General features: G+C 37.8%; 8 protein-coding genes across 13 annotated transcripts; 5 read left to right on the forward strand and 3 right to left on the reverse strand.

Annotated features, from left to right (window-relative positions):
• Nucleotides 1-4,318: 4,318 nt before the first annotated feature.
• Nucleotides 4,319-21,459, forward strand: cep126 (centrosomal protein 126). 2 transcript variants are annotated; one of them, XR_007926290.1, is made up of 12 exons: nt 4,319-4,743; nt 5,032-5,151; nt 9,643-9,788; nt 10,146-10,260; nt 10,785-10,974; nt 13,045-15,016; nt 18,394-18,564; nt 18,852-18,973; nt 19,252-19,309; nt 20,292-20,468; nt 20,820-20,920; nt 21,022-21,055. XR_007926290.1 is itself a non-coding variant. In XM_051871320.1 (12 exons), the coding sequence occupies exons 1-12, from the start codon at nt 4,712-4,714 to the stop codon at nt 21,106-21,108; spliced, it is 3,255 nt and encodes a 1,084-aa protein (XP_051727280.1). In that variant the 5' UTR covers nt 4,319-4,711; the 3' UTR covers nt 21,109-21,459. The 2 variants fall into 2 exon arrangements, 1 of the variants encoding a protein (XP_051727280.1); XM_051871320.1 differs by having other exon boundaries at nt 20,856-20,920; nt 21,022-21,459.
• A 9,410-nt stretch (nt 21,460-30,869) lies between these two features.
• On the forward strand, nt 30,870-70,246 carry yap1 (Yes1 associated transcriptional regulator). Of its 2 annotated transcripts, XM_051869815.1 has the most exons (8): nt 30,870-31,481; nt 33,665-33,900; nt 52,641-52,759; nt 55,558-55,671; nt 62,663-62,835; nt 65,008-65,141; nt 67,314-67,426; nt 67,507-70,246. In XM_051869815.1, the coding sequence occupies exons 1-8, from the start codon at nt 31,281-31,283 to the stop codon at nt 67,743-67,745; spliced, it is 1,329 nt and encodes a 442-aa protein (XP_051725775.1). In that variant the 5' UTR covers nt 30,870-31,280; the 3' UTR covers nt 67,746-70,246. The 2 variants fall into 2 exon arrangements, with proteins under 2 accessions (XP_051725775.1, XP_051725776.1); XM_051869816.1 differs by lacking the exon at nt 55,558-55,671.
• tbcb (tubulin folding cofactor B) lies at nt 70,108-82,330 on the reverse strand. The gene is made up of 8 exons (XM_051869817.1): nt 82,125-82,330; nt 81,826-81,979; nt 79,113-79,256; nt 78,844-78,940; nt 78,025-78,216; nt 76,132-76,204; nt 74,171-76,004; nt 70,108-73,098 (listed from the first exon to the last, which is right to left on the reverse strand). Exons 2-7 carry the CDS (start codon nt 81,943-81,945, stop codon nt 75,890-75,892), a joined length of 741 nt encoding a protein of 246 aa, XP_051725777.1. The 5' UTR covers nt 81,946-81,979; nt 82,125-82,330; the 3' UTR covers nt 70,108-73,098; nt 74,171-75,889.
• A 3,585-nt stretch (nt 82,331-85,915) lies between these two features.
• six5 (SIX homeobox 5) lies at nt 85,916-94,103 on the forward strand. Its single transcript, XM_051870255.1, has 3 exons — nt 85,916-86,777; nt 89,426-90,903; nt 90,988-94,103. Exons 1-3 carry the CDS (start codon nt 85,945-85,947, stop codon nt 91,692-91,694), a joined length of 3,018 nt encoding a protein of 1,005 aa, XP_051726215.1. The 5' UTR covers nt 85,916-85,944; the 3' UTR covers nt 91,695-94,103.
• A 120-nt stretch (nt 94,104-94,223) lies between these two features.
• Nucleotides 94,224-97,145, forward strand: six9 (SIX homeobox 9). 3 transcript variants are annotated; one of them, XM_051870259.1, is made up of 4 exons: nt 94,224-94,687; nt 94,829-95,287; nt 95,443-95,606; nt 96,601-97,145. In XM_051870259.1, exons 2-4 carry the CDS (start codon nt 94,880-94,882, stop codon nt 96,737-96,739), a joined length of 711 nt encoding a protein of 236 aa, XP_051726219.1. In that variant the 5' UTR covers nt 94,224-94,687; nt 94,829-94,879; the 3' UTR covers nt 96,740-97,145. The 3 variants fall into 3 exon arrangements, with proteins under 3 accessions (XP_051726219.1, XP_051726217.1, XP_051726218.1); XM_051870257.1 differs by having other exon boundaries at nt 94,224-95,287; XM_051870258.1 differs by having other exon boundaries at nt 94,224-95,287; nt 96,604-97,145.
• An 885-nt stretch (nt 97,146-98,030) lies between these two features.
• Nucleotides 98,031-104,424, reverse strand: qpctla (glutaminyl-peptide cyclotransferase-like a). Its single transcript, XM_051870256.1, is given in 8 exon segments — nt 98,031-98,791; nt 100,344-100,460; nt 100,548-100,647; nt 100,887-101,048; nt 101,824-101,949; nt 101,951-102,118; nt 102,301-102,447; nt 103,505-104,424. Coding segments are annotated over 8 exon segments (1,176 nt in total). The 5' UTR covers nt 103,715-104,424; the 3' UTR covers nt 98,031-98,645.
• A 1,686-nt stretch (nt 104,425-106,110) lies between these two features.
• On the reverse strand, nt 106,111-199,273 carry sipa1l3 (signal-induced proliferation-associated 1 like 3). 2 transcript variants are annotated; one of them, XM_051870033.1, is made up of 22 exons: nt 199,049-199,273; nt 153,819-153,951; nt 143,731-145,320; nt 141,084-141,214; nt 138,968-139,156; nt 138,638-138,812; nt 136,698-136,801; nt 132,001-132,158; nt 131,260-131,845; nt 129,137-129,411; nt 120,968-121,204; nt 120,685-120,861; nt 116,669-116,790; nt 115,501-115,613; nt 114,967-115,415; nt 112,901-113,107; nt 112,647-112,809; nt 112,361-112,553; nt 112,117-112,266; nt 110,798-110,924; nt 110,513-110,594; nt 106,111-108,981 (listed from the first exon to the last, which is right to left on the reverse strand). In XM_051870033.1, the coding sequence occupies exons 3-22, from the start codon at nt 145,094-145,096 to the stop codon at nt 108,835-108,837; spliced, it is 5,151 nt and encodes a 1,716-aa protein (XP_051725993.1). In that variant the 5' UTR covers nt 145,097-145,320; nt 153,819-153,951; nt 199,049-199,273; the 3' UTR covers nt 106,111-108,834. The 2 variants fall into 2 exon arrangements, with proteins under 2 accessions (XP_051725993.1, XP_051725994.1); XM_051870034.1 differs by lacking the exon at nt 153,819-153,951.
• A 2,886-nt stretch (nt 199,274-202,159) lies between these two features.
• On the forward strand, nt 202,160-241,394 carry map3k10 (mitogen-activated protein kinase kinase kinase 10). Its single transcript, XM_051870921.1, has 11 exons — nt 202,160-204,934; nt 228,612-228,792; nt 228,874-229,022; nt 229,236-229,411; nt 230,574-230,820; nt 232,036-232,158; nt 232,487-232,622; nt 234,036-234,145; nt 234,303-234,541; nt 235,668-236,202; nt 237,802-241,394. Exons 1-11 carry the CDS (start codon nt 204,052-204,054, stop codon nt 238,206-238,208), a joined length of 3,186 nt encoding a protein of 1,061 aa, XP_051726881.1. The 5' UTR covers nt 202,160-204,051; the 3' UTR covers nt 238,209-241,394.
• Nucleotides 241,395-243,821: the final 2,427 nt, after the last annotated feature.

Here is a 243,821-nt window from a genome sequence, read left to right on the forward strand (position 1 = left end):
TCCAGTAGAGCATCTTTGGAATGTGGTGGAACGGGAGATTCGCATCTTGGATGTGCAGCCAACAAATCTGCAGCAACTGTGATGTTATCATGACAATGTTGACCAAAATCTCTTAGGAATGTTTCCAGCACCTTGCTGAATCTATTCCATAAAGAATTAAGGCAGTTCTGAAGGCAAAAGGAGGTACTAGGTACAAGGTGTACCTAATAAAGTACTGATGAGTGTGGCCTTCAGGTTCTACATTAATTATTCTGCCTCTCCAGGCTTCTTCATTTGATGACTTTGTAATGCTAATAAATGAAAGCTTTCAAAGATAAGACCATTACTCTCTGTACAAAATGCAGAAAGTTTTCCTCACGGCAATGTGAAGTTTTGAAGCTTTGACCAATATCATTGAGTGAAATTTCACTAGGAGACTCATTATTTCACCTCATCAGATTATCATATGCTGAAGCCCAGAAGGCAACTCTGCTTTCAGTGAAACAGTGTGTACCAACCATGCAGTTATTCACCTAACGCATTTCTGTAATTGGCTAAATAAAAGATGAGGTTTTGTAATGGTATTGTCTCACAATCAGATTAGACTTTAAATAACAAACCTATAAGAGGAAATGTTCATTCTGAAGACGGGAAAAGAATTTCTGTTTGGAGCTTTGCATGAAATGTCATAATGATCATTCCTTAGAGACTACTATTGATTTAAAGGGATAGTTCACCCAAAAGTTAAAGTTATGTTATCATTTGCTTACACAGGTATTTTGATTTTTTTTTTAATTTTTGTGTGCACAATGAAAGTTGATGGGGTCCAATGTTTTTTATTACATAGACAAGAAACATTTTTCAAAATACTTTCTTTTGTGTTCCACAGAAGAAATTAAGTCATACAGGTTTGGAACAGTATGACGGTGAGTAAATACTGACAAAAGTTGGGTGAACGATCTTTTTTAATGAGTGATGATGACTTTACATTTTGTATACTGCACCAATATTAAAGTTACCATGAAATCAAAATGGACAGTTATTATTTTTTAATGGAATATTGCAGTATTTATTATAAATTATTTATCCATGCATATTATTTTTTAATTCAACTGGCATCATAAATGTTTTTCGCCGTGAAGGCAGGACAACCTGTCACTCAAATGAAATCCACCAATAGCAAACCACAACCATCCAATCAATTCCCCATGGAAAAAAAATAAAGTCCCGCCCTACATTATTTCTTGTTCTAGATGCCATTTTACTCGGATATATATCACAATAGAGAAGAAAAGACTATCGCAGCTTCCGTTTCATGCTGACTTTAACTAACTGTATGTGTCTATTTTGTTCAATAACCAGACTCTAGAGACTAGGGCTCATTGAAAAAACAATTAATTTGCTAATTTTGTGCCCCATTATTGTTTTACTATTTCAATTTTGCTGAAAAGTCTTCCATTGTGACAACTTGCCTCATATAGTCTAACAAAATGCCCTATATTGGGGGCATGTTGTCACTAAAGGTCAACATGTGTTCAGCTGTATCTTTTTCTTTTCTTCCTGGACATTAAAGGTTGAAATGTTCAATAGCTTTGTTGTAGCTAAGACTTCTACAGAAATTGGCTTTCAAAAATAAAGGGAAAAGTGTGACAACTAGCCCCAGTCTCCACTATTTACTCCCAGATTATACCTTCTCAAAAATGGGGAGAAAATCAGTGCGTTTTGAACCGAGCATTGAGAGTACTGGTGTTGTGCTGAATTTCGACCCCCTGCCAGATTATTACACCCCTAGTATTGGTAGGTTTAGGAGTAGGGGAGGGGTTAGGATTAGGGGTGGGGTTAAGATTAGGCAATCAGGTAGCGACTTCAACAAGGGGGGTAATAATTTGGCAGGGGGTCGAAATTCGGCACAACAGCACTTTTATTTTTCTACTTCAAGCGCTGGAGAAATTCATCCTTTATAAACACAGTCCAATCGAAAACTGGTTATGTCGTGTTTTACTGAACAAAGAGAGGGCCAATCAATCCTAGACGATGCAGTTTGTGAGACACTTTTTGTGACACGTCAGCCACCCGTCTGGGAGAAATGATCACTCATGTTACCCTGAGGGCCACAATAAAAGGGAGGAAAGCTGGCTTTCACTGTCAGACTACTGAAGCACTTTCCTCCTCAGATGACAGTTCGACACAATTGTACTAGCAAAATATATCTGACCCCCATCTCTCCAGACAGACTCTCTTTCCCACACATACACACACATTTACCCACCCACGATTTTAGAACAAAAAAGGGACAACAGCGCCCTCTAGAGCAGAAACGGGTACAAAGCCATCAGTTAAGTGGCATTAATGGTGCATTAACGTCTCCTGCTGGAGGAAATGACACAACATTACTTCAGTTTCAGACTCAGTTCAGTCCCTTAAGATGAAAGAGGGCCGATATTCTCAAGGGGTTTTGCCAGGTTTGTAATGCGTTAATGTGTGTTAATATCAGGATTGTATAAGCAGCTTTAATCCCTATGCGGTGTGGAAGAGCACTTCTGTGGCAGCATACATTTCACACCCTCAGTGTTTCATTGTGACTGTAAATCCGGATCAGAGAGGATGTCTCACAGTAACTGGATTACAGAGATCTGGATTACATTTGTCCTCCACATGCTTAGCCTGGGTTTATTATTTGCTTAGTACAAACAGGGGTTCAAGAGGGAAATAGAAGCTACAAGAACCTGGGAGCCAGTGTAAGTCATATTAATTCATTTCAGATCCCTTGTAAACACCAGCTTAACTGTGGCAACAAAGCATATGGCTGATAAAAGATCACCAGTGTAAGATCAAATATTACAGAGGAACTTTTGTTTTACTCTTTGCAGCCATTCAAAATTTATCCATACTTTATTTGTAGATAGGCTTGAAAGTATGTGCCATAATCTAATGACAGACTATAACCAAAGACCCTTTAAGACAAATAAATAGGGAAACATCAAATTCTCCAAAGCTCTTCGCCTAACTTTCGATTAAATTTCATATTTGAAATCACCAATGAAATCTGACAACAACTATCCCATAAATTTTGTTTCTAAACGCTCGAATCATGACAAAAAAACAGCATTTTTTTAAGGCTGGATCAAGCTAATGCGCATGCGCACTCCTAAGTGCGCGTCTCTATAGTAAATGTGCGTCTAACTGTTTCTATAGGAACCGGAGCTTCTAACGGCCGCAGCAGTGATGCGATGACTTTACCAATCGGCAATTGGCTCTTATTTAGGAGGCGGGACTTATTCCGCCATATTGTGCGTTGCACTTTCTCCCATTCATAAAAATACGAGTGCACCGTCTTACAGTCCTGTGCGGATCCTTGACAGCTAGAGAGGCCGTGGTTTAAAAGAGGTTGTGTCATGTTGGAAGAACCATGCCGGAACAGGTCGACACGGCTTCTCAGCTGCTTACATTTGCAGCCTAACATCTCAACCCAGCAGTTTCACTTCAATTCACACTCTGCCACGGCTGTGACAGGCAGGATGTGGACCTGCAATTCACAACTTCAGTTAAGTGACCTAAAGCAGTTAATGTGAGAAAAATCTTCAATTAGGCCTACAGAAGAACGAGTTTGAACTGACTCTAACGGATGGAAACCTTATAGTTCATCCAAAAATGACAATTCTGTCATCATTTACTCACCCTCAAGTTGTTCCAAACCTGATTTTCTTTCTTCTGCTGAACAGAAAAGAAGATATTTTGAAGAATATGGGTAACCAAACAGTTGATGGACCCCATTGACTTCCATAGCACGGGAAAAAAAATACTATGGAAGTCAATGGGGCTCATCAGCTGTTGGGTTGCCGACATTCTTCAAAATATCTTCTTTTGTCTTCAGCAATTCATACAGGTTTGGAACAACTTGAGAGTGAGTAAATGATGACAGAATACATTTCATTTTTGTGTGAACTATCCCTTTAATAACACGTGAATCGTTCTTTTGAATGGGATCTTTTCAACAATTATTAATACAAAAACACAAACTATAATAAACATTATAATGTGCTTGGTAAACATTTTTATCATGCCACGCAGGAATACCAAGGATTACGCAATGACGTAATTGCGTGACGACGCAAAGAATCTCAATTTTTAACCGGTTCTTTTAAACGGACTGTTTGAGAGAACCGATTCACGTAAATGAGTCGAACGTCCCTTCATGTTGCCTTTTGCATGCAAAATGTGGCACTTACCGACGAAACCTGTTGGATATTCACATCCAGCAGGTGGCAGCAGTGTAGTGCGTCCACTTGGAGATCAGTCGCTTGTGATACACGTGACCACGCCTCCACCGCGAGTTTGTGTCAGTTGTCAAGGAAGCGCGTCGATGGTTACCGACATGGCGTAACTGTTTCAGCGGTAGCGAACGACGATAAATTCTTACCTCTGCCTGCTTTAATTTAAAACAATGCCAAGATAGTTATGCACTCTGGCTGGGTCTAGATGAATCAAGTATCAAACTACAGGAAGTTATAAAGTCAGTTAATTTGCGCTGTATTTAGCTGTCGCACTGGCTGGCCAGTCTTCACTCTCATTCTTCAGAGCACCAATATTTTACCAAAGCAGATAAATTCTGGTTTTGCCAGCTATGTTATTGCGTGCTCGTTCCGACATTAATAGGATGCAGCTTTTGTTGTATGGATGAGAACTGTGGTGTGTTGAGACCTGTCATCAGCTTGTCGTCTTGATATTAGGGATGCCAGTCCTGGAGGACACACTTTACTACTCGTATCCTTTTCCTTGTGTGAATTACCAGCGTAAATGTAAGGTGGTTGTTCTCATAGTTATCTCATATTAATCGTGCATATAGACACCATGGCTGACCAATCGGCAAGGATCCGGATTTTTTGCTTTCATATATATTAATAGTGTTAATAAGCATTCATGTCATATTCTATTATGTTTAGATATTAGTTATATGTTTGTGTTTACTTTTGTCATTGTTATGTGCTGTACATATCATCAGATGATGTTTTATTCTAAAATTATACCTTCCTTGACTTTGCATCACATTAGGAACATTAGATCAGGTTTACATGGAGAGACTGAAAATGAAAGGGAGGTGCTGGTACAAGAACAGAGGTACTGTCGAGCTCGGGCTCGCAAGCTTTCCCTGGAAACTAATCGCAGACGAAGGTAAGTGTGTCACAAAATTAATCAGATTTTACTTTGACTTACTGTGTAGAAAACCTTGAGTGATTATATATTTGGGAGATCGACTAATTTACATGAATGTTTTTCAGCATCCAGATCTTCATGTCTATAAGGGGAAAGTATACTTTTAGATGCTATAACATTTTGTTTTCTTTTAATCAAATTTTTTATTTTATGATTTCATTTCAAATGTTATGCCAAATTAATCTTTAAACGCATAAATATGGTATCTAAAAAATTTAATTAAAACTTAAAAATTTGGTTACACTTTATTTTAATGGTCCACTTTAGACATTCTACTAACTATAAGTAACCTTGCAACTACGTGTCACCTAATTCTCATTAGGGTATTAGTAGACTGTTAGGTTATAGGGTTCGGGTTAGAATAAATTGACATGTAGTTGCGAAGGTAGCCTAATTATAGTCAGAAGAATGTCTGTTGGGAGCATCAAAACAAAGTGTTAGTAGATATTAAGCAGACGGTCTACTAATACTGTAATAATGAGAGTTAGTTGACATGTAGTTGCAAAGTTCCTTAGTAAAATGCCTAAAGTGGACCATCGAAATAAAGTGCTACCAGATATTTACATGTCACAGGGCAGAACATTTAAGGTATTGAAGGGTTAGTTCACCCAAAAATGAAAATTATCCCATGATTTACTCACCCTCAAGCCATCCTATGTTTATATGACTATCTTCTTTCAGACGAACACAATCAGAGATATATTTAAAAATATCCTTAGTCCTCCAAGGTTAATAAAGGTCTTCTGAAGTGAAGCGATGCGTTTTTTTAAGAAAAAATCCATATTTCCATTATAAATTCAAATAACTAGCTTCTGGCGGACGACCGTACGCAGAATGCACAAGTCGTTTTGGAAGAGTATCCTTTGACCTGATGCACAACGTAATGACGAACGCAGAGGCGCAGAGGATAGAGCAAAACAAATCACCGGTCACAGATTATAAGTCTAAAACGATAATTTTTAAAGAGAAGTGTTGAAGGATTTCAATATATAAGAGAAAAGAAGCATGAGTTTGTTGCACAGCCCTATTTGTTTGATCCACGAAAGGCGTCTAAGCTTACAATACAATACATCCTGCGTCATATATCGCGTCAGAGGATTACTCATTTGGCACAAATCGACTTGCGCAATCTGCGTATGGTCGTCCGCCGGAAGCTAGTTATTTGAATTTATAAAGTTTTAAATATGGATATTTTCACAGAAGGCCTTTATTAACCCCCTGGAGTCGTATGGATTACTTTTTTATGGATGGATGCATTATTTTTGTCTTCAAAACGTGACCCTCCATTCACTGCCATTATAAACCTTGGAGGACTAAGGATATTTTTAAATATATCTCTGATTGTGTTCGTCTGAAAGAAGATAGTCATATAAACCTAGAATGGCTTGAGGGTGAATTAATCATGGGATAATTTTCATTTTTGGATGAACTATCCCTTTAAGTTTTTTGTTTCCAATTGTCAGACTCCTATATGCTAACATTCACACAAATAGCCGAAGTAAAGCTGTAATTTACTGCATGCTTATTAATTATTATTAAATTATTATTAAAAACTCTCTTTTTTATTATGTGGAGGCATCACACACCGCATGACTGAATAAATAAACATGGATATAATTTCACATAACCATTACAAATGTAACTCTCCCTCTTCTTAACTTAAAATCATGAAAACGTTCCTGTTGAGGTCTTGATTATGCAGCTGAATTTGTGATGAAAAAAGACCTATTTTTTTTTTACATTTTAGGTATGTATGTAAATTCATAGCCATTAACACAAATTGAATAGATAATTTTATGTTTATGGAAGACATATGCTTTCTTTGCTGTCCATCCAAATTATAAATTTATAAGCATGTCAACTGCCCATTTATTTCCTAAAACATTGCAACATGTATATCAAACTGCACAGCTCTAGCCTGTTGGTCTCTGGGCACTTGTTATTAGATGAGGTGGGAATAACAAGAAAAAAATAGCATCAGCATATTCACCAAGGAGGCAACTACGCTAAAAGACTGCCGGGTAAGTTTCGCAGAGATCAGAAGCAATTCACAGCTGCTGAATTTGGTGTTGACAGTGAGTGTCAGATATACTAAGAACTGTCTCCATGCTGTTAATGACTCAGTCTGGGTGTTTGACCTGGTCAATCCGTGCACATTGAAAGTGAAGCTACCCTACAGGGCACAGATACTGTTATACAATCCTTTATTTGTCAGCCAGGATTTACCAGCTTGAAATAGAAGCTCTAAGAGCAAAGTAATGTTACTTTATAGAAGGCAGCTATTTCTCCTGTGATTAAATAATTCCTGAAAGATACTGAGTATATTAAAGAATTTCATGAGCAGTGTTGGTTGTAATGCATTACTAAGTGATTAATCTTCCCTTAAAAGTAATGTAAGGGATTACTCCTAATTTCTCTGTAATTTAAAGGGTTAGTTCACCCAAAAATGAAATTTCTGTCATTAATTACTCACCCCCATGTCATTCCACACCCGTAAGACCTTCGTTCATCTTCAGAACACAAATTAAGATATTTTTGATAAAATCCGATGGCTCAGTGAGGCCTGCATTGACAGCAAGACAATTAACACTTTCAATGCCCAGAAAGCTACTAAAGACACATTTAAAACAGTTCATGTGACTACAGTGGTTCAACCTTAATGTTATGAAGTGACTAGAATACTTTTTGTGTGCCAAAAAAACAAAATAATGACTTTATTCAACAATATCTAGTGATGATCGATTTTAAAACACTACTTTGTGAAGCTTCGAAACTTTACAAATCTTTTGTTTAGAATCAGTGGTTCAGAGCTTGTATCAAACTGCCAAAGTCACGTGAACCATTGAAATTTCGAAACGTTTATGACGTAACGAAGCTTCGTTTACTGAAATCACATGACTTTGGCAGTTTGATACACGCTCCGAACCACTAATTCGAACCAAAAGATTCGTAAAGCTTCGAAGCTTCATGAAGCAGTGTTTTGAAATCGCGCATCACTAGATATTGTTGAATAAAGCCGTTATTTTGTTTTTTTGGTGCACCAAAAGTATTCTCGTCACTTCATAACATTAAGGTTGAACCACTGTAGTCACATGAACTGTTTTAAATGTGTCTTTAGTAGCTTTCTGGGCATTGAAAGTGTTAATTATCTTGCTGTCAATGGAGATCTCACTGATCCATCTGATTTTATCAAAAATATCTTAATTTGTGTTCTGAAGATGAACAAAGGTCTTACAGGTGTGGAACGACATGAGGGTGAGTAATTAATGACAGAAATTTCATTTTTGGGTGAACTAACCCTTTAATTAGTTACTTCTGATGTAATTGGATTAAAAACTGTATAGATAATTTCCTGATAATTTACTCACTCCCATTTCAATCCATTCCAGGATTTTTCTCCATATAGTGGACTTCAACAGACGAGGATTAAGGGTCTTATCTAGCGAAAAAAAAATTGTAAAAATTAAAATGTATATACTTTTTAACCACAAAAGCTCGTCTTGCACTGCTCCGCGATGCGCCACACATTGCGTAATCATGTTGGAAAGGTCATGCGTGACGTAGGCAGAAGTACTGCAGTAGGGCGGAAAACTCCACCTCATTTTCTCCTTCAACTTCAAAATTGTCCGACATCGTTGTTTTACCTTGTTTTTTGCAAAGGCCCTCCCACACACACACACACACGTACAATTTTTTCAGAAATACATTAAAATTGCAGATCTTGCATTCAGTGATTTGAATACACTAAAATTTTTGTATTAAAAGTAATTGATATTTTAAAGTTAAAAATATCAGGGTTATACAACTGTCCTGATATCATAATGAAGAAGATAATACAAGAATGAAATAAAACCTTATTAAGTAGTTCGGCACAATCTTTTATTATAAGTTCTTTTTTTATTATTATTATTATATCATAGATAGGACTCCTGCAGACCCTCATGACTGTGTGTCAAGGTCAGTAAGTCTCTTGAAATATTATTTTGTAAATATTTTTTAAAATAAATTAATTTGACCTTTTTATGTAAGTTCAGGTTGCTTAATTATGATGATTAAATTATTCTGCATAATTTTAGCTGCAATTTTGACAGACTGCAGCTCAGTGCGTCCGCATGCACTGGGTTCTTTGCCATTAACAAATTAATTTAGCTGAAATGCATCTGTTAGAGAAGGCTTGGGTTTCTCTTGACCCTGGAAGGTAAACGTCTGAGATAACGACAGCTTGTACAATGAGCTGATATTTTCAATTAGATTAAAGTCTCATTTCCATTTTAAGTCAAGTGGTACATTGGATATGCTGCACGCAGTTGCCAAAGTTCTCATCTGTTCATCTTAAAACAAATTAATAATGTCTTAAAGAGGACATTGTGTGTGCAAAGCATTGTCTAACTGTCAGACGTCAGGAAAACCGCATATATTTTCTGACTGTTTGTCTCACGCTCTCTCCAGGGCTCTAGAGGAGAGAAGGAAACAGTGGGATGTTCAGGAGCAGAGATTGAGGGAGAATATTCTACAGCAGCGCCATCAGAGGGTCCAGAATGCCACAGAGAACTTCCAAAGAGCTCACCTCTCTCCATCCCAAAGGAAAAGACCAGGTAGGTTCAATGAAACAGACATGCGCACACTAATTCATGTGTCTACAAGCACTCTTTCCCCTGGTTTCACAGACAAGGCTTAAGCCTACTCCCAGACTAAAATGCATGTTTGAACTGTTTGAACTGAAAGCAACTTGCACTGACATATCTTAAAATGTCACTGCCATTTTTTTTGTCTCAAGATGCACACCAGTAATGTAAGGTACGTTTATAAAAGAACTAATTGAACTAAGGTCTAATCCTGGCTTAATCTAAGCCTTGTCTGTGAAACCAGGCCTTTATCACTTGAACTATTATTAGGTCAGTATGTGCTCACATCTCATCCACCATTTAAATGAAGTCATTTGTGTTCTGCAGCAGCCTTTAAGAGAACACCACCCAACCTTGATGAAGCGCTTCATCATATTCAAGGCAGTCCACTCTTATATACTCATCAATCTCAATTTTTGTCCAGTGCCTCCACTACTAGCAGGTACAAGCTTGCTACCATGACAATATATCATTATTGGTTGACACGTTTAGGTAATATTATCTAACAGCTTTCATGAATTAATTTCAATGAAGTAATATTTTATCTTAAATATATTTTAAAAGCTATCTTGAAAATAATTTCAGTTAGTTTTAAAATTAATAAAAAATAATTCAACATCTCAGACAGCTTAACAGATCAGTAGTTCATGCACACTGAGATATAAATATGTCTGGCCATTATATAATGCAATATTGTTTATTCATCTTATTAATGAAAGTTACCAAAATTTGGTCATTTCTTTTACAAATTCTGAATAAATTGTATTGTTATTTAAAATATTAATACTTTTGGTAGCACTTAGAACATTTTTTAAATCATAGAGCTCTATACAACTATATATATATATAATTTTTTATATATATATTTTTTTTTTATTTATATATATTTTCTTTCTTGTATGAAAGATCCTATACAAATAAAGTTGATTATTACAACGCCTGTGTTGAACCACTTGTTTGTTTCAGGAGCAGCACTTCTTCCCCAAAGCCTTCAGGGGGCGCCCGTCACCTACATGCCTTATCTGCAGCTGAGGCCTACACCAAACTCCTGCACGAGAACAGCCTGACTAACTTCAGGAACAACCAGCCGTTCTTCCTCAATGAGCAGCAGGAGACACAGACTGTTCTGAAAGAAAAAGAGCAGGCTGATCCACAGGTTAATATACAAACTCATAATATATATATATATATATATATATATAATAACTTTATTTACATTACCAGTCAAAAGTTTGGAAACATTGCTATTTTTAATGTTTTTGAACGAAGTCTCTTATGCTTATTAAGGCTGCATTTATTTCATAATAAATACAGAAAAAAAACAATAATATTGTGAAATATTATTGTATATATTTTAAAATTATGATTTTCTATTTTAATATACATTAAAATATAATTTATTTCTGTGATGCAAAGCTGAATTTTCAGCATCATTACTCCAGTCTTCAGTGTATTAAAATAGAAAACCATAATTTTAAATTGTAATAATATTTCGCAATATTATTGTTTTTTCTGTATTTATTATGAAATAATTGCAGCCTTAATGAGCATAAGAGAGTTCGTTCAAAAACATTAAAAATAGTAATGTTTCCAAACTTTTGACTGGTAGTGTGTAATAAAATGTTTCTGATGATTATAGTTCATGATAATAGTCTTTATGTAATTCCGAGGTTGAGGCTTTTTTGTAATTGTGATCAGCTTCGCAGTGATTGACAGTGCCTGTGTATGTTAAAAGAGGCCTGTTGTCAAATTTGCCGGGGGGAGAAACAACAACATTGTAATTTTACCCCAGGGCTGCTCCTGCCACAACACGCTGCAGCATCTTCTGAACAAACTGAGATGTTTTAAAGAGATGAGCTCATCCTGAGGCTTTCATCACACAAATGCATATTAAAACCACAGATACACATTCCCCTATCTCTGTAACTCAAACAAGCATTCTTTCCCTCTCAGACAGTCAGTTATGTCTTCTTACACACACCAACTGGAATGTTACCTGCACTGGCTTGTAGCCAACACATAATTTAATACATTGAACTGTGAACAGAGCAGGACACAGAAGGTAATAACCCTATTTATAGGATAGGCTTAGTTTTTCTTGGAAAAGTGTTCCATTCTGTGCACAAATGTAGTCAAACTTATGAAATGCCCTTCATGGGAATGTCTGTGACCATCATGCTCTACCTGCCTTTGGTTTTCCTTCTGGGAATTTAGTAAGCTATTATATTTTATCATTTTTACTTTTCTTTTTTTTTGTCAGATTTCGTCATTTTTGGTCATACAGATAAGAATAATCCAACATTCGAAACTGAATGGTTTGCTTTTATTTCTGTAAACTCAAAATAACAACAAAACATTGTGCTTTTGTAAAATAATGAAAACAAACAGGATGTGCTTTCTGCCATCTCGGTCTAAAGTGAACTTCAGCGTGTCAAAAAAATTAACCGAACCTCAGCAAATACTTGCCTCACAGACACGAGAAATATATCTATTGAAATGTCTACTTTTAAATGAACTGATTCAAATCTAAAACAAATATTGTCAGATTATGTAATCCGTATGAAACGTGCATATAGGCACATCAACAACTGCAGATTTAACTTCATCTCTGCAGCCGAAAACAAACAAAACACTAGTTTATCAATAAATTATTAAAATGTTCAGTCTCCTTCTGTTTTTTCACACCACATTCACAATCATTACGTTTGCCGGTGTTCTGCTGCAAGCTTTATGTGTGCGTTTGAGCGCTGATTAGGCTATGTATTATTTATAGGCGATTAAAGGCTCATTATTATGATATATAAGGTTTATTAATATAAACTCGCAATTAGTCAACTAATCACTTAAATGAACAACTACTAGTCAACTAGAAAAATCTTTAGTCTTGGGCAGCCCTAGTTAAATTATACTTTTATTAAGCAAGGATGCAGTAAATTTATCAAAAGAGACATTAAAGACATTTGTAATGTTACAAAAGATTTCGCTTTCAAATAAATGCCGTCTTTTTAACTTCTTATTCATCAAAGAATCCTGAAAAAGTAACGGTTTCCACAAAAATATTAAGCAGCACAACCGTTTTCAATATTGATAATAAAAAGAAATGTTTCTTCAGCATATTGGAATGACTTATATGTTTTATTTCCCATCCCTCTGCAGCATGCATGCAACATGATCTCCAAAAAGCACTCTGCCATAAGTGCTCTAATGTTTTTATATTGATTTTCAGGAGTATCTTGATACCCCACATAGTGAGACAGAGAGTCTGTCTAGTCTGGACAGCTTAGAGAATGGAGAACCTCAGAAGAGCCTTGACACTGCGCCGGTTTGTTGCTCCCGGCAGAGCGCCACCTGTGCCCAGTCTTTCTACCTCGCTGTGGATCCTTCTAAGCTCCAAGACCTCAAAAGTCTTCAATCAACATTGAGACAGTCCAACAACCCATGTTCACCAACTCACCCCTCCTCTTCCATAGCCAAGAGTTTCCTGGAGGAGATCTTAAACCAGGAAATCAAACTCAGTCCCAGCTCACACTCACCAAGGGATCATGAGTCAGCAGAGGAAAGCAGGAGTCTCCGGAATATCACGCAAGAAAGATTTGATAACTCGAAGGACCAATCACAGAACTTTAACGCCCAGTCTACTCTTGGTTGCCAAAAAGAGATGACTCAGGAGGACTTAGCAGCTAATTTAGAGCGTATAATAACTCATGACAATGACAGGAACCCTCAAGGGAACATTTTGAAAGACAAAAGATCTGTGGTTGCCCACTGCAGAGCACAAGCTGTGCCAGATACCACACCCCAGAAATTCTCAAGTCTGACTAAAGACTTCAAGTCAGAATCCAAACAGCAGACAACAACCCTGGAGGAGAAATATGCTAAACATGTTTCAGAAACACAGACAACTCTTCCAGCCAGCAGCAGTTCATTCAAAGCCTTTTCAAGCTCCGCTGCCCATCTTAGCATAACTTATCAGACTGACCCAAGTTCCCTAAACATGCAACCAGCAGAAACACTGAGTTCTTCACAGTTGCATAAACCCAATCCAGATGTAGATGATGCCACAGGGCTCAAGAGAGAATCCAAACCCCTGAGCATGGAGGAGAGTACAAGCATACATCCTTCAGATCCTAAAAATGAAACGGATGTCACCAAATTGGCAAAGGCTGGTATGTTGAAAAGCGTCTGCACATCTGCAGACCCCATGACCCACTCTGCTACTAACAACAATGTCAGATTCCTGAAAGGGATTCTTAAAAATCATTTAAAGTCCAAATCAGGAAATGTCAAATTCACTTACACCCCTGGCCATTTGCTTTTCACCAAAGAAGTGGCTATATTAATCCGGGACAGCGTGGAGCTGGCCAGGGCAAAACTCAATGAGCCAGAGCAGAATAGGACTATTAAGAAGAAACTACGTTGGTTTGATGAGGTGGATGGAGTTGAGGGGGTTGACCGAGCATGTAGAGACCCCGGCAGGCGTACTAGCCTTCCTCAACAAACCCGTAAACAGCTCTTGGCGGATCACTCGGACCATGTGAATTTACTCACAGGGGTATCAAAAAACATTTCCAGTAAAACCTCTGCTGGGCCCCAATCCTCTAGACAGGCCTGGGCAGAGGTAGGGCCCCAAGAAATCCGTACACAGGAGCACACCTCTCAAAGACGAGCCCTCTGCATTGGGGGCTCGCGGATTCCCCGGAGAGCACGCTCAGCCAGAGCCGGCCCGTGTCCCGTTACCTCCCGGGCCAGGAAGGGCACTATCATCAGACCGCAATCTGCTAGGGAAGCGCAACATGTGGCCAAGACCCAGGGGAAGATTTTGGTGCCTCGGCCCCCTCCAAAACCTGAAGCTGTAGAGTGTGACTTAGCTGAGTACATCTCCAAAGCATCCTGCTGTGATGATGCTGTACAAATCAGAACAGGTCTGCAGGATTTGGCCCTATACAGAGATACTCCAGATAGCCAGACAATAGTTCATCGGCCTACCCTCAGAGCAGATACTATCTGTGCTCCAGCTCCACCTTACTCTACCTGCACCCACGAGACAGGCATCTGTTCCCTCTCCCCTCCAGATGCCCTTGCAGACAGTGCCAGACGCAGGTGTGGAGAAAATGGGATCTGTTTGGACCGGACTCCAACAGATGAGGAGATCTCACTGCTGTGGCATGGAGTCCGAAGTGCTCTCGCCAGCAAAGATGGTAAAGAAACCCCCAAACTTAGTATTTCTCTCATAACATATTTTTTATTTCAACTGAGTGGGTTTAAAATCCCACTACACATCAGTAGATATTATGTTAAAGGATTAGTTCACTTTAAAATGAAAATTACCCCAAGAATTACCCCAAGATTTTCTGTATTGACGTTGCGTCAGCTACATTTTTTTTCGTAAGTTGAATATGGAGAAGTAGGACGTAGTGTAAGCATTTTGAACTGCGAGAGGCGTTACACTTTCTTTATAAGTTGAGTACAGAAGGCGGTCTGGCAGAAGCTAGATATTTTACTTAACTTGTTAAACATGGATATTTTTCTTACACAAACGCATCGATTCACTTCAGAACCCCCTGGAGCCGTGTGGAGTACGTCTATGATTGATGGATGCACTTTCTTGAGCTTCAAACTCTTTGCCGCATTCACTGCCATTATAAAGCTTAGATGCGTCAGGATATTTATTAATATAACTCCGATTGTGTTCATCAGAAAGAAGAAAGTCATATATACCTAGGATGGCTTGAGGGTGAGTAAATCTTGGGGTAATTTTCATTTTAAAGTGAACTAATCCTTTAATCATATAAAGCCTGATACCAAATAATGAAAAATATATATATTTTTTTAACTATTGAAACTTAAACCTTAAAAAAAAATACATAAAAATGTAGTGCATATTTTTGTATGACATTAGATAAATCAGGCTTTTATGGTAATTTATTGATCACAACAAAAGTGTGTTTTTAATTTCATTTACAATCTTTGAATCATAAATGAATTATTTAAAGTTCTTAAAGGAACTTTTTCATTTTTCTTTGTTTTAGACCAAAAAACAGTATTTCACTGCCAAGATTGGTAAAACAAAGAGTATATGTAAATGCACAAATTATATATGTGTGTATGTGTGTGTATATATATTTATATAATTTACAGTGGCAAGAAAAAGTATGTGAACCACTTGCAGAATCTGTGAAAATGTTAATAATTTTAACAAAATAAGGAAGATAATACAAAATGCATGTTATTTTTTATTTAGTACTGTCCTGAGTAAGATATTTTACATAAAAGATGTTTACATATAATCCACAAGACAAACAATTTGCTGAATTTATTAAAATAACCCCATTCATAAGTATGTGAACCCTTGGTTCTTAATACTGTGTGTGGTTACCTGGATGATCTACGACTGTTTTTTTGTTTCGTGATGGTTGTTCATGAGTCCCTTGTTTGTCCTGAGCAGTTAAACTGAGCTCTGTTCTTCAGAAAAAATCTCCAAGTCCTGCAGATTCTTTGATTTTCCAGCATCTTTTGCATATTTGAACCCTTTCCAGCAGTGACTGTATGATTTTGAGATCCATCTTTTCACACTGAGGACAACTGAGGGACTCAAACACAACTATTAAAAAAGGTTCAAACATTCACTGATGCTCCAGAAAAAAACATGATGCATTAATAGATGGTGGGTGAAAACATTTGGAATTTGAAGATCAAGGTAAATTGTATTTAATTTGTCTTCCGGGAAACATGTAAGTATCTTCTGTTGCTTCCGAAGGGCAGTACTAAATGAAAAAAAATTATATTCAAGCGAAATAAGAAAAATTTAGACCTCTTCATCCTGTTCAAAAGTTTTCACCCCCCGACTCTTAATGCATCGTGTTTCCTTCTGAAGCATCAGTGAATGTTTGAACCTTTTTTAATAGTTGTGTTTGAGTCCCTCAGTTGTCTTCAGTGTGAAAAGATGGATCTCAAAATCATACAGTCACTGCTGGAAAGGGTTCAAATATGCAAAAGATGGTGGAAATCTGAAGAATCTGCAGGACCTGGAGGATTTTTCTGAAGAACAGAGCTCAGTTTAACTGCTCAGAACAAACAAGGGACTCATGAACAACCATCACAAAACAAAAAAACAGTCGTAGATCATCCAGGTAACCACACACAGTATTAAGAATCAAGGGTTCACAAACTTTAGAAATGGGTCATTTTAATAAATTCAGCTATTTTTTTTTGTCTTATGGACTATATGTAAACATCTTTTATGTAAAATATCTTACCCAGGACAGTACTAAATAAAAAATAACATGCATTTTGTATGATCTCTCTTATTTTGTTAAAATTTTGCACATTTTCACAGATTCTGCAAGTGGTTCACATACTTTTTCTTGCCACTGTATATATATACACACACACGTTTTATATTTTAATTACATATTTAATTACATATTATTGAATTAATATGTATTAATTTTAATTACATATTTAATTACATAATATATTTCATGATTATTATAAATTATAATTTAAATAAAGAAAAATGGTAGCAAGAACATTGTTATTGGTGTAAATGGTTAAAATTTTAATAATCGAGCAGACTCCACCATGGCGGCGTCTTTTTTTCTGACAGTGTAAATCAAAAAAAATAAATATACATTACAGTATATATGTTAATTTTATCTGAAGTAGGCAAAATATTTAAAATGCATTACAATGATCATTTAAATGTATATACCTCAAATACATGCTGTATCATATTGGATACACACATTTTCAACAGTTTTTTTTTTCTATAAATAATGTTTGAAATTATGCATACAGTAGATAGATCGTATACAAAAGGTTTGTGTTCATCATGTTTATGGTGTAGAGGCATTAGAAGCCATAAATAATGAAATATTATGTTGTGATTGGTTGCAATTGTGTCACATTGCGCAGCATTTTCTCTTACAGTGTGTACTGACAAATTACTTGTCGCATCATGCTTGGTTAGAACATGGTGTAACAAGTTCCAGCCTAACTATTTATTGCTTCCCTATTTCTGTATTTTCCCATTCTGCTTTTCATCTTTCCTTTAAAATTTTGAAAATGATTATTTACCTGCTGTGGAAAAAAGACACATTTTCAGTAGGCAAGAGATGACAAGAAACATTACAAAAAGTCATGGAATCATCAGCTTCCCATGAACTTTCCCTGCACCTTGTCATATAGTCAAATGAGAGTCGATTGAAAGAACTGAGCTCCCTTTGTGTGTCAGCGAGTCCAGCAGCTTTGTTTGAGATTCTTGAGGGATGTTTTTCTAGAGTCTTTGGAAAAGGCTCTTTTTTTTTGGTGTTGGTCAGTTTTCTTTGGCCCTTTGCACAGCACTGCACCACTTGGGATTACTACTCTGTTGAAATGGATCCATTTAATGATGGACTGTTGTTCCTCAGGGGTCAATTATTTTTTTATAAGATCAGGAAACCTCTACATTTTGAGGACAGAGACCTCAAGAACAGGAGATGTGATTTTCAAATATTAGGACCTTTCAGTTGAACTGTCTTACAGTTCTTTCTTTTGTCTTTTTTGTGTGTCTCTCTCTCTCTCTGAATTGACTTAGGTGACCCTCAAAGTTTTCTTGCTCACAATGGCCCGTTGTCTTCTTCTCCTCAAGTCAGTGCCAGCCTGTCCCATGTTACCATCAATGGTGATAGTCTGATCAGTGGTGTCAAAGGAGCCTCAAGAATGGGTGGCTTTTTCTTGTCTTCCTCTAATGGCAAAGAGGCTATAGGTTTGTGTAATTAAAGATGTCAAAGGAGCCCTAATAATACATTTTATACATACAAATGACTTATAATAGGCTACATACAAAAATATAAGTGATAAAATGAATAAAGACATGTTCATTGTTCACTAGATTTGTTTAGACATTAAAGCCACAGATCCGTGAGCCCATTCATATATTTCAGAGATTCATTGGTCATTACCTTTAAGAGGAGGTGGTCACTGATCACTGAAATGTGCTGCTTGGATATGATATGAATGTGATTTATAATCTGAGTTTCCTCTGTAAATCAGTCAAAAGTCCAATAAGAAGACAGGCTATGGAGAGTAACATGGTGAAGAACCGATTTTCAGTAGAAATCGGCAGAAATCAAACTGCAGGAACCACACAGAGAAAGCCCAGTTTCCCTTATCAGGTAAAAATGCAGTTATTCTCAAACTACTGTTCTAGAAAGCAAGAACATTTAAATATATAAATAAATACAAATTAACTTAATTTAAATAATGCAGCCCCCTTGCAAGTTTGCTAAGGCCTTCTAGTTTGAGAACCACTGATCTAGTTTATATTGTAAAGGACAAATGCAATACACTTGCATACATTTTTGTACTATGTTGCTGTTGGCTTTTTGAAATTTTTTTTAATTGTTTAATTAAGTTTTGTTTTTTCAATAACTCTTTATTTGTGGTTTAACAGGTCACTGTGCCAAAAACTCAACACCCAAATAAAAACGGTCATGCAGCAGACAGTGAAGGTAATTTATAATGTAAAGCAATATCTGTTATCCTTCTCTGGAGATTTTCAACAGGGCAACAACAAAAAGAAAATGTAACATGTAAATTTGTTCAATCTCATGTACAAACATATATTAATAATTTAAGGTGTAGCATGTTTAAAAAAAAAAAAAAAAAAAAATGCTCAACCAAAATTAAAATAGCGTATTTATTTACCCTCATGTCAAATCTTTATCCATGGGACACTGAAGACAGAAGTTGTTTTAGTGCACAGCCACTTTACTGATACTTTTATCATGTTTTTATTCATTTATTTTTGGAGCTTGACTGGAATATGAACATGAGGGAAACCTTGGATTGTGAAACAATAATACAATTTAAAATAATAATATATTTTAAAATATAATTTATTCCATTGATGGTAAAGCTGAGTTTTCAGCATCATTAGTCTTAGTCTTCAGTGTCACATGATCCTTAAGAAATCATTCTAATATGCTGATTTGCTGCTCAAGAAACATTTCTTATTAACATTTCTGATTATTATCAATGTTGAAAAAGGCTTTTTGCTGCTCAACATTTTTGTGGAAACCGTGATACATTTTTTAGGATTCTTTGATGAAAATAAAGTTCAAAAGAACGGCATTTATTTGAAAGAGAAATCATTTGTGACATTATGTCTTTACTGTCACTTTTGATCAATTAAATTTATCCTTGCTGAATGAAAGTATTAAAACTTATTTAAGTATTTTTTTCCAGTCAATCAAACTGCTATATAAAGCCAGATTTTAACACCCTTAAAGCCCAAAGTATACTTTGTTTTGTTTTTATGCTTACACTAGCATACGAATGCATCGCCTTTCCATTTGATAGCATGCACGAATGCAGGAGGTCAACACATGCACTCTAGAAAGTTTCATCTTTGTCCAGTGTCTGCGTTATTTTTCTCCAGAAGTTATGACTGGTTACAAAAATCGAGCATTAACTCTTTTTTTTCCGTTACAGGCCCTGAGGTGTCAGACGGTGCTCATGAAGTTGTGGACTCTGCTCAAACCCATAAGTCCTGCAACGGTCCAGTTGGTCCCCAGAGCCAGAGAATACAGTCCCTCAACATCAGCGCTCTGTCACTAGAGGAGCAGAGGATTCTGCAGTCACTCGAGAGACTAAATCAACGTCTGCAATGTCAGTTTCATTTCAAATTCTGCACATTTAATCCACACACTCAAAGCTACTATGTTTGTCAGATTTGAGGAAAATAGCTTTTAAATTGACCCTGTATGTTTCTTATGTTTTCCAAATATCAACAGCTACACTGTAAAAAATTATTTTCTTGATTTGGTATCACAACATTTTCTTTTGTCAAATCAACTTCAATAATTAATATGGTTCAGATAACATAATATTTGAGTTTCAGTTGATTAAACCAATCGCCTTCATTGTATTAACTCAAATTTTTAATTTAAATGAACTCAAAATTTTAAGGCAACCAGGCAACTTACTTTTTTAAGTTAAACCAACAATTCTTTTTTACAGATCATATCTCCTGATCACTTCTGCTTGATTTAACAGATGTGCAAGATACAGCTGGTGGCAACCCAGCAGTGAGGGGCATCTTTGCTTTAGGTCCTGCATTTGTAAGTATTGGCCATGTGTTGAGAGGAAGTGATCTGTTCCCCTGACCTAATGTGACCTGCTCACAGCTCTGTCCCCTCTCTCTTTCTTCTTATCCCTGCAGAACCAGACCGGTGAGACTGTGGGCGTCACCATGCGTAGGCGAGGAGCCTCTGCTGACAATCGCACCCGAGCGCAACAGCGTTACTGACTACACCTCCCATGATCCACCACTCCCTCAACTGCACTTTGAAAACCTTTAAACCTTACAAATGCGTGCTTCACATTGCTGAGACACAATTAAATACTGTATTTGAGTGGTATTTAATTGTTTATCAGTTGTAATATGTGTGAAATGATTCTGGCAATACACATAATAATTAGTATTTGTGTAATAAAAAAATTAAAGAATTTATTTTATGCATTCATAATGCCTTCTAATTAGTTGATATTTATTTTTATAAATATATTTTCATAGGAATTGTATGTTATTAATGTACTGTATTTTTATTCTAAACAATCTTGACTCTTGGAGAAAAAATAAATTCATTTGACAAAATTAGTTTGTTTTGCTTTATTTTCTTGGTGGCAGAACAGGATAAAGGGCTTTTTGTGCAACTTGACCTCAGTCAAGTGTCAGTTGAGCATAAAATAGATACAGATTTATGTTGTATGTGTGGCATAATCATGACAGGTTTTTCTGGGTGTGTATTTTACGTTTGAGCATTTGTATGTGTGTGTCTATGGCCTATGTGAATGATGTTTTGCGTTTGTGTAATCAGTGTATACACGCATGGGAAAGATTATCTAGGTGTGTGACAGTGACATTTGAGTGAATATTAATTACTCCAGTGTATTGGAGACTCACCGCACAGGCTTTGCAGGATATCAAAGTCAAACCAAGCTGTACTCTGTCCTGATGCTCTTGTACCATCACCACCACCCTATAACTGTCATCATGTCAGGTAACCCCTCTATACAAAGCTGTAGGGCCGGTTCACACAGAACATGTTTGTGCTGTTAAAAACGCGAGGCGCTGGTCAATAAAACGGAAAAATAATGCAAGGTGTAGAGATGTGTTTTACAAAATGATTTGCACATGTTTTACAGCATTTGGAATAAGGACGCTGTTTAAGACAGTTTTAATGCCATCAAATATGGCTTTTTTGGATGTCAATGCAATTCATCTGTACCATATAAAGATGTCCGTCTTGCATGTGTTTACATTGAAAAACAATGGAAAAGTAGCGCGGTGGAATGGAAAAATGCGTTCTGTGTGAACAGACCCAATTCTTTTTACAAAACTTACTATTCTACGCAATCAATTACTATATCTAGGAAGGTTAAAAAAAATTATAGTATTTTTTTTGGTTACAAAGTATAAAATTAGCATAACAATTTGAAAAAAATAAATTTCAGAATGTATTTGGTACATCATCTTTCTAGTTTTAGTTCATGTTAACTAATGTTGTTAATTAACTAAATGTTAATAGATGAAACCTTCATGTGTTATGTAATGTCATAAAAACCAAATCTTAATTAAGAAAAGGTTAACAATGGTTTGTAGCTTCAGGAAATGAAAGCTTCATGGAGCCACCCAAAAAAAAAAAAAAAAACGTTAAACGTTGGCTCTCATACATCTCTGAATGAATGATGATCACTTGATGAAGAAACAAAGTTAAATAGGTAAAAGGTTTTTTCCACACAAAACTGACCTGTAAGGGAGGGTATGCAGGAAAAGCCATCACTCGATATCATACAGAGATGTTCACACTTAAAATTTGCTCTAAAAGCTTAATAGAAACCCAGTTACAATGTGATTTTGTAACCAGTTGCGGTTAAGATGGAGCTTGCCATGGCAGTTAGCAGAGTCGACTGCATGCTTCCTGTTATGAATAGGAAGGAATGTATGGTCAAAATATAAGGAAATACTGCAAGAGAATCTCTTTCAGTCTGCAAAAACAGAAGCTTGGGAGTAAATTACCTAAAAATATGAATATTATGGTAAGCAAGCACTATTTTTTTAAATACGGTGCACTCATATTACTTATGAATGGGAGAAAGAGAACGCGCAATATGGCGGAATATTCCCGCCTTCAAAAAAAAAAAAGAGCCAATCGCTAATCGGTAAAGTCATCATGTCACTGCAGCTGCAGCCCTTTTTGGCGCAGCGCTCGTTGTGTTCTTCCATGTCTACTGGCAGACATCCGCTAAAAACAATACAATGTTCATGATAACTCTTTCGTTAACTCTACAATAAGTAAATCCACTTAACCAGCTAATTAGTCTTCGACAGCGATCCCATAGAAATATATAGAGCTACCGCAAAAACGGAAGTTCAAAAACAAAATGCTCATCTAGCCTGAAAATAAGCTTTTTAACACTTTATAAGAAAGAACCAACACTTATGGGACAGTTCATGTCAGATTTTATTGCTAATTTGAAATATGTTATTTAATAGTGAGTTTGGCAAGCAGTTTTGGATGCCCGAAATAGCTGTCTGGAGGCTTTGCGAATATGGCCACCGAGTGAACAGACTTTCCTGGAAAAGAACTTTGACTAAACTGAACAACCTGTCAAAGTTATTGCAAAAGATTGAACCTGGTTTTGATAAAAAAAGGTGACTCTACAAAATGTTAAAACTAAAACAAGGAGTAATGTATAGTCCTTCTAGCAATAGAATTGTACTCACAAAAAAAGTGATTTCTGTTAAAGATCCATCCATCAGGCATTGTTAAAGTGGTATTAAGTGTGTCATCATCATTTATAAAAGAGAAAAAAAAAAACTTGATTGTTTAGTAATCAGTGTTGGGGAAAGTTATTTTAAAAAGTAGTGCTTTGTCGGAGCCAATAGCCTTGTGGGCAGCGTGTCGACATATAGCGCTTCGGGCGTCCCGAGTTCAAGTCCCGGCTTGTGGACCTTCGCTTCCTGTTAACTAACTGTCCTGTCATAATAAAAGGCAAAAACGGCAAAATAAATCTTTAAAAAAGTAGTGCATTACAATATTGTGCTACTTCCCAAAAAAGTAACTAATTACATTAGTTACTTTTTATAGAAAGTAACGTTACGTTATTTTTGCATTACTTTTTCTCACCTGGGCTGGGCTTGCTAGTTTGTTTTTTAATAACAAAAAAGTTCTATTTTTGGCAAATGTAAGGGCCCTTTTACACCAAAAGTGTGAAGGAATTGCAAATTCACATCTGTACAGTAGAGGGCGCAGCTCAAACAGCTGTGCTGCCATTCTGGATTGTATAGAAGAATGGGATGCAGGAGAAGAAAGTTCAGTAATAAAAAAAATAATAAAACAAATGTGATATTTATCAGTCATTTTTGATTATTAGTATGGTTGAATTGGATCATCAAAGGTCAGCAGCAAAGACATTGCTCAATAAAGTGAGATTAAATACATAAAGAATATTTGTATTATTTAAAATATTTAATTATTGCAGGTTTGCGTAATATTCTGAGTTTGCATTTCATTGTTTTTATTCATTTTGAGGTATACTGAATCTGTTTTTGTGCAAGTGAGAGTTTTAAACGCATGCTCACATTTAGTCTAGAACTACAGTAACTATCACAACACCTCTGCACTTTTTCTCTCAACATGGGGACAGGAGAGCTGTCAGTCAATAAATAGGAAAACAAAGTAACTTGCATTACTTATTTGAAAAAGTAACTCCAATATTTTGTTGTAAATTTAAAAGTAATGCATTACTTCTTAGTTGGAAAAGTAATCTGATTCAGTTACTTAGTAATAAATGTGACTTTTTTTGGAAGAATTACCATTTTCAGTTTCTTTCGACAGAGCATGTTGGTTGATGTGTTATGCTAACCACTGTCAATTTTCCAATTCAGTTATTAACTCGGATACCAGGCTTACATGATACCAATGCTTGCTTAACCACTCATGCAAAAGAGAAAGAAAAACACCCAGATATCTTCATGCTATGCACAGTTTAAGATTCGTCTGCATTCAGCGCCGTTCATCCTGTCAGGTCTTTCTGAGAAGGGCGCAGTCTCTTCTCCGGTCAGCTTGCCTTGGCTTGTTGCAGCGGGTGGAGGAGGTCCCTGCACCTTTGAAGAATTTGGCAGAGATTGCCTTCCCTCTTTGAAATGTGACAAATTGAAATGTATTGCAAGAACACACTTGCTGAACAGGTTTTCTACTCATTGTGCCGTGTCTGTGCTGTAGTGTGTAAAGGGCAGTTTCTCACCTAAATTTCTCTTTCCACTTGACAGGGGGAGGTTTCCTTTGCTGATGGATTTTGTGTGTTTATGTTTATATGTTTCCATTTTACATTCAAACAATATTTCTCCTCATATCAAACTTTTTTTTAAGTGCAAAGGCTGTTCGAGAAGTCTATTTAAAACACATTTTGCAATTTCATTGTCTTGTCGTGAACCTGTATTTGTTGTTGTCTTCTTCACTAGTTACATATGAATCATTAACTACATTTCTAAAAGAGACAAGTAAACCAAAAACAAAACCGTTTATTACCTCCTTGGGTGTGGTTCATTACGAAAAATCCTAAAATGACTTAATACATAATCTGCATAAGTTTTTGGAGCAAACATTCTGACCCTAGAGTTGCTCAGATATTGCTGCATGGCATATGAGCTCTATTATGATTCTGAACACGTTTGTTTTACATTTGTATAAAGTGAATACATACAACAGAAAGGGCATGGCAATTTCCTTGTCTTTATTATAATAGGATCAGTCAGCTCTTGACAGATGTTCATGTTATGCAACAAAACATTGCAATTAAACCATCACAGACATAGGCTGGGGATTAAGAGATAACTGCAGTTCTAGACATACAGAAGAAGAATAGCAAACCGACCGTACAGATGTCCACATTAACACTCTACCTTTAGAAATAAATACATGAGTAATGGAGCTTATAAAAGAGAACATTATGTCGCAACAATATGTAGCCTACTCGCTTATGCCTTAAATGAACCTAAGTTAACACATTCAAAATATGTACACATTAAAATGAATAATTTATCAAATCAATGGTTGTTTATGGTTGGTAATTATCCATGTAAAAAGTGTCAGAAAGAAAATATGTCATTTTATTATTGTCACAATAATTTATTTTCATTTCATTACTAAATAATACTAAACTTGATTAAGTTTATGATGATAAAAATATTTTAATTTCTATTAATTAGATCATCTCAACTGTCATTGGCCTATAGAGGGCGCACACACACTCCCATTTTCATCCAGATGCTATCTATCTATCTATCTATCTATCTATCTATCTATCTATCATCTGTCTGTCTGTCTGTATCTATCTATCATCTGTCTGTCTGTCTGTCTGTATCTATCTATCTATTTATCTATCTATCTATCTATCTGTCTGTCTGTCTGTCTGTATCTATCATCTGTCTCTATCTATCTATATATCATCTGTCTGTATCTATCTATCTATCTATCTATCTATCTATCTATCTATCTATCTATCATCTGTCTGTCTGTCTGTCTGTATCTATCATCTGTCTCTATCTATCTATCTATCTATCTATCTATCTATCTATCTATCTATCTATCATCTGTCTGTATCTATCTATCTATCTATCATCTGTCTGTCTGTCTGTCTGTCTGTATCTATCATCTGTCTCTATCTATCTATCGATCTATCTATCTATCTATCTATCTATCTATCTATCTACCTATCATCTGTCTGTCTGTCTGTCTGTATCTATCTATCTATCTATCTATCTATCTGTCTGTCTGTCTGTCTGTCTGTATCTATCATCTGTCTCTATCTATCTGTCTATCTATCTATCTATCTATCTATCTATCATCTGTCTGTATCTATCTATCTATCTATCTATCTATTTATCTATCTATCTATCTATCTATCTATCATCTGTCTGTCTGTATCTATCTTTCATCTATCTATCTTTCATCTATCTATCTATCTATCTATCTATCATCTGTCTCTATCTATCATCTATCTATCTATCTACCTATCTGTCTATCTATCTATCTATCTATCTATCTGTGTATCTGTCTATCTATCTATCTATCTACCTATCTATCGTATGTCAAAAACATTTAATTCATGCTTCAAAACCTAGTTAATGTGTCAGTAAATTGGCCAGTGTCTCCAAAATAAAAAATTTTTTGTCACTGTGTGAGCCACACTGGTCAAAATGTTTAGATGTTAAATTTGTTATTTGCAAAAATTTTTTTTTTTTTTTTTTTTACTTTTCTGTTAACACTGACTGCTTTCTATACTATACAGGAATGTTTTGTCTGGCTGAATGAGCTTATTAGATACAGATTTCAACAGTAGGTGCATTTTTACTGGGGAAAGTCAATACTGTAGTACGCAAAAAGAAAATGATCATTTGTATTTTATACATACATATTTTTGTAGAAATGTGTTACATGTAAAATGAAAATTTACAGTTGCTTGTTCATTTTTGCACACTTTATCTATTATGTCTTCCCTGAACACCACCAGCACACATTCTTACAGATCTTCAGTCTACATAACACATCTCTACAAAAATAAATGTACTAATACAAATGTATTCATACAGCACTGCTGTAGCTGCTGTTTAGTGTTGTGACGTTCCTCCATGTTCAAAAACGGAAAAATGATTGTGCTGCATGGCCAAACACCTCCATATATAGGGTGAATTCAGGTTGATTGGGACACTTTTTCCGAGTCATCTCAATGGCAAAAACTGTCCCAATCACCCTGAATTCACCTTATGCTTTCAAACTTGATTGGTTGATTGGTAAGATTGTGATTCGTCCTTCATTACAATGGCAGGCCACTTGCAAATTTAGCAGACATTACAAACACTGCATGTCAGATATTTATGGAATATATTCATGCATGTCTGACAGATTTTGATCACTGAATGGATCATTTTGCATGTGATAGCTCACGTGATGAAATAATATTTAGACGTTGTGAAGATTTAGTTTCACTGAGAATCAACTCTGAGCAAATTGCAGACAATCTTACTCATTTGCACACATGTGCCAAAACACACACAACTAGCTTAAATCAATAAGAAATTCAAATCTGATCTGTTCAGAGATCTTAACTTATTGTTTTGAGAGGAAAAAAAATAGGGATGCACGATATATCGGCCACCTTATCGGTATCGGCCGATATATGTGTTCATTTTTAATGTTATCGTTATCGGCCCAATAAGAAAATTTGGCCGATATATTAAAGCTGATTAATAATGGATTATTTCCTTCAGCTGAGACACTTCACATGCGCACTGTCCGCCATTATGGTTTTGAATTGCTTGAAATATGATTGAAATCACTTCAAAAAGGAAAGTACAGTTAAGTACAGCGCAAGTCTGTTATATAGATTACATAATATTACAATGTGAACATTATAATTGTGTGCTTGGGACATGGCTTTTAATGGTAAGACATTTGTCTTTGTAATTAGGTTCTCAAAAATTATATAAAAAATTGGATTTAGATTTATCGGCCAATATATCGGTTATTGGCTTTCAAATATAAAGAATTATCAGTATCAGCCAAAATCTTCATATCGGTGCATCCCTAGAAAAAAATTCTCATTCAAGAATTGAGCCAAAGCGATTGAGAAAAACTGTAGAGCCTACAGTTTCACAATCCTAAAACTACTGATAAACAGTTCAATAACACTTGTGTTTCTTGTGTAAGACTGATGTCAACAATTGTCACAGGCTTGAAGATGTTGGGACATGCTGACTAAATGATGGAGTTACCCTCAGGACAGCTAGGTGGGTGGTCTCCTCCTGCAGGGCAGGGCAGGGCAGCCCCCCGAACAAACCTCAAATACTGCCTCGGTCATTTCAGGATATTTACCACTCTTTAATGTGGATCTTGTATGCACAGGATAATCAAATTCAGGCAGCAACATATTTCCATTAAACTTGAATAAAAAGTATCACTAAAGTATCACAGCAGTTACAGTGTGATACAGTAATGCAAACATTCAAACACTGTGATAAATAGACTGTAATGCTTTGCACTGAAACACAAAATAACTTGACATTGTGAGGGAGACTGGGGAGAATTTTGTTGAAACATCAGTAACTTTTTTGTTCTATCTGTCTAAAAATGTGATATACTGTTTCTAAATCTGTCTACCAATTAAAGCATTATTAGAAATCTACTATTTATCACAAATCTGTGTATATTAATGTCAAGTACAGAGTGCTGTTTTTATAACCAACTGTAATATTTTACAGAAAACATAGACATTTTAAATTTTATGCTTAAATTAATTATGGTTATCAAATTGTCAAATATAATTGTTATAGGCCATCCGCACACATCACCACTCTCATTTCATTTTTAGCATTCAAAATGGCAAACATATAGGAAATGTTTTAGTTCAAAACAGCAAAAAACTGAAAAATTATAAAACATTATGATTATAATTGTAAAACAGAAGAAAAGCTTATACACTGTAAAAAAGAATTGTTAGTTTATCTTAAAAAAAAAAAGTAATTTACCTGGTTGCCTTAAAATTTTGAGTTCATTGAAATTAAAAAATTTGAGTTAATACAATGAAGGTGATTGGCTTAATCAACAGAAACTCAAAATATGTTATCTGACCCACTTTAATTATTGAAGTTGATTTGACAAAAGAAAAAATTTTGTGATAACCAATTTTTTACAGTGTAACCTTAAAGGTTTTGAGGTTCCCATCATGGGATAATTATATAAATTTAGTTTTAATTAATTCATTTTTAATTTTAATTCAATTTTATGACTTAAACAGCTCGTAAACATACTTTAGCACTAAAAAAAACTTTTATTATGCAGTCATTCAAGACATTTTTTTCTTTTATAGAGCCTTTTTGGCATTAAGCGTCCTTTAAAATTGAGTCAAGTCTAAACTGAACCCCTGAAAACCTTTTTTCCTTAGAGTGTAACAGACTTTTAACATAGTACATCAACATGATCACAATTCAAATGATACTTGTTCCTCAAAATAGTTTTTTTGAGTTCTGTAAATCCATACTGAACACAGAGTCAATCAGAAGGGCGGTGATAATGATTTCATATCAATTATAAATGATGGTGTTCCTCACAACTCCCTGATCTCCCCTACATTCAGCTCACTAGAGTTTAATACGGAGATAATTCAGAGCAGAGTCTAAATGACGAGGGAATGACAAAAACCACACACATAATGTGGTTAATTATATATGGCTTGCAGAGACTGTTCATGTTAGGGCTGGATATTGGTTGGCTGGTTAAAAAAGAAAAGTACAAAGTAACTTTTTTAATCCATTCATCATGCTCTTACAGTTCCCGCAGGGGATTAAAAGGGGTTCATAATCAGTCACTCAATGTTAAATGTATGGGAAAAGAGCTGGGCTCAGTCTTGACAAAATGATTTCTCAATGGAACGGGAAGGCTCATTTACATAACAATTATGGGAACTGCATGGAACTACTTTTCTGCAGCTTTCTACATAATGAAAGACAATTTATTTCTTTATTCATAAGGAAGCGAGTGCTTGAACTTCGCTGGTGTATTTTTGTATAATGAGATTTATTCCATGGTGAGCGACACTTCATGGCAAAGCTTAAATATGAATAAAAAATTGTGACACCCCCCCAAAAAACACACACAGAAACAGCACTGAATGACCACTTTATTATAAAAGAAAAGAAAAGTTGCTGTGTCATGATGATTTATTATTATTATTATTATTATTATAAGCCTATTTGGTGAAACACATTAACATGAAAATATTTATAAAAATGTATTAGTATGAAATGAACGATAATATAGTTATATAAGACGAAAACAGATATATAATTACTTTATGACTCATTCTTAAAATACTGATGAAATATAAATACTAAATACATGGGCCCCCATACAGAAGGAAATCGTGTTGCTTTAAAGGGCCTTGCTTAAGCCCCGCCCCTCTGAGTCAGCGGTCACATGACTCATAAAGTTTGATGTCCTGCCCAAACTTTCAGAAGTTGAGAGAAGAAAAAAAGTTAGTTAGGTTAGTGAGAGGGCTGTGATTTTCAATGCGCAGGACAGTCACTACCAATGTCTGCGTTAGAAGAGCTGTAAACTTTTAGGAAAGTCACACGGACAGCGCCTTGAAAGAGTTCAGACACTTTATAACAAGTTTAAAGGATAAAGTTCAGTAGATATGCTTGTTTCCACATTTATTGGGGTGTTTCTGGGAAGAAGAAAATCACTGCGCTGCCTACTTTTTTCCGCAAGGCTTGGATAATTAATAAAGTGGACGGACAGAAAACGGCTTTGGGCTGTTTGGATCTATTTTTTCGGCATTTTATGGTTGCAGTCAACTTTTCTGTTTACACTATTTCAGTCGGATAGAAAGAAGAGCTATATTTTATTTGGAGTCATGGATCCGAGCCAGCACAACCCTCCTGCCGGCCATCAGATCGTCCATGTTCGGGGAGACTCCGAGACCGATCTGGAGGCTCTTTTTAACGCTGTGATGAACCCGAAAAACACCATCGTCCCCCCTTCCGTGCCGATGAGGATGAGAAAGCTGCCAGACTCATTCTTCAAGCCGCCAGAGCCAAAGTCCCACTCCAGACAAGTAAGACCACCCCCACAGAAACCACAAACTATTTCCACAAACTTTTCCTGCGGCTGACACTGCAACTGGCGCGCGGGGCCCCTGCACAGTTTCACGCGACTTCAGTTCGACGTTTCATTATTATGGGGCGTTTAGTTTGTCGCAATTAACACTAGCAGTATAGATTTTTTTTATCTATTGATAATAGGCTATATGACAGTTATGGTAAAAGAAAATGACACGTCAATCATAATTTATTAATTATTTATAATAAAAACAAACAACAGAGTACATAAACGTCATAAAGCCTAAGAAATGTATAGCCTATTCTTGTCGAGTGTAAACTAGCCTACTAAAGCAAGTTACCAACGAGTAAAATAGCTAAACTGAAAGTTATCGTTCAGAAATCAGCTAGTTATAGCCTACTGCAAACCTGAAACAGTTAGCATGATCTATGTTTATTAAAAATCTCAAAAGATAATAGGCTAGACCCAGTGCTAGGTTATTTGAAGTTGGTAATGGTAATAACATCTTACTTTGTCAATTAATTGTGTACATATTGGGCTTAAATGTCTTGACCAACAGTACAAAGTCATTGTCAAACAATAAGATGTAACTCCATTTTAGTAAATATTACATTTCACCCAACGTTCTTTTTGTTGTGTTTTATATAAATCATTCCCTTACTGTTTTATAGAGGGAAACCTCCTTACCTAAAACGATTCAGTGTTTGAGTAAGCTGTTGGAATGATTCAGACTGAATCGCAAAACGATTCAGACCATTTGCTAACCCCTTTGACCCACAGACTGGAAAAAATAGGTTTGACTTGTTTATTGAAAAGAACCGACTCAAAAGAATGATTCATTTGCGATTCATGCATCGCTAGTTGTGATTCTAAACAGCCGAGACTAGTGTTCTGTTCATTACAATTAAATCACTGACCTTTACATTCATCGCCTTATCTTTCGATGAAACATTTTGTCTGGTGAACTTTTTGCATTTTACATAATAATGGCGATATATAAACGGTTTTATGGTTCATAGTTTAGTTTAATAAACCATATATGTTTTATAGATCTTTAGTTTCCAGCTCTTGTGTCACGAGGAAAGATACTTAAATCGGTCAGTTATCGTTTGAAGCTTAGTAAAAAAAAAAAAAAGTTTTACAACAACAAAAAAGAGGTAACACCTAAAGTAATCGAGTTTTCTCGATCTTGGAATCACATCTCGCGCATGCGCACACGTCGAGTTGTGCTGAAAAGTTGCCCCAGGACAGCCTGTTTCCTACTTAGCTCCTCCTGAAGTCTGCAGTGTAGGCCACATCCGTTTCTTAACCTTTTGTTATTGTAAAATAAGCTGATAAAACTAATGAAAGCAACACTCAGCTATGATTCAAGAGGACAGCAGTGCCCTTGTGTAAAAACTATATCAGTTGTTTTTTCCATGTTTGGCCTTTTAAAAAAATATGTTTTGTTATTATCCTACTTTGACTTCCCCTTTATTCACTGGAACTGACTGATTTCCCATATTTTTCCAACCCCCCCATAGTTCAAAAGTTTATTTTAAATCAATTTATTTAAATAGCTTAGAAAATAAAATGAAATGTAAAATATGTTATTAATGTATTTGCATTATATTTTATACTCTGGATAAAAACTTGTACATGCATCACAGAGCTCATTAACAATTTCACTGCAGTGAACAACTTTGGCAAACAAAACAGATTTTTATTTTTCTCATGTTTTCTTTAAAAAGTTATAGGCTAGTTGAGCAGAGTGATTAGTTAAAGTTACAAAGAATGTTTACAGTAACAAATTCTACTTTTATGGCATCAAGAAAATAGATTTGTTAAAAAGTAAAGAAAACAACATTCATAAGGAACAATGCTTTAATGATTACCTTTATCATGATTAATGAATGTATTTATGTGATGTAATGTATTGCAGCCCTAGTTTCTGTTATCATTTCAGCGGAAGTTTTACGAGGAAAATATTTTTAGTATAATGACCTTCGCAATGGTGCATATTTGAGTTACGTAGGTTAAGAGGCATTGCTGTATATTTGTGTGGGTGTACATGCGTACGTGCTCCTAGTGTGTATATACATGTGACTTCAAAATTGGTGTTTTGAATATTTAGGTCTTCGCTTTTGCTTATAGCCTTTTGCTAATCTAAACGTCTTCTAATCCTCTATCCCTCTACAGGCCAGCACAGATGCAGGTACTGCTGGTACCCTCACGCCCCAGCATGTCAGGGCACACTCCTCACCTGCCTCCCTGCAGCTGGGCGCTGTTTCCCCTGGCAATCTGAGCAGCATGGGTCCAGCAAACGCCCCACCTCAGCATCTCCGCCAGTCCTCGTACGAGATACCCGATGATGTGCCACTGCCCCCAGGTTGGGAGATGGCCAAGACCCCTTCGGGACAGAGATACTTCTTAAAGTGAGTTGCCATGCTTGACGTATATGTCAACATTGTTTGCTGCTGTTTTGTGTCTTGGTAAGGCATTGCTGTCCTTTAGATTGGGGTAAGGAGATAGTAGGGTGAATTCAGGTTAAGTTGGAAACTTTTTCCAAGTCATCTCAATGGTAAAAAGAGTCCTCTGAATTCACCCAATAATGAAATAATATATCATAAATCCATATGAATGTAGTTGTTTAATCCAAGTCTTCTAAAGAGACACAATCGTTTTATATGATGAACAGGTAAAATTTAGGTTTTTATTCACATTTAAACATTGATAAGACATCATGCAAACATGCTTGAGTTTCCATTTACCAAATACCAATTTGAGTGCTCTATGTATGTTCGCGAACTTCGTGAACTTCCCCTTTCAGTTTGCGGTGCTACCAGTCATTTTAGAAGTGGAACACTTGCTACATGTATTTAAGGCCTTGTTTACTGCTAGTATTAAGATGTGTTTTGTTCGATAGGATCACGAGTAGACGAGGGAGACACATTCCCGTTTACACCTGGTGTTTTAATCCGTCTCTTTTGTCCACTTTCGACCACTTCTGTCCTGATTTCTTCAAGGGGAGGGTCTATGGGGGGTTAAATATATGGGCTTTTTCAGATCTAATAGATGAAATAAGCTCATGCAAATTATATATGAATGCAAAAGTAGTTGACGGAAAACATACAGAGAGCAGTAGCTTTCATTTCTGCTCTGACAGCCGCAAGACCACGGCAAATGCTGGGAGTGTGTGTTAGAAATCAGGAATGGTGAGAGAACATTGTGCTTGGTACATTTTTTGTCTTCAAACCAAACTTGGGTCTTCAGTCGACAAAGTTTAAATCCTGTCTGGCTAGCGTGTTTCCCATAATGTTTGCAAGTTAGGTCAGTAGTCGGTCTTTTGTAGCTGTTCGAACACATGAGCGTTTCCACTACGAAAGCAATCCGGTCGAAATGCGTTTTCGTCTGCCTCTGGAAGTGGTTGAAAGTGAACAAGCTCAAAACGTTTCAGACCCTGTTTACACCTGTATTTAGCGTCGTCCACTTGTGATCCGATCAACGCTTCTTAATACAAGGTATAAACAGAGCCTTAATGGACAAAAAGTCGTTTAGTGTTGTTTTGAACAAAAGCAACCTTAAGAAAATGGCTCCATCTTTAAATATGCAGATGAAAGCTCATTTTTGATCAAAACTCCCAATAAGGAATCTTTTTTTTCCAGCTGGTTTATAGTTTTTACTACAGTGTGTTAGCCTGTGTGCCAAGGTTTCCTTCTCTCTGTGTGTGTGGGTACTTAGAGCTTTTGCGGATTGGGTTTCAGAGGGGAACAAAGGCCCAGTGTAGCAGCCTAGAACGAGTGGAGGACGGGCCGGCCTGGTAAACTCATCTGCCTGGCCGCAGAAGCCTGTCCACAAGAACAGATTTAAGGAGAACATTGTGTCTTTTTGATATGTCCTATTCAAGTTCTTGCTATTTATTTAATAGTTGCTATATTAGGACCGAATTTTTGAATACAAAGTTTCTGGGATGTCTGGAACTGTGACCCTCTGACCAATAGCTTCTAGACAAACATGATTAGTCTCCAATTTACTATGATAAAACGGAGAGCTTTTAAAACCAGATGTTTAGAAGAGGAACATCTGGAGAACATCTGCTTCATTTGGACCAGATCTCCAGGAATTGTGCAAAAGGGGGTTGAGGGACAGGAAGGGGAAAACGCCATTTGTGTAGACGGCTCACAAGACCAAGGCTTATGTTTTGGAAATGTCGCAACTGCTAATGCATCCAACAATGAGGACGACTAATCCATAAGACTCGGCTCCAAATTTAGTCTGGTGGTTCTCTCTCCTCCTTAACGGAAAAATAAAGCATGTTTTTAGCAAACATTGAGACATGCTCATTGGTACTATTTTTGAGTGGTCTGTGTACGAGCACCGTTTGTGCTTCATCCTGTCTCTGCCACTGCTAAAATGAACGTGTCTTCTTGTCTGTTCAACCCTCTGCTTTTTAACTTCTCTTTGTTTGTTTGGGGTTTTGGAGAAATGCAGGCTCATTTTATTCATCATTTTATTGTTGTTGACTTTAGCTTTGTTTGTGGATAACTTTCCCACAGGAAGTTGATCAGCAATTACTCATTCTTGTAGTGTCACCCCTATGAAATGCAAGGAGCTAAAAGAAAAAGTCAGATGTCTTTGAGCGTCATGAGTGTTGTTTCTAAGACAGTGTGTCAGATTAAAAGTAGTCCAACTTAAAATGGGTCTCGAGACCCTGGCGTTTGTTCAAGAACGAATCTGGTCAGGTGAATCTGAAACCTATTTTTTGAGCATCATGAGCATTGTTTCTAAGACAGTATGTCAAGTTAAAAATAGTCCAACTTAAAATGTCTCGCAGGGGGCATTTTGTTCCATTGCTTAGTTTGTACATCTTATGTAAACTCCTAAGAATGAGTCTGATTAAGGTCAGATGGATCTGAAACCAGCCTAATTATACAGTGCTTCCTTTAAACCAACTATTTGAGATTTGTGGATCCCTGTTACAGTAGCTATGTTTCCATCCACCTATTTATATGTGCGTTTGGGATATCGCATAAAAAACGCTGGATGAAAATGCCAAGATGTGCATAAATTCTAAAAACACGTACATATGTGATCAATTTAGGCAGATTTTTTTAAAACTATACGATGGAATCACATTTACCGAATAATTCCTACAATGCGCAACAAAAAACTCCCATGATCTCAACAGTGGATGTGATTGGATAACTGAACTAACCTGTGGACTAATCGCATCACAGCATCTCAAATGTTGGTTTGATCATTCTTAAATGCCTGAACCAAAGACTGTCATCAAAATGATGGTTTAATTCCCTCCCAGTAGCGTCTCGCTTGATTGTGTTCACAAACACCAGCATCCGAATGCAAGATAACATGACAGTGTTTATTGTGTTTCGTCTGCGCGCTCTGAGACGAGTCATTTTTAATGTATGAAAAAAAAGAGCAACTGATTGAAGCAACTTCAATTTTTATTATAGATATTTTGGGCCGATTTCCCAGAAAGTGGCGATTTTGTTCTCTTGAACACGGGATGGAAGCGCTGCATTATTTGCAAATATTTTATGCGATATTCCATAAGTTAAATTCACAACTTTGGATGTAAACACGGATGGATAATTTTATGAATCTGCTAAATACAGATTAATTTAGCAAATGCTGAATAATTCTGATTCTTTGTGACTCTCATTGCACATTAAGTGTTTGATTGAAGTGAAGTGATTGAATGTAGAATCACTGGAGGCTTCAGGAAGCTCTTCTTGGAAATCAGAAACATACTCCTATTTATAATCAGGACCTCTTCAGATGAGGGCTGGTGACAGGGCTGTGAGCCAACCTGTTTGAAACTATAACAAGCTCACATTACTTTCAGGTGACCACTACTGTTCTGCACATACACAACCCTCACGCAGGCCAGAGATTTCATTAGAGAGCATATATTTTACCGTTCATTTCATTTGCAGATAAGCAGATGGCTGTGTGTGAAGCATCCCGATGGCTCTCTCGTTCAGCCACATGTGAGTCACACATCTAAGGGAAGTCTGACAAGCAGCCTGGTTTCCGTTTCAGCATGAATGAAAGTGCAGTTTGTGAATCCGCTCAGTAGAGATAAAGTAGAGAAGGAGAGAGCGTGAGCGGGTTGCTTTATTCATCCAGTGACACTCATGTGACCCGGTCAGATATAGACAAACAAGACTGAGAGACTCTGAACACACAGTAAAAGATCTATTGCATTAAAGCTAGTTAGATTTTAGCCGTGAACAGTTACACTGTAACCTTTTTGTCCTTCTATATTTAGTTCAGCCTTTGCCCAGGCCTCAGTGGTGTCCTGTGACACTTTGATAGCGGGACGAAAATGACAGGAAGCACAAAGCTATCAGAAGTCGTAATCAACCTGCAACACCCAGTCATTTCACCGCCGCCTCAAAAGCCCAGGATTATAGGGAACAAGTTCTGTGGCGCTTCCAGATGTTTGTTGTTGAGCTTCCTGAGAATTCAAAAAAGTAGTACTGCTTTTTTCTGGAAAACAAGTCACTATAATATAAAAGACCAGTAACTAAAATGAATAAACATGTATTTTAGTTCCACTCACTCCACAACAAATCCTTTAAATTGAACTCTATTTAGAACAGAACAAGAAAAAATATATATACGTTTAAAGAGGTGGTTGATTTATGATTTCACTTTTTTAACTTTAGTTAGTGTGTAATGTTGCTGTTTGAGCATAAACAACATCTGCAAAGTTACAACGAAGTTCAATGCAAAGGGAGATGTTTTCTTTTAAAGAATTCGCTGTTTAATGACTACACCAAACAGCTGGTAGGGACTACAACAAGCTTTTTCCCAGGTTAGTGACATCGCTAACCCTAAAATTTACATAAACCCTGCCTCCAGGAGCACACAACAAAGGAGGTGAGGCCATGTTGGGCTGCTTTAGAGAAGAGGAAGAGTTGTTGTAGTAGAGTGTTGTTACCATGCTGTCATTTTACGCCGGACCGCTTCACAAACGAGGGTCAATTCAATGCTGGATTTGACAAAAGATTAACATGACGGCACATGCTAGTCGATGAGTTGAATCAACTCCACAGCAACTACATAAATGTATCCACTAACCATTCAGAAACGTCCAGTTTCCTGAGTCTCTCCATCAGTGTCGACTCCGGTTTGAACAATGTAAGGCTGAACACCGTTACTGACAATCCTCATTTTGGCTGCGTGAGATTCTCCAGCTTTGTTGTTGTTGAGCAACCGAAGCGCGAGCTGTTAAAGCTCCGCCCTCTTCTGGAAAGGGGGCCGGGAGCAGCAGCTCATTTGCATTTAAAGGGACACACACAAAAACGGCGTGTTTTTGCTCACACCCAAATAGGGGCAAATTTGACAAGCTATAATAAATGATCTGTGGGGTATTTTGAGCTGAAACTTCACAGACACATTCTGGGGACACCAGAGACTTATATTACATCTTGTAAAAAGGGCATTATAGGTCCCCTTTAAATTCCAAGCCTAAATGCATGTATTTATTTTACGTGCTTGATATTATTTGCATTATATATTGTTATTATATATTGCAATTAATATACATTATATATTAATTGCGCTGTATTGCATTAATAGTCACTTTGTAATAATGTCGCTGCATGTTTCAGATAATAAAAAATATTTCTGGGAAATGCGGTACATTGTTGAGTGTTGTCAGCTCGATAAAAATTTGTCATTCCAGTCAGCAGTGCGTTTTTATTTAATCTTCTGGCAAATGATAACATTTATGATATTTACAGATCATTATTTACGATTAATGAATCTGCTAAATACAGTATAAAATGTCGTGGGACATTGAAAGTGAATCTAGAATTACCGGAGGTTAAAAAAGTTGTAGCCTAGTCTTTTTTTTTTTTTTCTTTGAGGTTGGTCTCTATCTCCTGTTTTTCCCTCTTGTCTTCCTGCTTTCATTATTAACCCTGTGGAAGACAGAAGTGGGAAAGGTCAACATGATGTGTTGACCTCTCCTCTCTTTCCCTTTTTCTCCAACAGTTTACTGTGAGCTTTCATTTATAATAGACTCAGACCGTGGGGAAGGGGGGCTCAGGGCGGTTGAGGGTCATCTTGTTTAGTTCTCGCCTGCCTGTTTTTTGGGACCCCAGGAGAAGGGGGAGCTAAGTTCACAGGGCACTAACACTGAGACCAGGGTCATAAACTAATGAAGGATTCTAATTTAGAGAATGTGGTCAAATAGAGGGGCTAATCAGTGTTTCCGTTGTCTTATTAAAGCCAGGAATCAGAGGGGGGTTTCAGCCCATGGGAGGGCGGCCCTAGCTGAGAAGGGCCCTCAGGGATGTGGACCCCAGCTATCACAGGGATTAGACCCTCTGATGGGAACCACCGTTACCCCTCCACCCGCTTTAAAACATGCTGCTTTCAATTACGGTGTGTCTCAGTCTTTCCTGAAGGCAAAAGTTGTGCATACATGCTTTTAGACTGTAGCGATTATTGCAAATGTCTTTCTTGTTTAGATATGTAGCGAAATATGCCTGATAAGATGAATTTTGAAAAGATTTGCCATTTGTGTTAGGAGGACGTGACCTGTCATTAGAGTGTGAGGGGACCTGGTGGTGATAGTAAATGTGTGGTGTTAAGTGATTTAATGAGCGCTGTTTGGTTTTTGCAACTTACTCTACCACAGTGTGGCCTCAAGGTCCGTAAACTAAAAATGGCCCCCCTTCCTTCCTGCTGTCTGCTCCCACCATGTGTTTTTTTTTTTTTTTTTTTTTTTTTTTTTGATTTGGGAAGGAGATGAGCATGATTGGACACATGATGGCAGGGCTTCCTTTGAATGTATATCATTAGGACTCTTTTATTACTCATGGTTGGTGGCTGTAATGTGCAAAATCGCATGTATACACAGTTGGAGATCCACAATATATCATTATCATTTTGGTTACTGGATGATATTAGAGATTGTAGTTATTGAATATTTCATTGTGTATGCTCAGTACCTTTATTTTTACATTTAGATTACCTTCGCTGTCATTGAACACTCAATTTTTTAAAACCAGTTATAATTAAAAAAAAAAAAAAAAAACTGGTAAATTTAGTCTTTAGCAAATCTCTCAATTATTATCCATTGTCATACTGTACATTTATAGTTTTGTGATGCCTAAATTCACTTGATTGATTTAAGTTTTAAGTTTAATGTTAATATTGGCCATTTATTCGTTATTGGCCATAACACGAAAATCGACTTATTGGTATTTAACAATATTAATTATTATAATATTAATATAATATTGTCTGCACTGACACAATGGCATCACTGTTTTCTGCAGAACTGCCACTAAATAAAAAAATAAAAAAAAGTAATTGTGACTTTTTATCTCGCAATTCTGACCTTTTTTTTCCTGCAATTGCGAGATTTAAACTTGCAATTGGGAGTTATAAAGTCAGAATTGCGAGAATATTGTGCAATATTGACTTTTTATCACGCAATCCTGACTTTATAACTCACAATTCTTACTTTTTTCTCAGAATTGAGATATAAACTCACAATTGTGTTATAAAGTCAGAATTGCATGATATAATCTTGCAAACTCGCAATCTTATAAAGTCAGAATTGTGAGATATAAACTCTCGTAATTCTGACTTTATAACTTGAAATTGTGAGTTTATTTCTCGTAATTCTCTTAAAGTTTTTTTTTTTGTTTTTTTTTAAAGAAAGCATGTGTATTATGAGCAGGCAATATGCACACAGGCTTTTGTCCTAGCTTTAGCAGTACCGTAGTAAAATGTGTGCCCCTGGAAGCGTTACATGTCCAGACACACACTGCTAGCTTAGACAGTCTTTGTTATTGAGTGCTGCAGTCTTCTGGGGTGGCCTGTTTTCTTTTGGATTTTCCTCAGACACTCAAACACCATTTTCTCTGGCCAGTTGGGAAAATATTTGCTTTTCTGCCTGTTCCCCCCTTCTCTGAAAGGAGGTATAGGCTAAATTCACATCCGTCTCAATTTCGAAACGGTTCATTGGGGTGTTACGGGCAAAATATAGATGTGACAGGATTGTGAGGAGTTTTGTGTTCATGTGATTTTTAACTTTATCTTCCGCCACTCCTGTCTGTTTAAAGACGCTCATCGGGAGGCTCAGTGTGAATCACGCTGTGTTGAATTGTATGTGTGAGTTTGTAGCAGGCATGTTGTGTACTGCTTTTGGCCGTCTCTTTGATGGCTAACGGTTTAGCCATCTGGGACAGGCCTCTCTTCCTAGCTCCATTTGTAGCACATTTGTGTGGAGGACGGGTGAAGGGAGTGAAAGTTTGCTATTGCAAATGTGATCAACATCACAGGGAGAGGCTGTCCTTCCCACAAACCCAGACCACAATCATACTTTTGTTTCATGCATGATCAAGGCCTTTTTATAGGCCTATCTCCTAGAGTTGGCTGATATAAATATTGTGTGGTGGTAGAAATGCGTGAGATTTTGTTACACTGTTTATACGTAGTACTGCAGTAGATATCAGTGGACAAGACTGCTTAATGTTGTTTTGATGTGAGAGCAACAAAGAAATACAATGATGTGTCTCGATACAAAACAAGTCACAATGAGGATGAATTTGTGAGGTGGTTGTCAGGCACAACGTGACACCTGAAGTTTGGTTGTTGATGGTTTATAAACAGTGTTGCAACTTGTGTATTAATATAGAACTTAAATGATTCGATTCAATGTGTTTTTATCAACTATTTTAAATGACTCAGAATTCAGAGTCTGAACAATCCATTTTAAAATGACAGTTTTGCTATTTTAAGCCTTTTTGCTTAATTCAGCTGTTACATTTAGTAATAATCGAATAATTTTGGTTCATAAATAAATGAGATGAAGTATGCCCCCTAATTTTAGATATTAAAATCACAATATTACACATAATTAATTAGATTCTCCAGAAATAGACATGCGTAAACATTTTTATTAACACGTTACAATATGGTTAACACATTTTACGTTTATTAAAATATCTACACTACCATTCAAAGGGTTGAGGTCAGTAAGATTTGTTTGAAAAAAATGAATACTTGTATTCAGCAAGGATTCATTAAATTGATCAAAAGTGACGTTAAAAACATTTGTAATGTTACTAAAAATTTCTATTTCAATTAAATGCTGATTTTTGAACTTTTTATTCATCAAAGAATCATGAAAAAAGCACGGTTTCCACAAAAATATCAAGCAGCACAACTGTTTTCAACATTGATAATAATAATAATGATAAGAAATGTTTTTGATCAGCAAATTAGAATGATTTTTGAAGGTCATGTGACACTGAAGACTGGAGTAATGATGCTGAAAATTCAGCTTTGATCACAGGAATAAATTACATTTTAAAATGTTAGTTATTTTACATTACATTGTAATATTACAGCAAAAGGTTATTTTAAATTGTAATAATATTTCACAATATTACCGTTTGATCAAATAAGAGACTTACTATTAAAAAACTAATGGTAATGCATACTGTTATATTTATTTTTATTGTGATTACTCTTACATAACATAATCTTATACATAATATACAGTATTTTGGTCATGCATCCCTTATTTTTGTTTTAAACTCTCAGGTTTGAGCCTAAATTGACTTCTGAACTCCTTGTACTCCAAGTCATGTGAACAGCAGACTCATTTAGATACTGCTTTAAGTCATTTGATAGATTACAGTTTCCTCGTTTTTATAATGTTTAGTTTCCCAGGTCAGAGTGGACTCATTTCTCAGCTCATCTAGTGTGAAGCATTTACTCTGAGCAAATGTGTGTTTGTCAAGCTTGGGCTTTATTGACCACACACAAATAAGCCCCTTTCCTGTTGAAGTGTCATCTGTGTGTGTGTGTGTGTGTGTGTGTGTGTGTGTGTGTGTGTACATATAGAAGGCAGAGTTAGCCAGACCAGTGTTTACCCAGTCCTGATGTAACACCTTTGCCCCAGACATCAATGCTCCTACTGTCACTGTGGAACAAACTGCCTCAAGAAGAACCCCTGCCTATGTATTCAGACCAGCGACTCGGTCAAAACACTCTTTACATTTACCAAACAGTGCAGCAATTCAGTTTCACACTGTTTTGGTTCTTGGTTTCTCATTAGCAGTTAATGGTATATCATTTCTGTAATCCACACAAAGGACAGAGAATATTCAGTTCTTTAGATGTTAAAAGTATAGCTTGCCTACAATTGTTTGAGAACTTCCTAACCTTTACCCAAGTTTCTCTCTAGCATCTCTCTCTCTGTTAACTCGCTGCTTTGTCCGCTGGCCCCTGTGATATGAGCCCTCCTTCAAAGAGGAACTTAAATCCGGCCCGAGGTCAGCAGGTCGCTCAATAATCTCTCCTGATGATGTCCTGCTGACGGAAGCCGAGTCACTCATCCACCCGTCCTGATGCACACTCGCTCACTCGGCCGCGAGGGAGAAATGGAGAGCTGACTGAGGTCTGATGTCCTCTTTCTGTCCTGACTAGCAGCATTCAGTCATTCATAATGGCTGCCTCTCTGTGGCCTCATTAGAGACTGTGTGTTATGCTAAGCTAATGTACAGAATCTTTGTGAGGATCTGACATGGTTGTAGTTTAGAAGTACTAAATTATTTTAGTGATAGATTATATTTTGTAATTATGTATCGACCCTACAAAAGACAAATATTCATTGACCACTAGTTAAAAAGAATATTCATGTAAAATACATCCTGTCGATTACCACTGAAGTTGATCTCGATTTGTCCCTTAAATTGAAAAAAACGAACAAAAATTCGAACATCTACAATAGAAGAACATTTAAAAAAAAAAAAATTAAATATTTCTTCGTTTTGAAAATATAACCATGTATATACATGTTGCCATTAGGCTAGTGTGATGGATAATTGGATAAATGGTTTTTCCATTAATTTTTATGAACTCAGGAACAAGTCAAAAATCATAAACAAATGCTGTTTATACACTCTAAAAAATGTGTTGGCTCAAAAAAAAAAAATTACACAACAGTTTGCATCAATTTTTTTGAGTTATGACAACTTTGAGTGAATTTACGTTCAATCAACAAGCTGCATTTACGTTAAAGGAACTTAATAATTTGTAGCATAAACACAAACTTTTAAGTTGATGACTCAAACAAATTAAGTCGCTCCAACTACCAGAGTTGTAGCCCTGGAACCAATTAATCTTATCTATTTCAGTTCAAATCTACAGCTATCATAGCACATGCTAACATAACTTATTAAACATGTATATTTAATGAACGAGTAAGATATTAGGATGAATTCAGGTTGATTGGGACAAGTCTTCTCAATGGGAAAAAGTGTCCTACTTGTCACTGGCATTAGCGCAGTCGTTGCTTATAGAGTCAGTAGTCTTTACCTTCATGTATCTACTCTTCAGCACAATAGTAACCACAAAAATTTCAGTATTATAAAAAAATGTTTTAAAAGTCAAACGTACCGTAACAGCATTAAACACTAACAGGTCTTTCCCTCCACTAAAAACAAATAAATTAACACTTAATTTCAACATTTATTCTCCAGTCCTATGCAAAGCATGCTGGGAACTAGAAATCCACTGCCTAATTTCTGAAGTTATCAAGATAATTTCATTAAGTTACTACAACCTAATTTAAAAAAAAAAGCCAATTAACGCAGAAATTTGAGTTTAAATTCGAGACAATTTTAAGTTGATGTAATTATTATGTCAACAGAACTCAACAAAATAATGTTTGCAACTTAAAAGGTTTAATTAAAACAATAAATTAGAATTTTTAACTTGCAACATTGCAGTTGTGGTAACCCTGAATTACTTTTTAGAGTGCTTAAGTTGTGTTTTATTTAAAATATATGCCTTCACCAGTCAATTCTTCACTGAAAGTAAGTAGAATGCAAATTTTGGATGCAGACAGAGAATAGGGAATGCAGTCTTGGCACTTTTCACTATTGTGAAAACAGCTCATCCAGTATACGCTCCCATATTTTTAGGTCAAATATTTGTTATTTCTTAGGCAAAGTGGAAAACACGCAGTGCTGGCAAAGTTGAGTGCAACTGTGAGAAGCATTCATTGCTGCACCTCAAGCTCTGCTGTGTTATAAATAACTGCAGCACAATAAACAGGGCCCTGAAAATTGGGCCATCAATCATGTTGAGCGCTTGGGTGGGTCTCGGCCCAGTGCCGTGAGCTCGCTAACCTCCCCTCTCCACCTACCACCACCACCACCACCTCCTCCTCCAGCGCTCTCTGGTTTCATGAGCAGTGATAACAGCTGGAGAGGAAATTAGGAAGTGAGCTTCTATAGAGCACTGTCTCCTTTAGTGTCATGGAGTGATTCCTGTGTGGTCATGGCTCAATGTGATTTGAGTGCCAGAATCCCTCCTCCGCTCTCCTTGTCTTTTGGCTATAAAGCAAAAGCCTGGTCCCAGGATTGTAGACCTCTCTTTGTCTGTTTGTCATTCCCTGAGTCTGTCTTTTCAGTGCTTAGTCTGGGATGGAAGTAGTGCTCCAGAAAGAAGGTTGCAGTCGTCTGGCTGAAGCTGATGTTTGAAGCTCTGGAGGGTGTTTGTGGGGGTCTCTTGAGCGGACGTCTATCCTGTCTATGCTTTTGTCTCCATCTCTAGCCCCATAATCCTCAATAACGCCTCTCAGCTGGTGGCCCTCAGCGATCTGTAATGGCCCTGAGCAGTAGCCGTGACTGCGATGATGTTTTCCTGTGGGAGTTTGGGATACCGTTGCCATAGGTGTTAGTTTGTTGGTGTGAATGTGCAGTCAGCCTCATTAAACTGCACTGATGAGTTATCTGAAGTGGTCATTTATTGATTGCTGTTAGCTAGGTAAATTTAAGTTGAAGGTACTGATGCAATATGTTATGATTATCTCCAATGGTGCAGTCACATTAGCGAAATTTCAGGTCACTATGATTTCATTATAATGGGCTTTTTTCCCAGGTCGTGATAATTACGTTACAACGAACCAAAATTTTGTGTCAAGCAAAAAAAAACATTGTCAATAGCGTAGAGATTAGGGTTGTCAAAAGTACCTTTGGTACCAAGTCGATAGTGGTGAACTTCTTCGCCCGATCGCGTGGATTCCTATTGGAATGACTGGATTTCACTCGCCAAATTTCGCGGAGCAACAATAAATGGGGTCCTTGATTATGATTTCACTTTTTTAACTTTAGTTAGTGTGTAATGTTGCTGTTTGAGCATAAACAACATCTGCAAAGTTATGACGCTCAAAGTTCAATGCAAAGGGAGATTTTTCTTTTACATAAATCAACAAACGGCTGGTAGGAACTACAACGAGCTTCTTCCCGGGTTGGTGACATCACAAAGCCCAAAATTTACATAAACCCCGCCCTCGAGAACACACAACAAAGGGGTGAGGCCATGTTGGACTGCTTTAGAGAAGAGGAAGAGTTGTTGTAGTAGAGTGTTGTTACCATTTTACGCCAGACTGCTTCACAAACGAGGGTCAATTCAACCCTGGATTTGCACAAAAGATGAACATGACGGCACATGCTAGTCGATGAGTTGAATCAAATCCACAGCAACTACATAAATTTATCCACTAACCATTCAGAAACGTCCAGTTTCATTCTAAAAGTTGTAACTTCTTCCTGAGTCTCTCCATCAGTGTCCGACTCCGGTTTGAACAATGTAAGGCTGAACACCGTTACTGACAATCCTCATTTTGACTGCGTGAGATTCTCCAGCTTTGTTGTTGTTGAGCAACCGAAGCGCGAGCTGTTAAAGCTCCGCCCTCTTCTGGAAAGTGGGTCGGGAGCAGCAGCTCATTTGCATTTAAAGGGACACACACAAAAACGGCGTGTTTTTGCTCACACCCAAATAGGGGCAAATTTGACAAGCTATAATAAATAATCTCTGGGGTATTTTGAGCTGAAACTTCAGACACATTCTGTGGACATTCTCATATCTTGTGAAAAGGGGCATAATAGGTCCCCTTTAATGCTTCAATTCATGCATGCATGTTGGCATTATGAATAAATGACAGTCGAAGTATTATATGCATATGTATTTCACCATTATTGTTACTCTTGGCTGCTTTTTGACTGTCCTCCCATTTTCCCGGTACTTTCCCGCTGAGTAAAGGGAAGCCAGTCTGCCTCATTTGTGTTTGTGTGTGCCTGAAGTGCAAAGAGAACATTGCATGAGCAGACGTTCAAGAGTGACGCAATGCTAGGGCTCTGACCCAGACTGGATTGTGTGCTTTTGACTACAAAAACACATTTGCTCTGTTCCAAAAGCTAGTTAGTTGCCTACAGAGAGCAGCATCACAGACCTGAAGTCTGTTCCAGAAGGTAGGCAACTTAATTATACTGCTTTCTAAGAGATCCTTTCACCAAGAAGGCAATGAATAGTTATTATTTTTAATTGCACTACTATTCAAAAGTGTAGGTCAGTACATCATTTGTGAGTCTCCCGCACAGAGCGCAGTTTTTTGTGTTTTGTAGATTTGCTCACCATGTTGAGCAGTCTAAATCATTCACTTATGAGGTTGTATGATTGTTAGGATGTTGCAAAAGTAGGCAGCGAGTCATCTCACTAGATTTTAGAACGGAGTTAAACTTTTAGCTTGAAATCTGTTTGTCTGAAGTATGTTTGCAGGTTTGTGCATATGAAGCATTGTTGTTGCAACTAATCTGACATTTGTGTTGGTTGCGGTCGATAGTTCTCGGTCTGGATCATTTTGCCACTGAATTAAACATAAGCGTCAGTGTTTTGCATGGAAAAGGCACCATGTGGGCATAGCGTCTGGGGCTAATAAAGCTCACCTGTGTGAGTGCGCCTGCGTCTGCCCTCGCTGAAACCCAAGAGATCTTCATACTCTACATCCTGTGCTCCAATTAAAATTAACTCTCACCGCCTTTCCCTCCCTCACTCCCCCTGTGTCTCTGTCATAGTTTCCAGCAGCAATAGGAGGGGGAGGATTGGGGTGACATAAAGTGTAACAGGACCACAGCAATCCACGCAGCCAATGGAGTTCTGAGGGATTGCTTCCGCGCTCGTTTTTTCCTCCTCCTTTTCCTCCTCTGTGGCCTTTTCTTTTTGTTTGACGGTCATTTGGCCCTCCCCCGTGACCCTCCTGAAGAGGCCCCTGTTCCTCGTCTGCCGCGGCCCGGGCTGTTTTCATGGAGTGTGTGTGTGTGGGTTGGGGGTAGGGTGGCTTACTGGTAGGTGGGTGGGAGAGGGGCAGTTTTTGGCAGTTCCTTTGATCAGTAAAGCATAAACAAGAGGGAGCTTAGAGAAGAGGGGGTGGTGAAGTGCTGAGTCAGTCTCTCTCTTTCTCTCTCTTCTCTTTTTGTTATTCTTGCTCCCTCCCTTTCTCATAAGGCAGTGATGGCGGAATAGTCACTAATTAGTGGCGAAGAGAAAGTGACGGCAGGAAAAAATGGTAACAGGACTGTGTTTATGATGGGAAAGGGTCTTGCCAATTTTGTATTGCAAACAAAACCGGTCGGAAAGTTGCAAAATTCATTTATCCACAAGGTCAAACTCTGAAGTTTTTGTTTTTCCTCTGCGGTCTCTCTTCCAGTAGACTAGTGGTCAGCCGTCGATCTATCAAGACTATTGGCCAAACAATATGGGTTTTTCAAAAGCTGATGCCAATATCAATAGGTCAGGGTAGCTGATGGTCAATATAATGGCAATTTGTAATATTTCACTGTAAAAAAGAATTGTTGGTTTAACTTACAAAAGTAAGTTACCTGGTTGCCTTAAAATTTTGAGTTCATTAAAATTAAAATGTTAATACAATGAAGGTGATTAGTTTAATCAACAGAAACTCAAAATATTAAGTTATCTGAACCACATTAATTATCTAAGTTGATTTGACAAAAGAAAAGATGTTGTGATAACAAATCATGAAAATAATTTTTTACAGTGTGTAAATATATTAATGTCAGTATATTATAAATATATTGATGCCTGTATTTTATAAATGTATATTACTTTTCAAAGGTTTGGGGTCAGAAAGTTTTGTTTTTTTCTAAAGAAATTAAGACTTTAATGTTCAAAAGTAACAGTAAAGACATTTATAATGTTACAATAGATTTCTATTTCAAATAAATGCTGTTTGTTTTTTTAAATAATAATTTTAAAATGTATCACAACAATGTTAAGGTGCTAAATCATTTAAATTACTGATTGACGACTATTATAATTATATAATTCAATTATATTATGTCAATGAGGTGTACATAAATTTCCTTAAAATTAAATGCATTTTTTCGTAATGTTTATGTAAAATTAACACTTTTTTTTTTTTTTTTTTAATCAAGTTTGTTTTTTCATTTATTGACAAGGCTGTCAATAGATTTAGTAGGCAGCGAAACTTGTTTATTGGCGAATCAAACATGTTTATCGGCCGATGCCAATAATATTGAAATAGATTTATTGGTCTATCACTAGTCAGATACCCAAGGATAAGTTCAATGCATGCAAATCTCACGTTTTCAGTGACAAAACCTGTCTTAAATAGGCAAAGAGAGCAGAGCTGGTGGGGGGGAGAAAGAGGAACAAGTGAATAGCATTTAGGGTTTTGGGTCGAAGCTTGGTCTGAGCTTTTGTCCAGCAGGTGAAAGCTTTGTAAAACTGGCGCCAGATTGTTAAAGAGCCTGACACTTCAGTGTGTTGGAACAGGCAGCGAGAGAAAGAAACCTCCTGGGAGGAGACCCATGACTGACCCTGCCTGAATGTACAGGCCCTCGCCTGAGAGAGAGAGAGAGAGAGGGGCCTTTTCCTGTGTTAGCTCTACATCTTAATCGAGCAGCAAGCCCCAACAAAGCCATCATTAGAAATGCCTCAAACTGTTGCAGCCCTTGTTCATTAGCGTTTCACAACCACCTGATGTTGCATAAAACTGCTTCTTTCAGTAGTGTTTTCTTACAGCAATATTTTGAGTTAAAACTTAAGCATATAATCCGCATTGGCTGTAGTTTCATAGACTTGACAGAACTTGCGTTGCCTCCAAGCGTGGGTTTTTTGAACCGCCCACTCCATCCCAAATACTGCTCGTAAATTGCGTGCGTGTGCCTTCAGGACACCAAAACCATTTTCTTGGAAGACTTCATTTGTTTAAAAGAAAATGTAAAGATTAGCAGCTACTGTTAAGGAAGGAAAAGGGTTGTCAGGTTTGATCTCAAGGAAGCTGTGAGATTAGATCATGTGAAATGTACTGATAGTGAGCTAGAAAACATACCAATGTTGGATTTGTAGGTGAAAAGTATAAGTTCACTTCAGAATTAAAATTTCCTGATAATTTACTCAACCCCATGTCATCCAAGATGTTTGTCTTTCTTTCTTCAGTTGAAAAGAAATTATGGTTTTTGAGGAAAACGTTCCAGGATTTTTCTCCATATAGTGGACTTCAACAGGGTTCAACGGGTTGAAGGTCCAAATTGCAGTTTCAGTGCAGCTTCAAAGGGCTCTACACGATCCCAGACGAGGAATAAGGGTCTTATCTAGCGAAACGATCTGTCATTTTATAAAAAAAAATGAAAAATTATATACTTTTTAACCACAAATGCTCGTCTTGCACTGCTCTGCGATGCGCGACGTAGTGACGTAGGCGAAAGTATCAATTCAGTGTCTACAAAGCGAACGTGCGAAGAATAAGTCAAACGCCCTTTACAAAAAAGGTAAAACAGCGATGTCGAACGATTTTGAAATTGGAGCAGAAAATCATATTTTTCGCCCCAACCATGGTACTTCTGCCTACCTCACACGTGACCTATCCAACGTGATTACGTAATGGCGCATCGCAGAGCAGTGCAAGACAAGCATTGGTGGTTAAAAAGTATATAAATTTTTATTTATTTTTTTACAAAATGGCCGATTGTTTCACTAGATAAGACCCTTATTCCTCATCTGGGATCGTGAAGAGCCCTTTGAAGCTGCACTGAAACTGCAATTTGGACCTTCAACCCGTTGAACCCTGTTGAAGTCCACTATATGGAGAATAATCCTGGAATGTTTTCCTCAAAAATCTTAATTTCTTTTCGACTGAAGAAAGAAAGACATAAACATCTTGGATGACATGGGGGTGAGTAAATTATCAGGAAATTTTCATTCTGAAGAAGTGAACTAATCCTTTAAAATTATCTGTTTCTTTTGGTTGTTTCAATGAGTATTCAAGTTGAGATTGAGGCCAAAAAAGCCCTCTGTTTTCCAACATGGACTGCTTAACCTTTAAGTGATAAACTGCAGTGAAAGAGAAAGCAACGCTGTGTCAAGCAGCACTGCTCTCCCTGCCACCCTGCTGTCTGAAGATCTGAATAAACACAAGGGTGTGGGTTTAGATTCAGTGAGTCTCTCCTTTTAGGCTTGTTGATTTGTTTTCCAGTAACCGTGTTATTCATCACTGACCTTACACAGTAATCAGTGACTTCATGCACAGATGACACCGGTTCAGTCCACTGCATGCAGGCAAATCACTTGTAAACGGGGTCAAAGTTCACTCGACGTCCTACAGTTATCCACACCCCCTCCTCCACAGCAATACATCAGCAGATCTGACACACGAGTGGGTGGCAATTGTAAAGTTTACGAAATGGACTTTCATAAGAGCCTATTTTTAGTCAACAGGGCAGACGAAATGATTGGGAATTTCATTGCTAACAGGACAGACCATCATTTACACTTGCTTGCAGGAGGCTTCGGAGATGTTTGGGTCTTGCTCGCTTTTGCTTATACAGATTAAAGGGCTGAGATGCTGTCCAAAGGGATCGGTGTTCAGGTGTTTACAAAGATCTTGTAAAAGTTCCCCTTCCCGGGAGTTTTATCTGAGCACTCATATTGGATCAAATAAACCAATGTGGGATATACATCAGGGTAGTACACTCCCCTTGCCTTTTATTCTCTTAGATCTATGCATTGTTTAGACATAGACTGTATTTTAAAACCTAGGGTGCTGCCTACCTAGACAACATTTTTGGAAATCATTGAATTGAATGTTCTAATGTGCCAGTGCACTAAAAATATTCACTTTTTCATAGAAAGCAATAGAAAAGCAATGCATTTTTTCAAATTTTATGTATCCCAAATTTAAAATTAGCAGTTTTGTTTTGGCCTAATATGTCCATCCAAGCTCGGTAGGATTCAGAACACAGCCACAATGGTTGTTTAATAGTCCTTTTTATGTATGTCTGTCTCCTTATAGCCATCATGACCAGACGACCACCTGGCAGGACCCACGTAAGGCCCTCCTTCAGATGAACCAGGCCGCCCCGGCCAGCCCAGTGCCTGTGCAGCAACAGAACATCATGAACCCTGCCTCAGGTCAGCAGCTCCAGACACTCATTTCATATTAAAAACTACACTCTCGGTCCCAGCATTCTCATGCTAATTCTACGGGTGTAGCTGTTCTCTGTTTACATCCCACCCAACCCCGCCTCTACCTCAGCAAACGTAGAAACCTTATCAGGGCAGACAAATGCAAATGAATGCATGTGAATGGCAGTTGACGATAAGGTAGACATGTCTGGTTGGAGTGACAATAGTGACCAGGGTGTTCAGACCTGGAGTCAGCTTATGGGAAGTTGGTAGCACTTTATTTCACAGTCCTGTTCTCCATGTACATACTATGTACTTATTATAGTAATTACGATATCTGGGTAATAACTAGGTACTAACCCTGAACCTACCCCTAAACCTAACCTTAACCCATGTAGTTACCTTATTTTTTTCTCAGTACTTTCTTAGGTAAGTACACTGTAAGTACATGTAGTGTAAAATGAAGTGCAACCAGGAGGTTCAACAGGTGTTTAATGTCATTCTTTGGATTACAAACTACAATACATTGTTTGGTCCTGAAAACTATAGAGTACAACAGTGCCTGTCCATTTTTTTTTTTTTTTTTTTTTCAGCCTTGGTTCTGAAAGCATTTTTCCCATTCATTTTTCCGAAAGGGAAATAAGCCAGCTATGAGGTGAATTGCAACATTATAAACTTTGATTTGAAGCAAAAGTGTATTTGAAAATCAAATTGCTTGTTGCAGTCCTATGATTGGTGGGGATTTCTTTGCAGTATCATAGTTTAAACATGATTATTTACAAAATAATTTGAAATAATGCGGGCTGATGGCTTCAACAAAAGCATATACCATCAGTTAGCTCACTCTTCACAGAGTTATTGTTAAAAATTAATTCCCCTATGGATAAAATGAATGGGATTTTTACTTCCTGAACCTGACTGTTGCACTACATGGTAGTCTTATCATTTCCTTATCTGTCATGCTTATATGTAACCCCTCCAGTTCTACTCACACTGCTCTGACTGGGATTCAAACCGGTGTTTCCGGTAGGGATGCTCCGATCAGGAATTTGCAGCCGATACCGACTCCCGATTTCTTGTCATCATGATCGACCAATACCGATCCCGATCATTCAAGCTTTATATAGGCTAAGTGATATGTAACTTCTACGTTGACTGTCACTGTTAACTTTTTTTTTTTTTTTTTCCAGATAAAGTAATACCACAGAAGTTGCCTTGGTTATATTATTTACAGTAATGTTGTAATTGCTGTTTTAATTGAGAATCAAATAAGTAAGCACTTTGTACACGCAGGTCGCACACACGCATTTAATTTTTTTTGCAGTAATTGGTTTATCCACAAGGTGGCAACCGTGCCCTGGGGGCATCGATTCACAAGGTATTCGAAGAAAACCTGTTTAAACAGAACAGACCGGAACACATGCAAGCTACAGCGACAGTGGAGGCCTAATAGACAGATTGCGTTAGAAAGTACCCTCATTTGTACAACTCTAGCATGAAAGAACACAAATATATTTACATGAGTTGTAACTCGTGGCGAGAGATTGCTCAAAACTGCGCATGCGTCAAACGCCTGTGTACGCGTACGAGTCAAGTGAAGTATACTTTGCAAGACTGTGCGTTCGGCTGTGCGCATAAGCTAGCGTACGTGTAAAAAAACGTAGTATACCCAGGGCTTTAGGATACTTTGGCTTATTAAGACTTTAAAACTGAACATAATTGCAGGCTGTCAGTCAGTGCAGTTACATTGTTATGCCAGCAGGTGGCGGCAAGGGACGGTCTTTTATTGTTAAACCGTTCATTCAACTAATACCCACTGGTGCCACTTCACAAGGCTCAAACGACGAGCAACTCGTCAACTGGGTAACGCTAGAGCTGATGTTTCACTTCATAGAGATCAATGGCATTGATTCAATGCACTGAACAGCGCTGATGCCAGTCATGGGGAATCCCCTTAAACATTGAAAGGATACTACAACAAAGATATCGCTTTCATCTTCTGACAACTGATGGCAAACTGATTTTTTTTCACGAATATATGACTTGACCTGAAGAAGGACAGACGCAGGTAATCACACACGCTCTTTTTCCCTGTCGCTGTCTGCTCTATATATGTGTGTGTGTGACGTGTGTGTGTTTATGTGTGTGTGAGTGTGTGAGTGGAGGTGCTGCCTGAGCCCCGCCTCAGACACAGAGAGCAGATGACAGAGATGAGAGGCAGCGAATCAGGTTCGTTGTATTAAATCCTTCAGCCAATGTTCCTCCACGTGATATATGACAGGTGACTGCGGCGCTAAAGTTTGACGTCATCACGTGTTTTGCGTCATCAAGTTGGGATCGGTTCGTGAGATCGGCCAAAGTTAGTGACTACCGATCGGAGCATCCTTAGTTTCTGGCATGGGAGGCGGGTGCGCTAACAAGGACTCTAAAGGGGAGTGAGGTTTACTCGTACAGCTCTAACTAGCTGGCCTCCATTACATATAGATGAATATGAATCACCTCCCACAAAAAGCTCAGAAGATTTATGCAAATTCGAGCACCTGCTATTCATAAAATTCTGCTATTGGAAACTGAAACCACCAAATCAGACAGATAAAGGATGTGCAATCAAAGTCAGTTCACTCAGCAGCCATCTTGGCAATATATGTAGGCAGTAGCTCATGTACTATTTACTTGAATGAAGAACGTTAACACTGGGGAAAATGTGGAATGAACAATGTGGATTGTGGCCAAACAAATTACTAACAAACGAATTTCAGTTAGTACTGGATAATTGACTGTACACCCTGACTGTTCTCTCTCAGGACCTCTTCCTGAAGGCTGGGAGCAAGCTATTACCTCAGAAGGAGAGATCTACTACATCAATCACAAAAACAAAACCACCTCTTGGCTGGACCCACGACTCGACCCGCGTTACGGTGAGCTTTAAATCCTAAAATTTATAATAATCAAAATAATCAATTGTGCTTTTGATTGAACATTGGTCTCTTATCATGCCGCTCTTGTCGCCATTTTATAAAAGAATAAGCCACCTGAGTAGTGATGCATTGAAATTTCAGCAACCGAAAATAATCGGCTTAAACAGCAAAAATTAGCACTTCCTCAATTACGTGTTGTGCAAACAACATAGACAAGCTACAACAGATAAACACGTCAGCAGTGTGGGACGAACGTGACCAAAAATGAAACTAGAACAGCAAAATGTAAAATTTGTTTAGCTGAAATATCAAGAGGCAGCTTGTTGCAGAAGAACTTTACTATTACAGTTTTATCACCTGTAAACAAATACCCTGAGCAGCATGCTGAGTTCATTTACCCAATTACATAAAAATTAATTACTGAAACATTATTTTTAGTTTCGGTTTTCGGTTCAGTGACAACAAAATAAGATAAGGGGTGTTAGGCGTTCAAAGTCCTGTGGTAAAATCACTGTAACTTATTGCTTTATTATTATGCTGATTACAGACCGAGCGTAGATGACTACTCTCTGACAATGTGTGTGTATGAAAGTGAGTGAGAGTGTGTATGTGTTTTTGTGGCACACTATTCACAGAGTATTCCTGCTTCCTGTGACTCATACTGAGGTTAGCCAAAACTGCTCCACACTCAGGAGTCTGCTATGTGATCCCTTTTACTCACACACAAACACACACACTCGCAAACTAGTTCAAACTGCATCTGATTATGTCGTTCCCTAAAGCCCCCGTTCAGATACACATCCATAATCCATACGCAGAGACGATGAAACATATCTAAGCAGTGGAATAGTCACATTAATCTAATCATCTGTTTTTGCTGTCAAGATAAATGGTTCACCGAAAGGTTGTCAGACTAAGATGTTTGTCCTTTTTCTACCCCTTTCAGTCCCTCTCTTTAATCTCTTTCTATGAGCACGGAAGGGTCACAAAGAGATGAAGGCTTCTACTTATGTCACTTTGAGTTACTCACGCTTGAGGTGCTTTCGCTTCATCCCAAAGGAGTTTTCCCCTGGGATACTATCTCACTATCTACTTCATGTATGAACAAGCATGTTTTTGCCTCATTTTTGACCAAAATCCAAACAGGTTTTTGTGTTCAAATGTACACCAAACATGTAAGTGGTCGTGGGTAAAGTGGTAAAAAGTCTGTGAAGGGCTGGGTCAGGCAAGAGAGAGAGAGAGCAAGAACCAAAGACAAAAAGGGAGGGGGGTCGGCTCTGGTGGGTGAAGCCCTTTGAAGATTTATAAGTGTTCAGCGGACAAGCCTGGTGGGCCCCTGAATTACAGACGTAATGTGAGGGGGAGAACGGCGAGAGGGGTAGACACGGTTAACTCATTCCTTGCCGCAAGTTTAAAATGTTTGGGCGTTCCCGTGCGGTTTTCATATAGCTGCTTGCGTCTGCAAATTTTTAAAACCTTTGCGTTTGTGTTTTCATCCCTCGACTCCTCTCATTGAGGTCGCTGAACTGCAGACGCTTGGACGAGCATTTTCCCACCGGCTCCAAAAGGGCGATTTTGAGTTAGAAGAACGTTGGCTTCTTCTTGCACCAGTTGAACCTCAAATAACGATTAAATATGTTGCTAACTTGACATGTCCCGTCTGGGTCTCCGCTCACCATTGGAGACATTTGGGTAATTCGAGCAGGGAGTAGAGTTGGATTGTACTCCTTTAACGGAGAACTAAAGTCTGGCCATTCTCTCTTTCTGTCTAACCCCCCCTTCCCACCCCGCGTGAGGCCCAGCACAGGCAGAACTGTTCTCAGCTGCACATCTAGATGGACTTGAGACGGTGCCAGGCCTCTCGATGCTGCAGCTCTGCTCCTAATCTGTTCCAGACCTTTTCAGTCAAAGAGACCCAATGTTAGAGAGAGAGAGAAAGAGGAAGGGGGCAGGCCCTGAGAGAGGGAAAAGAAAGGGAGGAATAGGAGAAAAAGACCACAGGATAAACTTGTGCCTCCTTCCTAAGAAGTCTGGTCTGAGAGTCTAACGTGGGACTTTATTATGTATTTCATGCTTCATCTGGACTGTAGACTCAAAAACACCACCGATTTTGTGGTGGTGTCGTTTTTGAGCACAAAGACCAACTGGAGCCTTCAGTTATCGGTCATGTGCTGCGGGCCGCTTGGATTATCATAGTACTTCAGTGCAGAAGTTGGCACCTTGTTGGCAAGTGCAGAGTGATGTCACACTCTTGTGAAGCACTCATCTTTTCCAGAGCTTTGAGCTGACACACACACTCGTGCACGGTTGCATAAACACTTCACGATTCCCAAGGCGCTCGCCTTATTGGGAAACGGGATGACGAATGTGCCATCAGTGGCTCATGTTTAAAGATGACAGTCTCTGGAGTTTTTTTTCTGAAGTAAATGTGAGTGGTGCTTCCCTTGCAAAACTTACTGACACACTTCTTAAAAATGTTGCTAGGATGTTCTGTGGTGTTAGGGCATTAATAGATGGGTGCTAGTATGTTCTGGGTCACCCCAAGTCAATATAGTCCAGTCCTAAGTATCTATTGCCCCCCTTTACACCTGGCATTCATTCGGATAGTATCTTGATATGCTTACACCTCTGCCATGATGTAATCACCGTAATTACTAGATGACAACATTGGAAATTCTACTCTGAGCTTTTCACGTCCTCTGACTCGGAATTATGTGTTTCTGTGGTAACACTATAAACAGCAAAATGTATTTGTTTCATTTGATTAAAGGGGTCCTTGATTATGATTTCATTTTTTAACTTTAGTTAGTGTGTAATGTTGCTGTTTGAACATGAACAATTTCTGCAAAGTTACGACGCTCAAAGTTCAATGCAAAGGGAGATATTTTCTTTTACGGAAATTGCTTTTTAAGGACTACAACAAACGGCTGGTAGGGACTACAACAAGCTTCTTCCTGGGTTGGTGATATCACAAAAACCAAAATTTACGTAAACCCCGCCCCTGGGAACACACAACAAAGGGGGTGAGGCCATGTTGGGCTGCTTTAGAGAAGAGGAAGAGTTGTTGTAGTAGAGTGTTGTTGCCATGCCGTCATTTTACGCCGGACTGCTTCACAAACGAGGGTCAATTCAACACAAAAGATTAACATGGCGGCACATGCTAGTGGATGAGATGAATCAACTCCACAGCAACTACATAAATTTATCCACTAACCATTCAGAAACACCCAGTTTCATTCTAAAAGTTGTAACTTCTTCCTGAGTCTCTCCATCTCCACTCCGGTTTGAACAATGTAAGGCTGAACACCGTTACTGACAATCCTCATTTTGGCTGCGTGAGATTCTCCAGCTTTGTTGTTGTTGAGCAACCGAAGCGTGAGCTGTTAAAGCTCCGCCCTCTTCTGGAAAGTGGGCCGGGAGCAGCAGATCATTTGCATTTAAAGAGAGACAAAAATGGCGTGTTTTTGCTCACACCCAAATAGGGGCAAATTTGACAAGCTATAATAAATGATCTGTGGGGTATTTTGAGCTGAAACTTCACAGACACATTCTGGGGACACCAGAGACTTATATTACATCTTGAGAAAAGAGGCATAATAAGTCTCCTTTAATCAAAACACACAATACAGCAAGTAACAGTCATTATGCAAATACATTATTAATAAACTTATTTAGCAGGACATTAGATAGTTATTCAACTCTGTGCTAGATACAATAAACTCTGTTATATGCTTTTTATTATTTTAAGATTATTCTTGCATTATAAACGATACTGTGTTATCGGAATTATGAAATGTTACAATATAACTGCATTTTAGTGCTGAAGTCATTGCTATTTTCCGCATCATGTTGCAGTGGTCAGGCAGTACAAGTCAGAGCTTTCATAAAATTTAATAGTTTTAATCAAGAGTTCTACGAGGACGTAAAAGTTTTTTACAAGTCGTAATCTCATAATTACGGTAATTCCAACATGGCATGAACGCGTCTTTTGTCTCCAGTGTGATCCAAGTTTTAAAGTGCTCTTTCTGGAGAAAGAAATGAGAGAAAAGGGATTCCAAGTGTGATCTAATAATTAAATAAATAAATGATCAGGGTTGAGTCGAGTGAGCGTATTACGACAATGCAGTTTCTGTAAAAAGAAAAAGCCAAGAACCTGCAAGACGGCACTGTTATGACTCAGTCCGACTCAATTATTTGCAGCATAACTGCATTGCGTATTACTTACATAGCTTAGTGTGAATAACGGAAACACATTTGCATTTCTTACTGCAGTAATCACTAATAATAACTGTGAAAGTCTTCAAGCCTTGATGTATAAATATACCACCTGCTGTTTCCACTTGTAAGTGATACGGCTGCCATCTTGCTTTCAACTGGTTTCCTACTACACACTAGTCACAGCTGAATTTCCTCACGCTGGCTTCCGGCAGCTCACAGCTTGCTTTTGTGTGGCCCGCTGAGGTTTGTGTATGATAGGATATAGAGAGGCTTTTCTTCTGGACACAGATTGACTCTTTCCTTTTTCTCCTCAGCCTACGCGCTTATCTCTTAACTCAAAACGCAATTTGAGCATGGCTTTTATACAACAAACCTGTTAAATCGACAGCCAGCAAATATTTACAAAGGCTTCAAAGGTCGTGCCGCTACGTTTCCTGACGTTTCCCAACACCCCTCCAGTCTCACCTGGAAAGGACAGGGGAGCCACTATTGGCTCGGCTTTGCGAGACGGCCTGATAAAGACTGTTATTGCTGGATGATCGTGTTTCAGTGCCAGCGTGGAAAAGACGGGCAAACTACGTCAATCTGAGCTTTTATCTCTTTTTATTTGTGTTCCACTGGCACGTTTCCTCCTCCAGTTAGTTCAGAGGAGAACACGTCCGTGGCACGAACCTGCAAATCTGCTGCGCTTATGCAACACTGAGTCATTCTGCCACATGGATAAGACTTGTTTGTGTGTTCTTGTCATCTTCATGCTGTGGTATGGAGTTTCCCAAGCAAGATACCCACAGAAACAAGTACAGACTAGTCAGGGAAATCCAGACCTGAGAATCAAGAGGTTTTTTTGTTGTTCCCATTCACAGACGCAACAAATCTGGCTGCCACATATCAGCCTGTATTAACTGGTCACTCCTGCCCTGAGATCAGCCATTATTTCTTCACCAGAGCCGTCATTCGGCTTCAGTAGACCCCTATCTATGCGAGATAAGAGTCTTAAAAGAGAAACAAACACACACACATACATACACACTCCCCCACTAGCACTCATACACATTCCCACACACTCTTCCACGCCTCGGGCAGTGTGGGGGATGGTGGTTGTGGTGTGTGTGAGGCGTGGTGAGTCTCTGATCTGATTCCCATGGTGCGAGGAGAGTGGAGACTCATTCAGGCCTGAGGTAGTGTAAACACACTCTGATTGAATGGTGATGAGGATAAGCGGGGAAGACGGGGCTCCCTCGCGCATAACAACGCCAGCACCATCACGGCTTTGTTGTCGCTGGTGGCCCTAGTGCATAAGTAAACAGCCATTTTCATTGGTCCAATTACTGTAACACCCCACTTCCTATGGTTCAAAACATTTGTTTCTGTGTTTGCGTCTGTGGCGATACGCATTGCTCTATTCACTTACATTGATGGGCCTTTTTTATGCCCTGTATCGTATACATGTTTTTTTTCTTAATATACAATGTGTATGAATGGCCAAAATGGAAATCAGTTTATATAGTCATACTTAGATATAGTCAGATATATAATGACGATATAAATATATAATGACTATAATTTCAAACATTTAGTTATATGTATAAATATATAAATCTGAATATGTACAGTTATAGGTCTGAATATGGAAAATGTAAATCTGAATATATAGATGCAAATCTGAATATATAAATGTAAGTTGTAAATATATAGATTTTAATCTGAATATATGGTCATTAGTCTGAAAATGATAAATAACTCACTAAATGATCTCAGATTTATAACTGCATGTTTAGATTTATAAATATATTCAGATTTACATTTACAAATTGAGAATTATAACTTTATATTTAACATCTACATTCAGTTTTTATATAAATATTTCCTGTTTTGCCCTTCATGTGTGTATACACACATGATGAAAGTCCTGGATACTAATTCGTCAATAATATGGCATTTCAGTAGTAATATAGTAACACTATAATGCCATAAATGGCAATTTTATTTATGTTCTGTGGATTATATTTTCTAGTGAAAAATTAAGTCATCATTTACTCACCCTGGTGTTGTTTAATGCCGTATGCCCTTCTTTCTTTTCCACAAAAGGAGAAATCTAAAAAAAGTCCCGCTTGTCCATATAATGGCAGTGAATAGCGACCAGCTATGTTTCCCTTCCGACACGTGCCGTATATTCTCAGGGTATACAATAGGGTTTGGTGGAAAAACAAACCAAAATTTGTTTGTATTATTTAACAAAAATCCTGACCTTGGCAGTTGGACTTCTGTGCATTCATGCATCTTTTAGCATCACAGTTCAATACGACTTGCCCAGAAAAAAGACACACAAGTTGCGAGAAAACAAGGTTAATAAAAATCACCAAAAAGTATCCATGTACTTTCTTCACTCTGGACCAGAACTCCAGGTTGTAAGATGGACGTGCTTTGTTTTTGCGACAACCAACCAGAACACATCAAATATATTCACCTTAGAGAAAAGGTACATTTATTGTATTTAATGTCTTAAAGTTTTGATTTCTCACAACGTGTGCTGTTTTTGGGCGAGTCGGAATGAACTGTGGCACTAATAGTGTCTCATGATCGTGTAGCCGTGCACAGAAGACCAACGGCCAAGGTCAGGATTTTCGCTAAATATTGCATTAGAACAACACCAGGGCGAGAAAATGATGACTTGATGTTTATTTTAGGGTGAACTATCCCTTAAATGCTTACTTTTTATTGCCAATAACAGAACGAACAAAGCCTCTTAAAATATTTAATTTTGTGTCCTCAGCTATGAACCAGCAGCGAATTTCCCAGAGTGCTCCAGTGAAGCAAGGCTCCCAGTTGCCCTCCAGCCCGCAGAGTGGAGTAATGGGTGGAAACAACCAGATCAGGCTGCAGCAGATCCAGATGGAGAAAGAGAGACTGAGGATCAAACAAGAGCTCCTTCGCCAGAGACCCCAGGTCAGACGCACACCTGTCAGAACATTCTGTCCTCACATGCTAGACGGGCACATGGTGTTCTGCTGCCGAAATGGGCCTGAGCTGTACCGTGTGTACCCACCGTTTATGTTGCGTATTTTTGTTTGTAATGTACCGTGTCGTTTAATTGTGCTGGTTGTTTTGACAGACCTTGACTATTGGAATAATTTACAACTCGTTCATGCATCTGATAAACACATAAAACAACCCGTCACACGTTGTTTCTTTACATATAGTGTAGGTGTGTGAATCTGAAGTCGCTGTATAGATGGCATGTATGTTTTTTGAGTGAGTAAATGAGAGGTTGGAGAGGAGGAGGAGGAGGTTTTGCTCAGCTGCCCCTGCTTTGGAATGTAAACACAGTGTTGACTCAGTGCTGCAGACCCCCCTGCTGGAAAACTAAATAAACAGATCTTCAGGGATGATCTTTCAGGCTATGGCTAGAAGCAGCTCACTTTAAAGACTAATAAAGATAGGCCTCCAAATACACTTAAAAGCATTGATGTTATTGCTGGAAATCCTATAATGAATCGCTCACCCATGATATTGCATGTTTTTGAAATTAAAGTCTGTTTTTCTTATAAAATATAACATGTTTCCTATTAAAAAGATATTCAACAAGATAAAATATAAAATTTTAATTAAAAAAAAATATATTTAAAAAAAAAATAAAAATAAGTAAACAAAATAATATAAAATTAAATTTTAATTAATTAATATTATAAATGATTTTATAAAATAATTATAAAGTTATATTATAGTTATAAAATAAAAAAATATATAAAAAATAAATAAAAATACAAAAATAAATAAAAATACAAAAAAAATCCTCAAATTAATTTGATTTACAGAATGCTTTGTAATTGTTTAAAATTTTATAACCCACCTGCATTGATTTTTAATATCGCTATTTAAATGATAGCAGTTAATGCATTAAAAAATATTAAAAATAAATAATAAATAAATAAATAATAAAAAATAAATAAATTGAAAAATACACTAAAATAAACAATGAAATTAACTAAAAACTGAATTATAAAAATTATAAAATTAAATAAATAATTAATTAATATTATAAATTATATTATAAAAAATAATTTTAAAATTATATTATACAGGTAGTTATAAAAATAAAAAATAAAAATATCACAAATAAAAAATAAATACATATACAAAAATTAAATAAAAATACAAAAACTAAAAATATCCTCAAATTAATTTTAGATTTACAGAATGCTTTGTAATCGTTTAAAATTGTATAACCCAGCTGCATTGATTTTTAATATCGCTATTTAAATGATAGCAGTTAACGCATTAAAAAATATTAAAAATAAAAATAAATAATAATAAATAAATAAATAAATAATAGTAATAAATAAATTGAAAAATACACTAAAATAAACAAATGAAATTAACTAAAATCTGAATAAAATAAAATGAATAAAAACTAAATTTAAAACTATAATAAAGTCAGTGAAAAAAACAGACATTTCTTTTGAATAATGTGAAAAATGAATCTTTCTCAGTAAGATGAGTAAAATCAGTAGGGTCATGTTGACCTCTCTGTGGTGACGGCTTGTTGAGTTATCCTTTAATCAGCAAAAGTTGTGAAAGTATTTAAGTTTCAATTAGTCATAGGAAGTCTGTAATAAAAAACAAACATCTGACCCTTCCACCATACCCTAAATGATGTGCAATAAACCCACACCTTCGTGTGAGTCTCCCGTTTGAGCTGAGGCTGTAAAAAAAACGAGGATGTTGACAGACAATCTTGCGCAATCCATTGACAAATGATAACCAGATTTGTAACTCATGACTTGTTGGATGGGAAAGGCTATTATTTAACACAAGAGGGTGATACAGGAAACTAAGTGAAACTTGTAGGTTAAGTTTGTTGGGTTTTTTTCCTTTCCCACACCTCACTCACTGTTTTGTGTACGTGCTTTGAAAGCAAAACCAGTATAGTTTGTTCTGTCCTTTTTCTTCGGTTGAAAAATGCATCCGCTCTCATCTCTGTACTTGGAGTAATTCCAAAGCAAATGGTTAATATCGTCTTCCGTTAAGCTTCTGTTCCTGCAAACCCAGTCTGCTCACTTTGTGAATTTCACACTTTGACACATATTCCTTTTTTTTTTTTTTTTTGCGTGCGTACAGGAGCTCGCCCTGAGAAACCAGCTTCCAACCAGCATGGAGCAGGATGGCGGCACTCAAAACCCTGTGTCCTCACCCGGCATGGGCCAAGACGCCCGTAACATGACCACCAACAGCTCTGACCCTTTCTTGAACAGGTAATGCATGCAGAACACATGAACGCAAGAGAAACTCACTTTTGAGTTTGCACATGGTTGTAGTTACCAGTTAAAAGGCACATAAATCATATCCCACAAAAGCTGCTTTTTTTTGCTTGAATGGCACTCATTGGTGACCCCTAATGGAGAAGCTGTTGAAAGCAGTCGATATTAAGCTGCTTTTGCAGAGAATTACGCCCTCCAGTGGTGGTTACAACACATTAATCTCTCCTCCTACATGAGAGCAGATAAGGGATTGATGTGAATAGCAAGGCGGCCCGTGAGAACATGTGGTCTCGGTCTTGGACAAGGCCGTCCCCCCCCCTCCCACGTCTGCTGCGCTCACAAAGAGCTCATTCATCCAGCAACTCTTATGCACTGAAGCCACATTTCATTCTCTTAATTAGGAGAAACTTGCTGTATTTTCCTTCACTGTTGCATGTCCTCTGCCCTCTTTATTTGAGGATTCTGTGCTGAACTGCTATTTATAGAGAGCTTTTTTCAGACCACCAGCAAAACAACACCTTTTACAATGACTCTCGGCGGCAGTTCAAAGCAGGCCACTGCGAGTAATACAAGCTCTTGCAGCAGTTAGTAGCAGAATGAGCAGTCATTATTAGCAATTATTCTGGATAAATGTGCAGAAGTTAAGAGGCAATGGCTACAAAATCTTTGTAAATCAGGAATATTTATATACTTTTTATATACTACTAATGGAAGTAGATTAAACAAATCAAAGCTTTCTTGTGTTTTAGCTTATGCAAAGTCTCCACTTGCTCTGCATACTCTCGTTCTCTATTCTTAGCTTGTTCTGAGTTTGTTGTCAGATAGATTATAGTCAAGTGTGTGCTGATCTAATGCCACAGTATATTTGGCTTTTCGTAGACTTGTTCTTTGTGGTGGTCAGATTATTTTCCCCCCAAAACGTAAACATGAAAAATGTTACAAAAATATTGTTTCTTGCCGTGAGAGTATTTATACAGGTGCAAGGCAAAATACCATAAATAATAATAAAACTTTTTATATATGTGCAATAGAAATCATGAAAAATTATTTTAAACTGTTTGGAGTTGGTACGGTGTTGTTGTTGTTGTTGTTGTTGTTGTTGATGAAAGTTTCTTTTTTTTTTTATCAGAAATTCAGTAAAAAGTAATATACTGAAGTATTATTAAAATATCTTTAAAATAATTTTCTATTTTCATACATTTTAAAATGTAATTTATTGCTTTGATCAAAGCTGAATTTTCAGTATCATTACTCCAGTCTTCAGTGTCACATGATCCTTCAGAAATGTATTGTGGAAACTACGGAGCCCCGCACATGACAGAGGAAAAAAATTGTAGGATAAATCGTGTGTATGATTTACTATTTCGTTCCCTTGATTTGTTAAATCGTGCGCGCGATTTATTATATAGTTCCCCTGATTTGCTAAATCGTGCGCACGATTTACTGTTTCATTCCCTCGATTTGCTAAATCGTGCACACAATTTACTATTTCGTTCCTTCGATTTGCTAAATTGTGCACACGATTTACTATTTCGTTCCCTCGATTTGTTAAATTGTGCACACGATTTACTATTTCGTTCCCTCGATTTGCTAAATTGTGCACACGATTTACTATTTCGTTCCCTCGATTTGCTAAATTGTGCACACGATTTACTATTTCGTTCCCTCGATTTGTTAAATTGTGCACACGATTTACTATTTCGTTCCCTCGATTTGTTAAATTGTGCACACGATTTACTATTTCGTTCCCTCGATTTGTTAAATTGTGCACACGATTTACTATTTTGTTCCCTTGATTTGCTAAATTGTGCAGATGATTTACTGTTTCGTTCCCTCGGTTTGCTAAATCGTGTGGACAATTTACTATTTCGTTACCTCCGATTTGCTAAATCGTGCACATAATTTAGTTTTTTTTTTTTTTTTTTGCCTGTCGTGCGGGGCTCCGTAGGAAACATCTTTTCAGGAATCTTTGATGAAAGAAACATTCAAAAGAACAGCATTTATATGAAATTACATTAATTTCTTTCAAAATAAATCTTACTGTCCCCAAACTTTTGGGCGGTAGTGTAACTGTACAATTTACATACGTGTATGATTTATATTTGTCTAAGCTACATTTGTCTTTTAAATCTGTGTGGCCTGTCATTGATGGTGTTTTCTGTGCAGTGGGACATATCACTCCAGAGACGAGAGCACAGACAGCGGCTTGAGCATGAGCAGTTACAGCGTCCCCCGCACTCCAGACGACTTCCTCAACAGTGTGGACGAGATGGAGACAGGTACATCACAAGAAGAATAATCAGAATGAAACCAAACACATGATATCATCAGATTTTTAAGTCAAATGTCTCGCTCTCAGGCGATACCCTCGGCCCCAGCTCCATGGCCACACAGCCCAGCCGTTTCCCCGACTACCTAGACGCCATCCCGGGCACAGATGTGGACCTGGGCACCCTGGAGGGGGAGAGCATGGCGGTGGAGGGCGAGGAGCTGATGCCCAGCCTGCAGGAAGCCCTGAGCTCTGACATACTCAACGACATGGAGTCCGTGCTGGCAGCTACCAAGATCGACAAGGAGAACTTTCTAACCTGGCTATAGAGCGCCTGAATCCAGCACTACGCCTTCTCTTCCAACATGCTGAACTGCTGCCTAATCCAATCTGTGAAGGATGTGTAGATGCTTTGAGTTGAGAAAAGAAAAGACATTTCACCCTCCTGGACATGAAACTTATCTTATCTTCCATTCACTACGTTTGGCCGAATTGGTTTTAAAAGCTGAGGTATTTTAACCTTTGGTCCTTTTGTGCTTCTTTTATGTCTTTTTTCCATGTCTGCATCCTCAAGGCTGGCCCATGAACAGACAAGTATTCACAAGTACCCAATTCTCTTTCACGGCTGTCCTATGTGACAGTCCATCAGCGTTAAAGTATGTGAATTTGTGTGCGCAAAGTGAACTCCTCGCTGGGCGAACGGGCCCAATGGGCTCAGGTGTTCCCCGAGAGTGAGCGATAAAGACAGATGAACCCCAAAATCAACCTCCTGTGACTGCAGCTCCTGTCTCAGAACATCCCTGATCTCAGCTCAGCGACAATTGACTGTTTTTCCCTCATACAGTAATGAGCCTGAGAAACCAAAAAAGCGATGAGGAGGTCGTCTGTACGTGTTTTTTTTGATGGGATTGGGATTGAAAGGTTAAAATTGAAAGGTTTCAACGTGTGGCTTTGGTTAAACAAACCCTGCTGCTTGGCTGTGCCAGCATATCACACTAGAAACTGTGTAATCAAGTGCCTTCGGACAAAAAAAATCCTGTCGTTTTTACACTAGAGATCATAGATCAAATTTGAAAACATTTGCTTTTACTTACTCGCTTCATTAATCAAAGTATATTTCTTTCAAAGGTTTTATAAAAAATATTATGTTGGGAATTAGGGTTTGATTTTTTTTTTTTTTTTTTTTTTTTTTCTTTCCTCTAAAGAACCCTAGCCTCTTTGTGTGTTAGTTTTATTTAAGCCTTATTTTGTTATTTGACGTTTATGGCATTCATTTGTGATCAAAGAACAAATCTGATCTGTTTTTGCTCTCGTTTTAATGGATTTATACAGAACAACAACTGAAATGATTCACAGATAACACTGACTAGATGGACGCTGTCGTTCATAATCAATCTGAGGGGGGGATCGTTTGGTTTTGTTACCGATATCTATTTTTATCTTACGATTTTAGTATCTCAGTTGATATGTTCCTGCTTGCTTGCTTGTTTTAGTGAAAATATCTCATCCAAAAGCAAGGAAGAAAATATCAAGGGCACTTTGATCAATAGACAGACATCTCTGATATGAGCTCCAGTAGAGTCTGTGCCAGTTATGTTGATGCTGTTTGGTGCCGAGATGGATATCGGGCCAGAAGTGGAAGGTTCTGATACGTTTAGATGGCTAGATGAGCATGTCTTGAGGGTTAGTGCTGTAGATTAGCTGTTAGCTTGGATTTGACTTGGTAAATGTGGATATGAATGATAGAGTAGACTGTAATGGAAACAATCAGTTATCGTTTCTGTCAGGATTTCTTCGACGAGGCTTCCAAAGACTTTTTTATTTTTGGTAATTCTTTTCTCTTAATGGACGACAAAAAATAATTTATCATACTTTTATGTACACAAAAAACATAAGCTAACGGTCTAATTGATTAGTGAGGAGATTTCTAATGAAGCAAGATTTGACAGGCCCTCAAATGCTGGTTGTGAAGTCAGTACTAAAGACACATTAGGCAGGTTACCTAGGTTTACATGATTTCACTATAGAAGAACACTACATTATAAATTTGATGCAGAATCTTTGCATTCAGTAATATACTCTGAATATGTCCTCTTGTTTACAATATGGTTATTTTTACACTACATAACTGTAGCTCAATAACTGGCCCAAACACTAAATGTGTTTTGTACTGATTTTTTTTTTTTTTTAAAGGCGACATTTTATGAGTATAATCTTCTGTTGTCTGTTTGGGTGAATGTACCGCTAAGGTCTGTAACTCAATTGCCTCAGTAAGCAAAAATTTTATGGTCAAATTTTATGATCAAAAACATGGTAATGAAAGTTAGAGTTCTAGAGAAAATAACAGTGGAGAGAAAAAAAGACAAGCTAAGAGAAATATCTATTTTTGCAAACATAGTATTGATGGCAGACTCTAGTGTGGTAAAACAGTGTTGGAGAGAGCAATGCAACAAAATGTTTTATGAATTGTGGGTACAGTTATGGTATTGCACGTTTATAGAACATTGACTAAAATGTGTATGTCACTTAAACATGATTTTATGCTTGCTTAGTGTGCAACTGTTCAGAATATATAGTAACTGTTTACTTTTTTTGTAGTGGTAGTACTAATCACACAAGTTAATGGATTGGTATTTAGATTTCTTTAAATGCACCCAGAATGAATTTATATCCATTTATTATGATCTAATGTTTGTTTGTTTTTTCTTTTTTTTTTTTTTTTTTAATCAATGTATGTGCATGTACCTTAGAACCTTAAGTTCTGTTACATTATATCTTCTTTACATATTACTTTAAAATTGGCCTGGAATAAAGTATATACTTTGGTAGATACTGTCTTTTATCGGATACTTGTGACGTTTCATGCATTATGAGCAAACAATATTATTAGACATTTATTGTGAATTGTGTGTGAGGAAAATGTACAACATGCAGCCCACAGCATTAGACTAAACCACTTTATTGGATCATTTTCACTACCGTACATGAAACTATCAATACATTTCAAATATACTATAGGAAAACCAACTTTTATAAAAAAAAAAAAAATACCATAAACTTTTTTTTTTAATTCCCTGAACAACACTAAAAGATAGTCAAAATAATTTCTCTCATATCTCTTTAAAAAGACTTTAACAGGTTCATATTTTACACACTAGTATAGATAGTCTAGTTTAAGTACAAATACTAAATTAGACAAGAAATCACAAATACATTTGAGTTCAAATTTTCACTAATAAAATGTAAAAATTGCTGCTAAAAGAGGACAACCTATTTAAGCTTAAAATATAAAATGTATCAAACACATCATACACTTTCATATGCATATTAACCATGTTAAGGTGAAAACTTTCTCTTCAGATCATGATGTTTTGATCTGTATTTCCTCAGCGGCTCCATTTTAAATGATGGCATCATGTTCCTCACTGAATGACATGAAATATATATTTGCAAGGTTATATTATTATGAACATATATAAAACATGGCTTGTGTAATACATAATTGAGAAGTAGGTACATGATTTACAAACTCATCACATCATATCTGGATATCCTCATGTTTTTTTAAACGAGCAATTATGTAAATGTAAAAACACTGCAAAAAACAAAAGGTGTGTTCGACTTCGGCTGTGTGTATCAGAGATGAAGCAGAATAGAACACACAGACATTTCGGGCGTTTTTATGTAGCAGCAGAAAATACAGCGCCTGTATGTACAAGAATAAAGTTCAACATACTATTTAAATACCAATAAAGTGGGATCTATTTTTTTTAATCCGTTTTATTTCGATAAACATGACAATATAACATTATACGAATACATTTAAAATAGCATTTACTGTTATAAAAACAGATTTGTGAGCATTAGCCAAACTGATGGTGTCAGAATAAACACATCACACGTCATCAGCATGTTTCAGGAGGCTATGCAGAGTTGTAGACAGACGTCAGTCACCGAGTGCCACAAACAAACAGCAGCCAACTTTACAGCTCCTCCCCAACCAAAACAACAAGCTTATGCTGCGTTCACGCCATGTCGGAACCGTGATTACAAAATAGCAACCCGTGAAGTTCTACCCGCTCCGGTTCACGTCCTCAGACTCGGATTTATGCGTTTCTAGCTTATGTCAACACTATCAACGCCAACATGAATCTGTAGCAGTCTGTAAGAGTAAGTTGTTTACGTTCATTTTTGTAATGTTATGTGCTTTGAGAGCAATAGCTAGCTTTGAAAGCATGAGATCGCACCCTCCCTTCAGAGTAGGGATCGATAGATATGCTTTTCAGGGCCGATACCGATTATTACAGATCAAGTAAACCGATAACCGATATTTTAAACCGATATATATATATGTCTGGTGTAAAAATTAAAATTAATGTCAAAATTAAGAATAACAAGGGCTCTAACAAAAACTTGCTTTAAATGCTTTTAAACAAATCTTTAATTTTAAGAACTGTTAATAATAACATTAATATTGATAATAACATTAAAAGTGCAAGGAGCACCCAGCAACATTCTGTAAACATTTTGTAAAAATTAAAGTAAACAACAACAAGCAACAAATGAGTTCCAACAGAGATGGCTGCATCAGAGCCAAATAGCACATTTCAAAATTAAATTATTTTATCGGCAAATCGATTTTGAAAATGACTGATACCGATAACCATAAAAATGCTTAATATCGGCGCCGATAAACGGTCAACCCCTACTTCAGAGTTCTCTCTCCAAAGCCACACCTCCTCCAAAACACATGAACGTGCACAGAGTCTCCAAAGCATCACGAGACGAGAGACTGCGTTAAATTACCTCATGTCTCAAAGCACATAATATTACAAAAATGAATGAATGTAAACAGCTTACAGAGATTTGACTTGTATCACCTGACTGCTGCAGATTCATTTCGGCGTTGATAGTGTTGACATAAAACCGCAAAAATCCGAGTCTGAGGATGTGAACAGCTCCCGGTAGAACGTCACTGGTTGCCATCTCGTAATTATGGTTACGATGTGGCGTGAACGCAGCATAAGCTCATTGTTTTGGTTCAGGAGGAACTGTAAAAGGCGGCTGCTGTTTGTGGCACTCTGTGACTGACGTCTGTCTACAACTCTGCATAGCCTTACAGAACGCACTGATGACGTGTGATGTCTGCATGAGCAGGGTGTGCGGAGGTATGGAAATACATATGTTGACAGGCAGGTAGGACATCCTATCACTGAATTTGGACAGTCAAACACACCTCATGAAAGTGCTCTGATGATACTCACATGGCTCTGTAACGCACCTCCCGTTGAGAGCAGGCCACCTTGTAGCCCAGAGTGACGGCTAGAATGATGATAAAGGCCAGCATCATACCGCCAATGAAACTACCCGCATGGAACCGAGGACCTGCTGTTGGGATACTAGGAGGAACGCCTGTTGAATATAATTTTTAATTTGTAAAATGTAAACTTGACTCTTTAATGAAGGAAACCACGTGTGATGAAAAAGTGCAACAAATCAATGTAGGAAATCAGACTGTACATGTAAATGCAGAAATCAGGTGTTTGCTCTTTGTTGTGATGAGCTCAGTGTTCACAGATGGGGTGATTGGTTCAGATTTGGGAGGTAATGTTGAATAGTTAGACATGTTTGATCCACTCACTGTCTCTCCTTCAGCTCGATGAGCCTGGACATCTCTCATGTCTGCATATGGAAAATGTAATGGGTCTGAATGGCGATCAGCATTTTATTGGTTCTTATTGAAATAAAAGCCACTAACAGAGTACTTTTATAGTGTTGTGAAAGATTTTGCTGCAATAGCACACATCTGGTCCACAACTATGTGAATTTTGCAATCTCTTGTTTTCATTGAAAACTTGAGTAAGATGGTGTGATTTAAGAGATTCATATGGTGTACTACTTCGAGAATAGTCAGTTGTTGACATGCAAATTGTCTCTAACCATGGTGAGCTGTCTACCTAAACCAGCAGTCCTTAATCCAGATAACTTGAAATGAATTAAAATTAAGATGAACTAATCATTTCTGTTTCTTGGACAGAACCTATGGGATGGGGATGTTGCGCATGCGCGGTCAACACAAAATGAACAAATCACTCTCTGAGATAACTCATTATTCCCGAATCATTTTAAAGATTAGTTAAAAATGAACTGATCAATCCATGATCGACCCATCACTAATATGAGTCCCACCCTCGTTCCAGTAGAGAAGAGGGAGGGGAAGTTATTTTGATTAAAGATTTTACTAAAGGCACCATGAATCATTTGTAATAAATACTGCAACATTCTAAAAAAAATAAGAATTGAAAATTATGATTTCATTGTGACTAAAGGTTAGATAAATAAATAAAGATGTGATGAGATATGGCTGGGCCATGTTGCTATACGGTTGCGGGTCTTGTGGCTTATTGCTAGGGCGTTGTTAGGCAGTAAGTTATTTCTCTACATATTCCATCTCTGACCCTTTTAAAAGCCATACAGATATTTTAAAGCAATATCTGAGGGAAATGCCCGGAAGAATAATGAGGAGCAACAGTAGTGGTTATCTTTGCAAGTACAATTGACAGATTCACTTTAAGCCCTGCATAATTTCGGAGTCTGCTGTCTAGGTAGGCATCTCGCTCAGTTTTGAGACAGAACCAAAATGTTCTGTGTACACGTATACACAATGGAAGCTTTCGCAATTTCCGTTATATGGCGGGGTTTCCAGAGTTCTTATGCAAGTTCTTATAAACAAAAACAATTGAGAAACACTTACCCGACGACAAAACCAGACAGGATTTAATGAAGATTAAAGTTAAACACAAACAGCGATTCATTTTCTTTACCAATAAACTAAAGTCCTACAGTCTCACTCCAAACGAGTCATGACGAGCTAAAAAACAAACAAAAAAACTCAGTTCTCCGAGTCTGTCTTCTCGTTGACGTAATTAAGAGAAAAATTATGAATTATATATAAGCCTAAGTTAGACTTTAATATCCAGCGACTGAAACTGTCAACTAGGTGGTGCTTTCTGGAGGTTTGGTCTGCATATGTGTCGGTGTTTGTGCTCTAAAACAGCCCACCGCTGCTGGGTATCTCAGGATTGTTGTCAAGCTGATGCTTGTTTGAAAGTTCTTAAAGTAATAATGTGCAAGCAAGAATGACAGTGATTTGAAAATCTTTTTATTTCTGCAACCATCAAAAAAAAAAAAAAAAAAAAAAAAAAAAAATCGTAATACAATACCAAAAATAAGTGAAATTCCATGAATGATAAATTCTTACCCACTTCATTTTGAAACTTTTTCTTCTCAGAAAGCAAGACTTAATATTTTAAATCATTTTGCTTCTCAAAGTGTATCTTGATTTAAGAATGTTTACACATTTAAAAATCAAGACAAAAACATGGAGTGAACGGAGAAAGAGATGCTAGCAGTTTTCTAGCACGTCTATCTCCAACAATCAATGTTTGCGTCTAGTCTAGTGTCAAACATTTCTACTTTTAAGTCTGCATTGATTTGTTAAAGTAGTGTAGCTACTGACATTCATATGAAACCAATCACTTCATGTGGACCAAAAACAAAAATGCTTTTCATCACCTACGAGCTATCAAGATTTTAGGGCAGTGTTTTTCAGTGCAACATGTCCCATAATGCATATTAAGGCAGTTTAAGAAGAAAGACAATTTGGGCATATGTCTGCAGGATGTCCAAAATTGGTACATTGATTTATTTGAAACATACAGAGATTTTGCTAAACACAGAATTCCATAAAAACAAGGCTTTTCTGTTAAATGTGAATTTGACATGCATCAAAAAGGTTACATGCCAATTTTCACAAAAAAAAAAAGGCAAGAATTCTTGTCACATTTCTGTAATTTACACTGAAAATACAGAACCATGGAAAACTGAGGCCACAGAATTCTATATTACACAACTCATTTGTGAGCTAATCACTAAAGTGCCTAGGAATGAGGGACCGAGACCCTAAATACAGTCATGACGATGTGAATGTCGTAGGCTGCAGAAAAAGGAGGAATGAGACATTTATACGATACAGCGTGTACAGAATTGCAAAAATGTGAAGAATTTTCTATTGTGGTTAGTTGGTTTAGTTTGAAGTAAAATGATTCGGCCTGGCCTCAAATTAGCTGCAGAACTTAGGAATTCAATAACGAACATTCAACATGCAAGCGAACGCTCTTAGAGCTCAACTAGATTTTTTTTTACTCTGACCTCGACTGATGTTCTCAATTTTACCTTACTAGCTAGTTCCAGTCGCCAGGGCACAGATGCGTTTAAGATCATTTCTTGAGTTTGCCTGCAGGAAATTAAAGTAGAATTTTTCGCTGATCTCTTCCAGACCAGCATAAAACAAAATGATCTGCATTGACGACAAAAAACCTTCAACTGCAGCAATGTCTCACTGCATGGAGTCAAACGACTTGAAGAAAGAGGATCTTTCTTCAGATGCTTCTGACTGCTCATCAAGTGAGTCTTACATCTCATCCAAACCATAGTCCTCTTCAGGGAAGTCTCCCACAGTTACTGAAAGCGGCTTCACGAAGGCGCCATATTTTGGCTCACATTTAAAGTAACTTTTCCCATTGACGCTAAATCAAGATAAACATGAAGCATCAGTTAGACTTTCTCACAAGGTTCAAGTAAGGGTCACATTAGTCATTTTCTGAGACATGCTGGTCTTTTTTATAAACATAAATAACTTGTGCGAGCACCAACCTGCCATCATGCTTCCCAAGCGGCTCATCATATTTCACACCAATCCAGTGGCCTGGCTTGAAATCTACCGTACCTGAAAACAAGAAAAGCATTGAACTAAACAGGCATGTGATCCGCTAAAGACAAAATAGAAGGAAAACCTGCTTTTATCCCCATTCATTAGGACTATTCAACAATTACTACTATTACTAATTTTGTTATTCAAAATATTATCTTTTATTATTTAAATGATAAGTGAATCAAATCAATAGAGAAATGCATAACTATTGCCATACCACTATTGTAGTGTAAAATATGCTATCATGTTATATTACTTAATTTTTTTTTTTTTTTTTTTTTTAATAATTGCTTTCAAACATTAAACCATAGCTCTTATTTTGGTGGAAAACCGCTGGGAGTCACCATGAAATCGGACAATTCTTTTTTTTTTTTTCTTTCTTTTTTTTTTTAAGGAATTTTACAGTATTCCTTATAATTTATCAGTTCACATATTTTTTTTTTTTTTTAATTCATGTGGCTTCATAATCTTTAACCAAAATAACTTCCCCTCCCTCTTGCAGAGACAGCTCTCTTCTGATGATGCGTTTACTGGCGTGAGGGCGGGACAACCTGTCACTCACATGAGATCAACCAATAGCAAACCACAACCATCCAATCAGTTTTTGATGGATAAAATCAAGTCACACCCTACATTTTTTTCTTGTTTCACTCGGATATATACGTCACAATGGGGAAGAAAAGACTATCGCAACTTCCATTTTTATGCCAACTTTAAAGTTTCTCTTTCTAAATTTTATACATTTCTCCAAGACACTGAAAACACTGGTTCATGACTCAAACGCACAGCTAATCAGACTGTATATTTATTTAAGGGGACCTATGCCCCTTTTTACAAGATGTAATTTAAGTCTCTGGTGTTCCCAGAATGTGTCTGTGAAGTTTCAGCTCAAAATACCCCACAGATCATTTATTATAGCTTGTCAAATTTGCCCCTATTTGGGTGTGAGCAAAAACACAACGTTTTTGTGTTTGTCCTTTTAAATGCAAATGAGCTGCTGCTCCCGGCCTCCTTTCCAGAAGAAGGCGGAGCTTTAACAGTAACAACAACAAAGCTGGAGAATCTCACGCAGCCAAAATGAGGATTGTCAGTAACGGTGTTCAGCCTTACATTGTTCAAACCGGAGTCGACACTGATGGAGAGACTCAGGAAGAAGTTACAACTTTTAGAATGAAACTGGACGTTTCTTAATGGTTAGTGGATAAATGTATGTAGTTGCTGTGGAGTTGATTCAACTCATCAACTAGCATGTGTCGTCATGTTAATCTTTTGTGCAAATCCAGCGTTGAATTGACCCTCGTTTGTGAAGCAGTCCGGCGTAAAATGACGGCATGGTAAAAACACTCTACTACAACAACTCTTCCTCTTCTCTAAAGCAGCCCAACATGGCCTCACCTCCTTTGTTGCGTGTTCTCGGGGGCGGGGTTTATGTACATTTTAGGGATGGTGATGTCACTAACCCGCGAAGAAGCTTGATGTAGTCCCTAACAGCCTTTTGTTGTAGTTCTTCAAAAGCAAATATTTTAAAAGAAAATATCTCCCTTTGCATTGAACTTTGAGCGTCGTAACTTTGCAGATGTTGTTTATGCTCAAACAGCAACATTACACACTAACTAAAGTTAAAAAAGTGAAATCATAAATCAACCACCTCTTTAATAGATATTAACCCCATCACTGGGCTATTACTATTGCATGTAACAATTGTGTGGTAAATCAGAGCAGTAGGTGGGATTAAATCAGGTTATGATTTAATAACCCACCGGGCTTGTAGAAAAAAATCCTTAGCGTTGAGCCCTGGTCTGAGAAGTGCGATATGAAAATGATGGTAAGCTTACCCACAAACATAACAGTGCCAATCTTGGTGGGTTGCCCAGGAACCTCAACTTTACAGCGGTTTCCAACAGCGATGGCTTCAGCCGCTGCCTTCTCTTCCTCTTCTTTCTTAGCAAGAGCCTCTTCTTGTTTGGCCCTGTTTTCCTCATTAAAACGACCTAACTTCATATTCTTCTTGAAGCTCCGTATCGAATCTGACATGTATGAAAATTGAAAAGTTAGATATTTGCTTTTCTAACATATTTTTGAGAACAGACATTACATTAAGGGTAAAGGCACTTAAAATGCGTGTGATCCACATTTCTCAATGGTTTTAGGCTACTTAATTTTATTGGAAATCTATATTTATTATGTTAAAGTAATGAAACACTTGATAACAAAATAAGCAATCGAAAATATATCAGAATTACATCACATGTATATGTTAGAAACTTTTAAAGGCAGCATGAGATGAAAAATTCTTTTTTTTAAAAGCATGTTATTGAGGTAATTGTGAATGATTCATCCAAGCATTTTCTTTTTTTTTTGTTGACCTCATTATAAAATGTCTTGATCTTCTGGTGAAACAACAGACTCTCTGCTGACATATACAGAACTTCTCCAATCATTATGTCTGCTTAAACCTGCCCCTTTCCTACAATCGACATTTAGTCGATCTGCTTCAATCCAATCAGCAAGGCACCAGCCTACATGTTTCACTGAGATGAAAAGATGTCACTACATCATGACTGGCTATTTGAGCAGTCGTTGTAAGTTGCTATACATTTAAATCACTCATTAAATGTTTTACAGACAGAACTCTGATGTCATGTTTAGATTACCTGCCCTTTTTTCATAGGCATCATCAGAGATCTCAAATTTCTCCACCTTCGACAAATCAGTGAACTCTCCGCTCTTCGCACCACTGAGGTCTGTCACCTGCACATAGAAGAATTCCATCTTTATTAATGCCATCAAAATAGTTTCAAAAGGTCCAGAACAGGGCAGTTCTGAAGCTTTAAGAATCATCATCTCGCATCACTTCTACACATTCTGATTTTGTCACTCGCTTCCTGTGTAGATGGGGTGTCAGAAAGGAGTCGATACTCACATGTATTCTGCAGTCATCATCCACATGATAGGAGCCGAGCAGGGCTTCGTTGTTGTCTAGCTTCTGTAAGAACTTGTCTGAAGTGCTGAATAGATCAAGATCCATACAGGCAGCTGGGGTGCCCACAATCAGCTCCAGTTTACTCTGTAAAACAAATACACGTTAAAGGGGTGGTTGATTGTGATTTCACTTCTTTAACTTTAGTTAGTGTGTAATGTTGCTGTTTGAGCATAAACAACATCTGCAAAGTTACGACGCTCAAAGTTCAAAGCAAAGGGAGATATTTACTTTTACAGAAATCGCTTTTTAAGGACTTCAACAAACGGCTGGTAGGAACTACAACAAGCTTCTTCCCGGGTTTTAACACAAATCAAGTTTGGTTAGAATACACTAAAGCGTTGCAGAGAAATAGCCTCATGTCCATTTTGGCATGCTCTTCATCAAATTTGTTTGCACATTATTCAAGAACATTTTAAAAATCTTGTCCATTTTGGTGTTTTGTTCATAGGATTTCTTCTCACGTTAAAAGAGAATGGCTTGACGAATTGATTTGAATTCCATGTTGTTGTTGTTGTTGTTTTGTCAGCAAGGTCTTAGGGTGATCCGATACAATTTTCGTGAAAATCGGAGGAACCGTTTAGGAGGTGTTAGAAAAAGTAGGTTTTTAAAGAAAATCAAAATGGCGGACAAGGTGGTCAGCCGACTATGGAAAAATTGGTATCTATGTTCTCAGCATGACCCAAGGAATCTATTAAGGTGTTTCATTACAATAGGCACAATTAATCAAAAGCTATTAGCATTTTTTGAAATGTCATTATAATTATTGACCACAAGGTGACGCAGACCTTGTACCTTCAGGGCATGGTGCCGATGACACTAACCGAGTTTCGTAACAATACGCCAAAGAGACCTTTTTTTGGGGCCAAACAGTTTGGATGTTATAAGGAAATGTAGCCATTTTTCATATCTCCTGAACTCTAGGTGGCACTGTGCCAAAACTGTGCAAGTACCCTCAGGTCACGGTTGTCATAACACAAACTTCTGCTGTGTTTGAAATCGCCCCCTATACCCTCATTCACTATTCCCGACATTACTCCACTAATATAGTCCACTTGAAGGAGTGAATGAAACGAGTGAGTGATTTCGGACACTGAGTGCACCGGAAGGGCTGCCGATTTCGCATAGTTTGTGCTGTTGTTTAATAATCTTTTGAAATGTAGCAAACTGGCAGCTCTAGTAGTAATGAATATTTATGTTGAACTAGCATGTTCAAACCTTTTAAACGATTTAATGATGAATTAAAAAGGAATTTATACCTGTATGATAACGCTGGACCAGCGCGGTTTGGAAAATGAATGGATGATTGATTTAGCTGCGGGCACCATCTTCTGGCGAGATGCGGGAATTCATTCAGCGCGCAACTCTCACAGTGCATTATGGGTATTCTCTAGCCGCTGAGCGTGCATCGGTTGCAGAGATCGTATTATTATAGGGAGATAAGAGGGTCTGTATCTCCTACCATTGGAGAAAGCGTAACGGCTAACTTAATCATGTGCAGCCCCTCTCAGCCTATCGTGTCGCCGTTCAAAACTCCTCCCTGAGTACCACCAATGCATACCGCCCGTACCGCCAGTTAGCATTAGCCGTTATGCTTTTTTAGCTAAAGGTTGCAGGCTTGCCTTCCAGTGGCTTTGTCGGTTGTACAATCGTTATTGCGGTGCATTGTGGGATTGAATGAGTACACTCAACATCATCCACTATGGTTTAGGACACCACTACAAATGGCTGTCCCCTCAAATAGTGCCCTATTTAAGGGTATAGGGGGCGATTTCAGACACAGCCCAAGTTTGGTTAGAATACACTAAAGCGTTGCAGAGATATAGCATCACATCCATTTTGACGTGATCTTCGTCAAATTTGTTTGTGCGTTACTCAAGAACGGTTTGATTAATCAACTTGATTTGATTGCCATGGTCTGAAGATGATCTGAGCCAATTTTGGTGAAAATTGGACGAACCGTCTAGGAAAACGTTTTTTTTTTTTTTTTTTAGAAAAATCAAAATGGCGGAAACATTTTCATGACGGAAAATAAGGTAGGGTGAAATAGAGTGCAATCGAATTGTCTTGAGCCAAGGAATCAGAGAAAAAAGAATTCTGTTTTTCAGCCCTTATGGTTCAAAGGTTCTTAGCATAAATGTAAGAGAAAATTTAGACAGTAGGTGGCGCTAGAGGGGTTGAGTTAGAGACTCCAAAATTGCTATGGTTAATGCTAGGACTGTCCTCTATCTGTGTGCCAAATTTTACAACTTTTTACCATATGGTTCTATGGGCTGCCTAAGACTTGAAGAAGAAAAAGCTACAATAGGTGCCTACGCACTTTCGGTGCATGGCCCCTGAATATCACACTCAATCGCAAATGCTATTATACTGAATATTAGCAATCAAGCAAGAAAGAGTGATGTTAAAATGCTGTGATTTGACAATATTGTCACATTACATCCACAGCTTTAGAAAACACGTACCAAATCTGTTTTGACATTTTAAATAAGTGAACTCAAACAGACATTTTTGAGAAAGCAAAGCTTCACAGGTACAACATCCTGTTTTCTGCAATAGGCTATTTCAGATGTAGTGTGATGTGATGTCTGACATATTTCTACCTGGTAATAATAAGTATCACACATGATATGACGCATGATCTGCACTGCCGCACCTTGAACTCTGCGATCGTGATGCCGCGGTTGAATCTCCGGTTGACCTCGAAGGAGCTGACGGTGCTGGTCACCCGCACGGACACGGTCGGGTTGGTGATGACTGTCACACTCCCGTCCATCTTCAAAGTCTCTGATGCTGCTAGTGTGATCGAGCTGAAAATCAAATGCTGTGTTTGGTATTCATGCAGCAAAATACAGATGTCTGGACAGAACAGTTATCTTGTCATGGCTCCACTGAAAGTTTAATATTTACTATCTTGCTGGTTGCTATGGCTAGCCAGTATTTACATTCACTCACGTGACAAGATCTTCGCTTTATTCACTGCTTCAGTCAGCTTCAGATATCATCAGTTACACGCGATACAATATTTTAAGGCCTGTATTCAGAATTCAAACCCCAAAAACGAATATCTACTTTGTTTTAGCTCTAATGAAAATATCTTCCGTCACAGACCACACCGCTAGATGATTCTGGAAGATTCTGCCCACCCATATTTACCTTTGAGCCAATAAAAAATCGGCAATTGGGCGGGATCTTGAATTCAACCAATAGTAGTCTGTTATGAGTCTTCCAGAGGGAGGGGCAAACGTACTCTGTCGAATCGGGCTGCTCAGTGATTATCCAATCACTGTCTGTTTTGTTGGAGCAGACCGCTCCCAAAACTACCCGAACAATACATACGCCTGCAGTACCAATGTGTTCCACACGATGCCGCTAGAGTTTCAGAAACGCCTCAAAAGGACGACATCCGTCAGCGAATTCATCCCGGCCATATTACAGATTTTATAACATATGACAAATAAAATGCTTTTGTAACTGGTAAAATAAATGCTAGGCTACTAGTTTGGGATATATAGCTACTAGTTAGAAACTAGTGCCTTATAAATATGTTCGACTAAAACTGTACTATTGCAATAGTTTCTATTAACAAAGAAATAAGTAATTAAAAGCTGCTAGCATTGCTAAATTAGGTACTAGGAACAACTAGAATACATATTAGTCAACAATTAACAGTTCATGTGCGCTGCAGATTGTTCAATGGCAAAAATGCAAAACTATACTATATTGCAATAAAATAGTTACTTTTCACTACTGGGATTGTCACTACAATGCAATAAGTACTCTCAAATTTAAACTTTCATTAAAACATTAGTTAACAACATTACTTAACATGAACTTTAAAAATATTTCTAAAGCATTTATTGATCTTAGTTAATGTTATCTTGGTATGTGATCTTAGTAAATATTATTTAGTGGACCTCAGCTAACATGAACTAACCATGAACAGATGTATTTTTATTAACTAACATTAACAAAGATTTATAAATGCTGGAACAAATATATTTCTCATTGTTAGTTAATGCATTACTAATGTTAGCTAACCAGACTTTCCATTTAAAAAATAAAAAAAAAAAAAACTTTCAGAGCTGATATACAAAAGTTGTATACAATTGTTTATACAAATATATAAGACATGATACCCTGAAAACCAAGGCGAATTTTTAATTGTATCTCCGCAGTGCAAATAAAGTGATTCGGAAAACTACTACTTATTTGCAGAGGTCTTTGCTGCAAAACATGACTGGCTATGTTGAAAGGCAAGTGTGCACAGGCAGAAGATCAAAGGGTGAGGGGTTCTGGGCTGAGAGGATAGAAAGTTGTAGGATGGGGGTGACAGACTACAGCCTGATCTCCCGCCTTCCTGAAAACAAAGTTTACATTCTTGCTAAGGGATGATATGGAGGTACAGAGCTGTGCTTCATCTCATTCTGTCCTTCTGCTTCCAGGTGTGCGTGTCCTGTTTCACATTTAAACCCTTACTCTCCCTGTCCATCCAGCATGCAAAGTTTCAAACACACACACACACACACACACACACACACGTTTGTTTCTTGAGGACACTGCATAGACTTGCATTGATTTTATATCAGGTTAATGATATTTTTTATGGCCTAACCCGACCCGTACCCCTAAACCTACCCATCACAGAAACGTGTTTTGGCTGATTTTATACGCCTTTTTAAATAGTGAGGACCAGTAAAATGTCCTCACTAGTCGGTTGTCATAATATTTCACTATATAAGTAAGGACATTTGACCCTCACAAGTATAGCTAAACCTGTACACACACACGACATTCCACTGACATAATGATTTTTATACTATACAACCGGTATATTCTCCCTAAACCTCAACCTACCCATACAGAAAACTTTCTGCATATTTATATTTTCAAAAAAAGCATCACTTAGAGTGATTTATAAGCTGGATTATATTGCCATCTTTGTGGGGACAAACACTGTAAAAAATATTGTTGGTTTAAAGGGTTAGTTCATCCAAAAATGAAATTTATGTCATTAATTACTAACCCTCATGTCTTCCCAAACCCGTAAGACCTTCGTTTGTCTTCAGAACACAAATTAAGATATTTTTGATGAAATCCGAGGCTATCTGATCCACACATAGGCAGCAATGAAACTGCACCTTTTGAGGTCGTCGACATCGTTAAAACCATCGATGTGACTACAGTGGTTTAACCTTAATATTATGAAGCAACGAGAATACTTTTTGTGCAAAGAAACAAAACAAAAATAATGACTTTATTCAACAAATTCGTCTGTCCCCTGTCAAACTGCTACGCTATTTTTGTTGCAGAGCTTCAGTGTTTACGTCCGAACGGCGGCTCAGTATTGGTCACGTGAGCAGTACGACGCATGCGTTAAGACATAAACACTGAAGCTCTGCAATGAAAATAGCGTAGCAGTATGACAGGGGACAGAAGAATTTGTTGAATAAAGTTGTTATTTTTGTTTAGTTTTTTGTACAAATATTCTCGTCGACAGTTTTAACGATGTCTTTAGTACCTTTCTGGACGTCAAAAGGTGCAATGTCGTTGCTGCTTATGTGTGGATCAGATACCCTTGGATTTCATCAAAAATATGTTAATTTGTGTTCTGAAGGTCTTACGGGTTAAAATGTTGAGCTAATTGAAATTAAAAATTTGAGTTAACACAATGAAGGAGATTGGTTTAACAAATAGAAACTCAAAATATTATGTTATCTGAACCACATTAATTATCTAGGTTGATTTGACAAAAGAAAAAAAGTTAAAAAAGTACAAATCATGAAAATGATTTTTTACAGTGCATAACACACACACACACACACACACACACACAGTGTTGGTTGTTGTTGGACATCTCACAACATCTGTTGTCTCTGTGACTTTTCCTACTGACACACTCAATCAAAGTAATCATATTGTCCTTGAAATATCAAAGTTTAGGTTAATAAAAAGACCTGATTAAACTTCTAAAGATCCATGGGTTCAGTTTTCCTGAATAAGCATGAACAGCCTTCTGTATAGATAGATAGATAGACTCTAAAAAATGCTGGGTTAAAAACAACCCAAGTTGGGTTGAAAATGGACAAACCCAGCAAGTGGGTTGTTTTAATCCAGCGTTTGGGTTAAATGTTTGCCCAACCTGCTGGGTAATTTTATTTAACTCAACTATTGTTTAAAAATGACTGTATTGCTTGCTTAAAATGAACCCAAAGTATGTTGGAAATTAACATTAAAATAAGTTTAATAAATGAACATTTATTAATACATTTAATTAATAATAATGAAACAATAAACATTTATTAAATTCCTTATTAATAAATGTTCACCTTTTGATTATTATTGTTGCCTCTAGTTAGTAATTATGAGTCTGATTTTTAATTCCCAACCTAGTTTGGTTTCATTTTAAGCCAGCCATATAGTCATTTTAAACAATAGTTGAGTTAAATAAAACTGCCCAGCACGTTGGGCAAACATTTAACCCAACCGCTGGGTTAAAACAACCCAATCGCTGAGTTTGTCCATTTTCAACCCAACTTTTGTTGTTTTTAACCCAGACATTTTTATTGTATAGATAGATAGATAGATAGATAGATAGATAGATGGATGCTCCTGGACGGAATAAATAAATATGGAAAATGTTGATTTATGTAATTTATTGTGTGAGTTTGAGTCTGAAAAGGAGTTGTATGCAAACACACAAACTGAGAAAAACTGTGAGGATTGCACAATGGTAAAGCAGCAGGCAGACTGAAATGCAGCAGGCCTGTGGTGGATGTCTAGATGGGGGAGGTTGACGAAACGCAGGGGCGTGACGCCTCGCTCTGCAGCGGCGCTCACTCGCCTACGGGAGAATGGGAGAGAGACACAGAAGGGGAGGGAGGAGGAACTTGAAGGAAAAAAAGTTAAAATAAAAATGGCTTCCTTGTCTTTGGAGTCCACAGAACAAACTGAAAACGGCCCAAAGGAGTCCACGCAAGATGAAGCCAAAGTGAAAGAGGAGACGGATCCGGACGAAGTTTCGGAACAACTGCTCCAAAGCTTCCAGAACTCGGCGCTCAGTTTTTCCACCGATCAAGTCGCGTGTCTGTGCGAAGCGCTCCTGCAAGCGGGCAATGTGGATCGCCTGTGGAGATTCCTCTCCACCATCCCTCCTTCGGCCGATCTGCTACGTGGCAACGAGACCCTGCTGAAGGCCCAGGCTCTGGTCGCTTTTCACCGGGAGGAATTCAAAGAGTTGTACGCCATCCTAGACAGCCACGACTTCCACCCGAGTAACCATGGGTTCCTTCAAGACCTCTACTTGAAGGCGCGCTACAAGGAGGCTGAGAGGTCCCGGGGTCGCAGTCTAGGCGCCGTGGACAAATATCGACTGCGCAAAAAGTTTCCTTTGCCCAAAACCATTTGGGACGGAGAGGAGACGGTGTACTGCTTCAAGGAGAAGTCGCGCAACGCTCTGAAGGAATGTTACAAGATCAACAGGTATCCCACTCCGGTCGAGAAGAAGAATTTAGCCAAAGTCACCGGACTTTCTTTGACCCAAGTAAGCAACTGGTTCAAGAATCGCCGACAGAGGGACCGGACCCCGTCCGGCACCAACAGCAAAAGGTAAGTGCATTTTATTTCGATTATGTGAGTACACGAACAGTGCTTTCTTTCAGGCCGAAGAGAGACATTCTTGAGTCAAACTGAGAGAAGAGAGCAGTAAACAAACCACTATTGTGTGTGAGGTTTACACTAGGACGAGGGTGTAAAGTAAAAATCTTGACGTCTGAACAGATTGTCCGGTCTGAAGGAGGTTGTTACTTTGTTATTTTACTGTATATACTCTTCTAGGCCTATTTTATTGTTTAAACACAGATGGGTGACACAGCTGTGAAAAAGTTAAATATATTTCTTGCACTAACATTGTTAACTAAAGTGTTTGACGTGTGAAAATGACAAGGAAGTCTCAGAAAACAAGGCTGAAAGCATGTTGCTTTGTTGTGAAATGTGAGAAAGGGGCGCCAGGAGTGGCTCGAGTTTCCTGAAACTCTGCACCACAATGTCTTTCTGTCCATGGACAGTTAGATCTCAGGATGGAGAGGCCATTGGGGTTATATGGTATATATATATGATATAAGAAGATCATATATATAAACAAACAAACAAATGAATATATAATGTATGTGTATATATGTGTGTGTGTGTGTGTGTGTGTGTGTGTAGTATGTACACATACATGCATGCATACATACCTTCGTTAAGATTTAAGGAAGACATAAGTACTTGGAGAGGTAAGCCACACTTAGACTGCATTAGATAATGCAGTTTATTAATCAGTTATGCATTTTTTTTTTTTTCCCTAAAAGCACTGTGTGTTGTGCAAATGCGTATAATTTCAAGAAAACATAATGCAGAAATACATTAAATATTGAAAAGAAAGAAAATTCACACAAAAATCTAAAAGTAGTACATGAAAACAACACACACACACACACACACAAACACAAACAAACAAACAAACAAAACATACCAAGATCAAGAACTAAAAAAAACAGAAATGATAAACTAGCATTAAAATCATTGACATTGTTTTATAAAAACAATAAAACATTTTTAAACGGATCAAGAAATGGTACAGATTCCATGTTTAGTATACTTAACAATAAATTGTAAAGCAGCATGATAGACTGTATGCAGTTAAAATAAATAAATAAAAAAAGGTGTATGCAGTGCATATACTGTAAATTACATCACTATAGTCCAATTTCTAGCAATAAAAGGAAAACTTTTTAATGAAAAAAAAAAAAAAAATACATTGGTATCTGGTAATCTTACTTGGGTCTAAGTTTTTTTTTTTTTTTTTAAACGACAGTGAATAAGTCAAAAGTGACAGTCCCAGACGTGGAATTTGTGCTCTGCATTTACCCCATCCAAGTGCACACAGGCACCTCAGTTATGGGTAATGAGAGTGGAAGAGATTACCAGAGATTACTGTTTATTCACACCCCCACCTACATTTCCTGCTGGTACTGAGACTTGAACCCACAACCTTCAGGTTACAAGTCTGACTCTCTAACCAGTAGGCCTCAGCTGCCCTAAAAGGGCTATCAATATGAATATCAAAAGTCAACTCATCACCAGATAACAGGGTATTTATTATTATTATTATTTTACTATTTAATAAATTAGAACTTCTTGAATCTGAAATCCTATTACAGTATTTTTCACAAAGAAATAGTTAAAAATATATGAATAAAATAATTAGTAAACACTGTAACCTACAGGGCACTTAGTAATCTGGTAAGTTTGTGCGCACTGGGAATCATATTTTTTTTCAAATAACTTCAAATGACTGCAGATGCCTCAACAGTTGTGATAAGATGACCCCAACCCCTGCGAGGACTTCAGATGACGCAAACCATTGCACCATTCCAAATTTTGCTATATATCCTAATCATTGTTGAAATATATTCGTTTCATCATTGAGCTCATTGTTTTTGCCTTAAATAAATACATTGTTAGCTAACTGCGTGATTTGCATATGTACATTTCTGAAATTACATAATTTGGATAGTCACCTCTGGTGACAGATTACTCTAAATTGTTATGTTGACGTGCATTTTCTGTAAAGCTGCTTTGAAACTATATGTATTGTGAAAAGCACTATACAAATAAATGTGGAATTGATTGAACTGAAATAAAGACAAGGCACAAGGTAACACTAATTTTACATGCAGCACACAGTGAAAATGACATGAATAGTGGGCAACTGAATACCACAGCATAGTTTGAAATCAAGGGTTTCAACATACACGTTTTTATGCAGTATAAAAAATCCCGTTTCCGACACATCGGCCAAACAGAAAACCTGATCAGCCGATATATCAGTTGACCACTAGTGACAATCTGGAGCACATAAAATAATATATTTAGTCAAAAATAAGACTATTTGATCAGAGCCAGCAGACTTTTTACAATCAAGACTTGCATGGCAACTGGTTGGCTAAATTTGTGAAAAATGAAATCTATCTAGTGTCTGTGACTACACTGAGCACTAGAAGAGAGTCAGTGACAGTACGCTCTGCAAGTTGGCTACAATCTAGGGTTTTTTCTCAGACCACAAGCTTCACTGGGTCTGGTTTGTAATTAATTTAGTTCTCTCTATTGATACAGATGTCAAAAAGCTTTTGAGGATTGGAAATTGATGGTAGACATTGATCGGAACTACATTAAGACTGTCTGACCAAATAATATTTATGTCTCTTCTTTAGTGAATCTGATGGGAACCACAGCACAGAAGATGAAGCCAGCAAAGGAGATCTGGAGGATATTACTGACAAACCTGCTGCTCAAGAGACAGGCAGCTCCAATGCTTCTCTTATATCCCTCACTGGTGCTCCTTGCAGTACTGGTCAGCTTATTCTCAACAGCACCGGGGGATTCCTTACAAGCTCTCATCCACTGCTGCTCAATGGGAGCCCTATACTCTCAGGGGCGGGAACCGGGGTCATTATTAATGGGTTGACACTGAGCGATGGCCACACAGTAACTCTCAGTCCTGTTACAGCTAATGCACCATTGCTACTTAATGGGGCTCAAGTGATCTCCAAAGATGAACGAGGCATCAATGATATGGAGGCCCAAGGCAGCCTGCCCACTGTGGTTCTGAATCCACAAGCCAGTCTAACTAGCACAATACCTCTCTCTCTTAGCGAGGATGCAAAAACAGCCAGCAGCAATGTCTCTCCACTGGATTTCATCAGTCTTCCAGAAGCATTGAAGAATCCAGATAGTAATCAGTCATTGCCTACAAACTCTATGTCCTCGCCCACCATCTCCACTTCTGTCATCTCTCCCACGTCTCTTCCTTCAGTGATACTGGCCCCAAATCGTATTCCTGCATCAACAGCTGGCTCTGTGAGTTCAGTCATCTCCAGTCCCATGGTGCCATTACAGCCCACACAGCCTCCCGAAATTGTTGTATTAGGAAAGACTGACCCTCAGTCGCCAACTTGCAGCTCCATCTCCAACCCTCAAGTGTTATCTTTACCCCAGGTGGTACCATCGATACAGGGCGTTCCAGTTTCTCAACTGATGCAGCCTACATCTGGAGCCACAGTGTCATCTTGCCCCCAGCTTGTTCCAGTCTCCCCGGTCAATCCACAGTTACCCCAAGTCTCCATTCCTCAGTTTCAGACACAGACCTTGCACATTGGTCCAAGACTTGCTCAAGCACAGCCCCAAAATGGCTCCACCACACTAAGCACCAGTAGTGCTTTATCACTCCCCCAGATGGCTGATGGACATGTCACACAAGTGCTTACACCTCAGCTAGGAGATGAATCTACTTCAGCCACCCTTCCACAGATACAGACTTCCATGGGGACGCAAGTCATTCCCATCTCCTCCCCGACTCAAGTCGTTCCTATATCCCAACCCAAAGACTCAGGCCAGCCTCAGCTGGTCCCCCTGTCACTGCCTCAACTTATGCCTGTGTCATCTATTGCGGGAACTCCAACTGGAACCTTCTCCTTCCCTCAGGTGGTCCCAGCAACACCATCTCTTTCCATTCCGTCCCCTGGAGGTGCTTTCCAGATTCTGACATCTGGAGCTGGAACAGGATTGAGTGTTGCCCAGGGACCGATACGCCTTAGCCCAATAGGGCCTCCTCAGAGTGTCCCAACTGGAACCATCCCAGGAGTTCAGCTTCTCAACTCTGGGGTGATTCAGCTGCCTTCTGCCTCTCCAGGTATGTCACAAAAAGAATTTCACCAGCAGTGGAAAATTTGTTTTGTTCTGTTATGATATGTCTTTATTCTGCTTTTATCTCCAGGCAACTTCCTCTTAGCAGGTGGCATTGGGAGCAGCCCCATCCTAAGTGTTCAAAACGGCAAACTCATCCTTACAATCCCAGCTGGCATCCAGTTTGCAAGCATGCCTGTCAAGTCCGTCCCAGACAATTCGGTCTCGAGCAACAGTACCCTTGATCTCCAACCCTCAGCTGTACATCCACTTGAGAATCAACCAGCACCTTTACTCACTGCTCAAACCTCAAATTCACTACAACCATCTCATTTGGGATTTGTTGGCTCCTCTACACTTTACTGCAGCCCTGAGCCAGGGACCATTGCCAACCCAACCCCAGGAGCCTCTCCTAACACCCCAGACTCATCCAGCACTCCCACTCCTACAGGCGTCCTACAATCCCAGCAGACCCTTAGCCCTGATAGCATGCTACCACTCAGTCCGATCTGTAGCGGTGTGGCAACTGGGCCCCACCTCTCCCAGCCAGCCTGGAGCCCTGTCCCACTGTCTTCCTCTGCTGGTCTGACATTATTTGACATGCGTGGGAAAGGGGATCTTCCAGAGGACCCTGCTTTGTTAGGCCTGCCAGGAGGAGAGTCCCTCCTGTTGGGCACTCCTCCGGGTGAGGATGTGGAGAGAGATTCTCAGCTGGATGAAGTGGAGGACATGGACGGGGACTCGAAAATCCTTACACAACTGCAGTCTGTCCCTGTGGATGATGACCTGGGTTTGTAATTATCAGTTCTGCTAGATGCAGTTCATGTTAAATCTCAGCCTGGTTAGAGTTGCATTCAACCATGTCCCTGAAGCGAGAGGAACTATGATTTATGACCTCAGAGGTTTGAGTCTTTCCTCACCTTTCCTTAAATAGTGGAAGTATTCAATCTAATAACTTTGTTGGAAAGAACCTCTCTCTCTTATATTTTGAATTCATCTGTGGAAACAATGTATTCAGCAAGGGCATGACTAGAGGTTCAGTAGAGGAAAAGGCACAGCCATTTTGTCAGAGATGACATTTGTATAACCAATATTCACCTCTAGGAATCTAAGTTTGCGTCTACATGTTAGCCCTGATTTTGATGAAACACAGCTTGTGGCTTGTACAAGGGCTACCATGGCTACCTAAGTGGTAAAAAAGGCACTAATATGTAAAAGGCAATCAAGATTGTTTTATCTGGGAGTGAAGAGCATGCGGGAATGCCTTCTTTTGTGCCTTACGTTTTTGTTACTTCTCAGTTTTATAGATAAAATGACTCTGAACAGAACTTTTATCATTTTAAGAATAAAAGTCATATTTGGTTTTCCTCCTAGAGACAATGAAATAGAGGTAAATACATGTGTATGCTTGGTATCCTGGTGTGAAATGGGTCTGAACATGAGCTAGGCATTGGGAGGTTTACTTCACACATCCTGTACAGGTGGCTCATAAAGATCCCTAGATGCACCAGCAGCACCCTGCATTGGGAGAAGGAAATCTGATAAAACGGTTCAGTAAACTCACAGCACTGGGTGGAAGATGAGACTCGGTTGACAAACTAACCTTAAAATGTGCCTGTCACAACTGCATTGGACATACTACATGCAAAGGCTCGGTTCAGGTGCTGTTTTAATTGATTTTCTTTAACATTGAATTGGCCTAGGTGAGTGGATGGTACATGTATCAGATTTGTGGATGGCAGGATGCTTGGAATTTGAACATACTTTGAACATGCAGTGAAGCACTCTTACCATTTTTGTTGTTTTTATATTCTGTGTATACAGTAAGTTCATGATGGTGCACTAAGCTGACCATGGACATCCTGTATGTTTTGATATGACAGATAATTGACATTGGTTTCCGTAGATTAACCATTGAGCTTTACCCAAGCATTCCAGCTAATTACTATGAAACTGTATAAACATATATATAGGCTCTAGTGTTTGAAGGGAATTGAAGTACTGAATATTAGTCTATGCAACTGTTCTGCATGATAACTGAACCCTAAGATTTGTTTACTGTTAAAAACAGCCACTTCTTACACTACAGATCTAACATGTACATGTACAGTGAAATGTTTCTCTTTTTTTTTTCCTCTTTATGTTTTTCACTTGTCCTGTTTTTCCTATCTTTTTATATTTTGAAATCAAATATTTTAATTATAGGATTTCCACATAGCTACAGGAAACGTCTGTCTTTTTTATTCACCTAATTCTAATCAGATGCAATTTAGACTAGGTGATTCAAAGCTACAAGTATGACTTTTTCAACACCGGTCATTAACACCACCTGACTGATTGCTTAATGCAGAGAACAGCTCTGTATGTTTTGCACATTTTAGTTTTTATTCATGAAGCATTTACATTTCTTCTCTGGCCCTACAAAATTTGGTGCTATTTTTAAACCATTCAACTGTACATTTAAGGCTTTTGTGGAATATTAGGCCTGTGAGATTTTGACATTTTTCATTGGTGCACAGTAATCACTCTGTGTTAACTCTAGCCTTAAGTATACCTGTCTTTTTATGTCTGTTTTTTGTTTTTAACAATATTTAATGCATTTATCAATCATTTTTGGGTCATTCTATGATAACCTTAAAGCTGTTTCCCTCATTCTATCTTAGGTTTACACTCCATTTTGTGGTATAACACAAGTGATTTTGCTTTGTGTAGCGTCTTTGTATTTCACATTCATGTTACATAGTTGTTGTATTGACTTGCCAAAGGTTTTTTTTTTTTCTTTTTTCTTCTTCTGCTTTTTTCCCCTCAAGCACCTGGACAATATTTTAACTTTTTGGAAAGTAAGGGAATGTGTGCGTGTGTGTATGTGTTTGTCCCCGAGTATTGCTATTACTCTTCCAGAATGTAATGATTATTATTATGTTAATGCACATGTATTTTAGTCAGTAGAGTTATATTTGTTTTTTTGTTTTTGTTTTTTTCTGTTCACTTTTTAATACTTTTGCTTCATATTCATGTACAAACAGAAAAATATGCAGCTGATCAAACCAAAGACTTTTTTTTTTTTTGTGATATATTCAAAGGGAGTTTTTGTCCTCATTGTAAACAACATCTCTTTTTATAGAGATGTGTTTTGTATCGTATAGTTATTTTATTTTTTATATTCCATTTTATTGTGATATGTAATAAACATATATGCTACCTGAATGCTCTGTTTAAAATTAATCTAGTTACGTTTTTAGAAGCACTTTTACTGAAATGCCTTAGCATAAAGATAGTTTTCCCTTCAGAAACAAACACACATCTTCACATCATTACTTGCATGCATATATATATATATATATATATATATATATATATAATATAATATGAGGTAGATAGACACACATACTTATTTCTACCATGCAATCTCTAACCAAATTGTCTAACAAATGCTGCCACCATGATTTGATTAGAAAATAAGATTGCCTTCATATTTAAATAAGCTCCATTGTGCACCTGACATCTTCCCCAGGTAATTGATACAAATACAAACAACATTTAGTCTGAAAGGTTTGTGCGTGTGTGTGTTGGTGACTGTCTGTTTTTTTAACCCCTATGCTCTCCGGTTACCTGCATGTACCAAGTTGTCTGGGCGGGTCTCTGTGGCTGAAGAAGGTAAAACCTGCTAAAAGAAAAAAAACCTGATACACTCATCGGCTGCACTTATTGGTTAACACGTCACCGGAGAACAAAAAGGACTATTGTGAGAACCTGACCTGAGAGTTTCTACACTGCATTCACATCACAAGGTACTTTGGTTTTGCACACTTCTGCACATTTCTGTATTCTTGTGAAGCTTGCTGTCGTGTGGATTTAATTATTAGTTTTCAGTCATCCTCTGGATTTCTTTAATGGACTTTGGTAATGTAGAGGGACAACTTGTTTTGCAGAACAATTCCTCAACATCCCTTGTGAGACCTTCCACCATCCTTGGTCCGATCATGGCGATGGGCTTCTCCCCAGAGCAGGTGGCATGTGTTTGTGAGGTTCTTCTCCAGAGTGGAAGCATGGATCGCTTGTCCTCTTTCTTATGCTCTTTATCTTCTGGTTCCACTTCGTCCAACGTGTATCTGGCCATGACACAGAGTCAGGAGAGCGTGCTGAAGGCGCGGGCTGCGGTCGCCTTCCACCACTGCCGGTTTGCTGAGCTGTACGCCTTGTTAGAGGGGAACGTGTTCTCCCCACGCAGTCACCCTCTCCTCCAACAGCTCTGGCTCCGGGCTCACTACATGGAGGCTGAACTTCAGCGGGGCCGCCCTCTTGGAGCCGTGGGGAAGTACCGCATTCGTCGCAAGTTTCCTCTTCCACGTACCATCTGGGATGGAGAGGAGACCAGCTACTGCTTCAAGGTTTTCAAATCTTTTGGTGTAGCACATTGTTTTAAACACAATAGGTGTACAGTTGAGTCCTCAGTGTATAAGATCACTGATTTACAGTCTCAAAATAATCATGCTTCTTTTTGGGAGAGATTTCAAGAGGTTTTGGTTGCGTCCTCTGCTCGCAGGAAAAGTCTCGCAGCGTGTTGAGAGAGTGGTACTGCAGAAAGCCGTACCCCTCGCCGCGAGAGAAACGAGATCTGGCTGCAGCCACTGGACTCACTGCTACACAAGTCAGCAACTGGTTCAAGAACCGTCGACAGCGGGACAGAGCTGCGACCAGCCGTCAAGAGTAAGAGAAACTCCCTCACTTTATTTACACGAGGGGCCGGACGACATAGTGGATCCCTGCTGATATACTCTTACTTTCTTAAGCACTATGAAAAGTTTAGACCAGAGGTTCTCAACATGGGGGCCTCAAGACGACAAAAATGGAAATTCTGTCATCATTTACTCACCCTAAAGTTGTTCCAAATCCAAACCCGTATAAATTTCTTTCTTCTGCTGAACACGAAAGAAGATATTTTGAAGAATATGGGTAACCAAACAGTTGATGGACCCCAATGACTTCCACAGTATGGAAAAAAAATTACTATGGAAGTCATTGAGGTCCCATTAACCGCTTGTTTACCGACTCTCTTCAAAATATCTTGCGTTCAGCAGAAGAAAGAAACTCGTACAGGATTTGGAACAACTTAAGGATGAGTAAATGTTGACAATTTTCATTTTTGGGTGAACTATCCCTTTAAAATTATTTAAAATAAGACAAAAGCATTTCATTGAGCTAAAACAACTGAAAACCAACATATTTTAATTCACCCCCTCAACAATTATTTTTCATTTTTGAAGAACCAGGGTTTCCACTGGATATATGAATTAGCCTAATTTTAAAAGTACAATTTTTATACCTTTTCCTACACCAAATTCTAACATATTTTATAGTGTAGAATTAATAGAATTGGTAGAATTTCCAGTGAAAATCACTTAAAAAAAACAAAACAAAAAAAAACCTTATCTATTAAATGACAAAAACTGGAAAAGTCATGTCCTTTGAGTCCAAATGGTTGAGAACCTCTGCTTTAAATGGTTAAAGAGCATTCAGATGTGTTCGAAAGAAAAGCAGTTGCGTTCTATTGTTTTCTAACATTGGGTCTATGCTGCCCTCTGCTGGATGGGTCACAGAAAAATTCAGAACATATCTCTAACTTCAATACATTTACATATTCCTATTTGATCTCAGTATGACATGTTTCAGATTTAATATCAGAGCTATTCCTGTGTTCCAGCAGAACATCAGCAGGAGCGTTCCTGAGCTCTGATGAGGAGCTCTCACCACCAGGGAGCCCCAGCGCACTCTTCTCCTGCTCCCAGCAGCTCTCTGCCCACCCGCCCCCTCTCCGACATCTGGGACCAGCACACTACTAAAACGAATGCAGTGGAATACAGGTCAAAAGTCAAAGTTTTGACAGAGTCAGGGGAATCTGCTGACGCTTTTTAGCCGTCTATGCGGTTGTGTTTTCTGATGTGTGTTTGGCTGACAGTCTGGCAGAAGTAAGCGAAATGGCTGAAATCACTTACAGCACCTTTAACAAAACAGAGCATCAGTGCAACTGTCAGCAAATGGCATTTTTTTAAATTTTACTATTTTTTTGTAACTTTTGTAAAGTTTTTAGAACACATTGAGAATAAGAAAAGTAACCTTTGTGTTCCAGTGCATACTGTAGTTCAGGAAAATACGATTTTTTGATGAAATCCGAGAGGTTTTTTATCTCCCATAGAAAGCAATGAAATTACCTCATTCAAGGTCCACAAAAGTACTAACATCGACATCGTTAAAATAGTCAACGTGACTACAGTGGTTCAACCTTAATGTTATGAAGCAACGAGAATACTTTCTGTGCGCAAAAACAAAAATAACAACTTTATTCAACAATTTGAACTGTTGTCATACGTAGTTGACACAGTGAACGCAGTGCAGACTTCCGTGTTTACGTTCAAACGCTGGCTCAGTATTGGCCGACGCTGTTCTTGTGAGCAGCACGACGCATGCGTGTGATGCTGAAGCAGGAGCCGGCCAATAATGAGCCTGCGTTCGGACGTAAACACGGAATCGCTGCACTGGTTCACTACGTCAACAGCATAGGAGACTGACAAGAAAGTGGAAAAATTGGCATTATTTTTGTTTTGTTTTTGCGCACAAAAAGTATTCTCGTCACTTCATAACATTAAGGTTGAACCACTGCAGTCATGTTGACTATTTTAACCATGTCTTTACTACTTCTCTGGACCTTGAATTTGGTCATTTCGTTGCTTCGATTAAAAAAAACCTGTCGGATTTCATCAAAAATATCTTAATTTGTAATCCGAAGATGAACGAAGGTCTTATGAGTGTAGAACAACATGAGGATGAGTAATTAATGACAGAAATTTCATTTTTGGGTGAACTAACCCTTTAAGTTGGCATGAAATGAAAATTCACCCCATCTATTTTCTAAATGGATATTATTGATCTCTTATTGATCCCATTTCTTACAATTGACTGCAAGCTCACATTCACATGTCAACTTTCAATTAACAACCAATGGACTGAATCAAGTCCCACCCTACATTTTTTTTTTTTTTCTTTTTCTGTAATCCATTTCACTTGGATATACGTTACAGTACAGGAGAAAAGATCTATCGCTACTTTGTTTTTGTGGTCCCAAAGAATTGCATATCAATACAGCAGCAGACTTTAATTTGCCGTAACTCAGTCAATCTCACTGTAACAACAACAACAAAATTTGAGACTTTGTTCCAGTGTTTCCTTAAGTTTATTACGAATATCCATCAGACCCTTCGCTTGGTCTTTTGGTTGATAATAGTAACAGCTTTATAATTAAAGAATGTAAAAAATAAGATCTTGTAAAGTGCACCGCCACTGGCTTTCCCCAACACAGCTTGAATGCAACAACATTTAAAATGTAGTTCATCAATAGCACATACTGTGCAAATTATGATTAATGAACTAAAAACAGTCATTAAATGTATTTCATTGCCAGTTTTTCATTCTCAGTCAAAAGAATAGTCTTTTACCACAATATACAGCTTATACAGCTGCCGTAACATGAGTGTTTGTCCTATTATGAGACATGGCTCTTTTCAGCAGAAAAATATAGGAATATTATCAGTATGTACCATTCACATTCCAAATAAACACATCATTATACTGCATGTGTGTTTCTTTGGTCATTCTGATCTATGGCTCTATTATTATTAGCTCACATTCAACTGCGCTGAACACGTGGTCATGTGAGTAAACGTCTGCTGTAGGATGATCATTATGACATGTTTAGAGGCTCAGGTACTCAGCCACAAAGATGGCCAGGATTCTAGTGAGGTTTTCCACCGTGGGCCGGTGCATCCTCTCCTCCGCATCATCCAGCGTGTGCCAGAAAACAGGAAACGGTGTGGGGATCAAGTGCAGCACAGGTACACCTGGTTCAGGGGTACAAACAGGACAAATTTAAAATTAGCTTTATGTTGTTTGGTAAACACAAACTGTGATATGTGTATCGCTTTATATACGTACACTACCGTTCAAAAGTTTGGAGTCAGTATGATTTTGAAAGAAGTTTCTTTTGCTCACCAAATGCTGCATTTAGTAAAAATGGTCATACTGCCAAATATGATTACAATTTAAAATAACTCTTTTCTATTTAAAGTTATTTTAAAATGTAATTTATTCCTGTGATCAAAGCTGAATTTTCAGCATCATTACTCCAGTCTTCAGTGTCACATGAAAATCATTCTAATATGCTGATTTACTGCTCAAGAAACATTTATTATTATTATCAATGTTGAAAACAGTTGTGCTGCTTATTTTTTTGTTGTTGAAACCATGACACTTTTCTCATAATTCTTTGATGAATAGAAAGTTCATAAGAACAGCTTTTATTTGAAAATCTTTTGTACTGTCACTTTTGATCAATTTAAAGGAGTCATGACATGGATTTTTTTTAAATTATTATTTTAATGTGTTCCTTGAGGTTCACTTATAATGTTTTTATATGCGGCAATAAAAATATATGCGGCAAAATGATTATTTTCACCCTTCATTCTGACCCTCTGTCTGAAATGATCTGTTTTAAGGCACAGCTCCTTTTAAGGCTTGTCAGTAAACAGCCACACTTATGATTGGCTAATGTCACTGCATAGGAAACAGTATCAACGCTTACTCGCTATTGCACACGAGTAAGTGTTTTGAAAATATTATTATCCATGTAAAACCATAATTTAAAGACAAAGCATTATGAAATCATTTACTTGAAGTTTGTGATGCAGCTGCTGTCAGATCCAACAGAGTTGCTGCTTCATCTCACAACAAAAGTTTCTTTGCAAACTCTCCATTACACTGTGCCTCGTTTACAAAAAAAACAAACATATAATCCTCTGACGTGATCTGAATCCACTTGTATCCGACACTGGGAAGCTTCTGAAGTCTGTACAGAGACTCAAATGAGCCGTTTAAACTGGACGAGTCAAAGCGAATGCTCTTTCATTTGTCCTGTTGTCGACAGACTCAAGTGTGTGGAGTATGTCAGAAACTGAGCGCACATCTGTATACTGTATCAGTGTAGACAGTGTCAGTGATTATAATGAGTTCTAATTGTGTTTAATGCGAATGTCAGCCGTTAAGCGACTGAATGCCAGTGGGCGGGGCCTATGATGCGATGATCTATAACTATTCGTCGATGTCTTGCTCTGGAGGCAGTCATATGCAAATGTATTGCCCGTGTGACGTCACAGATCCCACAATATCCAAACGAGCCGTTTTTGGAGCTTGATTAAATAAATGCTTTGTTTATAATGAGAAGGACATTTTAAGCTATGAAACTTGCAGGATGTTTTATTGGTACAAAGACCTCTTATATGTCAAAAGACCAAGGCAATTTTGATTTCTCATCATCTTCAAAAAACAACAACAACAAAATTTTTACTGACCCCAGAACTTTGGACAGTAGTGTATATTGTCTGACTGTGTCTATACCTCTGTTTAAGAATGGAATGTGGTCATCCTGCACTGGGCCAAGATAAAAATCCTTCCTGAAGTAACTCTGTTCTGATGGATGAGATGTCAACAAGCCCTGTTTGTGGAGTCTCTTCTCTGAAAGAGAGACAGAGAGGAATGCTTACTGTAGAGGTCACGTGTTTGTAGGTAGAAAACTCAATCTGGGTTGTTTTTAACTTATACCTGCTGCAATGAGTCGGTCAAACCATCTTGCTGTGTTATCAAAGTGATTGACAATCAATGGTTCTGGGCCACCAAGCAGGTCCAGCAGGACTAACAGATCCTGGAAGGAAAATAGAGTTTTAACATAAAAAAAACAAAAAAAACAACAGCAGGGTATTTATTTATTTTTTAATATTTCCCTCCTTGGCTCTAGTGTCACACAATTAGTTAAAATAAGTATTAAATTGGACATGCTGACACTTGCCAATACCCTGAAATAAAATCCATTAACATTCTTTACCATTAATCATACAGCAATATATATTGCTTTATATATATATATACCTTTCACAAACTCACCACGGCCTGGAGTAGACTGGTTTTGGTGGCTCCAGAAGGGTGGGGGGTACGGGCCATAAGTTCAGCCAGGTGACGAGAGCCGTAGAGAGAGTCTGTTTCTGTCCATTCCTCAAATGCCTCCTCTCCATCAAAAAACACCAACTGCAATGTCACCGCAGACCTCTGGAGAGAAAGAGACGCTTGATTCAACACAATCTGCTCAGTGATGCAGCTCTTTCTTGTTCAAAATGGCAAATGTTTTTAAGCCCTATTCGGACAGGACTAGTTTTCCCAGAAGACTTGTTTCACAGGCGTACTTTGTGATTTCAATCCCGTCCAAATCTGCCATGTCCGTGTTTTTCGCACACAACCTCATTAAAAATTCCAGATCAAATTACCTACTGTTTTTCGGCTAACTCAACAGTCCTCTGAGAAATCTAATCCCGTCTGAACACAAAAGTCTGTGACTGCTGATATTGTATTATCCTAACACTTCTCCTCAGGTGTTTTTTGACCTACCTAAGCTAGCGTGTACGCACCAATCTTCTGCATTCTTTCATTTCAGTTCAATATGACTGGTATCCGATGAAAAAATAAAATGATAAAATAATAAATAGAGCCAAATTGCATAAACTGCCCATTTTAATATTAGTGTCAAGTAAGTTACTTGTCTAGATGTCTTACATGGGTTTATTATAAACAGCCATTTATTTAATTTTTTTTTTTAATAAATTAAAATTATATCAAATAAAATACATATACGTCATTCTGTAATGCCCACATCTAGAGAACACACACTCCCACCTCTGTAATAAACATGGAGATGTTAGTTCCGTCCATATTGGTACATTAAATCACAGATGTCAGGGTGGTAAAAAGTGTTTAGAAAGCGAGTCCCGTCCGAAAAAGGCTTTAGAAAATGTCTAGAAGAACTCTTTTCCTCATGATGGCGATCTACCTGGTGTTTGAGGGCTTTAAGCTGTGTGTCCAGAGCAGCAGCCAGCTCCAAGATCATGGCACAGGGAATGGCTGAATCACTGGCACCCACAAACACCCGCTTGGGGTTTTTAGGGTCTGCAGGGTAAGATCTTTGAGTCATGGTGGCATGCTAGGAGCAGCCTGCGAGGAGCCGAGGGGTCCAGCACTGCTAGCACATTGGTAAAGGTCACATCACCCTTCGGGGTGGATGCGACGAAGGAATTCTCCTCCAGCGTCCATCCTGCCGACAGTGAACCCAGCTGGGACAAGATATGCTGTAGTTGAAAGAGGCGAGAGAACTTTTGTAAAGTTTAAGAAGAGAGCTATGATGTTACTGGCTACATATAAGCTGGAGAAATCCGCAATTATATCTTGAAAAATATAACCAACAGAAAACAATGTATTTTGCGGTGTTTAGATAGTAGTAGAATATGTATGCTTCAGGATGTGGCATTACCTGTCGTATGGTCTGACTGCCTGCAGTCCCAGGCACTCGTTCAATTAGGAGGGGCCGCAGGTGAGTCTCCCAGAGCCGATGCCCATCCACCTGTGCTGCAAACTTCTTCACTTGTGCCACAGAGTGTTTACTTGGCTTATGGGAAAGCTGCAGAAAGAATAAGGAAGAGGTGGACATATGACTATATTTATCTTGGCTTAAAAGGATGTCTAATCATCCTAACAGGCCACGTCCTGTAGAATTTAGCTCAATCCTAGTTAAACAAATCTGAACCAGCTAATAAAAGTCATCAGGATTGCTAGAAACATCAAAGTAGGTGTGTTTGAGCAGGTCAGGACTAAAGCAGGCTGGGCTGTGATTTGAATAATGACAAAATAAGCATCATAAAAGTAGTCCATACAACTTGTGTGTCATGCGATAACTTCGCATGCGATATCTGAAGGAATATGGTGCACAATTGGTCACTTTTGGAGTATGGCAGTGTGCCTTCTACGTAAAAAATAAATAAATAAATAATAATAATAAAATAATAATAATAATAATAATAATATATATATATATATATATAATTTTTTTTTTTTTTTTTTTTTTTTTTTTTTTCATGTAGAAGGCAGTGTTCACACTGCTATTTTCCATATCAGGCAAAGAGGCTGGGTATTATATATAAAGTAGTAAAAAGAATAGATATAGTTTATTTGCCAAGAAAAAAAGTTTTACTACAATTAACAGTTACTATTTTCCTTAATATTTTGAATTATTTTTACATTTTCAGTTTTCATATTAATTTCAGTTTTAGTTTTTATTTATAGTATTTAACCTTTATTGAGACTCAACATTAGATCATTTAGAAATATTTGTCACTTGAAATTCAGATATTCGTGTTTGCCATACATCTCAGAATAGCATTTATTTGAAATACGAACATAAAAGATGAAAATTAAAATAAAAAAAAAGGGAGTGACCTTTCTGTACACCATAAGCATTGTAGTTTTTCCATTTAATATTTATATTTTATGTCATTTTAGCTTTATTTCTATTATTTTTTTCATAGTTTTAGTTAATCATATATAATTCAGGCGTGAATAATGACAAAATTTTCATCTTCGGGTAAACCAACCCTTAAAGTATGACGGAAAGTGTTAGATAAATAGTCGTAACATGTCGTTAAAATGCATTCCCATACTTTAGCTCAATGTCAACTCACCCTGTCCCTGATGAGATGTGCAGCATGATGCTGTATTGTGCTGCTGGGCTCTGCAGACAAATACAGCGCCAGAATCATGGCCAGCGACAGCGCGCCGCAGAGACACAGCAGCAGCACGCGCACGCGCGCCACTCTCAGCGGATCCCAACCGACCAGCGCGTGCCCGTTATTGGCGTGCAAAGCTTTGGACCTTCGGCCGGCTCTTGACATTTTGACGTGGCGTTGACTGCTGCTGACTCCCGGTTAAAGATGCTTGAGGCGTGTCCCTCCAGCTCCGGCACTGACCGCACGCCAAAGGACACGTCAGCACTTTTAACCGCCAACTTTGTCCGCTAAACCCTATTGTGACCGTGCAGCGCGCGCTGATGCTGTACAAAACACTAATCTATGGCATTTTAGAGGCTAACAAAACTGGTGATGTTTTACAGAAGTGTTTTCTATACGAATAATCAGCCTGAGGTGTTTCAGGTCCTCTTGAACCAGAGATGACCTTTACTCTACTAAAATTACTTTTCCCGTTTAAAGCATCACATTTCACATGACATAAAGCGATTTTACCTTGTAAATGAACTTAAATATTGCCAGGGACTTCCTTAATAGCGCTGCACCCCCGTAAGATCAAAAATACGTAAAGTAAACAATGTTTATATCCTTCCGTCTGGAGTCAAGTATGTTGTGTCTATTATTAATACAATGACTGACTGAAGTATCTGTCAACACTTGAGCTGGACTTCAGCTACTCTGCTCTAGAAAGTCAGTCACCGCCTTCATCAGCAGCTTTACTCTTGGTGATGATGAAATCTTATACATGGCGAACTAACAATAGAAAGCTTTTCCTTTACTGCTTCTTTTATTCTGTTTCTAATGAGTGTAAGTTACAGTCTGCTGCAGCTTCCGCCATGATGGCTGAGATACCATGTCATCTTAAAGGGACAGGCGACAAATACCACCCGCAATGTTGACTTGTAGCAACATGTCGGAATGATAATATTTTTTTGATTTTGATCGCTAGTTCTGGGTAGAAATCTGGAAAATACTCATAATCAGACTTACTATTTTATTGATTACACGAGTTTAATATGGCAGCAAATTAATCATAAGTTATTGACTTTCATTGATAATCTACCCAGCACTGTTGAACAAACGAACATGATTACAAAGTAAATAAACTCTTAACTGAAGCTTCTTTGTGCTGCTGCTTTGATTTAAAAAACTTCAGTGTAATAAAATTAAACAGATCGCTGATTCTTCATTGGTTTACTAATTAATGTTGGGCATTGGTGACTGTTTTAATGGGAAAAATATGAGGCTTGTTGCTGGGGGGGGGGGGAAGGACTGGCAATGTCTTTATTATTTTAAACAATGTTTCTTAAAATTATTTTTACTTATTTTCCCTCCTTAATTCAAGGATGCCTATTGATGACCAGCAGAAGGAGCCAGTGTTGCATTCAAACCGCAAATCTTTTGTTCCATACTTCTTTTTTTCTTCTTCTGGTTTTTAGGAATAATAGCATCTGTCCCACTTCCTCCATATTACTAACTAGTAATGGTTAGGCCAAGATTCTGAATATCAAAAAGGTGTTAAGGTTTTGGGGTTACTGATGTCTGAAATCCAAGGATTTCAGAGATGTTTTTGCAGCAACAGATAAATCTTTTAGACTTCAGATTTATCATAGTACGACCCCCTTCAAGGATTTACAGACTTAAAGGGGACCTATAATGCCCCTTTTACAAGATGTAATATAAGTCTCTGGTGTCCCCAGAATGTGTCTGTGAAGTTTCAGCTCAAAATACCCCACAGATCATTTATTATAGCTTGTCAAATTTGCCCCTATTTGGGTGTGAGCAAAAACACGCCATTTTTGTGCGTCCCTTTAAATGCAAATGCTTTCCAGAAGAGGGCGGAGCTTTAACAGCTCATGCTTCGGTTGCTCAACAACAACAAAGCTGGAGAATCTCACGCAGCCAAAATGAGGATTGTCGGTAACGGTGTTCAGCCTTACATTGTTCAAACCGGAGTCGGACACTGATGGAGAGACTCAGGAAGAAGTTACAACTTTTAGAATGAAACTGGATGTTTCTGAATGATTAGTGGATAAATTTATGTAGTTGCTGTGGAGTTGATTCAACTCATCGACTAGCATGTGCCGTCATGTTAATCTTTTGTGTTGAACTGACCCTCGTTTGTGAAGCAGTCCGGCGTAAAATGACGGCATGGTAACAACACTCTACTACAACAACTCTTCCTCTTCTCTAAAGCAGCCCAACATGGCCTCACCCCCTTTGTTGGGTGTTCTCGGGGGCGGGGTTTATGTAAATTTTAGGATTAGTGATGTCACTAACCCAGGAAGAAGCTTGTTGTAGTCCTTAAACAGCAAATTCTCTAAAGAAAATATCTTCCTTTACATTAAACTTTGAGCGTCGTAACTTTGCAGATGTTGTTTATGCTCAAACAGCAACATTACACACTAACCAAAGTTAAAAAAGTGAAATCATAATCAAGGACTCCTTTAACAACAATAAAACATGTCAATTGCTTGCATCTTTCTTCCCCCCTCCCAGTATAGCATAAAATATTGGTGAAATAAAATAACAGTCAAGACTGGTATCATTATGAAATATTTTAATATATATTTTTTATAAAATAATGGAAACATAATTTACACTTATTAAATGTACACTCATTGATACAACATCCCCAAAGAAACTGAAAGATTGATCAGTTATCAATAGTTAAATCAAGGCATTTGGAGCCACTGTTTCATGCATGAAGCTTATGGAAACAGAGACAAAAAAGATGAATTACAATAGTTCAGAAAAAAAAAGAAGGATAAAATCAGCTTTGTACAAAAGATCATGAATCAAAATATAAAGGACAAACTAAAAAAATACATACATAAACTCAGTACCCTCCAATAATGTTACCAAATCTGTAATCTTGTCATTTTCACCTTGAATTTGTCTTTCTGTATTTATAAAAAGAGCAAACAAACAAAACAAAAAAAGAATCAAAATAAATAGTCAAAATATTACACATAAAAATAAACCTTCAAATATTACAGCTGGACTATATAATTTGCCGTGATTTAAGAATGCGCAACACAGATGCACATAGATGTTTTCACAAGTATATTACTCATATTTACCCTTTATAAAATAAAAAAGAACAAACTTAATTAAAACACCTCCACCCAACTATCAAACAAGCATACAAACATAAATCATAAGACAATCCATGGTGTAGATATGACACCCAGTAACTGAGTGAGACACCAAGAGTCTGAAAAACCTCCCGCTTCATTGACAAAAAAAAACACAGTGGGTGAATTTCATGTAGTCACAGCAATGAGATGAGAATCAGAGAAAACGGTAAAAACTGATCTAAAAAGAGGGGGGGGGGGTATGAGCTTATCATAACATGATAATATGTCCAGGGTGACGACATGTAACTAAAAGCTTCCAACATGTATACAGACTTTTATTTAAAGGGAAAATTCTGTCATCATTTACTCACCCTAGTGTTGTTTCAATTCCATTGTATTGTAAGGAAGCCAATGGGAACCCAAACTATTATACTTCACATGAAGAAAGAAAGTCATACAGGTTTGGAACGACATGAGGGTGAGAAAACGATGACATAATTTTCATTCTTATCCCTTTAAATGTATTTTTTCCTCATAATAGTGGGGAGAAACATGTAACGTCAGCTATCAGCAGTTCAAAGCTTTGTATAAAATCACTGTATGTACAATCACACTACTAAAACAGCTGAAATGAATGATGTCAGGTCTATTATTTGTATCTCTCACCCCATAAATAAAAACCTTTGCTTTTTACAGTGCTAGTTACTGTCCTAGGCATGTATATAGTTGTTTTTTGTGTGTCTGAGAAGAGCAGAGACATATTTTCACTTATAGCTATGATGACTGACTGTTGCAGTGCTTTTGCTTTGTTGTGAATAAATAGGCGAATAGAGATCAGGTCATCGAGAGGGCAGCTTACGGGTCCTGAGAGAGGAGGAGATATTTTTCCAGTCGCATCAGGTTAAAGGGAAGGAGAGAGCTGATATGAGTCGTAAATTACAACACATCACTGGTCACAGCTGACCACTTTTAAGGCAGACATGTACAGAGTAACATGGGGTACATGATAAACCGTATTCGATCCAGCCTGACTGTTATTCCAGTTACTCTTGACGATTTTCCAGAGCTCATAACCAACCGCAGTCGTGGATCGTCTTAGTATGTAAACACGATGATCTGTCTAGAAGTTGAAAACAGCCATCTATTGCCAACAGTCGTTTCACCTGATAAACCTGAACTAAATACAAATAGAAAAATAGAGTCTGTATGGAACAGAGCTGACTAGGGTTTCTTAGTGTCGGCTTTGCATATACATATACAGTGTCGGAAACTGACAGAACAGCCCAAGTTTACACACAGTGCTATGCCAAAACTATACATAAAAGAGCAAGTGGCATTTTCTGTCACATGACACTGTCACTTAAAGACTGACTGATGTCCGTGCACAGAGGAAATGATCAAAGACTTGGGTGTAACATCACAGTTTTAGTAGCGGATGCTTTCCGTTAGAAAGCGGTGGTGGTGATTCTCCATCTCTTCACGCGTTTTTGCCATTATTGCAGAGTCACTATCAAGTCTGTGTTGAAGATTTATGGAGGATAAATCAGTTGAGATGAGTTGACTATAAATATGAATACAACAGCGTTTAATGTACCTGCACATGAGAGTATGCGATTTATAATTATACGATATTATCTGTGAGTCATTTCCAGAGCACTGTACCTCTTCTCACACTTACAGTACCGTGATTTCTCAGGATCTCACACGTGGCTCAAGTGTTTATTTTCTGATTTGTTGATTTTTTGATTTTTTTTTGGCTGTTGAGCTGACTGTGCATTAAATAGGCCTCTCAGTTTCACTGGCTCAAGCTTAGTGTCGACTCGTTGAGTACAAAAATAAATCTACAATGAGAAAATAGTTCCGAAAGTAGTTCGATCAGATGAGGAGCTCGCTCGTTTCAAGGTAGGACTCGTGTGTGTGTTTGTTTGTTTGTTTAAAAATACATCTGTACCGGCTTTAAGTTAAAGCTTTAAAGTCTCAAGTCGTCAGGCAGACCCGCATAAACTCTCGGTTTCCCTCCGTCACACTTTCGTAAATCTTACAGGTTCGTGTGGTGAAGGCGGGCTGGCAGACTTGCCTTATGTGAGGGCGAGCGGGACAGTGGATGTACTGGGCGATAAGAGACTTTGAATTAAATTAGCTAAACAGGTACACAAAGATCTTCTCTTCTCAAATGAAAGGAAGCACTCATTTCCTCTCGGGAATGGTAGAGGATAAGAGTTTACTGAACTTGCGGAGCTGTTCACTGGCTGAGTGCGATTCCTCCTGGAGACGCTGGTTGTTCTGCCTCAGATTAGCCATCTCTGCTAACAACACGGCCTTGTCCTGTTTCTCCTGAGAGGGAGGGACAGAAAGGAACAGACAAGGGAGAAGGAGGAGAGGAACAGAGAAGCATGATTATGAGGATGCCATCAAAAACGGGCCAAGTTACTATAAAATCACTTTCATTTTATGTTCTTTTTAACTTTTATTGTTTTATTTAAAGGGGTCATGAATTGAGAAATCAACTTTTCCTTAAGCTTTTGATGTATAAGAGGTCATCGTACTATAAGAATATCCTGTAAGTTTCAGAACTGAAATCTTCCTTGTTAGTCCAATAAAAGCTTTTATTGACACCAGGCCCAGCGAACAACTGATCCTGGAATATGCCTAGATAGATCTAGATAGATGAAACGGCGCCTCCGCAGAAGAAATCAACACCTACTTCATTATTACAACGTTAGCCCCGCCCACTGGCGTGTTAGTGAGATGACGAGGAGAGAAGAGCGATACAGGACTAAAAATAACATTACCTTTAAAGGTCCTAATGCTAGGAATATGGTTATTTATTTTCAACAATGTGAATGTCTCAGTTGAGCATTATTTATTTGTATTCGGTACATTTCACTGTGGATTCTTGGGTAAATAAATCGCATTTCAGCGCAGGCTTTGCAAACAGACTTTTACGATATGGACTCGACAGTAATGCCACAACATGTAAGTAACTGTGTTCATTCGAATGCCTGATCTGATATGTAATGATTCATGTACAGTCAGATGTTCTTTGTCTATGTGGATGAAAATAAGGATGAAAATAATATGTTATTTAAACAGTGATTAAATTATATATAGAAAGCGATCAAAGAATGCTCACTTGACAATCGCTGGAGCTGTCAATCAAACAGTGACTGAGTCTGTTATAATCAATGACACTGTCTACGCTGCACAATGAATCTCTTATTTTACATCATGTTTGCACTGTTAGTTATGATGAAAGCATTTGTGAGAGTGCAGAAATCAAGTTGCAATGATGAGATCACTGCATTCATCTCTGCCATCGGCTACATGCTCATCGCTGCAACCTTCAGGAGTCGAACTAAATATAATGCTATAATTAACACTTTTCACGATTGGTTAATCTTGACAGCTGTAACAGTTAAAACGTAGTAAAAGATTCTGAGAGAGTTCCACATGTAATACTTATTTCATATGCAAAGATGTTAGCCAATCACAGCAGTGAAGTCTCACAGCAGACACGCCCCTTCCAACAGAGCGTTCAAATCAGAGGGCTAAAATCAGGGTAGAAAATGGCCTTTTATTTCTAAATTATGATATTTTTTAATGTAAAAATGGTTGCAAGTTCTGTTGAACTCTGTTGGTAAAGGCGGAACTTGCGATCATAGTTGACTTTGGGAAACGCACCCCAGATCGGTTTGTGAATAAAATATAATTTTATATAATTTGTCATTCTTTAATTCTTTAACTTCAACTTAAATGAACATTTTTTTGGTTTTATGTGTTTGAGTACTCAACTACAAAATTACTCAAAACGCCCGTCCCTCGTGAGCCTGTCCAGCGCTGGTCAGATCTCTCTAATATAACTCACCTTTTCCAGATCATTGTTCAGCTGTTTCAGCATGACTTCTAGATGATACAGACGCCCAGACAGGTCATTAGGAACCTCTTCACTGCAATACACACAAATTAAAAACAAGTTAAACAAGTATCCTAGCATATAAATTTTTATTTGAATACTCAATCCAAAATTTTACGGAGAATTGCAGAGACAACGTTGTCCCCTTGGTATAATACTACCATTAACAAACACTAAAATGCATCCACTCAGAGGAAGAGCAAGTATACAGTACATGTGTATGTGTGCGTCTGTCACCTGCTGAAAGTAGGAGTGGTGCGGGGAGTCTGTGGTGTGTGGAAAGGCACCGGGCTGATGACGGGTCTCAGCTCATTGCTGCCCGCGTGAGACTCAGACAATGAGAACAAAGAAACAGCTCTTTGCACTGTAAAAAAAAAAAAAAAAAAAAATCATGCAGTCATAATTAATCATTAAGATCATCAGTGTGATTAGTGTCTCTTTAATACATTTCATACTACATGGGAATGTTGCAAAGGTAATGTCTATAAACTATACAGAGCCACTGTTTACACTCTTCAGTGGAATCATCCTACAAATGGCATCATCTTTTTATCATTTCGACCACATAAGAAAAAAAAAAAAAATCATGCTTTGGTAAATCATAATTATGAGTTAATAAATTAAGTCAAAAATCTGAGATCAGTCAAAAGTATGACAAAAAGTCGTACTTGAGGACAAAGTTGAAATTATGAAAAGTCATATTTATGAGATAAAAAAGTCAAAATTACGACAGTTGATGTTATGAAATAAAAAGTCAATTATGAGATAAAAAGTAAATTATGACAGTCAAAATTATGAGTCTTTTATTTTAAGACAAAATTACGACAAAGTTGAAATTATGAAATAAGTTAAAATTAAGACTAATTATGAGAAAAAAATCTAAATTGACAAATTTGACATTTTGAAATAAGTCGTCATAATTATGAGATAAAAAGCCAAAATTATGACAGTCATTACTGATAAATCTAAATTACAAAAGTTGAAATTATGAAATAAGTCATAATTATGAGATAAAAAGTCAATTATGACAGTCAAAATTATGACAGTCATTAAGAGAAGTCAAAATTACAAAGTTGAAATTATGAAGTCATAATTATGAGATAAAAAGTCATAATTATGACAGTAATAACGGAGATAAAAAAAATCAAAATGACAATAAATTATGAAATAAGAAGTCAATTATGAGTTAAAAGTAAATTATGACAAAGTCAAAATTATGACAGTCATAAGTCAAAATTACGACAGTTGAAATTATGAAGTAAGTCATAATTATGAGATAAAAAGTAAAAAATGACGACTCAATTATGAGATAAGCTAAATTACGACAAAATTGAAATTATGAAATAAGAAGTCATAATAAGATGAAAAGTCAAAATTATGAGTCATTATGATAAATGTCAAAAATGACAAAAAAGAGGAAATTAAAAGTTATAAAATGCCTTAATTATCTCATAAATTTGACATAATTTTACCAAAGCATGTTTTGTTTTCTTATGTGCCAGAAATATCTTAGTTTGACTCAGAAACTGTGGCCAGGGTGGCCTGTGACCTCTTACCTTCATACGCTTTGGCTGCATTGACGAGGCTGGACCACTCCAGACCACAGGCAGTGTCAGGAAGGGGCATGAGTCCAGGGTCCAGCCTTCTGAGAGGTGGAACCTTATCCCTCACCTCAGTTAGTGACAACTCTGATGCAGACAACGGTACTGGAAGAATAAGAAATGAACAGTTTATTCCAATGCCATTAGCAGATAACAGTAAATGCACGCCAACTGACTATGAGTAGCAAATGACACCCACCTTTCTTACTGGGCATGAGGGCTCCAAGGTTGGTGTTGTGTCCGTGGCGACGAGTAGGCAGCGTGCAAGTGAAGAGAAGGTCACTGGGCGGCACTTGTCCTTCAAAAAGAGGCGTGCTTGCATAACTAGAATCTCTCCGTCCACTGCACAGACTCTCATCTGAGAAAGTACGTTGCAGGGTTCGATGAGGAGACTGAAGAGGAGAACAAACACACAACGCACAAATGAGTTTGAGTCATTGTTGTGTTTATAAAGAGTATCCTTTTTAGTGTTTGTGTGTGCTCACCGCATCCCGTGATGGTGTGTCCCCAGGGTTGTCCATAATGATGAGCTTTTTCAAGTCGTCTTCAATGGTGCTCTTGTGAGATCTGCGTGGTGAGCGCAGGTCTCTCAGAGAGGCACGTAACCGGGGCTGTCCGAACACGTTCTTACTGTTCATATCCACCTGCCTGAAAGCACACACAATACTCAAATATTCAAACATGTGATGCATCTTTTTATAACCACAAATATGAAAATACATTTTATAAACATATATACTTGTTGCTGTTGCTGTCAGTGGAGGTGCTGCTGGTTGCTGTGATGTTCTCCTCCTGTTGCCATGCACTCTTGCTTTTACTAAATGATTTGGGGGCGGAGCTTGACAGCGGGGCGGAGCCTGACATGGGTGTGACTGTTGAAGATCTGAAAGCCCGGGGTTTATCGGCCACAGCAGGGGTCTTATATCCTTGAGGGGTATAGCAGGCCCTAAATACACACAATTCAGATGTTTGGGATCATTAAGATTTCTCCAATGAATAAGAAGTATCTTCCACTCACCAAGGCTGCATGTATTTGATCAAAAACACAGTTAAAACAGTAATCTTGTGAAATATAATTGCTAGAGATGCACCGATGCTAAATTTCTCCACCGATACCGATAGCCAATTATTCAGAGTGATATCTGCCGATACTGATAACGATACCAATAGTTTGGGGGTTCTGTCTTTTATACCTTCTTTTAAATTAATGATAATTTCATTATAATTAATAATAATTATATTTTTAATTATTATACTTTGAAAGAAATGCAAATAAAAACCTTATTCCCTCTATTTCATCAACCTGTTTCAGAGTAACTGCTATCAGTTAACAAACACATTACTCAAATTAATATTAACACACATTAACTAAATTCTGAAGATTAAATTATTATTTCTTAACTTTCTGAATGTTATTGTTACTGGTTTCTTAGCATTTTCTTTACACAAAGCACAAAATCAATGCATTTTCCTGCTCTGGATATATCGACCCTGACTATCGGCTGTTTTTAAGCTATCGGCCGATAGCCGATGGTGTGAAAATTTGTTATATTGGTGCATCTCTAATTACAATTTAAAATAACAGTTTTCTCATTTATTTTAAAATGCAATTTATTCCTGTGATCAAAGCTGAATTTTCAGCATCTTTACTCTTCAGTCTTCAGTGTCACATGATCCTTCTAAATCATTGATTTGCTGCTCAAGAAACATTTCTTATTATTATCAATGTTGAAAACAGTTGTGAAGCTTAATGTTTGTTGAAATCATGATACTTTTTTCAGGATTCTTTGATGAAACGAACATTGAAAAGAACAGCATTTTTGAAAATAGAAATTTTTTGTAACACTGTAAATGTCTTTACTGTCACTTTTGATCAAATGAATGCATCCTTGCTGAATAAATGTATTAAAGGGGTCAAATTATACTATTTTAAAAGTTCATTATTTTGTTTATTTGTTATTGCAGCTCCTCTATTCCCAGTCTGTCTGAAACGCACTGTTTTCTACAAAGCCCTTCTTCCAAGAAGCTAAGAGTGCGCTGATTGGCCAGCAGACCCAGTGCATTGTGATTGGCCAAACACCTCAAGCATGTGTTGGAAATGTAACGCCCCTTACCATAATCTTGAGCTTCAGCTTCCAAGGCTTTAAGCATTTTAAACACAGTTAATAATAATGTTGTCAGTTTTACCATATCAGCTCGAGTTGGATTCTGAAAATGCAGATGATCAAGCTGATCGATCAACTTTGCAAGCACGACTTAAGCTGAATGTTTCATAGCCGGCGTTGTACTCTCCCAGGTTCAGGAAGCTGTTCTCCATAAAATGCGCTGTGCACAAGCAAACTTAGGCTGTACTGCTCAAGAACATTTTTATAAATAAATCTTAACCTCTGATTCCTAATTTCATCCGTTTTTGGAAGGCCAAACAAAGCGGTTTTGCTTTCACATCCACGACATGACAATGCTACAATTCACTGAAGCCTCGTATTCTTTCTTTGTGTATGCTTTTGTGTGGGCATTATGCTAATATTTCACATTGTGACATAGACATTTGAGGAAATAATATCTGGACTTTGATCCAGACCTGCCTAAAACAACCTTGATCAGTGTTCAGGGAGACTATGAGCTTTGTAACTTTGCAGATCTATGTATCTGTTTGTGTAGATATACATGCACAAACAGACACATTACACACTAGGAAATGATTAAAAAGCATCATGACCCCTTTAATTTCGTTATAAAAACTAAAAATCTTACTGTCTCAAACTTTTGAACGGTAGCCTTTACATTTCAGAATAAATACAATACCTTGCTTTGAAGTTGTCAGCACTGGCCGATCCCGGAGGGGGGAATGTGCGTGTGCGGTAGTTCTTGCTTTGATTGGCTGATGCAGCAATGACGGGTGATGACTCCCTGCGACGACCCTCTCCGGCCTCCCTCCCTCCTCCCCCTCCTGACAGCTCCTGTAAGCCGCTGTAGGTAGCAGAGCCATGCAGGGGTTTGTGGGGGGTTCCTGCAAGACTGCGGCTAGGTTTGGCTCCTTTAGTGTTGGGACTTGGTGTGTAGAGAGATGCATCGATGCCACTGTCACTGGACCCTCCCTTGCCCATTAGGTCAGGATCGGGGTCTGAGGGGTCACTCAGGACACCGGAAACCCCACCTCCCACCCCGTCAAACCAGCGCTCGTCGCTGTGACTGCTGGAAGCATTGCTGGAGAGTGTGTTACTGCTGGAGTGACTGGAATAGTGTGCCTCACCCTGAGAGAGAGCAGAGAGATTAAACATGAGAGCCAAATTAAACATCAGCTTCCTGGTTACCATGATCATGAGGATGACTGCTCACCTTAGAGTGGCGGTTTGGAGAATCCTTCCCTGCAACGTCCTGTCGGGTTGGTCTTCTCTGAGCTGAGCCGCCTGACACACCTCGCGACGATGCAGGAACATGCCACATGGGCTCTGTCCAACACACAAACACAAAGGGGTAAAGCCCAGTTCACATTGACTCTCATTGAAAATGAATGACTGAATGAATGACGAATGAATGACGTCCCCTTAAGGGTGATTGCTACTCTTTTTTTATGCTTGATAATCAGATGTTTGTTGCGTTTCTCTCAGGCCCTGTTTACACCTGGTATTATGATTCATTTTGGTCGATCGGATTACAAGTGGATGATGCTAAATACAGGTGTAAACAGTGTCTAAAACGTTTTGAGCTTGTCCACTTTCAACCACTTCCAGAGGTAGTCGAAAACACATTCGACCGGATTGCTTTCATAGAGTAAACATTCATGTGGTCAAATGTGTTCGAACAGCCACAAGACGCCTACTGACTTAATGCGCAAACATTATGGGAAGCGCGCTAGCCAGATGGGATTTAAACTTTGTGCACCGTGGTCTTGCGCATATCAGAGCAGAAACGAAAGCTGCTGCTTTCCATATGTTTTTCCGTGGTCTCCGGGAGCGTTCATCTGTAAATTGCGTGAGCTTATTTTGTATATTAGATCAAAAAATCTTCAAAAGCCCATACATTTACCCACCCATAGACATAGCATATTCATAGATCCGCATATACTAAATGAGGCAAGGGTGTAGTTACATTCAAGCTATTTTAAGGCATGAACTAGTTTTTTTTCCACAGGAAAAAACATTTAAATTGGTCATTTTGGTGATGAAAGATGAGTTTGAAGGGATAAAATGATTGACTACAGGGGGACTTTAAGTTTTTATAACATTTAAGTTTTTCATCTAATATTTATATTTTATTTCAATAAAGAAAAAGATTTTTAATAGTTTAAGTTTTAGTTAACAATAGCAACATTGATTAGAGTCAGTCCACTATGCCTGAATAGCATCTCGCAGCCTCTGATCACCAGTGCAACCCATATTCTGAGTTTATCCAGCAGAGGGCAGAGTTCACACAGTGATGGGGCGGTACACAAAATCCATTTACAGCAGTTTTTGTTTAAGGACTGGCGCTCCATAAATGTCTCTGCGTTTATGTGTTTGTTTACCTGATTTGTTGCGCTCCATTGTGCTTTCTTGGCTAGTGAAACCAGATGATGATTCTCCACTCGAGACATCGACAGTAACATGTGGGTCATACGGCTGGAGAGGCCGCTGGCCTGACCCAAACCTACACAAACAACAAATATGAACATGTTATTAAATATTCTTACTTGGCTTACTTGATCATGTTAACCAGCTAAACATTAATCCCTCAAGTTAAAGTTGGCTGACATGTCATTGGAGTGCAGGGTTTTGGAGGAAGGGCATGTGTTGGAGTTAGCAAAACAGGGGAAATCACTTACAGCAGCTTGAAATAATGTTCGCAGAAAACAAGGAATGTGATTTTAATCAGACTTTATTGGTTATATCTGCCGAAAAAGAAAGTTGTCTCAGTGGCAGATAAAGATAGTACACTTTAAAGTCGCAATGAAGCTGAAGTACAGTAAGATTTTTTCGTTCATATTATGGTGTACCTCTGACTGTAATGAATTATTATGAGAAGTGTGCACAGATGAAATGTTCACAGGGTGAACAATAGACAGGGTGAATATTTATTTCATGCTGACTTTAATAAAAGATAATGAAGACAACATTTTGTTTGTTAGCCTATAACACAAACCAATGACTAAAGCACATTATGTGCATTAAGAAACCAAACAGGGTCAATTTTGACACCGTGCCACTAATCATACACATGTCACATTCAATCCTGAGTCTGTTGCAACCCAAGTGTTCTGTCACTTGTCACCCTGTGGGTTTGAGTGATGTATGTCTGGATCTGATGGGACTATTAATAGCACTCATTAGCACATCTCGCTGAATCACCACCATAAACACAGTCAGTGTGAAATGTTAACAGACTCACAATACCCCAACATCTCTATAACGCTCTAATGCACTTTAAACTGCTGACGCATCCAGGAAACTTTAGAAAAACACTTTAAAGTCTGCATGAGCTAAAAGTTGCAACTGAATTTAAATTATTATTGTGATGCATTCTCAAGTGAAATGGAATATTGAATAGAGGGCGGGGCTTCATATTAACACATCTCTTCACTGATGGTTAGAGGGGAGTGGTTAAAAGTGCAGTAAGTGATTTCTGAGAAATGCTGTTGAAAGTGGATCAGACCGAGCAGCACAACACACTTGTAGCCAATCAGCAGTAGGGGGCGTGTCCACTCATGATGGGGGAGGAGAGAGAGTGAGCAAGAGGGAGATTTGAAGAAAGACTGTAGAAAGAGAGATGGCTGAGAGACATTACAAAAGAGAAAAGCTCTGAGTAATATCATTGATCACACCAATACCATGTGGAAAAAACTGCCATATGGATATTTTTAATATTATCTCATAATTTGGCAGCAGGTATATTAGGCTGCTGTCACTTTAAGACCTGATGCACAGATCCATTATACTTTTACACAGCTGTTTATGTTCACTTAACTGACTGGCATTTTGATATTATTTTGTGTGTATTTGATGTTTAAGCACAATAAGCAGCGAAAACAATCCTCAGGCCACTTTATGTGCGCGCACTATAGGAACCTGCGGGAATGAGTAAAATTATGCGCAATACGTGCAATCCCACACCGAAATTCAAGCCCTGTAACACCAACAATATTAATCTGGAGCAAATGAAACGATTGAGTGAGGGGAGGAGGGTTTGTGTGTCAACTCGCTGTCGGAGAGATGAAAGAGAGAGAAAGTGCAGCTGGTGTCGTGTATCTATTCTGTGGAAAATGAGTATTGGAAGCGTTTCAGATGTTTCAGTATTGATATGTCTTGAAAATCGATATTTTTCGTAAATGTATATATTATAAATAAAATTCAACCCGCCAAAGTGGCTAGAAGGAGTGACAGCGTAACACGCCACTGCTGAAATCCATCCGCATTTGGCAGGTTGCCGGTTGTTAATGTCAAGCTTGTATATAATCGTGTACTGTATGTTTTTCCATGTCGTTAGTTTGTCATCTTTGCTTTATTTTTGCAAAGCTTTATTTTGCTTTACTCCTGCTATAATAAAGAGACATCCACTCTGGAATTATGTTTTTGTGCATTTTGGGGGTGGAGCAATGAAGGGAGGGGTGTGTTTGTTTGATTTCAAATCTAAACAGTGTTCAACAATGACTCTCAGAAATTGCTTACTGCAACTTTAAGGATGTTTCACCCCAGGCCGTCAAACTGACATCATCAGAGAAAGAACAACATTCCAGAACAGAAACACATTTTCAATTTTTGACTATTACAAAAACATTTTTTTTCTGTGGATTATCTTAGACAGATAAATTGTTCACCACAAGACTAGTAATCTGCACTAACAAAGTAAAAAAGTCGATTTTGATTTTATGCAGACTTTAAAATATGGGTCAAAAACACAATCAGCTGAATTATGCTCCTCATAAAGCTCTTCGTGAGCTCTATAAATATTTAAGGTGTTTGTCATGGGAATAGTGTTTGGAGGGGACAAGCCCTAATTAGATGCGTAACAACCAGAATATGTTAATCAATGACACACTTTTTATAATTACATTAAATATGAATGCATGTGAACACTGAAAAGGGGAAGAATAAAAAAAAAAAGAAGTCAACATGATTTTTTGTTCTCTCTCTGTGAGCAATTCAGTGTATGTTAACTCACATTCAAAAAACATTCACAACAAGTTCCTCTGGTTGAACAGGGCAGCCAACCATCAAGCACACAAAAGAGCACCACGACTGCCTATACATGCCATGACCTCTGATTTATACACATACACAATCATACACAAACCCACAATAGGCCTGTGAATCAGCACTGTAGGTCTAGCTGATACATGCCTCAACCGCAGCCTCATTTTCCATCAGACACACCCACTGATGACATTAAGCAGCGCCTGAAGATGTTCATTTCTACCCTCACTAACATTTATAACATTCTGTTGTATCAGATTCCAATAGTGCTGAGCAAAATAATGAATATTTACACTATGTGAGAGCACTAGATATTTTAACTTCAATTTGCTTACTAGGACTAGGTATTACAATCCCTTACGAATCAACACAGTATTTTAAGGATGCAGCACCCAAGACACACTACAAATGATGCAAACGCTATAGTCAAACACATCGAAAAACAAGTTAAAAGTAGTTAAGCTTTTTAAAAAATGCATCTCATTTTTAAAAAATGTCACTGTCCTCCATCTTGCTTTTTTAAACCCTTTACACTCCGCTAAATTCACATCTATCATCATGTGCCTCTTCCTTCTTACATAATATAATTTCAGGTCAAATCAATATTATCCATTCATCCATCCATCCATCCATCCATTTATTTAATGAGGTGCCTTGTAAAAAGTGGGATAATGTACAATTATCTGGTCATTATCAAAATAAAACCTTTCAAAATGATCACCCTGACAGGATTTATTAGGTGATAATAACTGGCTGAGTCAATGGTATCCCTATTTTCCTAGTTTCCCAGCCCTAGTTTCCAATGAATGAATGCCATGTCTATGAATTTTAGATATACCATTAATTGGGAACTTAACAAATTCTCTGTGAAAGTCTCATATTCTGAACTAAAATAACAGACAATAGACAAGGTCAGTCAAGGGAAAGTGTTGCAATGTACTGATGCCACATGCTTAAAGGATTAGTTCACTTCAGAATTAAAATTTCCAGATAATTTACTCACCTCCATGTCATTAAAAATGTTCATGTCTTTTTTTCTTCAGCTGAAAAGAAATTAAGGTTTTTGAGGAAAACATTCCAGGATTTTTCTCCATATAGTGGACTTCAACAGTTACCAATGGGTTGAAGGTCCAAATTGCAGTTTCAATGCAGCTTCAAAGGGCTCTACACGATCCCAGACTAGGAATAAGGGTCTTATCTAGTGAAACGATCGGTCATTTTCTAAAATATTAAAAATGACAGACATGAACATCTTGGATGACACGGGGGTGAGTAAATTATCAGGAAATTTTAATTCTGAAGTGAAATAATCCTTTAAAAAGAAACAAAAAACAAACATTTAACCAGCACTGACCCGTCTCGAGAGGGTTTATAGCGGACAAAGGGTCCGCTGAGTCCCGGCACCCCCAGTGCAGTGGAGTTAAACCCAGAGCCTGGACTGGAGAAACTAGCCGAAGGGTTTCTGTACGGCATCCCTCTGTCCCCGCCAAGAGGAGACACACTGTAATGGTTCTCTGGGTAACTGACAGGTCTGTGGGAGGAGACGGAAATAGCTAGTGAGAAGATAAACAAAGCCAAAATGTGTGCGCAATAGTTGGTTTTCTTGAGATTTTAACCATATGCCGAAAAAGTTTCACCTTTTAGCAGAGATGTGTTGGGGCTCTCTGTATGGAACAGGGACCAGAGCTTTGTGTGTACGGCTGGGGACTGGAGGGGGTCCGCTGGGGGTCCAGCGCTGGGCAGAGCTATGTGTACCAGGGGGGCTGTCCCAGCGCCATACTGGGGTTCGTTGCCCCCCACGATACCCTGCAGCCACTGGCTCCGCTTCTCCCTTCTGCTCCATCATCTTCATCTCGTACTCCTCCGTACAGCCCCTACAAACACACAAACATTACATAAGTCATTCAAATTTAAATATGTAAATACCTTCAGTAGTCTAAAACTGTCATCCGCTCATCATATTTATATATTAATATAACCCTTAAGCAATACAAAAACTGCAGTTGGACTTATAGCATGTCAGTCTCTTCATGTCTAAATGAGTTGTTCTTGGTCAGAATAAGCTACATTGAGGATCAGATGTCTTGTTTCAAGTCAAGAGTCTGGCTACGCGAGACTAGGGTGATCATGAACGTTTTAAAGCCTTCATGCCAGATGTAAACTCTTCATCCCGTGTTAAAGGTTACAGATTTTAAGGGACGGTTTGAGCGAATGGCTCTGTAGTAATTTGAGTGTGTGCGGGTCTGGTTCACTGGCAGATTAGTCCCAAATCCCTGTTGACCAGTACACTAACCCCTACTGAATGCCAAACAGCATGAGGATGAAACGCTCTCATCAGCGCCAGAATCCCTCTGGGTCTCTCTGCTTTCTGATGATGATGAGAAACTGAAACCCACTCTGAACCCCTCACACTGTCAGCACTTTCACACAAGGACTCAAGTCAAGGTAACTGTCCTTTGAGCTTTTTTCACTCTCATCTAACCTCATTTAAATTGTCACAGTACCTTTTCCTGACAAAATCATTAAAAACTTACACTACTATTTCAAATGTTTGGGGTCAGTAAGATTTTTTTAAAGAAATGAATACTTTTATTCATCAAGGACGCATTAAATTGATAAAAAGTGACAGTAAAGATATTTAAAATGATGTAGAACCTGGAAGCGCTGAATGTAAACAGTGTAGGAGACTGACAGGGGAGAGAAGAAATTGTTGAATAAAGTCATTATTTTTGTTTTGTTTTTGCGCACAAAAAGTATTCTCGTCTCTTCATAACATTAAGGTTGAACCATTGTAGTCACGTTGACTATTTTAATGATGTTTTTACTACTTCTCTTGACCTTGAATGTGGTAATTACATTGCTTTCTATAGGGGATAAAAAACCTCTCAGATTTCATCAAAATATCTTAATTTGTGTTCTGAAGATGAATGAAGGTCTTACGGGTTTGGAACAACATGAGGATATGTAATTAATGACAGAAATTTCATTTTTGGGTGAACTAACTCTTTAAGGATCATGTGACACTGAAGACTGGAGTAATGATGCTGAAAATTCAGCATTGGCATCACATATTTTAAAATATATTAAAATAGAAAACAGATAACATAATATTTCACAATATTATTGCTTTTATAGTATTTTTGATCAGCCTTGATATACATAAGAGACTTCTTTTATAAACATATAAAAAAAAAAATCTTACTGACCCTGTTAGTGTATGTCCCAAGCCTGGGAAGCGCACTGATATATCCTGAAAATCCTACCTGTCCAGCCACTAGCAAAACATTATCAAAGCCCCACAATTCACCTGATATTCCAGCCCTTAGTCTAGTAGCACCTTCTGCTCCCTGACATCTATATTTCATACTTCATCTTTTTTGTATGCTGCTACCTATTATTATCCTCCATCCACAGGGAGGGAGAAATAGACAGACAAACCGAGAGTCAGAAAGCCAAAATGAGACAAAAGAAAGCGAGGAGGAGAGCGGGAGAAGGAGGGGGAGAGTGGAAAGCACCACAGGCCCCACAGAGCTTCTGTCTAATACGCCAAAAAAACTCTCTTTTGAAGACCACAAGGGCATATAAACTAGCCCTGACTGACTACAGACACGTATGGAGAGCAGATGGATATATAGAGGATGTAAACTGAATACTAACTGTATTGGTAAAACTCATGTTTATATAAACCTGGCTGCCACCTACATAAAGGTCCAAAAGTCTGAGAGCTAATGAAAATACTTTCGTTTAACATTTCTTTTGTGTTATAATTTAACACAACATTTTTCATTTAAAAATATATATATTATGAACATAGTGAAATGAGTGAAAATGTACATTAAATTGAAAATGAATTTAAGAATTTCTTAGTATTTGCTTTGCCCCCTTTTGTTTTAATGACAGCAGCTGTTTGTGTAAAAGCTGATGATGATGATGTTCTGCATGATTTGAGATGATCCAAAGAGCATTCAATGGAAGAACATCATCTGACATTCTGTACAAAGAGTCACATGATCGATGTCACAAAATTTACTTAGTTGGCCTAATATGGAGCCACACACATGACATGCGAGGGGGAAAAAAAACAAGATATTGTGGCCACAAATTAATTCCCATGACTTAATTCACTCCCTCTTTGTAGTTAAATCATGGCCACGATTTAAAGTCATGATGAAATCGGTTCTATCCATCGGTTGCTGAATGGATGGAGGCAGATCTGAATGCGAGCTTGCGGTCAATTGTAAGAAAGAGGCAGGGGTTTAAGTGGAGTAAATGATTGGAGACCGTTTCCACCGTTGGACTGAAAGGTTTTAAGAATGGTAAGGAACGGTTCCAGTTACATTTCCACTTAAGCTTGGTTCGGCACAGAACGATTGCAAACCGTTCTCGTTCTGGAAATCTCAGCACGATTGTCTAACCATATAACCGTGCTGGTATAATGAGAGTAGTGATGTTGCCCCTCAGGATTGGTCACTTGTCTGTTGCCTTAATAAAATTAAAAGAAATATCTAATCATCCTTCATAACACGGTCGCTATTTATCTCATACCGTCTTGTAAACTCCTGTGTTATTAAGGCAACGACTGACTCATTTGTACTACATTCAAAGAGCTCCATTATCAGCGCCACAGTGCAAAATAAAACCATATCCGTACTGGCTAGGCCGGATCAAGAGTAGTGGAACAGTTAAGCAACGAGAAAGGTTTGGCCCAACGGAGGAAAATTGGCTTAAAAGTCCATGATTTAACTAAAACAAGGATACGAACTAATAAATGTGGCCACTTTTATCTATTTTTTTCTGCCGCATGTCATCTTTGGGGCTACATAACCTCAAAATAGTGCAAATCTTAAAATAGTACAAATATTAAAGCAAATATTGGTAACATTTTATTTTACAGTGACCGTGTTACATGTTACATGTACTTAGTATAGTAGTAACAGAAATTATGCATAATTACTAACCCTACAAACCCTATAGTAAGTACATGTAGTTAATTAATATTACATAATACTTGAATGTATTAATTACACTGTGACAAGGTCACCGAAAAATAAAGGGTTACTTTATTTTAAGGTGTCTTTGTTACACTGTAATTATACATTTAAGTGCTGAGTAATATTAATTAACTACATGTACTTACTATAGGGTTTGGTTTGGTTTAGTTGCATGTAATTATGCATCATTTATAGTTATTAATATAGTAACTACATGTAACACATGTAACAATGACACCAAATAAAGTGTAAAGTGTTACCATATGGTAGCACTTTACAATAAAGTTTCATTTTTAACCTTTAATTACAGTGTTGCCAAAATATTTAAGATTTGGTTTACACATTATTATAACTTTACATTGCAGTAGTTAACATGAACTAACGATGAAAAAAATACTTCTTAAGCAGTTATTAATCTTAGTTAACGTTAATTTCAACATTTACTAATACATTATTAAAATCAAAAGTTGTATCTGTTAATATTATTTAATGGACCTGAGCTAACATGAACTAACAATGAACAGATATTTTTATTAACTAACACTAACAAAAATGAATAAATACTGTAACAAATATAATGAATTAATATTAATTAATGCATTTACTTACATTACCTAATTGGACACTATTGTACAGTGTTACCAATCTTTCTTATTTTACATCATAACGTTTCTTTGTTCAGAATTTAGACTGCCATCTTTAAAAAAAAAAAAAAAAAAAAAAAAAACATTTTCAATGTGCTCTCAGACTTTTGGACCCTTAACTTAGAGAAAATTACAAATTCTCAGACAATGATCAGCACATGCAGTTTCTCGTTAAAGACATAATTAGACAATAATTCCTAAGCACACATAAATGCTTCCTAATCAAAGAGACTGAAGCCACGGCTGGACAAAGACTAGAAAAACCCTGAGCGTGAAATACATAAGCACAGCCTCGTGTTGCTACACTGGAGATCTTCCTCTTCATCACTGAAAGAGTGCTGTCAGCTCCAACACTCCTCTTTTACTGCCATCCATCCATCTACCCATCCAAGTATTTTCATCCCTTTGTCATTCACTGCTGTAATATAACAGCAGTTCCAGCATTTCACGTCCATCCTCTCTTTCTCTCCAAGCCCATCACTAACCTCTGTGTGTAGACCAGATTGCTGTATCGGATGTCCGCGGCAGCGCCATGAGGCTCTGACTGACAGCTGAAGTACAAACGAGCCCTGACAACCGGACACACACACAATCACACACACAGACTTCTGCTCTCACCACCCCTCCAATCCTCTCTTTCACTATGATAACAAGAGGAAAGAGAGAGAGGGAGAGAGAAATGGAGGGAGAAAGAGGAGGAGGGGTGTTTCTTTCCTCTGTATGTAACACCCTCCCACTTTGCTTCCCAGCGAGGAGGCGCTCAGACATGCCTCAGCATCTACGGTCTTTATATCCTCTCCCTGCATGCAAAACATGCGCTCCATTCCCTTTCAGTCTCACGCCGGATGCATTTCTTAATTAAAACCCCTTTATTTATTTAATTTTTAGCCCTTTTTCACAGATTCCAGGCTTTAGTCTCATGCAATCTGCTCCCCTGGCACTCCTTGACAAACAGAGACTGGACCACTGAGAGGGAAAAAGACACAAACAGAGGAGGGAAACGAAAGAGATAGAATGACAAAAAGACAAGCATGTTGAAGCATGCAATTAACACGCTCTTTCGTTCCACTGCACAGTGTGGGTGGGGGTGTTGGGATGCATGTGTGTGCGAGAGAGAATATTTCAAATAGAGTTTACTTGTGTAATTAACCACAACGGCGAACACATGTCCCTCTAGCATGCAATCAAACACGCTGCTGAGTAATTAGTCCCTAACAGGAGCCACTCAGCAGAAAGTTCAGAGACATGTGACGCTAAACTATGCAATATGAAACACAATGTGCATTTTAAAAATGCAAAACATTTTACTTCAGGTTTTTAGGACCAAAATACAGAGTCTGCATACGCACCTTTTTGACGCAGCAAAACTGAGGCTTCACATAATCACTGTTTTCATTTGTAAACTGTTCCATCCCTCGCTCCTCTCCTCTTCTAACACTCTCTTTCTCTCTGTCCCTCTCTCTCTCTCTCTAACACTCCCACTCACTGTTCCCCTGAGAACTGAGGCGTCTGCCAACGTTCTCAAAATCTGGCGAGTGCCTGTGTGTATATTTGTGCGCGAGCGTGTTTGTGCACCAGACAAAGAGGAGGTACGAGCGAGAGAAACAAAAGCTTTTTCCCTCTCGTTTGAAGATACATGCAAGGTTTTTTTTGTACCACCTATAAAAACAGTGAAACTGAATCTTTGAATTATGTCAGAGGGGTTCCAGCCGGCGGGCATCTGCAACAAGCAGCATTAATTCTGCCATGAGGCTCGTCATTAATCTTTCCAAAACGAGAATGTGTCTCCAGAGGGGTGCAAAGTGCAAAAAACCAATAACAGCAGCCCTGTCAGATCTGAAATGTGCTGCTTCCCAGATTTTAAGCTTAAAGTTGCTGTTTTCAGTACAGAATGACTCTTGCTGAATTGAGGTTCATGCCTTCATCTGTCAGAACTGAGAACTGACTGCATTTATATTTTATGATTGTGTTATTCAAAGAAAAGGATTCCAGGATTTAGGGCTGTAAAATCGATTAATCGCGATTAACCACATCTAACATAAAAGTTTGTGTTGCATAATATATATGTGTGTGTGTGTGTGTGTGTGTGTGTGTGTATATATATATATATATTTTATTTATATATTAGGGGTGTAACGGTACATGTATTCGTCCCAAACTGAACATGGTGCATACAGTCAGACGACGAATACAGTCGGTCACAGGCGATACACACTCCAAACCAGAAGGGGGCGCGTGTGGTAATGCAACGCTGTTTGCTACCAGTAAAAAGCACAGAAAAAGAGACGATTGATCGATATGTTTACCTGTAATCTCTCAACCAGTGTTTCAACTGTAGAAAGACATCAATAAAACAGCTTAAGAATAATATCTCACGGAGCATTGTATTAACCTCAGGCAAGTCATTTAGTGTCCACAGCATGTATATGCACTATATTCATTATATTTACTTAACCTGTTAGTAATGTCTTGATTATTTAATGTATGTTTAAATAAATTTGTCATGAAAGCAAGTTATGACAGTAACTGTGTAAATGACTATATTTCAAATGAATTGGAGTAGAAAAATAACTTTATAATTAGATTTATAAGTTAATGCAAAACCTGCCTTATGTGCAAATTACATGTTTTTTATTTGAGTGTTGACTGTTTAATCTAAAAATAAATAGCAACTGATTTAAATAGTTTGGGCTCTGTTGTTAATTGCAACCTTTAATATTATAGTAATGTGTAAGTAAAGGCTCCCTGTATATAGTTTACAGCATTAGCTGAGATAGATTTTTTTATCCTTAAGAAAATTGAAATTATAATTGAATTTATTTAAACAAAAAAACACATTTGTTCAAAAACCACAGTTTAATAATAAAAAAAGCAATTTTATGTTTAGTTTTCTCCCCCCTGCTGTACCGAACCCGTACCGAACCGTGACTTCAGAACCAAGTTTTTTAGGCAAGAATGTAGTTGTTTAGGTCTCAGATATGCGATATATATATTATGTAAACACAAACTTTTATGTTTGATGCGATTAACTGATTTTACAGGATTTCAGCTGTGCTGCACTGTAATTGTATATCCGGCATTCTTTAAAACATCCACACAAACAGAAATAATGAAGGGATTTGATTCTCTCTCTAGATCTCTGGAACATCACAGGCAACAGTCCACTGAATGAAGGAAGCAGCCGACGCTCTTGGCTCTAGACTATGAGACAGGCTGGAGTCCGACAGTCTTTTATGGTGTTCTCCGTTAATGATTTATCAAAGGAGAATGAATTTAATGGAGTTACAAGAGCTATCTAACATTCTGATGAAAATGTTGGGCTAATGGCTCTTTTCCATCCACTGCAGGGATATTCAATTAAAGTTCCAAGAGGTCCAACTTTTACATTTTTTACATTTTAAACTGATTCAGGAGTGAAATTGTAGTATGAAATGAAATAACCCAAATTAATGGAAGAGCAATTATATGGTATTATGGCTTGCTCATCTGATTTTTAAAAATGCACCAATTAAAATAGTTTGTCAGGGTATGTACAGGAACACGGTACAAAAAAATATATGAAATAAATATGAATATGATATGAAAAGAAATGAATATAAATATAAATATCAATAATTACTGAATTAAGACAGCAGCTTTATTAATTTAAAATCTTTAAAATGTGAAAATGCGACACCAGAATTCCAGTGCGTCAAATCTTGACACTGCCAGAATGTCATTGAAGGTCAAATTTGATCACTATATTCATTAATCGGCTGTCGGTGAACATGTCAAACTAATGATCAAAGACTTTAGATTTTGGCCTAGGATCCGAGGAATCTTTTAGGATTTACAAAATTTGTCTCAGATGGCCAAATCGTGGCTAAAATTGTACAGAGTGAACCAGAGATAACTTGTGATATACACTGTATATGTATACCAGAAAAACAATGGAGAAGAACCAACACTGTGAATGTGTAATGTACTGTTCACTGCAACTGTCATTCATTAAAAAGTGTGTGTATATCATACATGCCGCTTCAGATGTGACCTAGTAAATCATAACGCATATCTGATGTTTACTGTGTTGTGAGGTAGTTGACTGACACCCAACAGATTTCTTAAACAGCAGCCTGCTACACTTTCAAACTCAATGTAAGTGCAAAATAAGTGCATATTCGTAAAGGCTCACCTGCGGGCCCCACCCTCTTCATAAGGTGGAATAATGACCACTTTTACAGTGACCGACGTCCGCAGCAAGTCGATCATCTGCTCATGGGAGAGTGTCACTGCTGCAACCTTGCAGATTTCTACCAATCGGCTACCCTGCCGGAGTCCCGCCTGCCAAGCGAAACCGTATTCCTCCACTTCGGACACCGTTCCGTCCAAACGCACATGGAAACCAAGCTGGCCTAAACCATTACGTCGCAATGTCATATCAACTGTCTCGCAACCTACAGTCAATGCCTGCAAAGGAAAAAAAAGAGAGAGTTCAGAGACTATAAAAGGCACATCCCATAATGCAAGCCAATTATTTAGCCATCCACGTATGTTGTCAACCCTCTAAGCACACCTTGGCAATAGAATCACCATTGGCTAGTAAATTTTTTTGCAGACTACTATTTTATATATATAAATATATATGATTCCACCAGATCAGCTTATCTTTGTAAAATGGCACAGCTTTTTAAATATCTGAACGTACACTCTTAACATCAGTCAATCAAGCTTTATATTATGATATTATGATAATCAAGCAGTATTTAATGATAGAATTTTAGTAATTAGAACTAAAACTTGGTAACCATGTATGAATGCATATTTGTTATTTTATTTGAACTTAGGACTGGTGGTGGTGCTTAAGATATTGTTGGTCAAAAAAAAATAGATAATAGTAATAGATAATAGTAATTATTATTAAAAGATAATAATATTACTATTAATTCTACTACTAATAACACTGTACAATGCACTAAGGATTGATGAGCTGCTGGGTTCATGAATATTAATCATGTTGTCAGTGTTCGCTCGAACTGATTTGCTGAAATTAAAACAGGGACGGTAATAGATGAGCGCCAGCCAATGAAATTGCTGTTTGCGCATTAGCTCCGCCCACTACTGGAGAAACCAGTATCACTTTTGCTTGTTCTTAAAAGCTAAATAATTCCAAATGAGCTTGACAGGAAAATACAACAAAGAATATTGTTTACATGTACACTGTAAACTGTAATGCTCAAAATAATAAATTGGATTGAGTAGTAACTTAAACAAATTAGTTCAGTAAAATTAACTCTAGTATTTAGCACTTTCTTTTTCTTTCAACTTCACAGAACTGATATATTTTAAGTAAATTGAACTGTTTCATTGTTTTGAGTTTTAGAAACTCATTTCTTTTCATTTAGACAAATTTAAGTTGAACTGAAACTGGGCTGGGATTTCTATTTCCCAGTATGCTTTGCCCATTACACTTGAAAGGGAGAGTAAATGTTCAAATTAAGTGTTATATAATGTTTTTTTGTGCAAGATTAAGGTTAAGTGGGAGATTTAGTAGTGAATAATGTTTTGTTATGCTAATTTAGAAGAGTTTCTGTTAATGTGGGTTTTTTGAGAGTTACCATCAAGGTGACAAGTGAGAGCAAGTGTGTTAAATGCTTTATATTTCTGCACTCATTTATCAAGTGCTATACCATGCTATTTTTAACATGTTAGCAAATTAGCATGTTAGCATTTTCTGAATAAGCTTGTTATAGCTAGCTAAGTTTACACTAATAAAAATGTTCACATTGAGGTTACACGAAGAAGAATTAAAATTTATAAGTAAAAAATAAAAATCTGCCAGTTCTGCTTACTTAAACTTTGAATTTCTTAACTTAAAAATTGATTGCCTTAAATTTTTTGAGTTTTGCCAACTTATTCAGGCTTACAGTGTAGCACGGCGATTCTACATGGTATGTAAGACTCACGCTCTCTCTCTCTCTCTCTTTGTGTGTGTTTGAGAAACACAGCACTCTCAGCAAAGCGACGGTGAGTCGTGCACCTTCACACTAGAGTTTGCGGTACATCAGATATAGGTACACTGCCCATCCATTGAGCCGAATTGAAATTGTACAGATCGCTTGATGGACGGCAAAACTCAAGCGCTCAGCCAGTGTTCAGCGAGTGAAAGTATATCTATGCTAAACTTATACTTCGCCTCTAACACACACACACTGGCGAGTAAAATCTAAGAAATTATTGGCCAGTGGTTAATGATAGACATTATTTAGTCGCCCAGATTGAAGATTTAATGTTTGTGGAGGGTTGTTGTATCAGTACCTTAAGTCTCTGCACCACCTCTCTGATATCTTGTGCACAGCCCTCAGGTACCCGTATAGCCACATGGTCTCCTCTGCCATAGAAAATCTTCAGCGCAAGTCTTTCTGCTGTCCAGCCAATCACATCAGCACAGAAACAGTTAAACACCACCTCTTTGGTGGAGCAGTCCGCCAGCACTACATACTCATTAGAGATGGCAAGAGCACAAGGAAGCTCGGCGCCTCCGCCGCTGTAGTCCTGCGCAAGCACGCGCCAAACGAGCGCTCCTGCGGCGCCCATTTCCGCTGCTTCGCGAGCCCGGACGCGTTCCTTGCGTTTGGAGGCCAGAGAGATGAGATTGTTCAGCTTGCCAGCAGTATCGAGCGGCGTAGTGGAAACGCAGTTCTCCGCCAGGTCCCGCAGGTATCCTTGGCGCGTGCGGGTTGCCATGGCGTGAAACTTCTCCGATTTGTGCGCAGCATTCTCTGCGTTAATGATCTTGGCCAGCAGAAAAGCGCGGAAGGCAGCAGGGTCACGGAACGTCATGCCATTTGAAGGTATCGGCGGTCCAAAAGGAGGGACGTCCTTCATGCGGGTCACTGCCACACTATAAGAAAAAACACAAATTGGCTTATTTCATCCAATCCCAGCAGAGCTTTCACTCACTGAATTATATCTTCCATGACGTATCTCAGTAATCAGCTACAGGCAAAACATGCAATACTGTGCTTAGCAAGGGGTTGCTATGGAAACAAGGCCAACCTGTAGCAGGTGTTGTCAGAGCAAGGGCTGTGCACACGGACAATGACGAACACGTGCTGGAAGTGAGAGCGAATATTCTGTGGAGTGAACGGAAGGGCTCCCGGCTCCTGGAATATAATTGTGACTATATCATTTCCTATGTGCCTCTTCCTCAGGAGCTGTGAAAGAAATGAAAAGGAGAAATTCAATGCAATACAAACTCAACTAGATTTTTGCTAAGAAAATGCTGCCACAGTGCTAGGGTGGTGTAGATGTTTGCCAGGGTGTTGCTATGCGGTTGCTAGGTAGTTTCTTGCCTCAGACCAGCCATATTCACTGACCGTCTGATGCATATTGCACACAACACTGGCAAGCTTTTCTCTGATTGGCTGACTTCATGCTGGGAGCGAGGACACACAGGGTTTTTTAATCTGGAAACTGGAAACAAATGAACTGCTGACAAAAGTTTTTTACATAAAAAAAACAAGTAATCTTATAGATTACAGTGAAAAAATGTAAATTGACAACCCCAGAATATTTTTATGTGGCATCTTAATTTTTTGTTATCAGTTATTTACATCAGTTATGAGTTATATGTTACATCTTGTGTTACTACATTAAAATATTGTTTATTTATTTGTTACCATGATGGTTATATGTGTGTGTAGATATGGCTCAGGTCTGTCCTTCAACACAAGACTTATTTTATAGTTTAATGCACACAATGTACCTGTAAAAAACAGATATGAAAGAGAGACTGCAAGAGTGGAAGAGTAGGAGAGAGAGAGAGAAAGGATAGAGTGTTCTGTTGAAGGACACAGAAAAAAAGAAGTGGGAACTGGCAGAAATATCTTCATAGATGCACAATGATTCCTCTGGTGAGAGACACAGAGGTGTGAAAAAGCCTGTTAACAGCACTGCAGCACAAATCTGTGAGACAGCCACTAAAACACAAGCAATAAAATGTACTTATGTTGTAAAAAGATCAAGTTGTACTCAGGATTATATTTCCTGAAGGAAATACCGGTGTGTGCAAGACAGGTATAGTTGTTTATCTTAAGGTTTTGGGCTTTGGTTATTGGTAAATGATATGATGATATCTGAGCCTCTTTGCCACTGTCACAACACTCAGATTCAACATATTTGCTCTCTAAGGACAGAATTGTAAGGCATTGCTTCCGACACAAAGACATATTTATTCTGCATGCTAAGATACCTCATTTTGGCCAAATTCATGGTACCATTACATGTATCCCAGAATGCATCGCAACAAGCTCAGTGAAAACATAAATCCAAGATGGCTCTTTCAGAACTCTACTGGAAACAGTTGAGTGAGTTGAGTCCTTCATGTGAGGAATTATACACTACCGCTCAAAAGTTTGGGGTCAGTATGGTTTTTTTTTTCCTCTCAAAGAATATTTAATATTTTATTCAACTTGGATGCATTAAAGTGTCACAAAAAATTTAAAATGTCACAAAAAATGATTTCAAATAAATGCTGTTCTTTTGAACTTTCTATTGATTAGGGACGCACTGATCCGATATCAGAATCGGCTCCGAAACTGCCATTTTTTGCCGGATCGGTCAGATGGGACTGATCTAAATCCAATATTGTGCGTATACTATTCTGTGTAAAAGAAAAGGCTCATTAACTATTGCATAGATATAATACACTATGCATCAAGATCGCTTCCCTTTGTGCTTTGAACTTTTCAACGCATGAAAATGCGCATAAACGCTTTGTGCCGCTCTGTATTGAAGCCTATCATATTATAATACTTTTGCACAATGAAAGATTATTATTAGCCTTTCTTGTTCTGTCATATGTTGTTGCCTCATTAAAAAGCAATGCTATAAATTTTAAAGAAATGCCTTTCAATTTTATAGTATATATTTATATATAAAAATATTTGTTTTTCATGAATGTATTTTACAACAATACATAGAGCAATGTGTAACATTTTACCAAATTTAGTGCTACACTTAATTCACTCTTATTTGTTTTTTCACTGAATGTTTAGATTTTATAACCTAACCTAGTTTATAATAGTATTTTTGTCATAAATTATGATTATATATTTTTTTAATTTGTTGTTTTTAGTGCTGTCAAATGATTAATCACATCCAAAATAAAAGTTTGTTTACATAATATAAGTGTGTGTGCTGTGTATATTTATTATATATATTTTATTTAAAAAATATATATTATATATAAAATATTTAGATTTATAATATAACATAAATATATAAATATACATGTAAATATTGCTTAAATAATATATGTATGTGTATTTATATATAAATCATATATATAAAAAGTACACACACTAGTTTTTCTTTATAATGAAGTTGTCTGTATTTATTAGATTGTGTTTAACACAAAAAAGAGTGATTATCAGTTCAACACACAAAGGTATAGAAATTCTACATTGATTTAAAAAAAAAAAAAAAAAAAAAAAACCTGCACTGGTATCGGATCAGTATCGACAGATACTCCGAATTTTTGGTATCAGATCGGTTCTGAAAAAAATGGTATCAGTGCATCCCTACTTTTGATCAAAGAAACCTAAAAATTGTATCATACTTTACACAAAAATTTTAAGCAACACAACTGTTCAGCATTGATAATACGAACCCTAATCAGAATGTTTGAGGAATGTCATTACAGTGCTGCCTGGCGTGCGAGCGATGCTAAAAGCCATCTGAAAACAGCCAGGAATGCCATTCTCTGCTGTTATGTATGGAATTGATTTGTCTATTCTAAGCTGTGATCAGGGCTGTGTATTCTGAGAGTTACATGACTCATTTGAACTCGTTCTAAAGTACTAGGAGAGCTGACAGCAGAGATTCTGAGAACCGATGTTTAAAACTGCAGTTAATTGACATTTATAAATAGACCATGAAATTAAGAGCATCACTATGTGTTAAAGAGACTGGCCACCAATCTGAGTCAGAGCAATAGAGGCTGCCCACCCGTTCACAATAGTGTGAGGGCATCAATTATATAATCTATCTTACATTTCAAGCACACACAAAGGAAAAACCATGGAAACACTGCTCTTTCCTGAATGCTGACATAGACCTCCCATCCCCTATAATGAGTCCAGAGGGGGGACACTCCTGTACCCTGAGATTATTCTACAGCCTGACATCCTATTGTACCTCTCCTTAAATCACTACAACACACTCCCATGTGAGTGGCTGTTTGTGTGTGCTTTAAAAAAAGAACTATCTGAAAGATAAACACTGCCCTCTGCAGTTCACATGAATTTACTAAGTTTATTAAGATCTGCACAACCAATGTTACAAAACTACGTTTTAAAATTATATTATATTAAATTATATTATGAAGTTCACATGAATTTACTTAAAGTTCTGCACAACCAAATATGCACAATGTTACAAAATTGTTTTTTTAAAATATCCTATTTATGTATTATATTATATTATATTATATTATATTGTGTATAATTATTATGTATTTTTAAATACACACACATACATGTATATATTTAAGAAAAATGTGTTATCAAATATTTATATTTATATATAATATAAATTATATAAATATATACAGTATATAAATGCAATTTTTTTTCAAATATACACATGTATGTGTGTGTATTTAAATGTACATAATTATACAAAGTACACACATATATTATGTAAAAACAAACTTTTATTTTGGATGCAATTAATCGCGATTAATCGTTCGGCAGCCCTAATTATATTATATTACATTACATTATATTATTATATTAATCTACCTGGATTTACTGCATACATTTTATTAGTTCATGTTTTATGGCAAAAAACCCCAATGTTTTTTCAAAACAAATTCGTGTTGCTGTTGATATAACCAAAACAGGCATGAAAAAAAATTCGTATTAAAAATATAAAAAAAATAACATGTTTTATCCCAATGCACATTGAACCCAAAGTGCAATCAAATACCAACATATAATTAATAATAATAATAATAATAACTGTTTGTGTAATGCACCCATCTTATACTCTTAGTCTTAAACCAAGCTAAATAATACATGATACATAAATATCAGTAACAACATTATTTCCCATTTAATAGTCTATTTCACACAAAAACACATCACACTATGAAAGTTAAGTATGCAAATATCATCATGTTGTCAATGAATGTTTTTAGGGCAAAGCTGCTGACTCATATGCATGCACATGAAACTTCCTGAGGGCCAAAGATGCCACATTACTGGATTTTAATCGACAGCATGGAGATCACTAGACAACCACACCCTGCTCTGATTCATACACCAGTGCATATAAAAACAGTGGGAGAACTTGACAATAACGAACCAAAAGAGAAAGAGCGAGAACTATTTCTTCATAACCACATGTAACAAAAAATATAGACTCAGAGAGTGGACGTCCATAAGTTGTGGCCACTCCTTTTGAATGAAAAAAGAGCTGTGGAACATCCACTGGATTTACTGCTGCCACTTAATAAACTTTACTACCATTCCAGATGTTTCTTTGCAAACTGGGTCTACCATATGCAGCACCCACCACAAACACACTGGTGAATAAGAGCAAAGAAAATGAACAGCATCTGAACAATGTGCAAGGCAATCTGGGAGTCTGTCCAGGTGGGAGAGAGAGGGGGGTGGTGTCAGGATAAGTTGGGTCATGTCTGTGCTATACAGCATCTTAGATGTATTGGTGAGCATGTGTGCATTTCTTACCTGTTGAGGATTATTGGGCATGTATGGAAGCATGGTGGACACATGAAACATGATCTCGTAGTCCTGATAGGTGGTATACAGGGAGTGTGTTCCAGTTGAGTCCGCTGTTAAACATACACATGCATATTAATGGTTATGAGGACAATGTAGTGAAGTCCAAAACACTGAGACCACATTGAGAATATTGAATAAAAGCTCTGATATAGTGTCTATCAAGATGTTTGTACATGATTTTGAATATGGAGTATGTGTAAACATTAGCAGGGCTGTTATCTATTCCAGTTGCAATTACACTCTCAGAGATAAATGTCTGCAGTCATTTATTCAGTAACCTGTCACAATCATTCAGAGGAATGTGTGGGTACATTCTTAATCATATTTTGGGCACAAATTATTATCTAAGCTAAATCTGACACAAAAAAAAGGTGTAAAAAAATGTAAAAACAATGTTTTCTGTAAGGGTTCGGTTTAGGGGACAGAACAAGTGTACAGTATAAAAATCATTATGTCTATAAAGAGTCCTCATAAAACACAAAAACCCAACATGTGTGTGATATGAGCATTCAAAATGTTTACAAAGATGTAACTTATTCAGTGCAGTGTATAATTTCTGCACCACCAAATGGAATTACAATCCGTTTTAATTCGGCCCCGAGTAGTGTTGTCAAAAATATCAACATTTGCACATAATTCTACTCATTCCCGCAGATTTTGCGCTCACATCCGAAGCACACACATATAATAAAGCCGCCTCTGACATACAAGTGCCAATTTTTTGCAGCTTATTAATGGTCAAAAATAATGTCATAATGCCCATCTTGGCGAGTATTAAAGTAAACACAGTCGTAAACAGTTCAGGAAGAATGTGTAACAGTAACAGTATTTTGGATCCGTGTGTGCCGTCAGGTCTTAAACGGACAGCAGCCTAATAAATATGCCGCTTTTTATGTTTTTACGCTGCATTCACATGTGACGGGGCATCAGCGTCAACGCTTGACAGAGGGCGTGTCTGGAGCTTGGTGTTGACGCGACCATTATAGTGACAACAGCCAATCACGTTACTTTCCGGTGTTGCATGAACGCAATTGGCTAGCGACTGCTCTTGGGTATTTGCATAAGGCGATCTGATTGGCTGATGCCTGCGTTGGTGCTTGAGAAGTTGAGAAATTTGAAGCGACGCGTGACATCACCCATTCAAAGTAAATGAGAAGCGTTAATGCCGACGCCCCGTGTGAACAACAAAAGACAGAGAAAATCACTTACTGCTCTTGACTGACTGACTTGTGTAACTTTAATTGATTCATCTGTATTTAATTTTTACAATGATGATTATCCAGTTATATTAAATTTAATTACTTTGTTTCTATTAATTACTGTTACTTCAGTTTCTTACTTGAATACTACTGTTAGACCTACCTGAAAAAATAAAGCAGTCTTGTATCTTTATTCTATTGTATTTATTTGTGCTAATGTTAGTAATTTGTTTATTTGTTCTTATTTTATTACTGTTTACTTGTCTATTTTATCTCGCAAATATTTGTGAGATAATTGTTATGATAATTGATCAACATTTATATATAAAAAAAGATTAAAAGATTGCCTAGACTTTCAATAGATGAACAAAAAAAGAAATAATATTAAAAATATCTGTATATGCAGCGTTTTCCCCCGTGGTATCGAAAATGGTATTGAATATCGATACTTTTCAAGGTACTGAATCGAAGTTAGAAATTCCAGTATCGTGACAACACTAGTCCGGAGCAAGATTTTGGGCAAATGAAAATTCACAGTGAAGACCATCAAAATGTATTTTCACACCATGTTTGTGGATTAGGACAATAACTCAGGTTAACATGGAAGAGATGTGATTTATCACTTGACACTTTATTGTGTTGAGCCTTTTTAGGACACGTGTAAGAGAGACAGAAAGCCATGCTCACTTTTGGTGTCTAGCTGGGCAGCATATTTGTTGAAACCCCTCAGACACACAGTTTCACCCAGCAGCTCGAGGAAGGCATTAAAGGCTGGCGTAGCCTCTTCATTGTTGTACATCTCCTCCTCCGTGCTCTGCCCCCCTCGACACAGCAGGATGCCCACTTTGTGTTTCTGACTGAGCTGTAGAGAACACACAGTTGCGGATCCAGTGTCATACACACAAATACGTGGAACACAACCTTTTATATTTTTTGGGAACTATTCATTTTAAGGAGTTTTGACACTTGACTTTCTTTAGTCAGGAAGTAGTGTCCGACTGGTCATCCTTTACTCACCCCCTGCTCGTCCAGTTTAAGAAGCTGCTCGGTGACCTTTGGCGTGCTGAGAGCCAATCGCAGACAGGATACGCTGAGCTCTGGCAGCACATACTCCAGAACTTCTTTTAGAGGCAGACCACGAACCGTTCCGTGCTTCGCTGTGGACAGAACCGCGTCCTCCAGGATCGCTCCTCGCAATGTGACCAGCTGCAGCAGACACAGGAAACCATGTGAGGAGAAGCACATCATCAAAAACCATCATAAGACTGACCAAATATCCTCTGAGAGCATGTGACAGAGCATGAGAATGATTATGAATGGCTAAAAAATGGTGTATAGAAGTGTCCACTGTGTGGCATCCTTTCCCCACTTCTCTCAGATTCACTGTTTGCAGCATCTGTTAACCTCACAAATGCTGATGCTAAAACCTTTAGCTACTGTAAAATTAGTACAAACAGGTGGAAACACTGGAATACTTATAATAGTTTGTTTTCAGGCTAGTGTTTCTGATTTCTCGAGACATTAGTCACATCTGAAGACCTCATATGACTGGGTCATATGGACAGCCACCTCTTCAATCATTCAACTCGAACCTCTGACTAAAATAACACTCTTGAACTAGTGTGCACATGTTAAAGGCCATTTCGAAAGGAGTTGAGCACATCTTTAGTGGGAATAATGATTGCGTGAGTGTGAATGACCTGAAGATGCTGCATTGTTCAGTGTGGGTGAGTTTGATGTGTCCAGGCAGCCATGTAATCTGACTAAACCCAGCAGAGCAGCAGTCATACCAGTACAGCTCAGCACTTTTCAAACACGCCATTATTAAGCAAAAAGAACCTCATGGCCTTTATCGCAAACACGCAAGGCACCAAACACACTCAGGATTTATTTTTGCTTAATGCAACTTCATACAGGACACATGATGGACATATTTATAAACGCATGACATGAACCAGTGTCACGCTCCTTTATCGGGGCTTTCGTACCGGAGGAACCTTTTCATAGTTCCTAGAACTATTGGCTGAAGTACCCGTGTTCGCACCGCAGGAACTAGGAACGATTTTAGTTCCAGGAACTTCTTTTGGGGGAACTAAATCAGTGTAGGGTCTAAACCATCACTATAGGAACTACCAGTGATGTAAGTGTACATTGATTGGCCAAACGCATGCGAAACACCGGCACCCGCCATTTTTAAAAAAGCTGTATTAACACACAGTTTATAGCCTATATATTTACTCCACAAATTAACTTTACAAATATGGAAAACAATGATAGATGGACCTCTCGAGTTAAGGAGAAAATCCAACACAACTTTGAGGGGACCGAGCGAAACATGATTATGTATTTCTGCTCAGCTAGTGACATTGGACATCAACCACACGGCAAATGCTGATACTTTTTCATAAACTGTCTTCTTTCTTTGTATAACAGTTTTATCTAATAACATATTAGACAGGCTGTTAAACAAATTGTAAACTAATGAAAGCGGAGAATGTGAGCGCTGTGTGCTCAGGCTCTGGAATTCTCAGCGCTGTCAAAATAAAAGTCACAACAATAAGCGCGGCTTGTGTCACTTCAGAGTTCCTCCTGGCGGTGCGAATGCAACCAGGAAAATGGCCCGAGGGGAACTATTAGTTCTTGGAGAACCACCCTGGTGGTTAGTTCCTAGGACCAAGTTACTAAAACTACCTGGTGCGAAAGCCCCTTATGTTTATAAAAATGGCATAGGCGCATGAAGAAGCCCAAAGTACTCAAAAATTACAGTCATGCATTATGAGCATTGTGTTTTTAAACCAGCAAAACAAGTTAAAAATAGTCCCAGGATCTCTACATTGTTCCCTACTGTGCCTATAAATGCAGCATTGGCCCAAAAGGTCAAGGGTTCCATCAAATGGCCCAAACCTCTCAAGTCTTATTGTCAAGCAGTTTTAGCAGATTTAATCAGATCGTAGTTAGAACAGACAACAATAAGCTTCAGTTTCAGGCTCAAAGAAGTGAATAAAAGTGGCTGGAGAAGCCCATGGAGTCTGTGGGTGTTTGTAGGAGAATGAATCATCCTGTCATGGTCCTGATTTGAGCATGATCCAGGTTTAATTAATTTAATTTGCACATTTTTTTCTGTTATACACACCTCACTAGTGCGAAAGATGATGCGGTACTGGTACTGGTCCTTTAAATCTTTGGTATCTTCCAGTTTCTCTCGCCGGATGCTCAGAGCCACGGGCCCCAGCTTCTCATCAGTACCAAAGTAGTTCCAGTGCTCTGTGGACAGAGAGAGAGAGAGATGAAAGAAAATAGAGGCCATAAAGACAGATTAATACCATTAATACAGAAAAAGAGACAATACAGAAGAGAAGAAAATAATTAATGAGGTGAAGACAATGGAGAGGAGAAAAGTGGAAGTTGATATGAAGGATGAGAGATGGAAGGAAGGACACAGGGGACAAAGAAGGGATTTATAAAGAAAACCTGCAAATCTAGGTCATGGTGGCTATAGAACTTCCTGTAGGTACTGTGAGCATTCAAATCTAATAAAAAAAATCATGGACAAAGCCACTAATACAATACTACACATGCTTTTGAGAATGAAGGAAGTCATTATTCTCCTGCGTTTCCTACAGCTTTTTGCAGAGGAGGATAGAGACCTCAAAAATCTGCAATCGGGCCTAACTTGCTAAACAATAACAACACTATTTTTTATAACCTATTATTTTGTTTTTAATGGCAATATAACATTTAATTTTACATGTTTTATGTTTCCATATTTTTTGGGTTTGGATTTTTATCATTGCATTCAAAAGATAAACATTCTTTTAAAGCTGCAATGTGGTTTTTCTGTGAAAGAGTAATCGGTGATTCAGTGAGGAAGTGATTCAAATCTATGATTCAGATGGATGACTCCTGTGGTCATTTTAAGTTCAAGTTTCAGTGGTCACATACACAATCATACACAGTACGACCTGTAGTGAAATGCTCTGTACGACTCTCCACAGAATACAACAAACTATACTGATAATAAACTTTTGGTCTGATTCACCTACTGGTTCAAAAAGGACCATACCAATCATGTGATTTGTTCATGAAATGGACTGCATGTTCCGCAGTACGTTTGTTTCTGCATGAAAAAAAGCATGAAAAAGGCCATTGTGCATCAAACACTGCTAAACTCCATGATTTACTACATCCAGGATTCAAAAACACTACATATAAAGTGTGCGAATATGATATCCTTAAATTTTCCAGTCTTAATTTCTTGTTGGCAATTGGACTAATGTTTTTTTTAATCTGTCATCCGGTATTTCTCATCACAGGATATGAGTTTAGTTGTTTTGTTGAGGGTACTGAAAGCTCAGGAAACTTGAGAGAATTATAAGTCTCAGGAGCATGCAGATATGAGCTTTTTAATAACGCAGCAAAGATTTTGATACTACACAAAATGTTGCCCTTCCTGACTGAGGAATGCCAAGTCAGTACTGCTATATGGCTGGCACTCCAACACAAATCCACATGCACTACTTTATTGACTCACTGACAAAGCAGAAGTATCTCAAACAAAGTTTTTCTGCACTGGAAAATAAGTAAACGGGTAATGAGAAGTAATTAGCACCACAAGGTAAAATACCTTGGTGGCTTGGAATCCTTACTCATCAAGTTAAACATTTAACACTTAAATGAGAAAAACAAAAAACATTCTCTTTCCCAGCTTACAATGCAGAGACAACTATACCTAAGCCAATCATAGGCTGGTTCTCCCAAAAGGTAAAGCCTGTGGAGCTATTAAAACATCACAATTAACATCTGAGCAACCAGCCCGACAGAGCAACGTAAGCTCAACAAATAGCATGAGTTTGGAGCTGGATTATCTTTTCATCCAACCAATTTCAGATAGGAGGAAATGTTCAGAAAATGTATAAAAATTAGTTTTGCACTAGTGGTGCAGAAATTACACACTTCACCTTCAAATATTTTTTACAGGACATTTGTCATTGTATCGATAAACCCATGTTAAGACGGTTGTATTTTGTGCTGCTTAACTTAAAAATATAAAACCAGTATGAATGCCCTTTCTGGCATGGTCATCGAAAACAAACTTCCAAAAATCTGGATGACAGAGATTACTTCTGAAACGGTAACCTTTATCTCACCAGCTCTACTCTTCATAAAAACAGACAACTAATTAGAGAATTCAGATAACTCGAATCTGCAAGGATTTATCTAATGTGGCTACGAGGTGACAAGCATTCTATTTTTAGACATTGTGGGTTGTTTTTACAACATTGGCATTTTAGAAAGCAAGACCTTTAGGGAGATTAACATTTGGGAGGCAGATGTGTGGCAGGAGTGTAGCTTCAGCTCCAGTTTGTGCTTCTATTGGCTAATAGTGAGAAGCATTGATAATTGTGGCATGCTTTGATAATCTCTTCCAAAGGAAGAACTGTAGGTGGAACTTGGGAAAACCGTTAAATTTAGGGGTGCAATTGAGGCTAGGGCTGTACAAATACAATTGGAGGTCAGAGCACCTCAATGAGGCGCTACATTGAACATAAATGATGTAAACCAAACCATAAAAGAGAGATTGAAGCTCATCCTCCAAACACATTGGGTTTCAAATGCAATCCAATTATGATATTTGGATACATCATATATTCTGATAAATGTATCATTACGTAGTTGGAGGTTCTTGTTGACCCAGCCTAAAATCAATTACGGACAAACAGGACAGTAGTCTCCTGATATAGCAGTTTCGTTTATCTAAATAGAAACCATAAATGTCCTACCTTTCCCATAAAAGTGCTCATGGTAGTATTTGGCACCCAGGTCAACATGCTCGATGCAGTGCTGCTGCAGTCTCTCTAACCTGGTGGCCCGAACTTCTGGCAGTGCCTCCAGTATGGACACACTGGCATTACTGCAGCGAAGATGAAGCCGAGCCTCCACCACACCAGACTCTCCTCTCTCCGCCCACGAGCTCAAGAAGCTGACGTTACGTTCCCCATAGCTTCCGGTCTCATTGAGAAAGTGCGGGCAGCTCAGCAACAACTGGTGCTGAGAGTTGGGGTTAACGCTAGCTGGACCACCCTGCTCCAAATGTTCCAGTCCTGGGGTTGATCCTTCTGAAAGGTCTCTGACACTGAGGTCATCAGTGCTAGAAAAGTTGGGCTCCACTCCCCCCAGAGCAATAGCTCTGGAAACTGCCAAAGAAACGGCAGCTGAAGAAGCAGCCGAGGCTCCGGTGGCTGTGTTTCGCCGCTGGGCGGCGTAGCTACGGCGGGCTGCTGCCTCGTGCAAGTCAAACAGAACGCTCTGAGAGTCATAGTGGGCAAAACTCCGCACACATAGCCAGGGTTTGGAAGACAATGTCTCGGGGGGCCGTGTGTCATCCACGTCACCACGTGGAGTCTCTGTTTCACCGCGACTGGAGCTACGGAGTTTGCGAAATAAGGAGGAGGTGCCAAGGGATGACTCTGTGCCCCCACTCTTTTTGCGTACACGATTCTCCGGGCGGTCATCGGGCTGTGGCGTTGACAAGAAGGCATGTGAAGAGGGTCCCTCTAAAGAAGCACCAATCAGCTCTCCAAGCTTGGCAGGGGCTGTGCTACGCTGGTCTGGTCGCTCCTGTTGAAACTGGCTGAGCATGTCAAAAAAGCTTTGCTCAGACACTGCCTGTACGTTGATGGAAGAGGTACTGCCATATTCCCGGAACAAACGACCTTCCACCTCGGTTTCATCTTGCTCACTCAATGTAATCTCGCTGTTGGAGCGTTGTCGGAGGGGAGCGAATCCAGAAGTCCGAAACCTTGGTGGTGTGCCTGGAGGCCTCGGACCTGACTCAAGGAAGTCAGCATCTCTGGTAACTCGCTGTGGAAACCTGGTCACACCTCCATGTGTAATCCCATCCTCACTGTTGAGGTCATCCGGATGACTGCCCTGGCCATTCTCAAGCAGCGATTCTCGTGACAGTGCCCTGCGAGGAGGCCACTCAGCAATCCGAGCTCGAACCCCCATTTTGGGCACGGAGACACGGGATGGGGTTGGATCGCCCATGGAAGAGTGGCCATTATGGAGGGGTAGACGGAGATGGGGTGGAGGAAGAGGTTGAGAGAGAGGGGTGGCACACACCCCTGTATCTCTGTACATGTTCATGGAGCCCACTGTAGTCTCAGGGCCAAAGATGAGGGCAGCGGTTGTGGAAAAGAGAGCATCCTGAATCGAGACTGCTGGTGTTCAGTTAGAGGGAGAAGAGATGGACAAGCTCCACACTGCATTTGCTTCCTCTTCCCACACTCATTTCTTTGGTAGGAAAGGACTCACCTTCCCTAATCCTTCTAGACCAATCGGGAAGCTCAAAGACCACTCAAATCACAGACCTGCAAAAAGGCAAGAAACAAAAAGAAATTAGTATGATTCATATCATCTGGATACTTATGTACAACAAATGAAAACATTCAATTGTGATATTTGGGTTTGGGATCTTTTTCCCTTTCCTTACATACCACTTACTCTAAGCACTTTGGAGCCCCTTCTTCTCCCAAACATTTTTCCTAATATTGCAATGTTATTTTGCTCAAGGGGATAGCAGGTTTGAGAGAAATATGCAGAGAAAAGCTGACTGAAACTAAAATAAGAAAAAGGGAGTAGGATGAAAAAGAGACAAGAAGAGAAATAGGTTGGTATGAGAGAGAGGAAGTGAGGTGAGCGGATTTCAGATGTGGATTTCTCATACTCTTTTGAGGCTAATCTCTATTCCCCTTCCTGGCAGATATTCTGTATTAAAGCCACAAATATCACTTTGTATTTAAATATACAGTCAAGAAAAGCATTTACCTAAATCTCTGAGCAAGCAACTAGTTGTACATGCTAACTTAGCAGCTGGCGAAAATTGTAGTAGATACACCAACTAACAAAAGTAATAGAACAAATAACCTTTGACCTGAAGGGCACCTAGGTTACTCAGTGTAATATTGATTTTGGACATAAAGGAGCGAACCCAAAGTCCGAAAATGTGAAAGTCAGATATAGGTGTTTACAGTTACGGCAAAATGCAATGCCTACTACTGTATGACCACACCCCTGATACTCCGACAGGTGCTGATAGATTTATCAGCCATGAAAACCATCACCCTGGTCACATGACAGCTATGACAGATGGAGTCGTTGGGTCAGCAGGGTGAAGCGTCCAATTACCTGAGAGATAGCTGAAAGTAAGATTAGGATTCTGCCCACATTCAGCTGCATACAAAAAGGGTTACATAACAAGGACTCTGTGCTGGATTACTGATGGGAACTGCTGAGTGTATAATGAGATGGACTGTTTTACAGACTTAACCAAGAATGCATAAGCATAGGATTGTGATACACTCTAGATCTGGAATGAGATGCTCAAACTTTGTGACAGAGAGAAAGGCCCCTTGAGTCTCAGAGTCTATCCACATGCTTCATCCCTCACTGTGAACAAATGACTAAATGAAACTGACAGAAAGTCAAAGAACAAGACAAACACAAAAAGACAGGATACTAGGGAGAGGCAGAAGCAGAGCAAACAGAGGAGCTGGAAGAGAGGAAATCTGACAGGGTTTGTGGTGAAGAAATCCAGGGAGGAGAGCAAGAGGGAATCTGAATCCCAGTGACTCGCTTTAATATGAAAGTCAGCTTGAATCAGGCTTCACTGCAGCTCAGTGACTATGAAAAGCCACTCAGCATCGCCTGTTCCTCTGTGTAACTTCACATTATCTCCCTTTTCATTGTCTCTCACCATCTCTATCTCTTCCGTTGCACTACATCCATCCAAATATTAGATTAAGCATCCACAGCTTGTCTCTCTGTTTGTGATGAGGTTACAGTAATAGCACTGTATGAGACAACTGTCCATTTTTCAACAGGGTTATTGTTATTGTTTAAAGATCTGAGTACTGGTTAAAGAACAGCACACTATACTCTTCCCTCCAAGATTAATGCCATCTATAAGTCGTTTCTCATATATCATGACTCTGAGGTGAGATTTAGGCTCAATCTCTCCCCAAAATCTATCCCTTGAGACAAAGGTTCTTCCATACTCATTTCATTTTCAATAATTCATTTCAAGGTCAGTCTCAGCTTAAGACATAAATTTTGCAATCTCTCACTGTCTAATAAAAAAAATCCCAGATCCCAGACGAGGAATAAGAGTTTTATCTAGCGAAACGATTGGTCATTTTCAAAAAAAAAAAAAAATGTATATACTTTTTAACCACAAATGCTCGTTTTGCACTGCTCTGCGATGCACCACACATTACGTAATCACGTTGGAAAGGTCACGGGTGACGTAGGTGGAAGTACCGCGTAAGGGCGAAAAACTCCATCTCATTTCCTCCTCCAACTTCCAAATAGTCCAACATCATTGTTTTACCTTTTTTTGTAAAGGCCGTTTGGCTTAGTCTTTGCACGTTCGCTTTGTAGACACTGGATCGGTACTTCGACCTACGTCACCCGTGACCTTTCCAACGTGATTACGTAATGCGTGGCGCTTCGCAGAGCAGTGCAAAACGATCATTTGTGGTTAAAAAGTATATAAATTTTTATATTTTTTTAGAAAATGACTGATCGTTTTGCTAGATAAGACGCTAATTCCTCATCTGGGATCATGTAGAGCCCTTTGAAGCAGCATTGAAACTGCAATTTGGACCTTCAACCTGTTGTACCCCAGTGAAGTCCACTATATGGTTTCCTCAAAAACCTTAATCTCTTTTCAACTGAAGAAAGAAAGACATAAACATCTTGGATGACATGGGGGTGAGTAAATTATCATGAAACTGTAATTCTGAAGTGAACTAATCCTTTAAAATCTATAACGGTTCCTGTAGTTCCTTTTCTGACCACAATTTATAGTAGTACACAAGTTATGAAATAATTACTGGTTTGTAGTGTACATCAAGTTTATCTGCTGGATAATAAATTACAATGATGCATTGCTAATTCATGAAACGTATCCAAAGACACAACTTCAATACAATCCAGTCAGAACTCAAAACAGTCATGTTGTTGTTCACAGTGTTTGCTCTCAGCTATGCCATTGGCAACAGTCACTGAGTTTAAATGCACTGTGTGGAGCACTGCCATAGAGCTGCACTGAAGCTGGCTTTTTGTTTCTGTGAATGTACAAGCACTTTAAGGTGAGCGTGTAAAAGTTTCACCCCCAACGTTTGGCAGATGCCACATCCCAACACTCACAGGGCAAATTCACAACAGCAGATATAAGGAGGAAATAAGGCGTTACTTTCAAATTTAATGTTTTGTTTTCCCTCAGCCTGTAAATTCCTTGTTTTTATTCCGTCTGAGTGAACTGGGAAAAGCAAGTATGAACTGTGTAAATGTGCGAGTATGCAGACACTTTAAACTAACACACTCCTGGGAAGCAAGCCGACACCAAGTGCCAGATCTGAAAGACTTCAAACTGTTTTTAATTGTTCACATAGTAATTAGCTCACATTCTGCTAGCTCAAACTGAGACCACACAAACACACACACACAAAAGACAACTGCATGTAACCACTAACTAGTAGTGATTTTAATTCTAGAATCTTAATGAGGTTCGATGTGAAGACACCATAATCTAGGGCAATGTGAAGACACCATAACTCCTGAACTAACTTGGGTCTCATGATCCCTCCATCAGACATCGGTTTGTGAGCCCTGGAGCATTAAATCACACTAATTCTTCTCGCAAATACAATTGCAGCCTACAGCAAGTGACTCAGCTTATACCTGCTACAGACTGCCAGGACAGGATCTGTCAATCACAACACATCTCGTTCCCTCTGACGAGTTTCTGTCACTTTGTTTTTGGGGTGTCAGACATGAACCCCCTTGGTGGTAGCAGCTGGCCAGTATGTGTTTAAAATGGAATGATGTGCAGTGGAGGGTAGGGGCTGTGCGTTTGATCTGCCCTATAGGGTTTACTTGAATGCGTGTGAAGGACAGAGGAAAGCTTATGACGCTGGAAATGAAAGGTGAGGGTCATGGTGAAGAGAGGAAGGTCGTTACTGTTTCATGAGACTGCGTTTTGGACTCACATTTGCTTCATGTGTGCAAGCAGGGGGGTAGTCTTAATCCTTTAATTCACTAAGATAAGCGATGAAGGTCAAAGGTGCATAAAATCCATTGTGTGAGTGAAGGCTAATCAATAAAGCAGTGAAAACACATGCAAATATGAATTATAGATTAGAGGGAGATTGTGTATGCACGTGCCACACAGTGGGAGTTAGCAAAGCACACGGATACACATTCTGCATGTTCACAAAATCGACTAGTCGTGGTTATCTGAATGATTAGTATGTATATGATATGATATGTATATGAAAAATGATTAGTGATGTCAGCCAAAAAAGGTAAGTTGTTTAGTTGTTATATTTTCATTAAAAGTGCCACAAAACACTGACACCTTCTGAATAAAAATGGAAACATTGCTCACAGCAGAAAACAGTAATTCTAATGTAAATTTATTGCTGATGAATGTTGTGAATTTGTTACAAAGTCAGATTTGATGACTTTAGCGTTGGGAACTTCAAGAGAATATAATTTAGAAATAACTTTTTAGAGAGGGCTGTACAATGCTGACAGTAGCTGCGTTTCCATTACCCTTCAAATTGCGCAAATTGAAGTTGCGAATTGAAAATACGCCCAATGGAAACGCGTCAATTTTGCAAAAACTCCCATATAATGCAAAAAAGTTTTTACGCTCACATGAGGTGGTTTTTCAGGCAATTCGAAAAAGGAATATTTCACAAAACTGCCATGGAAACAGTTTTTTCGCATTTACTGGTCACCTGGTGAACGTTAAAGTCGATCATTCTTTAAAGATGGCGCGGTATGTTTGGACAGAAGATGAGACAGAGTTCTTTATTAAACTATTAAAAGACAAAATTAAAAAATACTGGATTCTAAACAACAGAAAAATGCTACAATTTATCAAGACCTCAAAGCAGAAAGCTGGAAGAAACACCCAGAAACACCTCATACGTGATCACTCCTAAGCATAAGGGGCTTTCGATTAAAAAACACGTTTCCTTCGATTAAAAATAATGGCTAGTGCAGTGGCTGTGATATACTTAAACCCTCTAACATCTGTTGCCATGATTTTTGGAATGACTTCTCGCGAGAGGAAAAAATTACGTTTTAGTCGCATAACACCAGTTATTGGTAAACCCTTTCGTAATAGATTTTTATCGACATTAAGAAAATATTGCATAATTTTTGCGCAAATCTGTAATGGAAACCTTGCTACTAGTTACTGTTAGCATTCTAAACCACAGTGTTAAGAGTGTTACAAGAGTTAAAACCCTCTAAATAGTTGTTTTTAAATTCACCCTAACATCATCTAATATAAAAACAAACAAAAAAGAATGAAAAAACACATCACTAACTGACTAGTTGGTTGTTGGATGATCCATCTGTAATTGTAGCCACTTCTGTCACACTCACGCCAGAAAATAATGATCTCAGGAGGCCAGCGGGTTACTAGGAAATGCCCATGTGTGCCATCTGGCTGGCATGTGATCAAACAGTGCACAGGTGTTTGGGTTTGTGAATGTGACAGTGAGAGCTATAGTACACATGTAGTCTGAGTGTGTAAGCAAATGGCTAAAAAGGAACAGGATTAGTATTTTTTTTTTTAGTAATAGTCATTTTTTTCAGTAAAAAAATATCCAGATTGTACCTGATGGCACTAAAATTGAATACTGACCAATTTATTCAACCATATAAGCAACAAACACACGACCTTATAAGCCATATAAACACCATGTTTGCTAAAACAACATGGCAGAATTCACACTTGATTGGATCGTCTTGCAGTGCTCCACGATGCACCACGCATTACGTAATCACGTTGGAAAGGTCATGAGTGACATAGGCGGAAGTACTGATCCAGTACTAAGACTAAGCCAAACGACCTTTACAAAAAAAGGTAAAACAATGATGTTGGATGATTTGGAAGTTGGAGGAGGAAATGAGATGGAGTTTTTCGCCCTTCTGCGGTACTTCCATCTACGTCACGCGTGACCTTTCCAACATGATTACGTAATGTGTGGCGCATCGCAGAGCAGTGCAAGATGAGCATTTGTGGTTAAAAAGTATATACATTTTTATTTTTTTTAGAAAATGACCGATCGTTTCGCTAGATAAGACCCTTATTCCTCATCTGGGATCGTGTAGAGCCCTTTGAAGCTGGATTGAAACTGCAAACCAAAATCTCGTTTTGGAAGAATCCAGAAGCTGAGCAGCAAAACTAGAGGAGGAGGAAGTGAATTCTGCCTAAGGGCAACAAAACTCGAAACACCAGTTTGTCCTTGGGGCTCCTTAACACAGCATTGCAAACACACACATAGACACGTTGTGTTCAGATCATTGATAGATGAGCCATTATCACACCACGCAAACACACAACACAGCAGAGGAAAAACAGGTCAGCCCACACAGCAGACAAACAAATCAAGAATTGAAACAAACAGATGAGGCTGCAGGCCGAAAATCTCCCAGGTGGGGCGTCAAGGAGTGTCCTTCTATCTGTTTATCTCTTCAACAGTGCTCTTATACCGCCAACAAACATCTCTTATTGTGCAACTGAACGAAAAGCTTGGAACGGTATCCCACTAGCTGTCTTTCAGGACCTAGAGAGCTGCCTACCTTGACATTTTTACCCAACGCATGTTCAAACAATCGAGATGAACATTCAAATTTAACAGTCTTAAGCACCTATGATGCCTAAAAGTGTTATCTAGGTGGGCACTGGGCAGCTTGAGCGTCGAAAATGACATCTAGGGGGTGAACTTAGTAGGTTTTGAACACATATGTTGGCTCAAAGATCTGAATAGTTCCAAAATGTATTACATTTCAAACTGAACATTCCAAAATTAAAACAAATGTGTTGAATCAAACATGTTGAACTGAACATGTTGAATCAGATAGGCCAAACTGAACATTCCGACATACCAAAAATATACAAAAATGCCGTCCAGGAAGAAAAGTTGAGCCAAAAACCGAATGTCAGTTTGAACGTTACAACATGTCTACGGTGTTCAGAAATGTTGCCTATAGATAGGTAATCAGCAGTGTTGAATCATAAGTGTCAAATCAAACTTTCCAAAATGTCTATGATGCTTAAACATGCCAAAATCAAAATGAATGTTTAATCCAACATGCCAATAATAAAAATTCTGTTTTAAGGGTTGAATCAAACACGTCAAATCAAATGTTTCAACATGCTTACGATACTGAACATGCCATCTAGATAGTCAGCTCACTAGGATTTAAATGTCAAACAAAACATACTGAATCAAACATTTCAAACTGAACATTTCAAAATCTAATTGAATGTGTCAAAATCAAACATGTACTAAACTGCAACACCAATGATGTTGAAAAATTATGTAGTGACCTCACTAAGAAAATATTAAATCAATCATGTCAAACTGAACGTTCCAACATGCAAATGATGCTCAAAAATGCTGTCTAAGCAGTAGGCTTACTAGAGTAAGGTTACTAGGTTTTGAAACTGATACTGAACATGTCAATTTAAATATTACAACAAATCTATGATGTTCAAAATGATGTCTATGATGTGTCAGATCCGTGCATCAGGTCTTAAAGTGACAGCAGCCTAATATCCCTGCTGTAGTCATTAATGTTAATCAAAGAAAAAGAGATAATCACTCACTGTTCTTGACTGAATAACTTCTGTATTAATCTAAACTTAATGTATACAGTGAGGACTATGCAGTGTTATTTTACGTTTGATTATTTAATTTCTGTACCTGAAAACCAATAACTATTACTATACCTGAAAAACTTAAAGCACTGATTCTCGTCTTTATGTGTGCTATTACAATTTGTTCATTTGTCATTACTAACTGTTTAATTAAATGTATGATTAGTTAGGCTATTAAATTTTGTTGTGGAATCAAGAGTTGTGAAAACTAATTGGTATCTAAAATATTGGTATTTAATAAAATAAGTCAAACAAGTGAAATAAAATGTTTCAACATATCCATGAAGCTTAAACATGTCATCTAGGTAATGAGCTCACTGGATTTTGTGAAACCAAATAAGATTAATCGGGCAAGTCAAACCTGAAGATGTTTAACAATGGTATCCAAGCAATGATCTCACTAGATTAAAGGGTTAGTTCACCCAAAAAAATGAAAATTCTGTCATTATTTACTCACCCTCATGTTTCAAACTCATAAGACTTTCGTTCACCTTCGAAACAAAAATTAAGATATTTTTGATGAAACCTGAGAGAACCCGACTACCATTTTGACATTTCAAAACGTTCATAAAGTGATCGTAAAACTAATCCATATGAATTGAGCGGTTTAGTCGAAATTTTCTGAAGAGACTCAATCGCTTTATATGATGAACCGATTTAATTTAGCCTTTTATTCACATATAAACTTAAACAAAAGCTCAACTGAAACTGCTTCACGTGTGAGAAACCTCATTGGTTCTCGCACGAGTCAAGCAAACATGCTTGAGCTTCCGTTTACCACAAATGATGTGTGTGTTGATCAATGTTTATATGTGAATAAAAGCCTAAATTAAATCTGTTCATCATATAAAGTGATCCTGTCTCTTCAGAAAATTTGGATTAAACCATTTAGTTTATGATCTCTTTATGAATTTTTCTGAAGTGTAAAAGTGGTAGTTGCGTAGACTGTCAATGGAGGGACAGAAAGCTCTCAGATTTCATCAAAAATATCTTAGTTTGTGATCCAAAGATGAACAAAAGTCTTACGGGTTTGGAATAACATGAGGGTGAGTAAATAATGACAGAACTTTCAGTTTTGGGTGAACTAACCCTTTAAGACAAATCCATCAAGATAAGGGAACTTACAGTATAATGCAACACGGTGAATTCCCAGTTCTAGGTCATGTGTGAGTGAAGTCCCAGTACTAAGAAAGCCATGAGTTATGGGTCAGTAAGTTCCTTTTGTGGGCGTCACCAAGCTGTCAGAAGACGGAGTGATCTGTCAGAGAGACCAGAGAGAGATGTTAGCATTACTACCTGCTGCTATAGAAACAGAGGCTCACCAGAACAACAGTACAAGCTATCATTACATGTTGTGTGTGTGTGTCGCCGAGTGTTTTTGAGAATCGGAAGAGAAACACAACTGAGAGAAAATGACATGGCACATGTCAAAATAATAAGCCTGATATTATGAATTACAGCGCACAAGGTGCGATAAAACATCCATGTGTGAAATAACAGTAGATGTGGCATGTGTGTGTGGCAGTGCCAGCCCGCAGGCATCTACCCACTGTCTCCTCAGACAATAGAGTCAAAGCAAAGCTGATGGGTACAAGCTGACAGCTGCTGCTCTTGCCTTCGTACCGCTAATACGGTTCGCTCTTCTCTCACACACATACAAATACAGAAGGCTTTGGAATGTCTGCTCGTAGTATAGGACATCAAAGGCAGCCTAAGCCTGATTCATAGCTCATGAATTTCGGGTTTATCTATCTCACACAGACGCCGCCTGCGTAGACACGGGCTGTTTTAGAGGGAAAGATAAAAGTGTGTGTGTTCCTGACCTTCTATACACACACACTCTCATACTGAAGGGACAAGAGGAGACACGCTCCGGCACACAAACATTCCCTGTGGTGTCAAACGTTATGGCCTGACAGACTCCCGGCCATCAATACTGATCAATTCAGCTCTATTTCCCCTCCCGACTGTTTGTGTGAAGGTAAAGTGTTTGAATATGTGTATGACAGTGGAGATCGGCTGGTAACGGTGTGCACCAACGCTGGATCGCGGACCTCGGGAGGTACACACCTACGTTTAGTTCACACTGGGCGTCTGACACACTCCTGATTTCATCAGTGAGAATTTACCGCTCTGACTGCCACTACAGCAAATCACATTACAGCCCAGCGCTGTTTCACCATGACAACACATTACAGCATGCTCCACTTCATCCAATTAGGCCTGCCAAGACTCAAAATACAGCACACCAAGACGGTGGGCAGAGAAAGGGTATTTTGAGGTTACGCACACAGACAGTGTTCTGTGAAGAGGCCTAAAGGAGCAACATGCATGCCTGCTTATGGCATGTAGGGATGGGAAAAAAATACATGCTTTCAAAATCAATTAGTTGGTGGCTTCCCTGAATGAATGGTCAACTAACTGGACTTAAGAAAGGCCTGTATAATAAGGATGGGTTCAGGTTCACCGACAGGACACTGGTCAGACAGGTATGAATGCCTTTACATAAGACTTCATTAGAGTGTGATAGATGCAATGTCACTAAAAATAAAATGAAAAGAAAATAAGAAGAAAAATCTAGATATCTATACTTCTATAAATGGCCAATATATTTACATAATCTCAAAATAGCAGATATTTGGCATCGAATGGATAATGCACGATTTCTGCCTTCAAATATTTTTAATATAAACTGTTAAAAAAACATTTGCTGAATTTCAGCATATAGGTATACATCACAACTGCATCATGCATTAAATTAGGTTGTACAATCTGTTATACAATACCGTTCAAAAGTTGTTTTTTTGTATTCAGCAAGGATGCATTACATTGATCAAAAGTGACAGCTAAGACACTTAAAACGTTACAAAAGATTTTCATTTAAAATATATGTTCTTTTAAACTCTCAATTCATCAAAGAATACTGAAAAAAAACTTTTATTAACAATGATAATAAATGTTTCTTGAGCAGCAAATCAGCATATTAGAATGATTTCTGAAGGATCATGTGACACTAAAGACTGGAGTAATGATGCTGAAAATTCAGCTTTCCATCACAGGAATAAAAATGTTAAAATATATTAAAATAGAAAAGTTATTTCAAACTGTAATAATTTTTCACAACCCCAAACTTTTGAAAAGTTTAGTGTATCTATATAATCTCACAATATCTGTTCTTTCAATACAGTGTATCAAGTAAACATTGAGTTAAATATGTTTGCTGAATTTAACATTTTAACATATATCTTAACTGCATCATTCATTAATTAGGTTAGCCTATATATCATATCCTTATATCAGACCGTTCAGCTTTAATTATCAATATTGGCAACTAAAAAACTGCATATCAGTCTACCACTAGTTAGAAAAAAAAAATCACCTCAAAAGAGATTAAAAATTCCTGTTTTACATATATCATTAGTGGGACAGTGCCTTGGAAGACACTGCAGGCGCTGACGCAGCAAGAAACATCAGAGTTTGAAATGGGAGCTGCACTGTGACATTCAGTCACATTTGCAATGGAGAGCCACACATTAGGAGGATTATTCAATCTGAGCCGCATGAATATTGTAAAAAGTTGCTATTAGTGTGACTATTTCAGTCTCTCTGACTTCCGAAGTTTTCAGGTAAACGAGTGAGACTCTAAATACACGTACAGCACATCCTCTGAGAGTTAGCTGCTGAAAGTATCGGCATAATGAAATGTCTTTGTGCTGCTTTGACAGTACAAGAGTCTCCTCAGCTCAACTGTTCTACTTCAGGGTTGCTGGCCCAAATACATTAAAAGCTCCCTGGGAAGCTCTTGTGGACAATTTCCCACTCTTACTTCAAATTCAGCATCTTGTAACTGTCCTGACAGCTGAGAATTACAAAGGTTGGAAGGGTGACAGTGGAAACACAACATCCTGATACTGAGACGCAACCATGGCAGAACCGAGGGCTCGCTGACAACCTTCGCTGGCACAGAGTCTGAGGCAGAGGGATGCGTGTTACGGACAGACAGATATTTGTGTGAATTTAGACAAGCAGTCCAAATAGCAGTGAGTTTACAGTAAAACCATGGTGATTTGCTGATAAATTAAAATTTGAAATGCACTGCTGGAAGTTTGCAGAGGGCTGAGCCTTTCTCCATGCAACATAATGAGGGGCAGGGCAAAGAATCCTGAGCAAAGGAACAAAATTAGTGATGCATCAAGATGAATTTACCGAAACCGAAATTAAAGTTTTAATTTAGCCAAAAACTGAAACCAAAAATGTTTGGGTAATTCAATTTGAGTCAGTATGAGTGGGTGTGCTGTCATTTTGAAAGAAATTAGGCCAAAATGAAGTTCATTTGGAATTAGTTTCTGGACTTCGAAACTGCTCATCAGAGCGAACTTTCTGGAAAAGTTCCAGCTGGTACTACCATTGGTCCGTGCACATTACATAATAGGTAGGTGTGCTCTGATCCTTCTTTGATGTGCGAACCTTCTCTAGGTCATTTCTTCTGTTCACTCCGTCGAGGTCAGATGTGAGTAAAACATGCTCACACTGGAGAGCTGCTTTATAGAAACTAAAGTTGTAATTCTAATTGAAAGCGACACTGACAGTTTTTACACATTTAATCCAGTAAAGTGCTGTATAAAGTGCTATATAAACAAGTGTGACTATACTAAGATGCTTTCGTAACTGCTGTCATTTTCGTTCTGTATTTTGTTACAGAGAGGAAATTGTGCAGCACATATTTACATTAGTGTTGTCAAAAGTACAGAGTTTGATACCAAGTCGATACTGAAACTTTAAAAATGTGACGCTTTGTTGAGCGGATTCGTAAACACCTCTGATTGGCCATTGTGTTCACATGCTCATCAGATATGTCTGTGATTGGCTACAATGATCAACGCACAGGAGCATTTGAAAGCACACGGAAGTGTTTGATTTTGAAAGCGGGAGCGTTTGAAAGCAGGACCGGTATGCTGATAGACGCCTGCTTTCAAACGCTCCCGTGTGTATCTGTGTAAGCGCTTGGTGAAGAGCGTCATTGATGTCTATTTACAACATGTTTTTGAAGCGTTGATCATTGTAGCCAATCACAGACATATCTGATGAGCATGTGAACTCAATAGGGGCTTTCGCACTTGAGGAACATTTTCATAGTTCCTAGAACTATTGGCTGAAGTACCCAGATTTTGCAGTGTTCCCACCGCAGGAACCAGGAACGATTTTAGTTCTAGGAACTCCTTTTGGGGGAACTAAACTAGCTCATACTTCAGAGTAGGGTCTAAACCAGCATTATAGGAACTATCAGTGACGTAAGTATAAGTTGATTGGTCAAACGCATTTCAAACACCGGCACCCGGCATTTTTAAAAAGCTGTGTAACATATTTACTTCACAAACATGGAAAACAGTAATAACAGCATTTACCTGTTGTTGTTTTCTTTTCTCCGCCTCAATATGTAATACTGAAAGTTGTCATTGGAGATTTCATCTCTTAGCCCCACTTTTTGCTCTTTCAGTCATGTAAATTATGCGTTTACATTCCATCTCCATTATTACGAAACCCACAACACACAACAAACACAACTACAATCACAGCGTCTTCCATCCACTGGTTTTGAAAGTGCTGCACTTAAAGACACCAATGTCGGCCACTTCACAGTTCCTATTCCCGGTCCGAATGCAACCAGGAACATGTCCCAGGGGAGAAATTAGTTCCCGGGGAACTATCCTAGTGGCTAGTTCCTAGAACTAAGTTTCTTAGAACCATTCGGTGCAAAAGCCCCTAATGGCCAATCAGAGGTGTTTGCGAATCCACTCAACAGCGCTCAAAGCGTCACATTTTTAAAATTTCAGTACAGACTTGGTATTGAAGTCAGTGCTTTTGACAACACTAATTTACATCCTCACCTAAACAAAGCTGAAGCTCAGGTATTTCAAACTTATTTTTAGCCCCGAACGAAGAGACCTATTGTGGTGAGTATTTAGGGACCTTCATTGCTTCAGTCAATAGTTTCAGTTCTCCAAAACAATTTTGACCAAAACAGAAAATTATTTTTTTGCTGTTTCAGCCCAATATTTTCTGTTACTGAAATTTCAGCACATCACTAGACAAAATGTATCAAATAAGTGACTGTTGAAAGAGAAGAGGGGCAGCAGAGGGGCTCTGAGTTTGACCTCTGCATTGATATGGAAGAGCTTTGCCTCAGGCATAGTCTCAGTATGGCTGCAACTGCAACAACAACACACACATAACAACAGCCTTTACATGCCGCCGAGCCAAGATATCATTTTATATACAACCTGAGAATAAAAGCACATACAGAAAACTTCACCTCAAACTCAGAGAACAAAGAGCTATTCATGGTTTCGCGAGAATCAATCTCTCAGCGTTATCTCATCTCTTACACCCCAAGCCAGCCTCCGCTCTTCTAAGTCCAAGTCTAAGTTCGCAGATCCATGATAAAGCCCACACCTCTGCTGGATTCATATCGTACATACACACAGAAATGCACACAATTGTGTCTCCATTACGGCAATCATGTGAGGCCTCATCTGATGTTGGGATGCACATTCATTCTCGCCGTCTGATATCAAAAGTATCGCCACCACATTCTCATGTTGGGGTAAACAGCTTTATGATTCACGTGTTGATGGTACTTTTTAAAACACAAAGCAGTCAAAAAGCCCCTGAGAAACCTGAGATTACATAAGACAAACTCTTAGAGCACAGAACAGCCATTATAAACATCTCGACTGCTTTAAAAAGATCTCTCAATGACAATCAGTGGGAGAGCTGCCAAAGAGGCAATTTCCATCTATTACGCCTGATGACTAATTACTCTCCTTCAGTTCCAAGAAGTGCTAGAAATTATGCAACAGGAGGAAACGTCAACTCAGTCTAAGTGAAGAGATACTAATAATAAACCCTCGCAGTTTCGCTTTTCCTTCAGACTTCTGCTCAACAGGGGTCACAGTCCAAGCCGTTAAAATGGCTTCTACATGACAATATAAGAGATAAAAGGTTTAATTCTTGGTAGCTTAAAGGGGTGGTTGATTAGGATTTCACTTTTTAACTTTAGTTAGTGTGTAATGTTGCTGTATGAGCATAAACAACATCTGCAAAGTTATGATGCTCAAAGTTCAATGCAAAGGGAGACTCACCCTCAAGCCATCCTAGGTGTATATGACTTTCTTCTTTCTGATGAACACAATCGGAGTTATATTAATAAATATCCTGATGCATCTAAGCTTTATAATGGCAGTGAACGGAACAAACGAGTATAAAGCTCAAGAAAGTGCATCCATCCAAAGCAAATCATAATCCACACGGCTCCAGGGGGTTAATAAAGGCCTTCTGAAACGAAGCGATGCGTTTGTGTAAGAAAAATATCCATATTTAACAAGTTATAAAGTAAAATATCTAGCTTCCGCCATGCCGTGTGGATTACGTTTTGCTTTGGATGGATGCAATGTCGGTGAAGAACATCAAAGATGTCTACGTTTGTCACATCAATGATAGGAAAACCTAAGTGCGTCCAGACTTTGAACTTAAACATGGCTGGGGCATCTATTATTTTACTCACACTGCTGTCCGCCATCCTGTTAAAAACCTCTTTTTCTTTGGCTAGTTAACTTATGTTCACGTTTCCCTCATTCATGTGTTGAGCGCCGCCTTGAAGTAGTGATGCTGGGAGCAGGGAAATCTATTAGAGCACCTTATTTTATTCATTAAAATATCGATATTTGGTGCCAGTGTATCGTTTCACATATCGCACAGAGAAGGACGACGATATATCGCCCTAACGATATTTTGTCCCACACCTAGTGTATATGTCTACATCAATTAAGTGAGGCCACTATACTATAACAATATCAAATGAGAGTATATCAAGAGTTTTGATTTGCACACATTGACATTCTTTGAATGATCCAAGTATGATCTGCATCCACCCCACAGTGTTTTAAAAAGCAATATATTACATCCTTGCAGAAACACAGTTCTTTTGTTTAAAGAGATCCTCCAGGAACTGGGGATCTGGCAGGGTCTCTCAGACTCATGTTTGACCCAGAGCAGGAATGCAGGGATTCAGGCCATTTCCTCCAGCTGTCTGCCTCCAACTCTTCAGCCAGAGAACAACACTTATCTCCTCCTTAATTCTACATGTCCTCCACTCGATTTCTTACTTTCTCTTGTTTTTTTTGATTCCCTTAATCTCTATTATTTTACTTTTCTTTTTTTCTTTTTTTATTAATAATATATGTATATATATTCTCTTCTGTAAACAAAACTGTGTCCCCTCTCTCTAATTCTCTCTGTTGGAAAACTTCTGAGACTATGCCAACATCCGCAGGGGTCCTGATAATGATGACAGCCTACAGGACTGAATTACATCCCCACAGCTGCTAGAGCTACATCCCTCTCGAGAGAGAGCGAATGTACACGTTTGCACGAGCACACACACACACACACACACACACACACACACACACACACACACACACACACACACGACTGCACTCTAGCTGGCACACATGACTACTGTGTAAAAAAGGGGTCATAGGAAGTGCTGGATATGTTCACTTGTTTCCAATTATTGAGCTGTCAACAGTAGGAACTATGCAGTAATAATGTTTTTGAATGCTGTCCACCCCATGCACAAAACCCTTCTTAATTTATCTAAACTTCAAATAATAAATTAAAATCATAAATGATAAAAACAATAGAATTTTTTTTTTTAAGATTTAAAGGTGCAGTAAGCGATTTCTGAGGCCCCGTTTACACTAGTGCATTTTCGTTTTAAAGCGCATAACTTTTGTTACAGTTATGCCTGTCGTTTACACTACTCCGGCGTTTTAGACCCTCGAAAACGAAGACTTTCGAAAATGCTGCAGACCCCATTTGAGTTTGGGCTGCTTTTCAGTGTAAACGGACCAAAACAAAAACTTTTGAAAACGACGGCGTGGCTGCCCATGTTCGCTCTGCGTATCCTTGACAACCGTGTAAACAATAACATGGAGATTGAACTGCAATCTTTGCTGGCTTTGTTGTAATTTTTAGCAGCCATTGTGCACACTGGAATTTTTTAATACTGAAGCTGCCTACATGTGCAAGAGGCAACGGTTTACACTTGTACGCGCATGCCTACTGTGCATGAACGGTCATGTGACATGCGTTTTCGGTCATGTGGTGTAGACGGAGATCGTTTCTGAAATGCGGTGGAAACGCCATTGTGGACGAGGATCGTTTTCATTTTAAAACGCCGTTTTAAAACGAAAATGCACTAGTGTAAATGGGGCCTGAAAAACATTGTTGAACACTGTTGATATTTGAAATCAACCCAAACAAACACACCCCTCCCTTCATTGCTCCGCCCTCAAAATGCACGAACACGCAATGCAAGAGTGGATGTCTCTTTATCATAGCTATCATAGAAGCTAAGCAAAATAAAGCTTCGTGAAAAATAAAGTGAAGATGACGAACGAAGGACAAGGATGAACAAAAAAAACGAACATACAGCACACAAGAGTTGGTTGTTAGTCGCCAGCAGCACACACACAAAACCAATGTTACTCACTTATGGAGCAAATACAACGCAACGCAACGTCCTTTTTTTCCCCGCTTAGGTCTTTCCAGGGCTGGAAAGCTTTTCTAATATTAAACCGTGTCCTAAAGCTCTTGCCTGATCATAACCCTTCTTTTTCCAGTGATATTCCTTTGAGCTTTTCTCTTTTGGTAATGTCTCGCAGCCATCTCTCTTTCTACAGTCTCTCTTTCTTCCCCCATCATGAGCGGACACGCCCCCTGCTGCTGATTGGCTACAAGTGTGTTGTGCTGCTCAGTCCGATCCAATTTCAGCAGCGTTTTTCGGAAATCTCTTACTGCACCTTTAATTAAATGTTTTTAATTAAACTGAAAAAATGTATTAAAACTCTTGTGTATCTTTAACTACACAGTCACACGAACAATCTGTCAGTAATGATAATGAAAGATCTGTTGCAATAATTCTTGTGTTATTTATCAACTCAGACTGCAAACTCAAAACTCAGGTAAAATATAATTTCTTTACCGACTGTGATGTAGATTCACAGAAGCGCAGTGCAGGAAACACTGGTGTGATGTATGACTGAATCAGTGCTGACACTGAGAGACTTTAAGAGACGGGGAATTAAATTAGCATGCAAGCATCTTTGGTTCATTGTGTATTTTCATAACCATGTCCAGGCATGCGTCTAGTTTAACCCAGTCTAATTAATGTTATGATATACTGATGGATACAACGATACTTATCTGATCCCTGAGGGGAAATGCTGTGACTAACATTTAGCTAGGGGAGACACAGCATGGAGTCCAGGGAGGCCCATTTGGGGGCACAACTCATGCTGTCCTGTGATTGAGTGTCATCACATAATGAATGTATATGATGAGAGCTGTGCCATGAGGGGCCGAAGACACACCCGGTAACTGTAGTACACTGCAGACAGCTTAACAAGAACTGATGGCCCTAGTGATGAGGACAAACAGCATCCGGTGGGGGACAGATGAGGCTTTGCAGGCCAAGCTAGAGTGAATCTTCATTGGGGAATGCTAAAGCTCCCTTTCTTCTAGTTTATGCTTTAAAAAAAAAATCTCCCCCAGGATAGACACTCACTTTGGATTAACATTGGGTCAATCATAGATTAAAACGTCTTAATTAAAACTTCATCCCAGACAGCTACGAAAATAACAACTGCAACAACAACAACTGAAACACAACATTAGAAGTGTCAAGCAAGATGACATGGCCTTGCCTCCAAAAATATTGTAATTAATAATTATTAATAATGTTAACAACATTAATAAACAGCCTACATTTTTGGCTCATTTAGGGCAACTAACACTGCAGAAGAACTGTTGATTCCTATTATTATTATTAATAATAATAATAAAAACAATTATTGTAATAATAACTATTAATATTAATAACACTAATAAACAGACAACATTCATGCAGTTTATGAACAATATTCAATGTTTGACCTAAATGAGACAGAATTGTTTATTTCCATTATATTCATATTCTTATTCATATTAATACTACTACTACCAATACTAAAGTAATAATAAAAAAATAATTATTAGAATTATTAATAATCCTACACCCTAAAAAATGCTTGGTTAAAAACAACTCAAGTTGGGTTGAAAATGGACAAACCCAGTGACTGGGTTGTTTTAACCCAGCAGTTGGGTTAAATGTTTGACCCAACATGCTGGGTAGTTTTATTTAACTCAACTATTGTTTAAAAATTACTGTACTGCTTGCTTAAAATGAACCCAAAGTATGTTGGAAATTAATATTTATTAATATGTTTAATAAATGAACATTTATTTATAAGTTTAATGAATAATAATTAAACAATAATCATTTATTAAATAGCTTATTAATAAATGTTCACCTTTTGATTATTATTGTTGCCTCTAGTAATTATGTGTCTGATTTTTATTTTCCAACCTATTTTGGGTTCATTTTAAGTCAGCCATACAGTAATTTTTAAACAATAGTTGAGTTAAATAAAACTGCCCAGCACGCTGGGCAAACATTTAACCCAACCGCTGGGTTTGCCCATTTTCAACCCAACTTGGGTTGTTTTTAACCCAGTATTTTTTAGAATGTCATTTATAAGCAATAGTGTTACTCCAAGTAATATATTGTTACACCAAGCAATTAAGATGGCCTAAATATGACAAAATTATAGGCTGTTTATGAATGCCAAGTAACACAGAAGTGAGAATGGTGTGCACTCACATAAGTACCCATATAATGAAACAATGTTTTCAAACACTGATCATCCAATCAGATTTTTTTTTCCTTTTTGGCTATTAAAGCTGCTACATGATTCATATGTTTGTTTCTGGAGCTTAACTGCGGTTCTCGCTCTTTTAAACCTACACAGATGTACACTAACCCTCAGGGGACATGCTTTCAGATAAACTGAGATTAATAGCTTAATCTAATAACTCAGTATGAATTAGGCTGCTATGATCGGACGGAATGCAAGAGGGTTAATGGAACAATAACTCATTTACATGAGCACAAAAGTTCTTTTCCCATGAGTCTACAGAGTATCTGGACACCCACATTTTTCAAAAAACAAAACTTGCTGAAAGTGTCTATGCTGCGTGTCTTTAAAATAAGCGCCACTTCTGATACAGGTCAGACAAAGCTAGCATGTGGTCCAAACTCATCTAACAGAACTGAACCCTCTCTAACCCCAACCAACTAACCAACACAATAGCATGGGTCATGAGGCATTAGAAAGGGGGAGGAGGGTTACTGTAGTCGAACAAAAGAGTCTCTGACACAGTTTCTCTTCTGTCTGCTCCTCTCCCTCTTTTTCAAACAAAGAACTTGCATGCGTGAATTTAGAAAATGCGAGAGAATGCAAACGCATCTGCATGTCTGAAAATGCCTGGCTTTGCATGTATTACTGCATGTGTGCAGATTTCTGAATGAGTCTGCAGAGCTCTTGTGCTTTCTCTAGCAGATCAGCCTCCAAAGATGCCCTAGATCGCTTTCCCTTCGTTGTAAAGATCTGAGTGGCTCTTTGTGGAAAAGGGCTTTTCAGAGCTGTCATGAGAACCAGATAAAGCAGAAGCCAGTGCTGAGGATGATGGAGCCCAGTGATAGAGATAATGCTGCTACTCTAGTTCTAATGAAACGACGCCTTTCTCTGAGTTACACCCACTAACAATGAGATGAGAGGGTGGAGAGAGAGAGAAAGAAGAAAAAAAAAGAGAGAGAGAGAGAGGGTTTTGTGATCCATGTTAACTAGAAGAGGGAATTTTACTCGGTTCCCTGTTCGGGGCCCAGGGGAGTCTGTGTCTTGTTTGTGATTGTTTCCTAGCATACATTCAGCTCTAACATTGTTTTTCTCCAACATTCATAACCCAAAAGTTCAAAAGAAAGCAATTACATCAGTTTGCTAAAAAAAAAAAAAATCTGCAAGAAATCCATAACTAGAAAAAAAACAGCGCCAGCAGACAAAGGTCAGTCATGCTTCGATGAATAAGGAATCAAGATAACCTTTTGAGGGTAAACATTTATTATTTGAACTCTGAAGATACAGCTGGAGAAACATAAAACGTGTTGAAGGAAATCAGTATTAAGTGAGTAATAAGAATCTCTCCACTTACACAAACAAATCAGAAAAACTCTATAGTGAGTTTGTGGCTTTTAGGATCAGCTTGTGTTCAGACTCCTTCCACCACGAAGAGGAAAAAGACAACAAATAAGAGAGAAGAAAACAAGTAAGAATGTGTTTGGGAATATTTTTGTGGAAAGAGAATGTGTTTGTAACTCACTCAAAAATGTACAAGTTTATTTTCTTCATTTTTAAAAAAAAAATCTGTTTTAGGAGGATGTTTGCCTGTAGCTAAGAAGGCCAACATCTGAAGCACAGAATAAGAGACTACAATATGTGGCTCTGTTCAGAATATCATCTTACTTGTCACACTATTACTGGAGTATGAATACTGTGCACAGCATGCAAAGTTTCAACCGGAATACCCACATGACCCATATTTTCCAAAAATGTGCAGCATACAACAGAGCACACTGCATGGAATATAGAATCCCACAATGCAATGCACTTCACATTTCCAGTGTGACGAATGAACCGGAAGTCATGACTGTCAACATCACCCTTGACCAGACAGCCAGTACTTAAGCCATTTTTACATAAAATTGGATTAAAAATGCAAAATAATTATTTTTTATTTCCAAGATGATAAGCAAGCCAATGTGATGAGGTCATGTGACACAGTGAGGACATTAATGTGGCATACTACTTTTTAAAACATTGTTGCATAAATCTACAAACACTACTATGGAAGCTTGTTTCCGCCACTAAATAAAAAAAAATAAAAAAGGTAATTGTGACTTTTTATTTCACAATTTTCACAGATTTTTTTTCTCGCAATTGTGATATAAAATCAGAATTGCGAGTTATAAAGTCAGAATTGCGTGATATAAAGTCAGAATTGCAAATTATAAAGTCAGAATTGCGACTTTATATCTTGCAATTTTGACTTTATATATCACGCAATTCTGACTTTATATCTTGCAATTCTGACGTTATATCTCGCAATTCTGACTTTTTCTCGCAATTGAGTTATGATGACGCAATTCTGACTTTTTTCTCGATTGAGAGTTAGTTTTTTTCCCCACACAATTGCACTTTGGCTCCTATCTCACAATTCTGACATTATATCTCGCAATTCTGACATTATATCTCGCAATTCTGACATTATATCTCATAATTCTGAAAAAAAAAAGTCAGAATTGTGAGATAAAAAGTCGCAATTACCTTTTTTATTTTTTATTTCTTGGCGAAAACAAGCTCCAATAAATGCAGCCCCGGTGAACAGCATAAGAGACCTCAAAGTTTTGAACGATAGTGCACTATTGAAGGCAGTATCCTGCTGACATTAGGCTACTGCTGAAAAGGATCAAGAATATATAACAAATATATTAAAATCTATTTTAGAAATAGTTAATACAAAGCACTAAAATAGTTCATACTACTTATACTTTTGCCTGGTTCAAATCTCCCAGTTTTTAATGAACCCTTAATCTTCATCTTCTTTCCATTCACTGGAAACACACAGGCACAAAACCAACCAAATATAACTGCTCTTTTAGCCATTTTATCAGTCTCACTCACCCCAAAATCTCACTAAAGTCAACACGCTTACAGGAAGCAAAATTGATACATGACCCTGAAGCATTTCTTCCTTTCATAATGTATAACAAGCATATAGTGTTCTGGTATTCATATGGTATAATAACCAAACGTCTTGCAGTATTCATGCGGGGTGACCGCACAGGCGTGGCGCTGCATGGCGATCAGTAACACAGCTGAACGGCAGAAACAGCAGTGGGCCGCTATAACCACCGACAGTGGCTGAATTATTCATGCGCGGGGCTCCTCCCGGCCTGTGTGTGTTTGTGTTGTAATCCAAAGACTACCAATCCTCCCACGACTCCTGAGTGTATCCCACTCTCCCGTACGCCACATTCCTCACGCCTGTTTCTGGATGTGTAACGTTTGCCCTCACAATAAAATACCAGCATGCACATATTTCCCCAGCCTAAACACACATTCTTAAAAAGAGACATTTGTCTGGTAAGTGAATGATGTGGTCTGAGGTGATGTCGAGCAAAATGTTACACTCCACCCTCAAACCCATACAAGTCTCAACATGTCTGTGTACAGGAAGTGAAAGACAAAAATTCATTTTAAATTCAAAATTGTAATGTTGATGTAGATGTTGATTGTTGTCATTTGAGATTTTTTTTTTTTTACATTTCATCAGAATTAATGCACTTTCACCAATAAGCACAAATCAAAACAATTTTAACTTTATTTTACTCATTTATTCATCTAGTTTCCTGATATATAATATTATCCTATAAATTAACACCCTCTACATTATTAAAACAGGTAAAACGCAAAAGCTTTTCTCAAAAGCTAAAACAGTAAAATTCGAAATAGTAATTTCAAATTATATTTAAGGCACAATATGTAAGATTTTTGGATTCAAATATCAAAAACCACTAAAACAATGTTATATATTTTGTTAATTTGTGTACTTACATTATCCCAAATGTTTCCAAGAATGTTTAAGTCCAGAGAAATAAGCAATTTTAACCAGGACACGGACTGTGTCCGTGCATCGCCTATCAATGACATCATACCCGTGTTACCCTCGGTTTCTGGTTTTATTTTGTAGAAACCATGGAAACACCATGACTCTTTTATATATATTATGTGTTTTATTAGACAGGTGAGCAACTGTTTGGATACAATCATCGACAGAAAACTAATCATGTTATATAGCTCAACACAATAACTCTTATTGTTTAAATCTCATTTTCTTGATTTACCGCGAGTACCATGTTTTACCATGCCTAATATCAATCTAACTTACTGCAGTGTGCAACAAGTGTCTCATAGCAGCCACCAAGCGAAAGCTAGCATTATAACATTATAACAACATTCAACAAACAAATGTATCTAATATAATAAAACAGCGCTGCCCGAGTCCCGTCGGATTCCGCAAAATCAAGGATTCATCAAGCTACGCCTTTGAATAAGAGACCTCTAGTGGTGAAAATTTACATATTGTACCTTTAATGTTTTTCTATTAAAACAACAGCAAAAAAGACTTTATATTGTCACACGTAGGTTGCGCAAGGGCATTTATTCCGCAACCACAATTGCAAGCAATATGGCTGAGATTTGTTGAAGAAAATATAGAGAGATTTTGGTAACATTTTTATTTTTTAAACTACATTTTAGTCTTATCTTTTTTGTCAACTATATTGCATGTTGATATAGGCACAGTTAGTGTTTAAGTCATGGGGGGAAAATTAGATGAATTTATAAACGAAATGAACATAAATCACAGTGGACCAATATTTTAGTCATTCCTCAGCATTAAGTGCACATCCACAGGGGCAAATGTGAGCGTGAGGCGTTTATCATTGAGCAGACTCAGTCAGCAGTTAACCTCAACAGCGTGCATTTACGGAGCTCCGCATCCCTTTGAGATACAGTATGTTGTAATCTAACTCCCCCTCAATCTCTCTTGCTTCTCTGAGCCAGATGGACAGAGCAGGAAAAAGGGGAGCTGTAAGCCCACTGGGTGGCCTTGGCTAAAGCTGTTAGCAGTTTGCTGGTTTGCAGTTAGCACTGTAATGAACTGCAGCTCCTGCAAACAATTAAAGCCGAAGGGAGAGGTACTGGAAACCAGAACCAACTGTCTGCTGCCCTGGCAAGCCAGCCAATGCTACTGAGTTTACAAATATCCCACTAATTTCCAGCCTGTTAATTTTGAAAGCACCCTAAGCAAGTTTTTATTCTGAGAAAGCATAAAGCAATAGGCTTTAGTTAGAGCATTAGATGCTGTGTATTGTCATACTGTTGTGCACCTGGATGTCAATCATCCAGCTGAGCTGACAAAGGAAAACAAAGCTGAGCTGACAAATTTACTTTTTTTCATTATTTAACCAGCTGAATGAACTACATCAAGGTACACAATCTTTCAAGTATCCCTCACAGTCTTGTTTTTATTTGTGTCAAATTAAAAATCAAATCTACACATATAAATGTACCAATTTACATACAATCTGTCCAAAATAGTGTGCAGGAATCCAAGCGTCCCATCATAGTGTGTTGAAAACAGAATGCTAAACGTGTCTGGATGATGTACTATAACCAGAAGTTTTTTGAAGGGTTTAAAAATAAAGACAAATGTTAGCACCGAAAAAATATATTTCAATGCTTTTGCGTTCTTTTGCAATTATATAGTTGGGTTATTATATTGTATATAATTTGCGGGCATCAAGGAGCCGCTATTAATATGTGGGGCATTGAAATCGCTTTTAAATGAGCACTCGCTTTTTACTTTCGCTTTCAAATTTACGATGACTCATACTCTGTGTATAGGGAGTGGCGGTACCAATCGCACATTTTACTAAATAAGATATTTGTCAATAATGCTCAGGATCTGTTGCACACCAAATCCTACCTGTCAGTCATCTCTCCTTACTCTCGTCACGTGATAAGTGAAATCTGATGTACTGCAATAACTGACTACCGCAGCAAGCCTAACCATGTCCCTTTAGGGGTTCTGTTGTTATCCATTTTCCGTGCCTTTCTGAATCCAGAATTACACTGTAAAACTTTACTGTAAATTTACAGGTTATTTCTAACAGTATTAAGGCTCGTTCAGACCATGAACGATAACTATAACGATAACTATATATTTGCGTCCACATCAACAAATGATAACGGTCTGTTTATTCTAAGCTCACGAGGTGCGGTTTTAAAGTGTTTACAACATGTTTTTACTGCATTTATACGGCTTTAACCGGCAGATGTCCTCAGCATAGCTAGTGTAATCGTTTGAATCTAACAGTAAATTTAGCTGATGAAGTCAATATAGTGGAATAAAAACAACGCCTTTTTCACTGCAACTTCAAAGGAAGTGTCGAAACTAGCGCTGGATATCTGAGGTAATTTTATGTTACACTGTTTGCTAGCCTTGCATAATGATCTCATTGTTAATACTTCTCACCAATTTTTTTTTTTTTTTTTTTTTTTGAGGATATGACCGATTGTTTTCTATATATCCATTTTCTTTAAAGTATCCTTGAAAAGGGAGTTTGACTTGTCAAATAGTGGTGGCTTTTTCTGGACCTCAGTGATTAACTTCTCCGCAATGTCATCTGCCATTTTAAATGTGCGAGCCCTTAAATTAGAATTGATTCTGATTGGCTGTCAGTGTTTTATCATTAAACAGCTGGAAAATATTGTTCTGAAAGTGATCCCAACAATATCATTTCTCTATATCGTTATAGCTGTGGTGTGGACAGTGCTATTCTTTTATGTTTAGAACGATTTTTAGAGCTACATCTTTATCGTTATCTTTATAATTATCATTCTTGGTGAGAACGGGCCTTTATACTGCATTTTCATAAAACAGAAACATGCTGTATCTTTTTGAGAATGTCTGTAAATATACAGCAGTTTTCTGTTTTCAAATGTATTTTTTTTAATGATACTCGGTACTGCAGAAATGCTGGTATTGTCACATTTTTTAAATTTCAGTACCGACTTGATACCAAAGTACTGGTACTTTTGACAACCCTACTCTGCAAACGAGCAAGAGTCATAATCCAGTGTGAATAAAAGCAGTTCTACTCAACCTTGGTCAGGAGGACACAAAATGTCAACAAAAAAAGTAGAAACAACTGTGCTTTCTCAGTCCCTCATCTGTCGGCACATGCTCCAGATTCTTGGGTGCATTTATTGTTTGAAGCCAGACACACAAAAACAAACAATGAATGCAAACAGGCAGAATCCCGGCTGTGACGGTTGTCCCGGCTGTGCATCTGAGCTTTTAACGCCAAAGAAACGCTAAAATGCGAACGCAGACCCCCGCCCTCACCACTGTGCTGTTTTCAGCATTTCCGGCCTAAGTGTGAGACGGTAAGAGCTTTTACGGTAGTGCTTTGTTGTGTTAATCTAGGGTGCATTATTGAGCTTCAGGTCTGTGAAGTTCAGCTACATCATCTCCCTGTCCTCTTGTGACCTCTGGACCATGTTTCTTGTGGCTCTCTTTGAGGCTTGGAGGATAGAGGCTCATGTGCAGCAATGAGCCCAGATGGCAACCGGTCTGCCCAGGCCTGCCCTTACCGTGCTGTCCAGCACCATGCCAGCTGCTGTGTACACCTACAGAAACGGGCACAGACGGGCTGCAGGGTGCGGCCCTCGGCACAAGCTTGAGGGAGCCAAGAGCCTTGCAGCACACACCATGGGGGTCGTGCAACAAACTTCCATATTCTGTAAAACAGGTCACATCTCTTCCGATCCAGGTCTTTTGTATGTGCTTCTTTAAACATTGAGCCATTTTTCTCAAGATACCTTCAAAGGAGCAAGCAAAGACGAGCATAACTGATGTCCATCGCATATGCAGATTGATATCTAAAAGTTTTCCAGTTTTCTTCTTCTCACTAACATTTAAAATGGCATCAATAAAAAGAACTAGCTAGGTTAGCTTATTACTAGGGCTGGGACAATACATCAGTTCTCGATACAATTACTCTGGATCGATTCTGATATTTTCCAAACTTATTGCGATTCTCTCCCTTTTAACAGCAGATGGCGCACTAGGCTAGCTTTTAACCGCACACTCAAATGCTCACGAAGAAGAGTGCTGGAAAGAGCTCGTGCATTCGGCTGAGTCATGTAAGCGGTTAAATATACTTGCACCTCAGCTCAGAATGCTTTTATGACACGAGATTAATGTAAACACAGCCCACTGCGAAGACTATTGTAATTCGCTTCAACCTTTTCGAACTTTATAAATGATTATTTTAGGTTTAAGTGGTGTGTGTAAAGGAACTGGAAGTAGGCATAGTACGGCTGTTTCTAAAGCACATAGTGCCATCTGCTGTTAAAAACTAAGCTCAGAATCGATTCGCGATACATTTAGAAAATATCAGAATCGATACAGAATAATTGTATTGTGAATCAATAATCGATGTATTGTCCCAGCCCTACTTATTACCTTCAAAGTCCATAGATTTCGCTGTCAGTTCATACTGGTGTTAACACTTTCTCTGACAAGCGGATACGATGAAACCGGTTTTCCTGTTTGTTCATGTGACGTTCGGAAAAAAGACTATTGGGTTATTTAGTGCTGCACAGTTTTGTATTATTGACTAAAAATATATATATTTTTTTTAATTGTTGATTAAAAGGCTAAAATAAAATATAAATAGCAGATGAAGAAATGTTGACTTGCAACTAAAATGTTGACTTGTCAAAACTATACCTTGACAATGGCTACTAGCAAAACATTGGTAAATTAAAATTAAAATTGAATTAAAAGTCTATATGCGTCAGTGAGTGTGCAGTTGTTTCCTTCTTACTGACTTGCAACTAACTGAAATTAAATAAGTTTTAGTTTGAGTAATAAAATTACTAATATATATATATATATATATATATATATATATATATATGCTATAACAGTATATAAATAATAGTAAAATAACACTGCTTCTGCAAAATCCAAATGTCCATATCTTGTTAAAGATGTACAGAGACTTTGACAGCGCTGTTTATAAACGCCTGTGATGATGTTAGATATGGTTATTACAGTCATGTGAAGCTCAATCATCATGTTCAGTGTTTGACAGGGCCGCCGCTCTATTGATTGTTACATATCTGACAACTCTCTCATGCACACAATAGTGATATCACAAGCAGCCACAACAAACTAAGCGTCAGCCGTAACTAGACACAATTTAAAATGCATTTACAGTTCAGTTTAAAGGTATAGATCAGCAAAAAAAAAATTAACATTCTGTGGATCACAAAAGGAGACATTTTTAATATTTTTCTGTTTGTTCTTTTCCATGCAGTTACAATGAAAGATGACCGAAGCTTTACGCATCAAAAAGTACCATTAAAATATTATAAAAGTAGTCTTCTAAAGTCACATGAAGCTTCGTGTGAGAAAGAGACCAACATTTACATTAATATTCTTCTGAGATTTAGTCCTTGTTCGTCGCAATTGCATAGAGAAAAAAAAAACATGCAAATTAAACGCTCTTCAAAATGTGGGAGGATATCATAAGGACTCATAAGGATGAAGATAATTATAATTTTAATTTCTGGGTAAACGATTCCTTTAATATGTTTAATTTCTTCACGTAATAGGGAGAAAAATGGAGGCTTTTCCTTCTGAGTTTTTTTGCTAAATTCATCTGTGGTTAATTATAAATCTCTGCAGATTATTCACAGACATTTTGCCCTGGTGGTAGAGGAGAAAGAGGAAGGATGGGGAGGAGGGTGAGGGAGAGCTGCAGAACGAGTTGTTTGACCCGGTTTCTATAGCGCTGAGCCGTAAGGCAACGTGACAGAGACTCGGCTCAGACATAAAGTACCCAGCCTTCGGCGAGCCAAGCAAGACTGAAACATATGCACTCACAAACATGCCAGACCACTTCAAATGCAGCACTGCCATTACAGCTCAGATGGAATGAGATTAAAAAACACAACACTACATTAGCTCTCTTAATCACGGTTAAAGTATAGTCTAGCATGCAGTACTATGAAGAATGGTGCATGGTGGGCATCACTAGCATAAAATATGGACTTTCTTGCAGGGTGATTTAACGCAAGAAAATGTCAGCAAAGTGGGCTACATTACTCTGAGTAAATGGAAAAATCACTGTAATGCAGGTATGCAAACATTATGACAAAATGTGTATTACTACTACTGTTCAAAAGTTTTAGGTTGGTAAGATTTTTTTAAAGGATTAGTTCACTATAAAAAGAAAACTAATGCAAGATTTACTCCCCCTCAAGCCATCCTAGGTGTATATGACTTTCTTTCTGATGAAAACAATCGGAGTTACATTAATAAATATCCTGATGTGTCCAAGCTTTATAACGGCAGTGCGTGCATCCATCCATCATAAGCATACTCCACACGGCTCTGGGGGGTTAATAAAGGCCTTCTGAAGCAAAGTGATGCGTTTGTGTAAGAAAAATATCCATATTTAAAAAGTTATAAAATATCCAGCTACCGCCAGACCACCTTCCGTATTTAACTTACGAAAAAATCTTAACTTGCGCTATGTCAGTTAAGCTTTTTTGTAAGTTGAATACGGAAGCCGTAGCGTAAACGTTTTGAACTGTGAGAGGCATTTCACTTTCTTCGTAAGTTCAATACGGAAAGCGGTCTGTCGGGAGCTAGATATTTTACTTTATATCTTGTTAAATATGAATATTTTTCTTACACAAATGCATCGCTTTGCTTCAGAAAGGCCTTTGTTAACCTCCTGGAGCCGTGTGGAGTACGTTTATGATGGATAGATGCACTTTCTTGAGATTCAAACTCGTTGGTCCCGTTCACTGCCATTATAAAGCTTGGACGCATCAATATATTTATTAATATAACTCCGATTGTGTTCATCAGAAAGAAGAAAGTCATATACACCTAGGATGGCTTGAGGGGGAGTAAATCATGGGGTAATTTTCATTTTAAAGTGAACTAATTCTTTAATGTTTTAAAATGAAATCTTTTGTGCTCACCAAGGCTGATCAAAAATACAATTGTGATATTGTGAAATATTATTAAAATTGAAAATAACAGTTTTCTATTTATATTTATTTTATAAATCAGCTAAATCAGCTATATAAAATGTAATTTGTCCTGTGATTTTTACTAGAAACATTTCTCTACAAACATTTCTTCTAATTATTAAATGTTGTCAATGAAAGCAGTATGATGTTTAATAAAAACCGTGATGTATTTTTTTCTGAATTCTTGAATGAAATCTTGATGAATAGAAAGCATTTGTTTAAAACAGAAAACTTGTGTAACATTATAATTTTACTGTCTCAATGCATCTAGCAGAATAAAAGTATTATTTTCTTTCAAAAAAGAAAAATCTTACTGACCCCAAACTTTTGAACGGTAGTGTATTATTATTATCCACATTACCAAGTGATTATGAATTGTGCCAAAATACAGTACTATTGGACATAAAGATTTTTGAACAAAAAATATGGATAGAGATGCACAATATATCAATACCATAATCAATTTTATCATATCTGTTAATATTGGATATTTAAATATGCATTTGCCCTTTTTTACATTTAGGTAATTAAATTATAAGATTATTAAAATCAAAAGGGACCTTTTTGGGTTCGACCCACCAAAACTACTATAGCTGTTTTTATTTATAAATTAGCATTTTTATATATATACACACACACGTGTATAACCTAGCCCACACAAACACTTTATTACTGTGGCTAGGACAATATCATGGAAGTCAGTAGATCCTCAGTAGATCCAAAACTCCAGTCATGAGCAAGCGATGGGGGGAAAATAGAAACAGAAAGAGAGAATATAGGAAACATTACAGAATGAGAGCTGAGTCAGCTGCTATCAGGTTAAACTTACAGGTCTGTTTCAAATCCCATCAGAGAAACCATCAACATGTTTTACAGCCAGGAAACAATCAATGGAGGTGAACACAGTTCCCAATTCTCTCTCTCATCCCCTCTTTTGCTTTCACAGAAGCTCACAAAAACACAAGTACACAAACACACACACACAAAGACACAAGTAGAGACACTTGTTGGTAAGAAAAAGGCAGGCGGAAGAAGATTAGTCGACTAAGCTACTAAATCTGGCAAGCACCCAGTACTAAATGGGTTAAAGTACACCCTCTACCTCCTAATCTCACACACACACCTAAAGCTCTGCCATGCTAAAGCAGGCCTGCCTCTGCATCAAAGGGCCCTTTTATAAGGCGGCTGGGGTCAGAAACATCACGGCGTATGGGAACCACACACAAACCCACACATTCTCGCTCACTTCCTTGATCCCAGGTGTTGTGGTTTTTACTAGGCAGCTGAAACAGTTCCTCTTCCCCTCTCTTTTGTTTTCTCTCAGTCTCTGCCTAAACAAGAATCTATAATCAACAACGACAAGAACTAGTTTATAATTAAAACGTTAAATATTAACGAGGTGAAGATTAAAAAATGACTTCCTTTATACTGCATACAGTTTTTAAGGACTTACTGTACTGGGGTTGTCAAACGTACCAGTAGGTATAATTTTTTTTTTTTAAGTTTACCAGCATTTCAGTTGCCATAGTAGTGTTTAAGTGTCAGCGTGATGCCAAGGAGACTTACAGCAGAGTAGCTGTTATTGTGGAAAGAGATGATGGAAAACTGGAAATGATGCATTTGTGTATTGTGACATGATCATGACACAGTGAGGTGCTGAACTCATGAGGGGCATGAGATATCATCTGTGGCATTCCTTTATATCACACATTTATGCACATCCTTCAGCAAGCACTTTTTTGCTTTTCAACTCAATAGATTTCAGTCAGACATGCAAAAATACAATTTTGCTGTCTATCTGAACAATGCCTAGAGTATTTTTACAGTTGCAATTTCAGCAACCCAGGTATTGTATTGACAGAAAAAGTATAATTTAAGCATCAAGTCATTTTATAATCTAACTGAAAGTACCTCACAGCCAATCAGAAGATGCTGAAGTCAACGTGACATGGCATTCGCCACATATTTTACTATTGATGTACATTACCATTTAAAAGTTTGGGGTCAGTAAGTTTGTTTTTAACAAAATGAATACTTTTATTGGCAGGACACATTAAACTGATCAAAAGAGACAGTAAAGACATTCATAATGTTACAAAAGATTTCCATTTCAAATAAACGCTGTTCTTTTGAACTTTCTATTCATCAAAGAATCCTGAAAAAAGTGTCACAGTTTCCACAAATATATCATGTTTTCAACACTGATAATAATAATAATGTTTCTTGAGCAGCAAATCAGCATATTAGAATGATTTCTGAAGAATCATGTGACATTGAAGACTGGAGTAATGATGCTGAAATCTTCGCCCTCACAAGAATAAGTTACATTTTTAAATGAAGTGATGTGAATACTTTATGTGCACCAAAAAAAACAAATAACGACTTTATTCAACAATCTAGTGATGGGCGATTTCAAAACACTGCTTCATGAAGCTTCGAAGCTTTACCAATCTTTTGTTTCGAATCAGTGGTTCAGAGCGCGTATCAAACTGCCAAAGTTCGATTTCAGTTCAAATTTCAGTAAAAGAGGCTTCGTTACATCATAAGTGTTTCGAAATTTCAATGGTTCAGCACTGGGGGGAGTAACTTTGGCAGTTTGATACACGCTCCAAACCACTGATTCAAAACAAAAGATTCATAAAGCTTCAAAGCTTCATGAAGCAGTGTTTTGAAATCGCGCATCACTAGATATTATTGAATAAAGTCGTTATTTAGTTTTTTTGGCGCACAAAAAGTATTCTCGTCGCTTCATAACATTAAGGTTGAACCACTGTAGTCACATGAACTGTTTTAAATATGTCTTTAGTAGCTTTCTAAGCATTTGAAAGTGTTAATTATCTTGCTGGCAATGGAGACCTCACTGAGCCATTGGATTTTACCAAAAAATATCTTAATTTGTGTTCAGAAGATGAACGAAGGTCTTACGGGTGTGGAACGACATGAGGGTGAGTAATTAATGACAAAATTTTCATTTTTGGGTGCACTAACCCTTTAATAAATGCTGTAAAAATATATTGGTTGTTGTTAGTTTATGTTAGTGAATGCATTAACTAATGTTAACTAATGAGATATATATACACACACACAGTTTATATAAATTAAATAGCTCATGAAAAGTGAGCTGCCTTCCTCACCAAGAAAAGAGCTAGACCTAAATGCTTACTGACCAGGACATGAAGACTGAAGGTCAAGTTCACCCTCAAGCACATCCTGATCTATCCCAACAGTAGCAATTAGTACAAAAACTCACATTAACATGGAGGAGATGTGATACTTGACACTTTGCTGTCGCACCTAGTTAGTACACAGTGTGAAGCCAGCTACAGACGACTCTACTGAGGCGCAAGGGCCAGTCCAGAGAGTGAGCTCAACTTCCTGTGTTTGATCCTTACTCATAAGTCTATACGCTTTTCAAGAGTATTTGAGAGTCTGAGTGGACACAATCAACACTGCACATTAGTATGTGTGTCACAAAATAAATAGCAAGGCTAACACAAATACTTCAGCTAATGCTTCATAAACAGTTTAATTGCTTCTGGCTGCAGTCTACAGCATACACTTCTCATAACATCCCTTTCTCACGCTGCACAGCAGTAACATGAGGACAGTGTTATATTGTCAGCTGAAAGGGCACACATTAAAAACAGTCAGAGCGGGGCAGGTAGTGCGACAGCGAGGAAAACTGAAGACTGATTATGTCTGAAGCAGCACTGCACCTGAAACTGACTGAATAGTGTGGCTGTTCGACCTGAAATGGCTAAAAGAAAAGACCCTGGTAAGTTGTTCCTTTCCCCCGGACCCAGCGTGACGTAACAGGTGTTTTGTAAAAGACGTGAATGGACTCTGGCGTGTTCAGCCTTCCCAACAAAAGCAGCACTGACTGATAGATATAAAGGAACAAGGTGTGGCTGCATATCTGTGTGAGAGAGAGAAAAGGGGAGGAAAACACACAAAAGCAGCCAGAGAGTTTGTTTTGAAATAGGACAAAAGAAAAGAAAGAGAGCTAACAAAAAGTATCATGGTAATACTATAGTTTTAGGACATATACCATGCTATTCTTTGAAGTACCTCGCAGCACAATTAAAGGGGTGGTTGATTATGATTTCACTTTTTTAACTTTAGTTAGTGTGTAATGTTGCTGTTTGAGCATAAACAACATCTGCAAAGTTACGACACTCAAAGTTCAATGCAAAGGGAGACATTTTCTTTTACAGAAATCACTTTTTAAAGACTACAACAAACAGCTGTTATGGACTACAACAAGCTTCTTCCTGGGTTAGTGACATCACTAACCCTAAAATTTACATAAACCCTGCCCCCGAGAACACCCAACAAAGGGGGTGAGGCCATGTTGGGCTGCTTTAGAGAAGAGGAAGAGTTGTTGTAGTAGAGTTGTTACCATGCCGTCATTTTACGGCAGACTGCTTCACAAAAGAGGGTCAATTCAACACTGGATTTGCACAAAAGATTAACTTGACGGCACATGCTAGTCGATGAGTTGAATCAACTCCACAGCAATTACATAAATTTATCCACTAACCATTCAGAAACGTCTAGTTTCATTCTAAAAGTTGTAACTTCTTCCTGAGTCTCTCCATCAGTGTCGACTCCAGTTTGAACAATGTAAGGCTGAACACCGTTACTGACAATCCTCATTTTGGCTGCGTGAGATTCTCCAGCTTTGTTGTTGTTGAGCAACCAAGCCACAAGTTGTTAAAGCTCTGCCCTCTTCTGGAAAGGGGGCCGGGAGCAGCAGCTCATTTGCATTTAAAGGGCACACAAAACACACAAAAACGGCATGTTTTTTCTCACACCCAAATAGGGGCAAATTTGTCAAGCTATAATAAATGATCTGTGGGGTATTTTGAGCTGAAACTTCACAGACACATTCTGGGGACACCAGAGACTTATATTACATCTTGTGAAAAGGGGCATAATAGGTCCTCTTCAAAATATTTATATAGGCCTACAAGTACACTACTGTTCAAATGCAAGTATGCATAAATTGATAAAAAAAAAAAAAAAAAATCTTACCAGCCCCAAATGTTTGAATGGTAGTGTTTGCAAAGGCATAGGCTTGAAATAAGCAGTACTAAAATTTAGGTGAAGCTGATGAGGTTTATATTCTCAGGAAGAAAGATGCATACAGGCAGAGAGTTTTATGACAACTGGAGACCCTTGACAGTGAACATTTGAAGACTAAACACGGCCATCAGTGTGTGCTGTAGAGTATTGAAAACATATGGAGGAAGCTCAGTCGGAGAGGCCATTTGTGTCTCTTAAAGGCTGTTCGTTTTGAGTTACTGTCTTCCCATTTACCCTCTAGAATAGAGCTTTGTGACTTTAGGAGCCACCTGGGAGCGAGAGAGAGCGAGAGCGACACACACACACACACACCTTGTTCCTTGTCTCCCTTACTTCCTATTACGGTTCCTCTTTTTTCTGTTTTCTAATTACCCTCCAATCAATTTTGAAAACTTAGTTTGATATAATATTATTATCAATGTTGAAAACAGTTGTGCTACTTAATATTTTTGTGTGGAAACTGTAATAGATTTTTCCAGGATTCTTTGATGAATATAAAGTTCAAAAGAACATTTATTTGAAAAATTATTTGAAATTTTTTCTTCACTGTCACTTTTGATTAACTGAATGTGTCCTTGCTAAATAAACATTTATTTCATTTAAAAAAAAAAAATCATGCTGACTTCAAAATCAAACTTTTTTGAACGGTACTGCAAATTTAGTAAAGCATCTAGAGGAGGGTGTGTCACAAAGCGGTACTTCTTTCTTCTATAGAACACAAAAGAAAATAGATTTTCCAATACAATAAAAAATAAATAGGAACTGGGGCTGTCAAGCTGCGAAAGTAAGCACTATAAATCATCATAAAACGTAGTTCAAGTGATTTCATGTGGTCTGTGAGGAACAAGACCAAATTTAAACCTTTTTCTGCTGAAATCTTCTCTGTCATAACTCTTAAATTTAATTTGTTTCTCACATTCAATTTAAAAATGAAAAATCAAGACATGGCATGCCAGGTTTGACGTCATCACGTCAAACAACACTGGTTCATGTGCGTCTCGTCACTGATGTTTACTGTGCCATATTTAAATGAGATGTAAGACTTACTGCTAAATAGCTTTACAACAACAGAGTAAAATGGCAAATGTATGATCACATTTGCATTTTGTGCATTTTGTGTGAACTAAACCTTTAATACTGCATTCTAAGTGCATGCCAAGGCTGTTATTGTAAACTCAAACTGCAACTATTACATTAAAAAAAAATAAAGATGAAAACAACTACCTGAAATAAATTTTAGGTGAAGTACTAAACTAAAAAGATAAATTAAAGCTAAATAGAGATGTTAAAAACCAATAAAAATGACAAAAGAACATAACAAAATTACTAAATCTTAAAGAAAATAAATTAATTCAAAATATTTAAGGGTTAGTTCACCAAAAAATGAAAATTCTGTCATCATTTACTCATCCTCATGTCGTTCCAATCCCGTAAGACTTTCGTTCATCTTTGGAACACAAATGAAATCTGAGAGCTTTCTGTCCCTCCATTGACGGCTATGCAACTACCATTTTGATGCTTCAAAACGTTCATAAAGAGATCGTAAAACTAATCTATATGAATTGAGTGGTTTAGCCCAAATTTTCTGAAGAGACTTTTATGATGAACAGATTTAATTTAGGCTTTTATTCACATATAAACTTTGATCAACTCACACATCAGTTGTGGTAAATGGAAGCTCAAGCATGTTTGCTTGACGTGCGAGAACCAATGAGGTTCATTCTCATGTTAAGCAGCACGTTTGAGCTTTTGTTTATGTTTGCTGATGAATGTTTATATGTGAATAAAAGTCTAAATTCAATCTGTTCATCAAATAAAGTGATCGAGTCTCTTCAGAAATTTTGGACTAAACTAGTGTTGTCAAAAGTACTGACCGCGATACCAAGTCGGTGCTGAAATTTTAAAAATGTGACGCTTTGAGTGCTGTTCAGCGGATTCATAAACACCTCTGATTGGCCTTTGTATTCACACGCTCATTAGATCTGTCTGTGATTGGCTACAATGATCAACGCTTCAAAAACATGTTGTAAATAGACATCAATGACACTCTTCACCGAGCGCTTACACAGATACACACGGGAGCGTTTGAAAGCAGGCGTCTATCAGTGAACCGGTCCGCTGATAAACGCCTGCTTTTAAACGCTCCTGCTTCCGTTTTCAAAACGCTTTCAAATTCAAACACTTCCGTGTGCTTTCAAACGCTCCCATGCGTTGATCAGTGTAGCCAATCACAGACATATCTGATGAGCGCGTGACCACAAAGGCCAATCAGAGGCGTTTACAATCTCTTTATGAACTTTTTGAAGTGTCAAAATGGTAGTTGCGTAGCTGTCAATGGAGGGACACAAATCTCTCAGATTTCATTAAAAATATCTTCATTTGTGTTCAGAAGATGAACGAAAGTTTGGGGTTTGGAAGGACATGAGGGTGAGTAAATGATGACAGGATTTTCATTTTCGAGTGAACTATCCTTTAATAAATACTATAATAGTATATAAATAATACTAAAATAACACTGGTGCATGCAATGTCAAATGTCTGATCACCATATTGTAAAATGCAACTGAAACTTGTTCTTGTGCCAAAGTCATGTGCAAAATAGTTTATCGCAACTCAAGTCCAGTCAGCAGTCTGGAACTGATAACAGCCTCAATGCTTGACAGGGAACAACGGTGTTTTGACAATAGCTGCCATAAGGTAGATACCATTACACTACTAATAGTGTCTCTTGAATTGAAGACGATGAAGTCATAAAGTTTCTTGCCAGGAGTTTCAGTTATAAAATCCCCATTTGAAATTATATTGTTACTCTAATGCACATTTTCGAAGTGTGTGCGCTCAAAGATCACATCTGTGCAAGTGTAGTGTCATGTCCAACAGATCTCCTCACTGGGTGACCGTAAAGAAGTGCTTTGATTCCATACTTTATTCCGTAAAGATACACCAGATGGTGCGAATGGATTCAGGAGGAAAAAAGGGAGTGCGGAAAGACGCGTCTAAATACTCCCCATAGGGCTAGGAACATTCCTGCAAGATTGAAACGTGGGAACGGGTTGAAAGGCGCACCCCTACATGAGCGTGACCGTGTGTATGTTTATACTGCTGATCTGTGCAGGAATTCATAAGGCTCCACGCATAGTTCAGCCCACTTTACATTCCCGTCATCGTTCAAAGCGTGCGGACAGGGGAGGAGAAGTGACGATGGCTCATCCTCGTTGAATGTTGGAGAATGAAACACAGCCAAAGCCTAGCTCTCTCTCACGCAGGCTAATTTATAACCCCGACCTCGTTCATGAGAAAGAGGCTGTTCTGTTTTAGAAAACCCCTATCAATCTCTCACTCTCTCACACAGCCCACAAAGTCCTTTGAATCGTTACGAGACAATCGAGGCTCTCGGGGGAATTTTTTTTTTGTTAGCGTGACCAAAACGTGTAACCATGTCTGACTGATAAAATCAACAAAGGAAGAGAAAGAGATATACTGAAAGAGAAACAGACTAGCTGAGGTAATGGTCGTCTGAAAGGTATGACATGATTGCTGCATGAACCAGAATCAGGATGCACAAAAACCAAACAGAGGTGCACCTAACCCTTTCATCCACATGCTTTTGGATCTTCCCTCCCTTATTTCTCTTTCTCACTCTCTGTGGGTCTGGCCATCTCTCATCCCTAATCGGTCAATCTCTCCCTCTCCCACGATGATAAGAGCTCCACTGTTCTTCAGAGAAAACAGGCCATTTCCCTCTCTCTCTCTCCAGTGGTGTGTAGTGCAACTCTCCTGAGATCCAGGAACACAACAGTCAACACCCTACTGTCATTACTCTTCATTTTCACAGTGAGCATCAGTGTGTGTGTGTGTGTGTGTGTGTGTGTGGTGTCCCTACAGACACTGCTCTGTACAGCATGAGACACAAACTCACTGTGGGATAAACAAATACGTGGGTAAAAAACACACAAAGCCACCAGCATTTAAAATCTGCTCACATTGACTTAAATATTTGGAGATAATACAAGTCACATAATTTTTGTAATTGCATGCAATACAATATAGCATCAAGCAGCGAGCAACAGGACATTTTGTCTGTGGATTGCTTTTTAATCATGTGGCATCCACAGTGAATTCGCGCTGAAACAAAATCCCGCTCCACATAGACTAAAGCTGCCTTTCATTTTGGAAAGACATTCATATCTAATGGAGAGTAGTACAGGAGCTGCTGAGCTCCAAACATTTGCGTATGTAGATTTTTTGGATCCGATTTAAGCATCAGGTGCATTATAATATTTGAACTTGTGCAGCTAGACAGATATGACCGTCAGACCGGATGTGTACCGGAAAGTTGAGGTGAGAATTACCAATATTTTTACTCTAAAACGTTATTCTTTACACACAATTTCTGTAAAATGGGCGGTTATGAATAATTATGTCCAATTGTTTGTGTGTTTGTTTTTTTAACATCATGCCAGCTTTTTTAGCTATGGTGAAAACCATATTTGAGTTATTAAAAATTTTAAATAGATACTAAATAGAATAATTAAGACTCAAAAAAACATTTCAAGTGTAGCAACAGAATAAAACAATTTTCTCAGAAGTAAAAATATTACAGTCCAATAAAATATGTTTGACAGACAATGAGCACCACTAGGGGCGAAAATCAACAGTGTCATACTGTGGAAAGCCGTCTTAAAGGGATAGTTCACCCAAAAATGAAAATTCTGTCATTAATTACTCACCCTCATGTCGATCCAAATCTGTAAGACTTTCATTCATCTTCGGAACACAAATGAAGATCTTTTGATGATATCTGAGAGCTTTCCGTCCCTCCATAGACAGCTACGCAACTACCATTTTGACGCTTCAAAAAGTTCATAAAGAGATCGTAAAAACTAATCCATAGAATTGAGTGGTTTAGCCCAAATTTTCTGAAGAGACTCGATCCCTTTATAAGATGAACAGATTTAATTTAGGCTTTTATTCACATATAAACATTGATCTGCAAACATAAACAGAAGCTCAACTGCTTGACATGCGAGAACAAACCTCATTGGTTCTTGCAGAAGCTCAAATGTGCTGTGTAACACACAAGAATGAACCTCACTAGTACTCGCATGTCAAGCAAACAAGTTTTACGATCTCTTATGAACTTTTTGAAGCGTCAAAGTGTCAGTTGCATAGCTGTCTATAGAGGGACAAAAAAACTCTCAGATTCCATTAAAAAGATCTTCATTTGTGCTCCAAAGATGAACGAAAGTCTTATGGGTTTGGAACGACATGAGGGTGAGTAATTAATGACAGAATTTTTGGGTGAAGTATCCCTTTAAGTGTATATTAAACATAAGGCTGGATGATTTTTCCGATTTTTTCGATTAATTCGAATTTAATGTTTTGCCTCGATTTTATTATTTTTTAAATCGAGAAATCGCGATTTTGAGTAAAAATGTTAGCAAGCGTTACAATTGGACATGTTGACAATACAGCAATGATAACCGTATTAGGAGAAGAAAATGATCCGACCTCACAATGGCGCCGGCGCCCGATTAACCGCTCTCATGTGACGCTCTATGAACGTAGAACACGTCACTATTCTTAAGTGGCTGTTCATTTAAAAATGCGTTATTGCGTTATAAAAATGAGACGCAGGCAGTGGAATGAGGAAAAAAGGCAGAGTTATTAAATGCGAGTTGAGCTTTTTTTTTTTTTTAACTTGACCGCCGTGTTTTTAGAATGCCGTTTCATGGGTGAGATGCAGCAAAAGACGTGAGACACAAGTGCAACACCTAAACATGTCCGCCAAACATAAAAACAATAGGACAAATAGCGCAATGGAATGCAAAAACCTGTAAACCTGTTTGATATTTCATGTTTGCATGATGGTGACAGGCTGAAAGCTGCTGTTGTTTTCTGTTTTTACAAAGCATTTGCTGTTAATAATAGCCTATTACTGGTGTTATTTATTGCTATTACTTTTTGGCTAAGAAATATTTTGCATTTTCTGCATTTTTCTTTTTATATTATTTCTGAGTATATAAGGTGTGTTTAAGATACGTTTGTACAACATTTGCCTTCATATTTCTGCAAAGATATTTAACAAATTGTTTTACATTTACACCATGTTGATCACTTCATGTGTGGTGCACTTTTTTAACCAGATTGTTAATAAAGAGAATGTTACTTAAATCATATTGTAGTTTTTAAGTTGACTAGTTAAACAGTAAAAAAAAAATAAAAATCGAAATCATGAATTGGTAAATCGTTTTGAAAAAAAAAAAAAAAAAAATCAAGATTTTATTTTTTTTGCCATATCGCCCAGCCCTAATTAAACATTACACAGCTTTGACTTGCATGTCACACCTAGTGTTATATATTCCAAAGATACAGTTACAACTGAAAATAATTCCAACGTCTTGTCATTGTTTTTTTAAAAACAAATATTGTACAAAACATCTGTACATCTCTTATAATAGCGGCGTAACAGGTGGGTGAATGTGTACAGACTGTGGGAGTAGTTGGTTTAACGCAAACAATGCTTTACAAATAATCACCTTCCATAATAACCAGATAATCGAAAGCAAAAGTAACTAACTGAGAGCAGAACTTGAATTTCAGGCACTCAAATTGTGTGGAAATCTGCAGGCATTCCTTGTGGATCTACTTATAGTTGATCTACGCCACAGTCTGCACGCAATTGAATTTTGCAACTGTACCAAAACATGAAACTCTCTGCCCTTTCACCAAATCTGATTTTGTAATGGATAAAGGCATGCAATGAAAACTAACTAAATGGCATTCTGGGATTGACTCCATGCTGAACTCAATTAAAATTAAAACAATGACTCTACAGTTGTTGGACTTCAGCTATGGGGAGTTACAAACATGCACACAATCACACGAGCACACGTGAACACACATACACGACTTCCTCTCAAGAAATTCCAGGCGGTAACAGTGGCAAGAAAGTGAGGCCCTTGGTGCTTTTGGCACAAGCGTCAGTATTAACCCCAAGCCTGGCACTCCTGTACTTTGGAGACAATCTGCAGCTTTGTCTGAGCCACAACCAGAGTGCTGACAGAAGGAGGGCAGCTCTGCACTGCAGAAACGCCTCGCTCATGAGCAGTCATTTATAAGGGTTGCACGAGGCAAGGTACCGTTCAGTACGCCAACATCACATCTTTGAAGTGGTCCTGGAAGCAGCTTTGTTCATAGCTCAGTATGAGTTATCCTTGTCAAATTTGAGAAACGCTCACCCACAGGCCATAATTCAGTTTATATGGTCACTGTGGGCAGAAATACTTGGAGCTAGATTTGAATTTAAGGTACTTATGAAGAGGTAAATCTCTCCACCATGGGTTACAACACAAGTATGTTTACATGCAGTTATAACTGAATTACAGCAGGTTTTGCATAGTTGTCAAAGTATGACCCAAAGTGTAATTGAATATTTGAAGGATAAAACACACCAAGTGCACAACATTAATAATCATATTATCTATGTCTGTGAGTCTGACTTGACTGAACTGTTATGATTTAAGTCATACAAAAGACAGAAATAGCAGAAATATTGTTTACTTATTTTTGCATTCATATATCAGTAAGACTGACTGTACTGTAAGGTCAGTAAGATTCCTTTCTTTTTAGAAATTAATACTTTTATTCAGCAAAGATGCATTAAATTGATCGAAAGTGACACTAAAGTCAATTATAATGTTACAATATCTATCTATTTCAAATAAATGCTCTTTTTTTTTCTTTCTAATCATCAAAGATATTAAGCAACACAACTGTAGTCAACATTGATAATAAGAAGAAATGTTATAAAAATCATCATATTAGAATGACTTCTAAAGGATCATGTGACACTGAAGACTGGAGTAATGATGCTGGAAATTCAGCTTTGAATAAATTACATTTTAATCTATTAAAATAGAAAAAAGTCTTTTTAAATTGTAATAATATTTTTAATATTACTGTATTTACTGTACTATTTATCAAATAAATTCCTTGGTGAGCATAAGACGGTAGTGTATATATTAAGTCATACATTGAATATTATAATGTGTAAAATAAATGTCATATTAAAAAGTTCTAACACAAAAATATTTTGCTATAGATAGACATTCATCATATTTGTAATATAGCCTGTGGAAATGTTGGCAGAAGAAAGCAATCCTTCAATACTGAACCTTGACAAGGTCGTCATCAGTTCTTTGGACATGAGCCCAAACGCTCAGTCAGAGGATAATGATACAGCACGGACTAATCAAGAGATCATTAGAATATCTTACTACGACTTAACCGATTAGAGAGAAGTAACCCAATAATACATCAGTGATACGGCTATAATACCATAAGGACCACTATAAAGTGATGTCAAAAAATGCAAGGTATTGCAGACCGAAGATGGAGTGAATGTAGGAATGTGTGTAGGCTACTTAAACGAGTGTAGGCATATGCGTGTGGGCGTGTGCAGACTACACCGAGCGGAAAAAGTGCGGCCCTCAAGCTCTGACCACATCAGGGCTCTCGAAGGAGGTAAGCGAGAGCTTTCTGAGAAAGAAATATTCAGAATACAAGCGTTTAGAGAAGCTCAAAAACATCTCACTATTTTGAAACTAAACCCTGGACACTTGTGTGGTACATTACGCACGTCAAACCATACGGCAAAAAATGCCTTTCAGTGGTTCAGGGTTTTTCCTGGGTCAAAAACGGTCTTCGTTGGTGGTGGATGAACACGGTTATCCACATACACACAGTACAAAGTACCCTACCCATGTGAACTGTGAGCCCAGTACTGACAATAAATAAAGAAAGTTTGTAATATTTACTTATCCTATTTACTCATAAAAAATAATCACTGTCAGGACAGAGCAAAAAACAAAATGCTTAGAACTATTTTAAAGTCTTTAAAGTCACTGAGTGACTTATTTGAAAAGTTAGCAATAAAATAAACAAATTAAAACATTACATAGAAAAAGTGTCAGGTCTATCATTTTGCAATTACACTCCAAGACTTAATGCACAGATCATTTGACATACAGTATCAGATTGTTTTGCTTCATCCATTGCTGTTTATCACTGTCAACCAGATTCAATTGCACATTTAAATATGGTTTGCAACTTTGCAATGTGTAGTTTGCAGCATGAAAAATATATATTATATACAGAAAGTGAGCAAAGACTCTTATAATCACTGAAGCTGTCAATTATAATGTGAGGTATACAAAGTTGCACTCTTCTTTGTTGGTTAAAATGAAAGGATTCCCAAGGTGCAGAACTCATGTTGAACAAACTCAGCAGTGTTGAGCGGGTTCAGACTAACTTAAAAATACCTGATTGGTCACTGCGTTCATGTGCTCAACAGATATGTCTGTGATTGGCTACAAAGCTCAACACTGCAAAAACACATTGTAAATAGAAACCTTTGACGCTCTTCACAGAGCACTTACAAACACTCACAGGAGGATTTTAAAGCACTCAGCCATCAGCAGGTATTGGTACTGCAGAACGGCAGATATCGTCACATTAAAGGATTACTTCACTTCAGAATTATTCCTGATAATTTACTCACCCCCATGTCATCCAAGATGTTTATCTTTCTTTCTTCAGTCAAAAAGATTTGGACCTTCATATGGAGAAAAATCCTGGAATGTTTTCCTCAAAAACCTCAATTTCTTTTCGACTGAAGAAAGAGAGACATAAACATTTTGGATGACATGGGGGTGAGCAAATTATCAGGAAATTTTAATTCTGAAGTGAACTAATCCTTTAAATGATCAAATAAATCTTTGGCTAAAAAAAGATTCATTTTGGCGCCAAAATATTTTCAATGCAGGAAAAACCCTGTGATTTCATGTGGGGTTTACACTGAAATAAATTTGTTTTAGGATTTACTCTGAATCAATTTCCATTCAGAAATTGCTAGTAAAGTTGACAAATAATTACAAAGAACTGGCAATCAACACTGAGTTAAATGTGACATTTTGAAGTAGAAAAACGGAAATAGAATTTTCTTGTAAAATGTACTCCAATAATTACATGTTTCACTTCATAAAGAGCACTAAATTCCTAAAGTGGACTAAATTCTTGGCATATATGAGTGAGTCAGAGGACATGGGAGTGAATGGGTTTCTTCTGATGTCCGCTTAGGCAACATGAGGTATTTTAACGCACTGCGTTTGTGTTTGATGTGACCCATCTCCTCTAAAAAGGGGGTGATTCATGGGCCTGTCATGTCCCAGCACTCATTTCCTGTCTGAGTTACCAACCTCTCCAACAGTGCAACATAAAGAACCAGCGTGACGCACGACACTACCACACTTCCCCCAATAAGAGACAGATGGAGGAAGACGCAACAAAACTGCCCACTTGATTGGTTCTGTCAAGTCCATTTCTCAGTTCAATCGTAGGTGATGTAACTACACTCCAGAAAGAGTGTCTGGTTTAAGACTAGAAACTGCCGGAAGTGTTGAAATGGTACCGGAGACATTCGAGACAGTCAGCTTCCATTCATCAACACTTCCTCCCGCGTATCCGCTGACATGCTCTCGAGGATCCCCTACTCGCTCCGACAGTTTCCTCTCGATGTCTCTCTTCCTCTCCGTCTCTCCAGAGAGAGCAGAATAAATTGCTCGGCCAGATCAATAGGAAATTCCTTAAGAACAGAAAGTTGTGAACAAGGAGATCTCCTGGGACAATGAATGGCCTACTTCTACAACTGTGTGGGTCTGAAACATCTGGCGTCATTAATTTAATGGAGATCCTCTATAAAACAAAGCCTTTTCCCTTTTGAGACACTTTTTGGTAAAGTCAATTTCCCTCTCAAATCTCCCAAGTACTCCCACATCCACAAATGGTTCCAGGCTAGATGTTTAAGAAATCAGAAGACATAAGACATTTAAAAGCTTTTCTTTAATGGTTGCAGCACATAAAAAAGCATTTTTATTAGGGATGCAGGGTTTCTCTGTGACTATATATGCAGATGACATTTTTTCTAACTCAAGAAGTAAAGGTTTTTCTTTTCTATTGTATGTGGAAATGCACCGATATTGAAAGTATGGCTGATGTTATACATACATCATAAAGATAGTATATCAATGGAAAAATGTCATGCTTTTAATGCAAAAGCCCTGACTAAATTCCTACAATGTGTATCTCAATGTTTTTTCTTCTACTTTACTTCATTGTTAAACTTTATCCTAAATTTCACTTACGCTATGCATGACAGTTTTAGGTTTCAGATATCTGTTATTCTGTTATGTACGTGACTGAGAAGCCATATCAAAGACATGTTTTGTTCTGCGCTCAAACTCCCTGGACTTTGTGGGATCTCTCTCGTCAATCAGGTCTCTCTGGTTCTGGAGCTGAGCAGGTGGAGAGGCCGGAGTGAAACAGGTGTAAAAACAGCATGGAAGCCTGCTGACTTCGGCTGACAGTTTGTGGAAGTCATTCTCTCAAGTGACACGTTCTCAAGAAAAGACATGTCAATAAGTCATGACACCAAGCTGACAGAACCACTTGTTGCCTTTCGGTTGAGTAGCTGTGCAATCAGACAAATAAAACCCATGCTTCCCTGTACCATATCACATTACAACGCTGTCAGTTTTAGTGTTCAATGTAAGTGAGCAACACAAGCGGAAAGACCAGTTTTCTCCTAACGATGCAAATAGCTCTCTAGTTAATGTGCGATTACTAATGCAATATTTAACTACCTTGCATGCTATTACAGTAATTATACACTTAAAAGTATCTCTATTAACTGTGACTTGGCAAATTGGATTGGTCAATAAATATATAGTCAGACCTAATGGCTACATTAAGCATTTTCTGAGTGTTATCATTGTACTTTTTCTGTCATTTTCTATATCTCTACGAGAAACCGTTGGGGTGAGTCCGCAGTGGCAAACAGTCCGATTCGACATCTGTGTTTATCCTCCAGCAAAAAACCAAACAGGCTATATTTACTCTGGCCAAACAGGCAGAAGGAGAGAGCAGAGAGCAGGGCGAATGAGAGAGAGAGAGAGAATAAGAAACTTCAGCAGCTTTAGGGATATTTCTGGCCCAGTTAATGGATGTCATAAAGTGATGTCACGCTAATAACATACCTGAGAATGTATCTCAGAGAGAATACTAAAGTCTGTGATGACACTAGTATGCAGGTATTAAGTTGTCATTAAGCATAGTCAAATTAAAAATTATTAGTAAATGAATTAGAAAATCTTTAAACCTTTTTGTCTGTATAACTACACTGTTGTCCATTAAGGTGTGTACTAGTAAGATATTTTATTCATAACTTACTTTTGGCATACATGAAGTTCAAATTACTTATGATTTAAACTACTTGACCTGACTGTTGCTCAAAAATATTTCATAATTTTGTATCCTTAAGCCCAAAGTATACTTCAGTTTTTACGGGTACGCGAAGGTCTGTGTACGGTGCACATGAAGCAAATTTCGTCACCAGAATAATACACACGTACTGTACATGCGCCGCACGATTTTTGTAACCAGTTGCACATGCACTGAATTTGTTCTGCAATAAACAGTTGTTCCATAAGGTGGAAACACTTGCCTGTATGGAAGCTTGTTTCCACCATGGAGGAAAAAAAAAAAAAAAAAAAAGGTACGACTTTTTATCTCACAATTCTGACTTTTCGTCTCAGAAATGCAGATATAAATTCAGAATCGCGAGTTATAAAGTCAGATTTGCGAGTTATAAAGTCAGAATTGCTAGATATAAACTCACAATTGCGAGTTATAAAGTCATAACTGCGTTATATAAAGTCATACTTGCGAGTTATAAAGTCAGAATTGCTTGATATAAAGTCAGAATTGCGTTTTAAGTCAGAATTGCGTAATATAAACTTGCAATTGTGAGAAAAAAGTCAGAATTGCGAGTTTATTTCTTGCAATTCTGACTTAACACGCAATTCTGACTTTTTTCACGCAATAACTCGTAATTGAGAGTTTAAATCTCGCAATTCTGACTTTTTTCTCAGAATTATAAACTCGCAATTGCGTGTTATAATGTCCAATTGCGAGGGAAAATTTTTTTTATCAGAATTGCGAGTTGCGAGTTTATTTCTCAATTCTGACTTTATAACATGCAATTGTATGTTATAAAGTCAGAATTGCAAGATATCAGACCTAAACTCACAATTCTGAGAAAAAAAGTCAGAATTGTGTGATAAAAACTTTTAAAAAAGAACAAAGTCTGAATTGCAACTTTATATCTCGCAAATCTCACAATTGCCTTTTTTATTTAGTGGCGAAAACAAGCTTCCATAGGCCTGAGCCGTTGTTTAGAAAATGAAACTAAAGAGATGGGACAACAACAAAATACTGGAGACTGCAACAACAACAGATGCCCGCACTGACAAGCGCTTGTGTGAGGGGGTTAACAGATACCCGCAACTTTAGTTTAAAAGAATACAAATACATTTTTATAGGTCATAACTTCTGGAGAAAAATAGGCTACGACTGTACACTTATGTACATACTATGTACTTATTATAGTAATTGCAATAACTGGATAATAACTAGGTACTAACCCTGAACTTACCCTTAAACCTAGCCTTAACCCATGTAGTTTCCTTATATTACCCAGTACTTACACTGTAAGTACACCTAAGTGCACGTACTTTAAAATAAAGTGCAACCCATACGCTAACATACATGTAAAAACAAAACAAAAACAAAGTATACTTTGGGCTTTAGAGCTTAAAAAGACATGTTTCTCGGCCCATGGGTTGTTCATTTTCCTCTCCACCTGATAACAATGACACGCAAATGTAAGAGTAAACAAACAGAACTCACAACCAATCAGGCATGTTTGCAGAAGACAATGCCACCACCGCCTTAAAAAGACCTACAAGGCCTCAAATGACAAAATGCAAATCCCTCAGACAATCCAGGCCTACTCTCAGCTGGGTTTGTCTATTCAAAACCCTCGACCTATCAATAACTTTAACCAGCAGACTACAAAAAGCAGTGAATGCGAGTTTAAGAAGCTTTTCTGGTTAGTGGATGGAAAAAGAACGTATGAATTCCCAAGAACTCCAGCTATTTCTCCACACACAGATATATTGCTACTTTACAGTGCACGTTACTGAATACTGGAGTTTAGCCTAACACCTGGATGCAGTTACTTAGATTTACAACGGCATTCAGCTCCTCACAAAACACATTTTGTCTTAAGTTATTACCTGAAGAATCAGCTCCAAGTTTGAGTCTATTTTTGGGTAAACAGCAGCAGTGACTGATATCCACATTTGTCCATAAAGAAGCCCCTCACTGTTCTCTGCTACACATACCATGAGAACTGAATTTGGCAAATATGACTGTTATCAGATGCATTCATGTGATTGAATTAGCCTCAAAGAGGAAGTTACTAAAATAAAACCTCTAAATTCCAGGCACAGTCTGGTTCTCTAATTTCATGTGGTTTAATGTGGTGGTATGGTGTGTGCGCTGGTGAAGCCATCTGACTTCCCCTTGAAACATATGCTGATTTTAGTTATACAGCTACACATCAGTGCATGACCTGCAGTGGAGTCAATAATATTCACAAAGCATTTAAAGGGATAGTTCAGCCAAAAATGTTAATTCTGCTATTATTTTACCCTCAACATATCGAGACAAAACTGCATGGCTTAATGCTGTTAAGCAGAATGCGCATAGCCAAATCTTCAGACTGACGGCAGAAGGTCTGGACTCCATCGCAGCTTTCATTGGCCAAGAGGATGTCTGGCCAAAAGCAACCAATCACTGCGTCATGCTTAGTGGCGTGAAAGTGTAAAGTTGATGTCCCAACAATAGCTGACCAGCGTGCAATTCATTTTAAGGGTTAGTTCACCCAAAAATGAAAATTCTGTCATTTATCTGTCATTGATGTCTAATTACAATATGTTTTTGAAGCGTTGATCATTGTAGCCAATCACGGGCATATCTGATGATCACGTGAACACAATGGTCAATCAGAGGTGTTTACGAATCCGCACAAACAGCGCTCAAAGCGTCACATTTTTTAATGTGGTACCAACTTGGTATCGAATTACTTTAATGATGTCTTTCCTATAATTTTGGATCTTGAATGTATAAATTGCATTGCTCCCAATGAAGGGACTGAAAGCTCTCGGATTTCATCAAAAATATCTTTATTTGTGTCCCGAAGATGAACAAAAGTCTTATGGGTTTGGAACAACCTGAGGGTGAGTAAATGATGACAGAATTTTCATTTTTGGGTGAACTAACCTTTTAAGAACATTGTACAAGTTTAATGCATTTTTTTGATGATGACGATTTAGCATTTGATTGATGACGATTTGGCATTATCTTGGATTGTTCGGTTCTTCAACGCTCAACCTGGACTTGCTGTCATAGCAACAGGTCCGTAAGCTTAAACCTGCTCGGGAGCAGACTTATTTCATGTAAACAGGATTAGATTGCATCTTTTTAAGCGGAGGTGATGCTCAAAGTTTGTCCCAGCCACTGCTACTTTCCCACAAGAGTACCCTAATGTAAACCAGGGACAATAACAATGATTTAAAAATAAATTTGCAAATAATATTAAATGTTGTGTAGTATATCATAATATAGACACAGCCAGTTTTACTCATTGAGAGATTCATTCATGAGGGAATAGGCTACCTAATAATTTTATTGGAGTCTTACACACATGATGTACAGATAGTCTAAGCCGTGCGTGCATTAATTTGAATCTGCCGTGCGTGCAGCTATTATGCGAGTGGCTTGATGAAGTGCAGGAGATGCAGATAACTTGATCTTGAACTTTAATTAATGCTGTCAAATCTGCTTTAAAGCTAAATTAGTTGCTAATTACAACATTGAAATAAAAAGTGCCTGTACAAATACTAGAAATCGTGAATATAGCCTAAATAATTGGGTAATCATGTGAAAAAAAAAAAAAACAGCGCACATTTCATTTATCTATTATAACATTTATGTCGTTCTTCTGTCATTTAATTCGCTGGGCTGTTTCCTTATAAATGTCTAAAAATTTGTTAAGTTTTTCGTCAGGTGTCTTTTTTAAATATATGATGTCATTACGTTGCCGTCTTGACTCCAGCCAATCGCTGCATTGCTGATCGTGGTTTCGAGTATCGATACATCTGCCCTTTTCAGGGAACACGAGAACGCGCAGTAATCTTAGACAACTTAATCCAGATATTTTAATCCAATCCACAAATTAATTTGAAGAACCAAATTAGCCAGAGTTCAGTCATCACAATTAGAAGATCTAGCATCTGTCAAATCATCTCAGATGTATTAAGCAAGGTAAGAAGAACGGACCCCAGATAAGCGCTCATTGTCACAGTTGTAAACATGACGGCTTTCTTCTTCCATAAGGGGGTTTGGCTTCACAACGCTTTGTTTCCAGGTGGACTGTTAAAGAACACAACACATTTGTCTCCTTGAAATCCTGGAGAATTCAACCCATCAGATGACAACTTTGAAACTCCCTAAGTTTTTCCTATTTTGTGTGCCTTATGCATCAGACGTTCTGCCAACGGCCTGAGGGCTGAGAATAGGGACTGGCTGACTTTTTTTTTGCATACAGAATTAACCCTATAAAGCAGGGATGGGCAACGTTGGTTTTGGAGTGCCGCTGTTCTTTAGAATTTAGCTCCAACCTTGATAAAACACTCACCTGTCTGTAGCCTTAGTAATCCTGAAGACATTGATTAGCTTGTTCAGGTGTGTTTGATTAAGGTTGGAGATAACTCTGCAGGACAGCAGCACTCCAGGACCGACGTTTGCCCATCCCTGCTATAAAGCCTTTTGATACATGAATTTCTACGGTTTCTAGATTATCAAAATGATCAAAACTTTGCTGAAAAAACAATTGTACACAATCTACTACAAGCCTTCCGCCCTCTGAATGATACTTCATACTTTTTTGCAAGCAAAAATGTCCACCTTCAGGTTGTGGTGCACGTGTCATTTTGCTGTGAAATCTTTACAGTTTTTATAAAGTAAACATAAGAATAACTTGGTCCCACTTTATATTAAGTGGCCTTAACTACTATGTACTTACATCAAAAAATAAGTACAATGGACTTATTGGGTTCGTATTGAATTGCAAAACACTTTTGCTGCTATTGAGGTGGGATACGGGTAAGGTTAGGGAAAGCTTTGGTGGTATGGGTAGTTTTAAGGGTAGGGGTAAGGTGTAAGGGATGGGTCAACAGTGTAATTATAAATGTAATTACAGATGTAATTACATGCAGGTGCTTTTAAAATATAAGTACAATGTAAAAACATGATAGTACACAATAAGTGCATTGTATCAAATGATTAATTTAAATGTAAGTACATAGTAGTTAAGGCCACTTAATATAAAGTAGGACCAATCACTTTTTTTAAAATGGTAGTAATATTTACTTACTGGACTTAAGATATTTAGGTTTACTTGATTACCTATACATCATGTTTTCAAAAAATCACGTAAAAGTATCAAATATGATGCATCAGTATTTGGGGATATAGAGTAATATTCTTGTGCATTTTATGTAAATAGTCTGCTATACTGTTATAAAAATCTCACTGGTTTACAGTACAAGCTATACCATCTACTTTTTGGCCATATAAATAACAACAATGTTTTCAATTCTGTTTTTCCTCCTCAAGTGTGAGCTCCATATTCTCACTATATCATACTGTATGAACCATATAAAGCATGATGTGTCAAATATAATACAAAACATAAAACTCACATGCTAAACTGTTTTAGATTGTGTCTTAAGGTTCAATAAACATTCCATTATTTTATATGCCAGGCTTTAGCGACTCTACAACGTTTTGTATTCCACAAAAGAAAGTCAGCCATACAGGTTTGTAACAAGATGAGAGTGAGTAAACGATGATAGAATATTAAATCTGGCTGAACTATTCCTCTAATCCAATAATGACACACAAACCACCTGTTGTTGTTGTTATTAAGATTATGAAGAGAAATTCCAAATGGTTTTCTGCCACAACCAAAACACACATCTACCCAAATAATACACACATCTTGTTAGATACCAAACTTAAAACTCACACCAAACAGCTAATTTATTCCTAAACGAAGTGCAAAACAACATTTGTACACTGAGATATAGTGGCCTTGAAGGGTTCTCCAAGGGTGCTGAAACTTTACGAGTAAGCAACAATCTGCCCTCACCAACGACAAACATTCATTTTAAGATGCTTCAAGAGACATTAACTTTTGTTAGAACAAGGGCACCATTGTGTGAAAACTGTAGTCTCACTATTGTTGCATGGCCTTAGTCCAGGTGAGTGAAAACTACATAGTGCTGACGCATGCGCGATGACTGATCAGGAAGGACTAAAGCGTTTATATTCGCTAACGTTTTTCACTTAATGAAAATACAATACAGTCATCACAAATTCTGCATAATGACCAGTGTTTGCCTCATAAAAACCACCAATGCCCACTATATGCTCGTGTAAATAATAAAGAAACATGACAAAATCTGAAAGCTGTCCAAAGGCTCCCGAGTTTTACTCGGCACTTCGCATTGTTGATTTAAACCTGATCGTAAAAACTAATTATCCCCGGTAAACGTCTCTTACCTTATCCGATCCGGGAACGTGTGAGGGGGAAACTTCCCTAAATTCCCCTAAGGAGACATGTGTAGTCCGTAAAAACGTTTCAGAAATCCTGTGGATATTCTCGCCCCAGCGCCGTTCGCCAACGAGGAATTCTTCTTTGGCTCCTACATTCGTTATTCCTCTTCCTCCCAGCCAACCGAAACCACGACGCCCGGCTGCTACTCGCGCACACACATACATGACACTGCGCATGCGCGGGGATGCATTCACAAGTGTCTGTAGTAATATATGAAAGAGAGCGAATTCCGCAATATAACGTGAACAGCGGTCTGTTGTAGCATATGGTTTAATCCACAACCATTACAAACAATAAACACAACACGAATACATTGTCTAAATACAAATAAAACAACTAAAAAGACCACTTTTATTTCATTTCACATTCATAACAACGACACATCAGTGGTTCTGGCTTGTTTTTGAAAAGGACTGTCTGTGAAAAAATAGTGAAATTGGGGTTTAAACTCCTCCTCTTTGCATTTTTTTAATATAATATCTCCCTAAAACAAATCAATAGTGTAAACTTTCCATTTATCATGTTCGTTATGTGTCACATGGTTAACATTCGTTTAGACGCCACTGGCATTAAAACAGTTAATACTACTGCACACAGTGACTGAATGAGAAAACCAACATATTAACGATTGCGGCAGGGCAACGCAGTTTAGATGTGTAAATGACACTTTGATTGTGTTGTAATGAACAGCACAATGAGGATTTCCACTTGGAAACGATTGTGCCTTGAAGCGATTGAATGACGTAAGACTGCAGTGTCATATCTTTTCGGGTTTTTCAAAGCATTTTTGCAAACAGCGCACATGTGATATGCCTACGTGCAAGAGAGGCCATTTTCGGTTGTAAAGACAATCCCTTTTTTTTTTTTTTTGGAGGGCTCCATAGTATGACACAAATTTAGATACCACGTCCATGTACAGTAGCTACGTTCAACTTAGCAGGCAGATGAGGCATTTTTCGAGTAGTATATAGCACACCCTTGTGGTCACTATTGTTATAACACGCGACTAAACGACACACGTCTTCTGTTAATAATTTCTTGAATATTATCAATGTTCACTCTCATGCAGAATCTTTTTAACCAAAGAATAATGGCTAGAAATGTTGCTAAACTGCTTGTTATTAAGTGCAGCCAGCTTTAAAACTAACTATTTTTTATGCTATAGGTTAATTTTATGTTTAATAATAGCTCACCGTTTTAATTGGTTATCACAACAAAAGTACCCTAATGCTTTGAAACGGCATTGGTGGAGTCTGTCACAAAATAGTGAATGATTTAAAATGATTTCAAATGGAGAATCACTTTTAAATGTGCCAGGCAGCCTTAAAATTCACCAAACTGATGTTTAAATTTCCATAAGCAAAAACATTAAAAGCGGCTCAGTGAATTTGTATGTGCATGAAAATAGCTACACTTAAAAATGCTGGGTTAAAAACCACCGAAGTTGGGTTGAAAATGGACAAACCCAGCAATTGGGTTGTTTTAACCCAGCAATTTAATCAACTATTGATTAAAAATGACTATATTGCTTGCTTGAATGAACAACATAACATTTATTAATATGTTTAATAAATGAACATTTATTAAATTGCTTATTAATAAATGTTCACTTTTGATTATTATTGTTGCCTCTAGTAATTATGATTCTGATTTTTAATTTCCAACCTATTTTGAGTTCATTTTAAGCCAGCCATATAGTCATTTTTAAACAATAGTTGAGTTAAATAAAACTGCCCAGCACGTTGGGCAAACATTTAACCCAACCGCTGGGTTAAAACAACCCAATCACTGGGTTTGTCCATTTTCAAGCCAACTTGGGTTGTTTTTAACCCAGCATTTTTAGAGTGTATGTGGAATGCCATTATTCTTTAACATAACACATGTTTTAAATGTCTTTAGATTAATTTGATTACAAAAATCAAAATCTTAACTTCAGGCTGATGAGGTTCTTAATAGAGCTGATCACAAATTTTCAAATTGAAATAGAAAATGGCCATGGTTAATGTTTATATTAAGTTGCAGTTTTCCAGAGCAAAACCTGTTTTGTTTGCTTTTTCTTTAAAATCACTGCCTGGCTTAATGCAGGCTATTGAGAATCATGTATGAATTTAATTCATATTGTCACTAGAGACCAAAGTGACCTTCTGCACCACATTTTCTGCTCTCTATTCTGACAACTCAAACAACATCCGCTATGTAGACTGAATGTGAGAACAAGACCTTATGGCATGACTACAAGAAGCCAGAAAGAAAAACTGCCATTGATGTGATCAAGAATCTCACCAGGGGGCAGTGTGACATAATGGAGCAAAGCTGTTCTCCTTTTAGTACATGTTGTGCAGGTCAGCTATTAAACTGAACTGCATTTCCATCTACCTGATTAACATGACACTTATATGCCTATATAAAAGTATATGCATAATGAAAAATTATTGTTGTTTTATGTTTCAGGCTAATAAAGAGCTCTTCCAATTAGGTTGCCAATCATATAAATACGTAATTGAGGGGGGAAAGTCATAGCCCTTTTTAATTTATTATTAAGGTATGATCCATCTTGGGTAGCCTATGATTGGTTATTGTCACTTGCATAGACGTAATGGTTTTTATACTGTACAAACTGTATATTCTCTCCCCCTACACTAACCCTAAACCTACCCATTACAGAAAACTTTCTGCTATTTTAGATTTTCAAAAAAAGAACATTCTGTATGATTTATAAGCTTGTTTTCTCATGGGGACCAAAATAAATAAATAAAATAAAATTTAAAAAATGTCCCCACAAGGTCAAAATTTGCAGGTATTACTTTACTTGTGGGGATATTTGGTCCCCATAATGTAGAGAATACCACACACACACACACACACATTTTATATATAAAATATATTTTATATTAATGTTAATTATAAATAGGCTAATTGTAGTGCTAACATATTATTATATTATATTATATTATATTATATTATATAGCTAGTCCTAATAGGCCACGTCCACTTTGCATGCACTATAAACTCCATTTCCCAGAATGCCGTACTGTCCTCCACCCCCAGTCCAGCCGGTGTATTTGGATACAAAGTCAGCCTCAGGAGCTGACAGCCCGGTCCATGGAATAGATCGTCTTTCTCACAGATAAAGGAAGCGGTGGTAGAAACAATTCGATTGAGATGGACGACGGACAGACTATCTGACCCAGCTGGGAGAAAGATTAAAAGAGCATCCTTCAGTGGAATTCGATGATGTGTAGGGAATATTTCAGCATTATGATACGCCCATGCGACGAGCTGTATGGATGTTGTGATGTACAGTGAACGATCCAAGCAACCACAAACATACATCTGAATTCAGAAAACTGGTTGTTTGGGCTGGAAGGGCGCATGGATACTTTCTCACTGATCTCTGGATTACAAGAAATATTGTGGAAGAATCTAGAAAGGAACTAGGTGGCTATTATTATTGTTGTTATTATTATTATTGTAAAGATGGTGGACGCATTTTGTGTTGGCTTTTATTTGGGCAACATAAACGCATTCTTGAGAATTTCGTCGCCTAATCGCTACGACCTGGATAAAAGTCATCTTTATGCAAGCCATCCGCATCACTCTCATTCTTCATAGAATGATCTCAATTATCGCTGTATCATAATAATAATCCAATACCAAGCCGAAGTTCTGCTTAAGCTTGTCATACATTTCAATTTATGTACGCAACTGACATGAATCAACTGCTCGATGACAATAAAAATATCTACTGTTAAAATGACAATCATGGAAAATGAGGACGAAATGATCGAAATAAGCACTTGCACATGCGCTTCATAGAAATAACCCAAACTGACAGTCGCTTTTGTTTATGACTTGGATTAAATTGCAAACAGTAGACGTGTAGTAGCTATAGCAACGTTTATTGGTTAAATATTAATATGCATTTCCAAATATTCAAAACGCTAAATGGCTAGAATACATTATGTATGTCGACTAAAGCTAATGACAAGCACGGCTCTGCCATCTCTCTGTTGTGATTCTCATCTTAAAATGGACGCGCGCTTTCCTTAAAGGCTATTTAGAGATTTTAACTCTCTTATAGCGTTCGCGATGTACCGGATTTGCACGAGACAAGAGAAACGTGAAGTGAATATTACGAATGTGCAAATAATTGTGGATGTTTTGAGATCGCGAGCTGGCGCATCCCTGTGAGCCTATCAGAGCTGAATGTCCGAAGATGCCTTAAGCCTGCGCATGCATGTGTTTAAGGCTATGAATATTCATTAACATCCATTGCAAAGAGCAACATCGATGTACATTTACAAAGATGAGAGTTTTACATGGATCGGATTTACATAGATTAGAGGTTAGGACAACATTCCAGTGCAAGCTATTTAGATGGAATTTAACCCCTACTAGATCATGATATGTGATGTAGGGCAAATTATCAGAAGACCCATCTAGTTATTGTTTTATCCTTTAGTAGCTAATATTCTTTTAGTTAAGGATTCTGCTGTTACAAGGAGAGTCTCCAAGGCCTTCAATGATTCTTCTAATGGAAAAGCCCAATGCTGTCTATCAAGGAACCAAAAAGAATACATTCTCACGTCTTGATGGACTGGGTATTCTCACCTAATCTCAAAGACTTTGGATCTCATGTTTCTCTAGGAAAAACTTGTATTGCTCTTATTCAGAATCTTCATCCTAGTCATATTAGAGCTGTAAGCACACACTGACTGACTACAATGGCTCTATAAATGTTAAGACACACGCAAAGTGTGCTGTGGACAATCCAAGTAACCGGTGAGGACATTGAAGGGGCAGCCCAGCAGAAGCTTTACTCGTTGATTTCTTCCCTCATTGAGAAGGCCTGCACTCAGTAGATGGGCTCTGCATGGATATTGTGCGCAAGTTGACAGAGGGCCTCCTCCAGCTTTTGAGACCTCATCGCTGACCTGTGCACTCAGTGATGGACCCATATACGAGACTGAGTGGAGTAGGAGCTGGAGGTGGTGGCAGTGCTGCCCCACTACCTTGCACCAACATTGGAGGTTCCTGTGGACCCCCAGTTCCCCCTGTCCTCCCAACAAGTGCAAATTCAATACCCTGCTTGACACACAACAGCAGCAGCCGGAACTCCTCTACTCTTCTATCCTCAGTGGGTTCCCCAGATTCCCATCTTCCCCATCATCATGAAGGCATTAACACATACTGGACAGCTGTCTTTGATTATGAGGCTACAGCGGACGAGGAGCTGACCTTGCGACGTGGTGACCTATTGGAGGTGCTCTCCAAGGACTCCAAAGTGTCTGGAGATGAGGGCTGGTGGACTGGAAAGATCCAGGACAAGGTGGGCATATTCCCTAGTAATTATGTGACCCGACGGGACGCCAGCTATCCAGCGTTGCCTCCGGGAGGTCTGGTCGGTGGGGAGTCACCACTAGAGATTGATTTCTCAGAGCTGTGCTTGGAGGAAGTGATCGGTGCCGGCGGCTTTGGAAAGGTGTATAGGGGTGTGTGGCGAGATGAGGAAGTGGCTGTTAAAGCGGCTCGTCAGGACCCAGATGAGGACATTAGTGCCACAGCAGAGAACGTGAGGCAGGAGGCCAGACTCTTCTGGATGCTCCGACATCGCAACATCATCGCTCTCCGAGGTGTTTGCCTGCGGGAGCCAAATCTTTGCCTGGTTATGGAATATGCCCGTGGTGGAGCACTTAACCGGGCACTTGCTGGGAAAAAGGTGCCTCCTCGGGTACTGGTGAACTGGGCAGTGCAGGTTGCGACTGGAATGGACTACTTGCACAACCAGACTTTTGTGCCAATCATCCATCGAGACCTCAAATCCAGTAACAGTGAGTCACGTTTCTTTATTGTTCACTGTCAAAATAAATGTGCTAAATTGTACCTTATCACTGGGTCAGTACCCTTAAAGGGACAACTTATGTTACCATTATGTTACTTAGGGTTGGGCTGTATCTAACAAATTGGCATCAGATGATGCCTACAGTGAAACATTGCGATGGACGTTCACGTTAACTCAACTTCCATTGGAATGAATTAAAAACGCTCGCTCTGCTCCACTCCAGGACACGCACTGTTAATGTGGCGCGCGTCTGGAGAAAGAGAGTACGTGCACGGAAGCGCGTTTGGCTTACTAGAGGATATAGCACTGAAATATCATTACCACAAACGATCCCGAGTGCTTGTGGTGTGATCCACACCGCTGTTTTGACTCGCTGCTCACTTCAACTAGAAACAGTAAAATGGTTCTACCGTTCTGTCTCGCGGTCCAGATGGAAACATGCCGGGGCCCGGATGCAGACCGAGGTCCGCCATTTGAATATCCGCCATTGCTCAACATTGTGATGTCTGTCAGCCATTGCCCTAATGTTACTACTATGAACAATTGAGGGGTAAATAAGGTACAAAGATGTCCCTTTGAGGGTACTGTCCTTGTGACAATCTGTTGTACCCCTAAAGGTATAAATTTTGCAAAGAGTGTGTTCTGATGCACTCGACACCAACACATACTCATACGCAACAACATATTGATAAGGGGTAAATGCCTCTGGGTCACTTCTGATATGTCAGATACAGTCCCCAAAACTGATAATCAAATTATCCTCAAATTTATCCTTAATTGGAATAGCCCAAAAATCATGGGTTTGGCAATGGTGGAGTGACTGTAGTGAAAGGACAAAAGGAATAGATGTTGTGTATGGACTTGGAAACATTGTTTTGTTTTTTTGTTTTTGCGTATAGCTTCTTGACGTTGCATTGCTTTCTCTTCTTAAGGCAAAGCTGCTCTGCTCTGGAAAACGCTGGGCTATTTTTGGTTCTTTGTGCTATTTGCTGCTAAGCGCAGTTAGAGTTGTTGTGGGCAGAAAGAAGAGAGTAGCTGAATGGATGAGTATATGGATGCATTTTGGAAAATGAACACTGCACACTCGATACTAAGGGTTTGGCTTTTGCAGTTTTTGCAGTAGCTTGACAGACACTCTAGAGAAGATTTAGCAGAGTCTGCTAATCCCTGTCCTTGTCAAATCCACGAAAACAGTCATCCCAGTGCTGCTCCCTCTCTCAGCAATGGGATGCTTGTTTACCGTGCCCCTGTAGACACAGGAGGGGTAAAAGCATTAGCTGTCAGAGTTTAAAGTTTCACTGCTTCTCATTATCCAGGGGCTCTGAGCTCAGGTATCCTCTTCAAACTGTAGGCGTACTTGGAGATTGGCACAGCTGCTGTGGCAACAGAGGCGGATTCCAAGCCCTCCAGCCTCTTCCCAGCTTCCCTCTATTGCACCCTAGACATCCCCCTCCCCCATAGTACAGTCCCCGCTCAACAACACAGTACAGCATGTTTGTGTGCATGGTATAGTGTCCCCTTTAGTGCACCAGTAATTGCATTCCAATACTAGCATTGGTGTCACAAAATGTAGTAACCCTCATAATTGGTGTATAAATCAATTGGCTTTGTAAATATATTATATTAGAACAATGAGAAGTCAGGGACAAAGACTTTTATATTAGCATACCAGTATGACTGTAATAGCTGCCTCTCTCTCACGTTGCCTGGAAGGCTAATTTGAACATACTTGGTTCGCTGGTTGCCAGTGCCTCTGAATAACTAGGATAATCTGATTACTGTGACCTCCTTTAAAGTGATGTCACTCTGTGTGCGAGTTGATAGGCTGGAGTCATTGGTCAGTTCATGTTGTTAACTGAGCTCACGCTGGACTTAAGTTACCTTTAGCAAAGAATGGCCCACACTCTGGGAAAACAAAAGAGAAATAGGGATCAATTGTAAGGGTGACTCAGCTGAGAGTAATGCTAAACCCCTGATCACCTTCCCCTGACACACTCCTCAGGCAGGTCTTTCCTGGAACACAGGAATGGCTAATGGCTAATACACACCATTCTAGTGCAATCAAATAGTCAAGGCACACATTTTTCCACTCTTAATAAAGCCAATTTATATCCTTACACTCAACTTCAATATTATGTTAATAAAATAAAGACATACTGATATTAAAGGCTGTGATAGACTGATATATTACTCAGACACATTAATCAGATTATATTTGACAATTTTGAGATTATCAGCATCAGCCAGTAGCTGGTCATTCCAACCTAAGCCCCTTTCACACAGAGCGTTGATCCCAGACAATTGCCATAAAATTGCTAGAGTGCCTTCTGTGTGAATGCAAACACATCCCGGGATTGATCCGGGATGGGGACCTAGTAATATTGCCGGGATCAGCCCCCGAACGCACCCTGCAAGACCAATCCCGTAAGGGGTGTTTCGTAGTGATGACGCTGAAGCTGAGATCGTTCGCCAGCTTAGTGGAACGGTATGCGATGCGCTAGTTTATGATCAAATCAGAAAAAGTGTGGTTTCTCGAGAGAGAAATTACAGATCATAAGCAAACTTAAGACGCCGCGGAGACATTACATGTCACATCCCGATGTCATGTGTCTTTACAGGATTTTTACGGGATGTGTGTGAACGCACACACAGATTCCAGAAAATCACTTGCAGTGGGAATAAACCAAAATCAAACGATCCTGGGACAAATCCCGGGACACATTATCAGTGTATTTTCCAGAATCTCTGTGTGAAAAGGGCTATAGTGTCACTTTAAAAATGCAATGTCAGCTGATAGCTTCTAGATTTTTTGCGTTTGGATTCACAAATTGAGGCAAATCTTATTTGTCATCATTAAATTGTATTTTATATAATTATTTGAAAGAAATTAATACTTTTCTTCAGCAAAAATGCATTAAATAGATCAAAAGAGAGATTAAACTTTCTTTAATTGTTAAAAAAAATTCAAATAAATGCTGTTCTTTCGAACTTTTCATTCAAATATTCCTATAAAAATGTTTCTTGAGCACAAAATCAGCATTTTTGAATGATTTCTGAAGGATCATGTGACACTGAAGACTGGAGTAATGATGCTGATTCAGCTTTGCCACCACATGAATAGATTACATTTTAAACTATATTAAAACAGAAAACATTTATGTTTTTACTGTATTTTGGATAGTGACCACCATGCCTTTTAGATGTCAATATCAATAGGGCATTAAAACCCATATAGATTGACTACTAGTTACAGATTACTAGTAACTAGTTAAGGTTACTAGTTTACCATGCCTCTTCAATGACAGGACACGTTTACATACTCAACCGTGGATGTAAAAGTGCAGTACTGCATTTTTACGGCCCTAACCCATCCTTTAACAACAGTTGCACATATGCACACCTAGTTGTACATATAACAACAGTTGTACATATGCACAGGCTACTTGGGTTGTGGTTGTTTTGGACTTCTGATTTCATGACTTGGCTATTTTGTAATATTCACCTCAGTGAGGCAGGGCTTTGTACTTGATGACTACATTTCAGTTATTGGCCATGTGATGTCTATACCATCTTAGCAGGTGAATTGCTTGTAAAGGTGTAAAGGAAGACTTATAAAATAGTGTTTTACTAGCAGTTGTAGAGAAAATGAATCAGGGAGATGTCAGGGCAAGAGAACGGCTGAGAACACAGCAAAATAGCAACAATGACCCCTTTATCGCACGCCCAAGACAGAGATGGCTCGACAATGACAGGAGTCACTCGCCTGGCTAGAGAAGGGGAGGGTGGATATGAGAAAATGAGCGTCTGGACCTTGCACAAGAGTTCAGATGGATACAGGGGACAGGGGGAAAGACTAAAGGATGTGTATGAATATATTTGTGACTACATGTTTGTATGTCCTGGAAAAGCCTCAGGGTCTTGGAGGGTCAGTGGTGGGTTATAAGCACCGGGGTCAGCGGGGTACAGGGTAGAGTGACTCATTTGTCACAAATGACAGATGAATTGCTGTAGTTATATGTCTTTCTAATTTTCCTGTTGCTCAATTTGTAGAGCATGGCACAAGGTCATGGGGTCAATTCTTAGAGAACACACATAAAAAATACACCATTTTAAGTCTCTTTGGAACATCTGCCAAATGCATAGCCTAAATGCACTTGCACATGACATTACATCACAAATGTACTTATCTAACTGTGACTAAAATGTGTGGTAGCACTTTATTTTACAGTCCTGTTCCCCATGTACATACTGTGTACTTATTATAGTAATTGCAATAACTGGGTAATAACTAGGTACTAACCCTGAACCTACCCCTAAACCTGAGAGTAACCCATGTAAACACTAACCCATGTAGTTACCTTATATTACCCAGTACTTTCTTTGGTAAGTACACTGTAAGTACACGTAAGTGCACGTACTGTAAAATAAAGTGCAACCAAATGTGTTATACTGGTATTTTAGTGTGTCACAAGCAGTGTTGGGGAAAGATACTTTTAAAAGTAATGCGTTACTACATTGTTACTTTCTAAAAAAAAAAAAAAAAAGTAACTAATTGCGCTACTTAGGTACATTTTATGGAAAGTTACATTACGTCTGCATTACTTTTTCTCACTCGGTCTGGGCTTTCTTGCTTGTTTTTTAATAACAAAAAAAGTTTTGGCAAATGTAAAGGCCCTTTCACACCAAAAGTGAAATGAATAAGCCTCAAGACTGAAGGAAATGCAAATTTACGCCTGTACAGTAGAGGGCGCAGCTCAAACAAACCTTTCCCTGTGCTGCCATTCTGGATTGCAGAAGAATAGGACGCAGGAGAAGAAAGCAATTTCGGCAATAAAAAAATTAACAAATGTGATGTTTATCTAAAATTATTTTTGTTTATTAGTATGGTTGAATTGGATTATCGAAGGTCATCAGCAAAGGCATTGGTTAATAAAGTGAGATTAAATACATAAAGTATATGTATTATTTAACATATTTTTAATTATTGCAGTTTTATGTAATATTCTGAGTTTGTATTTTACTGTTTTTATTCATTTTGAGGAATACTGAATGAGATGAAAGGGAGATGAGTAAGTGCATGCTAACATTTAGTCTAGAACTACAATAACCATCATGTTCACACAGCTCACACAATGCCTCTACATTTTCTCACAATTTCTCTCAACATGGGGACAGGAGAGCTGTCAGTCAATAAATGTGAAACTTTCGGTACTTATTTGAAAAAGTAACAGATATTTTGTTGTAAATTTAAATGTAATGCATTACTTTACTAGTTACTTGAAAAAGTAATCGGATTACGTAACTCACATTACTTGTAATGCGTTACCCCCAACACTGGTTACAAGGTTACTGTTTTTACTACTTCTCTCACACAGACTCTGTATTCATAAGTTTTGCTTTTTGGGCTACAAAAAGCTTTTACAAAAGAGGCCTGACAGTTTCACAACGCCACTCTCCTGCCTTTACGACAATACCCTGCATTCATGCGACACACAAATGTCACCCACAATTTTAGGTGTTCCATTAATAAGTAATAGGATACATTCCTTTCCCACAGATTAGAATGAGTCAGACGGGGATGGTGGTAAAAGTGGGGCCATGGACTTTTTGCATTGTTTGCACTCCGGTTAGTGACCATGAGTCATTTTTCCGGCCTTTTATGTGTTAAACACTATGCACCAATACCATTTTTAGAGGTTGAGTTCGAGAAGCGATACCTGCATTTATAGTAAAGCCATCATTTTCAAATACAGTACATTGGAACTGATGATTTAGGTGTAGTATGTTGCTTTTTTAAATGATTTATATGTATTACAAAGTATTGGGTAAGAGCTTGTTATTTTTACTGCCCTTGGGTTATCAGAAGCTTTAAAGGTTGATGGGACCCATTCACTTCCATAGTATTTTTTTCCATACTATGGAAGTCAATGGGTCACATCAACTGTTTGGTTACCCATATTCTTCAAAATATCTTCTTTTGTGTTCAGCCGAAGAAAGATATTAGAACAACTTGAGGATGAGTAAATGATGACAGAATTTTCATTTTTGTTTGAACTATCCCTTTAAGTGCTTCCTGCGGTTTTCCAACAAAATAAAAGCTTGATGGCTTGATTATAATGATATATTTTTTAATTGATTTCTACTTTACAATGAAACATCACATTATAATAACAATTATTATTTTGTAGTCACATTGATAATTTATAATAAACTTTTTGGCCAAATTGTGCAACACACATAGCAACAATCACAATTTTTATCATATTCCCCAAATTGTGCAGCTCTATATAGAGTATTACTCTTTAATTCTGTTACAGTAACTGTTTTTATTATTTGCATTATATTTCACATACAGTTTTGTTTTGATTGCACTCCCTGTCATATAGAGCACGAGCAAGTAGACATCAATCGATTGTGTGCGGCAGAGTGCTTTTTCCTATGTGTCCTCACTCTCAAGTAGTGTTGGGAAGTCTGTACATCATTTTTCTTTTTTTTATTGTAACATCCAATGAAGCAATTCAGTCCAATTAATTGAATTTCCCAGCATTACTTGAGAGACAGGACATTCTAGGAAAGTGTGCTCGATACATTCACTCCTCGTCTCTGTCTCTGCAAGCACTCACTGCGCTCAAAAGCAGCTCTATGCAGGCGTGAATATTGGTAATGAATTTATGTCATACACGTCGTTAATTGTGAAATATGTCCAATCTGCTGGCATTTTGTTCGGCTTCTGGTGTTTTTGTTTGCAACACTTACACTGCATGGTGTCAATGAAGCCATATTAATGTCGAAAATCTATTTTCTAAATCCATGTTATTGATCTCATTGTGAATGATTAATCCATGCGTGTTTCATTTTTTAAATTTGTGTCGCTTCTGATCTTGTCATTTTTTTGGTTAAAGTGTCAGATGTCTCTGGTGACATATGCCAGACTTCTCCAATCGTATTGTAGTCCAAGTAAACCAATCTGCCTCCAAGACCTGTCCTATATATTTTTTGTTTTCAATAATCCATTTCACTTGAATATGCATCACAATCAGAGGAAAATATCTGTCGCTACATCCGTTACATTGTGACTTTAAACATTGTGATCTATAGCGAAGCTCTAAAGGGTGCCATGCATGATTCGGAATATATATTTATGTTGTTCACTGAAACTTTTGGGAAATAAATTAGGTTTTGTCGAATAAATATGTAATTTCAGACTATTTACGATTGATTTACTCTTTAATATAGGCTTTATCCAATAAAAGCAAGCTGCGATACTCTTTGCAAGAGCAGGATAGGCTCATATTTGAAACGTCTCCGTTTTGGTGGGAACTTAAGCATCTGTAGTACAGGTGTGTTTAGAGACTGTGCATTGGTCATCATTGTATGTGTGAGTGAGAGTGAAGAACTAATGTAGGTCAGTGTCTTTCTTAGTTTAAACTTTGACACAGTTTAAATGCAAGCCCGATAGCAAATACACACAGTATCTGCCACAGAAATCAATAAAGAGACAATAAAAAGTAGGCCTGGCGGTCTTGGTTAATGAACTGAAGACCGTAGGCCTCATATGACAGAGTAAAAGTGTTCTAGTTAATACATAACCAGACACATTTTTTTGCAGGCATGAGAATTTCATAGTTGTTTTCTATTTAAAGAGTCCAAGGTTTGCCTCAGAACTCACGTGACACAAAGCAAAGAAGACACACAAAGTGCTTATCCACACCCAAACTGAGCATACACTATAATGCATCACAAACACAGACATTTACTATGGACTGCAGCATCACAGAATCAATTATCAAAGCAAGACCTGCCCACACAGCTAATATACACACATTTACACTTACAGAAGTGTCTACAGGTTTTATGGCACGGACAGTACCACACATCAAGTGACACAAAGCATAGAGCATGTTGTGGATATTGTGGGAAAGACACAGAGTGTATAGTGTTGTAGTCCGCATATCCTTGTAATGCACACTGAACAATACATGCAAATGTGACAACACAGACAGCCACTATACTGTGGCTCTGTACACAGAGCACACTGGCATGGTCGAGTGCCTCAGATCTTGGGCACAGTGCCCATGGGTGGCCTGCTTTTCTGCCATCTTACAGTGCCATAGAGGTCAGAGGAGTATTGTTGGATCACTGAAAGCAAGGCAGACGGGAGCAAGGGGAGCAAGGCAGAGCCTCCCCTGGACTAGAACAGGTTGTATTAGAGTGTCCTGTAAACAGATCATTACGCAGCAGAGATGTTTTCATTAACTGGTCCATTGAGGTCAGATGGTTTATTATCACAGAGAATGTAAGGTGAAATCATCTTTGTAGCTTGGGTGAATTAAAAGGTATTTTACTACTGGCAAAATTGGCTTTTAATAAAACTTGGCTGCACTGTAAAACCGAACAGTGAAATGAATTAAATGAAATGAGTTTGTTTCACTTAAATAATAATGTTCATTGTACTCAATAGAAAAAAGTTGTGTGGACTTTTTCATTGTAGTAAGCTGAACTTAATATGATTGAGTTGAGTTGCAGCAGATTTCTAATTCCCAGCATGCTTTGCGTCGGACTGTATAAATAAATGTTGAAATTGAGACATAAGTTAGTGTTTAATGTTGTGTTATGTTGGGATTTCCGTTATGTTATGGTAGTTTTGTAGGGTTACCATTGTGGTGAAGAGTAGAGTCTGTGGTTAGGTTGAGGATGGGCTGCAAAACTTTTAAGACCATATATACTGTATGTGGTTTGATTATATACATGCAAGTATTTAATGACAGTCTCTGTGATAGTTATAATAGCATGTGCTATATGCTATCAAACATTTAACCAAGATCTGAATGTGATGTTTATGTAAATTAACTGAATGTAATTAACATTATGATGAGTGGGGCGAGGCTGAGAACTGTGGGAGCCACACTGGCTTTGCTCCGCTTCCACGGCTCTCGGCCCCGCCCCATTTGCCACAAAAATTTTAAGTTCTACTAACTTAAAAAATGTTTATTTATTTATTTATAGTTTATTTAAATGTTTTGAGGTAAGTTTCCTCAAATGTTTTGAGTTTTACAGTGTGCCTATGCAGTAGAAAGGAAATTTTTAAATCTGTGCTACCTGACTAGAGAAAACTGAGAAAAAAGGATGTTTTCTTTCCTTTTGCCAAATAGTTAGGCAAACTTCAACACCCATAATGCACTGGGCATGTTGCCATCCAAGGCCACTCCCACCAGTCTGCGATGGATACGCTCACCAGAGTCAATTACCGCCTTGTTTTAGTAGGAAATACTTCTTAGCAAACTTTTAGTCATAATTGTGTTGACTTGTTCTCGGGCGCAAGAATTCAAAGAGTAAATGTTTAGTGTGAGTGAGTTACTTTCGGTTTCCAGTGAAGAATCCAGAGAGTTGTAGGCAGCGGCTAAAAGCTGCAAAGAATTGTAAATACGGAGAGAACACCGCAATGGAAAATCTAAAAAACCTCTCTGTTTGTAGTCAGCATTTCAAATGGGATAATCACAAATACAGTGTTTTAGGCCAAACAGAGTTCCACCCAACCGCCTGAATCAAAACGCAGTCATGTACAGGTAAAAAAGCTGTTGCCATAGTGTTCCATTTTTATCATAATGCTGTTTAAAGAGTAGATAAAGTATGACATAATTTTCAGTCATAAAGGTCGAATTACAAGGGTGTTTGCAGTGAGATGTGTTTACATTAATCTCGCATATATAAGTATATTTTAAGTATATTTAACCACTTACATGACTCAGCCGAACGCATGAGTGCTCTCCAGCACTCTTCTTCGTGAGCATTTGAGTGTGCGGTTAAAAAAACTAGCCTAGAGCGCCATCTGCTGTTAAAACTAAGCTCAGAATCGACTCGAGAGAGAAAATATCAGGATCGATTCAGATTCGTTGTATCGCGAATCGTTGTATTGTCCCAGCCCTACTACTCTCTTGGTGTACTGTTATAGTAGAGCAGTATTCGATTTCGTACACAGTGATTATTTTTGTAAATTACGCTTAGTCATGTTTGATGCAGCAATTACTTACTTAAATTCAAACAAGAATAAAATGTAGGGCGGGACTTGATTTGTCAAGAGGGAGGGGAAGTTATTTTGAGTAAAAATTATGAGGGGACATGAATTTGAAAAAATAATGATGTGCACAGATCAGTTATTTATAATAAATACTGCAATATTCCATAAAAACAAGAATAGTCTAATGGTTTTATTCATAGTCATGCTATATTTGCTTATGCAAAAACTTCAGATGGTATTTGAGGTTTTTTTTTGTGTTTAAAACTATGCTTTAATTATTTAAGAACAGCCAAGAAAGAAAAAGGGTGCCTGGCAAGTGTGACAACATACAGATAAGCGGAGTAGCTCTGGCAGGCAGGTGCTTTGGTGACTGTCAGGTGCTGCTTGTGTCATGGAGTGTCTCTTTGCATGTGCCTCAGGTGACATTTACCTCAAAGAGGCCTGACAGCAGCACAGCTGACACAGAGAAAAGCTGTCCGTCCGCAGGTACATTTAACCCTGTGGGAGATGGAGGCCGTGCTGTTACCACCACTGGTGTCTTATTACTACAACTCATTAAACACTACAGCAACTCAATAGAATGTCAGTAACATTTTTTTTTTTACTTAATAAACTATTCACATTTAAAGATAAAACAAAGATGAACACTAGTGTTTGGAGAGGATTAAAGGAATGAAAAGGAATGACCCTGTTCTGGAGTTCATTTGCAGTTCTCTCGTCCCTATTCAGGCAAATTTCCATGCAGTTCCTGGTTGGTGGTTTGCATTCCAAATGTCCCTAAAAGAGACTCAATGTATGTCTAGAGAACAAGGCCCTCATCAGTACTGCACAGCTTCTAATTACACTGTTATCTATTGACATTACCGGCAGTCTAATATTGACATTCGAACAGAGTTGGGACAGAAATTTGACTCTAATCGAGAATGTGGAAACTCAAGGACTTTTTAAAAGCACTGAAAACAAAGCAGCAGCATCTAATGTCTGAAAGTCACCATGCAGAAGATCATATGAGTACAAAGCCATAATAATATCTCTCCTGGAGGGCAACATTGTGCCGTGCTGGAACTGATTAAAGCTCAGTGAGCCGTTGGTGTTGCTTCTGCAGCCAACCAAAGGTATCGGTGACACAAGGTCTTCCAATGTAAAACCAAGCGCACGCTATTAGACTGAAAGCCTGTGCACATTTAAATGAACTGTTTCTTGCTTTCTAATGTGTTTATGAACATTTTATTAGGGATGTTTGATTCATTAAAAAGAACCGACTCACTGGAGTCATTCATTGGGAATCAGACAGTGTAGTTGCGCTGTTTGTTTTTGATTCACTGAAAAGAACTGACTCATATGAGTCATTCGTTTGGGAATCAGACAGTGTAGTTGCGCTGTTTGTTTTTGATTCACTGAAAAGAACTGACTCATATGAGTCATTCATTTGGGAATTAGACTTCACTGGTTGTGTTGTATGTTTTTGATTCATTAATAATAACAGACTCATTCCAGACATTCATTTAGGAATCACATGCTTCGTTCCAATTCATGTACTTATACTGCATCCTAAAAGTATGTATGTAACTCCTCCTGTTTGAACTGCCCGCTCTAAGTGGGACTCAAACCCGGGTCCGCAGGCATGGGAGTCAGGCGCTCTAACACGGAGGCTAAAGATCACAGTCTCTAATGTCAGTCTCTAGAGCGCCTCTTGAGATCAGGGGAATGAGGTTTACACACACATCTCTTACCAGCCTACGTCTGTTACACCCCTAAACCTCACTCCCATCCGGGTCACGGCACCAATGTAACCCCTCCTGTTCAAACCTCCCGCTTTGAATGGGACTCGAACCCAGGTCCACCGGCATGGGAGTTAGGCGCTCTAACAAGGAGACTAAAGACCGCAATCTTTACCGCTCAGCTCTTACCAGCCTACGTCTGTTACATGTACTCTTTTTGTGAAGAAAAAGTACATACTTCTGAGTGTGTAGCAGAAGAGTAGACAAGCTTTGGGACATACTATCACGTCATAAAATTGTCTTAATCCATTAAGGCATAGTTGCGCACATCTGCCATGCTTGTAGTTTTCAACACTTTTTATTCATGTTTGTAGTTCTGAACCAAATCCTCCTCCAAAGCGCAATGGGTTGTGGGCAATATTAGCCATTAAAGTGTGAACGGATCCACACTTGGAAAATACTGTAAATAGTAGACCATCCAGGGACTTTTGGCATACTCTTTTCAACATAAAATGCTTTGGGACACACTTATTCTAATCTCACATACTATTTAGGATGGATAGTATGCATGCACATTGGGACGCAGGGCCACTACACTAGCTGCACTGTACGTTTTTGATTCATTAAAAAACAGACTCATTCGAGTCATTTGTTCTGGAATCAGACTAAACTAGTTGCTCTGTATGTTTTTGATTCACAAAATGAACCAACTCATTAGAATCATTAGTCTGTCACGCTTATGGTGGTAATCTAACACGCTTGATGCAGAATAAGCAATACAAGAACACCAAGGAGAATCTCAGGAGTAATCGTACACTTGCCACACATAAAACAAAGGCAATGACCAACAACCGACTGAGCTAAATAGGGAATAAAAATACACAGGGGCGCAAACAAGGGAACTAAACGAGACATAGTTGAAACTAATCAGTAACCAAAAAAATTGGCTAAATGGAAAGGAAACACAGACACATGAACAAAAAGACAATAAAACCAAACAATCCTGACAATCAAACTACACTGATTGTGCTGATTCACACTAGAGATCATTCTCCATCCTGACTGTATTTACGGTCACGATAATTTACGATTTGGCTATAATCTGGGGCTTTTTCTGTCAGATCTTGTAGTCTTGTACTGTATTCTTGGCAAAATAACCACATACAATATACTAAAGCTACTGCAAAAGTGCACTTTAAACATGGCTTTATGAAATGAATGGGACATCAGTATGATGAGTCTCTCATTAGACACTGTAAAGCCCAGACAGACTGCCATATATAGCTCCTCTTCAGTCCTTCTTTCATATTTATATATTTCCACCTCTCTCTCATTTTCTTTCTTTTTTCTGCCTTTTTCTTATGCTGCTTGCTGTCTGAAATATCCACGTCACTCCCTGTGTTTAGCACTCCTACATTTAAAGCACACAAAGGCACAGCACAAGAATACAAATACATACTTATGCAAACACACACACACACACACACACACACACTGATGAAATGCCCCATTTCCTCTTGCCCTTGCTTCATTCCTTTATTCTCCTTGCTTTCACCCATTCCCATCATCATCCCTCTCTCTTTCTCTTTTCCCCTTTGGTTGAGTGTAAGAATGGATGCCTCGGCAGGCGACAGCTGGAATCTGATTCATTCGGGAATGGAGAGAGGTAGGCAGGGTGAGGGAGAATGAGGGGGATGAGAGGGATTGTCTGTAGGGCACAGTGATAAAGAGGAAATGCAGTCTCCCAGAGACTGCTGAGGATAGGGAGGAGAAGGGGGCCACACTCAATGATTGGTCCAAACAAGCCCCGTCCAGCTTAGTCATGCCTCTGCTGATTGGTCCACAGCCATGCTTGCCACCAGCGCTCTTAGTCAATAACCTTTTCAGTGGAATTCTGCTTTGATGGCTGTTTATGTCACTGTGCTGAAATCAACTAGATAAGAATTCTATCAGTCCATAAATATATATACATACACTTAAAATATGATTTCAGGAGATATACTTTCAAAGCTGAATATAAGGACCTTCTGTATTAGGGTTGGTGATGTAGCTAAATATTATATCTCAATATTTTGTATGCATTTTAATGATATTTGATGCATTGATAGTTATGTATTTGCTCTGAAAAGGTATAGAATATTTTTTTTTTTATCATAAAAGCCATAATTTGAACTAAACAGCCATTGATTTAAATTTTAATTTAAAGGGTTAGTTCACCCAAAAATGAAAATTCTGTCATTAATTACTCTCCCTCATGTTGTAAAATTAAGGTTGAACCACTGCAGTCACGTCGACTGTTTTAACGATGTCTTTACTACCTTTCTGGACCTTGAAAGTGATGGTTAAATTGCTCTCTATGGATGAGTCATATATCTCTCGGATTTCATCAAAAATATCTTAATTTGTGTTCTGAAGATGAACGAAGGTCTTACGGGTGTGGAACGACATAAGAGTGAGTAATTATTGACAGAATTTTCATTTTTGGGTGAACCAATCCTTTAAAGAGTAAAAAACTGGGGGGAAACTAGTTAAAAATTATTAGTATTTTCCAAACTCTCAATAAACACAAGGAAGAATATTTAATCATTTTCATTTATATAGACTTCAACAGGGTTCAACGGGTTGAAGGTTCAAATTGCAGGTTCAGTGCAGCTTCAAAGGGCTCTACACGATCCCAGATGGGGAATAAGGGTCTTATTTACTGAAATGATTGGTCATTTTCTAAAAAAAAAAAAAATTTATATACTTTTTAACCAGTTTTTTAATGCTCGTCTTGCACTGTGCCACGCAATCATGTAATCACGTTGGAAGGGTCACGATCGTCCGATATCGTTATTTTACCTTTTTTTTTGTTAAGGCCATTTGACTTAGTCTTTGCACGTTTGCTTTGTAGACACTGGATCGGTACTTCTGCCTACGTCACGCGTGACCTTTCCAACGTGATTACGTAATCGCAGAGCAGTGCAAGACAAGCATTTGTGGTTTAAAAAAAATGTTATTTTAGAAAACGTCCGATCATTTCGATACAGAAGACCCTTATTCCTCGTCTGGGATCATGTAGAGCTGCATTGAAACTGCAATTTGCACCTTCAACCCGTTGAACCCCATTGAAGTCCACTATATGGAGAAAAATCCTGGAATGTTTTCCTCAAAAACCTTAATTTCTTTTCGACTGAAGAAAGAAAGACATAAACATCTTGGATGACATGGGGGAAGAGTAAATTATCAGGAAATTTTAATTTTGAAGTGAACTAATCCTGTAAACATTATGAAAAATAAAAAAAATGCCGCATAGAGGCCTCCATGAACATTTTTGAGTGATGATGAAAATAAATTATTGAATAAGTTGTGAACCAATTCATTGGGACGGACAGTCTGAACTTACAGAAATGAATTAGATCAGCTCTGAATATCAAAATTAGTCTTTTAAGAAAATTTATGGCCAAATAAAATCAATGTGATTTATTTTGTATCACCAGCAAATTCATTGGGAATGTCTGATATATTGCTTACACCATCTCTCCATAGATGCAGACCCAAAAATAGGAACCCCTAAGAAACACAAAGTGAAGGATACACACTGCTTTGTCAGCATGTGAGGCTGTAAAAAATCTCTCTCTCAGCAGTGTAATGTAGTGAACCTGGACTGAAGCTGCAGGTAGAATGAGGGGTGGGAGGCGGGGGGAACAAGGGACCTGATTCAGCAACAGTACCAGCTGTTCCTGCCTTCAGGGGACCGTTTCATTTCACCCTACTGAGTGTGCACTCTTTATGGCACTGAGGGGAGAATTTGTGCCTTCAGATTAGAAGATATGGAAGTGTGGGCGACTCGGCTATTGATTGAGACACAGACCTTTTCAGGGAGACAAAGAGCATCGAGTGGGTGAGAGAATATGTTTCACAGACAGCTTGTCTCTTTCTTGGATTGTAAGCCTGACAAATCAGGCAATGTTTCGGACTGTGACATGCCTGTGCCAGATATTGTAAAATGCTTATTTCCTGTCCTAGATGCTGATTGGTCAAAATTTGTACTAAAAACAGGCTATAGTAAAAGCGATTAGCACAATAACACAACCTCTTTATTGCTTAATTATAAATCAGTGACTGTTCAAATATTTTTATCACACTCTTGACTTTAAACTGCGGGTGAAGACTGGATGATGTGCCGTTCTCATGGATTGTCGAAGAGACAAATGGTCTAGTCTCCAATCGGATCATGAAGGGTCAAGGGTCAAATTGCTTGTTGTAATGACAAACAGTTAAACAAGGGTCACAGTGTGACAGATGTGTGTGCCATGACACCAAACACACTGCACTTTATCATCATCAGGCTTAGGTTAAAGTAGCTGCAGATGGAGACGTAGATAAAGGAAATGCTAATCAGGTTGTATTTTATACCAATTGGGGGCCAGAGTGTATAATTCTATGAAAAAACAGAAATATTTCCATCAACATAACTGATTTATGAATTTTTGATTTATGATAACTTAGATATTTAACACTCAACTGGACATTATCACAAAATAGAAGCAGATAACAGACTACATACCAAACAAACAAATAAATACATGTTTGTTGTATATTATATTATATTTTTATATTATCATTTTAATTATATTTGTGTATTTTTGTTAAACCACTAAATTTGACAGTTATCTCAAAAAACATTCCATAGTATATAATTTTAATGAATGGCTACACTATTTTTTTAAATATCAAAATTTGTTAGTTGAAACAATTTTGAGGTTAATTGATCTAATTTAATGTCTCTGGAAAATAGTGATCTGTGATACTGTATTTAGTTGAATATCAAAGCTTTTTGTTATCTGTTAATGAAGGAATTGTTGACACATTAATGTTTTGATGGAGATTTGTGGAGTAAAAAGTATAGTAATAATAATAAAAAGTAATTAAATAATTATAAAAAACGATTTATTTAAAAGTGAGAAGATAAAATTAGACCTTTAGGCCCCACAGAATTGGCACAGATGGCCCAGAGAGACATATTGTTACTGGTATTATTGTTTTTTATGTAATACTTATTGTAATTCATGGTGTTTTCATTATTATATGTACAGTTCAGATTTCTTCCAGTAAAACCTATAGGCTAACTGAGTGAAAGCATTTCATTTGAATTCATAGTGAAAACTTAGTATTGACGCTTAAAAAATAAATATTAATAATATTAAAAGTCATTTATACATTCCGTAAAACTATATATATATATGGGTCATTGACAAATAAAGTTTTTAAAAGTGTAAAAAAAACATAATGGAGATATAATTCATTTTGAAGTTTTATCAAGCGTTAACAATGAGATTATGTGGTTTTTATAATCAATTAACACTGCTTTTGTCATTTTTTACAAGATGGACAAAATTTATCACCAAAAAAGTCATTCGGTTTAACCAAAATTTTGGTTTTACCGAATTACATTTTTGGTCTGAATGACGATATTTTCAAACAATGCTAACAGACTGATATCTAGCTTGCTAGCTAGCTAGCAAAAGGATAATCAAACATTTTATATTTAGTACAAGTTTTTAAAAAAAATGTATAGCGGTTGTACCGAATGACCTGATGTTTCGGGACATGCGTATAACATGAATATTTAGTTACTTTGCTTCACGACCATGTGGTCCTTTGCAGGTGTCTGAATGATGTCACATCCTGTCACAAGATTGACCGCATGACTTGATCCAAAATGGTTCCTTTATATCGGTTACTCCGATTGACATCAATGAAATTCATTTTTCCGGACATTCTTTCTCATAACAAAGCAACGACTTCTACACATAATTTTAATACCATTTTATGATGATATATGATGTTATAAAATCATGCCAGAAAAATATAGAAAATATATACATTTATTACATTTTAAGACGTTTTAATCACAAATGAAATGGCTGTATTGGCCTTTGAATGGTTAAACCGAATGACCTTTTGACACTTCAAAATCTTTAAAATACCTTTATATGTAGGAAAATAGGGAACACTTTAGTATAGGGAACACATATAAACTATTAACTATGACTTTTCCCTCAATAAACTCCTAATTTACTGCTTATTAATAGTTAGTAAGGTAGTTGTTAAATTTAGGTATTGGGTAGGATTAATAATGTAGAATAAGGTCATTCAGAATAAGGTAATAATATGTGCTTTATAAGTACTAATAAATAGCCATTATTCTAATAATATGCATGCTAATAAGCAACTAGTTAAAAGACCCTAAAATAAAGTGCTACCAGAAAATATAATTAAAACATTTTGGATTCAATAAAAGAGATCTAGTTGTACTACCTTACATACTTTGGATGTCATATCTTTGTTTTTAATTATTATTAAGGCCTTTGGACACTGTCATTGACCCATATGTGGAATGCTGGGATTGATCAATCAGAATCAAGTTTTTTATATATACATATAAATACATATACATGTATACATATAAATACACAGACTGTAAATAAAGTCTGAGTATCAATGTAATAAATGGGAGTTATGGTTGATGTCCAGTGCATATGGTGTTTGGTTTGCGAGTGTTTGATGTTAGACAGTTGCGAGTGGTAAAACCTGTGGGACTGTCCTCTCATATATCATCCTAACACATAAACACACACTTACACACATGCTGTGAATGGCCAGCAATAGCCCTTAGTGACGAGCCACAACAGAACTTAATTGGAACAAACATGCACCTATATGCAGTGTACACACACACATTTACCATTGACACACCCTCGCTTGTTCAACCTCAAACATGTTCAGCCAATGTGTTTTGTGCCTCTTTGTTGATTCCCATGAACACCCTCTCTCTCCTCACATATATTCACACAATCCTATTTATTCTTTCTCTGGGACGCGCACACACACATTCACCCCCTCGTAACCCTCCAGTGGCAGGCGTCCGTCCCTCAGCGTGACATGGCCGCGAAGACAGGGACGTAACAATGACTTATTAACATTGTGAGCAGCCATCTCCTATTCTCCTAATCGCCCCTCACACCAGAGCCAGAAACACACACACTCACATACACATATTCAGAGAAGGAGCAGGGAAAGATCTTAACAAATTCATGCTTTACAATTCATTCAGAAATATTGGTCACACATGGACCACATAACGTTATTAAGTAACATTAATCAACAATGAGCAGTACATTTGTAGTGATAGTTAATAAAAAATACCACTGATCATTGTTAGCTCAGCTCCACTCAATTTAAAATAATAATATTGCATTAGTAAATGTTGAAATTAACATTAACTGAGATTAATAAATGCTTTAGAAGTATTTTTCATTGTAAGTTCTTGTTAGCTAATGTAATCAGCTAATGGTAACAAACGGATTTCTCAAATCACACACTGAAAAAAAAAAGTTTTCTGTCTTAATCAGTACTTTTGTGTTCTGTGCTAATATATGACCATTCTTAAAACAAAATAATTTTCTTAAGAAGCAAAAGCTGCCAGTATTAGAACTTGTTTTTCAACAATGTGTCTTGAATATGTGTTTTTTTTAGTTAGTTCCACTGACAGATTTTTTTATCCGTCTTGTCACTTGCCTCACTGCTTTGCCTCGGCAGCTGTCAAACTTCTAAGAAGATATTTTAAGCAGAAAGCATGTCCTTGTCTGAACACATGAAATATATGAAAAACATGTTTCAGACAAAAATAGAACATCTTTTAGTAAGGAATAATAGTGTTCATTTACATTCAGTGTTTTTGCTATACTTTGTGGTATTTTCATCTAATATTTCAGGAATCTTTGATCATGTGAACTAATTGTTTTCACTTTTAGTTTTTCTATTTTTATATTAAAAAAGGAGTTTGTTTTTATTAATACCCCTGGCTTCCATATGCAGGGCAAATAAACCATTAGAATATATTTTTAATTATAAAAATAGCATTATTATATTATATTATATTATATTACATTACATTATATTAGAGTCCGTGGCTCTACCATTGGAAAAAGTGTAATGGCTAACTTGGATGAAGTGTGCCTTGATAACCAATCACATTACAGCCTTGACATCATTGAATTTCATTCAGAGTTGTGCGACAGTCAATCACTGTTTGTCCATGTCCCAAATGGCACACTTCATATGCACTTTTCGGTCTTGTGGACTTACAATGGCTGCCGCGTACGCGTGTCCGTTAAGTGCATGAAACCGTAGGTTGTCCCATTTGTTAATTTTAGTTTTCAGAAGGGTGCGCCCACCAGATATGCGCCCACAGCAGACTTCTTCCCAACAGTCAAAGCAGCGTTACGTCATGAAAGTATGGACTCGTAGGAAGACTGTGAATGTTAAGGGTGCCATTTTGGACAGGGCCTTAGTGGATACCATAGAAATGAATGAGAAGTGCCTGTCGCACAATTGTCCGGGACTTCTCTTATAAACCAGCATTTTTTTTTTGGTGTAAACTCTAAAAATAGATCAATCCAAAATGAATGTTTAAGAGCAAACATATTGAAGATTAGCCAATAGGCTGTCGATTCATTAAATGATAAGCTATTTCCTCACAAAAGCAGTTTATTCAGCGTAGTGAAGCCTCTCCTTCATTGACATCCATAAAAAAAAAACGGCCTGCATACTGCAGTGTTAGCAGGCGTTACGCTTTTTTCGGCTAAGGTTGCAAGCTTGCCTCCGAGTGGTTTTGCTGGTGACCCTGTTAAGTGGTGATACCAGATGTGAACGATCAGCCACACAGTTCATGCTCAGTGATAACAACACTGCCATCTAGTGGTCGGGGTTTAAACTAAAAACAAAGCCTACTTGAACCTACGAACATCCATTGCCATGATTTTTTTTAAAAAATGACTTATCGCGAGAGGAAAAAAATACGTTTTAGTCGCACAACATCAGTTAATGGAAACGCCGTCATTTCGCAATAGTTTTTTATCAACATTTAGAAAATAACGCAAAAGTTTTGCGCAAATCTGTAATGGAAACCCGGCTATTATCGGCAAAAAATGTGGCAAAAATTTCTTACACCCCTAGTAACGAGCATGTTAATGGATGTGATACTCTGCAGGGAAAGAGAGAAAGGTTCCACCTGTTCAACCTGAGCTTGTGATGTGCTGGTCAAACAGAAACTCAGCTGTGTTCCCTTCCTGTCTCTCTCTGCTCCCGTTTGCATATGTGTGGTGATAATGGAACAGCAGGCTGCACTCCACCCTTCCCAACCCCACTCAAACCAGTCCAGCTGACTATTGACACTCCAAACATTTCCATAGCCTGCCCGCACACGGAAACACAGGAGGAAACACAGGGAGGAGAGAGAAAGAGCAGGGCACCACAAACTAGCATCACTCTCATACACACTCACATATTTATATATACATGTAATGTATATATGTGGTCTTTTTTGGTTTTATATATATATATATATATATATATATATATATATATATATATATATATATATAAGCATTTTATTTATTCCATTTATATGATTTATTCCATTCGGTGTGACTCATGTTTGAAAATGTAGACTAGACAGTAAGCCTAGCTGAACTCTTTCAAGTCTTTATGCCAACTGTATAATCTCATGTGGATGAAAGTGGCGTGACAGTACGGCTTTGACCAGTGTTTCCCATCTGTTTTTGTCTTATGTACCTATTGACTTATATAATTCTTGTTCTAATAAACTAAGTGTGTGGGTCTTAGTAGTTTCAGTAAACAGATCTGAATTCATGGATAACAATGCCAGGATTGGTCTCTCCTCTAATGCCACTTCTGTGAAATATTGACATTGTGCTCCACATGCAATTTACTGGCGCCTGTTGTGTATGTGTGTGTAGTTTAAAGCTTGTCATGTGTCTCGCATGTGATGTAAAACTAAGCTTGTGTTGTGTTTAGATGAGTGTGCACTTTACCTTAGTTACGTGAAAGAGAGAGTATGTGTGTGTGTTTAAGGGATCTTGTTTCTCTGTGTTGCTTGCACACATGCTATGGCTAATAAATATTTGATAGAGTACAGAGCTTCAACTCAACTCCCTCCATAAGTCTAGAAGTCTTCATTTTGCTGAGTCTATTAAATCAAATTTGACCCAATTTACTTTATTGCTTTCGTAGTACATGTTCCTGGTCCTATTATGAACGTTTCATATTACATTATTCCATTCCGGAATACATTGCATTTATTCTATATTTTCATTATGTACACTACTGTTTAAAAGTATGGGATCAGTATGATTTTTGGTATGACATTTTAGGCCAGATTCTTATAGTGGGAGTAAATGATGCCACAATTGTAATTTTTGGGTGAACTATCCCTTTAAAACATTATGAGAATAAGCCCTGCCCTTGTGTAGCTCCGCCCCTTTTCAGTGCTGTGCTCATTGTTGGTATGACATTTTAGGCCAGATTCTTATTTGTCTTTGTTTCAAAATCCAAATTTTACTTTGGACATTAAGTGGCGAGCCAACCCAGTACTGAATGTAACCTGTATTTAATGTAGTTTCACCTTTAGCTGTTTTATTCCAGGTTTTCAAAGACTAGGAAATGTCAAACAATCTGTCCATTCCGGCCTCTTCCTAATTTGTCTAGTTTCTACCACAATCTACAAATTAATTTTTGTTTGATTGGAGTTTGATTGGACCTATGGCCTTTAAAGGGGACCTATTATGCAAAATTCACATTTACATGGTGTTTGAACATAAATGTGTGTCGGCAGTGTGTGTACACAACCACCCTATAACGGTAAAAATCCAACCACTCCTTTTTTTTTTTAATCCCCATAAATCATAAGTGTCTCAGAATAAGCCATTTGCAGTTTCTCTGCAATGTGATGTCACAAAATGCCTAGGCCCCGCCCACGACTGCTGACGGACTCTGCCCTATTAGCTTAGCTATTCCCCTGAGTGAGCTGTACACAGTCCGCCATGTTTATCTCCTCGCCAGAGCATTTAACAGCAGCATTCAAGTAAGAAATGTATTCTTATTAAAGCTACTAAAGTTATTCAGTCAAGAGCAGTGAGTGATTTTCTGTTTTCCTTTTGTTGTTTGATTCATATTAACAGCATATATAGCAGTAGGTGCTGTATATTACGCTGCTGTCACTTTAACATACAGATCTAATACATGCGATTTCTTTCCCTGCTGTTGATGTCCACAGACATAACCGACTGTTTGTGAACTTTGTTGTGTGTATTTGACAGTTTAAATGCAATAAGACATGAAAGAGAACTTAGTTTAATACTCACAGGATGAGCCGTCTGACAGCCAGCTTTCTGTGCATGCGCTTCGGGTGTGTGCGCTCAGAAAACCAAATATCAGAAGTTTAAACTGATATGGCTTTAAAATGCATGCAAATAAAAAAACGTTCATGATGATGAAGAACTGCAATGTCACGTGAGCGTGACCATGGTAGAGATCAGAAACAGAACCAAACAGATGTTTTGTTAGTTTTTAGCAGAGTATCCGAGGCACGAGCTGTACAGGCTCCGCCCTCTTCTGGAAAGCGGGGTGGGGAGCAGCAGCTCATTTGCATTTAAAGATACATGCACGAAAACAGTTTTTCCTTCGACTCAAAATTGCATTTACAGCATAGTATAATAAATGATCTGTGGGGTATTTTGAGCTGAAAATTCACAGACACATTCTGGGGACACCAGAGACTTATATTACATCTTGTAAAAAGGTGTGTACCTCATCATCATATGACTCAAATGTGTGCTACATATGTTTGCACTTCAGTTTTATCTTAAGTGCAAATCAAGGATGTTGTTTGCCATTTTTGTGTAAAGCTACTTCTTGCCAGATGATCTGGTTTGACTTCTGATGAGCACCACCAAGACTCCTCCTTAATGGATATTACATGGAAAAGTTATTATTGTTTCCACTATTCATTATTCATAAATATAAACGGTGAGCAAAAACTGGATCACCAATCCACTTTGGCTTCATATTTCTCATTTCAGTTCTGATTCTGGAGCCCGTGGAGAGAGACGACCTGAGTGGAAAGACTCTGAAGATCACAGACTTTGGGCTTGCTCGGGAATGGCATCGCACCACAAAGATGAGCGCGGCGGGCACGTATGCCTGGATGGCTCCAGAGGTCATCAAGCTGTCCCTGTTCTCAAAAAGCAGCGATGTATGGAGGTGAGCTGCCGTCCTCCTCTGGACTATGTTTTGCAGCCTAACTAGAGGTTTTGCGGCTGATTATGGTCTTTTTCGTGTTAGTTTTGGAGTGTTACTCTGGGAGCTGCTGACTGGTGAGGTGCCGTACCGTGAAATTGATGCTTTGGCTGTGGCCTACGGAGTTGCCATGAACAAGCTGACCCTTCCCATCCCCTCCACCTGCCCCGAGGCCTTTGCACAGCTGCTGGGAGGTAAGAAGTTTCGGTTGAACCCCATGAAAAATTTATCTTAGTTCTCAACTCTGTCCTCGAGGTCCACTTTCCTGCAGAGTTTTGCTCCAACCCTTATCAAACACACCTGAACAAGCTAATCTGGAGCTAAACTCTGCAGGAAAAAGGACCTCGAAGGCCAGAGTTGAGAGACACTGATTTACATCACATCATCACTTTTCTCTCTCCCTGTAGAGTGTTGGTGTCCTAACCCACATGGGCGTCCATCTTTTGGGAGTATCCTGAAGAGACTGGTGGACATTGAGCAATCAGCCATGTTCCAGATGCCCTTGGAGTCTTTCCATTCCCTGCAGGAAGACTGGAGGCTGGAGATCCAGCAGATGTTTGATGAACTACGAGCAAAGGAGAAGGTGAGGACCATAAAGATATGTTTGTTTCATGTTTGGTACATCTCAGGAATATAGTAGCCAACCAGTAGCTTTTTTTTTTTTCTGTACCTTATACCATTGATCAATACTATCATACCACATAATTTACCCATTTAACTGTATAATAATTAATATTAATTATTATACTATATATTATACTAGATACATACTAGTCACATCAAAGTCTTGCCAAGTTTGTTTTTCACTTACCAATAAAATATCTACAATAATACAGTAACAATCTTTGCTTTATTTACTGTCAGTTACCAAACAATACCATAATATTTATATTATAATTTATATTAATATATTATTTGTTAAAAACCAGGTCACATCAAAGTTGCAAGTTTTTAAATAATTATTTTTTTAAATTTAATATGAATAATAAAATAAATAAAAATAATTACAAAATAATTAAAATAGGTATTTTAGAAAGTATAGTACCATTCAAAGGTTTGGGGTCAATACAATTTTTTAAGTCTTTCTGTTCATCAAAAATACATTATAAAAACAGTAATATTGTGATATATTATTACAATTTAAAATAACTGTTTAAATTGTAATTATAATAATATTTAAAAATAACATGTTCCTTCAGAAATCATTCTAAAATGCTGATTTGGGGTTAAAGAAATATTTCTTATTATTATCGATGTTGAAAACAGTTGTGCTGCTTAATATTTTGTGGAAACAGTGATACATACACAAGATTATCTGTAGTATAGAAAGTTCAAAAGAGCAGCATTTATCATATAGACATTTTTTATAACAATGTAAAAGTCTTTATTTAAAGTATTAATTTGTTAATGTTTTTTGTGCTCACCAAGAATGCATGTATCGGATCAAAAAACAATACTGTGGAAAAACAAAAATCTTATAGACCCCAAACCTTTGAAAGGTAGTGTACATTTGCAGGTAGATATTTAGCATCTAATAAAGATACAGTAGAGATTTTAGGTGATTAAGAGACCCATGTATGTTTACACACAAGTATTGTGAACCAATTTACAAAGGGCACCAAAGAGAGCCTAATGCGTGGAAAAATCTTATCATCTATCCCTTAAAGAAATTACACTAACTATATTATAAGCAATAACTTGTAGGCTTTGTGGATTAGTGGTCTAAATAACTGCCTGTTCATTAGGAGTTGCGATCCTGGGAGGAAGCTCTGGCACGGGCAGCTGAGGAGCAGAGGGAACAAGAGGAGCATCTGAGGAGGCGCGAGCAGGAGTTAGCCGAGCGGGAGATCGACATTGTGGAGAGAGAGCTCAACATCATCATCCATCAGATGTATCAAGAGAAACCACATGTTAAAAAACGCAAAGGCCACTTCAAAAAGAGCAGACTACTCAAACTCGGCAGGGACAGCAACTGCATCAGTCTGCCATCTGGTGGGTGGAATGGGAATCTCTCTCTCTCTATCTATATACAGTCAAACCAAAAATTATTCAGATTATATTCATTTTAGATATATTTTTACTAGTGGGTGCAGGACACTATAGTTCATTTATGTAAGTGAGGATAGTAAAATAAAGTAAACTGTGACATATTATACCCAAAAATTCTTCATACAGTGGACTACCAGTAAAATTGATAAAAATTTGGAACCAAAAATTATTTAGACACTTTGACCTGACCATGTTTTGCTTAAGTGTCATCTGACATAATTAAGATTATTTTTTTCTGACACAATTTAACAGATCTTGTCATATTTTATTACCATTTTTTTTAAACTATAGTGAATAAACTGTATTAATGAATGAAATGTTCAAGGTGTCTGTTATTTTTAATCAAATTATTGATATTTTTCAGTAAAATGTGGCATGTTTTTACCATACAATGCAAATCAAAACAATCTGAAATTTAAAATTAAGCCATAATTATTTCCAAATCAGTATATCCTTAAAGGATTAGTTCACTTCAGAATTAAAATTCCCTGATAATTTACTCTCCCCCATGTCATCCAAGATGTTTATGTCTTTCTTTCTTCAGTCAAAAAGATATTAAGGTTTTTGAGGGAAAACATTCCAGGATTTTTCTTCATATAGTGGACTTCAACGGGTTGAAGGTCCAAATTACAGTTTCAGTTCAGCTTCAAAGGGCTCTACACGATCCCAGACGAGGAATAAGGGTCTTATCTAGCAAAATGATTTGTCGTATTCTAAAAAAAATTGAAAATTATATACTTTTTAACCACAAATTCTCATCTTGCACTGCTCTGCGATGCGCCACGCATTACGTAACCACGTTGCAAAGGTCACGGCAACCCATTGGTAGCCGTTGAAGTGTGCCTGGCTTTTTTTGCAACTTTTCACCTATTATAAGTGCACTGCAGTTATGTTATCTGCCATTTGAAAGCTCTTTAAAGTCATGTGGATTCTGTTCTCTGACTGTCAATGTTTTTATCATTCATCAGCTGGAAAAATATCACTCTGAAAGTGTTTCCAACGATATTGTTCTTCAGTGTCGTTATCATTGTAGCTGTGGTGTTCACTTTCCTATTCTCATGGAATTAGAGCAATTATTAGCACTTTATAATTACCGTTATAGTTATCGTTTTTAGTGTGAATGTCCTTTAAGTCTCTGACAGCATGTGTCTGTTTCAGGTTTCGAGCATAAGATCACAGTGCAAGCGTCACCCAGCGTGGACAAGAGGAAAAGTCAGGGTAGCGAAAGCACCACTCCTCCAGCCAGCCCAGGGGTCATTCCTCGCCTCAGAGCTATACGCCGTAAGTGAAGAGGAGAGGAATCCAGCACATTGTTTTGGTTTTATATAGTGGAATAAATAAGAACCAGAGTACATTGCTGGACAGCTAAGTACATATTGATGTACGCCTGCACTGCCATGTGCCAAGAATCAATACCTAGACGCTTAAAAGAGTTTATTGTGTCTGTGAAGTGCTTTGAGACTGTCTTAGCTTACATACTTGTGTTTCTATTTAATCCATACTTCATATGGAGTTTTGTAGGAATATGTAGTATGCTAAAACAAACATCATATTGAATATTTTCTGAAATGTGTTCATATTGCTGCTATCACTTGTATGTATGATCTAGTGACACCCAGTGATGGGAGGAAGACGTGGGGCCGGACGGCTGTGTGTAAGAAAGAGGACCTAGGGACCAAGAAGAAGGGCCGAACATGGGGGCCCAGCTCCACACATCAGCGTGAGAGAGTCGGGGGCGAGGACAGGTACACCAAAAGAATATGCATTTAAAGGAGTTATATTTCATTTTATTATTTTCTTTCTCCAAAAGTCTATTTATAATGTTAGTAAAGGTTTTGTGCAAATTTTAGTATGAACAAATGTTTTTTAATCACCTCACCATGACTACATAGGCCAAGTTTAAAATGTATGCAAATATAAAAAAAATGTTAGCTTAAAGGTGCAATATGTAAGAATTTTGCAGTAAAATATCCAAAAACCACTAGGCCAGTGTTATATATTTTGTTCACTTGAGTACTTACAATATCCCAGATGTTTGCAACTATTTGTAAATCGTTAGAAAATTGCAATTTTAACCAAGGCTACGGGACGTGTGAGGAGTCACCTGTCAATTGCGTCATACCCGCGTTACCCTCGGTTTCCGGTTTTATTTTGTAGAAACCATGGAAACACCAAAGACGCTTTAATATTTACATGTTTTAATAGACAAGGGAACAACTGTTTTGATATATTTATAGACAGAAAAACGAATTATTGTTATATAGCTCAACACGTTTAGTCTTATTGCTTAAATCTTTCTTGATTTTCTTTCTTGAATTCTTGATTTTTTTGCGAGTACCATGCTTTACCATGCCTCAGAGAAAAACACTATTTTGTCAAGTAGCTAACATAGCATAATTAGATGCAGCTTTATTTTTTAGTAACAGTAATACAGCATTTTCTCCATCATAAATACGTTTTAAAATAATTCCATGCCATTTATCAACACAAGCCATCCAGCATTTAATATGATATTCTAAAATCGATCTATCTTACTGCAGTGTGCGACAAGTGTCTCACAGCAGCCACCGAGCGAACGCACAGAGTAACGTTATAACATCATTTTCAACACACTCAAATGTATCTAATATGATAAACAGAGCTGTGTGACCTCATACGCTTGACCGGAAAAGCGAAAGCAGCACTGGCGACTGTGGCATAATAAAAGTTCTGCTGCTCGCGGCGTGTGTTGCGCAATCGCTCCAGCGGCCTCGTTCAGGTCCCACAACACTCGGTCCTGCTCTGCTTCTTACTACAGTAACGTTAATAATCGCATCCATGAACATGATTTCTGCCTGAGTCCTATCCTGATTATTTTCCACCGGCTTGTGAGTTGAAGACCACATGTCCCAAGATTCCACTTCATCAAGCTACGCCTTTGTTTTGAATAGGCCTCTAGTGACCTCTAGCGGACAGAAAATGTTACATATTGCACCTTTAGGGCTGGAATACACTACACAACCGTAGCAGATCTATTCCGCCAAGACCAAATACATTAACATTATCATATCCATTACCATTCTAAACTCTTCCGAGAGTTGTCATGATAGGAATTACCATAAAATACCATAAATACCATTTGACAGCAGTTTATTAATAGTGTTTTTGTTTTTTTTTAGGTTAAAATCACTCGGGGAGGGCAAGGTCTGGTCCTCCAGCGCCCCAAATCTGGGGAAGTCTCCTAAACATGCTCCTATAACAGCTGGATTCTCAAGTCTAAATGAAATGGGTGAGTCTGAATCATGTTCTGTTTATAGACACTCAGGTTTGAAGACCATCATGACCCAACAAACAAATTAATAACTGATATGAACTGAAATTAAAGTAATTTTATGGCCTGTTTCTCCTTATTTGTTATTTATTCATCAACCTTATCTTCTGTGTAGAGGAGCATTGTGAGTTTGATGACAGTTCACCAGGACGTCCGGCTCCTGACCTGGGCAGTAATGGAGCGATGGAGGAGGTGGGCTCAGGATCAGCGGGTACAGGGCCGGGAACAGGTTCACAGGACACAATTCGACGCTGCAGCCAGAGGAAGAAGAGTGACCTGCTGCTGCTGGGCTGTGCCTCCATACTGGCTGCTGTGGGTCTCGGTTCTGACATCCTCCAGCTGGGACGACAACAGGTACACGCTGTTAGAGAGTGAAAAAGTGGGAAAGAAAGTAAGTAATGAAAGAAAAGAGGTAAAATAGGAGGACTGATTATAGCTGTTGTTTTTTCAGTCGAATTTTAATTTGTATAGTATCATAAACAAGATTGCAAATATTGATTAATACTTTAATCATTATACATTTAATATTTAGTAATTTAATAAAAAGTTATTAATTGTATTATATATATATATAGAGAGAGAGAGAGAGAGAGAATAACTGTTTTTAACATTAATAATAAAAAGAAATGTATTTTTAGCATCAAATCAACATATTAGAATGATTTCTAAACTTACATTAAGGTAAATAATATATACATAATTTTTTATATATATATGCATTTAATTGCAAAATTAGATGTTATTTTTTGCATAAAGTGCAACACAAATACTTCTATGATGTATAAAAATTTTACAAATATTATTTAAAATAGTTTTTTTCTTTACTGTAATGAGAATGCAATTTTTTAAATTGCATGGATACTGATAGATATTAAAGGGACAGTTCACCCAAAAATGAAAATATCCTTATTTACAAATATTTAATTCGACTTACATCTAAAAAGCGTTAACTCCCACGACGTAGTACACAATGCCATGATGTGCTATGCTATGTCCTACGTTATAGCGTGTAGTACGTCATGTCATCGTGTACTACGTCGGTGAAGTTAACATTTTTTAGGCGTTGAAAGCTCTTTATTTTACTTTATAAAGTTTTAAATAAAGATATTTGTCTTACACAAACGCATTGACTTGCTTCAGAAGGCCTTTATTAACCCCCCAGAGCCACGTGGAGTATGTTTATGATTGATGGATGCACTTTTTTGGACTTCAAAAACTCCAATCACTACCATTATAAAGCTTTGAATGAGCCAGGATATTTTTAATATAACTCTGATTGTGTTTGACTGAAAGAAGAAAGTCATATACACCTAGGATGGCTTGAGGGTGAGTAAATTATGGGGTAATTTTCATTTTTGGGTGAACTATCCCTTTAATAGATGTTAATAATTGGTATATGAAATAATTAATCCTCTGGCATATGCAATTTATCTGACGTAACGTTGAACTCATGTGACATTATTCATTCATATGTGTACAGATGAGTCAAGACGAACAGGACCCGCGAGAGGAGCAGAGGAAGAAGAAAGAGGGCCTGTTCCAGCGCACGGGTCGATTCAGACGCAGCACCTCTCCACCCAGCCGTACACTGTCACTCTCCCTGTCCCACAACCGGCATCACGACTCCACCCTGCCCAGCATGGACCCGTCTCCCTCCGTTACGCTCCTCTCCCTTTCCTCTCTCTCCGACTGCAACTCCACCAAGTCCCTGTTGCCGTCTGATCCTGATGACCTTGCCCCGACCCCTAGTAGTGCTCATCCGGTGGTCTCTCCTGCGCCGTCATTAAACCCTCTGCTGGACCTGAGGGCAGAGAGCTTCAAACGAGAGCCCAATCAGTCGCTCACACCCACCCACGTCTCTGCAGCAATGGCATTAAACCGTGGGCACCGCCGCACACCCTCTGATGGGGCCATTCGTCCACGAGCGCAGACGGTCGTGGGGCATCGTCGCACCCCTTCTGATGGGAGTATGCCCTTCCCCCCCGCACCAGCCCCGACCATCACATCATATACAGGTACAGCGTTTTGGTCTCTTGAATGGAGACATTTTACATGATAAGATTTTAAATGCTATTCATTATGTAGTGAATCTTTTTCAAAACATCTTTTGGCTCAAATCGCAACTCATTACAGTAATGAGTAAGGCTGGGACGGTACATCGATTCTCGATTCGTGATACAGTTATTCTGGATCGATTCTGATATTTTCCGAATGTATCGCGATTTTCTCTTGAATCGATTCTGTGCTTAGTTTTAACAACAGATGGCACTCTAGGCTAGTTTTTAACCGCACACTCAAATGCTCATGAAAAAGAGTGCAAGTGGTTAAATATACTTTCACCTCGGCTCAGAATGCTTTTATGACATGAGATTAATGTAAACACAGCCCACTGCAGACACCCTTGTAATTCGCTTCAACCTTTTCGAACTTTATGAATGATTATTTTAGGAAGTAGGCAGAGTACGGCTGTTTCTAAAACACGTAGTGCCATCTGCTGTTAAAAACTAAGCTCAGAATCAATTTGCGAAACATTCTGAAAATATCAGAATCGATCCAGAATAATTGTGTCGCAAATCAAGAATCGATGTATTGTCCCAGCCCTAGTAATGGTTCTTTAGTAAATGTTGTTCACCACAACATAAAGACAGTATTTCAGAACCACTAAATTTGTCATTTGTAACAAATTTTGTAATTCCCATTTATCTTAATAGTGTTTTTCATTAAGATCAATGAGATTCTCATACATAGATTTAATATTGTATAAAAATTTTGCAATGGTCATAAAATAGATTTCATAAACCTAAAATTGAACTCAACAACATGACTGAACACTAAGATCTGTTTAAAAAAATTTGTAATTCCCATTATTATCAATATTGATTTTTCTTAGATTATCCTGATTGTAATACATTATTTTATTGCTGTATTATACAGCAATATATATATATATTTAAAAGAAAATATATATTTAAATAGAAATATAACTAACTTTTTAAATCATGTATAATTTTTGTTAATAATGACATTGAGATTTTTTTTTTTTTTTTTTTTTTTGCTTTATGGTAATAAGAACTTGAGGGGGACATGTGCATATTTTGAAAATAATTATCACAATGCAAAAAATGTAAATGGTCCTAAAAATAAGCATCATTAAATACGATTTAAGAGGATAAAATATGAAATAAGACTGAAATAAGATATTTTTAAAAAAATATCTTTAAAGGGATAGCTCACCCAAAAATTTAAATTCTGTCATCATTTACTCACCCTCAAGTTATTCCAAACCTGTATGAGTTTCTTTCTTCTGTTGAACGCAAAAAAAGATATTTTGAAGAATGTTTGTAACCAGACAGTTTATGGACCCCATTGACTTCCATAGTATTTTTTTTCCTACTATGGAAGTCAATGGCTACCATCAACTGTTTGATTACCAACATTCTTTAAAATATTTTCTTTTGTGTTCAACAGAAGAAAGAAACTCATACAGGTTTGGAACAACATGAGGGTGAGTAAATGACAGCATTTTCATTTTGGTTAAACTATCCCTTTATTGTCATTTACAGAGTAAATGACAATAAAGTAAACTTTCATGTTGTTCATATGTTCTCCTCCAGGTTCTCGTGAAACTCTTGACATTCCACGCCTACCTGACCCGTCTACGGTCTTCCCCTCAGTCCATCGGCGCAAACCCCCTCCTCCAATACCCGTGCCAGAACCGGACAGCCATACGGGCACTCTCGAGCGTCCCAAAACCCTCGAGTTCGCACCCCGCCCCCGCCCCACCCCAGCTCGGGCACGTCCAGACCCGTGGAAACTATCATCTCTGTCACAGACGCTCAGTTCATCTCCAGGTAGCAGCTGTGACAGTCCGCTGGGCTCGGGTGACAGCGGAGTGAGCGCCGGGGTGAGTGCCGCCCATCAAAGCCTTCTCGACATGGACATGGAGGGCCAGAGCCAGGACAGCACCATTCCCCTGTGTGAACACCCGCAAGACACTCTCTGCGGTCAAAATTTCTCATAGAAAGACAGAAGCCCCACCGCCTGGGCCGATGCACGCTCAACCAGCACTCTGTGGCCGTCCTAAGAGGTTTCCCCACAGTTTGCCCTGTGATCCCATCAGATCCCACACTCTCTGGCAGCTCTAATGGAAAAGCTGCCCTCTGCAGTAGCTAGACAGATGCCTTCTGGACAGGTTAAGCGATAAATGACCTCGATCGGTTTATTTCAGAGTGTCTGCAATGACTCATTGTCTCCGAGTTTAATGGGCCTCATAACAGCCGAGGTCGGTTGGTTAAGTGGCGTCCGATTGTGAGAAGCTTTATCACAAATGGAGCAGGAGAGGGCAGTCTAACTACTGTAGGTCTGTGACCTTCCTTGTTTTGTTCATATCTCTGTTATCATAGCGCCTCTTCCTCATCATGGTCTCCGTGGACATAACCTGCTTTTTGGCCAGAAAAATGACAAGTTCCCTCCAGTGTGTACATTGTAAAGTTCAGTGATGCTTTCTGTAATTATAATCAGGAGAGTCGTGTATGCAATTAATTGCAGTGACACAGGGAGCTCTTTTACGAGTTGCATACATTGTAATATACTGATATAAAAATAGGTGTACTATAAGAATTTTATATTTTTCTTTTTTGGAAAAAACTAATTAGGACTCTCTGCACGACCTAATCAGAATGTGAGAGCAGTCCAAATGTGAAATTAAACATGAGCAGACGCTTTCTCTCCATGTGTGGAGGTACTTTTCAAGAATAGGGTACAATTTGTAGTTTTTTAAGCATTAAGGCCCGTTCACACCAAGAACGATAACTATAAAGATAACAATAAAGCTCTAAAAATCGTTCTAAATATAAAAGAATAGCACTGTCCACACCACAGATATAACGATAACGATATAGAGAAACGATATTGTTGGAATCGCTTTTTTTCCGGCCGTTGAACGATAAAACACCGACAGCCAATCAGAATCCATTCTAATTTAAGGGCTCGCGCATTTAAAATGGCGGACGACATTGCTAGGCAGTTAATCGCCGAGGTCCAGAAAAAGCCACCGCTGTTTGACAAGTCAAAAATGAGATCATAATATGCCAGGCTAGCAAACAGTGTAATATAAAATTACCTCAGGTATCCAGCGCTAGTTTCGACAACATTTGCTGTGTCTCATTTCGAAGGCTCATTGTCTTGCTTCCTTTGAAGACTAGCCGTTGTTTTTATTCCACTATATTGACTTCGTCAGTTAAATTCACTGTTAGATTAGATCTGCTGGTTAAAGCCGTGTAAATGCAACAAGAGCAGCAAAAACATGTACACACTTTGAAACCGCAGCATGTGAGCTTAGATAAACAGACCGTTATCATTCGTTGGTGTGAACGCAAAAATAGTTATCGTTCTTGGTGTAAACGGGACTTTAGATGCATAAATGACATGTTTTGTTGAACCAATCATGAAGAGCAGGTCGTTTTAAAAAAACATCAAATGTTTGTATTCCCCTTAAAATGGGAATTTTGACCTGTCCCACCTTAGAAGCCTTGAACTATCCAACAAACATAATGATACAAATACTGTTCAATTTAAATTGAATTTATTGTTGTTTATTAATACGTTTCAATAAGCAAAAATAGTCTTATTTACCTTTGCATGAATTTCCTCCCAATACAAAATATTGAACATTTGAAGTCATTTCAATGCTTTCTACAGCATAACAAGAAGCTCAACTTTTAACTGTTACCAGAAAAAATTTTCTAAAAAGTCTCTAATTTATGGGAAATAAATAGGTTAATTGATAACTACAACTCAACATAGCTCCTACTGACAGCTTAATTTATTGTAAATTTGCAACCCTGTTACTTGCAACCATTTTTCCTTATTTATTTGATAAATTTTGTCTATTTATTTTATGTTTATTGCAAGAAAATAACTAAATCAAATGAACCAGGGTTTTAAACTGTATTTATTGATCCCAAACAATTCTACACTAGTGTTCAAAAGATGGGCATAAAGATTTTTAATATTTTTCTTCCATTCACCAAGGCTGCATTCATTTGATCAAAAATACTATAAAATATGAACTATTTTTAGTTCTAAAATAACTGTTTTTTATTTGAATAAAGGTCATTTTTGATGCAAAGCTGAATTGTCAGCATCATTACTCCAGTTTCAGTGTCACATGATCCTTCAGAAATCATTCTAATATGCTGATTTGCTGCTCAAGAAACATTTATTATTATTATGAATGTTGAAAACTGCTTAATCTTTTAGTGTTTTTTGTTTCAGGATTTTTTAATGAATAAAAAAGCATTTATGAAAATTATTTCTTTTAATTTTTTGTAACAACATACAAGTTTTTACTGTCCCTTTAACAACAACAACAAAAATCTTACTGACCCCAAAACTTTTGAACAGTAGTGTATATGCCCCAAAATTTGGTAACAGAGTTGCAAATCTTACAGAAAAATGAATAAAACTCAGCTGATGATTCAAAAAAATTTGAAGATCAAGCTTTTGTACCGTATTGTGGAAAGTGCCTCCTACTGTGTCTGACTATAACTGGATGAGTAAACCCCTTCTCTGCTCATTTATTCTCTTCTAGAGTGTTTCCAGTGAACAACATTTCCTTCCCCTCTCGTCATAAAATCACCTGAAAAGCCTCGACACAATGTCAGCTCCTCTGAGGAGCCTTTTGAGGAGAGGGTTTTTGTAATTGGCAATAAAAAGCAAACATGTACTACCTGTTTTTTATGATTGTGTTCCAGACAGAGTTCCTTACCTCCTTAAGTGATGTTCTTCCTCCACCAATTGACCAATTCAACTTGAAGAGAAAGGAACAGTATGTATGTACACCAGACCTGAAGGACACTGTCATGTCAAAGAGACACGTGATGAGATCATTAATGACGTCACACTTGTGGATGTTCTTTTGATGGACTGAACGGTGCTGAGAAACAAACACTGGAGGGTTTTCAAATTCGTTGTGCTGAACCGTTAAACCTGGTAGTAGACAGTATTTTTTTCGACTGTCCACCAATGAGTATGTCTGTATGTGAGCGTGTGTGAGCGGGCGGGTGTGTGTGCATGTGTTTTTGTGTTATTGTTATAATTTGTATGGGGTAATTCTCTGTGCAGGGGGGTTGAACAAACCCACCACCTTATTTCCTGTGTGAGGAACACTAAGAGTATTTATTAAAATAATTGTTACAAGCAGTGATATGTTGGTTTTGAAAGCCATTTTCTGTCATATCTCTTGTCGTGTGGTTTCATGATTACAAAACACATAACATCCTGTTAAAAGATGCAAGGTAATATATTTTTTTAATAATTTTCAGTTACAGATATCTCTAGCTGAGTTAATGTAATGCTGATTTGTCAGGGCAGATTTCTTTATTATTAAACTTTTCCACATTTGGAATAATAGTAAAGTTATTTAAAATATAAAATAACACATAAGAAGATTTGGTTATGTAGGTTTTTTTTTGAAAAACAAAAAAATGTGTTATTAGAAACTATCTAGACATTTTCTTTTTGGTTAGTTTTATCCATTAAAAAAAAAAAAATCTTTTTTTTTTTTTTACAAAATTAACTGAATGCATAAGATTTCAATTAAAAGGTTTTAGGATTTAAAAAATTCACTCCAAATCTAAAATATCTTTTCACTTGTTGTACTGCAAGTCTTATTGCAGATCTGTTATGGTGAAGACTTTGTCACATCTTACATGTCTCAAAATTAAAAGGAATTCATGCAAAATGCATAATTTTATTCCCATAAACAATAAAGCCAGGTCGAGATTCTAAAAATGGCCACTAGATGTCGACAAAGTCCCGCACTGCAAGTTATGACACAACGGATTCCTAGAATGAATGTTGTTTTGTGCTCGTTTGTTAATGTAAGCACAAATACAACAGCTTCATTATCCAGTTCCGTTTGCTTTTTTTTTATATACAATTAAGTTAATGTCAAACATTTTTAAAGAAAATCCAAAGAAACAGTTTAAATCATTTATTTTAACAGAATAGCCGTGGACAAAAGCATGAGATAAGAAGCAGCAGCATCTCTGGCTCCATCGTGCTTGCGCGCGCTCACAGACTGGTCTGTTTACATCAGCAATTGTTCTCTGAGGACAATGGGAAGATACCACACTGAGGTATTCCTCTCCGCAGAGAGAAATAAGTACATTGAGACAAAATCATTTTAAAAATATAAATAATTAATTATAATCCACACACCCAAACTGCTCGATAACAATACCGATCACCCAAAAATGAAAATTCTGTCATAAATTACCCTCCCAAGTGAAAAAATACTATAATAATTTGTAGTAAATACTATAGTGTTTTTGAACCATACTATAGTAAGTACTTGAATTAATTTGATGTGGTAATTTTATAGTTATAGGTAATATAACAACTATAGTAATATAAACAAACTACTTTAGGCTACCCAATACTGTACTGTTTTCTACAACTATAGGGTATATTATACTACAGTACACTACAGTTTACTGTAGTAAAAACTAAAGTATACTACAGTATTTATTACAGTTTATCAGTTTGTTACAGTTAATACTACAGTATGGCGTAGCATTCATTAACAAAGTATTGTAAATACTATAATATATACAGTATACCACAATTTTTATATAGTATGTTTCAAAAACACTATAGTATTTACTATAAATTACTATAGTATTTTTTCATCTGGGGTTCCAAAGCTGTGAGACATTCGTTCATCTTCGGGAAAAAAATGATGATATTTTGTAATGAAATTTCTGTCCCTCCATTGACAGACTACGCAACTACCACTTTAAAGCCCCAGAAAGATCGTAAAGACATCATAAAATTAATCTATGTGATTCCAGTGGTTTAACCTCAGTTTTATGAAGCGACGCGAGTGCTTTGTTTGCACAAAAAAACAAACATAATTTACCACTTTATGTGTGTTCATGCAAGGTCTCTCTTGTCAACACAACACGCATGCGTCCATTGCGTCGTGGTGCTTTTGTGAAAAGGCGCGCATGCGCACGTCACTTCACATGTCACTTACACTTAAAGGGTTAATTCACCCAAAAATGAAAATAATGTCATTAATTACTCACCCTCATGTCGTTCTACACCCATAAGACCTTCATTCATCTTCTGAACACAAATTAAGTTATTTTGATTAGTAAATCCGATAGCTCAGCGAGGCCTGCATTCAAAGCAATGACATTTCCTCTCTCAAGATCCATAAAAGTACTAAAAATATATTTAAAACATTTCATGTGAGTTCAGTGGTTCTACCTGCGACGAGAATACTTTTTGTGCGCCAAAAAAAATAAAAAATAAAAAATAAAAAATAAAAAAAACGACTTTTCAACAATATAGTGATGGGCCGATTTCAAAACACTGCTTCGGAGCTTTACGAATCGAATCAGTGACTCGGAGCGCAAAAGTCACGTGATTTCAGCAGTTTAGCCGTTTGATAGGAGATCCGAATCACTGATTCACTGATTTGTTTTTTTTTGTTTGTTTTTTTGGCGCACAAAAAGTATTTTAAATATGTTTTTAGTACCTTTATGGATCTTGAGAGAGGAAATGTCATTGCTTTGAATACAGGCCTCACAGAGCCACCGGATTTAATCAAAATATCTTAATTTGT

The sequence above is a fragment of the Ctenopharyngodon idella genome, chromosome 18 (assembly GCF_019924925.1).
Source record: "Ctenopharyngodon idella isolate HZGC_01 chromosome 18, HZGC01, whole genome shotgun sequence".
NCBI lineage: Eukaryota > Metazoa > Chordata > Actinopteri > Cypriniformes > Xenocyprididae > Ctenopharyngodon > Ctenopharyngodon idella.

Bases quoted from the DNA above. Each gene is read 5' to 3' on its own strand.
- cep126 (XM_051871320.1), top strand. From the start codon at position 4,712: ATGCCAGTCCTGGAGGACACACTTTACTACTC. The intron at 5,152-9,642 runs GTAAGTGTGTCA...CGCTCTCTCCAG, and splicing joins GAAACTAATCGCAGACGAAG to GGCTCTAGAGGAGAGAAGGA. The intron at 9,789-10,145 runs GTAGGTTCAATG...TGTGTTCTGCAG, and splicing joins ATCCCAAAGGAAAAGACCAG to CAGCCTTTAAGAGAACACCA.
- sipa1l3 (XM_051870034.1), bottom strand. From the start codon at position 145,096: ATGAACATGTACAGAGATACAGGGGTGTGTGCCACCCCTCTCTCTCAA. The intron at 132,159-136,697 runs GTAAGAAATGCA...TTTCTTTCACAG, and splicing joins TGCCCAATAATCCTCAACAG to CTCCTGAGGAAGAGGCACAT. The intron at 131,846-132,000 runs GTTGGCCTTGTT...TTTTTCTTATAG, and splicing joins TCTGACAACACCTGCTACAG to TGTGGCAGTGACCCGCATGA.
- map3k10 (XM_051870921.1), top strand. From the start codon at position 204,052: ATGGACCCATATACGAGACTGAGTGGAGTAGGAGCTGGAGGTGGTGGC. The intron at 229,023-229,235 runs GTAAGAAGTTTC...CTCTCCCTGTAG, and splicing joins CTTTGCACAGCTGCTGGGAG to AGTGTTGGTGTCCTAACCCA. The intron at 232,623-234,035 runs GTACACCAAAAG...GTTTTTTTTTAG, and splicing joins AGAGTCGGGGGCGAGGACAG to GTTAAAATCACTCGGGGAGG.
- six9 (XM_051870257.1), top strand. From the start codon at position 94,790: ATGGACTTTGGTAATGTAGAGGGACAACTTGTTTTGCAGAACAATTCC. The intron at 95,288-95,442 runs GTTTTCAAATCT...CTCTGCTCGCAG, and splicing joins AGACCAGCTACTGCTTCAAG to GAAAAGTCTCGCAGCGTGTT. The intron at 95,607-96,600 runs GTAAGAGAAACT...CCTGTGTTCCAG, and splicing joins GCTGCGACCAGCCGTCAAGA to CAGAACATCAGCAGGAGCGT.
- yap1 (XM_051869815.1), top strand. From the start codon at position 31,281: ATGGATCCGAGCCAGCACAACCCTCCTGCCGGCCATCAGATCGTCCAT. The intron at 31,482-33,664 runs GTAAGACCACCC...ATCCCTCTACAG, and splicing joins CAAAGTCCCACTCCAGACAA to GCCAGCACAGATGCAGGTAC. The intron at 65,142-67,313 runs GTAATGCATGCA...TTTTCTGTGCAG, and splicing joins TCTGACCCTTTCTTGAACAG to TGGGACATATCACTCCAGAG.
- six5 (XM_051870255.1), top strand. From the start codon at position 85,945: ATGTCTAGATGGGGGAGGTTGACGAAACGCAGGGGCGTGACGCCTCGC. The intron at 86,778-89,425 runs GTAAGTGCATTT...TCTCTTCTTTAG, and splicing joins TCCGGCACCAACAGCAAAAG to TGAATCTGATGGGAACCACA. The intron at 90,904-90,987 runs GTATGTCACAAA...TTTTATCTCCAG, and splicing joins GCTGCCTTCTGCCTCTCCAG to GCAACTTCCTCTTAGCAGGT.
- tbcb (XM_051869817.1), bottom strand. From the start codon at position 81,945: ATGGACGGGAGTGTGACAGTCATCACCAACCCGACCGTGTCCGTGCGG. The intron at 78,217-78,843 runs GTAATCTAAACA...CATACATGTCAG, and splicing joins TGCCTATGAAAAAAGGGCAG to ATTCGATACGGAGCTTCAAG. The intron at 76,005-76,131 runs GTTGGTGCTCGC...ATCTTGATTTAG, and splicing joins CTTGGGAAGCATGATGGCAG to CGTCAATGGGAAAAGTTACT.